At 40.2% G+C, this 204,507-nt stretch overlaps 2 protein-coding genes and 1 non-coding gene across 4 annotated transcripts; 1 reads left to right on the top strand and 2 right to left on the bottom strand.

The window, feature by feature from the left end:
* The first annotated feature begins 48,242 nt into the window (after positions 1-48,242).
* ABCD3 (ATP binding cassette subfamily D member 3) lies at positions 48,243-127,348 on the top strand. 2 transcript variants are annotated; one of them, XM_040232269.1, is made up of 23 exons: positions 48,243-48,456; positions 75,334-75,370; positions 82,440-82,538; positions 87,811-87,899; positions 95,440-95,509; positions 96,865-96,962; positions 97,325-97,448; positions 99,894-99,950; positions 102,223-102,365; positions 105,282-105,351; positions 107,546-107,615; positions 107,707-107,804; positions 107,919-108,010; positions 109,633-109,724; positions 109,811-109,874; positions 110,003-110,066; positions 115,149-115,226; positions 115,331-115,396; positions 115,493-115,582; positions 116,064-116,183; positions 121,329-121,433; positions 123,819-123,875; positions 125,873-127,348. In XM_040232269.1, the coding sequence occupies exons 1-23, from the start codon at positions 48,347-48,349 to the stop codon at positions 125,948-125,950; spliced, it is 1,971 nt and encodes a 656-aa protein (XP_040088203.1). In that variant the 5' UTR covers positions 48,243-48,346; the 3' UTR covers positions 125,951-127,348. The 2 variants fall into 2 exon arrangements, with proteins under 2 accessions (XP_040088203.1, XP_040088205.1); XM_040232271.1 differs by lacking the exon at positions 95,440-95,509 and adding an exon at positions 93,886-93,955 and having other exon boundaries at positions 48,266-48,456.
* Positions 127,349-144,749: 17,401 nt separating this feature from the next.
* Positions 144,750-155,470, bottom strand: F3 (coagulation factor III, tissue factor). The gene is made up of 6 exons (XM_040232268.1): positions 155,153-155,470; positions 154,009-154,120; positions 149,974-150,164; positions 147,650-147,828; positions 146,731-146,890; positions 144,750-145,414 (listed from the first exon to the last, which is right to left on the bottom strand). Exons 1-6 carry the CDS (start codon positions 155,250-155,252, stop codon positions 145,278-145,280), a joined length of 879 nt encoding a protein of 292 aa, XP_040088202.1. The 5' UTR covers positions 155,253-155,470; the 3' UTR covers positions 144,750-145,277.
* Positions 155,471-169,088: 13,618 nt separating this feature from the next.
* LOC120857109 lies at positions 169,089-169,193 on the bottom strand. Its single transcript, XR_005719587.1, has one exon. It is a non-coding gene; the product is annotated as a U6 spliceosomal RNA (small nuclear RNA).
* Positions 169,194-204,507: the final 35,314 nt, after the last annotated feature.

Genomic DNA, 204,507 nt, shown 5'->3' with positions numbered 1-204,507 from the left:
GAGGGAGAGAGAGAGAGAGAGCGGGAGAGAGAGAGAGAGAGAGAGAGCGAGAGAGAGAGAGAGAGCGAGCGAGAGAGAGAGAGAGTGGGAGAGAGAGAGCGAGAGCGAGAGAGCGAGAGCGAGAGCGAGAGCGGGAGAGAGAGAGAGCCCCAGCCCTTTGGCTCCTCTTTTTACATGTTTTCCTCTCCCTGAGCCTGTCCTATGTAAATTGGTCCAGCCAGGAGTGTTGTTTGTTTTACCTGAGGTCCTCACTCCGGTCCTCCGACTTTCCTTTGCTCTATTTTCGTGGGCTTTTCTCTTCCTTGTCTTTTAGCCATCGCCATTCTGGACTCCTTTTCCCAACTACCTAACAGGACTAATAATAAAATTGACACAAGGCAGATTAGCAGGAGAAAAAGAATTAAATTTTAATTTCTGCACATGGAAGTCCCATGGAAATAGAACTTAAGTGGCCAAAATAGCCAGCTTATATCTGTTCAGTTCAGTTCAGTCTGCATTCCCTATTTGGAACCAGTCTGTTGTTCCATATCCAGTTCTAACTGTTGCTTCCTGATCTGCATACAGATTTCTCAAGAGGCAGGTCAGGTGGACTGGTATTCCCATCTCTTAAAGAATTTTCCAGTTTGTTGTGATCCACACAGTCAAAGGCTTTGGTGTAGTCAATAAAGCAGAAGTAGATGTTTTTCTGGAACTCTCTTGCTTTTTCAATTATCCAGTGGATGGTGGCAATTTAATCTCTGGTTTCTCTGCCTTTTCTAAATCTAGTTTGAACACCTGGAATTTCACGGTTCACATTCTGTTGAAGCCTGGTTTGGAGAATTTTGAACATTACTTTACTAGCATGTGAGATGAGTGCAATTGTGCAGTAGTTTGAGCATTCTTTGGCATTACCAAAGAATATATAAGCAGTTCAGGCAGCTTACATACTTTGTAGAAAAATTAGAAATATATCTGTGAGGAATTGACAAGTCAAAGGTTTTGGGTGAAGAATCTAAATTGAGTTTGGCTTGAGGTGATAAATGAGAAGAAGTAACAAGTTTTATTAATACAGGCTTCTCTGCTCTGAACCCCTATCTTTGGTGATGAAGGTGTCCTCCTTCCAGATGCAGAGGGTGCACCCTTCATGTAAGATTTATTTCCTGCTTTTTTTAGACAGAGAAGGGTCAGAGTTTCCTTCTTGAATCGCCTGCTTTTCAAGCAACTTCAGTCAGTTCAGTTGCTCAGTTGTGTCCAACTCTTTGCCACTCCATGGACTGCAGCACACCAGGCTTCCCTGTCTATCACCAACTCCCAGAGCTTGCTCAGACTCATGTCCATCAAGTTGGTGATGCCATCCAACCATCTCATCCTCTGTCTTCCCCTTTCTCCTGCCTTCAATCTTTCCCAGCATCAGGGTCTTTTCAAATGAGTCAATTCTTCACACCAGGTGGACAAAGTATTGAAGTTTCAGCTTCAGCATCAGTCCTTCCAATGAATTATCCGGACTGATTTCCTTTAGGATGGACTGTTTGGATCTCCTTGCTGTCCAAGGGACTCTCAAGAATCTTCAACACCACAGTTCAAAAGCACCAATTCTTCAGCACTCAGCTTTCTTATAGTCCAGCTTTCACATCCATATATGACTACAGGAAAAACCATAGCTTTGACTAGCTGGATCTTTGTTGGCAAAGTAATGCCTCTGCTTTTTAATATGCTGTCTATATTGGTCATAGCCTTTCTGCCAAGGAGAAAACAATTTTAATTTCATGGCTGCAGTCACCGTCTGCAGTGATTTTGGAGCCCAAGAAAATAAAGTCTGTCACTTTTTCCATTGTTTCCCCATCTATTTGCCATGAAGTGATGGGACGAGATGCCATGATCTTAGCTTTCTGACTATTGAGTTTTAAGCCAACTTTTTCACTCTCCCCTTTCACTTTCATCAAGAGGCTCTTTAGTTCTCCTTTGCTTTCTGCCATAAGGGTGGTGTCAACTGCATATCTGAGGTTATTGATATTTCTCCTGGCAATCTTGATTCCAGCTTGTGCTTCATCCAGCCTGGCATTTTGCATGATGTACTCTGCATTACAACATTGACGTACTCCTTTCCCGATTTGGAACCAGTCTGTTTTTCCATGTCCAGTTTTAACTGTTGCTTCTTGACCTGCATATAGATTTCTTAGGAGGCAGGTCAGGTGGTCTGGTATTCCCATCTCTTGAAGAATTTTCCATAGCTTGTTGTGATCCACACAGTCAAAGGTTTTGGCATACTCAATAAAGCAGAAAGAGTTGTTTTTCTGGAACTCTTGCTTTTTCGATGATCCAATGGATGTTGGCAATTTGATCTCTGGTTCCTCTGCCTTTTCTAAATCCAGCTTGAACATCTGGAAGTTCACGGTTCATGCACTTTTGACTCCTGGCTTGGAGAATTTTGAGTATTACTTTGCTAGGATGTGAGATGAGTGCAACTGTGCAGTAGTTTGAGCATTCTTTGGCATTGCCTTTCTTTGGTATTGGAATGAAAACTGACCTTTTCCAGTCCTGTGGCCACTGCTGAGTTTTCCAAATTTGCTGGCATATTGAGTGGAACACTTTCACAACGTCATCTTTTAGGATTTGAAAGAGCTCAATTGGAATTCCATCATCTCCACTAGCTTTGTTCATAGAGATGCTTCCTAAGGCCCACTTGACTTCACATTCCAGTGATCACACCATTGTGGTTATCTGGGTCATGAAGATAACCAGGAGACATAGTTTTTGTGTAGTTTTTCTGTGTATTCTTCCACCTTTTCTTAATATCTTCTGCTTCAGTTAGGTCCATACCATTTCTGTCCTTTATTGTGACCATCTTGCATGAAATGTTCCCTTGGTATCACTAATTTTCTTGAAGTGATCGCTAGTCTTTCCCATTCTATTGTTTTCCTCTGTTTCTTTGTATTGATCACTGAGGAAGGCTTTCTTATCTTTCCTTGTTATTCTTTGGAACACTGCATTCAAATGTGCATATCTTTCCTTTTCTCCTTTTCCTTTAGCTTCTCTTCTTTTCTCGGCTGTTTGTAAGGCCTCCTCAAACAACCATTTTGCCTTTTTGCATTTCTTTTTCTTGGGGATGGTCTTGATCACTGCCTCCTGTACAATGTCATGAACCTCCATTCATAGTTCTTCAGGGACTCTGTCTATCAGATCTAATCTCTTGAATCAATTTGTCACTTCCACTGTATAATTGTAAGGGATTTGATTTAGGCCATACCTGAATGGTCTAGTGGTTTTCCCTACTTTCTTCAATTTAAGTCTGAATTTGGCAATAAGGAGTTCATGATTTGAGCCACAGGCAGCTCCCAGTCTTGTTTTTGCTGACTGTATAGAGCTTCTCCATCTTTGGCTGCAAAGAATATAATCAATCTGATTTCAGTATTGACCATCTGGTAATGTCCATGTGTACAGTCATCTCTTGTGTTGTTGGAAGAGGGTGTTTGCTATGACCAGTGTGTTCTCTTGGCAAAACTCTGTTAGCCTTTGCCCTGTTTCATTTTGTACTCCGAGGCCAAATTTGCCTGTTTTTCCAGGTATCTCTTGACTTCCTACTTTTGTATTCCAGTCTCCTATAATGAAAAGGACATCTTTGGGGGTGTTAATTCTAGAAGGTCTTCTGGTCTTCATAGAACTGTTCAACTTCATCTTCAAGCAACTTCAGTTCAAAACAATCAAGATGCCACTGTAACATATTTTGGGGTAGCCCACCCTGAGTCCTAACACCACCTTTAGAGCTTTTTCATTAACCCAGACTGAAATTCAGTACCTATTAAACAATAACTTTCCATTTTTGCTATCCCATAGCATTTGCCTGCCTTAGCTGAGTTTATCATATTCTGACTTGGGTAGCTTTAGTCTGTCATTAACCTTCATTTTGTCTGTGATTGCCTGAGTGTTCTCACTGTAGGAACTAGAAGCTGTGAGTTTAGGTAAACACCACCAGCTGTGTTGGACAGGGGCACTGATTTCTCAGTGAGTGGGTAGACAATCCAAGCTGAGGAGTCATGAGCTGATAAAGAAAAGATAAAGGAACATCTTTATTCTCAACAACAAGCACAAGGTTATTTTTTCAACTAAGAATACTGATGCTTAGGACATTTAAGTAAGTTGCCTGTGGTCACAATGCTAGAGTGGTTGAGTTCCGACTAGGACCTTGTTTCCTCCTCAATCCAAGCATCCCTGCCTTTTGGTTTCATTTCATCCAGCAGGCCATATTTCCAAAGTTTTAGATGATGACTTGATGCTAGGCTCCAAGGAAGACAAAGCCAGGAATTTTGCTTTCAAAGTATTTGCAGTCCTAAAGCCTCAAAGTGCTACTGTTTAAACATTAGTGGCTCCAGGCAAGTTTTAACTGCTCTGGGTGTCTTCACCTACCAATACCTCAGCTGAAAGCATCACGTGTGCCTGCTAAGTCGCTTCTGTCGTGTCCAACTCTTTGTGACCCTATGGACTGTAGCCTGCCAGGCTCCTCTGCCCATGGGATTCTCCAGGCAAGAATACTGGAATGGGTTGCCCCTGGCCTCCTCCAGGGGATCTTCCCACCTCAGGGATAGAACCCACATCTCTTATGTCTCCTGTATTTGTAGGCAGGTTCTCTACCACTAGCACTACCTGGAAAGCATTGCAAGAGGAGGTAAAACAGTGAAAAGGTGGATTGCCTTTAGATGGTGTTGAATGATTCTGTGAAATACAAGGTAAGGAAATGGCCTGTAGTTCACGCTACATTAAAAAATAATGATGTATTTAAGAGCTAGTCTTTCCAAGGCACTTAAAATGTCAGTTAATTTAAAAAGTGAAGTGTACTACAGGTTTGGGAGGAAATGTATATTCAGTTTTCAAAGCCCTTTAATCTCTGGACTCAGCAGCTGTGTTTAAGGCAGTACAGTTCCGACAAGGCTATGTCCGCCAAGTGGACTGCCAAGTGGCCACGGAGCTGCTTAAGTCATCTACCCTTGTTCACGATGCTTTCCTTGGCACCCAGTATCCCTTGTGGATAATGGCTGATCCTGCAGGTCCTTAAATGACCCTTCCCTCAAAGCAAGCCCTGTCTCCACCCCTTCAGATGTTGGCTTTGTAGCCCTTGGTTTATTTCAGTCTTTCATTTCCTGTAAGGTTCAGAACCAGAACGACAGCTGCCATGAAAAGCTCCTCTTTCAATTCAACCTGTGGTGATTTCCTCATCCTTACATATACTGAATTTTGTTAACTGTATCTTCCACTTAAAAACACAGGGAGAGGAGAGCATAATGACTAAGATTTCAGGCTCTTTATGCAGGCTTCTGCATTCAAATCCACTACTTACTGGCCAAGTTTCTTCATTTATCTCAGTTTCTTCATCTGAAAATGGGGATGATAATAACTACCTCAAAGGTCAAGTTAACTCTATTTCTTCATTTATTTTTGACTGGTCTGGGTCTTTGTTGATGCACAGGGGCTTTCTTTAGTTGCAGTGTGCAAGGGTTACTCTTCGTTTTGGAGCATGGGCTTCTCATTATGGTGACTTCTCTTGTGCAGCACAGGCTCTAGAGCGCTAGCTCAGTAGTCGTGACACACGGGCTTACCTGCCCTGCGGCATGTGAAATCTTCCTGTATCAGGGATCAAACCCATGTCCTCTAAATTATCAGGTGGATTCTCATCCACTGTACCACTAGGGAAGTCCTAAGTTAATTCCTATAAACGTACTTGGAACCACCCAAATGTTCATTAACAGACAAACGGACTGAAAAATGACATAGAAACATATAATGGAGTATTTCTTACTCAGCCTTGAAAAAAGTGCAGTTCTAATGAAAACTTCAACGTGGATCAACCTTGAACAATTACACTCAGTAAAATAAGCCTAACACAAAAAGACAAATATTGTATGAGATTCCTAGAACAGAAAAATACATAGAGACAGAAAGCAGAACAGAAGTTATCAGAGGCTGAAGGAAGGAAAGAGAAGGGAGTCATTGTTTGCTGGATACAGAACTTTGATATGGGGTGATAAAAAAGTTCTAGAGATGGAAAGTGGTAATAGCTGCACAACAATATGAATACATGTAATGCCACTGAACTGTATGCTTAAAATGGTGAAAATGGTGAGTTTTGTTATGTATATTATACCACAATAAAAATGGTTTTAAAGGAACAGGGTCTGACACATACTAAAGTTTCTGCTTTATTTGTGGTATCTCTTGCATTATTGCCTGATGTTGTTCTCTAACTTTTTGCCTTTAAATGCTTCACTCAGTGTGATGTCTTCTCTCTAACTTCAGGGCACGGACCGTGTCATGCTTTGGCTTGTCCTTCAGTGTACCTGCCCATGTACCTTGCATATAGTTGGACTCTGTCAATCATTGACTGACTAGAGCAGATTCCAAATAACTGTGTTAAAATAACATGACCCATGCTCTCATGTGGATGGAGTGGATCTCAGTGTTTTCTCTGTGGAAGGCTATTAGCCTGGTGACTAAGAGCTAGAATCTGGAGTCCATCCGACCTAGATTTGAGTTTCGATTTTGCCATTTGTTAACTCTGTGCCTTTGGAAAGTAAATCAGTCTTCTCAGCTTCAGCTAATTGTGATGGGGCAAATAACATCTACTTTACCATATGTTCTGTGTTGATAAAAATGAAATAACATATGTTGAGAACATGGCCCAACCTGGGAACTCAATAATTAGCAGTTAATACAAACATTTCTTATCCTAAGCACTACTGCTACCTTAACTTATCACTCTGAGAGTCAATTTCTGAAACTGATCTTTCAATTAAAGCAAATGCCAATCCCTGGACTTTTGTGGTCATTTCTGCAATGAAGGACAATGTCTTAAAACTATAACCTCTCAGGAGGATTGTGGGACTTACTCTGCTTCCCAGCGGTCTCAGATGTACGAGGAAGATTCTAAAAGCTCAGCAGAGTGAGAAAAGAGCAGTAGCTCTTCTCAACTCAGTAGTAGCTCCCTCTTAACCCAGACAAACACTTTTAGATGTGAATGGTTGCTCAAAGCCCTTAGAGAAAGCAGTGGTGAGCAAAGTTAGAGTCAAAAGCCTGGGTCTCTCTCCAAAGTACAAAGTAGATTGAGAGACAGGAGCAGTGGAGTTACTGGCTCATTCAGCATTGAAGCACAGTGAACATGTAAAGACCAGGTATATTCAGAGGCTGAACTTGCTTTAAAAAAAATGGTGGCCACTGTGGATGATTTTGAAGGCATCCAAGAAAGGAAGCAGAGTAGGAGCCACAAAGATGTCCTGAAAACTGAGGTTTTACCCGTACCAAGAACCAGATCTGGGCAGACTGGATCTTATCCTCACTGAAATATTTTAGGGAGTTTATTCCAGAGTGAGCACTGAGACATTCTCTTAGCCCAGGGGAAGGGCAAGTGGCTATATGTTAAGGTGAATGTTGGCAAACAAAGCAGATACACTTGGACTCGGTATTCCAGGAAGTCTAGAATGTAATCCTGTACTGGAATGTGAATTCTAGATTTCACAATCTGAAGTGACTTCAGGATACAAAGCAGAGAAAGAGAGCAAGCTGAGAAGGAAGGAAGGGGACAAACACATCAAGAGACTACACTTGAAGTGGAGCAGTTACGAAAAAGAGGGCCCAGGAACTAGAAACACGTTCTTACACAAAGCACTTATCACCTTATGGGCAGCCACCGTCAGCGTTCCTTTTACTGCCATGCAACTGATGGTAGAAAGGTACTCTGTACGCATCAGCCATTGCCTTAAACAGGGGCAAATTCTATTTTCCTGCCCATGAATATATTTGTAACTAATCTTCCAAGTAACGTCACACTTCAGAGGCTTCAGCAGTATGTGAACCATGAACTTCCAGATGTTCAAGCTGGATTTAGAAAAGGCAGAGGAACCAGAGATCAAAATGACAACATCCGATGGATCATCGAAAAAGCAAGAAGAATTCCAGAAAAACATCTATTTCTGCTTTATTGACTATGCCAAAGCCTTTGACTGTGTGGATCACAATAAACTGTGGAAAATTCTGAAAGAGATGGGAATACCAGACCACCTGACCTGCCTCTTGAGAAACCTATATGCAGGTCAGGAAGCAACAGTTCGAACTGGACATGGAACAACAGACTGATTCCAAATAGGAAAAATAGTACGTCAAGGCTGTATATTGTCACCCTGCTTCTTTAACTTCTATGCAGAGTACATCATGAGAAATGCTGGAAGAAGCACAAGCTGGAATCAAGATTGCCGGGAGAAATATCAATAACCTCAGATATGCAGATAACACCACCCTTATGGCAGAAAGTGAAGAGGAACTAAAAAGCCTCTTGATGAAAGTGAAAGTGGAGAGTGAAAAAGTTGGCTTAAAGCTCAACATTCAGAAAACGAAGATCATGGCATCCAGTCCCATCACTTCATGGCAAATAGATGGGGAAACAGTGGAAACAGTGTCAGACTTTATTTTTTGGGCTCCAAAATCACTGCAGATGGTGATTGCAGCCATGAAATTAAAAGACGCTTACTCCTTGGAAGGAAAGTTATGACCAACCTAGATGGTATATTGAAAGGAGAGCTATTACTTTGCCAACAAAGGTCCATCTAGTCAAGGCTATGGTTTTTCCAGTAGTCATGTATGGATGTGAGAGTTGGACTGTGAAGAAAGCTGAGCACCGAACAATTGACGCTTTTGAACTGTGATGTTGGAGAAGACTCTTGAGAGTCCCTTGGACTGCAAGGAGATCCAACCAGTCCACCCTAAAGGAGATCAGTCCTGGGTGTTCTTTGGAAGGACTGATGCTAAGGCTGAAACTCCAGTACTTTGGCCACCTCATGCAAAGAGTAGACTCATTGGAAAAGACTCTGATGCTGGGAGGGATTGAGGGCAGGAGGAGAAGGGGACAACAGAGGATGAGATGGCTGGATGACATCACTGACTCAATGGACATGAGTCTGAGTGAACTCCGGGAGTTGGTGATGAACAGGGAGGCCTGGCACTCTGCGATTCATGGGGTCGCAAAGAGTCGGACATGACTGAGTGACTGAACTGAACTGAACTGATGTCTGAGTTATGAATTTTCTGTCAATCATTACCCATAACTTGAGAAATGTCACCCTAATCCAACTTCAGGAGATGTTTATCTATGTCACCAAGGACTTGTCTGAAATTTTTATCAACAGTGAGGAAATACACAGACACACACACATATACACAGATAGCAATAGACTATATAGTACACAACTGTAAATATGAAAAAAAGTTCAGGAAAAAAGAATGGAAAGATATTCACCAAATTGTTTACAAGATTATATTCATTTTCATCTTCATTTTTGATACACATTTGTATTCCCCTACCTTCACTGCAGGAACCACTTCTCCATTCTAAGCAAAACATCTCTCTCTCTGAGCCAGAGGTTGGTAGATGTCTTTGTGCGATCAGCAATGGCCATCTGTTACTGAAATTGTGGCCTTAAAGTCCATGGTGAGCAATGAGCTCTTTAGAGAAAAAATGTGATAACAATTCAGGTGATTCTGGGACTTCCTGTTGGTCCAGTGGTTAAGATTCTGTGCTTTCACTGCAAGGGGCACAAGTTCAATCCCTGGTAAAAGAACTAAGATCCCACGTGCCAAGAGGCACAGCCAAAAAAGAAAAAATAAATAAAACCAAAAAAATTCAGGTGATTCTAAGTTATATTTTAATTTCATATTAGAAATAATAAAATTGTAAGAGTTTCATAAACACATTCTTACCCTTTTCAAGCAAATGTTAAATTACTAAGGTAACTAATGTTTCATTCTCTTCTAATACATATGATTAACACTGGGAAAACTGTCAATTGAATTCAGCATCTATTCATCACTTACTATGTACAAGGCAGTTTGAAGGACTGCAAAATTGAACTGCAATCTAGTGGAAGAGAAAATGCAAGTACATAACAATATCACAGGTCAGAATACAATAGATTTAGCAAATTTATAATTTAGCAAATCTATAATGCTGTAGAATGCTCACAATAACTTTTTATACTTTCTGAATCTTTCAGGGTCACTAGGAGGATTACAAATGTAAATATTTGGATTTTCTAAGCAGTCAAATATTTATCATTACATTAAAGAAATGCACTGAAAAAATTTATTGGCACAATTAAGGGTTTCTCTGAGCAACATTTCTTTTATTCGATTTAATTTTCAGAGTTCAGTGTCTCAGAGTTTATGGTGATCATTTTGAGCTGCTATAAGAATTTTAACTAGTTCTTTGATTTGCTAACTCTTTCTTTTCAGTAAATATGCCCAGATATACTATTTGCCTTTGGTTCTTTACCTGTGCACTTTTTTCTATGTGAAACTTATCCTACTAAGACATGCTTGAACCTCCATTTCATAATTTAAGGAAAAGCTGATGCCTTCCCCAGGGTTTCTGTCAACTCCTGGGTTAAGACAGCCTGGGCTTGACACTGCCCAGGTCACTCTGTCTTCTTGGGTGGTTACTGCACTGCTCCCAGCCTCTGTTTAACAAGAGGCCTTGAGTGGTGTGATATTGTCCGCATCACTTACTTAATATTGGTTGGGTGGAGACAGGCAGTAGGGTGGTGGCTTCACTGCGGGAACAACAAAAGACACAAAGTCAGCAGTTTCTGACCCTACGAGTTCTTCGAGCTCCCCCCACTTACCCTACACAGCACCAGGCTATGATCATTATTTTTTCTTTTTCTTGACATCGACCTTTTTAAAAATCTTTATTGAACTTGTTACAGTATTGTGCCAGGTGCTGTGTTGGGCTCTTGAGGACACAGTGGTGCAGACCCAGTCACTGGCCTTGCTGAGCTTCATCTGGGAAATGCTTTCTGGCCCCCACTGAATTCTGAACCCCAGACAGGCTCTCTGCTTTTCTCTCTCTAGGTTTGTCCTTACATGGAATGTGCTTTCCTTCCCCATAGTCACCTGCTGAGTTATTCAAAAGGCCAGCCATAAGGCTTACTTCCTTCAAAATGGTTCTCAGATTCCCCCAACTGGGATTAATTCATTTGTACTCCAAAGGCTATTTGTACTTCTACTAGAAGTCAACATGGTAAGAGAAAAGATCATAAACTTTGAAGCTAAAAAACACTAGGTTCAAGACCTATTTCTGTCACTTACTAATGACATAAACTAGAGGAAAATACATAGTTCTTCAAAGCCCATTTTTCCATCTGTAAAATGAAGATAATAATACCTAGCTCATAGATTAAATAATACCTATAGCAATAATATAATGGTATAAAAGTTGGTATATTTTTATGTCATATGTTTCTAGAAGTGGCTGATTGTTTTATCCCTTTAAAAGTGTTAAAGAGAAATAGGTTGTAACAGATAAAATCTTTCACCTGGCAATACTGCTTTACCTGTTTTTTTAAGCTGGATTTCCTCTGATATATTTAATTCCTAATCTGAACCAGCTATTGCACATAATCTCATTTAGCCATCCCCAATCCTGTGAAGTATACAACATCTCCCCTATTTGATACTGTTTATTAGCAATCAGCAGTTGTTCCCACCTTCTTCTCTGCTTTCGCTTGTATTCAAGGGACTGGAAGCTCAGGAACTATAATTCTGAATGTAATTTAAATGCCTCAATAAGATACTCTCAAACTATTTGGGGAAGGGAGGGCAGATAGAATGCATTCTTCCAGACGAGGTATAAGCAGATATGGTGGCTTTAGCGAATATGAACTTTTGCAGGTCTGGGCAGACTCTCTGTTCTGCTCAGACTTGAGGCTATTTTCCCCAAAAGCTCCATATAGAGGAAATTTGGAGAAGCACTCCCCTTGGCCCATTTTGTGTCCCATATCCATCCCTTGACAAATTACTACTGCCAGGAAAAGAAGTCCTCTAAGAATATGGCAGCTTCCATTCAGATAATATAGCCAAGAAGAGAGAGGTATGGTTCCCCAAAATAAGTGGAATAACACAGACAAGGCCACTGAAGAATCATCTTATCCCAAGTCTTCCCCAAAGCAGTCTCGTATGCAAGTAGTTTATTTAAAAAGTAATCCCAAAGAGCAAGATTGAGGGTCTGAAAGAGTAAAACATGGAAGGAAAAAAATTACCTCCAAATTCTGTGATATACTATTGACTTAGCAACCATGCTGGGTAGCTTGTGTGCAGTCCTGCCAGTGTGTATTATTATTTTGGCATGCTAACTTGATTTTACCATGACGGCTCTTCACAGGTTGAGAAACCAGAGTATGGCTTCTCCCAGCTATTAATACTAACTGTATACACCCTAACTGTATACTCAGAAACTAGAGAAAAAACCACAGGGTAGCTCCAACAGATCCAGTGAACCCATCTGAGACAGGCGGAACTCCATTTCTAACCTGGCCCTCCTTATAACCCCTTTCAACGAGAGGATAATGAAGCGGCTGCAGCACCCTTGAGTTAGTATGAGCACAGAACCATAGTCCCAATATTCAGCAGTTCTTTAAAAGTCTGAGGATTCCCTTTTTGTCAGTGTGTGTTAACCCTGATAAACAATCTTAGATCCCCTTTGGCTAGGATCATGAGAATGTTTATCAGGCATACTTACAGTAGCATTGCATTACCTTTCCTCAAGGGGATCCACCTCTCCTTCAGTGAGTGAGCTTTGGGTCTATGAAATGACATATTTGGAAACTGGGTGATGGACTCTTTTCCGCTGAAGTGAAAGCTGGTGAAGGTTTTCTGTTCACCAGTTTTTTATTTTATTCTTTTTTACAAGTTAAATAATGTTCTGAGTGGTTCTCTACCTGACCTGCCCTCAGAGAATACCATGATTAATGAGTTATTGCTACTGATTCCTGCGGGGGTGGGGGGGTGGCTGTTAAGGCAGATTGAATCCTATAACAGATAGCCTGCTGCTGCTGCTAAGTCGCTTCAGTCGTGTCCGACTCTGTGCGACCCCATAGACGGCAGCCCACCAGGCTCCCTGGGATTCTCCAGGCAAGAACACCGGAGTGGGTTGCCATTTCCTTCTCCAATGCATGAAAGTGAAAGATGAAAGTGAAGTCGCTCAGTTGTGTCTGACACTTCACGACCCGATGGACTGCAGCCTACCAGGCTCCTCTGTTCATGGCATTTTCCAGGCAAGGGGACTGGAGTGGGTTGCCATTGCCTTATTATGGCTTATGTCCTCTTTATTCTAAGTGCTGCCATTGGTCTCTGTCATTCCAGAATCCAATCAGCACCTTGATATTAGTGGTCTCAATTCCTTTGCAATACCTTCCTAAATGGGATAGTTATCACTGAGGATGCCCCTTAGCAAGTATTCCTCATTGCTTTAGCAAAAGAACTGTCCTCTCTGTTTTCCCAAGGAAGCTTGTCCAGTGCTAGGCAATGGCACCCCACTCCAGTACTCTTGCCTGGAAAATCCCATGGACGGAGAGGCCTGGTGGGCTGCAGTCCATGGGGTCGCTGAGAGTCGGACACGACCGAGCGATTTCACTTTCACTTTTCACTTTCATGCATTGAAGAAGGAAATGGCAACCCACTCCAGTATACTTGCCGGGGGAATCCCAGGGACGGGGGAGCCTGGTCTGCCCTGGGCTGCCGTCTATGGGGTAGCACAGAGCTGGACACGACTAAATCGACTTAGCAGCAGCAGCTTTTCTTGATCACACACCATAAACTTATTCTAATATTTTTACCTCCTTGAATCATTGGCATTTTCCCTCAATACTATGCAAGGCAGTTCCAGCATCCCCATCTCATTTATGTTAATAGTAGGCTCTTAGTGCACAAGCTTCAAAGAGTCATCTTAGCAGCACCACGTGAGATGGGCTCCTGGTGTCCCTGCCAGAACACTGAGCTCTAAGTCATGGAGGAGTGCTCCCATGTCAATAAACTATACTCCACCGAGCTTTATATCCCCACCAACCACCGCCATCCCTGATCCAGTGTCCTCAAGACCCTCATACATGTGTCCTCCTGATATAGTCATATTTACCAGGTCCTGAAATTTCTTCGGCATGTAGGCTACTTCCTCCCAGAATAGGAACTGTATTTCTGCTCTGGGACTATGCTGAGCACTTACCATAGTTACCAGTCTGAAGGCAATGAGGGAAATAGGTCAGATCTTGAGGAAAAAAAGTATAACCTTGAGAGGAATCTGCCTCAGTTGTGATTTTTTTTTCAAGTGTCTCCAGACAAGGGAATGTTATTTCATCTACCAAGTTCAAGAACTAGTGAAGAGAGGGTTGGCACCAGTTGCCACCAAGGAAAAAAAGCAGTCTATCCCATTTACTATAGATCTGTGAGAAGTTGGTTCTGCTCCACAGTACACTGGAGCGTGGACATCTTATAGTCCTGGTAAGATTTGTGCAATGTGGGAAGTTAAAAAAAAAAGAATATAGGACTTCCTTGGTGGTCCAGTGGTTAAGAATCGTCCTGCCAACGCAGGAGACATGGGTTCAATCCCTGGTCCAGGAAGATTCCACCTGTCACAGGGGCAACTAAGCCCACGTGCCACAACTACTGAGCTCATGTGTCCTAGAGCCAGAGCTCCGCAGCAAGAGAAGCTGGCACACCTCAACTAGAGAGTAGCCCCTGATTGCTACAACTACAGAAAGCCCACACACGGCAACTGAGACCCTGCACAGCCAAAATAAATAATAAAATAAATTTAAGAAAAGACTCCATTAAAAAGAATATAAAATCTGAACATAACAAAGTCAATATATATAATCAAGCTTATTAAATACTGCACAAAAGAGAGGAAACTAAACTGGTAGGATTAAAAATATACCTTGCGGTGCGGTTGATGCTGGGTGCGCTATATTCAGACGTGGCATAGCCGGAAGTCAGGACACAGAGTCAAGGTAAGACCCTGGGTAAGCAGAAGAGTTTGACTGCATTTTCTACATTTTGGTTAAAGACAGATTCTTGGAAGTGTACCTTCAGTGCTTTTCACTGAAATTATATTCAAAGTTTCTTTTTGTCCGACAGAGCACTTTTAGAAGCCATCCCTCTTAACACGCCCTCTAATCTATAGTAACTCCCAATCATGTGGGGAAGGCAATGTGATTAGTGGATGTCTATGTAAACAGGTGAGCAGCCATGAATGAAATGTAGTAATTTAGAAATCTGTATATATGGTAATTTGCTTGAAGTCACTTTAAAAAAATCTAGCTTAAAGAAGAATTTGTATACACCATTTGTATTTTAACTGAAAGCATTCAGGCCCGAGGAATTTGCTGAATTTGCCTGAAAACATTCTTCTCAATATTTAGTTGTATTGCAAGCAGTTTAAGAAAAGCTTTTTGGACTTACTGTTTGAGGAACATTTAATGCCCTCCACAGAAAAAAGTTCAGTATTGTGATACTATTTTAAGCCTTTCGCCACTAGAAGGGAATCATTTTCCTACTGTGTGACACTGAGGTAGGGCTTACCCAGGTAATTCCATTTCTCACTTGGAGTAGGAATGGGGTGAAGTAAGCTTTAAGTTCCTGAATTTGGAACAAAGAGGGGAGCCAAGACAGTGCCTTGGACAAAGATGGGTTATGGTAAAGGTTTAGAACATTTATAGCCTAATAACTAACACGGACCTATCAGATAGCACGTGAAACTCTGCTCAACGTTGTATGCCAGCCTGGATGGGAGGGATGTTTGTGGGAGAGTGGATGCATCTGTGTGTATGACTGAGTCCCTTCGCTGTTCACCTGAAACCACCACAACATTGTTAATCGGCCATACCACAAAAGAAAATAAAAAGTTTAAAATTTGAAAAAAAAAAAAGAATCAAGGGAACATTTTGTGAGGTACCTCACGTCCCATAGCACAGAAATTTAGAACTCTTGTACCTCACATGATCTAAAGAATTTTGGAGCTCAGAGGGAATGAAAAGATCATCTTGATCAATATCTTCACCTGTCACACAAGTAAACAAGATCAGAGAGATTAAATGAACTGAACAAAATCACAAACAGGTTAACTGTAGGGTTAGGATTATAACCTTGGTCTACTTGTTTTTCTGGTCCTTTGTTCTGCTATACTTTGTCAACTTTAATGATATAATGTCCAGTTATTTTATCAGTACAAGGAAGTTTATTTGGGAATTGAAAGAGGAATTGCAATTTGGGATATGAAGACCATGGCAGATCATAGCAAATCCAGAGAACAAGGAAGGGAAACTTGATTTTACAGGGAAAAGGGAGAAGCTGGGAAGGACTGTATAACCAGGGTCCACTAGAGGAAACAGAGTAAAAAGTTAGATGCTTCTGATTCATTGGCCTGCTATAGTCTATGATTGACGGGCTGTTGTTGGGCAGAGAGACGTTTTCTTCTTCCTGCCGGGTAATAAAGTGGGCAACATTTTCCTGTCAGAGATGTAAATGTACATCTGTTCCTGATTGGAGTAATTTATGATGGCTGAGCATGAGAGTTAAACCTGCAGGCCTGTCCCAACTCTAATTTTAACTGAAATTTCTTTAATTAATTCTACGTTCCCTCCTTTTGGTCAAGATCTTTCCTCTAAGGATTGCAGATTTAGTCAGGACCTCCACATGTACTGATTTGTCCCTCGGTGCCAGAAGGGACTTTGCCTGATTGTCATGTCCCATATCAAAGAGAAAGTACACAAATCAGAAACCGCATGGAGCTGGAAAGTAGTAGGGAAAACTCTCATGCATTTTTTGGTTAAAAGTCCATTTAAAGTCAAGGTTGTAAGTGGTAGAAATAATCTCAAAGCGATGAGCTAGCACCTTCTTACATTAGGCAAGTCGTTTTTATAAAGGCCTGACAAGCAATAAATACAGAACTTAACAAGTATACAGAGCAGAATTTAAAACCACATAATAACCCCAGTGTGTAAGATGGGTCTATACCAGGAACCCAGACCCGAAGGTAGCCAGGCAAATAAACTAAAAGACAGTGGGTTGTCTGGTAAAAGTTGATGTGACCAGTGTGTTTGCTGGTCACAAGAGAGACTCAGTTTTATGTAATTTAGTCTCTCCTATTTCAGAGGCTTTTATCCAAGTGAAGCAAGAGGTGTTTGCTATTGCACAGATCCCTCCTTGCTCAGCAGATAGGTAATCAAGGACGATGTGATTATCCAAAACCACTTTGGCCAGGGATTTAAGTGACTATTGCTGAGCTAAAACTCTGTCTACAGAATCAACTAACTTTCTGATGTTGGGAGAGGCTCCTGACCATTTGTTTATTTGCACTCCAAAGCTCTTCCTAGGGAGGCAAAACCAGAATTACATACACCTCCCAGAAGTTCCCGCTTAAGGCAGTTACAGAAGCTTGATTGGACAGATCAATGAGAGGCTTCTGTTCAGTTATGTAGGGAGAATAGGACAGTGAACACAACAAAGACACCCGGACCTTGTATTCTCTAGCTACCAAGGCAATGGATTGCTCAAGCATAGAGGCCATTTCTCAAACTTCCATATATGAAAATAAAACCAGCTGGTATACTTAAGGTGCCCACATAAGGGATAGTATCTATGGATCTATTTGTTGGTGTAGAGACATTAGCATTATACTTAACAAAGCCTTAGACATTATATTGTTACACACTGAGAGGTTACCTATGTGTATAGATATTCAACAAATTTATAAATAATCCAACTTGCATTTCTAACTCTGGAGAAACTTCCATATAAATATTCAAAAGATCTTGTTTACCCATGCTAGGACTGGGTCCAGCTGAAGCAAGGAATAAATTTAGGCAGTCACTGACTATAAAATGGACCCACAGAAGAATCTAGGCAGACAACAGCCTCTGGAACCCCAGTGAAATTACTTCTAGGAAGAACCAAAAGGTCATTGCAGTCTTGGACAGACTCAGCCAAAGGGTCATTGCCATCTTGGATGGACCAAGGTTTTCAATGGCAGATCCAGCAATTAGAGAGCTTTCCTTCTTTTGCAAGGAATTGGGGGATATGGACCAAGGCACTGTCCTTCCATGGAGGGATGAGAAAATAAGGTAAGAGACAGTACTGAAAGAAAAGTATACAGGCCTGGCACAGACATCTTGGGAAAGCTCCCAGCCTCAGATGTCTTCTGCATCAGATCCTAGTGAGCTTTATCTTCAGGTTGCAATACAATATGCAGGTCCAGTTTGGGGTTTGGTGCCTCCTTAGGTACAGCATGTGCAAATGCTAGGAGTCTACTCCCTGGCCTTTGGTGGCACAGGGGTTAGTCAATGGGACCTGATAGTTGCCCTTCAGGCTGGAGGGAGTCCTGTTGGAGGTGCCTTTTCCAGTACACTAAATCTCCAGGTTGTAGCATGTGATGTCTAGAGTCTTTGTCTTCTATGCGCATAATGAAAAAGAGTGCTCTACCAGAACAAGGCTGCTTTTAGTAGAAGCAATTTAGGCCTTTACAGTGTAGATGTCTGTCTCCATTTATCAGCTGTGGATCAAAAGATGCAGTAACTAGGTGCGTTGGGCATTCCATTACAAGGAGAACAGCCTGCTATCGAACCTACACAAATACTTACATTGTCATGAGAAAAAAGAATATTTAATAAGCGCTTCAGAACACTTTGAGAGATCAAGTAGGGAGAAAAAAATAACTGTTTCAACCTTTGTTGTGAAGACATCATTTATCAAATTGCTGTAAGTTATAGGTAGCTTAGAGGAGAGGACAAAAAGGGATCCTTTACATCTGAAACATAAAACACTAAGGTAATTAGTTTTCCACTGGGGTTTTAGAAATTCTTATCCAATTCAGTGCTATAATCTTAAACTTATTCAAAAAACCCTGTGTTACGGAGAACCTATCAGAATCCTTTCCACAAAGTCTTTTGAAGATGAAATGCATTTTTCAAAAACACCAGAGTGAAGTAGTAACTTTCCATAAATGACAAAAAGACTTGAAGATGACCATTATTAAAGATCTGTTGAGATTTCATTATAATGAGATTGACAAGGGGATCTGTTTATTTCTGTGACATACATTTTAAAATATGGCCAGTAAAAGTGTATCAGGACAACTTAGAATTTTAGAAATTTCACACAACTTTGGAACACATATATTAATATGTACCTATACAAACAAAAGTTAACATCCCCTGGAGAAGAAAATGGCAACCCACTCCAGTATTCTTGAATCCCATGGACAGAGGAGCCTGATGGGCTACAGTCCATGGGGTCAAAAAAGAGTCAGATACAACTTAGCAACTAAACAACAACAACGACAACCACCCTACATTATGTGAACTTGAAAAGCATTTGGGGTTAGTTTCTGTAACATTTCTTTACTTCATATAAGTGCTTGCTTGTTTTTAATCAACTAAATAGAGCTCTTTACAAATAAATTTTAGAAATACCATCCAGAGATAAAGAATAGCATATATCAACAATACCTAGGTGTATATGAACGCCTGTTCAGTTGTTTCAGTCGAGTCCAAATCTGCGAGTGTATGAACTGTATCAGAATCACATAACCTTATCAATGGTTATAGCAGAAAAAGCATCTGACAAAATCCAACACCATTCATGACTAAAAACTCAGTAAACGAAGAATAGAAGTGAATTTCCTCAACTTGGTTTTTTAAAAATATCTACCAAAACCTACAACTAATTAATATAAGTGTTAGTTCTCCGTCGTGCCCGACTCTTTGCGACCCCATGGACTGCAGCCTTCCAGGCCCCTCTGTCCGTGAGATTTTCCAGGCAAGGATACTGGAGTGGGTTGTCATTTCCTTCTCCAGGGGATCTTCCCAACCCAGGGATAGAACCTGGGTCTCCTGCACTGCAGGCAGATTCTTTACCAACTGAGCTACAAGGGAAGCCCCTATATCTACAGCTAATATCACACCTAACAGGAAAAGTTTGAAGTTTTCCCATTAAGATCCCAAACAAGGGAAAATGTCTTTCCAGCTCACCTCTGCTTCTCAGCATCATACTGGAAGTCTTAGCTAATACAAAAAGGAAAGAAAAAATATATATGCAGATTGAAAAGGAAGAAGTAAATTTGTGTTAATTTGTAGACAATATGATTACGTATTAATAGAAAGCCCCACTAGAATTTACAAAACCAAGCAAACAACTGGAACTAATGAAAGATACAGCAAAGTTGCAGAATACAAAGTTAATACACAAAAGTCTATTGTCTTCTTATATCAGCAGCAGTGAATAACTGAAATTTGAAATTAAAAGATGCTACCATTTACATTAGCACTAAATGAAATGGACCTAAGATATGTATAAGACTTGAAGGAAAACAACAAAACAGGTGAAAGATATTAAAGAAGGAATAAGTAAATGGAGTTGCACTTCCATGCTCAGGGACAGGGAGACTCGGTATTTAAGATGTCAGTTGATTATTACATTCAACTTGAGTCACAGATTCATAAATTTAATTCATAAATTCAACACAATCCCAGTCAAAATCCCTGAAACTTATTTTATGGATACTGACAACTACTTCTCAAGTTTATATGAAGAAGAAAAATGCTCAGAACAGCCAACACAGTATGGAAGGAGAACAACAAAGTTGGAAGACTGACATTACCCCTGCCAGGCTCCTCTGTCCACTGCATTCTCCAGGCAAGAATACTGGAGTGGGTTGCCATGTCCTTCTGCAGGGGATCTTCCTGATCTGGGGATCGAACCTGCATCTGCCTGTGACTCTTGCATTGCAGTTGGATTCTTTACCCACTGAGCCACCTGGGAAGCCCATACATGTGTATGTATACAGACAAACAAGCATACAGACAGACGCCTCATAGCTTTGTTTTAAATTTTAGTCATGTCTCAGATACAAACTCAAAAGAATAGTTGGATACAAGTTGTGTTTTTGGTAGATGGACTAAGTTTACTTGCCCAGGTGATCAAAGTTTTTGTTTGTTTTTGTATGCTGTAAGGATCCTTTTAGAGCTATTTTGGAATCAATTTGTCTGTCGGAAACTTGTGCATAAAAATTACAAAATGGATTTCATTGTCTCTTCTCTTTTAAGTGTGCCTCTTAAGTGGACTTATTTAAAACAAAGTTTCCCCCTCTGAAACAGAATGGGTAACTTACCAAAAGGCTTCAACAGACTGCCAGAACCAGAAAGCAAGTTTTCTCCCGGAAGTTCCGGAGTATATTTGTCTACTATGAAGAATCAAGGGCCATTGCAATTTTAATCTTTCCTTCTAGTTGTTTACTTGCTCCAGTTAACTTAGAAACAGAATTGGGGGTTTTGGATTTGGATTCTTAGAGGGTCTGATTTGAAGGTGTCAAGTTTTCACAGAGACGGAGAGAGGAAGATGCTATCAGGCGGAGTCTGAGCACAAGATGCTTTCTGGAGAAAACACACAAGATGTCACCTGAAACAAAGAGGCTGGGGAAGAGGACCGTGAGGAACATGAGGCTTTGAACATCATTTTGGTCTTCTTTAGCTTTTTAATTGTTTTTCGCCAGTTTAGAAACTATCTCACCAGCAGGTATGAGAGCCCCAAACCACTTGCAGATAGCACTCTGTCGTGGTGAGAGTTCCCAGTCACTATCCAACCAGCCTCCACTCTGCCAAGTTCATGGCCCTTTCAGGATGGAACCAGATGGAAAGCTGGCCCTGGGAAGGGAGACAAGCTGCTTCAGAAGGTGTATGAGGTTACATGTGGTGATTCCATTTCCTCTCTGAGTCTGAGATTTCTGTGTGTGTGTGTGTGCTTGTGTGTGTGTGTGTGTGTGTAGGAGCTGGGGGACAGCAGAAGTAAGTACTTTAATGTCTCTATGTCCATTGCCATTTCCTTATTTGTGCCAATGATAGGGCCTATACCTGGGAAACCCAGCAGCCATTAGAAGTGAATCTCAGGTATTTGAGGCAAATACTAACCTCTCTCACATTATTCCTGCCTAGCCTTTCTTTGTTCTTGGTTCCTGTGTCTGCTCAGTTACTGTTCTTTTCATATTGTGGTTAAGAGCTCAAACTCTGAGGTCACATAAACTAAGTTCCAATTTGGCTTCCCCAGTTACCATGTGATATTTGGCAAGTGTTCTTAATGTCCCTAGGCTTTAGTTTCCTTAAAAGTAAATAAAATGAGCTATGTGCCTATAAGTGAAAGCTCCAATAATCATTCAGTCTTTCTCTGATAGCTCATTTGGTAAAGAATCCACCTGCAATGCAGGAGTGGTTTGATTCCTGGGTAGGGAAGATCTGCTGGAAAAGGGATAGGCTATCGACCCCAGTATTCTTGGACTTCCCTTGTGGCTCAGTTGCTAAAGAATCCATGTGCAATGCGGGAGACCTGGATTTGATTCCTGACTTGGGAAGATCCCCTGGAGTAGGGAAAGGCTGCCCACTTCAGTATTCTGGCCTAGAGAATTCCATGGACTGTATAGTTCATGGGGTCGCAAAGAGTCAGACACGACTGAGCGACTTTGACTTCACTCCCCTTTTTAACTCTCAGACCTGACAACAGAATCTTGATGGTGGACTTTAACAGTCTTCCTTTACCAGGACATTGACTGCAGTTATTCTCAAGGGTTGCCTCCTCATGCAACCTCACTCTCTAGGGCACCACAAGAATTTCAGCCATGAAGTCAGGCAGCTCCTCCTCCTTGCTCCTCCTCTCTCCTTTCCTTTTCACTCTATATACTTCCTAGTGTGAACAGAAGTTTGTCTTTTTTTCTACCTTCTTCTACGTTTATAGTAGAACTGCTGCTGCTGCTAAGTCGCTTCAGTCGTGTCCGACTCTGTGCGACCCCATAGACGGCAGCCCACTAGGCTCCCCCGTCCCTGGGATTCTCTAGGCAAGAGCACTGGAGTGGGTTGCCATTTCCTTCTTATAGTAGAACAGATTCATGTAAACTCTTCTTAATTTTATAGGCACATGAGTATAACGTTACACATTTCTATCTCTGAAAAAACAACAGCAACTGAAAATGGCATTAAATCACTTTGTACTAATGCTTATGTTTTTCTATGGGTCTATTGGTCTGGATAGGAATGAAATGATTCCCCAGCCTGGGACTTGATGGACTCCTGAGGTTCTTTTAGCGATATGAAAAGCAAGCAATGACAAAATAATGAATTCCATGATGTGTAAGGTATGTGCACAGTTTTTCTTGATGAGTCCGAGATGTAGTTGGCTGGTATTCCAAGGGAAAAAAAAAGCTATAGTGGCCTTTATTTCTTTACATTTAATATTTTTTTAAGGATTTTTAAAAATGCTAGTTTCTTCTTTGAATTCTGGGGTCAACAATAGATACAGTACCTGATTAGATGTGCATATTTTTATATCAACACTGAATGCATTTTGTCATGGCATTTTTTTTAACTTTTAATTTTGAAACAATTTAGATTTAGAGATGTTACAAAGATAGTACAAAGACAAGGTACACAGTGCAGAGATAAGTTACAAAGACAGTACAGAGAATTCTTGCATGTTTTATCTATCTTCCCCTCCTGTTATTACATTTGTGTTGTATTTATCAAAGCCTGAGAAATCAACTTTTGCGCAGCATTATTAACAAAATCACAGATTGTGTTTGAGTCTCACCGCTTTCCTCACTTATGCTTTTTCTGCTCCTGTGTTCAGTGGGATTCCACATTGCATTTAGTCACCATATCTCCTTAGCCTCCTCCAACCTGCGATGAGTCTTTCCTTGTGTTTCATGAACTTGACGCTTTTGAAGAGCACTGACCAGATATTTTGTAGAAGGTTCCTCAATTTGAGTTTGTCTAATGTTTCCTCATGATTAGACTGAGGTTGTGGGTTATTTTAAGAATACCACACAATAAAGCACCCTTCTCATTGTATCATATCAAAGATTCATGATATCAACATGTACTAATCAACTTACTACTGGTGATCACTTGGTTACATGGTGTCTGCTGGGTTTCTGCACTGTCATTTTTCCTGTCTCCATGGTATATTCATCAAAGTCGAAGTCCAGTTAACATTCAAGATCTGGGGAAATAAATGACATCTTCTGGAGAGAGGCATATTAAAGAATTTGTGGACATATTTTAAAACCATTAAAGCATTTAATAAATTCTAGGGGGAAGATACATTGAGGCTTTGCAACTATTCTGTTTCTCCTTAAATCTTCATTTACTAGTTTTTTTAGCATACATCCTTGAATCTTGCCCACGGTAATTATTCCTGTGGTGTTCAAATAGTGATTTTTCTATTGCCCTCATTCCTTCTACATGAATTTTTCTATAAGGAAGAGTTTTCTCTTCTCCATTTTTATCAATTATTTATATCAATATGGAACAGATATTTATTTTATTCTTTAAGTTATAGCCCAACAGTATTCCTATTAATTTTATTGCTCAAATTCCTCCAAGTTTGGTCAATGAAGTTCTTTTTATTTCTGTATCATTTCTACCTATCTATATGTATTTAAGTTTATGCTGATATCTTGACTCACCAAATTCCACAGGGTTCATTCTAGCCTTTCCTTCTTTGCTTATTTGTAACTTGCTTTCTCTGGCAATGATTTCCAGTTATCTGTAATTTACTTGGTTTTGTTTACCCCTAGTATACTTGAATCAGAATTATATCGGAGCCAGTATCAGAATTGCTAAACTGTACTCTTGTGTGCCACACATTTACCAAGTAAAACACATCAGTGTTTTCATCAGTTCTTTTTGTCTTTAGTCTTACAGTTTTCGGTAAAAACACTCCTTTCTCAAATCACTTAGGCCAGCTCTTCTATCCCCACGCAGTTGTATAATGTATTTTTCATACATCCTTTCCCCCTACCGTAACACTTTCTGGTAAAATGATGAACATTTTATACTATAAAGAATTTAGAAATCAAATTCTTTGATTTGATTTTGGACAAATTCTGGTCCCAAACTTCTCTATTTTATATCTTTTTTTTGTATTTTTATAATTTATAAAACACACACATTTTTGTTTAATGGAAGAGAAAGTTGTAATGGGGAAAACAATTCTCCCTAGTTGTTTGCATTTATGAACATGTAAGATCCTGCTTTACATCTGTAGTTCCTGTATCTCCATTGGTAGGTCCTTATTTGGCCCAGTAGGTTATGGTTACAAGCCCCATCCTCAGAATTAACCTTTATTTCACATATGAGAAAGCTGAGAATCAGAGATTAAGGCCACACAAGTTTTGTTATGACATAACTTGACGTGGAACTCAGACTCAAAACTCCCAGATCATTTCTCTTCTTACTTCCTGGTGTTTTGTTCAAAGGCATGTGCTCAGATCAACCTGCAACCCAAATATGGGTGAGTATGAAACGGACAACAAGTAAAACAATGATGAGGTGTTAAGTAGAACGTTTTGACCTCAGCTTCTGTAGCTGTAGATAAAGGGGCGGTCATGTGCTATAAGAGGGTGATTCTTATTTTCTGTTATGTCATGGAGGGTTGTAAAAAATCTTTACATATGATTATAGCTGTGAGTGCTTGAAAAATGGTGTAGATATTTAACATTATGTCCATTTTGCAGTTTAGTTTTTGTGAACTAATCCCTTTGTTATTTGAATAAAATGAACTCCTTCTTGTACAGCTTAAAGACAGATGCCTGGATTGGGTGGAACTCAGCTAACGTGTAGATGCAGCCTTGGTTGGTACCAACCGTGGGCAAACCAACAGAACACGCCCTAACAGGCCCCTATGAAGACATGCCACTCTTTATACGTATGAAAAAAAAAAAACCAAGTGGCAAAATCAGGACATTCTCCCAAGTTTAGCAATATACACATTGTTTGAGGTTAACAAACTGGTTAGTTATGTTTTGAAATTAACCATAGATCCCACAGAGAATTCTTAAATATTCTTAAATATTCTACAGGTTGTTTGAGGGAAGGTTAAGACAAATTATTTCCCTTCCATATTTTCAGATACCCTAGGTCTTCTTAAGATAATTATCTGTCTTTCCTATTTTTAGAAAAACCAGGTCTTTTTCAGTACATAATGCTCTTAATATTGGAACAAATTCCAGGGATATTTAACTTCTCTTTCAACCTGAAATTTACCTTAAGTTATCTTCCTTTAAAAAACAATAATTAATTTGTTTGCTTATTTATTCATATTTATTCACTTAATTGGAATTACAATTTACAGACCACAAAAGGCACAGATCTTAAGTGTTCAATTTGATGAGTTTTGACATTTGTAAACACCCATGAAACCACCACCCCAAACAAAACGAAGAATATGTTATCACCCCAGAAAGCTTCTTCATGCTCCTTATTGTCGATTTTACTCCACTTCCAAATATAACCATTTTCTGACTTCTTTCATACATCTATTTTTGTTATTGCTTTTGTTATTTTGCTTGTTACTGCACTTCACACTCACTGACTCAAGTCGCACCTGTGTATGTGTGTGTGTGGATGTGCATGTATCTTCTTTCATCCAGCATTTTGGATATTCGTATTGCTGTGATTATCAGTAGTTCTTCCTTTTCCCTGCTGAGGTTCATGATTTGGCTATATTGCAGTCTATTTACTCATTCTCTTGTCGATAGGCACCGGGGGATTCCAGTTTTAGGATGTTATGAATAAGGTTTCTATGGATATTCTCAAATTATTCTTTGAATTTTCTCTTTTTAAAAACTTCTTTTAACAATTTCAAACTTATCAATAGTAGCAAAAATTAAACTTGGTACTCAAATACTCAAAAAACAAAACACTCAAATACTCTTTATCCAGATTTGTCCATTGTAACTATATAAACGTTGCTTTTACATTTGTGAGTGTGTGTTTCCTGAACCATTTGAAGGTCCTTTGCTTGAAAATTACTTTTACTCCTAAAAAGTTCAAGAATGTGGATATTCTCTAATATGGTCATAGTATAGTCACCAATTTCAGTGAACTTAACATCAATGTAATATTCTAATCTATCAATTGTATTCGAATTTTGTCAGTTATTGACTCAGTAATATCAACTGAGTTGGACCATGGAGAAAGCTGAGTGCCAAAGAACTGATGCTTTTGAATTATGGTGTTGGAGAAGACTCTTGAGAGTCCCTTGGACTACAAGGAGATCCAACCAGTCCATCCTAAAGGAAATCAATACTGAATATTCATTGAAAGGACTGATGCTGAAGCTGAAACTCCAATAATTTGGCCATCTGATGCGAAGAACTGACTCATTGGATAAGACCTTGATGCTGGGCAAGACTGAAGGAAGGAGGAGAAGGGGGTGGCAGAGGATGAGATGGTTGGATATCATCACCAGTTCAATGGACATGAGTTGGAGCAGGCTCTGGGGGTTGGTGATGGACAGCGAAGCCTGGCGTGCTGCAGTTCATGGGGTTACAAAGAGTCAGACACAACTGAATGACTAAACTGAACTGAACTGAATGCCTTTAACAAAGTCCCCTACTTCCCCAATTTAAAAAAATCCCATTTAGGGTCAGCTATTGCTTTTCATTGTCGCCTCTCATGAGGCTTCTTTAATCTGGAATATTTCTAAAGACTTTTTTTCCTAAAAGATTTTTCTGAAGTCTTTATGACAGTATATATTTGACAAATTGGTACTTCTTCTCTTTTTAAAAACGTCTTCCTCATTTCAGGTTGTCCTAATATTTCCTCACAATTAGATTCATATTATGCAGACCAGAATACTGCATGGGAGATGCTATATCCTTCTCAGAGTAGCACAACTAGAAGCATGAACTGTCCATCTGTCCAGCATTGGTGATGTGAATTTGGATTTCCCAGTCAAGATGTTTCTAATTTATTTACTATAAAATTACTGTTTTTCTCTGTTATAACTAATAGGTGGTCTATGGGGAGATAATTTAGAATCAAGAAAATATCCTGTTCCTTACGAAAGTCTCCTCCTAGATTTAGCATCATTGGTGATTCTTAACTGATACAATCTTTACTGTGATTACGGCAAAATGATCATTTTCCAACTTGCTAACTCCTTCACACTTACCAGTTGGTTCTCAAGATTCAACTATAATCAAGAGCTCTTTCCTCTGCAATTTTATTTATTTATTTATTTATTTATTATAGGTACAAACTCATTAATTTCTATTTCCTCAATGGCTTACCATTCATTACTTACTTTGGCACACAAATTATTCCAGATTTGGCCAAGAGGAGTCTCTTCAAGATGGCTGTTGTTTTCTTGTGACATTCTTTCCTCCATGATTTTTGTCATATCACTTCCTTATTTCTGGCATAACTAGATGTTTCAGGTTCATCTAATACCTACTTTGCTCCATCCCTGGTGTTAATCATTTCTTTGAGGAGCCCTGGTTCAGCTTAGCGAAGAATGATATTAAAGACCAAGATTTGGATATTAGGTATAATCATTGCTCCCAGTATCTTTGCTTCTTGGTCCGTGCAGTGGACAGAATTAAAAACATAAACTTACCTACTTAAACACACACACTTATGTACGCACACACCCCATATGCATATTCTGTGTGTGTGCTCAGTCACTCAGTCATGTCTGATTCTTTGCAACCCCATGGACTGTAGCCCACCAGGCTCCTCTATTCATGGAGGTAACCACAGAGAAGGGATGCTTCTTCACATGCCTTCCACCCTATTTCCTCCCATTCTTGTGTGCTATCACTTTCATTATTATCTGGTTTCTCCTTCAGTATTTCTTTTTGTAAAGATAAGCAAATGTATGTATGTATCCTTACTTTTCCTCTTTAGCACATAAAAGGTAATATCCTACATAAACCGCTCTACTTTTTAAAACTTTCATATCACCTAAATTATGCTATTTCAATTCACAGAGACCTTTTCTATTATTATTTTTTACTGTTGCATAGAATTCATTGTGTGCCCATCCCAAAGATTCTTCAATCAACGTCCGACACTTGAATCTTGAGTTCAGTTCAGTTCAGTCGCTCAGTCGTGTCCGACTCTTTGCGACCCCATGAATCACAGCACGCCAGGCCTCCCTGTCCATCACCAACTCCCAGAGTTCACTCAGACTCACGTCCATCGAGTCGGTGATGCCATCCAGCCATCTCATCCTCTGTCGTCCTCTTCTCCTCCTGCCCCCAATCCCTCCCAGCATCAGAGTCTTTTCCAATGAGTCAACTCTTTGCATGAGGTGGCCAAGTACTGGAGTTTCAGCTTTAGCATCGTTCCTTCCAAAGAACACCCAGGACTGATCTCCTTTAGAATGGACTGGTTGGATCTCCTTGCAGTCCAAGGGACTCTCAAGAAGTCTTCTTAGTTTCCATTATTTTGCAATTTCAAATAATAATACAAGAAAGAATTTTGTGCGTATACAGTTTTGTATTTCTGGAAGTGGATCTATTTCCTCTGACATCTTAATCCCTAGAAGTAGGGCAAGAGGCAAATGCATGTATATATGTGTGTATAATTATGCCAAACTTCTCTTATTTTTTTTCATTCCCATGGTGATGTATCAGGAACAAACACGTGAGAACATTTTCCTCATAGTATTGCCACAGGGAAACCTTGTTAAGCTTTTGAATTCTTGCCTCAGCATAACATTGCTGAGCTTTTGAATTCTTGCCAGTGTTATGGGTAAGAAATGTACCCCAGCTAATTTCTTTTCAGTTCAGTTCAGTCACTCAGTCATGTCTGATTCTTTGTGACCCCATGGACTGCAGCACGCCAGGCCTTCCTGTCCATCACCAACTCCCTGAGTTTACTCAAACTCATGCCCCTTGAGTCGATGATGCCATCCAACCATCTCATCCTCTGTCTTCCCTTCTCCTCCTGCCTTCAATCTTTCCCAGCATCAGAGTCTTTTCAAACTAGTTAGCTCTTCACATCAGGTGGCCAAAGTACTGGAGTTTCAGCTTCAACATCAGTCCTTCCAATGAATATTCAAGACTGATTTCCTTTAGGATGGACTGGTTGGATCTCCTTGCAGTCCAAGGGACTCTCAAGAGTCTTCTCCAGCACCACAGTTCAAGAGCATCCATTCTTTGGCACTCAGCTTTCTTTATAGTCTAGTTTCTCTTATTAAACATTTTTCAACATGTTCAAAGACCATTTTTTATCTCTTTTTGTGAACTGTCTGGTTTTTGTCATTTGTTCATTTTTCCCTCAAGTTTTATACATACATTATTTATAAATTAGGAATATTATTAATTGGAATGTAGGTTGCAAGTATTTTTATTTGTTTCTATCAATAGTTTATGATTGTCTTTTGACTTTGCTTATGCTGTCTTTTGGACATATTGAAGTTTTAAACTTTTTATTACTTATATTTATCAATTGTTTTCCTTTCATTGCATTTGGATTTTTAGTCACAGTTAGAAAAACTTTTCTGATACCTGGGTTAAAGAGAAATTTGTCTATGTTTTCTTGCAGTACTTTTGTAATTTATTTTTTACATTTGGAATTTATTCTGGTGTATGATGTGGGAAATGGACTTAAGATGATGTTTTTTCAAATCATTATCCAGTTGTCTGAATATAATTTATTTTTAAAAAGTATATAATATTTGCCCAGTGATGAGAGATACTACTTGTATCAAATGCTAGATTGTTATACACAGGTAGCTCCATTTCTGGATTTTCTATTCTACTCCATTGGTCTATCTATTCATGTGTCAATGGCATCACTTTTAATTATAGATGCATTATAGTATGTTTTAATATTTGAAAGGGTTAAATCTTTTCTTCTTAGTTACTCTTGAGTGTTTATTTTCCCATATGAACTTTAGAATTAACTTATCCACTTTCATACAAAGCTCACTGGGATTTTTCTTGAAATTGTACCATTTACTAAGGGAGAACTGACATACTGATGATGATGAAACACCCTAACCAAGAAACAGGATATCTTTCTATTTGTTCAAAGCTTTGTTTGTATCTTTTGGTGATGTTTTATAATTTTCTTCATATGGGTTTTGAATATTTTATTAATAAGTTTATTCTGAAATAGTTTTTCTTTTTTATTGCTGTTGTTAATGGAATTTTCTCATCTATTATAGTTTCTAAACTGGTTGTTATTTGTATATATGAATGTTATTGATTTTTGCGTGACAAAGTTATATCTTGCTATTATAACTTTTTTATGGTTTGAGATAATTTTGTCATTGCTTCTTTAGGTCAGAGGGTGGCAAACATTTTATGCAAAGAACTGGAGAGTTAATATCTTCGACAGGAAGATCTAAAGGTCTCTAATGCAATGACCCAACCCTGCTGATGCAGTGCAAAAGCAGCCATAGACAAGTCACAGATGAGTGGACATAGCTGTGTTTCATTCCATTGTTTTTCTCTATTGCTTGGCATTGCTCACTTGAAAAGGCTTTCTTTTCTCTCTCGGCTGTTCTCTGAAACTGCATTCATTTGGGTGTATCTTTCCCTTTTCCCTTTGCCTTTCCAATAGAATGGGAAAGACTAGAGACCTATTCAAGAAAATTGGAGATACCAAGGGGACATTTCATGCAAAAATGGGCACAATGAATGATAGATACGGCAAGGAACTAACAGAAGCAGAAGATATTAAGAAGAGGTGGCAAGAATACAGAAGAATTATTTTTAAAAGATCTCAATGACCCAGATAACCAAGATGGTGTGATCACTCACCTAGAGCCAGACATCCTGGAGTGTGAAGTCAAGTAGGCCTTAGGAAGCCTTACTACGAACAAAGCTAGCAGAGGTGATGGAATTACAGCTGAGCTATTTCAAATCCTAAAAGATGATGCTGTGAAAGTGCTGCACTCAATATGCAGGCAAATTTGGAAAACAGCAATGGCCACAGGACTAGAAAAGGTCAGTTTTCATTCCAATCCCAAAAAAGGGAAATGCCAAAGAAGGTTCAAAAACTACCCTACAATTGCGCTCATTTCACATGGCAGCAAGGTCATGCTCAAAATCCTCCAATCTAGGCTTCAACAGTATGTGAACTGAAAACTCCCAGATGTACAAGTTAGATTTAGATAAGACAGAGGAACCAGAGATCAAATTGCCAACATCTGTTGGATCATAGAAAAAGCAAGAGAATTAAAAAAAAAAATTGACTTCTCCTTCATTCACTACACTAAAGCCTTTGAATGTGTGGATCAAAACAAACTGAAAAATTCTTAGAGATGGGAAAACCAGACCACCTTAACTGCCTCTTGCAAAACCTGTATGCAGGTCAAGAAGCAACAGTTAGAACTGGACATGAAACAACAGACTGATTCCAGATTAGAAAAGGAGTACGTCAAGGCTGTATAGTATCACCTGGTGCAGTCAGATAAATAAATATTTGTTAAAAAGAAAAACTATCCATCCATTATTGTAGCACAAATGAAACTATGAACAAAGCTGCTATCAGGTATATTAGGAAACAATTAAGACCAAGAGAATGAACAGACCAAAAGATGAACCTAACCTTCCAAGCAGAAAATAAATAACAATTTTAAACAAACAATCAAAACCTTCTAATGATCAGTGATTGGTAGTCAAGTCAACTTTTTCCTATGTATAGTATTCTTTAAAATGATTTAATCAGCTATTTGTTGTTGTTTGTTTGTTAAGTAGTTGTGTCCGACTCTGTGAACCCATGGACTGCAGCACACCATGCTCCTCTGTCCTCCACTGTCTCCTGAAGTTTATTCAAATTCATGTCCATTGAGTCAGTGATGCCATCCAACTGTCTCATCCTCGATTGCCTCCTTCTCCTCTTGCGCTCAATCTTTCCCAGCATCAGAATCTTTTCCAGTGAGTTGGCTCTTCATACCACATGGCCAAAGTATTGGAGCTTCAGCATCATTAAATAGTTACAGTTATAGTTAATTAGCTATAACTGTTTAATTAACTATAACTATTTAATTAGCAATTTCTTAATTTGTTTAATGAATCTCATTATTTATTTTCTAATAATCCTGCTTTGATTATTAAAATCTCGAGTTAACAACTTTAAATAGAAATATCTGAATTCAAGTGGGTAGTAACATTAATACGCTACTTTGAAAGGGTCTGTCTTCTTAATATAACTGTATTAAAGAGGAAAGAAGTGAGAAAGGTATAGAAATAAAAAGAAATAGAGCAGGGAAGATTATACTGATTCTGTCACTCATTAATCACAGAATATTGGCCAAGGTACTTCACCTCTCCTTAATTTAGTTTCTTCATCTGTAAACAGGCCATGGGTCTAAATATAAAGGTCCATTCATCTGTTGCTGGACATTTAGGTTGCTTCAGTGTCTTGCTATTGTAAATAGCAATGCAGTGAACATTGGGGTACTTTTGAATTATGGTGTTCTCCGGATATATGCCCAGGAGTGGGATTGCAAGATCATACGTAGCTCTATTTTCCTTTTTTAAAAAACTTAACTTTGGGACTTGCCTGGTAGTTTAATGGTAAAGACTCCATACTCCCCATGCATGGGAACCCAAGTTCACTCCTTGGTCAGGGAACTAGATTCTACATGCTGCAGCTAAAGAGCCCACAGGCTGCAATGAAGATTGAAGATGCTGTATGCCACAACTAAGACCCTCGCAGCTTAGTGAAATATATAAATATTTTTTTAAAAATTAAATGTTTATTGACAGATGAATGGATAAAGATGTATATATATAATATATATATATATATGTATATACACACATATATGTGTGTGCATGTGTTAAGTTGCTTCATTTGTGTCTGACTCTTTGTGACCCCATGGACTGTAACCTGTCTGCCTCCTCTGTCCGTGGGATTCTCCAGGCAAGAATACTGGAGTAGCTTGTCATGCCCTTCTCCAGGGGATCTTCCCCATCCAGGGATCAAACATGAGTTTCCTGCAGCTTCTGCATTGCAGGCAGATTCTTTACTGCTGAGCCACTGGGGAATTATACAGATCCAATAGAATACTACTCTGCCATAAAAAAAGAATAAAATTATACCATTTGCAGCAACATAGCTGGGCCTAGAGATTATCATACTAGATGAAATAAGCCAGACAGAGAAAGCCAAACATCATATGATATCACTTACATGTGGAATATAAAAAAATGATACAAATGAACTTATATATAAAACAAATAGGTCAATAGACATAGAAAACAAACTTAAGGTTACTAAAGGGGAAAGAAAAGGAAGGATAACTTAGGAGTGTGGGCTTAACATATACATACTTCTATGTAGAAAATATGGAGAAGGTAATGGCGCCCCACTCCAGTACTCTTGCCTGGAAAATCCCATGGACGGAGGAGCCTGGAAAGCTGCAGTCCATGGGGTAGCTAAGGGTCGGACATGACTGAGCAACTTCACTCTCACTTTTCAGTTTCATGCACTGGAAAAGGAAATGGCAACCCACTCCATTGTTCTTGCCTGGAGAATCCCAGGGGTGGGGGAGCCTGGCGGGCTGCTGTCTATGGGGTTGCACAGTCGGACACGACTGAAGTCACTTAGCAGCAGCTGCAGCATGTAGAAAATAAATAATCGACAAAGACCTACTGTATAGCACAGGGAACTCTACCCAATATTCTGTAATAGCCTATAAGGGAAAATAATCTAAAAAAGAATAGACATAGATATATATGTCTTGCCATGACTTGAAACTAACATAACATTGTATGTCAACTATACTTCAATTAGAAAAAAGCATCAGCATCAGCTTTAGAATCTGTTCGTGCTTACCTTTTTACAGCTTTCCTCCTCATAGCTATCATTATGATTTAAATAATCATCTTCTTGTAATTGTTTCACAAAGTAGGACCCAAATAAATATAAAATAAATACCAAGCATTAAAGTAAACAAAGTAAGTCAGTCAGTTTGGATAGAATCAGGACTCACATTTTAGTTATATTGATTACACATATTGTGATCCCTTATCAAACACTAATTTCCCCCATACTTGCTAATTTAAAGACCTATAAAATGAAGATATAGGTATTATATTTACTTTAAAAATTTGCATGAAAATGGACCCATTCAGTTCAATCTCATGTTGTTCAAGGGTCAACTGTATTGGTAAAACAGTGTACATTTTAATGAAAATAATAAAGAGTTCATTGGCTTTTTATAGTTTTTTAATTTCAAAACTTTCTGGCTTTATTATTACACACCAAATTTTAGTAACATCTTAAGTTTCCATTCTGGTGGGTAGCACACAGTGCTAGAGAATCCAGGAATCAGACAATGGCTGATCATCAAACAAAGAGGCTGTGGAGCAGGACCCTAGGCTGCGCAAGTAACTGTGCAAAGTTCTGTTTCTACACAGGAGGCCTGAGAAGACTCAGCACAATGTCTAATCCGAGTTGGGGTCAGGGCAGCACGTTAGTCCTGAAAGAGGGATAAAGCGGTTTCTAGATAAGCAATGAGTCAAACAGCATTACGGAGGCCAGAACTGTGTCTCTTTGACTGGATCCCCTATACAAATGGATGACTGAGAATTTAGCCAGTCTGATAGGGGATCAAAACTTTAACTATGGACTTCCCGGGTGGTACAGTAGGGAAGAAACCACCTGCCAATGCAGGGGACATGAGTTCGATCCCTGGTTCAGGAATATTTCACATGCTGCAGGGCAACTAAGTCTGTGCTCCGCAACTACTGAAGCTCCAGTGCCTAGAGCCTGTGCTCCACAACAAGAGAAGCCGCTGCAATCAGAAGCCGATGTACCACAACCAAGAGTAGTCCCTCCTCCTCACAACTAGAGAAAGCCCTCATGCAGCAACAAAGACCCAGTGCAACCAAAAATAAATAAATTTTAAAAAAGGACTGTAACTGCTATTTGAATCAAGCTTTGCTTAAAAATGATCAGAACTGAGCATACGAGTGTGGGGCACAGAGTACCAGACAGAGAACTGAAGTGAGTGTAAATGCAAAATTTAAGTGTAGAAATAAATGTTATCAGAAACTTGGCTCCTTATAATTCCCTAGCCTGTATTTGTCCTTACGTTGTTCATTTCAAGAGGGTAGGGGCTATCTTACTTACTTTTGAATTTCTTGTAAATAGGTTCCCGGTACATGTGTAGCAGGATAATTTCTTGAGGCATCAGTTTATGTTTCTCCCTATGATTTCCCCTTTCCCCTCCCCATTCACAGAAGAAACCCTCTGCTTCATTGCTTCATTTGGGCTTGGTAGGATGGCTTCATGACTTTTGATTGTCCAAGCTTACACTGAGATTGGAGTTTGAAGAAGAATAAAAAGATCATGCCCAAGACTGGAGGAGGAAGGGGGTTCTTAGCTGCATAGTGTATCAGGTCAGTTAAATACTAGGTCAGAAGATCCCAGCCTCATCCAAGAATTCCTAGCATGGAAGGAACTGTGTAGGCTGAGATGATGCTTCAATCACAGCTAGTACAGAGGACTGATACAGGAGGGTGCCTCTAAAACTCCTAAGTCATGTAAGAGACCGCAAAACATTGACACTCCCCAAAGGAGGAAAGCCTGAAAAGACTAAGTTTATCATTTGTTTCATACTTAAATTTCATTTCAAAAATATAATAGGTTCAAAAATAGTTCTAGGACAACTGAATGTTCACATGCAAAATAATAAAGAACAAAATTAGTTTCATACTAATGTGCAAAAATTAACTAAAGATTAATCAAAGGTTTACATGTCAAAGCTAAAACTTACTCTATAAGATAAAACAGATAAATCTTCATGAGCTTGGCAATGGATTCTTAGATATGTCACCAAAATCACAAGCAACAAAAGAAAAAATAGATAAACTGGACTTGATTAAAATTAAAAACAAATGTTTCTTAAGGGACATTATCAAGAAAGTGAAAAGACAACTTTAACAATGAGAGAAACTATTTGCAAGTCAAATATCTGATAAAGATCTAGTATCCATAATATGTAAAGAACTCTTACAACTCAATAAAAAGACAATTTTTGAAAGGACAGAGGACTTGAACAGACATTTCTTCAAAGAAGACACACAAATGGCTAACAAACCCATGAAAAGATACTCACCATAATTAGTTCCTAGGAACATGCAAATTATTACCACCATGAGTATTTGCACTCACTAGGGTGGCTATAATTAAAAAGCCAAAAAATAACAGGTGTTGGTGAAAATGTTGAGCAATTGGAACCTTCATTTACTGCTGGTGGAAACACAAAATGGTTCAGTTGCCGTGAAAACCAGTTTGGTGATTCCTCAAAAAATGTCAACAGAATTACCATACATGCGATTCATGGGGTCGCAAAGAGTCGGACACGACTGAGCGACTGAACTGAACTGAACTGAGCAATTCTACTCTGAGGTATGCATCCAAGGAGCTGAAAACAGGTACTCTAGCCAACACTTGTGCGTGCAGGTTCACAGCAGCACTATTCACAGCAGCCCAAAGGTAGAAACAATCCCAACTCCCATTAGCTGATGAATAAAATGTGGTCCATCTATACAACGTGACATCATTCAGTCATAAAAAGGAATGCTACAATGTGGATTAACCTGGAAACCAGTATGCTCTGCGGAAGAAGCCAGACACAAAATGTCACATATTGCATGATTTTGCTTATAGGAAATATCTAGGATAGATAAATCCATAGAGACAGAAGATTGGTGGTTGCCAGGAGCTGAGGGAGGGGAACAGTGAAGAGGAAACTGCTTAATGAGTACAGGGTTTTCTTTTCAGGTAGTGAACATGATGATGATCTAGACAGAGGTTGTAGTTGTATAACATTGTAAACATACTAAATGCCACTGAATTGTTGATTTAAAGACAGGTAATATTATCTTACATGAATTTCATCTCATTGAATTTTTTTCTGAAATGTATTAGATGATATATTCACATGGTTAAAACATAAAAGGTACAAATTTATTCAGTGCAAATCTTTCTTCCTACTTCTCAATTCCATTCTACCCTTCCTGCAACTGACCAATATGATAAACTTTATGAGTATCCTTTTAAAGGTATTATATTTATCTATAAACACTTTTATGAATGGTAACATATTTTACAAATTATTCTACTCCTAGCTTTTTCCCCCCTGGTTAACATTATATTTTAATATCATTCCATCATAGTACATATAGAATTGCTTCTTTCTTTTAGTGCATGTATAATATGCCATTACATTATTAATAAGAATGACATTACAGGAATATATTACATTATAGAATTAAAGAATATTCCCATTCCTTGCTTTTATAGAAAGATGCAGCATATCTATGTGAGAGTAGATCTATGGAATCAATTCTCTGAAATGAATTGCTCGGTCAGAAAGTATGTATATTTGGGACTATTGTAAAGCTTTTCGAGGTAGGAGCTGGATGGGCTCTTGGACTGGACAGCTGGGATTTGTCAACTGCAGTAAAACTGAAGCTTTGTTCTCAACCAGACACTCCAAGGACAAAGCTAGTGGCAAAAGCTAAGCTCTGCTAAGGTAGAGAGATAAGGTGCCCACTTCTGATGTCAAAGTAAACTTCCCTGTCTGCACCTGCCCAGGAAGGCTTCTTGGAGGTCAAAAAGGGAAGAGGGTGCCACCCCTGTAATAAGTGTGGACATGCACCCATAGGCCTCTGCAGTGGGATCCATCTTAGCAAAGACTTGTGCACACATATTTGGGGGGAGAGGTGGTCCTAGGACCAGGTGTGAAAAAAGAAACAAGATAATTTGCCAAAGGTAAGCAAAATCTCAGATGAACTCTCCTATATAAGTGATTTAAATTTCCTTTTTACTGCGCTACTCATTCAGGACGCCCACACTCCTCTCTGGCTGTGTATTTCTGCCTTGCTTCTGACTTAAACTGTTTTTCTATGGGCTCTCCCACGTGTCATACTGTGTCTCTAATAATAAACTTTGAACCTGTTTTTACAGTTTTTGCCTCCTTGAAACAGCTTTGCTTTCAAGCAGGAGAAAGAGCCAAGGACACTTTCCTTCTGGCCTTTAGCCTCTTGTGGTCTGGTGGTGAGAATTTCTGATTTTCATACAGGGTAGGTACCCAGGTTCAATCCCTGGACAGGCAGCTTAGATCTTTCTTCAGGACCGCTCGTTGCTGTCTCTCTCAGATCTTTTTGACCAATTATCTTACAGTTTGCTCTAATTTGCCTGGTCCTCAGAAATATTCATTAAAAAATGACATGAAGTGAAGTGGCTCAGTCGTGTCCGACTCTTTGCGACTCCATGGACTGTAGCCTACCAGGCTCCTCTGTCCATGGGATTTTCCAGGCAATAGTACTGGAGTGGATTGTCATTTCCTTCTCCAGGGGATCTTCCTGACCCAGGGATCGAACCCAGGTCTCCTGCATTGTAGACAGATGCTTTACCATCTGAGCCACCAGGGAAGTCCTGGAAAAAATGACATAGTATGTTTTAAAAATTGGGGATCTTGGCCTTTTTAGTGGGTGAAAATTGTATTTTACTGTAGCTTTGTTTTGTGTCACATATCATGTGTGATAAAAGTTTTCAAATTTGACTTTTTTATTCTGTGAACTATTCATATTATTTGCCCAGTTTTCCATTTAGCTGTGGCTTTTTTCTTACTGATTTGATGTACTTTTAGGAAAATGAACCTCTAGTGTAAGAAATAAAGTGAAGTTTTTTCCTACAGTTTTCTTTCTGCTTAGTTTATGGTTTGGATTTTTTTTTTTTAATCAAGAAGACATTATTTTTAGTAGCCAGTATCAATTATTTTCATCTATAGTTTCTGGATTTTAATACTTGCGGAGGTCTTCCTCATGTCAAGATTATAATTATTTCATGAGGAATTCTTTGTTTTCTTTCAGTGATTTTAATAGTTTCTTTTAATTTCCTTTTTCTTTTTATTCATTCTTAGAGCAGTTTATAAATTATTCTGTTTCTTTTGTTTGCAGTATGAGGTATGGTTCTAATTTTTTTTATTGAGGTGATGTGGGATTACAGAAAAATAAGGGGCTTCCCTGGTGGCTCAGTGGTAAAGAATCTGCCTGCAGTGTAGGAGACCAGGGTTCAATCCCTATGTTGGGAAGATCTGGAGAAGGGCATGGCAACCCACCCCAGGATTCTTGCCTGGAGAATCCCATGGACAGAGGAGCCTGGTGGGCTACAGTCTGTGGGGTCACAGAGCATTAGACACGACTGAGCGACTAACACTTTCACTTTTTCCTGGTGGTCCAACGGCTTCCATAGTGGCTCAGACAGTAAAGAATCCCCCTGCAATTTGGAAGACCTGGGTTTTAAAACTCACTTTCAAAGCAGGGGTACAGGTTTAATCCTTGCCGGGAGAGCTAAGATCCCATATGCCTTGGGGCCAAAATATGAAAACATAAAACAGAGCAATATTGTGACAAATTCAATAAAGACTTTAAACTTGGTCCACATCAAAAAAGAAAAAAAAGAAATGTAAGACTTGGTTCCTCCCCTTGCTACTTCCATTTACATGAATAAGCCTTATAAAGGAGCTGTCACAAAAGTCAGAACAGTGTGCTTTAGGGACACCAGAGAGAGGACAAGAGAGTCCAGGAAAGGCCAATAATCTGAAACAACAATCCTATACCCTTCTGGAACTCTCTTTTATCTTGACTTTTGTGAATATCATGCCTCTGTGTTCCTATACTACCATATAAATTATTCTCACTGCCCCAGCTCTTTTTCCTTCCTTTATCCCTGAAATGTAGGTGTTTCATAAGATTATACTTCACTTCTCAACTGCCCCTTTTTCTTTTTAATTCTTATTCCGTTCCAAGAATTCATCTGTTTGTAAACAGAAGACTTCTAAATCCATGTCTGTGTGTGTGCTTAGTCGCTCAGTTATGTCCAATTCTTTGCGACCTTGTGGACCATATCCCACCAGGGGTTCTCCAGGCAAGAATATTGGAGTGGGTTGCCATGCCCTCCTCCAGGGGATCTTCCTGACCCAGGAATCGAACCCATGTCTCTTTAGGTCTCCTGCATTGGCAGGCAGGTTCTTTACCACTAGCTCCACCGTGTATCTTTGCTAAACATATACTTGAAACTCTTACTGTATTTGGATTTTATAATTATTTTATTTTTTGCTTAATATCTGTTCAGGGTGAGGACTATTCTGTTTTTGTCACCACTGGCCTCAGTTCCTGGCCCATGGTAAGTCATTAATAAATATTTTCATATGAAAAAATGTTTAGTACTGATCTTTTCTCCTATGAACTAGATCTTAATTTTGTAATCACCTGCTGGGCATTTTCCACAGGGCATTTCTGTTGACACTAGAAAATATTTGCTCAATTTAGCAAACATTTGCTATGTGTCTGCTATGTGTCAACAGTATACAGGGCTTAGGAATATACCTACTCTATAGAAAACAAAAAGCACAACTGTGTATGTAGGGGGGTGCTTCCCAGGTGGCACTAGTGGTAAAGAACCCATCTGCCAATTCGGGAGACATAAGAGACGCAGGTTAGATCCCCGGGGAAGATTCCCTGGAAGAGGACATGGCGACCCACTCCAGTATCCTTGCCTGGAGAATCCCGTGGACCGAGGGGTTTGGCAGGTTATGGTTCATGGGGTCATGGAGTCTGACACAACTGAGTAGGCACACACATGTGTGTATGCTTTTAATCAGTTTGACCTGCTTCATCAGTTTGGGGTAATACTCACATATCACTTCACATCATTTATTTTTTCAGCTAATTGACCAATTGAGGTCCTTATTAGGAAACCTAGTACCTGATCTTTGAGACTGCCTTTCTCAGCCAATTCACCTCAGGTGCTAATTCAGCTCACAGAAGTTAGTTCTCTGTCTCCACACAAGACAGGAAACTGTTGCCAAAAATCTTTGGCTACTAGCTAGTGTCGCCATTGCGAGTTGGCTTTCCTCACCATCCTTGCTCCCCTGTCATGACATCCTGGGGGCACAGCTTGTAGAGCAGTTGAAGCATGGATCCCCATGGTGTTTCTATGTTTGGATACTGTTCCCAAAGAATGTGGGTATTCCTAGATGACTGGATTTATTTAACTTTTATATATATATATATATGGTTTTTTTTTTTTTTAATTCTGATGGCTTTCATGGCTTAGCTGGGCTTCCCAGGTGGCTCAGTGGTAGAGAATCTGTCTCCAATGCAGGAGATGCAGGTTCAATCCCTGAGTCAGGAAAGATCCCCTGGAGTAGGAAATAGAAAAGTCTTGCTTGGAAAAATTCCATGGACAGAGGAGCCTGGCAGGCTACAGTCCATGGGGTTGTAAAGAGTTGGACACGATGGAGCACATGGGCCATGCATGGCTTTGCCAAATACTGTGCTGGAAACAGGTCTTGCAGTCATGGGACTCTGTTGTTGAATTGGTTCACCAGCCCAGGCTTCCTATTTCACCTGGGAGTTTGTCTTTAGGATCCTGAGCTGTGAGACAGGACTATCTCAGTCTATCAAAGTCTGTCTCAGTCTTATTACAAAAGGTTGTAATAATGTTGAACCTGAAAAGCAAAGAGGTTGACATCTCAATCTTTCTTCCCAAGAGGCAATCCCAGGCAAACTTTCCCATTACCAACTTGGGCTAACTAGGATTATTTGGAGGAATGATCTTGTCCAGATATCCTGTTACATACTTTCCCCAGTGCAATGGGTACAAAACGCTCCTATAAATGTGTCAGTAAGAAGGGCCTTTCAAGTGTTTCTTTTCTAAACAAAGATGAACTGTTCCTGGTGACTTGAGGTTTACTTTGTCAGAGAAATGACTAGCAGTTTGTCTTAAAAGAAAGTTTTATGATCTGCTTCCCTGATAACTTACTATCAGTTCAGTTCAGTTCAGTTGCTCAGTTGTGTCCACCTCTTTGGAACCCCATGGACTGCAGCAGCACGCCAGGCCTCCCTGTCCATTGCCAACTCCCAGAGTTTACTCAAACTCATGACCATTGAGTCGGTGATGCCATCCAACCATCTCATCCTCTATCATCCCCTTCTCCTCCTGCCCTCAATCTTTCCCAGTATCAGGATCTTTTCAGATGAGTCAGCTCTTCACATCAGGTGGCCAAAGTATTGGAGTTTCAGCTTCAGCATCAGTCTTTCCAATGAATATTTAGGACCGATTTCCTTTAGGATGGACTGGTTGGATCTCCCTGCAGTCCAAGGGACTCTCAAGAGTCTTCTTGAACACCATAGTTCAAAAGCATCAATTCTTTGGTGCTAAGCTTTCTTTACAGTCCAACTCTCACATCCATACATGACTACTGGAAAAACCACAGCTTTGACTAGATCAGCCTTTGTTGGCAAAGTAATGTCTCTGGTTTTGAATGTGCTGTCTAGGTTGGTCATAACTTTTCTTCCAAGGAGCAAGCGTCTTTTGATTTCATGGCTACTGAGTTGACTCATTGGAAAACACTCTGACGCTTGGAGGGATTGGGGGCAGGAGGAGAAGGGGACGACCGAGGATGAGATGGCTGGATGGCATCACGGACTCGATGGGCATGAGTCTGAGTGAACTCCGGGAGATGGTGATGACCAGGGAGGCCTGGCGTGCTGCGATTCATGGGGTCGCAAAGAGTCAGACACGACTGAGTGACTGAACTGAACTGAACTGATACATTAACCTGTTATACATCAATAGAATTACATATGAAACAGAAGTGGTACAAAGGAGGGAGTGGTTAACTTTGCTGGGAGTTGGGGTGGATCGTGGTGGGGAAGTGGTTTCAGAAAAGACAGTTTGGGGTAGGAGACCATCAAAGCTTCATTTTAAAGGATGTTAGGACAAAACTGGATTGGTATTTCAAGTAGAAGGAATAACATACTCAAGGGAAAACCACAGAGGGGAATAGGAATGTGAATTTTTCTCCTGCGTCAGGGGTAGAATATAGCTGCTGGGGGTGGGGAAGAGTGCAAAGTTAGGAATTCAGAGAGGTGGTGGTTTAGTTGCTAAGTTGTGTCCAACTCTTGCAACCTCGTGGACTGTAGCCTGCCAGGCTCCTCTGTCCATGGGATTTCCCAGGCAAGATTACTGGAGTGGGTTGCCATTTTCTTCTCCAGGGGATCTTCCCAATCCAGGGACTGAACTCTGGTCTCCTACACTGCAGGCAGATTCTTTACCAACTGAGCTACCAGGGAATTCCCTTCAGAGAGGTAGACAGAGCTTATATAATTGCCTTTGAATAGGATGCTAAGAATCTTGGTGTTTATCTTGGTGATGAGGAACTAGTGAGGAATTCATTTATCTGCATCTCATTATCTTTCCTGACAAGCAGGTGCTATTTCTGTGCCTCTGCCTTCTGATAAATATTATGGTGCTCTCAGGCACTCAACCTGGAAATATCAGAGTTAATTAAAAAATAACTAAATAATGATCCTACTAAACAACAGTCTCACCCATCTCCATCCAATCTGAATCCACAAAGTGCTTTCCTTCCTGCTTGCTCTGTGCTGGTCTCACTCAGATGCCCACGACCTTTTATCTAGATTATTTCAAAAGTGTTCAAACTGGTCTCTCTACTTGATGTTTTCTCCTTCAATCCATCGTACACACTACCTTTCTTAAATGATAGCTGAGGCCCTGAAACCTGCAATATCCCTTTTATACACAGAATAAAGTCCCAACTGGTTACCTTGGTGTTTTAGACCTTCCATTAAACACTGCATCCTCGTCTGTCATTTCACACCCCTTCTTGAACTTCCGTCCACACCAGACTTAATCATCTTCCTGCTCTGTGTCTTCTTGTCTTTGTGTCTTTTTCCTCCTATTATATCTTCTCCTAAAGTCCTTTTCCTCCATCCATTTTACAAGGGTTAGCCCTAATAACATCAGCTGCATAATACATTACTTCAAAATTCAGTAGTTTAAAACAGCGATCAGCTTGTATTCTCTCTCATAGTTAGTGTCAGTTAGGAATTCAGGGGTATCTGGGTTTAGTGTTCCAGCTGGTGATGGCTGATGAGGCTGCAGTCATCTGAGACTTGACTGGAGATGAAAGATCGCTTCCTGGCGCTGGCTCTTGGCAGGAGTCCTCAATTCTTCCCCAGGGCTGTTTGTTCCTTGCAGCAGTTGGGATCCCCAGCAGCAGCAATCTGAGAGACCAAGGCAAGAACGACAACACCTTTCATGATCTGATTTCAGAAGTCACATATCATCACCTTTGCCATAATCTTTTTTTTCACACACATCAGCCCTTATATGTGGGAGATTACACAAAGGTATGAATACCAGGAAGCAAGAATCACCTAGGACGGTGCTGGAGGCTGTCTATCACTCTATCTCTTCAAGAAGTTTTCTAGATTCCTTAGCTCCATATACCCCTCTCTCCCCTATTCTCAATAGTTCAAATTCTTTAAAAATCAGAGCTCCTGGAGATTGCCCAATAAAGTCACATTAAAAAAATTACAAAGTATGAATCTGAAAACTTGCTTTGGTTAACTACTGAAGGATACAGTACTAAGGAAATGTCTCTAAAATCCTAGGTTGACAGAAACTTCATTGTTTGGAACTCCTATTAGTGAGGGGCTTCCTAGGTGGCACTAGTGGTAAAGAACTTGCCTGCCAATGCAGGAGACGAAAGAGACTCGGGTTTGATCCCTGGGTCAGGAAGATCCCCTGGAGGAGGAAAAGGCAACCCACTCCAGTGTACTTGCCTGGGAAATCCCATAGACAGAGGAGCCTGGTGGGCTACAATCCATAGAGTGCAAAGAGCTGGACACGACTGAAGTGAACTTAGCACACACATGCCTATTCTACATTAATCTTACCTTTCAAGAAACAGATCCCCTAGTCTGCTTCTCGATGCAGGTCTGATATTAATTCCTTTACATATAGATCTGATTTGCTCTGAGTCTATTAAGTACTGTTTCATTTAGTCTACCTAAATTCTTTCTTTCCCCTAATATGATAACCATCCACTTTTCCTCCGTTTTTTTGGAGACATACCCATAATTCCTCTGTTTCTTCTGCTCTGTGGTTTTCTTTGCTGCTGCAAACTAGTAAACGTAACTTTGTTGGGGTACAGATTTTTCCCTGGTGGTATTTATATGATGGGATAAAATTATTTGAGCTCATATTTAACTAATTTCATTTTTAAGAATCAGTTATGCTTCTTTTAAAAATTATTTATTTATTTTATTTTTGGCTGCGTTGGATCATCTTTGCTTTCTCTAGTTGCAGTGTGGGGGCTACTCTTTTTTGAGTTTTTAAAAAAATTATTATTTTTTTAACACCAAAAACATTTTCTGCTGGGGTATAACTGATTAACAATGTTGCTGTAGTTTCAAGTATATAGGGAAGGGACTCAGCCATACATATACATGTATCCATTCTCCCCTAAACCCCTCTCTCATCCAGGCTGGCACATAACTTTGAACAGAGTTCCATATGCTATCAGTTCAGTTCAGTTCAGTCGCTCAGTCGTGTCTGACTCTTTGCGACCCCATGAACCGCAGCACGCCAGGCCTCCCTGTCCATCACCAACTCCCAGAGTTCACCCAAACTCATGTCCATTGAGTCGGTGATGCCATCCAACCATCTCATCCTCTGTCGTCCCCTTCTCCTCCTGCCCTCAATCTTTCCCAGCATCAGGGTCTTTTCAAATGAGTCACCTCTTCACATCAGGTGGCCAAAGTACTGGAGTTTCAGCCTCAACATCAGTCCTTCCAATGAACACCCAGGACTGATCTCCTTTAGGATGGACTGGCTGGATCTCCTTCCAGTCCAAGGGACTCTCAAGAGTCTTCTCCAACACCACAGTTCAAAAGCATCAATTCTTTGGTGGTCAGTTTTCTTTATAGTCCACCTCTCTCATCCATAGATGACTACTGGAAAAAGCATAGCCTTGACTAGACGGACCTTTGTTGACAAAGTAATGTCTCTACTTTTTAATATGCTGTCTAGGTTGGTCATAACTTTCCTTCCAAGGAGTAAGCGTCTTCTAATTTCATGGCTGTACAGTAGGTCTTTGTTGGTTGTCCATTTTAAATACAGCAATGTGTACATGACCTTCCCAAAGAACCTGACAACCCCTTCCGCCAGCGGGGGCTGCTCTTGATTGCAGTGTGTGGGCTTCTCGTTGCCCTGGCTTCTCTTGTTGAGGAGCCCAGGTTCTAGGCACGTGGGCTTCAGTAGTTGCAGCCTCTGGGCTCAGTAGTTGTGGCTCATGGACTTAGTTGCTCCGAGGTATGTGGAATCTTCCCAGACCAGGGATCTAACCTGTTTCCCCTGCATTGGCAGGCAGACTCTCATCCACTGGGCCACCAGGGAAGTCCACTGGATGCATCTTGAACAAGGGTATTTTTAGAGTATCTTGCCCAATGAGTCATTCATGTCTTTTCTCTGAACTATAGTCTACTTCCTAAATGTATCTTTTTTTTGAAATAAAATCTATTTACTAACTAGACATATTTTGGACTAACCTTGCATGCCCTTTCTTCACTGCTAGAAACTCCAAGATGATAATCACTTTCTCCCAAGTCCCTAACACTTTCACAATGCTATGCAATTTTTAAATGAACTAGTAATTTTCCCTTTTGCCTTCTTGAGTGATTCTTGTAATCTGTATCAAGAAATTGCCAATTTATATTGAGAAAACACCTTAGGAAATCACTGTTTTGTGGGCTACTTCAAATGGGCTACTTTAATATATGAACTTGTTTTCTGATTGACACACTTGGTTTTTTCTCCTTTCCTCAACTAAAGACAGGGACTCACTAGTCACTGTACAACGCTGTCTAAATGCTAAGGATTTCTGTATCACAGGCCCTAGCTGAAGAATGCTGTAATCTCTAATGCCCTTCTGATTCCGGGAGTAAGGCCAACATGGTCACAATGCACTCTTGTTATGGCTGAATGTCCCTCTGCAGAGAATAGTGTTTCTCAAATGTTTGATCAGAGCCACATTAAGAAATACATTTTGTTTCACTTCTCGGGGCACATAGATCCAAAAGACTGGTATAAACATTTCTCAGAACAACTCCATTACACGTAAAGCACCCTGAGATTGTTCTATTCTTCTATATTTCGTTAAAACAAAAAGTGATGGTCTCCATCTACCAAACCGATATATAATCCCCTAGAGGTGATAATTTATGGTTTAGAAAACACTGGCTTGGAAAAAGACTTTTGATTTGTAGTCAGTCTTTCCACATTTCCGTACACCTCTGAGAGTTTCCTACAGTTGTTTTCCTCTAAAGGACTACTGCGCCCTCTGTTTTGTGTAAAGGATCTGTGATGGGGCCGGTCCCCTTCTTCCTGGCTCCTTTAAGGGGATGGTAACTGCCCAACAGTGGAGGAGGAGTGGTAAGTCTCAACAAGCCCCTGATGCAGCCCAGGCCCGCTTTTCCAGTTCTTGTGAAAGCCTTGTGTGTGTGCGCGCGCGGAGGTGGGGGTAAGGGTGAGACCGCGGGATACACAGAGGGCTTGTTAAGAGCGAGCAGCGGCAAACAGAACCTCAGAGGCGTCTCTGCGCTCGCGTGCCCGGCGAACCCAGGAGGGTAGGCGCGTGCGCAGAGCGAGTCTGTTCCGGCCCCTGTGGCGCCCGCGCGCGCTCCCGCCGAGCCAAAGTCCGCGGTGGGCTCCGGAGCGCGGCCGGCGCGGCGGCGCGCGCCAGGGGGCGGTCCTGAGCGGTCGGCACCGCCCTCCCTCCGCGCGCTCCTCTCCTCCCAGTTTCCCTCGCGCTTCCTGCACTACGGTAGTCGCTGCTGCGTCCGCGTCCCCGGTCCCTTCCCTGTCTCGCTCGTGCTGGCTGTGCCATGGCGGCCTTCAGCAAGTACCTGACTGTGCGAAACTCCTCGCTGGCGGGTGCCACGTTCCTGCTGCTTTGCTTGCTTCACAAGCGGCGCCGCGCCCTCGGCCTGCACGGGTAAGAAGGCCGGTGGCCGCGCCGACTTCCCGGGCCCGAGCTGGAGCTCCCCGGGCGCTCTTCTCCTTCGCCCGGCGGACGATCCCCTTTGCCCCGCGGGGTCAAGTGGAGCCGGGGCTGGCCGCGGGCGCTGCCAGGCTTCAATGTCAGGGTGTCCGGGTGTCCCGCGACGCGGGAGTTTTCCGTGCTCCCTGCGCTCCGCCTGCCTGTTCAGCTGCCTACTCTGCCCCCGGGGGTGTGAATCTTTTTCTTGCACCCGCTAGCAAACCTGTGCCTGTGACCCGAGGAGTCGCCCCCCATATCCTCCCCTTTTTACATCCACTCCACCACCTCCTTTTTTGCATCAACTTTCTGGGTGTGTTGCAGTTTTGCCATCTCATCTGACTGTCAGTGGGTTTGCTTTGTGGACGTTTATGTGTGATTTGAGGATGGGGATTGGACGCACAGGCTGGAGGCTGTTGTTTTAAGTCAGTGGGTGAGGTTTGGCATGAATCCTTAGTAGTTGCCATTGAAAGTCGCTAGGATGGTTCTTGTGAACTATCCCGGATCCACTTGCAAAGTTGCTTTCTAAAGTGCTCTCCCCTTGGAGTTGGTCAGTGGACGCCCTGGCATTTCAGCCGAAAAGGCCGAATGGGTTCCGAGGTATTTGGAGGGCAAGGTTCCCTTTCCTGATTTGCAGGTGGAAGGTGCAAGTGTGCTTTAGATAAGGGTTAGGAGCTCTTTTGATTATACGCCGTTGCTTCTCCATCGAGAATTTTAATGTTTAAATTTAACTTTGGGAGATTATAAGATTAGAGAAGGAAGAGAGAATTGAGTTACTTGTTGTGGGGTTATAGATATAATTTATTTGCTTCAGCAAATGAATGAGAAAAGGCTATGGCAAGCATGCTTGCCTAGGAAGTATTGGATATTTCATATTGAATCTTGGCATAGTGTTTTCATACATTTTATCTCATTCATTTCTTTGGGCAGGTATTGTTGACTTCTTTTTTGATTTGCCTATTATATCTGATTAGTAGTAGACGTTGGTTTAAAACATTGACAAGTGGGCTTCCTTCCCATGAAGTTCTTCCTAAACCTTCCCCTGTCCCTGATTTCTTTATCTTATTAAAGTCTGAAGTAGTGGCCTTTCTTTTCCTTTGTAAATCTGCTTAACAAAGTTGAAAATGATTGGCATCTTCGTCAGAACAGAACAGAGCTTTTTCTTCTATCCAGTTAGCTTTTAAAATGACTTATTCTGGAAAATATAAACAGAATTGTATATGAGATTGTATGTTTTCTGAGCTCCCAGTTGCCAATGGAAGTTATGCATTATCTGGGAATATGCCAGTAGAAAATGTTGAATGTTGTAAAATAACTTTGAATTACATTTTTGCGGAGAAGTATTTCAGGGCATGGAACAGGTGTTTTATTATGGGAGAGGGGGATTTGAGGACTGCCCTAACAGCTCTGGCTTGCTTTTATGATTTTTTAAAAAAATAAAAACTTTGTTTTATTGTAGAATTACATATTTGTAGAAAGTTACACGTTAGTGTAGGGCTTGAAGAATTTTCACAAATGAAACTCACTCATGTAATCATCACTCAGATCTGCATCCAGTTAAGAACATTGTCAGCATCCCAGAAACACTCTCCAAGTCTTTCAGGTCCCTTCCAGTCACAGCTAAAGTAGTTCCTGATTAATAAAGCCATAGATAATTGAGTGAGGGAAAGTTTAAGCATAATCAGATGGGAAATAGTAGCAATAATAGCAAAACAGTATAGTATAGTCTGGCTTAGTAAATAATTTTGGGTGTTTATTCATTATTAATGTAAAAGGCTGTATAGATCTCTTTTTGAGAAATTTTGTAAACTTTGGAGGGGATTAAACTATGCAGCAGTTAATTTACTAAACAAAAGATTCTTGTTAATTTTTTGCACTGGTGGTACAGTACTAAGGAAAATCTGTATTTTACACATTAAATAGTTTGTGGGAGGGGAAGACAAATTATGAGCAGATAAGCTTGAATTTTAAATTACAGAGATAAAATGGTTGAATTATTTTAAAGTCATGAAGAATGGTGTCAAATCTATCTTTGTAGATAATATACTTCCAGAATCACTTGGATATCTTTCAGTTGCCGTCTTTGGCATCATAGTGTTGTAGCCACTTGTTCCAGCAAGCAAACTCACTCAGAAGGACGATGCAGATAGTGGAGTGCAGTTATTACACTGGCGGGCCCGAGGCAGAGTCTCCTCTTAGCCAAGGACCCCAACCAGTTTTTATGAAAACCTTATATACTCTTCAGTGTACATGCCCAAACCCACCTCCCCAAATTCCCTGAAACTAGTCTGAACAAAGGAAAAGAAAGATACAGTCAAAGTTAATCCGTGATTCATTTGCTTTAAGCCTAGGTAATTAACAGTTGGACAATTATCAATAGGCCTGTGGCCATACCTCAATAAGCATAATAAAATTTATGAATCTGTTTGGTTACACAGATAATTAGGATATTCTTTTAGGCTCCGGAGAGTCTAGGTACAAGTGCTGGGGCTCTTACATCCCGCGGAGTCTGGTTTTCCAGTTGGTATGTCATTTACATAGATACTGGGCATATAGCTCAGTCCACAGTCCAGCCCAAGATGGGGTCCTGCTTTCAAGATGGAGCTTGTCCTGTCTGTTTCCTCCTTCAATAGTTTGAAGATTAGAAAATTGTAACTTTATATTTTACTGGCTTTTTGGGTATCTTGGGTAACAGGGCTAATTAACTTTACTATCTAGTACCTAATTAAGGAGATTGTGACTGCTTGACCTTTGTAGCTTGCCTGTGCTATTGACAGATTTGTCTTAGAAGATATTCCTTAGAACCAGATAGGTAATAAAGATAGTAAAATCAAGATACAATGTTACATTATTCCAGACATTGGGAGAATGAGTAATTTAATCTTCTGAGTAGTTTTTTAGTTATATATGATTTGACTGGGAGAAATATACTTTTTATTACAGAAAATCTCACATGCATTCAAAGTAAGCAGAATAATTTTGTGGATCCCCATACACTCCACACAAAAAGTACCGTCAACATTCTACCATTCTTGTTTCATCTATAGCTCCTTGCTCCCTACCTTTATTTTTTTTTAAAGATTTTTAGGTAAAATTTGTATATATTGAGCTATACACATCCTATGTATTTTTAAAATAAATAGATGCAACAGTTTAACACTTTCCTTTCATAAAATTAGAATCTTTTCATCTTCCTGGAAAGTTCCCTTGTATTTGTTCTATATGACCACTGTACTAACTTTTTCACCCTAGTTTTGATTAGTCATACATCTTATTTGTTTATTATTTATATGGAGATTAGTGGAATCATTTTATTCATGGATAAAGGAGACTCATGTATTCAGTTCAAAGGAATTATCTGTTTCATAATGTATTACCACACTAGGTGCTGTGGGATGGAGGTGTTTGTATGTATGTGTCATACATACATTCAAGAAATATATGACATCTTCAAGTGTGAATTAGTTAAAAATGTAAGATGATGACAATGCAGTGTACAGACAGTCAGGCCTTAGAAATTTCTGAAAGAAGAGATTAATATGGTTGGGAAGAGTTAAGGAAGGCTTTATGAAGGATATGAGCTAAGCCTAGAATGAGGGTAGGAATGAATGACTGGAGATAAATTGAATGTTAACAGAAGCCTTTATCAGATTTTTGTTGCATTTTATGAGGCATGGTTGTGCTCTTTCCGTCCATTGTCCACTGCCATGAGAGCTCTTTTTAAGAAACACAAATATGGTCATGTTATTTCATCATTCACCTCTTTCAGTTCAGTTCAGTCGCTCAGTCATGTCCGACTCTTTGTGACCCCATGAATCGCAGCACGCCAGGCCTCCCTGTCCATCACCATCTCCCGGAGTTCGCTCAGACTCACGTCCATCGAGTCCGTGATGCCATCCAGCCATCTCATCTTCGGTCGTCCCCTTCTCCTCCCGCCCCCAATCCCTCCCAGCATCAGAGTCTTTTCTAATGAGTCAACTCTTCTCATGAGGTGGCCAAAGTACTGGAGCAACTCTTTCAGCTATTCTAAAATACAAAATTCTTAGCATGAGAGAATGGTGTTCGTGATCTGGTCCTTTACTATTTACTCAGCCAGCCATATGAAATTAACAGTCTCTGAGCGGGATGGGCTCTGCCCAGCCGTTGCAGTCTAATTGTAATCATTCTCATCCCCACCACTTCTTCCCACCCTTTGATGTTTACTTCCCTCATGACTCAGTTCAGTTAGCACTTTCTTTTAAGTATTGTCTGTCTTTTCCTGATCTCCAGACTGATGTTGTGTCCTCTCATGCTGCACTAAGCATTCCTCTACTCTGTATTGTACCAGTTTATTTTCTTGGCTTCTGCCTGCATCAGACTGTGAGTTTCTGGAGGCTATGGACTGAGTTATCTTTACATTCCTAGTTTGCATATGTCACAGGATAGACATTCAGAAGCATTTATAGGGTAGACAAATGATACAGGATAGTTGAAGACTTTTTAAGGATAATTGACAGGCAGTTGGAGATGGGGTACTAGCACAAACATGAGTTAAAGGCATTATCTTCAGAGAGGTGATAGTTGTGTGCCTGAGATTATATAACAGGAACTGGGGGTAGGGGAGGGTAGGAAATCAGTGGGCCAGTTTTAGGAGGCAAGGAAGGGACCAGTCAACATTGCTAAACTATTTTATGATCTTAAACAAAAAAACAACAGAAGCAGAACAAAGCAGTTTTCTTTCTCTTCCTGTGAATGCTTGTCAAAGTTCAGATTTCATCCTGGATTTCAGAATCTGCCTTTATCTGGTCTCACCTTACCTGGCTAATCTTTTATTCCATTACCTGTTCCAAATAGACCAATCTCTGCACTGTTTTCTGAACAGGCCACACTGCTTCTTGGCTTTGGAGCCTTACTCATGATTTAGCCATACCTGGAATATCTCTTCCTATATTCTCTGTTCTTCAACTCTTATCCTTTAAAGGTTAGGTCAGGGTCAACTTTTCCATGAAGTGTTTTTAAACAACTTTTAATCTGAATGATAAGCATCCCCCTTTAGTCTTATGAACCGTGTGTTTAGGTACTTTCTTTGTTTCATCTATTAATTGTTTGAGTGAGTGTGATCTAGTTGTTGGTCATCAAAGTGTAACCGTGTTCCCCAGCTTATGGGGTGGTCCTTTGTCTTTTTCAAAGCCCCAGTCTATAGATGGTAGGAATAGCCAAATGTTTCTGAAGAGTTTCAGGAAGTTGTGTTTTTCTTAGTCATGCCTTGCTTCACTTCTATGTTTCTGCTCTGTTTTAGATTCCACTTATATCTTGTCTCTTGAGCCTGTCATTTTGGTATCTGCCTTGATTCCTCTAAATTCACAAATTGGGTTTTGCTGTAGAGGTTTTTGAAAATCTGGAAGTAGTGGCAGGGATTATATCACAACATGTTGTTGTTTATTCACTCAGTTGTGTCCGACTCTTTTGCAGCCTCATGCACTCTAGTCCACTAGGCTCCTCTGTCCATGGAATTTCCCAGGAAAGAATACTGGGGTACTCTTCTCCAGGGGATCTTCCCAACCCAGGGATCAAACCCAGGTCACCTGCATTGCGGGAGGATTCTTTACTTCTGAGCCATCGGGGAAGCACCGTGTCACGACACAGAGAACAGCTTAAAATGGAGTTCTTTTATTTACAAGTTTCTTAGACATTCCCATATGGGGGCAACCTCTATAACATCCACTCTCATGGTTCACCCTAAGGGTCTCATTCCCCCTGTTGGAAATTTGTTAGCTTTGTTGGATGCTATAGGGGTTGGCCCCATATGGATCCTCAGAATAAAGAGATGCTTAAGTAGCTCTAGGTGAAGAAGCTCTCAAAGGAGTTGCCAGGAAAAGCAGCTATGTGCAGAAACCAGCTGATGCAGTCCATTTTCTCAGAACTGTGTAGCTGCCTGTGGTATGCTTCAGGTAACTGGGTACAGACTGCTTAATAAATTACACGTCTCCGTTTTTGGCACATTAGCATCACTGGCAGGCAGTCTGTTGTAGGGCTTTTGCTGTTGCCATTCCCCTGCCTGGAATTCTCTTTCCCCATTTATCACTACTGTTTTCTCTCCCATTTTTCGGTCTTTTAGCAGATGTCTTCGCAGTGAGACCCTCCACTGGCACGTAGTGTAAGATTGCATCCTTCACGCGCACATTCTCTGCCTGCTTTCTTGGCTTTATTTTTCTCCGTAGCACTAAGCAATATCAATTGCTTATTTAATTTACATATTAACTTATTTATTGTATCTCTGCTGCTGGAATGTAAGTTCCATGAGGGCAGGAAATTTTCGTTTGTTTTGTTCATTGTTATAACTCCAGTGGCAAGAGCTATGGCTGGCATATAGTAGGCACTCAAAAAAAGTTTGTTAAATGACTACCTCTGAAATGCTCATTTCTTAGAGCTTTAGTTACTATTGTTTTAAATAACAGTTTTTTTTCTTGCTACAGATGTAAATATTGTCTCCTTAAGTATATTATGAACTCTTTAGGAGCTGGGTCGCTTTTATATGCATGAGTAAAGCATATCTTAGAAATTTATAAAAATAGTATCATTATTATTACATTTTATAACCTGCTTTTGATAGTTGGCAATAGAGTGGAAACATTAAAAACAGTTATAAAAAATTGAAAGTCATGTATAATGTCATCACCATAATATACATATTGTTTTATTTTTATTACCTTTATTATTTATATGCATAGATTTTTACATAGCTGTATGCATGTTTTGCTATTTTCGTTTTAAAGCATAGACATCATTCTTGTGTTTTTGCATGAGCCTCTACTATATTTTAATGTACACCCGTGGTGGATTCATGTCAATGTATGGCAAAACCAATACAGAATTGTAAAGTAAAATAAAAAATAAATAAATTAAAAAAATAGAAATATATAAATACTTCTTTGTGTGACTATATCATAATTTATTTTACCCTTAAATATTGGATATCTAGATTGCTTCTGTAATTTTTATGGACAATACTATATATATTTGTGAGTGAACATTTCTCTCTCTGCTGAATTATTTCCTTGGAATAATTGCCAGAAATAGGATTAATGAAGGAAAGTTACAAGCTTTCCTTAGTGTAGTTTAATACCTTAGTTTATACCTTTCCTTTTCCAGAAAAGGTGTAAACATTCTGGAGCTACACAAATTCTACATATTACTTTTTAAGAATTGTGCCATAGAATACTATGAATGAGTGCTAATTTCTCTAATCATCATTAAGGGATATTAGAATTTTTTTGGTAGGGAGACTATTTTAGAGGGGTAAAGTAATGTTGCAGACTTATTTTAATTGGCATGAATGCATATTTTTACTTGTGAAACTTACGTTTATTATGGAGACACTTGGTATAGTATAAAACATAGTCATTGGTGTTAGACACAGGTTCAGAGTTTTATTCAACTGTCTGCTAGACCTGTGATCTTGGTCAATTACTCAACTTCTTTGAGCCTCAGTTTTCTTACCTGTAGAACACGAATAATAGTATTTACTTAACTCAGTAGTTGTGAGGATTAAATGAGAAAATGTCCTAACTCAGTAGCTGGAACAAAGCTCAGTAGATAAAGTGAAGTGGCTCAGTCGTGTCCGACTCTTTGCGACCCCGTGGACTGTAGCATCTGTTCATGGCTCCTCCGTCCATGGGATTTTCAAGGCTAGAGGACTGGAGTGGGTTGCCATTTCCTTCTCCAGGGGATCTTCCCAACCCAGGGATGGAAGCCGGGTCTCCCTCATTATAGGCAGGTGCTCTTACCGTCTGAGCCACCAGGGATAAAAGATAACTTTAACTTTCCCTTTGCTTGCTACCAGACAGCAAAAATCTCATTGTTAGGTTCTCAATAATTATTGAGCCTTCCTAAAAATTTTCCTCACACAAAAAATATACCCACAAAAATCTCCCTGAAGAAGCCTTTTGAATCAGAGTTGGAAAGTATTTAAGTTACTTTTATATGACATGGCTTCAGGCCTTTGTGTTTTTCAGTTGCTTCCTGAATATGATACTATTTTTCTCAGCCCCTTAAAGAGGAGGTCTGAAACTGAATTAGTTATTCTAAGTGTGGTCTGATAGAGTGAAATAGGTTGTTACCTGCTTTGTAAATCCAAAGCTTTTGTTAAAATAGATGAAGTTGCATTCATTATTGTGGCAGTAAGTATTCTTTGCTCATATTTTAGCTTTCACAATTGTTTCCCTCCTTTCCCCTTCTCAACTTGCTGGTTTGATTAAAAAAAAAAAACAAAAACCTGAGTATGGGTATTTACAAAAGTTATCTTTGGGTATGTTACTTCCTCCAAAATTTTTTTTATCCTGCACATTTAATTAGTATTCCTTCTGTATATTTTGTCAGTAAATTAAGTTATTGGATAGGACTAAGTATAGAACAATGTATTTGTAGCACTATAACCTTTCTTTTAATGATGCCCTTTGGGTGTTATATTGGTTCTCATCTTTAACCTGGTTCCTTTTCACATGTGTTTGTCTGGTGGTGATTTGGCCCTCTGACAACAGGGCTAGGCGTCGGGGCCAGTCAGAGCCCTCCCTACTCTGTGATGCTTCTGCTGGAGCCAATGGTGAAGGGTCTTTCTTTTTTCGTCATGGATGATGAATATCACCACCTTCCACTCTGCTGCAATAAAATATAAACTGAAATTATAATTTTTGGCCACACTGCATGGCCTGCAGGATCTTAGTCCCCTGACTGGGGATCAAACCTGTGCCCCCTGAAGTGGAAAGGCAGAATCCTAACCACTGGACCACCAGGGAATTCACTAAATTGTGAAGAAGAGATAGGCACTCTTTGTAATTTTCTTTATAGAGTTATATATACCAAATTAAGTTCTATTCAAAATGGGTGGTGTATTTCTCTATTGTTATTTTTTTGGAATGATTCTTTACAGAATGTTAGAGATGTTTAAAAATGACATTTGTAGTCATTTCTAGAAAAAATTAGGCATAAGGCCCTTGGTTAAGAATATGGCTTTTATCATAACATTTGTTTAATGAGGAAATAGCTTTTGTTTTAGGCATCTCTGTCAGGAATATAACCTTCCATAGCATTAGTATAAAATGCTCTGGATAATTGATTGGTTGTTCCCAATAGTTGTGGGGACTACTATGCATATTTAAGATAGTTTGAAGTCCTGCTAGGTGAAACTAGTAAGTGTGCTTAAAGGTGTTTTTGTTTTTTTAAAAAAAATTCATTTGTTGACCTTTGGATAATTAGCAGTCCTAAATGAATGCAGTTAAATTAATAAAGTATAAAATTGAAAATAAAGCTGATCAAAGCATTCAGCCATATTGATATCTGTGAATCACCACTATAATGATACTGTAATAATAGAAATAAACGTGGGTTATATGATTTATTCTCTGCTTAAGAAGTTAACTATTGGCATTAAAAATAAATGAATTATGTGCAATGCATGTATTATGCATATCTTCAACTTGTTTGTAAAAAGTGCTTCATAATAATTTGCATCAAACTCAATCTTCTGACTCCAAATTCAGTATCACTGTCGTTGTCCCTTCATTGTATCCTAGGAGTGGACTTAGGTTATAGCAGAAGAAGGAGCTGAGGCACGGTCAGGTCTTTTCCTCATTTCAGAACAAGGACTGGAGGCATAGGTTGGCATGGGAATCAGTGAACCACTCAAAGAAAGGAACCCAAAGATCATGCACTAACTCATAAAACGTTGCATGCCTGCTACATGTTAGACGCTGGGTTTATCAGTCCAGTCGCTCAGTTGTGTTCGACTCTCTGTGACCGCATGGAGTGCAGCACACCAGGCCTCCCTGTCCATCACCAACTCCTGGAGCTTACTCAAACTCATGCCTATCAGGTTGGTGATGTCATCCAACCATCTCATCCTCCATCATCCTGGGTTAATAGAGATGAATAAAAGCTCCTGTTCTCAAGAGTTGGGGGTATGATACAAGTCTGTATCTTCGTTCAACACCTAGTGGTAGCTACTGAGGACACACAGTAGTAAATGAGGTAGGTCTGTTTCCTAGATGTATCCCATAGTGGGAGAAGACCTGTTTCATTTTAGTTTTGTATTGGGCACTTGGGAAGATTAAAAATTGAATTAGAATTTTTGCTGTTAAGAAAACTCACAAACTATTCAAAGAATCCTGTGTCTTAACATTTCACACTGAATTTCTAGTTTAAAACATCTGGTATATTTTATTTAAAATATTATTTTTCCATTTACTTGTGAATACTGTTTTGTTGTATCAGGAAATGAGATTTAATTCAACATTTTAAACACTTGCTTTCCCCTGCAGTAATGCCCAAGATGTGTTGTTTAGGAAGCAAGTGTCAGAGAATCAATGAAATGATCCCCATTTTTAATAGATCAGATAATTTCCAGTTTAACTGTTGATGGGTGAATACATTTCTCTATGTATTTTATCACTGGCTCAACAAAATAGCTACTTCCCCATCACTGAAGAAAGTTTCCCTATTGGAGGAAATAAAACATTGATCCAGTACATTCTACTGAATGCTTGTTATATGTCACTACACTAGGTAAGTACTGAGATACCAGATTGATGAACATTATTTCTAACCTCAGTCTTATGGAAATGCAAATACATAGAAAAGTTTTATGGTACAAATCAATATCATTAGATGTTTGGTCTAATAATAATTCTGTGGAAGGGGGCTCTGAGCTGAGAATGTTTGATTGTTTTGGTTGTTACCTGGGGAGGTTTCACTCTTGTACATGATCTTAATAGCCAGGACATGGAAGCAACCTAGATGTCCATCAGCAGATGAATGGATAAGAAAGCTGTGGTACATATACACAATGGAGTATTACTCAGCCATTAAAAAGAATACATTTGAATCAGTTCTAATGAGGTGGATGAAACTGGAGCTGATTATTCAGAGTGAAGTAAGCCAGAAAGAAAAACACCAATATAGTATACTAACGCATATATATGGAGTTTAAAAAGATAGTAACGATAACCCTGTATGCGAGACAGCAAAAGAGACACAGATGTATAGAACAGTCTTTTGGACTCTGTGGGAGAGGGAGAAGGTGGGATGATATGGGAGAATGGCATTGAAACATGTATAATATCATATAAGAAACGAATCGCCAGTCTAGGTTCGATGCAGGATGCTTGGGGCTGGTGCACTGGGATGACCCGGAGGGATGGTGTTGGGGGGGAAGGTGGGAGGGAGGTTCGGGATTGGGAACACCCGTGGTGGATTCATGTTGATGTGTGGCAAAACCAATACAATATTGTAAAGTAAAAAAATAATAGTAATAATTAAAAGAAAGTAGTAAAAGGCATTCCAGGTAGGGAAGGTAGCATGAGCAAAGGCATAATTATGATTCGAGAAGAAGGAATTTCAAGACATGAAACTGGTAACATTACTATTAACTGTTTATTGACTACTTGTCCTATTACAGGTTTAAATATTTTGCATTTATTCCTTACAACAGTCTTTTGAGATAGTTGTTTTTATTTTATTGGGGAGTAATCAGAAAGGTAAAAATGACCCCTGATGGTAAGAGTTCTTATGGTTGAATTAGCCACGGAGAGGGTAAAGGACAGAGTAAAACATTTATATCAGTCCTTCAGATTGACTTAGATTTGTAACCAAGCAAGGCCTCATGTGCCCATTGACACAGAAAGCCAGACTCTTGACGGCAGGTGTTTTCAGCCAAGTAAGGGTTTATTGCAAGGGGCCAGGCTGGAGAGTGAGAGACTGTCCTCAGATCCATCTTGTTTTTTGAGTTGGAGATTGTTTTAAAGGGGAAGAACAAAGAGGATGGGCCTAATCATCATCTGTGACGTTTCTTAATCATAGTTTCGGGAGTTAGGATGTTCTAGTTTAGGAGTCTCAGACCAGGTGGTCCATGGCTTGGGGGTCTGTTAGCTCATCTTGCCCTGGAGAAACAACCTGGGTTAGTATGTTAATGATGATACACAGACGAGCAATTTTAGTACATTAACGATGTTATCGACACCAGCAGTTTTAGTCATCTGACTGTGGTTGGTTAGTGTTCAGTTAGCACAGGATTGAGGTCAGAGGGGACAAAAAAAGGAGTAAAGAATTGGATAGAGAGATTAATTATAAACTCAGAAAGGGAATCTTAGATTCAAAAGAACAGCCAAGAATCATTGGGGGTGGGGTGGGGAGGGGAAAGAATTATTCAGGGGCTAAAAAGAAGTCTTATGTTGAATTCAAAGTGAAGTTAATTGTTACATTAACAGTTTTGTCTTACTACTTTAGTATTGAAGTATTATAATCATTGGAGGAGGTGGTGGTAACCCATTCCAGTATTTTGCCAGGAAAATCCCATGGACAGAGAAGCCTAGTGAGCTACAGTCCCTGGGGCTGCAAAAGAGTGGGACACAACTGAGCAACTGGGCACTGAACACATTGCAGTCATGGTGAAATACTGTTTAAGATCTTGAAAGCTTTTTTATTGTACGTTATACAACAAAATGTTGGAGAAGGCAATGGCAACCCACTCCAGTACACTTGCCTGGAAAATCCCATGGACGGAGGAGCCTGGTGGGCTGCAGTCCACGGGGTTGCTAAGAGTCGGACACGACTGAGCGACTTCACTTTCACTTTTCACTTTGATGCACTGGAGAAGGAAATGGCAACCCACTCCAGTGTTCTTGCCTGGAGAATCCCAGGCACAAGGGGAGCCTAGTGGGCTGCCGTCTCTGGGGTCACACAGAGTCGGACACGACGGAAGTGACTTAGCAGCAGCAGCAGCGGCATACAACAAAATGTAGAAAAGTGTGTGAAATACATATATGAATTAATGTCTTTTTTTTTTTGTAATAGCACCCAAGTCAAGAAATATCTTTGCCATCCACCCAGAAGCCTTCCACTTGGCCCTACCTAATCACAGCCCCTTCGCTCTATAGTCCTGACTTCTCTGGTAATAGCATCTTTGTATTTCTTTATAATTTTTATCATCCAAAACTACACTCCTGAGCACTGTAATTTAATTGTGTTTGTGGGGTTTTTTTTTGGTTCAAATGTCTCTTAATCTCTGTGTCCCCATGCCCTTTCTCTTTCCCTTTTCTTTATTATAGTTTATTTGTTGAAGCAACCAGGTGTTTTCACCTGTACAGGCTTGCTAATCTGGATCATGCCAGTTATGTCATTTTTCCTCATTCTCTGTATTTCCTCTAAATTGGTAGTTGAATCGAAGGGCTTGATCAAGTTTAGATTTTGGTTTTTGGACACGAATGCTTCCTAGGTGTTGATGTGGTATACTCTGTTGCAAGGTATATAATGTCTGGTTCTTTCTCTTTTTGTAATTTGAGCAGCCATTGATATTTGATGCCTAGAACAATGAGCTTATTAGGGCTTACAAAATGGTGATATTTGAATTCTGTTATGACTTCATTTGTAAGGTGGAGGAATGCTTCCATAAAAAGAAACTTCTTCATCTGTTTGGTTATCCAGTGACACAGTTCAGTTAGGAAAGGCAGGATAGATATTTTCTTCTTTATTAGTTTTTAAAATAATACAGTTTGTATGGCAGAAACCAACACAACATGGTAAAGCAATTTTCCTCCAATTAAAAAAAATAATGTATTGGTTTCTTATTATTCTCCAAAGGTGATCAGTGAGTTTTTCCTAAGTGTCATTATGAACTTATTGATTTACTCCTTGAAAAGAAGAATTTAATACTCTCTTTTAGATACTTTGGAGGAACCTTTATGAATGCAGTGAATCTTATACATATATGAAGTGTGCCTCAGTTATCAACTCTTGCTTTGGTATCATTTCTATTTAAATTTTAGAATCAGCATGTTGGGATATTGATGAGACTTTTGTCTCATTTATAGATTAATTTGTAATACTGGTTATATTCCCCTTGCCTTTTTTTGCTCAATCTTGCTATGATTATAAAATATGTCAGTTTTTTAAAAAAAATTGACTCTTAGTTTTGCTTTTCCTTTTTTGTCTTTTGTTTCATTATTTGCTTTCATCTAAATCCTTTTATTTATATTTTCTTCAGTTAATTTTGTTTTTTGTTCTGAAATGTTCAGAGAGATCATGAATTTTCAGACTTCTTTTCTCATGTATGCCTTTTAGGTTATTAAGTTCTCTCAGCACTGTTTTGTTACATCCCCCAGGTTTTTTGATATGTAAACTCTTATTTTGTAAACATGTAATTTGATGTATATGTCATTCATTTCAAATATTTAGAAAAATTTCTTAGACCCATGGCTTTTCACAAGAAAAAGTGAATCTCTTTATGTCAATTGTAACACACCATGCCAACAGTTACTTCTGAGTGGCTGCGTAGTTCTTTGCTAGGTTTGTCTAGCTTCCCGTATGAGCTATATTCAGTAGAGGACTGGCTGTGCTTTGTGTCATATCTGGTAGTTGGTGCTGGCTGGTGGCTGGGATGGCCCGGTTTTCATTTTAGTGACTTTGTATCTTTCAGTAGGCTCTACAGTTGCTCAAATGGTCATCTCAGCTCAGCATTCCAAGAAGTCAAGGTGAGAGCAGAAAGGCTTCTACACATTCTGTTGACTGGAGCAAGTCACAAGCCTGGCCCAGATTCAAGGATGGGAGAAGATTCCTCCATTTTAGGAATTTGTCTCAGTATTTAATCTACCACAATTTCCCAACATTTAGGGATTTTTCTTGTATTTTTCTTTTGGCTGTTAATTACCAGCAAAATTGCTTTGTGGTTATAGAGTATTGATTTGTTTTTTCATCATTTTGTTTTTACCTCTTTTAGTTGCTTGGAAGTTATTCTCTATTTAAATTTAAAAAAAGTTTTTACTGATTACCCTAGAAATTTTACATCTGCTTACCTTTTCAAGTCTAAACATTAATCAATAAATACTTCATCATCCTCCCAGGCAGTAAAAGGATTTCAGAGCAGTGACCCCATTAACTTTATCCCTGATTTAGATGCCATTTGTTGTTGTTGTTTTTTTTTAAGTACTATAAGACATTATGCTGTTGTTTTATATAATATTCACTTAGAGGTAATTATATATTTGCCATATTTGCTTTCCATTCCACCTTGCAATCTGTGCCTTCCAGCTGTAATCAACCCTCCTCTTCCCCATAATATGTCCTTTAGAAATTTCTTTAGTACAAGTCTGCTCCTGATGAACCCTCTCCATGTTGTCAGGTAATGTCTTTATTTGCCTTCGTTCTTGTAAGTGTCTTTTTTCCATAAATGTTTAAGTGTAGATTGGCAGTAATTTTCTTTCTGTACATTGAAGATTTGATTCTATCATCTTCTGGTTTCCTTTATTAATGTTGAGAAGTCACCTGTCAGTTTGTAACTGTTGCTCCTTTGAAGGTAATTATTCTTTGTTTCTCCTGTAGCAGTTTTTAAGAATTTATATTTGTCTTTGGTTTTCTGAAGCTCACTATAATTTGGTTAAGTGTGGATTTATTTTTTATCTATCTTGCTTAGGATTCACAGGCCTTTTAACTTTTGTGGATTGATGTCTTTCTTCCATTTTGGAATATGCCCAGCCTTTATCTGAGATCTATTGAACCAATTGATTAGATATTTAATTTTAATTGTTGTATTTTTTATTTTTAAGAATTCCATTTGGTTTTAAGTCTGTGTAGCTTTTTATTATTTCCTTGTCTTGGTCGATATCTTTATTTTATTTTATTTCCTTAAATATAATCTGCGTTGTCTTATAGGATATGTTTGGAAATTCAAGTATCTGAAATCTTTTTAGGTCTGCTTCTGTTTTCTCTGATTTCTGCTAGTTCTTGGTTATGGAGTTTAGTTTCCTGTGTGCTTGGTTATTTTTGATTATGATCTGGACATGTTATTTAAAATTATTTGTAGGAATAATTTTGAGGCTTATAGTAAACCTACTTTCATTTTAAGAGGATTGTTTGCTTCTTAAAGTGCCTAGTAGGAGCAGTTTTAGTTAGGGAACAACTTAAACCAAATTTCTTAAGAGAACATACTAAAATTTTTAATACAGTACAAACTAAAATTTTTAATAAGCAGATGCAAAGCTCACATTTCAGGTTTCATAGTTTTGTTTCGCAGAGGAGTTATATCATTATATATTCACATTATTGTCATGTTGTTGTTTACTGGCTAAGTGGAGTCCATTGTCAGATTAATTCCTTTAAAATTAACATCTCTACTTTTGAACTTCAAATCTCAACTTAAAAATAATTATATTCTGGACAATTCCATATCTTATCAAAACCTGAAAATTAGCACATTCACATTATTATTTCCCTGAATGGTTCTGTGATTATCCTTTATTAGGTAAATAGAATCACTGTTCTCAGGTCACTCAAGGTGTAAACTATTTGTGAGGCAAGAGTTAAAATGATTTTTACCTTTCAGGGCTTTAAGTTTGGAGCTAATACCTCCAGTATCTTTACATGGTTCTTTAAATCTTTGTTCTTCTTTCATTTCCATATTTAGTTAGGCCTTTATGGCACCCCACTCGAGTACTCTTGCCTGGAAAATCCATGGACAGAGGAGCCTGGTGGGCTGCAGTCCGCGGGGTCACTAAGAGTCAGACACCACTGAGCGACTTCACTTTCACTTTTCACTTTTCATGCATTAGAGAAGGAAATGGCAACCCACTCCAGTGTTCTTGCCTGGAGAATCCCAGGGACAGGGGAGCCTGGTGGGCTGCCGTCTATGGGGTCGCACAGAGTCGGACACAACTGAAGCAACTTAGCAGCAGCAGCAGCAGCAGTAGCTATTATCTGTTCCCTCATCCTGTTATTTCTAGCAAATTTATTTTTGCGTCTTTCTTTCCATTTTCTTAGCCACCACCTTTCTTCAGCTCGTCAGTATTTCTGGTCCCTGATTGACCTTGGTTGTGTGTGTGCATGTGTGCTTCCCCCACCCCCCCACCTTCCCCCACCTTAAGTACGCTCAGTGTTTGATATGGCTATGGAAGTGAAGTGGGAGAGAATAGAAATGACAAGGAAAATCCTTCTTAGAAAGCAGGTGGGAAAATTGTTAGTACATGAGAAATTTTGATAGCCTGATTGAAGTCGGGGCAATAGAGGAAGAGGAGAGCATGGAGAGAGATTGGATAAAAAGAGTATGCGAAAGGGAGATTATCTAAGAAAAATTCTCAAGTTTGTGGCTGGGGTTGAGTAGAAAAAGGTACATTCACTGAGTTAGGATCCATTTCAGTATGAGAAAATGGAAGAGTAGATTTGGGGTGGAACAGTAAGTTCAGACATAGAAGTACATGGAAAGTTTAAAGTAGTTTCAGTAGATGCAAGTACAATTGCCTTATTTTAAAAAATGGATATTTCAAGTCAGGAGCTCAGGAAAGATGAAGGAACTAGAGGTTTGGGGAGTCTTTGGAGTACAGGTGATAGCTGATATCATGGTTTTGACTGAGGTGTTCTAGAGCGGTATCTCTAGGCTCTAATGGACCTAATGATTCTGATAATTTTTTAACTTTGTGTTTTCATTTTAGTGATGTTATAAATAAAAGAATATATACACCTTCTGGGTCATCTGAATCACTACTATTGCAGATTTTTGTGTCTCTGTTTGTGTTTGAATGGCTGTTTGTCTCCAAAGAGACCACATGTAAACAGTAAACAGACCTGCTACATTAGAACCTTTATTAGGTTGACATGTCGTAATGTAAAACTAAGAAAATCATTTTCACCTTTTACATTCATGTTGTTCAGTCGCTAAGTTGTGTCTGACACTTTGCCAACCCATACCCTGTAGCACATTAGACTCCCGTGTCCTCCACTCTCCCCTGGACTTTGCTCAAATTCATGTCCGTTGAGTGAGTGATTCTATCTAACCATCTCATCCTCTGTTGGCTCCTTCTCCTCCTGCCCTCAGGAGGTTCAGCATTAGGGTTTTTCCAATGAATTGGCTCTTTGCATCAGGTGGCCCAAGTATTGGAGCTTCAGTGTCAGCCCTTCCATTGAGTATTCAGGGTTGATTTCCTTTAGGATTGACTGGTTTGATCTCCTTGCAGTCCAAGGGACTCTCACAAATCTTCTCTAGCACCACATTTCGAAACTATCAAGTCTTTATATTTGTACTGAATTTTTTTTTGCTGTTAAACGTTTCTTTTGTAGTGATAATTACAGGTGTAACTTGTCTTAATAGAATTTCTAAGTAACTGAACTCTTATAATGAAGCTTTGGATTTAAATAATGGAAAAGACATAGAGCAACTGAGCAGTGTATTACTGTAATTGTCACAAACTGATAAAAGAACACAGGGCTTTCATGTAGCTGATGTGTTGAGGGCAAGTGAAGGCTTCATAAGATGCTATGATGCACACTGAGTAAGATGTTTTATGAAAGCTTGGAGGGAGAGGACTGATGGGAGCCGACTGATCATGTGACCTGTGGTGGGTGTGTGTATGTATATGCTGTGTGGGTGGATGTATGTATATACGTGTGTACGTATGTTTTGTTTATGCAGAATTCTCTTTTTGTGAGCAGTTATATTACAAGAATCCCTGTTTATCTCTATAAATACCAATTTGTAATATTTATTTGCAATAAGGCTTATAATATTGTCTCTTGAGTATTTTGATTTTTAGAATTTTGTTTGGGGATATACTAATAAATTGATTATCTCATCAGCATTAATAAAGCAGTGATTTAAAACCAGTTCATTGTTTACAAAGGAAAAATAATGAATATTATTAAAAACTCTCAGCTATTAACTGGCATATGTAACACATAAATAATTGCTTCTACTTTTTTATCCCAGCACTGGTGATTAGTTGTAGCAGTGCTATCTCACCTATCACTTTAAATAAACATTGATTCCATTTTTATTGTGGCTTTAAAGTTTTTGCTTGTTTTTAAGTGATACATTTTATTTTGTGAATGTAGAGGAGCTGTAAAGGAAAAGAATATATTCAGCTGACTCTTGAACAACATGGTTTTGAACTGCGAGAGTTTGCATATCTGTGGATTTTTTTCACTAAGTACTCACTTCAGTACTACACAATCCTTGGTTGAATCCAAGGATCTGGAACCTCAGATATGAAGGGCCTACTGTAGAGTTATAAATGAATTTTCAACTTCATGGAGGATCAGTGCCCCTAAACCTCATGTCAAGGGTCAGTTGTACTTAATTTTATGCTTATACATATTTAAGGAAGAAGCAATTTAAGGCAATGCTGGAGTCTGTAAGAATTTCTTTTCCTTCAGGAGAGGTTAATCCATTACCCCAAATCTAGAAAACACTGGTCTAGGAAAAAAACTAAGTGAGAAATTCTGTCAGAATTATTGTTCTGGATAACTAAACTCTGATTAAAGTTTTCAGAATTGTGTTCTTTTTTTGCTTAGTCTAGAAATTGTCTGAAAGCTTCTCTTCAATTTTTGTCAGTTTCTTTTTCGTAGTCTCATAGTTTGTTTTGGGGAAGTTTCTGCTTATTAATTTTACATATTTTGTTGACTTTATTAAAGAACAATTAACTCCTTCTCCTCCCTCACCTTTCCAATAAAGAACAAACAAAATTTACTTTTATATTGTATTCTTAGGAAAATGTCTCTCCTAAATTTTGATCTTTTTCCTTTGTTGCTGCTGCTGAGTCGCTTCAGTCATGTCCGACTCTGTGCGACCACATAGACGGCAGCCCACCGGGCTCCCCCGTCCCTGGGATTCTCCAGGCAAGAACACTGGAGTGGGCTGCCATTTCCTTCTCCAGTGCATCAAAGTGAAAAGTGAAAGTGAAGTCGCTCAGTCGTGTCCGATTCAGTGACCCTGTGGACTGCAGCCTACCAGGCTCCTGTCCATGGGATTTTCCAGGCAAGAGTACTCGAGTGGGTCATCTTTTCTTTTAGAGTTTTATTAAAGCTTTATTGATGCATAATAAACTGCTTATATTTAAAGCACAACTTAGTAAGTTTTCACATGTAAGCATCAGTGAAACCATTACTCCAATCAAGATAACAAACATCTCCATCACTCCAAAGGCCCCTTTTCCCCCTCTGTGGTCAGTCTTCTCCCCTCCACCAGCCTAAAGGCACCATTGACCTACTGTATAAAACTGTAGATGAGATTTGGCTGCTCTGGAATTTCATATAAGTGGAGTCTAACTATGTATATATTTGTCCAGCTACTTTCAGTCAGCATCATGATTTCGAGATGTATTCATATTTCATGCATCAATTTTTTTTAATTGTTGAATACATTTTATGGAAATACTTTGATTTTTAAAATCCACTTATTGTTGAACATTTGGATGTTTCAAAGTTTTGGCTATTAAAAATATAGCTACTGTGAACATTTGTGTAAGGTCTGTGTATGGAAATACACTTTTATTTTCCTTGAGCAAATACTTAGTAGTGGAATGGCTGGGTTATATGGTAGGTGTATGTTTAACTTTTTAAGAAACTTTTCCCAGTGAGTGTTCCTTTTCATACTCCCATCAGCAGTATAAAAAAAATTCCAGTTGCTCCACATATTGATAACCCTTGATATGATCGGTCTTTTTAATCTTAGTCATTCTAGTGGATGTATGTAGTGGTTTCTCATTGTGGTTTTAATTTGAATTTCCCTTAGAACCAATGATATGGAGCATGTTTCCTGTTTATTTTTCATCTGTACATTTTCTTTGGCAACATATCTGTTTAAATCTTTAAATGAATTGCCTTCTTACTTGATTGTGAGAGTCTGTCATTTATTCTGAATACAGTTTTTTTCTTGGGTGTGTATTTTGCATGTATTTTCTCCCACTTGGTGGCTTCCATTTTACTTTTCTTAGCAGTATCTTTTGAGAAACAAACATTTAGGATTTTGATGAATTCTAATTTATTGATTTTTTTTTCGTGTGCAGTTTATTCTATTTAACGAATCTTTATCTTTATTTAACTCTCTGGAGAAGGAAACGGCAACACCATCCAGTACTCTTGCCTGGAAAATCCCATGGATGGAGGAGCCTGGCAGGCTACAGTCCTTAAGGTCACGAAGAGTAGGACACAACGGAGCGACTTCACTTTACTTATTTAGCTCAAGATTACTGAGATCTTCTGTTCTCTTCTAGAAACTTAATAGTTTTAGCTCTTACATTTAGGTCTCTGTTTCACTTCAGGTTAATTTTTGTATTTGGTATGCAATAATGTTTGAGATTCCTTTTTCTTTCCCCTGCATATGTCTGTCCAGTTGATCTAGTGCACGCGTGCGTGCTAAGTCACTTGAGTTGTATTCGACTCTTCGAAACCCCATGAACTGCAGCTCGCCAGGCTCCTCTGTCCATGGGATCCTCTAGGCAAGAATGCTGGATTGGGTTGCCATTCTCTTCTCCAGGGCATCTTCCCAACCCAGGGATCAAACCTGAGTCTCGAATGTCTCCTGCATTGGCAGGAGGCTTCTTTACCACTAGGGCCACCTGGGAAGCCCAGTTGATCCGAAACCATTGGTTAAAAGATTATTCTTTCCTTAATGAGTTGCCTTTGCACCATATATGTATAGGTCTACTTTGGACTTTTTTATTTCTTTGACTTCTATTTATATTTGATATCAAACTCTCTTAATTAGTATAGCTTTATGATAATCCTTGAAGTCAGGTGCAGTTCCTCTAACTTTGTTCTTTGTCAGAATTTATTGGTTGTTCTAAGTCCTCTGCGTTTACAAATGGAGTTTAGATTCAATTTGTTACTCTTTACAGAAAAGTCTGGTAGGATTTTGATTGGGATTTCATTGAATTTCTGAATCAATTAGGGAAGAATTGGCATTTTAATAATATTGACTCTTCTTGTCCTTGAGCATGGTAGATCTCTCTAGTCTTCTTTGCAGGGTGTTGTATTTTTCAGCATGCAAGTCTTGTGCATCTTTTTTTGTTTTCTTTTTAATACTAAATATTTAATATTTTGATGCTTTTGAAAATGGTATGTTTAAAATTTCAATTTCCAGTTGTTCTACACTCATATGTAGAATGCAATTGATGTTTATGTATAGATGTTATATCCTAGAAACTAGTTGAACTTCCTTAGCTTTTTTGTAGATTCTTTAGGGTTTTCTATATAGATATTAATAGAGTCTGCAGTAAAGATAGTTTTACTTATCCATTTTCATTCTATGTGCCTTTTGTTTCTTCTCCTTGCCTTATTCTAGTGTGTACTTCAGTAATGATATTGAATAAAAGTGCTGAGAGTTGGCATCTTTGGTGTATTCCAGATCTTACAGAGAGATTAAGTCTTTTGTTATTTGGTACGGTGATAGTTGTAGTTGTTTGTTGATGTCCTTTGTTATATTGAGGAAGTTTCTTTTATTTCTAGTCTGAGAGTTTTTTAGGATGAGCAGGTATTGGGTATTGTCATAAGGCCTTTTCTGTATCTGTGATGCAGAACATATGATCATATGTTTATTCTTTTCTAAGCTGTTAATAAGATGAATTGCATTGATTTTTCAAATGTTAACATGATCTTGGAAAGTTATGATCAACCTAGACAGCATATTGAAAAGCAGAGACATTACTTTGTCAACAAAGGTCCGTCTAGTCAAGGCTATGCTTTTTCCAGTGGTCAAGTATGGATGTGAGAGTTGGACTCTAAAGAAAGCTGAGTGCCAAAGAGTTGATGCTTTTGCACTGTGGTGTTGGAGAAGACTCTTGAGAGTCCCTTGGACTGGAAGGAGATCCAATCAGTCCATCAGGAAATCAGTCCTGAATATTCATTGGAAGGACTGATGTTGAGGCTGAAACTCCAATACTTTGGCCACTTGATGTGAAGAGCTAGCTCATTGGAAAAGACCCTGATGCTGGGAAAGATTGAGGGCAGGGGGAGAAGGGGACGACAGAGGATGAGATGGTTAGATGGCATCACTGAGTCAATGGACATGGGTTTGGGTGAACTCTGGGAGTTGGTGATGGACTGGGAGGCCTGGCATGCTGCAGTTATGGGGTCGCAAAGAGTCGGACACGACTGAGCGACTGAACTGAACTGAACCTGATCTTGCATTTCTTGGATAAAACCCTCATAAACTTTTTTTATAAATAGTTGGTTACTATTGTCTTTCTTTTTTGTAATGTCTTTGGCAGAGAAGAAGGAGAAATATGCAAAAGTACTTCTTGCCGTGTACTAAGTACAGAGATTGTCTTCAGAGAAAGCACTGTTCAGTTATTTGAGTTGTGAACTGAACTAGCTACTTTGTGTGTGTGTGTAACATCATTTTTACTTGGAAGAAAGACTGAATAACTGTGTTTATTCAGCCTTGAATATTGCAGACATTTTCTTGTATTGCCTTCAAGGAAAAACAACTGGCAGTATTTGTTGCTAATGTTATAATTTAAGCTTTCAAGTGAAAAATCAGAATTTGAAAAAGTTGTTTGCTACCATGAGCTTGATAGCTTCTCAGTGTTTGAGGCCTTTCTGGTAAGATTGGCGGCAATATTAACAAGTGTAATTTTGAAAAATATTGTATAATAAAATGTATTGCGTTTGGAAGGCCTGCAGTTGAACTCAGTGAAGCATTATTGTCCAAATGACTAATACATGATCTTAGAAAATCTAGAATGGGTAAAAATAGCCATTGAAAGTGGAATATAATGTAGATTAGTGAATTTTATTGTATCAAAGTAGAAGTTTATTGATACAATTTTCAGACTGCATTGCCACATTATAGTATCACAGAAGAATGTCCACACTTACTAGGATACTCCTGTTTTACAGCTACCTAGTATTCTTGCCTGGGAAATCCCATGGACAGAGGAACCCGGTGGGCTACAGTCCATGGAGTCGCAAGGAGTCAGACACGACTTTATCAACTAAAGAGCAACAACAGATCTGTATTGCCGTAGATAGAATGCATACAGACTCAGATATGAGAATCCACTTGTCCTCTGTTAAGCCAGACGTTAAGGAGATTTGTCAAAATATGAAACAATGGCACTTTTCTTACTAAATTGTTTTTTTTTTTAAGGAAAATACAGCTTTTTTTAAATAAAAATTTTACTTAATGTGTAATGTGTTTATTATCTTTAAATGAGTAAATAAGTATTTTAAAAAAATTTCTGAGGTTGAAATTCTGTGTGATAAGTATTCATGTAACACAAATAAATAAAAGTTCTTGAGGACCCTGAGACTGGAAGGTTTGAGAAGTGCTGATCTAGAACAGTCCTTAGCATGCAGTAAGCAATTAGTAGATGTCTGAATGATTCTTGACCATGTTACTTTATAATTTACCTGTCTTTTCAGTAACACATGCATTTGATAATGTATCTATTCTGTGTGCCTCTGTTTCTTACTCTAGCAATCAAATTGTTTTTATACCTCTTATCCTGGTACTGTGATCCTCTTTTCCTTCCTTCTGCCCAGGCTGAGCTATTGGGAAGGCAATGAAAAGGATTGATGCAGGACTGCCATCCCGTGTGCTGATTTATTGAGCAAGAAGAAAATAGATGAGCAGCTCCTGTCTGAACATAACATCGATTTTGATACAATAGACTGGTTTAAGGTCATCATTCACATAGTCACAAAATTAGATATAAAAATAATTTCAGTTGGTTATATCCTGAGATGTAACAAAACACCTGATATTTAGTGACTGTCCAAATCAGATTACAGATACCTCACCTGGTGGCTCAGCTGGTAAAGAGTCCACCCGCAATGCAGGAGACCTGAGTTTGATCCCTGGGTTCGGAAGATCCCCTGAAGAAGGGAATGGCCACCCACTCCAGTATTCTGCCCTGGAGAATTCCATGGACTGTATTATCCATGGGGTCGCCAAGACTCGGACGTGACTGACTGACTTGCACTTTCACCATTTTGTGTTCATACTGGTAATATATTTTGAACATGTTGAATGCTTTTATTTTAATGAATTTAATGCAGCTGCTAGGTTGATTTTTTTTGGTAGTCAAAAGAAACATAGAAGAGTAGAAGACATGTCTGTTGTAGAGGTTTTCTAGTTTCATAGGATAAAAATCAAAAAAAGGAAAATACTGAATTTTTGTTAAACTTGAATCTGCCTACTAGTAGATCTTGTTTTCAGAAGTACATTAACTTCTCTCCACCCTTTAGACATATGAAGTAAAAAAAAAAAAAAAAAAAAAAACTTTGTGACATATGAAGTTAAAAAAAATGTAATCCAATAAACAGGATTCTAATATACTGCTCTCATATATCCTAAGCAATTTATATGTATTTATATAGCTGGTAAGGACTTCCCTGGTAGCTCAGTCTAAAGAATCTGCCTGCAATGCAGGAGACCCAGGTTCGATTCCTGCGTCAGGAAGATCCTCTGGAGAAGGAAATGGCAACCCACTCCAGTATTCTTGCCTGGAGAATCCCATGGACAGAGGGGCCTGGCAGGCTATAGTCCATGAGGTCGCAAGAGTTGGACATGACTTAGTGACTAAATCACATATAGCTGGTATCTTCGAAACTGAGGAAACTTTAAAGAATTCTTTAAAAAGAGGAATTTAGAAAGCCTTATAAAAGGGGCTCATAATTAACTGCACACTTGAACATGTATATATATATAAAAGGCATCTTCTGAAATGGTTTTGTAGTCTCATGAAAATTTAAAAACAAATGAGCAATCCTGCAGTATAGTTGAAATTAGAAACGGTAATATGCCTAAGCACTTTAAAAATGATAGCATTTACCACGTTGTAGTTGTGTGTCTTTCTTGCCTTACTCAGTGACATGGTGTCCTGTAATGAAAATGTTCAATCTACAAATCGCTGGGGCTCAACTAGGTATTGAACATAGAGGACTGGGTAATACATGACCCTTGTAGTAGAAAAGGAGATGTGCTATCCAGATTCCCCTTCAAAGAAGGGCTTATTGTCCAGCTATGAGCAGTGCGAATCACCAGGTAACCCCTTCTGCACATGTCTTATGGTCTGCCTCAGCTGCAGAGCTACCTTCTCCAAGGTCATGATCTCGCTGGAGCGGGATAGATTTGCTTATTGAGTTAGGAACAGGTTTAAAAAACCCTACCATTTCATCCTGTCTCAGAGCACTAGGATGAACAATTATTGCTTCAGGGCTTCCCACCTGGTTGGCTGAAATTTTGTTGGTGTGTATCACAGTTTTGAGTTCTGCCTAGCTTTCCTTCTTTGCCTTTCTTTCACGGACGCTGATCTCTAATAGACATTTTGTACTCTACTTTGGAGAGACCAACCTGCAGTAGCTTCTGATTTCATGGAACTAATTTACTGGGAGGAAACGTACATTAAACAAGAGATTTTAACTGTGATCAATATTATTTAGAAGCATAGGGTGAGGTGGTAGTTTATATAAACAGAAGCCAAGTTTGGTTATTATACTGTTTAGGGGAGGAAGCCTGGGTTAGTAGTCAGATCTGGGTTCAAGTGGTAGATAAACTACTTTGAGTTGCTTGAACCTTGGTCATGCTACTGACTCTTCTAAGCTGGTTTTTTCATTTGTAACATGGAAATGACGCATAGTCTCCCATCCTTTAGGCTACTGACTGGGATCGCTCACATGGCTGGGAAAGGATTCCCACCAGCAAGAGAGTGAGCCTAGTACATGAATGTTTTCAGCCCCTTGTTTATATCAGTTTGCTAATGTCATGGCCAAGCCTTGATTCAAGGATGGAAAGATAGATTCCATATCTTCATGGGAGAAATCATAGAATAAGTATATTTCTGTATGTGTGAAAAAATTACAATGTAATGCCTGACACATGATAGTGGTAGTTAACATTTATTGAGCATTTTCTGTGAATTATACTTAGTAAGAGGCAGTTGGACTATTGTATTTAATATATTCTGTCTCAGTATGACATGTAAAAGAAGAAACTCATTTGGAGAATTTGGTATATTCTTTTTATTTCTTAAAATAATTCTTTTATGATGGAAACAATTTGCAAATAAAGCTCTTGCTCTTTTTTCTTTTTCTCTGCAGTAAGAAAAATGGAAAACCACCATTACAGAACAATGAGGTAAATTTTATATCATTTACTCTTTGGGATTTCATGCATTTACTTCATTTGTTTCATTATATATTTTTGAACTAGGATAAAGTCAGGGAATTTTAGGATTAGAAGGGAACTTAAGTATCATCCCAAACCCACTACATATTATAGAGATTATTCCTAAGATAGAAAGCCTTGATAGGTGACTTCTAGTATTTACTTGAATCTGTTCATTTGGTGGAAAGTACTACCTAGGAGATAGCTGTAACTTTGGTGCAATTAATCTTCTTTCTCTAAGATTCTATTTTGTCTTCTGTAGAGACACAGAACAAGTTTACTCTGCTTTCTCTAATAGACTCTGATGTTGTTTGAAGATAGTTGTATTTTCTGAATCTTTTCTTCCCCCAATGCTAAGCAGTTATCATTCCTTCAAGTGTTTCTCAGGTAACATGGTTTCTGATTGTTCTTCAATTATGTATACACTCCTCTGGATCTGTATGAGTTAGTTGCTCCAGACACTATGTTTAGGATAAAATGTAGTTGTCCAGAAATGGTCTGACTAGCATGGAATGCACCTGCACTATTGCATCTCTTGATATGAATACCATATTGCTAAAATTCAGCCTAAAGTTGCTTTTACTTTTTTAGCCATTACTTCTGTTTACATTAAGTGGAGTTTGTGGTAAATTGTAAGCTTGAGGTATTTTTCTGATGAACAGCTCTTTTAACAGACATCTGTGTTCATCAGTTATTTCTTTTTTGGGGTGACAGTTTTATTGAGATGTAATTCATGTACCATAAAATCCATCCATTTAAGTATACAATTTAGTGGTTTTAGTATGTTTACAGAGCTTTACAGCCATCACCACTATCTAAAAAACTTTCAATTCCTCATGAAGAAATTCTGTACCCATTAGTAATCATTCCTCATTACCCTCTCCTCCTGTCCCTTGGTAACCACTGAGTCACTGGTCTCTGTTGATTTGCCTATTTTGGACATTTCCTATAAATAGAATCATGTGGTAATATTTGGCATTTTGTGACTGGCTTCTTTTATTTAACATGTTTTTAGGGTTCATATGTGTTGTTGGATCCATCAGTACTTCATTTTTTTTTTTTTATTGTTGAATTGTAATCCTCTGGAGAAGGAAATGGCAACCCATTCCAGTATTCTTCCCTGGAAAATCCCATGGACGGAGGAGCATGGCAGGCTACAGTCCATGGGGTCACAAAGAGTTGGACACAACTGAACAACTTCACTTCATTTCATTGTTTAGATATACCACATTTGCTTAACCATTAGTTGTGGGAAATTTAAGTGGTTTCCTCCTTTTTGATCATTATGAATTATGCTGCTATGAACTTTCATGCATTCATGTACAGGTTTTCATATGGGCATGTGGACATATGTTTTCATTTCTCTTGGGTATATACCTAGGAGTAAAATTTCTAGGTCATATGGGAACTCCAGTTGTTGCTTTTAGATAAACATTAAGTCAACCTGTAGGGTCTATGCTGCTGCTACTGCTGCTAAGTTGCTTCAGTCGTGTCCGACTCTGTGCAACCCCGTCCCTGAGATTCTCCAGGCAAGAACACTGGAGTGGGTTGCCATTTCCTTCTCTAACGCATGAAAGTGAAAAGTGAAAGTGAAGTCGCTCAGTCATGTCCGACTCTTAGCGACCCCATGGACTGCAGCCTACCAGGCTCCTCCATCCGTGGGATTTTCCAGACAAGACTGCTGGAGTGGGTAGGGTTTATACTACTAGTCTATTCTATAATATATGTATTCTATTACTGTAACTTTTTTTTTCTTTTTGGCTACACTACACGGCCTTCAGGATCTCAGTTCCCTGACCAAGATATAAACCAGGGCCATGGCAGTGAAAGCCCAGAATCCTAACCACGAGGCCACCAGGGAACTCCTAGTGTAATTTTGAATATAATTCTAACACCTAATGTGTTAGGTGGAAGGTATTATGTACAAATTTAATTTGTCTCCTCTTTCTCACAATTGCTGATAGTATTGTCTAGGTTAGGATAAGAAAATTCCTCTGTGGCATCTCTTAATCTTTTGTTTTTTTGGTGATGGTTTATTTAGCTGTGACTATATCCAACTGTCACAAAATCTGGACTTTATGTCTCCATTAAGGCCACGATAGTTTTATAAGAAATATCAAGTTCCTTGATTAATTTATTAATTCATTTATTAAGTCAGTCTGTCACCATGTATTGATTGAGCACCTCATGTACGCCTGGCATTGTTCTGGTTTTGTGTGTATAGCAGTTACAAAAGTTCCTACCATTGTGGAGCTTATGTGACCTTATGTCAGCTAATACACTAGTACGATATTCTTGACAACAAAATTAGAAGGGTTTGATATGACTCATTCCTAGTAAACTTCTGCTGGCTTCTTGTGATTAGAGTCTCTTAGGTCTTCCTGAGCCCTCATATTAATGTCTGTTCTCTGAATATCCTGGATATTGACATCAAATTGCTACTCTTTGGTTTCCATAGTCTAAAATATGGGACATTTTATGCTTATCTTGTTATTTCCATCTTCATAATCTCTCATATATAAGTTATACCTGAGTCTTCAAAGCTTAGATATCTTAGTTATACCACTATCTGTATACCACCATACCTGCAAGTTTCAGGACATGACTGAAACTAATTAGTACCTCAGTATTGACACATTTTAAAATTCTTCTATTTTTTGTATATTCTAAAAAACATCTGCTTGTTTGCTACTCATATAGTATAAGCAAGATAAATTTAGTTTTTGAACAAATGGTTGGCAGAAAAAGGTTTAAGACAGTGTACATATTGGTACCACATTTGTAAAATTTATAAGAAGTGCACACACAGACATATTGGTAAGATACGTTCCAAATGTTAATAGTTGACATCTGTAAATGGTAGGTGTAGGCTCTCTTTTTGCTTGTCAGAATTTTCTAGTTTTTCTACAGTGAATGTGTCTTTTATGAGGGGACGCAATTAGATTTTTTTTTCATTGAAATTTTTAGTCTTTGGTAGGATGGGTTGGTAGGCTGCAGTCCATGGGGTCGCTGAGGGTTGGACAGGACTGAGCGACTTCACTTTCACTTTTCACTTTCATGCATTGGAGAAGGAAATGGCAACCCACTCCAGTGTTCTTCCCTGGAGAATCCCAGGAATGGGGGAGCCTGCTGGGCTGCCGTCTATGGGGTCGCATAGAGTCGGACACGACTGAAGTGACTTAGCAGCAGCAGCTGCAGGATGGGTTGAGGTGAGATAATTTTCATAAGACATGAGATTTAAGGAGAAAATTTTAGAGAAGAGTATAAAAAGAGTGTTGACTTGACTTTAAAATATTAATTCTTTTAATTTTGATTTAATACACAGGCTATAAAATTCAAAATATGTAAAGATTGTGCTGGCGTTAGCATTTAGCATTCCCATGCATATTTTTATCCTTTTGAAGTATGTGGATAGCTCCATAAACACTATCTGTAGAATTATTTTGCTTATTGGAAAATTTTATAAATCAAATCATTGTATTTATTGTTCTACTTTATTTCAGCATATTGTTTTTTTAAGATCCAGCTATAGCTATAGGTCGATAGCTATAGACCTAGTTAATTTAACCACTCTGTAGTATTCTCTTGTATAAATATGAGCTGCTTCCTTTTCTGCAATTGTGTAGAATCTTCACTGCATAAATTTGCCATGATTTATATAGTATCTCATAATTGATGCACATTTAGGTTTTTAATTTTATAATATTATAAAATAGTATATGAGTTTTTTCATTTAGGTATTTAAGCACATGTGCAGGAAAACCTCTAGGATGAGTTTCTGAAAGTAAATTTGCTGGTTGTTTTACCTATAATAGTGAGTATGCTTTGTACATTTTGATGTATACAACCTAATAGTTGTGTTGATTTACAGTTTCTCTAACAATATACAGAGGTCCTTACACTTTGTCAGCACCCGATGACCTTTTATTTGCTGTTTCAAGCATCTGTCTTTTTTGGTCAACTCTAGTTCATGTCACCTTTCTAAGTTGGCTGACACATCAATAGAGTCTCATTGCCCTTTGGTTGGCATTGTTGCCTCCTGAATGTTAGGGACATATATATATATTTTCTTTTCTGAATGCTTTATTACTTTAGCTTCTTAAATGGTCTCTATCATGTTTTTTTCCCCCTATGATTTGCATGTCAGATTTATATCATCAAAGTGTTTTTTAATATTTTAAAAAATCACTGGGAAGTTTATAGGTGGGGGAAGTCAACTGTGAATTTAAAATGAATTCTTAAAAGAGACTTGTAGTGTTTATGAGATGTGCTGTCTCTGTAGTTATTTGTGTTTAGATTGGTGTCAGGCATGAATTTTATGATGTGTCAGGAATGGTAGAGCACCTTGATACTTCTTCAGCCTTCCTGAGTCAGCCCTCCAGTCCAGGTGTCTGGTGTTTCCTCATTTTAGGAAGTATATAGTTCCCTTCATGGATTCAAATTTAACAAAAATAATAAAGTCAGCTTTCAGACAGCATAAGAAATAGGAGCAGTGACAATAGGAACAGGAGAAAAAGAGGAGGGGAAGTTATATACCAGGTAAAGTGCTAATTATATACCAGGTGCTTCATTGTTACTTTCTTATAACTTTTTTTTTTAAACCTTCCTCATGGTTTGCCCTGCTGCTGCTGCTGCTAAGTCGCTTCAGTCGTGTCCGACTCTGTGCGACCCCATAGACGGCAGCCCAGCAGGCTCCCCCGTCCCTGGGATTCTCCAGGCAAGAACACTGGAGTGGGTTGCCATTTCCTTCTCCAGGGCATGGAAGTGAAAAGTGAAAGTGAAGTCGCTCAGTCGTGTCCGACTCTTCGCGACCCCATGGACTGCAGCCCACCAGGCTCCTCTGTCCATGGGATTTTCCAGGCAAGAGTACTGGAGGGGGGTGCCATTGCCTTCTCCGCCCTAGATCCTTTCTTTAGAGCAGCTAGAAATAGTAGTTCTTTGTTTATATCAGAGATGGTCATTTTATCTTGAAATTATTCTAAGGCTCAAGCTAGAAATGGAGAAGGTATTGACTACAGGTGGGATGAAGTGAGGTCAGGAGGCAGTTTAACTTTTTCTTTATAAGGTAGTTGATGTTATATTGCTTTCTCTTTATTCTTCCTGTACTTAGTTTGGGTGGGGGCCAGTGAAAGGAGAGATTTAGGTTGAAGTTGTAAAGTTTGGCTTGAGGAGAATAGACTAGCTAGAGTGAACTGACTGTGAATAGGGCGTTTTAAGTTTTGTGTATCCCTATGATTTAGAACAACGCCTGGGACCAAGTAAATATTGAGTGAATGAATTCATATACATGTGAATAGAGTAGACTTTCGCCTGTGACTCAGTAGGATGAGGTTTATAACCTTTATAAGTTTTGAAAGACCTGAACTTTGTTCCAGCAGGAATCAAAGGTACATGATAAGTTGATTCTTATCCAGTTATTTCTGTCTTAGTCTTTCTGACCTAACTCCGCACATTCAGTGCCTTCGTGAATGCAGTGACTGTTTATTAGGATTACATATATAAAGCACTTAGTACAGTGTCTTAACATGTGGATGGTAGCTGATTATTCTAATTCAGTTTACAGACTACTCACAAGGTTTAATAAGATATTAATTTAATTAAAGCACATTTACGACAAAGTTTGTCTAATAGAATTTACTATACCATGGGTATTTGTTTATCATGGGCATAGTATCAAGAGCATAGTAGTTAGTAAATAAGTGAGCAGCGATTATGGGAGTTGGGGAAAGGAGCTAAATTGAGGATGAGGTCCTTCTGGAGAGTCTCGCCTGTTCTGAAAAGTTTCTTCTGCCCGTTCTTGCAGACAGCCCAGAAATAATAAGGTAAATAACATCCACTATATCCAGTGCACATCACTTTTTTCTTATCCTTGCAAGTGGTTTGTATCTAGGTTTTCATGGACTAGCGGCAATGAAGAAATGTCTGAGAGTAGTCTCTGTTGCTCAGATGGTTAAGAATCTGCTTGCAATGCAGGAGCCCTGGGTTCGATCCCTAGTTTGGGAGGATCCTCTGGAGAAGGGAATGGCAGTCCACTCCAGTATTCTTGCCTGGAGAATCCCACAGACAGAGGAGCCTGGCAGACTACAGTCCGTGGGGTCGCACAGAGTCGGACAGGACTGAGTGACTAACACTACTAGCAGGCTGACTTCCTGCTCTTGGGTTTCCCTCTGCACTGACAGTAAACTCTGGGTCCTGTCTGTGGCTTCAGGGCTCTGTTCTTCGGGGCCCTGCCCACCCCTTCTTCTCCCTCCTGTCTCCTCTGCTCGGTCATCTTGCGCTTCAGTGCGCACACCAGTTTTATTCCTGAACTGGGTTTTGTGCCTGGTGTTCCCCGTGCCTTACTACCCTCACCCAAAGAGATCTTTCTTCTCATACTTTTCTGAAGTCATTCTTTTCCTCTTGACCCTGCCTGGTCTATCTCTAATAACTTGGTTATTGGTTTATTTTTAATTTGTGTTTCCCCTGCTAGAATGTGAACTGAATGAATGAGGGAACCTTGTCTGTCTTTGAATTCTTAAGGAAGAGAGTGCACATTAGAAATGCTAAATGATAAATCTAGGAATCCGAACGTTTCCTGTAATTGATAGAAGGAAACTTCCTGTTCAAGATTTTTTTAAAATTCTGTTGTTAATCAGGAAGTGGATAATGAACAGACAGTAAGTACTTGACCATTGCTTAGTTGTCCTCTGACCTCGTCTTCTACTGCTATCTCTTGCTCACAGCTCCAGCCAGATTGGCCATTTTGTTGTTAAATGGGCTTTCACCTTGGCATTTGGCACTTACTGTTTCTTCTGTTTGCAGTGTTCTTTTTCCATATATTTTCTGCAGTTTCAGAACTTATCACGTCCTTTTTCAGTTTTTGGTAAAGTCTTATTTTCTTGAAAGCATGTTTGAATATGAAGAACAGTATAGGACTGTGTTCTTCAAATACTGTATCCATCTTGATAGTTGTTTATATTGACTTAGATGAAACATGGTTTTAAAATCTTATTTGTTATAGCTATTAAAAAGCTTTCTTTCTTTCTTTTTTTTAATGTAGAAAGAAGGGAAAAAAGAGCGAGCTGTGGTGGACAGGGTGTTTTTTTCAAGGCTCATGCGAATTCTGAAAATCATGGTACCTAAAACATTTTGTAAAGAGGTAAGTCTTATGAAATTATTGCTTTATGAAACTGTTCACTGTTCACCTTTAATGGTTACATGAGGTCAAAATGACAGAATTATAAAGCCTTTGTTCTGCTACAAGTCAAATATCATTGTTGTTCAGTGCCAGTTTTTAAATGATTTTCTATTGCTTGTGAAATATTTTATTATATTTTATGTGAAGTACTGGAGTACTGTGATACAGCTATCCTAAATGGTGTTGCTTTATTATATTGAAGACAAGATTAAATTTAGAAAGAGCTTTTTATTACATTAAGATGTTAACAAGTAACATTGATACGAAGTATGTTTGAAGGTTCCTTTTTCATATTTGATTTAATATTTTTAAGATACCTGAATTCTTTATTTTTAGGAAGTGAACTGGTTGTTGGAATAAAGTTTTATTATTCTTTCCTTTGGCCTTCTATCAAGATTATCTTTGTCACTGTTTATTATTTTTAATGATTAAAAAATAAAATAATACTGTGTTCTCCATCTTTAATTACCTTAGTGTTCTCCTTTTGTACAACTGGAAATATTATCACCTTTGACTCTTTCTCTTCCCCATACATACCTGTCATCCTTTGAGTCACTGGTATCTGCTAATTTTTCTTTCTGAATATTCTTACCTAGATACTACAGTGTTTTTCAATTAGCCTCATTTCAAAGAATCTCTCCTTTTAAAATCTTTTCTGCCAAATTTGTCTTCTTCAAACATAATTGTTTCCTACTCTTCACATTTTAAAAATCATTAGCCTTATAATCTAGTGACATCAAGAAAAGGACAAGACACTGAAGCACTGTAATTCTCAGAGAAAAGACACATTCCTCCATGAACTGGGCTTGTCTTCTTCCCCTCACTTTAGCATCGTGTCTTGTTGACTCTGCCCATAAGAAACTCTAAAAAGTAATTTAATAACATTTGTTTTTTTCCTAATTAGATAGAGATAATGTGTGTTTAGATAGTATCACCAACTCAGTGGACATGCATTTGCGCGAATTCCAGAAGATAATGAAGGACAGGGAAGTTGGTGTGCTTCAATCCATGGGTCGCAAAGAGATAGACACGACTTAGCGACTGAACAACAGTATGTGTTTCGTGGAGGAAAGCTGGATATGCGCTTTTTAAATCTGCTTCATCCCTTATATTTTAAATGTTTTTTTTTTCCAAGTATCTTTGAGTTTCTCGTTGATTAGTCCCTTGCTTTCCTTTTATACTGTTCTCCATTACTTGGATTATTATAATCTCTTAATTGGTCTTCTTTTTCTAACTAGTCTGTCTTTCTGAAACACTTACAAGGCCATTTGGCTTCTTTTACCTTGTAAATCACCACCTGACTTTGCTTTTCTTTTCAATATCATCTACTTATAAGATTCTTTGCTGTTTTATAGCCAGGCCCTGTGTTCTCATTTTTTAATGACACCATTTTTATGACAACACTCACAACAAAAAATATGTTTTGAAAACAGCTTAATGCTCATTATCTTCTTTGTGAAGGTGCCCCATGTGTGTTCCAGGGACAGTTAATTGTTTCCTTATTCCACAACCTACCTGACTTTGAAGAATCTTTATTTAAAATATAAGCTTCGCTGGAAGGATTTGTGTTACACGCCCCCCTCCCCCTCCATCACTTTATAGCTTAATGTTCATTTAACCTTTTAGCAGGGGTTTAAAGGCAATGGCACCCGACTCCAGTACTCTTGCCTGGAAAATCCCATGGACGGAGGAGCCTGGTGGGCTGCAGTCCATGGGGTCGCTCAGAGTCAGACACAACTGAAGCGACTTAGCAGTAGCAGCAGCAGCTGAATATAAAATGAATATGATACTTTGGATAGATCTCTGGGAGTTAGTAAGTAGCTTGACAAGCCTAACTTGGCCAACCTTCCAGTTCTGTCAAGGTGTATCCATGCCACAGAGCCATTTTATGAATCATCTTTGAGAGACAGAACAATCCAAGCTTAACCCCAGTTCAATAAAGTGAAATAAACTCCAGTAGAAATCACAGATAATTAGACATAGAGATAGAGATTATGGAATAAATAAAAATACTGCATATGAATATGGAAGTTCATCTATATCATGAGGTGAGGGACTGCCTAAATCAAGGTGATCTTTACTTTCTGACATATTCTGCAAACCCAGGAATGGAATTATGGTGATTCTAAGGGCATCTTTTGCACAAAAATGCATTTCGGATGGTCAGTAGTCAGAAGTTTAGTAGATTTTGCTACAGTGAGCCAAATAAACTTGGTAGTTATTTTAAGAATAAATTAAGCAAAGTACATAAAATAAAGGAAAATATAAACTGTCTTTGTCTAATGTTACCTTTATTCCTCAAATGATTAATTTAGGATTGAGACTGCATGTAAGGTCTGAACTAAAAGTTAGCATTATAGTTAGAGTGTCATCTACAGAGAGCATTTATTAAAAATCAATGGGTTCTTCTGTTGTCAGTGTAATAACTAACTTTGAGATGGTGGGACAAGGTAGGAAGATGGTACCCTTCTAGCCAGCCAACTCTGGGAAACTTTGGGGGAGCAGCTGTCACAACTCAGTCCCAAGACTCTTTTTTGACGTCATTTTCTTTCTTATGGATTCATTTATTACTTCTGTGTTTTTGACTCCCTGCCTTGTCTTTCACATTTTTAGTTATCTTCCCCTTTTTTGAAAACAAGATTTGTTTGCAAAAATTGCAGAAGTCGTAGATGCATTTGCCCCTCAATTCTGTAAATTCAAAATCAAACACTTTATCCAGCAAACATTTCCCCTGCCATACCCCTCTGATGTTAGCTTCTGTGTTGCTGTGTATATTCTTCCGATTTAGAAAGATTAAGGTCAGCTTTGAGTGGGTGTGTGTGGGAGTTAGAGACTGGAGTGTAGATTCTCGTCCCGCACACAAGACAGTTGACTCCTCACCAGCAATTCAGTCTCTCATCTCTCCTCAGTAATCTCTCTCTCCCAGCATTGCTTAAGTAATTCTTTAAACAACAGTTTTTAATATTTTGTTCTAGCCTAAAGTTTGCAGTAGCTTTTTAAGCTCTGATGGATATGATAATTCATATGGTTTAAATTATTTTTTATTCTCCATTAAATCTTTTTTTTTTAAAAAAACTCATAATCCTCATTCTCTTTTTCGTTTACTTGGTTTATCTGATGTATTTCTAATGTCATAACCCTCTTCTGTTACTTCACACCTTCCAATTTGTCACTTATTACATGAAGTGATGCAAATATACTTTCTTATATTGGTCTATTTTCTTATTTGTTATGTGTAAATCTTGCCCTAATAACTAAATTGAAAGCCCTGCTAGGGCAGGGGTTTTTCTAACAAACTGAACCAAATTTATTCTACTTAAGCAAAATTTAGGCTTCAGTATTTGTTGATAACTGTATATTGGTAGTTGTCATTTTTCTTTATTAGAGTTGCATATTCAAAACATAGGACAATCACAATACATTGTAATTTAGGTAGTCTAGGTTATACTGCTGGTTTCTGTCATTCACAAGGCAAACCGTTGACCTGCCTAGGATTCACTTTTTAATGTGGTTCTGGTTAATGGTGGCCTTCAAGAGGGTCTACACCAAAGGGACCGTCCCATCCTAGTGCCCGCATCCCTGAAGGGACCCCTCTGACCCACGCCTCCGCAGGAAGCCCTCCCAACACTAGCAGGGACTTGTGTTTCAGTCTCCTGTGGGATCGCTGCTCCTTTCCTCTGAGTCTTCAGTTCAGTTCAGTTCAGTCGCTCAGTCGTGTCTGACTCTTTGCGACCCCATGGACTGCAGCACACCAGGCCTCCCTGTCCATCACCAACTCCTGGAATTTACTCAAAGTCCTGTCCATTGAGTCGGTGATGCCATCCAACCATCTCATCCTCTGTTGTCCCCTTTTTTCACCTTCAGTCTTTCCCAGCATCAGGGTCTTTTCAAATGAGCTAGCTCTTCGCATCAGCTGGCCAAAGTATTGGAGTTTCAGCTTCAGCATCAGTCCTTCCAATGAACATTCAGGACTCATTTCCTTTAGGATGGACTGGTTGGATCTCCTTTCAGTCCAAGGGACTCTCAAGAGTCTTCTTCAACACCATCAATTCTTCGGTGCTCAGCTTTCTTTATAGTCCAACTCTCACATCCATACGTGACCACTGGAAAAACTATAGCCTTGACTAGACGGACCTTTGTTGACAAAGTAATGTCTCTGCGTTTTAATATGCTATCTAGGTTGGTCATAACTTTTCTTTCAAGGAGTAAGCGTCTTTTAATTTCATGGCTGCAGTCACCATGTGCAGTGATTTTGGAGCCCAAGAAAATAAAGTCTGACACTGTTTCCACTGTTTCCCCATCTACTTCCCATGAAATGATGGGACCAGATGCCATGATCTTTGTTTTCTGAATGTTGAGCTTTAAGCCAACTTTTTCACTCTCCCCTTTCACTTTCATCAAGAGGCTCTGTAGTTCTTCGCTTTCTGCCATAAGGGTGGTGTCATCTGCATATCTGAGGTTATTGATATTTCTCCCGGCAATCTTGGTTCCAGCTTGTGCTGCATCCAGCCCAGCGTTACTCATGATGGTCTCTGCACATAAGTCTTGGTGTGTGCAAAGTTTTGTTTGTGCCCTCCCAAGACTGGAATCTCTGTTTCCCTAGTCCTGTGGAAGTCTTGTAATCAAATCCCACTGGCCATCAAGGTCTGATACCCTGGGGATTCCTAGTCCCTTTATCAGATCCCCAGGCTGGGAAGCCTGACGTGGGGTTCAGAACCTTTGCAACAGTGGGAGAGCTTCTTTTGGTATTATTTTTCTCCAGTTTATGGGTCACCACTTGGCAGGTATGGGCTTTGATTTTATCATGATTGTGGTGCCCCTCCTACCATCTTGTACAGTTTCTTCTTTGTCTTTGGATGTGGGGTGTCTCTTTTTGGTAGGTTCTAGCATCCTCCTGTCAATGGTTGTTCAACAGCTACTTGTGACTTTGGTGTTCTCGCATGAGGAGATGAGGGCACGTCCTTCTACTCCACCATCTTGAGCTGGAAGCAGTTTTTAATTCTGGATGAAAAAGTTAGATTAACTGATCTACAAGCCCTTTTCCATTTGTAATATATATTTAAACGTCTTTGAAAATTATTTTAAAAAATTACCTATCAGTAAAATGTCAGTCAACTACAGTAAAGGTATAGTAAAGCTTTGAATTTAGAAACAAAAAATCTTTATCAAAGTAATGTTTCTTTTAACTTTCTAAAATGCATTTAATTAATTTACTATACCTGGTTTATTTTAGACAGGTTACTTGATACTTATTGCTGTTATGCTGGTGTCTCGAACATACTGTGATGTTTGGATGATTCAAAATGGGACACTCATTGAAAGGTACTTTTCATCTTCCTCCCTTTTTGTATGAAATTAACCATTAAGCAAGAAATAGATTCTAATTAGGTGTAAATAACGTAAGTCAAATTATATCTTTGTTCATTTATTTAGTAGATATTGATTGATTGTCTCCCTTGTGCCATAGGCAGAGATAAGGATGTACCTGTTAGTGAACAGAAGAGACCCTAGCAGAGCTGGCAGTTTATAGAGGGTCAGAGACAAGTAAACGGAAAATTATGGGACACCCTGGTGATCCAGTGGTTAAGACTCTGTGCTTCCACTGCAGGGCCACTGATCTGATTCCTGGTTTGGAACCAAGATCCTATGTGCTGTGTGACGTGGCCAAAAAGAAAAAAAAAAAAGGAATGTGCTGTATATTAAATTCTGTAATGGGAACTTAAGTCACCAAATTGGATGTCTGATATTAATGAGATAATTTGAGGAAAATACCAAAGCGTTTTAGGGAATAATGTTGAGAATGTTTATTGAACAAAAATTATAAGGCATTTCCTTCAATTTCTGAAGTTAGTGCTTTGTGTATATTTTTATAGTCTTTGTACATTTATTATATTATTAATCGCTGTAATAGATGACTTTGAATTTAAAAACAAAAATAACAGTTGTGATATTAACTTTTATCTGTAAGTAAAGGATTTATTCCTTGTGATAATGCCAATTTGAATGTCAGTAAAAATATTTTTCTTGAAATTTTCTTGGTATGTAGTATTTTATCAGAAAATTTCTTAAAAACATTTAAGATAACTTTTTAAATGACAGTACTTAAAATTTTTAAATGCTCCCAAATTTTGAAGGTTTTTTTTTTTCTTTGACATCCTTGATTTCTGACTTAAGAGGATTTGTAGGGAGAGGAAGAATGTTTTATGCAGATATTTTCTGACTCTTGTCTCTAGGAAAACTAAGAAGGTTGTCTGCATGGGAGTAAGGCCCCAACCACAGATGTCTGAATATGTAAATTCCACATAGAATACGTGTATGGGTGTCCCGGGGCTTTCCTAGTGGCTCAGATGGTAAAGAATCCACCAGCAGTGAAGGAGACTTGGGTTCAGTCCCTGGGTTGAGATCTCCTGGAAAAGAGAATGGGCTACCCACTCCAGTAGTTTTGCCTAGAGAATTCCATGAACAGAGGAGCCTGGCAGGCTAGTCAATGGGGTATAGATCCACTATTCAACTCAGGACTCCCTGAATCCTTTGGTTAGCCCCATGGCTTTTTATTTTAATCAAGATAATGTATGGATAGCTTAAGAAGTAAAACATGAATGTAGTTTAATATCAAATAACCTTACAGAACTTAATCACAAAACCATCAATCCTCTGTGATTCCTTGAGCCAACTGCCTTTTGTTTTTACTGTTTCATCTCTTACTTTGTCTGCATTTCATTGTAACATATACGTTGCTGTCTCTAGATTTTTCATTTTTAGACACTATGTGTGTATCTCTTAGAAGATGAGAGTTAGCTCTTTTACAGTCCTGTGCATGTCCATACTCATTCTCTCAATGTTGTATCACAGTTTTTTGTTAAATCAAAATTTATTGTTTACATAATTTTGATTATTATTTACAGCTGAGCCACATGCTCTTCTTTGGTAGTTTCTTTTATTGTCAACACTTTAAAATCTCAATTTTATAAACACAGCAGATAACTTACTGATTTTTATTTCTATTACCATCCCTCCCCATACCTCTTGTTAGTTTTCTGTCTTCCTGCTCTCATCAGGATTGATTGTGCTTTAGCTCCATTAAATAGCAGTCATGTTTGAATTTACTTTTATCATGATCTTAGGAAGTTTTTTCATCTTCCTCTCCTGCACTGAATAACTCGTGTCTTCTGGATCTTTGGTTTTCCTCTTCCTTGCTTTACTTTGTCTTTTTGGCAGATGCAGTCTTCTTCTGAAAAAAGGTTACAAGGGAAGTAAAATTGTGAGACCTTGTAGGTCTGATAGAGTCTTCTGTTCTCACACGTGATTGATAATTTAGCTTTATTTATGCATTCTAAATTGGAAATCACTTTTTGTCAGAATGTGGAAAGCATCACCCTATTGTCTTCTATAGGGCTCTGTGGTTCTCATCCCTGGCTGCAGAATAATTAGACTCATCTGGGGAATTTTGAGAACTGCTAATGCCTGGGCCTACCCCTCGGGATTCTGATTCAATTAGTTATTCCTTTTTTGAAGCATCCCAGGTGATCCTACTGTGTAACCAAGGTTAGAAATTACTGATCCAAGTTCCATATTGGGTGTTAGGCCCATTCCTGTGCTGGTTGCCCACCCTTAAGAGCAGATCTGCTTTTCCCCTCTTTGGAAGCGTTATTATTTCTTTATTATTGATTCTGTATTGCTAGTGTTTAGGCATTTCACTGAATGTTAGTGTGAATTTTTTTTTTTTTTTTTGCATTCCTTGTCATTGTGTTAGGCTCTTTCAGTCTCATTCCAAAGCAATTTCTTGTGTTTTTAAAAAAGTTCTTCCTCTCCAGTTTTTTTCTTTACTTTTTCTGGAGTTCTTACTAGTTGAGTGTTAGACTTCCTGGACTGATCATCTGCCTGTAATTTCTCTTCTGTTTACATCTCTGACATTTTATTGTATATTCTAGGAGCTCTCTTTTATCACGCAGTGAATTTTTGTCTTATTTCCAAGTACTGTCTTTTTGTGCGAATGTTCATTTTTGGTAGTAATCATTCTTTCAAGTCTTTGACTTTCATTGTCCTTTGTTAATCTGATCTTTGTCATTCATGTTAGAGCTTTCCTCAAGCAGTCACTCTTGGCTATGTATTCATATTTAACTTGTCAGAAGCCAAGTTGTGGGATTGTTGATTGTCTGGTTTCCCTGAAGGGAATTTGTAGGGAGAGTCTGGCCGGTTTGTGTGTGTATGTGTGTGTGTCCCAGTGAGAAATCTTCTAAAGAATCCTGAGAAGTAAAGCATTAATATAATTGAAGTGTTTGTTTATTGCTGCTAGCACATCAACTTTAACCAGATCAGTTTCATTGCTAATTTCTCTTTCTGTGAGCTTTGTGCACAAGTAATTTGAGTCCTTTGTATAATTAACATAGAGAAGACTTTTATGTCCTTTTACAAACTATAGAATTTTATATATTTTTCCTTTGGCATACTTATTATTTAACTGCCATATCTGTTAATAAAAATAGGCTTCCTAACTATAGTGTTATTAATTGTCTGTGGCAAAAATAACAGGTTACATCCACTGTGAACATTATATTAGATATGTATGTAGAATATGTCACATGATACATATAAAGAACCCTGCACAATCATGGTATAGGATAGAAGATTATTTTTAAAAGGTTTTCCCCTTTTACTCAGATTTTGGGATTTCATGTTTTTGTAACTTAAAAGAATAATTTTTAATTTTCTAAACTAGGGATTTCCAACTTTAATTAAATAGATGCTTATTTTAATTTTCTCAAAGATTGAATGCTCTGGAGAAAATGCATTACTAAGAGTAGTTCAGTTCAGTCACTGAGTCGTGTCTGACTCTTTGCGACCCCATGAACTGCAGCACACCAGGCCTCCCTGTCTGTCACCAACTCCCAGAGTTTACTCAAACTCATGTCCATTGAATCGGTGATGCCATCCAACCATCTCATCCTCTGTCGTCCCCTTCTCCTGCCCTCAATCTTTCCCAGCATCAGGGTCTTTTCCAATGAGTCAGCTCTTCTCATCAGGTGGCCAAAGTATTGGAGTTTCAGCTTCAACATCAGTTCTTCCAGTGAACACCCAGGACTGAGCTTTAGGATGGACTGGTTGGATCTCCTTTCAGTCCAAGGGACTCTCAAGAGTCTTCTCCAACACCACAGTTCAGAAGCATCAATTCTTTGGCGCTCAGCTTTCTTTATAGTCCAACTCTCACATCCATACATGACTACTGGAAAAATCATAGCCTTGACTAGACTAAGAGTAGATGGTGGATTAATTGGTGATGATAGATAAGAGGAAATTATTTTGTAGCACGAGCCAGCTTATAATTCTGCCAGAGTAATCAACTTGTTGGGTACTCAGTTTTAAAATTTAGTTATAAGATGTAGAAAAAGTAAGAAAACAAAAAATTTTTAAAGTTTTAAGAAGCATATTATTTTGCTGTAATTTAACATGGAGAGATGTTGCAAGAATAGTACGAGGATCTCCTTATCGTGGACTTAAAAAATTACTCACAACCTAAAAGTTGAGAGTTATGTTTTATTCGGTGGGAATTTTTAGGACTTCAAACCTGGGAGACAGCATCTCCAGTGACCCAGAGAGAACTAACTGCTCCAAGGAGGCTAGGAGAGGAGCCAGGTTATATAGAAGTTTTGCAGCAAAGGGCAGGTAGTCTGAACATCAAGAGGTTATTGTTACTTCAAGAAAACCAAATATCCCAAGTTAAGGAATTTAGTGCTTTTCTATGTATGGGAATATGCACGAGTCTGGGCTAACAGAAATTCATCATTCCTTTAATATGCACCTCATCTATCTGGGGCCAGCGTTCTGTTTTCACATCCTGAGCCTCCTTTCCTCAGAGCTCCTTGTAGGGAGCAGCTGCAGTCTGATGGCTGCTAGATGGCAGGTATTCTTTCCTTCCTGAGTACCCTCAGGGCTCAGCAGCCTAACCATCTGTGGTGGCTTCAGTTGCTGATGACTGTGACATCCTTTGTTTACTGATATGACAGGAAATACTCCATTTCTCATTATATTCTTAACATACACTCAGGGGTTCTAAAGCAGTCGTTTTAAAGTTAATTGTTGAGGTCAGGGGGTTTTGAGCACGAGCCACCCGTTCTCCTTGCTTGACCTTGCAATTTGACCTTCAGTAAACCTTTCTCTGCTCTAGAAATTTAAAAAGTTAATTGTTAACTTTCTCCTGAATGTTTTTGAGCTTCTGCTGTGCATGAGATATTTGATATTTGGTCATACTTAAAGTTCTAAGATACTGTGAATTCATAATATAAAACAATTTGGTTTGAAAAAGTAACACTTTGTTTAACCTGCTACTAAAGCTACATTGTAAATTTGTCTTTTCCATTTTGACTCTTCCGAAGTGTGTTTAGATTCATATACACTTCTGCTAAAACAGAGTCTCAAAGAGACTTGTTATGATCCTTGATGTGCTTAATTTTAGTATCCTTTACATTTTTTAGGCTTACTTATTAGCAGTGAATGATGTCTTTGGAATGGGGCAAATTTTAATAGCATAGGTAGAGGTTGACAGTTCTATGATATGGAAGGTAATCCTTCATATCTTGTTGCTGTTGCTAGAGAGGAAGAAATTTTCCTGTACTCTCCTGGGTTCTTTTGGCTCATCTAAGAATTAAATTGACATGAGACAGGTTAACAGGAGAAAATGAAACAAAATTTTAATAACATATATACATGGGAGAGACCCTGGAGAACTTAGTAACTCTCTAAAATGGCCAAAGCCCTCATCTTAAAGACCATCTTCAGCTAAAAACAGAAGAGGGTGTTAGGGGTAGTGGTTTGGAACTTTACAGGGGAGACAGGCAATTTATATGAAGATGGAAAAATAAATGTTTGGTAAACAAATGTTTGCTGGGCCTTGTGGCCCAGACTTAGAGTGGACTCAGAGTGGACTCTGATTATCTGATTCCCTCAGCACATTTGGCCCATGTGCTTTGCAGATAAATGTGGTCATAGCTCTGTCCTAGGAGCAGGCCCTTTTTTTCTAAATTCTTTAGGCAGCTAAAGGGAAGGCAAAAAAGAAAGGCTTCCCGACACTTCTGTTTCTTAAAAATAATCAGCCTAAAACTAGCCTGAGGCCAAAGAGATGCACTTTGGCAAATTGTGTTCCCCTATACTGCCATATGTAATCATAAATGTATATTTTATTTTCACCCGCTTGGCTGTAAGTAGCATTTTAAAATTACCAAACTATCTTAATTCCTATATGTTTTAGAAGTAATTATGATTGGGACTACTATAAAGTTACTCTTTATTGATGATGATTTTTCTTTTGCAGCGGAATAATAAGCAGAAATAAAGCTTTATTCAAGAAACCATTTTTTAAATTTATAGCTGCTACTCCAATGGTAAACCATTGCTGAATGATGGCATGTGCTTTACCAATGTTTGATAATCTTGTGTGTTTCACAGCTTGGGCAGCACTAAAGCACTTTGATTTTATGTGAAGTTTGGTTCAGTTTTGATTTAAACCTCTAAACTTTTGTACTGTCTTAATTGCTTCTCATCTCTAATATTCTTATTGCTGTAGACAACATTTTTGTGTGGTTCTATTTTAACTTTTTTCTAGTTCAGCTTAAATTTTTTTTCTTTTTAAATTTTTAGCAGCTATGTCAAGATTGGATTATTAATTTTTCTATTGGTCTACAGTAACATTTCCCAAAATATGTTCTTTGGAATCTTAGCTATGGTGAAGGAAATGCTGCAGTGCTACAAAACTATCTCAGAGAGTTTTACAATGTATAATATACTTGAGAGCTTTGATAGGCTCTTTGGTAAAGAAATTTGTTAGCTTTAACTCAGGTTTTCCCAAATTTCTTTGACCATGGAATTTTTTTGCCCTAAAAGATCAGTTCATTTTACTTGGCATTATTCACCTACTCCCTCATAAAAAGCAAATTATTTCTCTGTCAGTGTGTATCCCAGTCATTTGTGTGTGTGTGTGTGTGTGTGTGTGTGTGTGTGTAGCTAGGTTTGAATCATTTAGCACAATTGTTTTTAAAAATATATTTAATTTGCTTTGGGGAATATTAGTATTATTTGGAAAAAGAGTACATGATCAAATAAATTATATTTTTTTCACTAGTGCATTTGATAGTCAAAGACCCTTTACTTATAATGATATCATGGCTTTCTAGGTTAAAAGTAGCAGAATCCTTTAAATAAATTCTTAGTGGATATTTTAAAAACAGTAAATATTTTAAATAGATTAAAAACAGATAAAAGATCTTGTTTCATTGAAATCTCACTATCATCCCAGTTAATTGCTTTCTTAGTTGTTTTTGGTCTCCAGTAGCAGAATTGAGTAGTTGCAGCAGAGACCTTATGGCCTGCAAAGCTTAAGACGGTTGCTCTTGGCCCTTTATAATAAGAAGGGTTTACTGATCTCATTAGTCTGTCTCCCTGCCATTAGTTCATACACATGGCAATCAGTATGTTAAAATATTTAAAACAAACAAGTACTAGTTTGTTTTATCCACAGTAATCCACTCCTGGGTCTGTAAAAGTTTATTGTTTCACCATATAAAACCCCTTTTGTGACTGCTTAATTAAGCATGCTGTTTAATTATCATTTTTATGAGGGAAAGAACTAGCTGTCATTCTTATTTAATTTCGACATTTATAGAGTGATTTCCAGGCAAGCTGTTTAAAATGGTAAAATTCCAAAAGTTACAAGCTTTTGTTAGAAAATGATTTTAGCATCTTTTTTTTATTGATTCATTTGATTCAATAAAATTTTCCAGAAATAATTTTAGAGATTTACAGAGGAATTTTTTTGTGTGACAAATATTGCTTCTTTTGCAACTAATGCATTGCATGTGGTGGTTTGCAGTGGTATCATTGGTCGTAGCAGAAAAGATTTCAAGAAATACTTATTCAACTTCATCGCTGCTATGCCTCTCGTAAGTGTTATTTCTTTAAAAATTTTTACATAGAAAAAAATTGCATCTTACTAAAATCTTTTCAGGATTTTTACTTATTAAGTTCTTTAAAGATTTATATGGTAAATTTTTTCAAGTTTAGTTTTGTAACTTATAGGAAATGTATCAATGCAAACCTTTATACTAGATGGAAAAACTTAAAGGAATTATGCTTGGATCAGTTTTTTTGCATCATTTGTGGGTATGTACAACTGGAGATGTTTTCTGACCCTTAGGCCAGGGTTTCTCAGAGTAACATCTCACTAGATGGAAGTAGTATGCCTCCCCAAGCTGTGACGACAAAAAATGTCTTCATTGTCTCCAAACATTGCCTTGTGTCCTGTCAGGGGTAAGGTGAAGTTGTGGAGACAGTGAGCTGAGGGCAGAAATCCTGGTTGAGAGTCATTGATGTGGGCTATAAACTGTTACTTGAACCACTAACGTGATTTAAGTTGAATTGGAATTTGTTGCCTGGATTTACTAAAAATAAAGTGATCCAAATCATAAGTAATTTTCTTAGCTTGAGTGTTTATTTTATTGGCACAATAAGAATTTTAGTATTGTTTGTGTAAGAGTAATAGGGAGGAGCTTGATTGTAAAATTTACTTGATTGTAAAATCTAATTATTAGAAAATATGTCAGATTTAATAAAGCTTGAGGATAGTCATACATGGAAAACCTTCTAAAAGAGAAAATTAAGCAGCATTGGTGTCAAAGACTAAGATTCAGCAGACCAGTGTCTTTTTGACAAAATTTTTATGCAAATGTGACTTTAGAACTATGGAAGAATTAATTTTAATACAGTGGTAGAAAAGAGTAAAGATGACTGCAGAAATAATCTAGAAAATGGCATTAATTGGTGTAAAACTTGTACTTTTTTTTTTTTAACAGATGCAAATGTGGTGTGTATAGAATTCCATTAGCTAGGATTGTAGTGCTGGTAGTAGCAAAGAAAAGATATACTAAGCATAAATGTCAGTACTACTGAAACAAGTTCTTTACATTGAATAAAAAGGTGACAAATTTGGCCTTTTGTTTGTTTATACACAGCTTCCCCACCGCCAAAAGTTGCAAGATTCTTTTCATAATTAATATTAATATATTTTAAAATTAATTTTCAAGTAAAGGGTAATAGCTAATTGCATTTGATGTAGCATATTCTCTTTGTGTGTTTGGGAATGTTAAGTAAAACAGAACTGAAATATATCAATTCAAACTGTCAGTTATTAAAAAATTATAGGATTTGGGGACAAAGCCAGTGATAGGGAAATAAATTATGATTTCATAAGTAGAAATGAAGAAAAACTAAATAATTTGTGTTTGTTTGTTTGTTTTAGATTTCTCTGGTTAATAACTTCTTGAAGTTTGGGTTAAATGAGCTCAAACTGTGCTTCCGAGTAAGATTAACCAAGTACCTCTATGAGGAGTATCTCCAGTAAGTGATAACCTAATTTTGTATTAAAAATACTTTAAAAATAACACTTATGATAATGAGATATAGAAGTGTTTCTTTTTTATTAGATATGTTTTTCAAGTGAATTGCTCCTGAACCAGAAGCATATATGGAAAGATCTCAACTATTTGGAATCTAATCCTTACTCTTCCATTAACTGGCAAACCATCCTTCTCTAGACTGGCATCTTCATCTCTAAAAGAAATTAGGACAATCTTTAAGTCCTCTTCTAGCTCCAAATTTTTTTGTTTCTACAAATCTGCACTACATAGTATAATGTGATTTTGTTGTTGTTGTTGTTTGGAATCATTTGTTTTAAAGTCATCATCTTCTTGTTGTTTTAGAGCTTTCACATACTATAAAATGGGAAATCTGGACAACAGAATAGCTAATCCAGACCAGCTACTTACACAAGATGTAGAAAAGTTTTGTAATAGTGTAGTTGATCTGTATTCAAATCTTAGTAAGGTAAGTTTGTCTGTTTTTGTTGTTAACTTGCTAAATTTTGAATCTAAGCAAATGTATATGATGAACGTGACAGCAGCCTATAAGTATTTAATGCTTTTATAAAAATGTTATAAAGTTCTTAATAATGATTTTAACTACAACTACTTAATTTTTAAAGTTATAATTGTGAGGTGCGTTGGCCAAGAACTGAGAATTTAGTGTCTCATAAAGATTTTATGAGAATTTTGCGGGCTGATTTCAGTAAAATAGCAGAAACTTGGATTTTTTGACTTTTGACCTGTGTACTTCTGGCAGTTGTTAAAGTTTAATGGTCAATTTATTTTTAATGCACAACCATAACCCTAGGCGTGGACGTCTTCCTACTCATTTCTCTGCTTCAGTATTTCTAATTCTAATAGCTCATGTAAGTAATAGTCAAAAAATTTTCATAAGATATTAGTATATTTCAATTTTTCTAATTACTGTTTTTTCCCCTTTCCGGAATATTGCCAGAGCTTTTGACTTTGACCTTAACCAGTTTTCTTCATGCTGGTTGTATCAGCTCTTACTTACTCTTCTTATCTCACCATCCTTATAGTTTTTGCTGTGATTTTCTCATTAAGCCATTTTCTTTGCCTCTACTTTCTGCATTAGCTGGGAGGTGCAGTGGTCATCTCGAAGACTGTCTGCCTAGCATTCCCCGCCCCTTCCTCTCAGATGCCCCGTTTCCCATCTGATCCACATGACTGCGCTTGGTCTGTGGTCGGAGCTTGTCTCAAAGTGGACCACTTATAGTATCTTGCCTTGGGCCACAGTTGGTCCAGGTATCCAGTCTCGAGACAGAAAACTGTATACAAGGGGCTGGGTCACAATGGAAGACTAGGAATACTTCCTCTTCAACCATGTGGATGAAGAAGGATAGGCAGGTCTTAGAAAAGTAATGTGTATTCACAAGAACTTTACCCCTCTTGACAGGCCTACTACTCAGATGCCTTTTCACTTCATGCCAAACTTTGTCCTTGATTTAGCTCTCTTTCAGTCTTTACTGATCCAAACTCTAGAAACTGAGGTAGCAACAAATTGCTCGGTAATCCAGCTGCCTTTTTCCTCTGCCTTTTACCACATTTTAAAGTTTGTTCTCCGTGTGTGTGTGTGTGGTGGTTGGGGTCGGGAAGGAGAGGTGCTGTATATATTATTCTTGTAATTTTGTAGACCTTTTTGTGCATTCTTTATTATACCTTGGCACTGGAGTTAGTCCATAGCTCAGGACTTATCACATCTGCAATAAAGAAAAATGTTAACAAACTAACTAATTGTAGTGGTGCTATATACTATAGCAGATTTACTTTATAAAATATGTAATTGTTTGAACTCTGACTTAAATTGAATCATTGTTTTTGTCAGTAATTTAAGTGCACTTGAACCTTATATGTATAGGTAAGTATGCCTAGCTTCTTGATAGTTCATAAGATAGGAAAGAAAAGGTTCATCTTAGTACAAGCCAGTTATGAACCAACCCACCTACCCTAGTAATGATGTAGATATTAAAAAGGTGGCTGTGGACTTAAATGAACACGACTTGGGTTTCTTGAAAAACACTTCAAAATATGTACAACTTTTACATCAATTAAACCGTCTCTATGTGAAGAGCAGTAAGTTAATGTTATTTTAGTTTTAGGAGCTTGAGTTTTAGATCATAAAATTAGATTTATAAACTTACTCAACATATGTCAACATATAGATGTTGTGGTGAAGTCCAACATCAAGAGCAGAAAGAGTCTCTCATTTTTCAGATGAAGATATACAGAAACCAGAAAAACAGGTAGATTTGGGGTTATAACTCAGATCGTTTTCTTGCATCTTTATACTACATTGAGAAATTGCTAAGTAAGAAATGATTAGTTGTCACAGTAGAGCTATCTTAGTTGATGGAAAGTGGTAAATATTTTCCCTAATTGATGGTCAGTATGGCACCCCACTCCAGCACTCTTGCCTGGCAAATCCCATGGATGGAGGAGCCTGGTAGGCTGCAATCCATGGGATCGCTAAGAGTCGGACACGACTGAGCGACTTCACTTTCACTTTTCACTTTGATGCATTGGAGAAGGAAATGGCAACCCACTCCAGTGTTCTTGCCTGGAGAATCCCAGGGACGGGGGAGCCTGGTGGGCTGCCATCTATGGGGTTGCACAGAGTCAGACATGACTGAAACGACTTAGCAATAGCAGCAGCAGCAGACATTGGTCAGGCTCTCTCCATTTTGAGCTTCTTGAGAATAAGAACTGTGTCTTTTATGTATTCATCAAGCTACGTACTGTATAGTACTTTATACGTAGTGAGAACTCTACATGTTGACAATTATGTGTTAAATGTTGACTAGCATTGTGTATTTAACATGTTTATTAGCTATTAGTATAGGCAGTCTTGTTCTTTTTAATTCTGTGCCTTCTGGTTTTTATTTTACAGCCATTTTTAGACATAGTTTTGTATATCTTCAGGTTAACCAGTGCAATAGGAGCTCAGGTGAGTTTACTTTTTCTATCTTTTAAATTGCTATAATACTGTGCTGTGAATAGCTGGATGGTTTGTTGGAATTTTTATGTATCTCAAAGAGTGTAATTTTACAAGTATAGCTAATAAAGTCTGGTTATAAAATAATACTCTACTAGAGATTTTTAAAGTTTTCTGATTCAGTCAGTTTTTCTTTCTTAAGCCAGACACTGGAAAATTTTTGTGGTTTTAATAACCAGAAATGCTTAAACATTGAACATACCTATATTTATTGTTGCAAGGTAATGCCTAAAAGGGGCTTCACTGGTAGCTCAGCTGGTAAAGAATCCATCTGTAATGCAGTAGATCCCAGTTTGATTCCTGGGTTGGGAAGATACCCTGGAGAAGGGACAGGCTACCCACTCCAGTATTCCTGGGCTTACCTGGTGGCTCAGCTGATAAAGAATCTGCCTGCAATGTGGGAGACCTGGGTTCAACTGCTGGGTTGGGAAGATCTCCTGGAGAAGGGAAAGGCTACCCTCTCCAGTATTCTGGCCTGGAGAATTGCATGGACTGTAGAGTCAATGGGGTTGCGAAGAGTCAGACACAACTGAGCGACGTTCATTTTCTTTTTTATTTCATTGCCTAAAAAGAGATTTGGAGACAGCTATTTTAATATGAAATATGTACGTTTAATTACATTTAGAATGACTATAACAGTTTCAATAATATTTTATAATAATATGAATTGTTGACTGTCCCATGAGGTCATCTTATTAGGTCTCTCTGACATTTGTGTTGGTAAGATCTTTAAATGTTCTGAGTATTCTTATTGAAGTCTAACTTTAGTCATTTAATATGTAAGATTATTGTTATGTATTTATAACACAATCATATAATAATGTGGTTGTTTTATGTATAATGACATATGTATATATATATATTTATATATTTTTGTGGTTATTAATAAATAATTTATATAGTGATCTTTGTTCCATTTCAAAACATTGGGGAAAGTAGCGTTTTATTTTAATTTTCTTATCTATCTTCCTAACCTTTTGATACCTCATAAGCTGGGTTAAATCATTTTTATAACTTGTTTTTACTATAAATAAGTAAATAGTATTAATGCCTCTTATTGGTATTTTTTATGATACTTATTACATGTTTGTAACATTTAAGTATTATATTTATATTTAAAAATGTCTCCATATATTCTTATTTTCTGATTTTGTATTTCTTAGAGTTAGAAAGTATGCTTTAGTTATCTCTTTTGTCCATACTTCTAGTAATTATTGAAATGTATTGAATCAGTCACATTGAATTTAAAAATAATACACACCATATTCCAATATAATACACACTATATTCCATATACACTGTCTGAATAAAAAGATGAGTAAGACACAGTTCCTACCGAAGAGGAGTTATGATTTGGTGAAAGGTTAGATAGTCAAACAGTTGTAATGGACAGTGATAAGCCCAGTAGTAGAAGTGTGAATAATGTCTTTAGTGTCCAGAAGAATTGGAGGTGATATTGGAGCTGCTTTGAGGATGAGTCGGCCTTTTTTAGATTTGTCAGGCTTGCTAGACAGAACAGCTTCATTGAGTAGCATGTTCAGGAAACAATTATTTCAGTATGGCAGAACATAAGGATATGTATGGGAATGCAGAGTTTGAAAAGGCAAGCTTGAAGCTTCTCTCTTGGAAGGGTCGATGCACATGGAGGTACTTTACCACATTAGAAAGTATGGCAGCTAGAAGCAAGACGCTGAAGAAGGGAAAGACAAATTGAGCTCATTTGAGGGAATTGAGCTTGAGGTTCTACAGAGAAGTAAACTGAAGATGTACAGTAAATATTTGGAAACAGTATCTAGGAGTGATGGGATTAGAGATATAAATTTCGGAGGCAAAGGGAGCAAGAAAAGGAAACCTCAGGCAATAGTAACGGTCAGTGAGAAGGTGAAAAAGAGTTCTGCAGGTTATTGTGGGATCAAGAATATCAAGAAGAGCTCCGTCAGAAGAGTTTTTAGGTGCTGTAGGAACAGTGAGGACTGCAATTAGGAGTTTTAAAATGAGCAAATTTGGGAGAGCTGGGGGAGAGATGTATGGTGGGAGGAGAAGTAAATGAGTAGTAAAAACAAAGAGGCCCAGTGGGTTTCTTCTTAGAAAAGAAACAAGGGGAAAAGTCAAAAGAGTGATTTCTTTCAAAGTCACTGGAGGTAATTATAAACTGTGCGTGTTGCATTCAGTGACTTTATTATATCCTTGATCTTTGTATATCTTTCTCTCCTAATAATATCAGGGCCCAGCAAGCATGATGGCCTACTTGCTTGTTTCTGGGCTATTCCTAACTCGAATTAGAAGACCCATTGGTAAGATGACAATAACTGAGCAAAAACTTGAAGGAGAGTATAGATACGTTAATTCTCGGCTCATCACAAACAGGTAAGGACAAATGTATTAAATGTATTTAACTGTACTAAAAATCCCTTTGTGTGGATATTGAAGTCATGTAAGCCAACTCCAAAAAATCTAGTAACACTTACTGAAATTATGTCCCTGCGTATTTACTTCTTTTGAAAATATACATTATGAAGGATGTTGGTTTTATTAAGTAGTTATCTTAATAACTACATTTCTAACCCTTTTTCTTATTAACTATTTAGTATCCCTGATTGACCTCTTTTTGTCTTCTGTTGGCTAATTTTCTGTTAATTTCACATAAAGCAAAGTCAGAAATTTAAATTCAAATTTACTTACTTCTTCAAAGAAAATTTTATCTCAGTTTATCCACAAGTGTTTTTTGTTTGAGTCTGTATTTGGAGCACTCAAAGTTAATGCAATCTCTTTGCATGTGTCTCTATTTTCCAGATAGTTTAAAAATCCAAAGTAGGGAGAAGTATTGGGCTTTAGAGCCAGCCTGCCTAGTTTCCAAATCTACCTTCTCCACCTATCAATTATATAATATATGACTTTTGGAAAGTTATTTATAGTTTCACCTTTCTTATTTATACTAGGTAGCTAATTCAGGGTTGTCATGAGGATTAACATGATATATATAAAACTTCAAGCACTGTTTTTAATATGTAGCAGGTACTCAATAAATTTTCTCATGTATTGATGATCTGTCAACCTTAAGTCATTTTGAGGGTCCTAATATTTATTTACTACCCTGTTGGCATTACAAAATTACTTAGGAAATGGTCTTTTAAAAGTTCCCTCTTCCTTCATTTCCTTGGATTGATAAAACAGTACATACTGGTTTTAAATAGGCTTTTTGTGTTGTAGGGAAGCAGAAGAATAGAAGGTTGTGTACACAGGTGATTTGCCAAGTGAATGAAAGAGGTATTAGCTAGGATGTTTTCCAATGCAAGAAACGGAAAACCCTGACTCGGGTGGCTCCAACAATAAGGACATTTACTACTTCACATAAAAACTCTTAAGATGGACCAGCTCCAGGCACAGCATGATCAGGGTGTCTGACTCTTCTCCTGACTCTGTCCTCCTCTATATGTTCCCCTTTTCCTCTGGCTAATTCTTTTTCTGATGACAGGATGGCAAAAGCAGTTCTAAATCTAGATCCACCAACCCTCGTCCCCTGCAAAAAGTCCAGAAACAAAAGCAGCCACTTTTGCTGTCTCTTTAAGAGAGTGGGAAGCCCCCACAACAACTTTCTTTTCACATCTCATTGGCCAGAATTATCACTAAAGCAGTTACAGCAAAGTCACCGGCTTAGATCAGTTGGAACTCTTTCTCCTTTGGATTGGGGCTTGAGGCTTTTCCTCAACCATTTGGGTGCCTAGAAAAGGATACAAAACTTTAAGAAAATTGGGGTTCTCTTAGGAGGAGGGATATGGAAGAGAAAAGATGCTGAATAGGCAGCTGTTAGTATTTTGGAAGTTCTGAGCTTTCAGGTTTGAAATTTAGGGTAAAATGTTCAGGAAAAGTAGAGTTTTCACCTTGTCTTTCTCAATGGACTTAATGTGCAGAGGAGGCAGAAGGAATTAAGAAATTTTAGGTACAGAATTGTGTTAAACTAGGATTCTGATACCCTGGGGCTCTCTGCTGCTGCTGCTAAGTCGCGTCAGTGGTGTCCGACTCTGTGCGACCCCATAGACAGCAGCCCACCAGGCTCCCCAATCCCTGGGATTCTCCAGGCAAGAACACTGGAGTGGGTTGCCATTTCCTTCTCCAATGCATGAAAGTGGAAAGTGAAAGTGAAGTTGCTCAGTCGCGTCGGACTCTTAGCGACCCCATGGACTGCAGCCTACCAGGCTCCTCCATCCATGGGATTTTCCAAGCAAGAGTACTGGAGTGGGGTGCCATTGCCTTCTCCCTGGGGCTATTATTGTGTAAAGGAAACTGGGAAAGGCTGGTCAAACATGATGGAACTATATGGAAAGTTAATTTACTTAAAGGTGTTGAGGTAAGGGCTACCTTGTTTTTATGATGCAAAAAAAATACAGGTACATTTTAGACTAGAATATAATGTTCACATAAATTTTTGAGGTGGGAGAAGAGACTTTTAAGAAATATTGTGTTTTAACTCTGCCTTCTAGACTCGTATGTAAATCTTTCCTTTCCTCTGCTGTAAGAGGTACTTTGCTGGGACAGTTTGCATCAGTCTGGGTAGAGCAGAAAACTAGATGTTAGGGTCAGATACAAGTTATAATCTCAGCTGTTTAACTTGTCAGCTGCATGACCTCTGCAAATTAACTACACTGAACCTTTCTTCACTCATAAAATGCTCTTTTTTACCTAGTTAAGATCGTTGTGGCCCCTGTGTACCCATTCAGATCAGCTCAAGGAAATGGGAATTGTTGTGAGGATATGGTGGGGTTCCAAGAATAAGGGCAGCTGTGCAGCTAGGCCTCCTGGGAGCTGGCAACTGTCAGGCGGGCAGGAATTAGTTTTTCTGTCCTTTAAAGGCTATATTTCATGCATCACTACCTGTTTTTTTCCTAACTCTTGTTGTCTCCTTTCCCTTCTGGCTCGATCTTTACTCAATTTGTAGCCTAAGATGGCTGTCCCAGTCCTGCCTTCCTGTATGTCATGGCATCTTCCTTCTTGTTTCTTTATTCACTGTTCCGAGAACTAGCTGAGCACATCTTTTCCAGCCAGGCTATGTGTGGGATATGCAACTCGTGTCACTGGTGCCGCCTGTGATGCCGTCAGGTGTATATTCCTGTGCTCTGATCAGTTGAGCTATGTACAGGTCATGGCTTGAGAAACACCAAGTAAACTGTTAGTCACAGAGTGTCCATTTATATACAAATACTTAGTCAATAAATATGGTATTTTAAATTATTTTCTAGGCTTAAGTAGCATTAAAACTAATTGCTAAATTATTTTCCTTAATAGTGAAGAAGTTGCCTTTTACAATGGAAATAAAAGAGAAAAGCAGACAATCCACTCAGTCTTCCAAAAACTGGTAAGATAACCTGTTGGAGGCTCATGTATGTATGAAAAAAAAAATGTTGACCTGTGGCAGGATATGTATATACCTTTAATCTTTAAAACATTTGTTTTTAAATACCTATAAAGAATTTTTATGCTGTTTTCCTAAAAACTCAAACCAATGTTAAGCTGCTCAGTTATAAAAATGGGTAGATTTATTAAAAGAATTATCAGTGTATTTTTGAAGTGGTTACTTAGGAGTCTTATTTAATGATAAATTTAGTGATAATTACAAAAGAATTTGTTCCTGGGAATACTGTGAGCACAGTTCAGCAAACATTTTCTGTAGTGGGCAAGATAAATACCACGTATGGGCTTTTCAGGCCCTGTGGTCTCTCTTGCAACTATTCAACTCTCTCCTTCAAAGTAGCCATATGTAAATGAATGGATGTGGTATGTTCTAATGAAACTTTATTTACTAAAGTGGCAGGCTGCCTATGTACTGTGGATCATAGTTTGCTGACCCTTTACTTAGAATATAAACATTGCTTCTTATGTAAACTGTATGCAAACTATGCTTCAGTTTTTATCTACTTGCCACATGGAAGATTTGAATTTAGTTAATTTTGTTGATTATTCATTCAGAAGATACGGAGCACCATCTAAAGGTGTCTTGCTTGTCCAGGTGACAGTGGTGTGTAATGGACCAAATCCTGCCTTTAAGGAGCTTACATTTTAGTGGAAAGTTTTGAAATCAAATACATATTTGAGGTGATTTTTAAAGGTTAAAGAAGTTGTTATTTTAAATTATTTAAATTAAGATTAAAGAAATTGAATTTTTGTCTTTTTTATGTTTAACATGACTGAAATTTGATAGCATTCACTGATAAAATGCATGTACGGTAATTGTCTAAGGGACTACTGTTAACTAGTTCACTCTTCACATAGTTTGCCCATGATTTTGCATTAGAGTTCAGCCCCAAAGTTAACACCTTTGGGGGCCATGTCTTCTTTGATTAATCCATCTAAAATGACCTTCACCAGTTACTTCCTATTTTAATGATCTGTTTTTCTTAAAAGCATTCATTACAATTTCTAATTATCTTGTTTTTTTTTTTTACTGGTTGTCTTCTTCATTAGAATGTAAATTCCATGAGCTCAGGAACCTTGTCTTTTTATTCACTGTTGCATCTTCATCATTGAGCTCAATATATAACATCTGGCATTCACTGAATAAATGTTCCAGCCATTGTTCTTTTGCAGAAGATATTAAGAGCAAGCTACCTTGTACTCAGGAAACCCACATTTTAGTGGGGGAGATATAAACAAGTAAACAAATATTTTATATGCTTTCAGGTCATAGTGAATTCTGTGACCAAAAATAAAATGGGATAAAGTGGTAGAGTGTGATGGGGGCTATTTCCAAGCAATTTAGGATGACAAGAAAGTCTCTCTTGAAGGTGGCATTTATATCTAGGAAATCAGTAATCCTGACAGAGGAAACAAGGCAAGCAAAGACCTGAGGCAGAAGCATGTTTGAGGAACCAGTATTTCTGGAGCTCAGTGAGAAAGAGCAAAGTAGAAGCAGATGAGGTTGAAGATAGAGCCCAGTGGCAGATCATACAGGGCCTGAGTAATCGGATAGATGAAAAAGTCAAGAACATTAAAAATGCAGAATAAAATACATTTTTAGATTTGCAAATTTGGGGTAATGCATGCTGAGATTAAAACTACAGACTCAAGCTATGCGGTGTTACATTAGCATTTGGCTCAAATTGAATGTAATACAAGTCTTAGAGAAAGACCAGGTGTTTCCAACTAAAGCAAAGCATTGAATGCTGTTTCCAGACAGCTAGTTTCACCTAAATTATCTTTCTGTTTCTGTTTTTTTGTTTGTTTTGATTATCAATTTTTGCATATATGTATCCAACAGTATTATGAATACAGTATCATTGTACTATTTCATACAAGGGACCCCACACACATATTCTTTATGTTTTCCACTCTATTTGCATAAAAATGGATTCATGAAGGCTTTGTTTGGCACCTGTTCTGTGATCAGCATTGTGCTCAATGAAATGTGATGTATACTGTAATCAGAAATTATAGGTACTCAGTAAATATTTGTTGAATACATAAATTATACAGTTTCTTTCGTCCTCATGGTAGATTAATTTCCCTTAATACGTGAGAAGTGTATATATATTTTGTGTTTGCTCTCTTGTCAGGTGGAGCACCTGCATAATTTCATTTTGTTTCGGTTCTCTATGGGCTTCATTGACAGCATAATTGCCAAATGTAAGTATGCTTTAAACAAGATGGTAGAATGGGATTTGTGGGGAAAGTGAGGTGTTGCTGATGTTTTTCACCCTTAACTGTTTGGTTTCAGATCTTGCCACTGTGGTTGGTTACCTAGTCGTCAGTCGTCCTTTCTTAGACTTGTCTCACCCTCGACATCTTAAGAGCTCCCATTCGGAACTTCTGGAGGTAAAGTGGTAATGGTACTCAGCCTCAATTGAAATCTTAAAAATAAAAAATGTAAAAAAAGCTAGTTTTAATCTTTGAAATACAGCTGAAAACTAATATTTCTTTCTATTTCAGGATTACTACCAGAGTGGAAGAATGCTTTTGCGAATGTCTCAGGCTCTGGGTCGAATAGTTTTGGCTGGCCGTGAAATGACTCGATTGGCTGGGTAAGTTAAGCTTTGTAATACTGAGCAACTGCAGAGAATCTTTTTTTTTTTTTTTTAGATGTTATCCTTAATGATTGTGACCAGTTGAGGTTGAGATAAGGAACCTGAATCCCCATATTTCCTACTCTTGGAAGCTGGTTTTGATAGAAAATTAGGAAGATTTTTTTCTGATAGTGTACTTTTCATGTTTCCTTAAGATAGCTGTTTTGAGCCTTAAACTAGGTTAGTTGTTCTCAAGCTGCCTGCTCTGTGAATACTGGTATTCAGGAAGATGGGAAATGTTGAATCATGGCAGTCTTTCCTTAATTTACAGAAAATTAAGTTCGTGAATAAAATTTTTTCATTTGGACTTTTTTGTCCTCTACCAGACTTTTCTTCCCCTTAGCTCTTTGGTACTGGTAATGCATAAGCAAGGATGAAGTTTATTTTAATGGAAAAAAAAGAAAGAAAAAGTTACCTTGTGGTAGCTCTAAGTCCAGTTGTAAACCTGTCAGCGTGTCTGGTAAAATTATTCTTAGACCATCAAATGGAATTAAATATTTCAAAATTTCAAAGTCTAGTATAAAGGGCTTGGTATGGTATTTAAGACAACACGTAATGTAAAAAAGCCTTAAGTTTCAGGTTATCTGAAGAAGTTGAATGACTTTGGATCTTTTCCAGGCCTGTGATTAATTTGCATATTTCCTCTACTCCTTCCTCTCTACTCCTTCAGCAGTTAAGGTCTTCATGACAAGATAGAAGAAGCTCTAACTACTGTGAGGAGTCTTTCTTGAGAATGCTGACTTTCTTCCAACTTGTTAATAGCTTCCTCATGCCTTTACATTTCCTGGCATAGAGGATGCTTCCATTCCTTTAGGAAGTTTCTGCTTGTTATTCACAGAACAATTCTGTTTGCTTCTCTGGTTAGAATGCTTTCTCCTCGACCATCATGCCATTCATACTTTTCAACTTCTTGTCGGTAGTTTTGATTTCTGTCTTAGCACCACAGTGATTTCTCTCTAATATTAAGAACACTTCATCTTTCCCCCTCTTCAGAGGAAGAAGGAGAAGGATCTCCCCAATTCTTCCCTGTTTGCAGGAAAGTAGTGTGCATGTGGCATACTTAGAATAAATGATGTCCTCAGAGAGAAAGGCCAGCTTTATCCAAGGCTGTGTAGCTCACCCCAGCAGGGACTCAGGGTTTGTGCTTCATCGGCCTAAGAAATGCCACTAGCGTGTGTCCTTTTTTAGTATTTACTGGAAAATTCCTTAAAGTTCTAGTGGCAGACAACCCTCTTGACTTGCCTATTAATAAAGTCAGTATCTGTTGTGGTGGGACCCTATGAGACCTCTTTTCTTAGCCCCATCTTCCTGCTCTTCTACTAAACCATAATAGTAAAATGTGTATAGTATCACTAATACTTGTATAATATCACTAATGTTGGTGAGAGTTCTTTTAAGTGATTTCATTGAAACTACATAATAAGTTTAGAAACTTAAGTCGGGTTTGTATAAAATAAAATAAAAGAACTTGATGTTACACGTCAATTATATTCAAATAAATAATAAAAAATAAAAGACATGATAGCCTTTGGAGTTTTGCTTATGGCTTTCTTCGTTTCTTTTTCTTTTTTTAATTCCAGCTTTACTGCTCGGATTACAGAATTAATGCAAGTACTAAAGGATTTAAATCAGGGCAAATATGAACGCACTATGGTCTCACAACAGGAAAAGGGTAAATATGAAGGCACTCAGTCACATATGTTTTTGCTAACATGACTTGATGCTTTAATACTTATTTTTCCATTTAATGTGTTGAAGGAGCACAAGACATTCCCTTGATACCTGGAATTGGAGAAATCATCAATACAGATAACATTATAAAGTATGTACAGAAAAGGGTTCTTTAGCACCATAAACATTTGTTAAACTACACAGTCGCCTTTCTCTTTCAGCTACATCTACTTAGTGTTTAATGTCAAACTATTCTCTTTTTATTAATTTCCTCTATAGATTTGATCATGTTCCTTTAGCAACGCCAAATGGAGATATCTTGATTCGAGACCTTAATTTTGAAGTAAGTTTTTACATGGTTATATAAAAGCTTAAATCATCTTCAAAACGTGAACTGAGAAGCTATTGTCTGAATGTTTAAAAGAATTTTAAGGCTTCACTTAGTCTCTGAATCCACAAAATTGCTTTGAAAAGTAAGCCTTTGTAAAGGAGGACTGCCTTGGAGTAAGGTATTTTAAATTTCCAGTTAAAGGATAAATCAGTACTAGGGATGTAATATACAACATCATAAATATAAAAACAATACTGGATGTTGTATGTGAAAGTTGTTAAGAGCGGAAAACCTAAGAGTTCTCATCACACACACACTTTTTTTTTCTGTTTCTTTAATCTGGCATCCGTATGAGATGTTCACTGAACTTACTATGATAATCATTTCATGATGAATGGGTGTCAAATCACTGTGCTGTATACCTTAAACAGTACTGCACATCAGTGAGATCTCAGTATAACTGGAATAAAAAGTAAAAAGTCTTTGAAATAGAAATCTATTTTTATTTGACAGGACTTTAAAGTTTCAAATACTGTTATCAAAAAACTTTTTGCAAATAAAGTCCCTTTCAAAAAAGCCACAGAATATATAGATAATTGGAATCTTCAATGTAAGATGAATGTTTAACCTTGCATATATAACATTAGTCTCTTTAAATTAAAATAATTTATGAGTTGGTATTGTTTTGATGGTACAGGAAGATCTATACCTATAAAAACAAAATATAGTTTTTTATATTACTGATGAAAACCATGCGAGACCAGCACAGTAGCACTGCAGATTGCCCCTCAACCAAGACACAAGGCAGCTCGAGCCAAGTGAACTGTGATGCTGATTCACAAGTCTATTAACCAAAAGAGCAGGCCAAATTAAAAAGCAAAAACAAAACATGAGAATTATTGTATGATTTTATACCATTCTCACAGACCTAGGGGTTATTATTTTGTCTGTCTCTATTGTGACTTTATGAATAGCTCACATATGAAAATCTTGAAGAGAGTAGTCAGTGTCTATTACATATGCTGTCTCTCTAGCTCCAGATAGCATTACTCTGGAATAACACTATCCAGTAGAACTTTCTGAGATACAGAAATGGTCTGTATCTGCATTGTCCAGTATAGTAGCCACATGTGGCTGTTGCACTCTTGAAATGTGGCTAGTATAGTTGAGGAACTAAATTTTAAATTTTTCTTAATTTTAATAAATTTGCCCTTAAATAGCCTCATGTGACTAGTGGCTATTGTATTGGAAAGCACAACTCCAGAATTCTTCTCCACATGCTCTATGTTCATGGCCCTCTGTAATTTGTGTTGTATATAGAGATTATTTCCAATTGCTTGCATTGAAGAATGTTGTCTGATAGTTTGTAAAATAGAAGTAGAGTTATTAGATTTGTTTTCAAAGTGTTATTAGGTAAGTCTTCAGTTTTTCTGCTTTTAGCGTGTATATTTATTACGTACATCTCTACTTTCTTTTTAAAAAACTATAAAACTGTAAAGTGTTAGTTTTGTAAAGTACTTGGGACTTATTCAGTATTGAATATTATATATTGTCATGTTTGTTTTAAAGCCAGGAAACACAAAGAGAAGTACCAAAAATGTGAATATGGTTGATAAATGTTTAATGGCACAATGAAGTGTGTTTTTCATTTAGCCCTGGGTGCTACAGTCAAATAGGCTCCGTTGACAGAGTACGTGGCCACCTACAGGGCTTGGTAGCAGGAATAAACAGAGCTCAAAACCCCGTCTCTTGATAGCTTTCCAGTAGCCCCTTTATTGTTATCACCCAGGCATAGAAAGACCCATGAGATTTTCTCCACTGAAGAATCCCCTGGGCCCTTTCTCCTGCTTTGCCTTACTTCTGTCTTTATGCAGCAGAGAATACACCAGCAGCACAGATGCAGACATGTCTTGTGCCTAGTGAGGAGAGATTTGGGATCTGTGTGTACAGATCCAGGAGAAAGTAGATCATGGTTTTGGGCTGCTCACTTTGTCATAAGGCGACCACACTACTGCTGTCCTTTTCATTCTAGTCCAAAGCCCTTCCCTTTAAAACCTTTATATTTGAATTTTAGTATACTTCTGGCCAGTCCTGGTAACTTCACTTTTTTAGCCTCAGAGAGGCCCTTACTTTTTTGCTTTTATTTTGGTTTCATTTTGGAAAGTCTTATTTTACAGTCCTGCTTGTGTAAGTTTTTTAGCTCTGTGATCATATTCTATACCACTCTGACTTGTTCTATGATTCTTGTATTGTGTTCTTCTCCACTGGGAGCTTTCTTTGACATCTGTCCTTTGGGTCCACTGTTAAAAGCTTTTCTTCTGTCTGTTTCTGACTTAAGATATTTTAAGTTAGATTTGCCTTTTTCTCATTTATTTTGTCTTTTCCAACATTTGTTTAACGTAATTTTTTAAAAATTCAACAAACATCTTTTTTTTTTTTTTAGCATCTGATTGTTTTCTCCCCATCTGGCTTGCTTGAAAATAAAGAAAAATATGTAGTTCAAAGCATTCGTTGCCCTAGTAAAGCAATCCAGGATCCTCAGTAATAGAGTGTTCTTAAGAACTTGGTTTTCAGTGAAAGTTTATCCTTGGCTTTTAGTCGTAATTCAATCCGGGGTGGGAGCGGGGAAATACGGTCCTATAACTCTTTAATTTGGAAAAATTATCACTGGCTTACCATGGCTGATGGCATAATTGGAAGTTTTGTCCAACATTATTATTACCGTGGAGTAAAGAAAAGTTAATGCTGAGTCTTAAGACATATGTGCATAAGAGTATCTAAGGATTTCAGTAACTCTAGTTATTATTTATACACATCATTACACACTTGGTTTCTAGGTTTCCTGGCACGTTGCACCAAATAATGTGGAGAGCTATAGGATGGCAGTGAAAACCACAATAAGTAGTTAGGTGCAGGAAAAAAACACTTATGGCTAATATTATCTAGATAAATCAGGGTGATAGGGATCCATTTAATTAATAGTTCTCTGAACTTCAGGCACTCCTCAAGGCACCACTATTATAATAAGTGCAGTTATTATATATAATGTATTATTAGGAATATTCACTATTTTCAATTGTATAGAAGCAAGAAGTATGTATTTAGAAGTCCATCAAAATGACTCTCTAGTTTCTCAGAAAAAGAGACCGCTCCTCATTTGGAAAAGTAATTCACAATAGCTCCTTCTCTAATATTGATATGCATAAGTTGTGGCATTTTGTTAGAGATCAGCTGTGGTAAAATGCACACAACATAAAATTTACAATTTAACTATTTTTAAGTATACAGTTAAGTGGCATTAAGTACATTTAGTGTATGGTCCAGCCGTCACCACTGTCTTTGCAGCAAACAGAAACCACCCATTAAACAATAGCTCCTTTTTCTCCCCACCCCTCAGTCCCGTGTAACCTCTGTTCTACTTTGTGTCTCAATGAATTTGCCTATTCTGAGGACCTCATGTGAGTGGAGTCATCATATTTGTCCTTTTGTGTCTGGCATTTTTTGCATAACATCATGTTGTGGCACATACAGAATCTCATTCCTTTTAAGGCTGAATGGTAATATTCCATTGTATGTATATGCCGCGCTTTGTTGCTTCCATCTTTTGACTGGTGTGACTAATGCCCGAGGCTGGGTGTATTGCATCAGGAGAAACTCCTTCAGTGGCTTACAGCGCCCTGTAGGATTTGCCTGCTACCGCCCTGCCACCCCGTCTCCCCTCTGAGTTCAGTTCTCCCGTTCTTCCCTCTGGCTCTTACTTCTTTAGTAGAATCCTCTCTGATTTTTGAACAGGACAGGTGCATTCCTGCTCAGCTTTTGTAGCTCCTCTTTGTGGGTGGAAACTATAATGATCTTCCTCCAGATAAACTTCTAGTTTACTTCTTTCAAAAGTTTTGCCCAGTTGTCATTTTCAGTGAGGCCTGGCCTGACCAGCTTAAAAATGCAGCACCCCCCAACCCCTAGTTTTTTTTTTTAACCTTGATCTATTTTTTCCCCATTGTACTGATTTTCTAACGTATTGTTTAATTTACTTATTTATTATGCATGTTCCTCATTGCACGTGTCTCCCACTAGAATGTATACTGGTAAGGGTAAGGATTTTGGTGTGTTGTTGTTTGGGGGTTTTTTTTGGTCTCTTTTACTCACTAATGTATCTGTATTGCCTTAGAACAGAGCCTGACACATAGTATTCAATACATATTCATTGAGTTAAGTAATAGGAACCTAAGACTCAACAGTTTTTAAAAAGACAGGTTCCGCAGCTAGGGTAACTCATCTCTCTCTGATGTGTTTCCTGCTGTGCTACATTGCTATGAAGGCTAGAATTATGATCCAGGGTTTTTGATTCATCATAGGTTTGATTAACTCACATTATATTACCTTAGAACTCAATCCCTCTTGACATTTTTGCATTTAACTTCCATCTTTACATTCTTACAGAACAGTTTGGTGAACTTATAAATATTTATAATATACATATACTTTGATGCAACTTATAATTTCTAAGAATCTGATCTATAGAAATAGTTCTCACTAGTGTATCAATTTGCTTGCTGACTTGGAGTTTCATTGCAGTATTATTGAAAAGCAAACAAAATGCAGATGACCTAAATAATTAACAAAAGGAGAGTATTTAGATAAATTTTGGTACATCCTTACTATGGAATACAGTGCAGGCATTAAGAAAAGAATGGGGAGAATCTGAATATACTGACCTAAAGAACATCTGTGATATATTGTTAAATAATAACAAGTTATAGAGTGGTATATATAGAACAACTGCATTAAAAAAAATAGATTGTGTATATACATAATTGCTGTTTTCAAGAATTCCAGGTTTAGCTCTTTGTATTCTGATTGAGATTTAAGTTGATATCAGTCAATAGTGGTTTTTAATGAGGAAAAGAAGTGACTGAGTAAAAATGGAAAGTAAACAAAAATAAAAGTCCTCTTCATCCATACCATCCACTGCCTCTATCTAATATCACATCTGTAGACAAAATGGAAAGCTTATCATTAGCTTTTTTGACTCTAAGGAAATGTTCATTGTGTGTATATTCTATGTAATTAATTCATAGACTGACTTTTTTTCAGGTTCGATCTGGGGCCAACGTTCTAATCTGTGGTCCAAACGGCTGTGGAAAGAGTTCACTTTTCCGTGTTCTTGGTGAAGTAAGTAAAAGCTGGCCTTAGGGTTTTGCAGCCTTACTTTGCCGTGTCATCTATACCACATTGTGAAATTTACAACTGTTCCTCTTCCTCCTGTGCTTTTATAGTTATGGCCTCTTTTTGGAGGACGTCTAACTAAACCTGAGAGAGGAAAGTTATTTTATGTTCCTCAGGTAAGACCTTGCTTGAGCTATTTTATAATCTTTGGTTTAAAGCTCTTTTGTTTTTAATAAATTTACTTCTAATGATTTTTGCTCTTTTACTATCAGAGACCTTATATGACCCTTGGAACACTTCGAGACCAAGTGATATATCCAGATGGAAAGGAAGATCAGAAAAAGAAGGGGATTTCTGACCTCGTAAGGAAGTATTTATATACTAGACTTACTGAAAACACTCCATTTCAGAGTCTTTATCTTAATCAATTAAGTATTTTAGATGCCAAGAGGTTAATCCTAACCTTTTGTAAAGAACTTCTAAAACCTTATCATTACTTATAACTTTTCAGGTTGTGGTAAGATGCTAACCATTTTGCTTAAATATGACTGTTGAATGTTTAATGTCATCTTTACACTATTATTTGTTTCCTCATTGTCCTCATCCCTCAATTGTGCACAATAATGTTATTCTTTTTAAGCTGCTAGATTTATTTTGTCAAAATTACTATAAATAGGCAGTAAAAGAGTTTTTGGTTTACCTTTCACATTTTTTGGTGAAATGTACCTTTTTTAAGTGACATTAGCAATAGAATTATAGCAATTGTAGTTTCAAAAATAAAGCAAGACAGATAATGTTGGTTTACATTAAATACAATTTCATCTTTAATCATTTTGCTGAAAGGTGCTGAAGGAGTACTTAGATAATGTCCAGTTGAGTCATATCCTTGAACGTGAAGGTGGCTGGGACAGTGTTCAGGACTGGATGGATGTGCTAAGTGGTGGAGAGAAGCAAAGAATGGCGGTAAGTGTGCTCTGAAGACACTGCACAGCAATGCAGCTGGTTGCATGAAGTCCACTCTTAGAATCCAGCATTTTGGTAATCAAGGCATACAGTTTTATTCATCTTTTTATTTATCAATGATTATAGTATAGTTGTTTATATGATAATAAAAGAATAATTTGCATGTAAATTTAGAATTCTGAAAAATTCATAAATATCCCCTTGAAAGGAAAAGATGCAATCCAATTATATCCCATTAATCTGTTTTTCTGAAAGTTAGGGGAACTCTGTAGCACATTGGTCCTGGTTGGGTTGTGAGATCCCTTTCAGTACTTTTTCCCCTGTAGACATCTGTCTGTCTTACTCAGGCTGTTCTCGCTAAAGTAGCTGAAGGTGTTAGAGATGTTAATTTTATTTTTATTCTTTGTTCTGTTCTTGCCCTTTCCCTCTGTCATTATATGTATTCTTGTTTCAGAGCTCAATATTTACTGCTTAAAGTTACTTAGAATTTCAAAAATTTCCTAATATAAAGAAACATTTGAAAGGAATTGTTTTAGTTTTTCTATAATTGACTAAACTTATCCCAATCCAACATGGCTATAAAACACAGAATATTAAGAGTGATTCGTGGAGTACTCTGTCAAGAGGGATAACTTTTAAAGAGTCATTTTCTAACTAGTACCATAGTTTGAGTAGATCCAGAGGAATTTTGGAGGGAGAGAGTGTAAACTTTGTGTAAATTAGAGAAAACCGTAGCCAAGGAAACATAGCAAAAGAGTTGGCGTATTGCTGAATTGTTTCCTCTCTGTCTTCAGGTTAGGCCCAGCCTCAGGGTTGCCTCCCACTCTGTGAGGAACACGTTTTACATGCTGTTTTCCCCCAATTCATACCCATTCTTTATGAACTTAATATCAACCTAATATTGTGATTCATTTGGCTAGTGCTATAAGGTGAAATTAATCTAGAGTGATGAGTAAATCATAAACAGAAGAGAGATATCAGCCATTCTCAAAGTGGATACTGGGCTAGAGGAATGAGAATTTGAAGTGATTGGGCATTATATTGAGTGATTGGGTGACATGTTTTTTTCGTTCATTACACTCATTTGGGTCCAGCACCATCAGCCAGGGTTGCTCCAGATAATATTATAGATTGGTCTGCTTTATTTCTTTGACTCAGAGTCATCTTTTCTGCTCCACTGTTCTTTCTTTAATATTTATTTGGCTACATGAGGTCTTGAGTTGCAGCAAACAGAACCTTTAGTCACAGCATGGAAGATCTTTTTTTTAAGTTGCCGCATGCTAACTCTAAGTTGTGTTGTCTGGGGGTCTAGTTCCCTGCTCAGGGATAGAACCCGAGCCCCCTCCATTTGGGAACGTGAAGTCTTAGCCACTGGAACACCAGGGAAGTCCCTCTTCTCCACTATTCCTTCCTCTTCCTCTTTAGTGATATATATATATATATATATTTTTTTTTTTTAACGAAAAAGTATATATGATGGAAAAGTTGAAATATTTACAAAAGTATGAAGAAAGGCCCAAAGCCTCTTACCAGAGATTCCACTGTCATAAGATTTTTAGTGTTTTTTTTTTAAGTCCGTTTTGTAATTATTTCTTTTACCTTATTGGCAGTTGTTCCCATTCCTCAGAGTCACTGAGATCTCTCTAATATTGACCCATTCCTTTTCTACAATTGATCAGTTCCCTTTTGACTCTGCCTTCCTTCCTATCCAGCACAGACTTACTAATCTAGGCCCTGGCATATAGGAGGTACAGAGGAGATATTTCTTAAGTGACCAAGTGATCTCTTCCCCTTAACTTCCTTTCTCACTTTTTGTTTTCTCATATTATTTGAATACTGACCCAAGAGCAGCTGTTTGCCTTGGCGTTTCTGTACATGGGCTTCTGAGCACTGCTGGGAAAAAAGTCAGAGAAAGATGGATTGCTGCCACCGCACTCCTATGGTTTCCAGTCTTTCAGGCACTCACAGCATGTCTTGGCAGTCGTTTTACTGATTTTTGTCCCTCTGTCTCATTTTTCATGATAATCATATGAAAACTACCAGTTTCAGGCCTTCTACCCCATTATTTCCCCACCACTCTCAACAGAATAACTCAGCTACTATTCCTTAAAGAAAAAAGAGAAGCTGTTATTTCAGTTAAATGACAGCTAATTTTTATTGAGTGCTTCATAGGTGATAGGCAGTACGCCAAGCACTTTACACGGGTTATCTCACTTCATTCTCTCAGCAGTCCTGTGAGATGAGAGCTACAAGACTCCCAGTCCACAGAGGGAATAGAACTGTAGAACAGTTGAGTGGCTTGCCAGGCAAAGATATCTAGTAAATGTTAAAGCTGGTAGAAGGCTGTGGGTGGCTTGTCGAGCTCAGGCAGCAGTATGACTGCAGTGTTCATATTCTTCAAAATCTCCTTGTATTGCAATACCAAGTGGCTAAACACATAGTAGGAGAGAGAAAGACACATGATGAGAAAATGTCCATATAGTGTGGTAAGTGTGGAGACAAAGGAATGCAAAGCATTCCTTGGGAACACAGAGCAGGGGCATTTGAATGCTTTCAAATAACCACTCCTTTTAATAACCTTGCACTGGGCTGTCCTGAACTCTTGTTTCCTCTGTTTGTGGAGGATATATCATCCTTCCTCTTGAGAAAGCCTAATTAGGCTAACTGTTTCCATCTGTGTTTTTGGAACCTCCCTCCTCCAACTTGATCACATCCCTTTCCTTCAGTTCTGGAACACCCTGACACACACACACAGACACCTATATTTAATTTCTTCTAGTCCTCTTTCCAGAGAAGGCAATGGCACCCCACTCCAGTACTCTTGCCTGGAAAATCCCATGGATGGAGAAGCCTGGTAGGCTGCAGTCCCTGGGGTCGCTGCGAGTCAGCCACCACTGAGCGACTTCACTTTCACTTTTTACTTTCATGCACTGGAGAAGGAAATGGCAACCCACTCCAGTGTTCTTGCCTGGAGAATCCCAGGGACGGGGGAGCGTGGTGGGCTGCCATCTATGGGGTCGCGCAGAGTCGGACACTACTGAAGTGACTTAGCAGTAGCAGCAGCAGTCCTCTTTCAGAAAGATATTTTCCGGTCTCTGTGATCTAAAAACCAAACTCTCCCTTAACCAAAGGTCCCAGGTTGTCTATACCTTTCATTCTCTGCACAGCTGAACTTCTTGATAGTCTGTCCTTGCTGTTTCCCCTTCCTCACCCTTTATAAATAAAGTGTAAACTCCAAGAAAGCTGTTGTGGTTATTCATTGATCAAATATTTGAATGTCTGCTATGCTATACAGGCGTTAGGTATGCAGGAGTGATTAAAACGGTGTCTTGGCTTTTGTGAGTATGACAGCCTAAGGGATAGACAAAGAAGCAGACAATGTAGTTTATGCTGTGTGAAGAGCTACAGAGATGTTACAAAAGGGACTCCCTTGGGTTGGGAGGGATCAGGTAGGTTTGTCTGAGAAGGTGATGTTAAGCAGAAATTTGAATGATGCAGGGAGCAGAGTGAGGCGTTTGAGACATGAGGAAAGTGACACGTACTAGCCTCTAAGGCCTATGACACCTTGTCTCCTGGTCGTTGAGAGGAGGTGATGGTACTGGAATGTTGAGGTTGGAGAGTGAGTAGGAGTAAGGTTGTGCAGCATCTTGTAGGTCATGGTAAGGAGTTTGGATTTTATTCTAAGCGAAATGGGAAGTCATTGAAGGGTTTTAAGTCGAAGAATGAAATTCTCACATTTCTGGAAGATCCTCTCTGATTACATGGAGAATTAAAGAGGCACAAAGGAGGAAGCAGGAAGCTATTTGTGGTTATCCAGGCAGGAGAAGATTGTGCTGTGGGCTGAGGGCATGATTGTAAGCTGGGGGAAAGTGAGTAGACGTCACAGGGCTGACTTGGACTAAAGATCGGGGTAGGGGAGGAGAAGACCAGGGAGGACTCACAGCTTTCTAGCTTGAGCAGCTGCTCTGAAGTGTTCAGTATAGGGTGGAGGAAATCGATGAATGGATTCAAGGGGGAAATCTAGGAAATCTGTTGAGTTTTAGATGTTTAAAGTCTGTGAGTCCTGTAAGATTCCACATAGAAAGATTAAATAGGAATTTTTATGTATCAACCTGGAAATTAGAACAGAAGTATGGGTGGGAGAGATATTTGGGGGAGTTTACAAATGTAAATAATATTTGAAATCATGAGACGTGAAAAGATCACTCAGAGAAACAAAATAGGAAAAACAGAAGAGGGCCTAGAAATTAACCCTCAGGGACCCCAACATTTAATGGTCCAGCAAAAGAAAAAATCCTGGAAAAGAAACTTGAGAAAACAGCTTAAGATACCTGAAACGCCATGGTCTCACTCTCACTTTCTCAAGGAGGGAATGGGCACCTGAGTTCAGTGTTGCAGAGAAGACAAATTGGGCAGGGATAGAAAGTGCCCACTATCATCGAGATTGGTGTTAGGAGGCAGATGACAATTTGGAATGTCTGTTAGACAAAGGGTCAGTATAAATAATTCCTGGAAAATAAAATACATATGGAAAATAAACAGCAACATGTTCAGCATTCCTGCTAATCAAAGAAATGTTAAGCTGTAACAGTCTTGATGTTAATTTTCAATTATAAAATTTACATAGACTTTTAAAAATGAACATGCCCAATATTGACCACAGGGATATATATACAACATGTGCACTCAGACATTATTGGTAGGAATATACATTCACAACTTAATATTTGTTGGCATTACTTAAAAAATAGACTGTTTAAAAAAAGTTTTTGCATTGAGTTATCTGTAGTCTGAATTCTAAGAGTTCATTAAAATGTGTATCCTCTAATCTTGTTTAGAGAATTTTTTAATATTAATTTAAAACTCGACTTCATCTCATATCAGTCAAAAGCTTTTGCTTTACTCTTAACAGTATTTCCCATGTATTACATTTTTCCCTTTGCTTGGGAAGACAATGAAAGCAATCAAGTTTCTTTATGTTGTTTTTGTTTCTGAGAAGTAAATTTTTTGAGTTAGAATATGTTTCCTTCTTTGTTTACAAGAATATAAATGTATATTTAATTTAAAGTAAATCTGTTTTAGCTTACTAATTTAATTCAGTAGTATGATATTTGATTATACAGAGTATTCCCTTTCATGCTTCAGATGGCAAGATTATTTTATCATAAGCCCCAGTTTGCTATTTTGGATGAATGTACAAGTGCAGTTAGTGTGGATGTGGAAGACTACATTTACAGTCATTGTCGAAAGGTAAGTGTGATAAATTCTCAGCCCCTGCTCCCAGTTTACTCTGTGTCCAGCCAGATATGTATCCAAAGAGAAGATTCTATGTTATGAAGTGACAAAATTGCTATCAAAGGAAGGTATCTTGTTTTCATAAAGATTTTAAACTGATAAATAGATAGGACTAAAAGAGAAAATTGTCAGTGAGTTCTGTATATAATTCTTTCTAGCCATGTGTTAGATATAAAATAAATATTAAAAATTTTCCCCTTTAATCTCATTCCCTATCCTCAGTGTTAATAATATTTTCTTAATTTGTTCCATTAGCTTTACCTAAATATCGTTTGTTTTTTTTAATAAAGAAAAATTTTAAAAATTTTTAATTAAAAAAATTGGCTGATTATTTGGCAACTTTTAATGTATCTATTTTTTTTGTCTGGCCTGGTCAATATTTTACTAAGGCTTCTTTTAGTATAGTAGTCTTTTATTATTATTTTTTTTAATCCATTTGTCTATACGATTTTCAGATTGGAAGGTATTAAGAGGTGTTTGTGGAATTCTCTTATACATAAAACAATGTAGTCTCTATTTGATTAGTGACTTAGAAGCGCCATGCTGTTTCCTCTTATATCTAGCTGTAGGCTGCAAGTCTGCATAAAATATACAATTCTCCTGTGTATAGATTGCATTTAAAAGAAAAAAATTCCTGTGGGGCCCCCGGTTGATAAATTGTATTACTTAAATGGCACTTGAAAATGGATAAACATGAAATGAGGTATGAACTTAAAACTCCTTTACAGCTACAAAACCAGTACAAACTTACAAATTAAGTACCTAAGAAATTTTAAAACAGTTTCAAAATGTAGCATTAGAAAGACATTTGATACTATTTTGCTGAAACTAAACTACTGGTTTGGATTTAATGTGAGGTCCAAATATAATATGGAGAGGTCCAGATCTTGTTTTGAATTTTGCTTATGTATTTTGACTTAAAGAATTCTGTAGTAAAGAATGCCTTCATTCAGTTGAGATCTGATCTAATTATTTTAGAATTATAAGAGAAATAATATCTGAAGGAAGCTTTCAAAAATCACATCTGTGTTGCACCATTGAAATATATGTTTTATTAATAACTGACAGTATACTTGTCATGCAGTTTCTGACCTGTCTGATAACCTTTCCTTTGGCACCCGAACTTATTACACATTAAAAGTTTTAAATGATACCAGTTTAAGTCATCACATGGTACCAGCAGAAGTGTATACACGAACCTAGGTACTTAAATTTCATGATAGAAGTGATAAGAAGAATATACTTACCCAAATTCTTTTTAATTCTCAAAATGAAAATAAGATTTGGAACTCATGGTGGAGATTTCCTGGTTACCCTAGCCTGTTTCTCAGCCTTGAGAGACCCATGTTGAGAAACCGTGATCCTAGAGCAGCGTTGCTCGGTCTCAGCACTATTGACATTTTGGGTGGATTATTCTTAGTTATGGGAGGCTGTCCTCCGCTTTGTGGGATGTTTGGCAACATTTTTATCTCAACTCATTAGATGTCTCTAGCACTGTTAGTTTTGACAATCAGAAGACCTTGAAATGTGTCCCCTGTGGGGCGAAATATCCTGCCTCTTCTCCCCGGCTGAGAGTCACTGATCCAGAGCAACTAGCTACATCTCTTGATGTTGTTTTGAAAATCTGAAGAATGGTCCATCAACCCTAATTCACAGTCTAAAATCCAGTAAGCTTTTAAAACTGAAAAAGATTTTTCATTGTTTTGTGGCAAGCTTACTGGGTAGCCAGAGCTGGCCTGAACTAATAGAAGATTTTTAAGCCCTTTTATTGATATTTATCTTACCGAATGTCCATGTCCATATGTGTTGCTGCAGAAACATTGATATGTTAATTTCAGAATTCTACCGCAGAACCCTCTGGGAGTGGTAAATGTTGCTTTTCCAAAGTCTGAATTCTATGACATGTTCCAAAATAAGGGGTTCTAGTAAAGATTATACTATATTTGAAAAACAGATTTATTGTAGGCAATACTATATTGATTTAATTTTCCTGATTTTGACCTTTTGCTATTTTTACCATCCTTATGCTCTTTTCATATATTTTTCACAATAAAATAGAAAATATGCTAGGATATATATTTTGTGCCCAAAACAAAATAATACACTTAATTAAGCTAGTAACTGTTTAGTTTTTTTTCTTTCTTAGACTTTATTGATACTTGTTAGTTTTTATTATGTAGTTGAAGGCCTATACTTTGTGTTACTTTAAACATTTGGTATCAGTTGATTTTTAACTATAGCTACCGAAGCCAGTCATCTTAACAGCTTAAATTATATAAACTAATTTAATTTGTAACTCTGTGTTATTGATGTAAACCTAAATCATTTTCCTTGTATTAGGTTGGCATTACCCTCTTCACTGTGTCACATAGAAAGTCTCTTTGGAAACACCATGAGGTTTGTATTTCTTATATTGAATGGTATGGTGAGAGTTTGTTTTATTTTCAAATATGAATTTAGGTGATTATGACTTTAGATTTCTTGGTGTGTGTTCCATTATAGATATATAATTTAAGGGGAAAAGGTGATTCTAATTCATTGTTATAAAATAGCATTTTTATAAATATTATTGTAGTTGTCAATTTTGAGGGCTATAATATATATTAACATGGATAGTCTCTAGTTGTATAGGAAAGGTATTAGAGAACCAGTTAATGATTCTCCAGTTTTATAGATCACTGTTACGTAGTGAACTGACTAAAATGTACATAATCTGATCACAGCCTTTTCTTACCATTCTCTATTGACCAAAAAGAAAGAGTCTTAAGAAGGATCAGATGGCAAAAAGTTTAGGGACAGCTTTAGTAGAAATCAGGACTACAAGGAGGAAACTATAATATTAGCTGTTTATCATCACATACTATAATAAAATAGAATTCATTAAGTGGTCACTCTAATTTACAAAGATACTACAGTGAGTTTTATAGCAGTTCAGGTTCTCCAGCAGTGTCATAGTGCCATTCTCTCTCCTAATGTAAAATGATCAACCCTGAAGAATAAACCCAGCTTAGTTCATTTTTTCTTTCTTTCCTTTTTTTCTTTCTTTCTCCCTGCTTTCTTTCTCTCGCTCTTTTTCTTTCTTCCTCCCTCCTTCTCTTTTTTTCTCTCTTTCCTTCCTCCTTTCCTTCCTAAATGATACAGAATTTCAGGTGAAAGAAAGGGTGTGAGGTAAGGCTACCTTGTCCCATAAAATACACCTGATTGAGCTCCTTTTCTAAAAAAAGCCAAATACTGGGCTAAGTGTTACGAGGGATGCAGAGTACTGTCTTTGGTCTCAGGAATATTATGGTCCAAATGATAGTGTACAGATGGTTAAATGAAGACCATGGAATTTGAAGTCAGAATACCTGGGTTTAGGCAACACTGTTTCTGACACTGTTTCTTCTGTATAATAGAGTTACTGATCCTTGCCCAGCTGTCTCATAGGTTACCATGAGGATCAGATGTAGTCTGTATGAAAGCTCTTAATAAACTTTAATGAAATTGTGTATAGCTGTTGACTTTTAAAGATAGTTTTATAATGGCACATTATAATTTTCCCATTTTTGTTAATTGAATGGAAGACTAACTGGATATCAAGGCAGTTTAAAATATATCCAAGCCTTTGTGTTTTCACAGAAGTTCATAAACATTACAACCATAGGATGGTGAAAGGACTTGGCTTTCCCCTTTCCTCTTCTCCTGGAGGTGTAGACAAGTAGCAAAGTAACCGTCGGATCAGTGGCCATGTGATGGAGTGGGTGACACAAAGAACTGCAGTGTTGAGTCCAAAATAGCTTAAACTAACAATATGGAAAACTGGAAAAAAGAAGATCTTTTCAGTAAACAAAAAAACCACTAACTCAAACAGAAGGCTTTGTAGCTGCTATCCTAAGCATCTTTGTAGGATGGAATTATATGGGCTCTTTTCCTCCTTTGCCAAGTCAACAAATGAACAAAAAGCCTTAAGTTAGAGGATCTGAACTGATCTGGGAAACCAGCTAAAGTAAATGTTTTAGAGGCTGTCCTATCTGATGGGCTTGCACGTAGCGCAGTTGCACCTCTGTTGACCAGGTCCTTGGTTATGGAGTGACAGAAGCATTCTAATTTGTGGGATGCTTACAGATTTGGTTCCTTTAAAATGAATAAGGAAGTCTGGTATTGTAGTTCTCATAATGGAAAGTGCTATATCCACTACAAGCAGAGGTATTTTGTGACTATTTTTAAAAAGAGCAGACTTTGTCATTTAGTCTTTCCTTGGAAAATGGTATGCATTTCTGAGTATAAACTTCTGAAAATTTTAGTGGCTTAAAATGCTTGTTACCGGTCATTTTCTTGTATGATAACCTCTACATAAATTCCTGACTGAAAGAAGATTCTCATTTATTGATTTCTTTCTCCCTTCTTTCCTGTAGTACTACCTGCATATGGATGGCAGAGGCAATTATGAATTCAAACAGATAACAGAAGATACAGTTGAATTTGGCTCCTAGAACCCAGAGAACTGTATTGTACCAGCTTCAATGAAATAATTACACAATACAGTTAGAAATACAAAGTACATTGTAAAATAAAGTTGAGCTTGTTTTTTAAAACAAAGCAACAAATTAGGTACCAAATAATCAAGAACAAGTTATTGAAACATTTAATATTATATAGGATATTGCTAATTGTGTATATGTTGGTTTAATTATTAATATGTACTAAGAATGTCCTTATTCTTGTGGTTAAAAACCTGCCTAAATTAAATTGGGCTTAAATCAGTGTAACCTGATTCATCCTGGGATGTAAACCATTTGAAGTCAGCTACTTTGACTTTGACGGCTCTATGTTTTCCTTCAATGAAGAACCCTATTTAAAACTGGGGTCATCGCTTGTCCTGTTCTAACCAGAGTCTTGAGTTTCATTTTCTTGTGTCCCATGATAGCGGGAAACAAATCACAGTGTTTTATCAAAATGTGCATCTTGGCGTAATGGCATTTATGACACCGTGGCAGAGTTCTTGGGCTGCCACAGTTATCCTCATTCCTTGCATATGTCTTGGGGTGCACTGGACTCCAGGAAAGCCATTTGAATTTTCTTTGCCTAAGTAATAAATATGCCCCTCACAGTCTTCAGTATTGAGTTGTCTTGGGGGTTCTTTGTGATGATGCAACGAAAGTACATGTGCATTCTTGCTTACAGGGGAGGGTTACTGTGTTTCCACCTAGTCTTCTCAGTGATTGGGATATTAAAACACAAAGTCCTTACATGTCAAGTTCAAAGGCTTCTGAGATTTTTAGAATTTTTAATGAATTGAGTGGATTTGTGTATGTTAGAAACCCATTCATTAGATGCATGGTGGTTACATGGTGTTAAACTCCAGATGAGCCTTAAGAATGCAACTACATGAAGTGAAGCACTGAGTATGCAACATTATCACTGTCTTTGACCGTGATTGTATGTTTAAGAAGTCTGTTATAAAATTATGCACGTGGGTGAATTATGTTTCCTGAGGCACTGGTTTATCTCTGTGAATCTTTAATAACTTTTTTATATTGGGTTATTATATTGAACTATATCCTAAGAGAAATCAATTTTATCTCACCAAACCACCATTAATGACTATGTGTATTATTTGCACAGGGAGAACTGCAATTGAGTATTATCAATAAGCTAGATATGAAATCAGTTTTATCAAACTGGGATTCAGAAAGGGGCTTTTTATATTCTTGTTTTTGCATAACTGGTTTTGGTTTTTTTGCAGAATTAACTCTAAGAATCACCAACTACTGAAGTAAAACTTGTACTGATTCCATAATACATGACATTCAGTTTTTACAACTTCTGTTTAGCAAACTTGTATACTTATTTTCTGTTCAGATTAAAAAAGAATCAGATATCCTATACAATCTTTGCTCGTTCTTTTTATTCTGGTATATAAATCCTAGATAGTTCATATAAAGTTCATACAGTCTTGACTTGAAAAATACAAAAATAAAAATTCAGGGGGGCCTTTTTGGCACCCAGTGTCTCATTTTTAAAAAGTTTATCAAATGTGGTTTCATTGAAATGAATTCCTTTTTAGAAAAGTCATGAAAAAACCTTAGGTGTACTTCAGAAATGCTACCAAATAGTCAGGGGATCTTGAAAGATCATATCAGTCCTAGGGAAGATTTTATGACATGGGGGAAGTTTCAGATTATCAGATTTCTAAGTTACCCTAAACCTACTAATAGAAATATTTTCCTAACTGCCCTGTTATTCCTCTCGCGATCAAAAAAAAGTTTCTCCTTGATTTTTTCTTCCCTATAAATTAAAAATTGCCTCACCATTTGAGGTGTGAAAGAAGTTCCCTGGAGAATCACCATGTACATTAACTTGATAGTTCTAGCTGCTACTGCTAAGTCACCTCGGTCGTGTCCAACTCTGTGCGACCCCATAGATGGCAGCCCACCAGGCTCCCCAGTCCCTGGGACTCTCCAGGCAAGAACACTGGAGTGGGTTGCCATTTCCTTCTCTAATGCATGAAAGTGAAAAGTGAAAGAGAAGTCACTCAGTCATGTCCGACTCTTAGCGACCCCATGGACTGCAGCCTACCAGGCTCCTCCATCCATGGGATTTTCCAGGCAAGAGTACTGGAGTGGGGTGCCATCACCTTCTCCATGATAGTTCTAGGAAGACTTAAAGGAATCCAGTGTTTCCAGGATGTGATTGACCATGGGACATCTTTTTCCACATAATCCTGTTAGCATCATCCATAGACTGCAGTGGGAAATAAATGGCAGTTTAATCTGCAAATAGATGGGGAAACAGTGGAAACAGTGAAATACTTTATTTTTTGAGGCTCCAAAATCACTGAAGATGGTTACTGCAGCCATGAAATTAAAAGATGCTTAGTCCTTGGAAGAAAAGTTATGACCAACCTAGACAGCATATTAAAAAGCAGAGACATTACTTTGCCAACAAAGGTCCATCTAGTCAAAGCTATGGTTTTTCCAGTGGTCATGTGTGGATGTGAGAGTTGGACTATAAAGAAAGCTGAGCACCAAAGAATTGATGCTTTTGAACTGTGGTGTTGGAGAAGACTCTCGAGAGTCCCTTGGACTGCAAGGAGATCCAACCAGTCCATCCTAAAGGAAATCAGTCCTGAATATTCATTGGAGAAGCTGAAACTCCAGTACTTTGGCTGCCTGATGCAAAGAGCTGACTGATTTAAAAGACCCTGATGCTGGGAAAGACTGAAGGCAGGAGAAGGGGACAACAGAGCATGAGATGTTGGTTGGCATCACCGACTCAATGGACATGAGTTTGGTAAACTCCGGGAGTTGGTGATGGACAGGGAGGCTGGAGTGCTGCAGTCCATGGGCTCTCAAAGAGTCGGACACAGCTGAGCGACTGAACTGAACTAACTGAAGCTAAAGATAAGGGCATTCATCCATGAGCAACACTGCATGTCAAGTTTATCACTTGGTTCTCAAAGCAAGCTTCTACTTTTATATGAGAAAACGGGGATGTAAACAACCAGCATTGTATGCTGTGCACTAGACAGAATAGCAAGTACCCGGGGTTTGCCTCTATAGGGGAGGTAACATTTTATCTCTACCCTCTTAGAGGTAAAATTCTTAGGCTGGGCCGAAGAATTAAGTTGGCATAAGACAGATTAACAGATAAAAAACAGACGCAATTATTTAAGTTTTATGGGGGCCCTTAAAGCCCCAAAGAAGTGGCTAAATTAAAGCTGATGATGCTGCAAAGAGAGGTGACTGTGGAAAAGTAACTGGAGAGCCTAGAGGAAGGTAAGCATTATTTTAATAAGGTTTGTCTAGAATTCTGTCAGCCTCAACATCCTGTCCTTGGAAAGAGTGTTATTTTCCTTCTGGTGTAGGAAGGACATCTTGTCTATGGGGTTTTTTACTTCCTGTTTTTAGGAAGAAAGGGGGAAGAGTCAGAGTGATCTTCCTGCACCAGCTGTTTTAAGTGCCTTTAACTCAAACTAGTCCTTGTTGCAAAGTGGGTATTTTGGGATGACAAATCCTGCCACCCTTCACCTCCACCCTACTTAACGATTAGCATTTGACTTAAAACTGTGGCGGTGGTATAACATCTGTCATTTCCTTATATAATTTTTAACTTTTAAATTTGATGTTTAAAACCATAATTTGCTAAAAACAGAATGAATTTTCTTCTAGTGGATGGACTTCAGCATTGTTAACTGTAGGATACGGTTTACATTTTTCCCTATGTCAGTTATTTTTCCTTTGTGAAGAATTGAAATGCTCTAACCTGTAAACAAGCATGTCACTGAATAAATTCTAGTACCAGAAATCAGTGAATAACAGCCCCTCCCCATGCCCTGAGGGCAACCATTTTTAACTTCTAATTGTTTTGTGGTGGTTTTTATTTTTTAGATAGTGTGTTACATAACTGTTTTTTAAATTTATCAGTTTTAGGCATTCCCTACTGCCTGTATTCCTGTCACACCCACCACATATAGTTAAATCATTTTAAAAAATTTGTAAACACTCTATTGTAATATAATATGTAAACAGAAAAGCCCATAAATCTTAGGCTCATTGAATTTTTAGAAAATGTTCATACTCATTACCATCCCCACCCAGATCAAGAAATAGGACATTGTCACACTTCAAGACCACTTTCATGTCTTCATTCAATCATGACTGTAAAAACCATTTTATTAAGACTTATAAACTTGGTACCTATTTTTGAGCTTCATATTGTAATTAAATACCCTTTGTGTGTGTTTTCTTCCCGTCAACCTTGTAAAAATGACTGATGCATCTTAGATGTGGCAATAGTGCCTTCACTTTTATTTGCTGTGTAATATTTAATTATATGAATAGATGACACTTCATGAATCTTACCATCAATGGGCATTGTGCTTTCTCTTTGGAGCTATTACAAATAGTTCCTATAGTCCTTATGCATGTCTTTTGGTGCACATACATATTCATTTTTGGAATGTAATGTATTCAACTTTGGTACGTACACCACCACCAAACTGTTCACTGAAGTGCCATTTTGACACTCCCACTGTAAGTGTATGAGAATCTGGTTTCCCAGTCCTTGGTATTATGAATGCTTTTTCTCTTTTATTTATGTACTTTTAGCCATCAACAGTGAATCATCATGGTTTCATTTTGCATTTCCCTGACCAGTAACAAGATTGAATTCATTTCATGTTTCCATTTGGATATCCTCCTTTTTGAAGGGGCCATTTAAATCTTTGGGCCTCCTTTTATGAATTGTCCTATTGATGTTAGAGATTTATATGTATTCTGAACATGAGTCCTTTATTAGATGAATGTTTAAATATCAAAGTACATGTTTATTGTTTATTTGACAACTATACTATAAGATGGTTATAATGATCCCCAGAAAGGTAAGTTAAGATTAATAGCACTAAGTAAATTATTCAGCTTATATAAAAAGTAAATGACAGACCAACAATTTGAGTTCTAAATTGTCTGATTACAAAACAAGCTGGTCCTTCTTAATTATCTATTTTATACATAGTAGTGTGTATATGTTAATCCCAAATTCCTGATTTATTCCTCTCCCTGCAACCTGCCCTTTTGGGTAACCATAAGTGTGTTTTATATGTTTGTGAGTCTGTCTAGGTTTTGTAAATAATTTCATTTGTATCATTTTTTTAGATTTCACATATTAATGATATATATTTGTCTTTCTCTGACTGGCTTCACTTAGTTTGATTATCTCTGTGTTGTAACAAATGGTGTTATTTCATTCTTTATGTCTGAGTAATATTCTGTGGTATATATATACCACATTATATTTATCCTTTCATCTGTCCATGGGTGTTTAGGTTGCTTCCCTGTCTTGGGTATTGTAAATAATGCTGCAGTGAACATTGAGGTGCATGTATATTTTCAAATTATGGTATATGTTCTTTGGAAAAATGCCTGTTTGGATCTTCTGCCCACTTTTGGGATTAAATTGTTTGTTTTGATACTGAGCTGCATGAACTGTTTGTGTATTTTGGAGATTAATCCCTTGTTGGTCACATTCCTTGCACCTATTTTCTCCCATTCTATAGTTTATCTTTTCATTTTGTGTGTAGTTTCCTTTGCTTTGTAAAAACTTTTAAGTTGAATTAGGACCCATTAGTTTATGTTTGTTTTTATTTTCGTTACTCTCAGAAGTGAATCCAAAAAGATATTTCTGCAATTTATGTCAGAGTGTCCTGCCTATGTTTCCTCTAAGTATTTTATAGTATCCAGTCTTACATTTTGGTCTTTAATCCATTCTGAGTTTATTTTTGTATATGGTGTTAGAGAATGTTCTAATTTCATTCTTTTACATATAGTTGTCCAGTTTTTCCAGTACCACTTATTGAAGAGAATATCTTTTCTCCACTGTACATTCCTGCCTCCTTTGTTTTAGATTAATTGACCATAGGTGCTTAGGTTTATGATTGTTTTGCTAGTGTCTTAATTTCAAAGGCATTTCCGTTTGTACTCTCCTCACAGCACCAAAGAATTGATGCTTTTGAACTGTGGTTTTGGAGAAGCCTCGAGAGTCCCTTGGACTGCAAGGAGATCCAACCAGTCCATTCTAAAGGAGATCAGTCCTGGGTATTCATTGGAAGGACTGATGCTAAAGCTGAAACTCCAATACTTTAGCCACCTCATGTGAAGAGTTGACTCATTGGAAAAGACCCTGATGCTGGGAGGGATTGGGGGCAGGAGGAGAAGGGGACGACAGAGGATGAGATGGCTGGATGGCATCACTGACTCGATGGACATGAGTTTGAGTGAACTCTGGGAGTTGGTGATGGACAAGGAGGCCTGGCGTGCTGCAATTCATGGGGTCACAAGGAGTCGGACACGACTGAGCGACTGAACTCAACTGAACACAGTTATTAGTTTTGATATCATACTTGTGTGCGGATGATTCCTGCTTTTACTGTATTTTTGCCTTTACTAGTGAGCTTTCCCATTAATAATTTTCTTGTTTGTAGCTGTGGTCTTGTCTTTTCTACTTAGAAAAGTTCTTTTAGCATTTGTTGGGAAGCTGGTTTGGTGGTGCTGAATTCTCTTAGATTTTTCCTGTTTGTAAAGCTTTCAATTTCTCTGTTGAATCTGAATGAGAACCTTGCTGGGTAGAGTATTCTTGGTTGTAGGTTTTCTCCTTTTGTCACTATAAAAAAATACTGTGCTACTTCCTGTTAGGCTGCAGTTTCTGCTGCAAAATCAGCTGATAACCTTATGGGGATTCCCTTATAATTTGTTGCTTTTGCCTGTTGCTTTTAATGTTTTTTCTTTAACTTTTATTGTTTAATTTCTTTAATGTTGTCTTTGGTTTTTATCAAGTTGATTATCATGTGTCTCGGCATGTTCTTTTTTTGGATTTATTGTGTATGGGGCTCTCTGTGCTTCTTGGACTTGGGTGGCTATTTCCTTTCCCACACTAGGGAAGTTTTCAGCTACTATGTCTTTGGGTATTTTTTTCAGGCTCTTTCTCTCTTCTCCTTTGGGACCTCTGTTATGTAAATGTTGGTGCATTTAAGTGTGTCCCAGAGGTCTCTTAAACTGTTCTCATTGGTTTTCATTCTGTTTTCTTTATTCTGTTCCACAGCAGTAATTTCCATCATTCTGTCTTCCAGCTCACTTATCCATGGTTCTGCCTCATTTATTCTACTATTGATTCCTTTTTGTGTATTTTTCATGTCAATTATTGTGTTGTTCAACTGTTCTTTATATCTTCTAGCTCTTTGTTAAGTATTTCTTCTATCTTCTCAGTCTGTGCCCCCATTCTTTCTCCAAAATCACGGATCATCTTTACACTCATTACTCTTGAGTTCCTTTTCAGGTAATTACTTATCTCTGCTTCACTTAGCTATTCTTCTGGGGTTTTGTCTTGTTCCTTCATCTGGAACATATTCCTCTGCTGTCTCATTTTGTCTAACTTATTGTGTGTGTGACCTCCCGTCCTGGGAATGCAGGGTTGTAGGTCCTTTTGCTTCTGGTGTCTGCCTCTTGGTGGGTGAGGCTGATCTAGAAACTTGTGTAGGCTTCTTAGTGGGAAGGACTAGTGCCTGCCCACTGGTGGGTGGAACTGAGTCTTGTCTGTCTCTCCAGCGGGCAGTGCTGTGTCAACAGGTGTGTTTGCAGGTGGCTGTGGACTCAGGAAGACTTTAGGCAGCCTGTCCCCTGTCTCACCCTATTTGTTGTCTGCCTGAGGCATCCCAGCACTGGCGCCTGCGGGCTGTTGGAGTGCCTCCGCCACTGGTGTCCTTGTCCCCACAATGAGCCATAGCCGCACCCTGCCCCTACATCTCCCAGAGTCCCTCCAAGACCACGAGGTGCTTCTGGCCCAGGCTCCTAGGAAGTCGCTGCTTTCCCCCTGGGTCCTGTGCACATGAGATTTGTGTGTACCCTCCAAGAGTGGATTTTCTGTTTCCCCTTGTCCTGTAAAGTTCCTTTCATCAAGCCCCTCTGGCCTTCCAAACCAGATGCTCTGAGGGCTCCTCTACCTGATGCCAGACCCCCAGCCTGGGAAGCCTGATGGGGGCTCAGGACTCTAACTCCTGTGAGAGAAGCTCTGTGATGAAAGTATTCTCCAGCTTGTGGGTCGCTCACCTGGGAGGTATGGGATTTGATTAGGTCCCAGATCTCTCCTGCTGTCTCACTGTGGCTGCTGCTTTGTCTTTGAATGTAAAATATCTTTTTTGGTAGGTTCCAGTCTTTTTTGTCAATATGTGCATTTGTCTGTTTCTTCAGCAGATGGTTGTGATTTTGGTGTTTTTGTGAGAGGAGGTGAGCTCGAATCCTTCTACTCCATCATCTTGTCTCAGAACCCAAAGTATACTTTTAAGACAATGAGCATTTCTAAACATTAAAAAGAACATTTCATAATGATAAAGGCTTCATCAACCAATAACAAAACAAGACCCCACATATATATTGAACACAGCTAACCACCTTGACCTAATTAACATGTGCACCCAGCAGCTGCAAAATTCCTGAACATGATAGATTCCTCTGTTTATTTAAGACTTTCTCAATTCCTGTGAACTCCTTATTGCCAAATTCAGACTTAAATTGAAGAAAGTAGGGAAAACCACTAGACCATTCAGATATGACCTAAATCAAGTCCTTATGATTATACAGTGGAAGTGACAAATAGATTAAAGGGATTGAAGAACTATGGACGGAGGTTTATAACATTGTACAGAAGGCTGTGATCAAAACCATCCTGAAGAGAAAGATGCAAAAAGGCAAAAATTTGGTTGTCTGAGAAGGCCTTACAAATAGCTGAGAAAAGAAGAGAAGCAAAACGCAAAGGAGAAGAGGAAAGATATATCCATCTGAATGCAGAGTTCCAAAGAACAGCAAGGAGAGATAAGAAAGCCCTCCTCAGTGATCAATACAAATAAATAGAGGAAAACAATAGAATGGGAAAGTCTAGCAATCTCTTCAAGAAAATTAGAGCTACCAAGGGAACATTTCATGCAAAGATTGGTACAATTGGATACAATAAAAGACAGAAACAGGTGGAACTAACAGAAGTAGAAGATATTAAGAAGAGGTGGCAAGAATACATAGAAGAATTGTACAAAAAACATCTTAGTGACCCAGATAACCATGACGGTGTGATCACTCACCTAAAGCCAGATACCTGGAGTGTGAGGTCAAGTGGGCCTTAGGAAGCATCACTACAAACAAAGCTAGTGGAGGTGATGGAATTCCAGTTGAGCTATTTCAAGTTGTAAAAGATGATGCTGTGAAAGTGCTGCACTCAATATGCCAGCAAATTTGGAAAACTCAGCAGCAGCTGCAGGATTGGAAAATGTCTGTTTTCATTCCCATCCCAAAGAAAAGCAATGCCAAAGAATGTACACACTACTGCACAATTACCCTCATCTCACATGCTATCAAAGGAAGGTTCAAAATTCTCCAAGCTAGGCTTCACCAGTATGTGAACTGAGGACTTCCAGATGTTCAAGCTGGATTTAGAAAAGGCAGAGGAACCAGAGATCAAATTGCCAACATCCGTTGGACCATAGAAAATGCAAGAGAATTCCAGAAAAATATCTACTTCTGCTTTATTGAGTACTCCAAAACCTTTGACTGTGTGGATCACAACAAACTGTGGAAAATTCTTAAACAGATGGGAATACCAGCCCACCTGACCTGCCTCCTGAGAAATTTGTATGCAGGCCAAGAAGCAACAGTTAGAACTGGGCATATAACAACAAACTGACTCCAAATTGAGAAAGGAGTACATCAAGGCTGTATATTGTCACCCTGCTTCTTTTACTTTATGCAGAGTACCTCATGCAAAATGCCGAGCTGGATGAAGCACAAGCTGGAATCAAGATTGCTGGGAGAAATATCAATAACCTCAGATATGCAGATGACACCACGCTTATGAAAGAAAGTGAAGAGAAAATAAAGAGCCTCTTGATGAAAGTGAAAGAAGAGAGCGAAAAAGCTGGCTTAAAACTCAGCATTCAAAAAATGAAGATCATGGCATCCGGTCCCATCACTTCATGGCAAATAGATGGGGGAACAATGGAAACAATGACAGACTTATTTCCTTGGGCTCCAAAATCACTGCAGATGGTGACTGAAGCCATGAAATTAAAAAGATGCTCCTTGGAAGGAAAGCTATGATCAACCTAGACAGCATATTAAAAAGCAGAGATATTACTTTCCAACAAAGTTTCATTTAGTCAAAGATAGTTTTTTCTATGTTGTGTATGGATGTGAGAGTTGGACTATAAAGAAAGCTGAGCACTGAAGAATTGGTGCTTTTGAACTGTAGTGTTGGAGAAGACTCTTGAGAGTCCCTTGAACTGCAAGGAGATCAGTCAATCCTAAAGGAAATCAGTCCTGAATATTCATTGGAAGGACTGATGCTGGAGCTGGAGCTCCAATACTTTGGCCACCTGATGTGAAGAACTGACTCATTTGAAAAGACCCTGATGCTGGGAAAGATTGAGGGCAGGAGAAGGGGATGACAGGATGAGATGGTTGGATGGCATCACTGACTCGATGGACATGAGTTTGGGCAAGCTCCGGGAGTCGGTAACGGACAGAGAACCCTGGCAGGCTGTAGTCCATGGGGTCTCAAAGAGTCGGACATGACTGAGCAACTGAACTGAATGTTTTGTTGTTTTCAGTGTAGAGGTATTACATATTTTCATTAGCTTTATTGCTAGGCATTTGATGTTTGTTGATTGTATTTTATTTTCTGATCCTTGTATCTGTCTTATTTCCTAGTTGTTAGTTTTTATAAATGTGCCTTTGTGACAGATAGTGTCTTCCAAGGATGGGCCCACCCTACATGTTCTTTGTAGTGTGGGATCAACATACTGCATCGGGAAGCGAGGTCTCTATTCCCTCCCCTTGTGCCTGTAAACCTTTGTAACTTCTGGTGGTAAGCTCAGGGGCTTGGGAGTTGATCAAGGAGACAAGATCATGGGAGGCAGCACTTTATAAACTTTATTTGGGCAGCACTTGGACAGGATTGCATGAGAGAGGAAGTCCTTGAACATGTGAAAACTGACAGAACTAAGAAAAAATTAGTTCCAGAGATGGTGGCGTATAAGGCAGTAGGACAAGGGGACTCCCAGGGGGATCGTGGAAATCAGAGAAGGGTTCACATGTCTAGGTGATGTCCCTCAGCAGCAATTGCTCTGTGACAACAGTGGTTTGGGGTCTTACAGGATTATCTTACCTATGGTCAGCAGATGTTCAATACAATATCATGGGATATATAAAGTAGGTAGGCTCTGATCGGCTAAAACTATGGTTTGGGACTATATTTAAAGCAGTCAGTGTATGTGAGGGTTTGACTTAGTCACAGGTGACCTTTTAGCTAATCATCCTAACTTCCTGTGAAGAAATAAGCAACTCGGGAGCCATTATAGATGATTACTGAAGAGCTGTCTGGCTCATTTATTCTTCAAGAATACTTCTGCAATTGATAGAATACAGCAGAAGTTCCAGTTACATTATTTAAAATTAATGATCAGTGTTTCTTTTTTCCCAGTGTTTTTCTCTAATGAATCTGTAATTCTGTTTACTGCAGAACCAAACAGAAAACTATGTCCCTTTCTTACTGTCTTTCCACTCTAGTTTCTGATTGCCTTCCTTCAAAAAAAATTTTTTTTCCCCATTGTCAGATAACAATCTTCAACTATTCCCAGCTGTGCCACCATGTTAATGTTCTATTACTTGCCAGAGATAGTCTCCCCGGGGTCCTCTGTCCCTCTTCACTGTGGTTCTGTAGGCCCACCGAGCTATCAGCCTGACACTGAGCTCTCTTGCATTGCATCCCACATCTTCCTCTGGGATTTACTCACTTGTTTAGTGGAACATGTCCTATAGCAGCATCCTGGGAAAGAAAGCATGGAAGGAAAATTCTGTGAAGTCCCTTATGTGTGAAAATATCCTTGTTCTGTTACACTTAGTGGGAAGTTCGGCTATAATAACTGAACTTAAGCTTAAGATCATTTTCCCCTAAATGTTTTTTATAGCCACTGTCCTTCCAATAAGTCACTGAATATAGTCTCAAGAATATCCTCTGCCATATCTGGCAAGTCGGAGTGTCTGAGCCTCTTGAGAGCTCTATGAAGGCAAATTAATTTTCCTCTCCTTTCCTCCTCTGCACACAATAGGGTATGACTCCCCTTTCTGTGTATAAGCTTTTTCTATGCCTCAGTGCATTATTAACTGAGTCCATTAATTTCCTCTCTTTTTTCTTTGTCTCTATAGATTATAACCTTTTAAGATTACTTAGTATCATGGTAGTGAGGTCTTAGGAAGGAAAAGAGAAGCATGTTTCATCTTTGGAAATCCATAAAGACTTAAAAGTCATTATATTCATTTTTTCACAAAAGTTTACTTCTTTTAGCAATAAAGAGGATAATACATTTAAGAAAACTCAAAACAAAAAATCGGGCCATGATTCTGAGGTGTTCTTTAGAATATCATATTTCCAGTGATTTTGTAGAGCAGACCCATGATGTATAATTTTTTTAGAATGTTCCGCTGACTCAGGTAAAGCTCTTTTTGCTAGTTCTTAGAATGAAAGAGCAAGCTCTGTGACCTGGTCATTCTGGTTCTCTGAACATGCTTCTTAAAGTATTAATGATCACCCTAAGTTAAAAAAAAAAAAATAGAGCTAGTACTTTCTAAAATTTTTTAAAGAAAGATACATTTGTATTTTTTAATTGATAAAGGTCTGTTTGTTGTTTTCAACCTAGATAATAGTCTTCTAATTGGAGATTGTGTGGGGAAATGGGGAAGCTCTGTTGCAGCCAAGTAACTGAGAATTGACCACACCCTGTAGAGACGCTCTTCTAAAGGGGAGGAAACTCCTAATCATTGCTACTTCTGCACCTGCTCGGGTGAAGAACTCGCCTCTGTGTACTGCATGACAATTATTTACCATCGTATCTGTCTCCCATGTCAGACTATGAAGTCCTAGAGGACAGAGGCTGTGTATTCTTTTTTAATTTTTATTGGAGTATAGTTGCTTTACAATATTGTGTTAGTTTTTGCTATACAGCAAAGTTATACATATACATATATCCCCTAGAAAGGTAAATTTTAAACACAAATTAATTGGCCCAACTCTCAAGTTAGCCAAAGATATTTAGCCAAATGGCTTTGACTTGGGGATGCTGAAGGCAATATAAAACTCCAGATTTTGTCAAACACGCATTTATTTTTGGCATTTTCCTATGTTCAAGTTACTGTTTGTGATCAAGCCTTCCCTCTTCTGGAACCCTTCTCATGCTTCCTCCTCTCTCTTTCCTCCATCCAATTGGTTAACTCTGTCCTTCAGCTGATATTTTTAGATAGCCCTTCCAAGTCCAGGTTAGAGGGCCCCACCTAAGTTCCCCAAAGCACCCTAGACTTCTCTTATCATAATGTTTATGTTCTGTTGTCATTACCTGTTTGTCATTTTACCCCACAAACACATGAGCTCCACAAGAGCTGAGATTGTACCGTTTATATTTTATGAAATAGTAGGTGCTTAATATTAGAACACAGGAGATGTAAGAGATGTGGGTGGGATCCTGGGTCAGGAAGATACCCTGGAAAAGTAAATGACAACGCACTCCAGTATTCTTGCCTGGAAAATCCCATGGACAGAGGAGCCTGGTGGGGTACAGTCCATGGGGTTGCAAAAGAGTCAGATACGACTGCGTACACACAATATTAGAATAAATGAATGAATTCAAATGCATAAGCATGGTTCTTGCCAGAAAAAATTACCATCTAGAAAGGGACCGTGGCAAGTAAATATCTATTCTGTACAACATCACGGGTGGGAAGAAAGACCTGTGAGAGTGCGGGAAGGAGGTAGGAAGAGTACACTGGGCATCTGGGAGAGGAAGGCACCTGAGTGCGATCAGGAATTACTATCCACAGTCTTGGAGGCCGGGTAGGTAGAAGCAGGGCACATGAATCCGTGAAATCGAGGCAGGAAAGCTTTTGGTGTTAAGAAACTTGTGAATTAAAGCAGAGGTCCTCAAAATACTATCCTAGTGAAATGTATAGTATTTGATTATGATCATGTCTCTGCTTTTAGTTTTGGCATGGATTAATAACTTGCTGATATTTAAGGTTACTAAATGGCATCTTCTTGTCAGGGCTGTGCACTTCTATCCATTGCTGAAGTGTCTCTCTCCTTTCTCCACCTTACTTCCCCTACCCTGCCTTTGTAAAATCAGAAGAGTGGGCTAAATGGGGAAAGCGCAGAGCTTCCCAGACTTCAGTGTGCATACAAAGTACCTGGAAAATGCAGATTCTGGTAGGACGGGGGTAGGATCTGAAAATTTCTAACTACCTCTCAAATGATGTCCCAAGGCCACACTTTGTATTGCAAGCAGATTCTGGAGTGGAGCTCTCCAGCTTTGGACTAAAGAGACCATCACAGGTAGACTTGTAGCACCTTGGAGAAGGTTCTCTGGTCCAGTGATTCTGACCACTCCAACCCCCATGTTCCTTCATTCTTAATCATTTATGGTGTTCTGGGTTTTATTTACTATGTATGTGTGAAAGTCACTCAGTCGTATCTGATTCTTTGCGACCCCATGGACTATACAGTCCATGGAATTCTCCAGGCCAGAATACTGGAGTGGGTAGCTGTTCCCTTCTCCAGGGGATCTTCCCATCCTAGGGATTGAACCCACGTCTCCCACATTGCAGGCAGACACTTTACCAGCTTAGTCACCAGGGAAGCCCAGTTCATGAATTCTAGTCAAGTTGCAATCTTTCTCAGCAACCGAAGATGGCGCCACAATCTTGGTCTTAAAGGGTACTTCCCACCCAGACGCTGTTATGCAAAGGAAAAGCATCTTCCTGCCCCTCTGAAAGTTTCTTGTTCTCTGACCTTATAAACTTAGAGAAGACATGTTGCTTCGCAGATGGAGCATAGATTTCCAGTGATTTTTGAAATTCAAGCTGCATTATGTCAAAAACCTTTCTTAAAGCTTTTTTAGAACCCCATTCTAAATGTTTGTTGGATTTTGTGTGTTCAAGGTGGATTGCAATTTCTGTTACAAAACTCCTGGATTGTTATAAAGTCTTTCCATTTCTGCCAGAGGTACTGTTATCTTTCAGTTGGTAATTATTTGTGTTGTATCTAATAACACACAATCATGGAATTTAAGCTAAAAAGTATTGAAGAACTTTCTAGCAATTAGCTCACTTGACAAAAAGAGCAAATAGGCTTCCCAATTTTGCTTAAGTTCTCCTGAGTTTTGGCACCTTGCAACAGGAAAAGTCCCAACAGACCACGTGTGCTAGACCTTCCAGTGCAGCAGCTGTAGACTGAGGATCTTATCTAGGCTCTGTGTATTCTTCCTTTGATTTAGGCTTCATAGCAGTCTGAGTTCGGACCTCTCTTGGCTCAGAAATGTCCCGTTTGAGAATAGAACTATTCCTAGTCTCTCATGGCAGTAAATTAGAGATTAAGCCAATGGTTCTGAAACTTTACTGAGCATTAGATCACTTGAAAGACTTCTTGTTAAAATATAGATTTCTAAGTCAGTAAATCTGAGGTCCGGGTTATGAATTTACTTCTCTAATAAGTTCTCAAATGATGCTCACTCTTATTCCATCACATGCGATACGGGACCACACTTTGAGGACCATTGGATTAAGCTAACATTGTGGCTAACACATTTCTTCATTATGTTCAGCAAGAGAGACAGCATCCTGACATTCCCAGAAAGAGCCCCGAGAGTCAACCTTCCTAGAACAGGTTAGCATATGTGCCAATTTCTGCAGACACAAGGAAGGAATGTGTTGAATGGCAAAGCCAGAATCACCTCTGTCTGCAGCTGAAAAGCAGGGGTGTGAGAAAGAACTAGCGTCCATTGAATGCGTGTGGTATGAATGAAAGTCACCATGCTTCTCAGGTAACTACTGGAGAAAAATCACACATGCTAAATACACACGTCTTAGAACAGGTGAAAACTACATTTGGAAATGAGTTTATTTACCATGTGGTTGAATTGTTTCCTTTGTTTATTTGAGACTAGTCCTTAGGTTACTGGCTGTCAGCTGTAACTAAGGTAAAATATCTTTGGATTTCACAAATATTAGTCTCTTATATTTAAGTCAAACTTGGTTAATGATTTAAGATCGTAAAAACCTGTTTTCAAAGCACGAACGTTTAGTTTACTAGCAGCTAGCTTTTCAGGACGCTTTAAGGGGCCAGAATAAATAACGAAGTATGATTTGGCCCACTAGAGGGCAGCAAATCCTGGAGAACAGTCAAAAGTTTATTCTTCGGCCCCAGCACTAACTACGATGTTGATGATGTTCGGAGTAGCTCTTTAGTCTCAGCAATAAGGACGGGTGTGGAAACCCGAGTCGTGGCTAGAATCTGCAGTGTTGAAGCGTCCCAATCATTGCACTGTAGCCTTGTCTGGATCTATAATGAATTCCTTCCCTGTGAACAGCCAGACACCTCATTCCTACCCAGACCAGCTTTCAGTCTACCAGTGCTTTCTTTAGTGGGACCATTCACATTCCTTAGATTAAGAGGCCACGGGATTGCATAACGCGGTGCTAATTCCTGGCAGGGAGAAAGCAGCCAGATGCCGTCTCTGGGAGCTTGTTCTACCCTCGTGTGCTAAGCTCTTTGCCCCAGTTAGCCCCATGGGAGCAGGAATTCAAGATAACAGCCAGCACACACTTCTTTCGGGACATGCCTCCATGCCAACCTCTCTCTGCTGCAAATGCACACCCTCCTTCTCTGATGTGAATGCCACTCTGGCACTGACGCAGATTGACTATGGCAAACAACCCAACCAAACCAGCCCGAGGAACCAACCACTGGTCTGCTTCCCTTAATTCCTCCAAAATATCTACCTTTTTTCCCCCTTTCTTTCAGGCTGCCATCTTTATGAAGACATGAAAGGTTTGTTTGGCCTGTGCTTCCTTAGAATATGGTGTTATATCTAGCATTTCATGTTTAGAATTCTACTGACAATGCTTAGAGTTCTTTAGAGCAAAGGAACAAAATGCACTTAAAACTCGAGAACAGGTGGGCAGTGAGCTGGGTGTTTGCCAAGGGTCTCCTCTGTGGGACCATGTGCAGGTGGGGGTGCCCTCTGAGACCTTACCTAGGCAGCACTCCCCCCACCCGTCCCCCGCACCCCGCTCCCCCCACTCCCCCCACTCCCTCTCCCTCTTCCCCCCAACCCCGCACGCCGTGCAGGAATCAAACAAGACTGTGGCTCAACGGTGTGCCAGGAGTCTCATTTTCATCTCTACTTAGAATCCTCTTTCAATCTGTTAGATTTTATTTGCATTCGAATGGAGGACACACTTTCTACCTTCCAGACAGAGGTAGTGAAGTCAGTGGCCCATTGGCAAGGCCACTGTCAAGGAGCAGCCCTTGACGTCACAAAGGGCTCTCAACTGTGTGTGTGTGCACGCGCTCAGTCATGTCTGACTCTTTGTGACCCCATGGACTGTAGCCTACCAGGCTCCTGTGTCCATGGAATCTTCCAGGCGAGAATAATGGAGTGGGTTGCCATTTTCTACTTCAGGGGATCTTCCCAGCTCAGGATCGAAACCATGTCTCCTGTGTCTGCTGCACTGGCAGGGGAGTTCTTTAGACTGCGCCACCTGGGATGCCCCTCAATCTAGTTTGCTTTTAATTAATTCTAGAAACTCCACTCCACTTCCCTCTCTTCCTATCTTACATTGTCCTTTTATCCAATTTTCTTTGAACAATCCAAAAAATTTTTCTTCTGTTCTCCTCTCCAACCTTCATGTGCAACTCAAACTAATGCCCATGGGAAGAACTCTCTCCCGCTAAGTCGGTGGTAGATGGCAGGCAATTTCCTCCCTTCCCTGGAAACAATACATCCCTGCCCATTACCGTGTGACCTGTGGTGCCTCCCACAGGGTAATGTCAGGCTTTGTCATATTTCCTGCCTGGGCCAATGGTACGTAAGCAGAAGTGATGTATTGCCACTCTGGAGCAGAAGTTTTAGGAGGCAGCTTAGGTCTCCTGCATTGGTAGGTGGGTTCTTTACCACTAGCACCACCTGGGAAGCCCTAGGAGGCAGCTTAAAGCCTGAAGACATGGCTGCCTGTTCTCCCTGTTTCTCCTTTGCCCTCTGTGAGAAGGAAACGGCCACCCACGCCAGTATTCTGGCCTGGAGAATTCCATGGACTGCATAGCCCATGGGGTCGCAAAGAGTCAGACACGACTAAGCCACATTCATTTCACTGTCCTGATCCTAAAAGGGGTTTCACCTTTGATTTGGGTCCTAGAATGAACGAGAAGACATTAAGAAGAGCTGCAGTCAGTCCACAGCCACCAAACCATAAGTGTAACATAAAGATACCATTGTCATAAGCCACTAAAAATTTCAGGGTCACTTACTACTGCAGTAGAATCAACCAATACAAAGGCCAAACCATAAATAATAACTGGAACATGTAATAGGCATATTTCCCAGTCACCTTTATTTATATAAAAGTATATTAAATAAATTATCTCAAAATATACACACAGAAAAATATTACCTCTATAAATAGAAAATCCCCATATATAAAACCTTTTTTCAAATTATATAAATACATACAATGTGGACCGTAAAGTTTGAAGTACCTTAAATCTTAAACTCTGTATGATTTGTTGGTAGAGCAGTCTTATAAAAACAGTCAGCTGTCCAGTGCTTCATCAACAGCGTTTGTCAGTTAAAGTGCTAGACTGTAATGCATATTAAGAATGTGCCCCAAATACAAGTCTTCTGCTTTTAACACATTCATATAAACGTTTGCTAATTGTTCAAACCTCCGAAAGCTCTCAAAAAAAAAAAAAAAAAAAGACCTTAAACACCATATTACAAACAGACAGACATACGTTATAAAGTCCACCCAATTTCCACGTTACTTGCCCACATGGTTTGATGTCAGCCTCTCGAAAGTTCTCCAAAAGTCCATGCAGGAATTTTTAAGGCATTTGTTCATTTGTTTTTCCTTAAATAATCTGGCTTCAACTTGAATGTAGAAAATATACAGTATGAAAGCATGATATGTGCAAAAGGTGCCTTAGTGTTAAAACAGCAATTTAAAAAACTTGGGAGTTGGTTGTACCGCTCATTACATTCCAAAGTGTCTTAATGCTGATGTTGAAACCAAGATGCTAATCACAAGAAGAGGTCAGATAAGAACTTTCTTTGAGCCCCAGGGTCTGTACGCTCCAAAACACTCACTTGTGTTTCCATGTGTTCTAGCGCCTTAAGAGCTCTTGGTCACAGTGCAGCACGAGCTCTGCAGAGTTGGCAGAAAGATCCAAGAGCAGGATCTTTTACGCAGCGTTGAGGGGCATGTTCTCCTTCCCACTTTGCCCTGCTCTCACCTTCCTGCACTTGTGCAGAGACACAGACAGGACGACGATGAAGATGATGATCACAAGCATCACTGCTCCAATGATGAAGAACAGTTCTGAAAAATAAAAGGTACCAAGTCAACTCAGAGAGAGAGCCTGAATCTCATTTTTCAGTGGGCAGAACCCAGGGCAGAACCCCAAATTATACCATCCAGCTTTTGTGTAACTTGAAATCTCTTTTCTCCACCACACATTTCTGTTAGGAAAGAATCTCTCAAACCCTAGATGTTTGCAGGCAATTGACAACAATGAAAAAGCATTTAACAAACTGGATAATGCTCACAGTCTAGAAAGATACATGTAGATGGAAGCAAGAATAGCTGTTAGAAACAAGTGGCTAAAGATGATGCCGAGTTGGGTAGCAATGATTATAGTGGATGAACTATCGGTGCAGAGAGAGATACAGAGTGCTCCCCAGATTCACATAAAGAAGACATAACTGGTTGGGGCAGTAAGAAGGCTTCCTGGTAGAGGCGGCACATGAAACGATTCTCAGAGGACACATTTCAGCAGAGAGAGGAGAGGCAGGGGAAGCAGTGATCTAGGTGTGCGCGAAGACAGCAAGGCAGGGAACTCAAGCTGGCTTTAGGAAGATGGATGTGAGGGCTGGGGGTGTGATGGCCCAAACGGGGCAGGACCTGGGAGGAAGAGAGCCCCTTTTTTAAAGTGACTTTAAAATATTTAAACTACCTCTCAGCAAGGCACTAGGTCATTATTACTATCCTCTCACTCTTCTGTTCCCTTACTCAGAGCACAATCCCAATCAAGCCTGGAGGCAGATTCCTGGGCTCTCAGCCTCATGTACATGTCTGAGCCTCCATGGCACCTCCAGATAAGATCCACTCCTCACCTGGTGTCTGTGCTGTGGTGTGGCACATGTGTGCACACATGTGTGCCAGTGAGGCACACACATGTACACATGTATCTGCTAGCCCCAATCCCTTTACTTCATGGGTTATGACCCTGGGCTAACAGCAGCCCATGATAGGTGCTCACAAACATCTATGGGGTGTTGCTATACCCAGTTCCCCAGGTGAGCTGGTGAAGCTCCCCACAAACCAGAAGTATGAAAAAATTGCCCAGAGAAATCTGTGATTTGATACTGAATCCTAAACATCTACCATGGGCCCAGGGCTCGCTCAGCAGAGAGCTTAGTGCATGCTAGGTGCTAGAAAAAAAAAACCTAAAAAACACCTGTTAATACAAGGGAATGACACAGAAACTAAATGTCTAAAATCATGAGTACCCTCCCCCTGCCCCAACCACAAGAAACCCAGGCAGTTTTCCCCTGAAGATAGTATGTCTAGTCCTGAGGGTATAGCTAGTCCCGTGGAAGGCAGCCCTGCCTCCCAGTTCATGGGCAGAGCCTCACCTGTGGACAGACCTTTTTCGTGGCTAGTGCACACGATGGGACTTTCTGGACTCTTCTGGTTAGCTCTTCGTGATAGAATCACTGCTTGAACATGGAAACAATAGTTTTTGCCTTTATCCACATCAATCAAAAACCCATTAGTGTTTGTCGTGGCCTTTTTCTGTTAAAAGATAAGAGTTATTTATTCATCCAGGCTCAGAGTGAATTCTGTTGCCTTTACTAAGTCCGTGTGGTAGTAAAATGAAAGTGTTAGTCGCTCAGCTGTGTCTGACTCTGCGACCCCATGGACTGTAGCCCGCCAGGCTCCTCAGTCCATGGAATTCTCCAGTCAAAAATACTGGAGTGGGTAGCCATTCCCTTTCCCAGGGGATCTTTCCAGCTCAGGGATAGAACCTGGGTCTCCTGCACTGCAGGCAGATTCTTTATGGCCTGAGCCACCAGGGAAGCCCAGCCTATGTGGACACATCTGACATAAAGATTGGAAGTCAGTTGGCTCATCAAGCTCCCCCTGATAACTGCTAAGGATTTTTTCCCCCAAGGATGAAGACATCCACTTTGGATATAGTCAACCCAATATTTAGCCCCATTAGAAGATATCTGCAAGAAAGGAAAAAAGGAAAGAAGTACTAATTGTTGAATGAAAAACAAATTCTGTCTCTGGCATCCTCAATAGAAGAAGAAATGTGGGAGCTGGTGGGAACCTTAGAGATTACTGGTCTTGCCCCTTGGCTGGGAATCTGGGTACCCGAGGCGGGCCAGTCCAAAGCAGCTGAAGTCACAGGCAGAACCAAGACAGCAGTCTGCTTCCCACTCCACAACACTGCCCTGTCAACCACTTGCTTTGATGTTTGACTTGGAGAAGAAGTGAAATCAAGGATTTGCAATTTTTAAAAAGTCATAAAAACAAAAGAATGCTCACCTTTCCTGTACTGGAAGCTTTCCAGTAATAAAGTGTATAATTCAAGTCCTTGCCAAAAACATCCCGGAGGCTTAGAAATGTGCTGTTCGCTCTGACTAATGTACGTGCGTCTTGTATGGTCACATTCAGTTTTGTCCCAACTTGTTCAAAACTCCGAATTGTTGGCAGTCCAAGGTTTGCTAAAACACAGAAAATGAGCTTCGTTGGGACTAAAGAGTTCTATACAAAGTAGAACCCCATTGAGTATCATGGTTAATAACCACCTAGTCATCCCTCACGAAATACCTCAAAGAACCAGCTCCCTGGCACCGGAGCTGAACCAAGAGACATTCTACAGCAGTGCTGTCTAGCGGAAATGTACTGGGAGCCACAGATGTCACTTTAAATCTATCTCCTTGTGGTCACATTAGAAAAAGTAAAAAGGAACGAGTGAAGTTAACCTATTTCATTTAACCCAATATGGCTAAAATATTATAACTTTAACATTCAATCAATAGAAAAACTTTGAGATCTTTCTCAAAATCCAGTGTATATTTTACACATGTGGCATTAGCTGACATTTCAAGTGCTCAACAGCTACATGTGGTTAACCAAACAGCTGCAAAAGATTCCATATTTTAGCTACAATAGAGGCTGTGGGAAAGCCCATGAAATGTCCTTGCTATCTCAAAAAATCACTTTTAACCACCAGGTCTCTTTGATGGCTCAATTATCTCATGTGCTTTGGTTGAATAATAGTGAAACAAATCCTCATAATTCAATAGGAATTATAGGCAAGGATGTATGTGTATGAGCACACAGAAATATAAACTATTTTCTCTCTTGCACCAAAAAAGGATCTGAAGTAGCTTACTAAAAGCTCAAGAACGGGGCTTCCCTGTTGGCTCAGTGTTAAAGAATCTACCGGCCAATGCAGGGGACAGGGACTCGATCCCTGATCTGGTTAGATCCCACATGCCTCAGAGCAACTAAGCCCTCGTGCCACAACTACTGAGCCTGTGCTCTAGAGCCCAGAAACCAGTTACTGAGGGCATGCACCCTAGAGCCGGTGCTCCACAAGAGAAGCCATTGAAATGAGAAGCCTGATCACCGCAGCTAGAGAGGAGCCCATGCAGCAAGGAGGACCCAGCACAGCCAAAAATAAAAATAAATAAAGATTATTTTAAAAAATCCTCAAGAACTATAAAAAGAAATCGTGAGGATGCTGCCCATGGAGGGAGACTAAATATCAATGAACCTGTAGTTATTGTAGGTGGTCATGGGTGGGGTCTAAGCTTAGAACCGGGAGAGGCACACAGCTAAAAGCACTAAGGAGTTTGAAGACAGGCTCTGGCAGACAGAGGCTCAGGGCAGGTCGTCCGATTCACCTGGGGTGAGGCTGCCCCCTGTTTCCACCCTCAGAGTAGATACTAAGGGGAAAGGGGCGGCCTGTTCCTCTGCCCCATTCCCTCCACCCCTGCCTGGAGAAACTCCCCATGGGGTATCAGCGGGGTAAACATAAAAACACCAATAACACAACACTTTCATTCTAAATCTTCTACCAGAGCCACCAATTTCACTCTTTCAGTGCGCTACATGTGTGTTTATTTAAAACACTTAGTTCAGAACCATAGCCATGATCAAAAATCTGCATCTCCTACTTGGCAGCACTCCTTTGTACTCCCTTAGCAAAGGCTGGGGAGAAAAGCATTCTGTGTTTTCAAGAGCAGCATGAAGGAAGCAGGATGGGAGCTGGCCTGGCAAGCGCCAGCACATCACAGGACTCAAATCCTGGTCAAGCGAGGAAAAAGGTCAGCAAGCCCAACGATGGGATGGGAGGGAAACCGACCTTTCCCAGTGGATTTGTAGCCTTCTGTGAAAAACCCTAATTGGGACTTCTGGTCTGATGATGGGGTACAAAATGCAGAAGATACATAAAAGCTCCTAAATATTGGGTCAGTCAAAAATTTCATTCGGGCTTTTCCGTAAGATCTTGTGGAACTTTTTGGTCACCAATCTATATGGGGAAATATTGGAACTGCCAGCCTTTTGTGAATTTCCTACTCTCTGCCCCCTATCCAGCCAGTTACTGGTAGGGTCTGGAGACAGACTGGTGGAGAAAGCTATTTGATGACATTTTTATCAACTCCAAAGTTCACATCCCATGAGCCTCCTACCACATCCAGAATGAGCAAAGAGGGCTGTGGCGCTTACTACTTTCTGAGAAGATGTGTTTATGGATAAACATTTTTTAATGTAATCATTCCTAAGGGTCACAAGCTCACAGAATATTTAGAAATTTATGAAAATAAGAATGAAAGGTTACTACAAATTGAGCTACTTACTCTCTAGGTAGGGTGTGAACTCTGGGGAGTTGGCAAACGGCGGCTCCACAGCGGAAAGGCTGGGGTCCTCCGGGTAGGAAAGGACCCTCGCCAAATATGTCTCGTTCACATTTTTCACAATCTCATCAGTGACGTCGCACTCTGTGTTTCTTGTTTGAAAGCATTTGTTTTTCCAGTTTCCTAATCTAGTGCTGAGGAAAGGAAGGAAGAGAAATGGAACATTATGATTTGCATCCAACAAGGTAACTGTTTTCTGGCTGGGCTGCTGTGTTCCTACACGGACTTCCACAGCAATCCTGAGGAGGTCTTTGCTACACTGAGCATTTCAGGTCCTCTTAGCAACCTTTGGTGCAGGGGAGGGGGCGCTCTGTAATTATCTTTGTTCTTACAGCTAAGGCCACTGAGGCAAAGGGAGGTTGGGTGACCAGCGCAAAGTCACACAGCTGGGTTTTTGAGCCAGACAGGAGTTTGGCTGCTGGGTCTGTGCTCTGAATCATTTCGTTAAAGACCTTTCTTAAAATGTGGATGATCTGTCATGACTATGTGGGAGAAGGGACAATTTTCCATCAAGACTCAGTTATTTATTAGTCTCCTTATTATATGATTATATTCTGTTTATCACATTCTGTATTCTATGTAGAATATAGTCAATGCAGTCACAGAGTCTATATAATAATACATTCTATTCTGTTACATTCTATTTTGACCATTATTGGTGTGGTTACCTAACAGTTATTAAAACTACCATAAGCCAGGTGCTCTACTGGACCCTTAAACATGTTACTTCGTTTGGTATTAATCCTTTCAAGAAAGTACTGGCTCTTTCTCACATATGAGGATACTGAAGCTCAGAGCTGCTAGGTAACTTGTATAAGGTCTTACAGCTTATGAGATGAGAGCTGGGTCTGTTCTTCTCATTATACGATCAATACTTGCCTCCCTCACTTTCACAGGATGAGCCATCAAAAATTATAGAGTAACAATACAGGTAGTGTCTGTCAAAGTCTGAGACTAAGAGACAGATCTGAGCCTGTCTCTTAAGACAGAATTTTCTTTTGTAAGATATCATCGAAGAGAAAATGGTTTAAAGAAGCACTAAAAATGAAGTTACCCTGAAATGATATAAAGAACTTCTATGAAAAACGTGAAACTATTCTACAGAACTGAAACCATTCCTAGAAAAATATGAGTGCCACTCGATGCACTGACAAGTGTCCCACGCGAGTTGACAGCTGCTCTGTTGTTCCCCATCATCAACCCCCCGAGTGTCCTGCCCATCATTCCAGGCCACACTCCAGGCCCACCTTCTACAGGAAACTCCAGATCTCCTTGCTCAGAACTGATCTCTCCCTTCCCTGGCCCCAGCACGGACACCTCATTAAAGCACTTAAGTGAGCCTGGTACTTCCAGCCCTTGTGCTCCTCCATCAAACAGTGGGGCTTGAGGGCTTGCACATGGCCAGGATTTGTGGAGCATTAGATGGTTTACATTTAGAGGCTGAACTGGGGAGGAAACAAGCTGCCATATGGATTTAACTGTCTAAATCCAGGCATAGGAATCATCAATAAGAATCTTTTAAAAGTCTGAACTAAATAACCAGGCTAAGAGGGTGTGGATAAACATACTCTTGGTCCGTAAATTCACAAACTAAGATTAAGACAGAAATATGTTTACATACTTTTGAATTTCTCTAATTTTCTGTGATAAAAGTAGAGATGCAGCCTTAATTCCAGAATGACCAGAATGCATTTTTAAAAACGGCATCATTTCTATTTTTAAAAGGGAACAAGAACCTGATGATTCTTCTCCACGGCTATGGCAAACAAGTTGTTCAGATAACAGGAGAAACACTTCTGGGTGCTGTGGCTACATTCCATCTGAGAGATAGCATTTGTGATTCCTTCAGGTCATAGGAGGAACCACAGACCTCTGGAAAATTTAGCACAGGTAATAATCACCAAAAGTTATAGAGCTTTTAAGTACTGCGAACTGGTTGGGAAGGGGCAATTTTGCAGTCAGTTCCTCTTGCCTGCTATTATCAGCATTAACACTATAAACGCCTCCGACTTTCCTCTGGGTATTGCAAAATCTCCTGATTTGGAAATAATAAAAGTCCCGCCTGAACTTCTAAAAAATCCCAACAGAATTCAGACCCACCAACTAAGGGGCAGGTTATTTTCTACAAGCTCTGGAAGTTCCAATTTAGAATTTATGGAACCAGTATTTCAGGGGATGGTTGGGTGGCAAGGCTTAAGCCAGTAACACTTTGCGACTGAAAACTGCTTCAAAAAGGGAAAAATGCAGTTGGAGCTCCAGGCACAGCTGTGGCGCCCTGTGTGTGGGGACAGGCTGGTGGTGGGGCGCTTGGCTCTGGAGGAGCGGGTCAAGATGCTTTCTCTAGGGAAGACGACCGGGAGGGAGAAAGGTGCACTGAGGGGACCAGGGGGAACGGCTCTCTTTCCTCCTCCCGGCTCTGGAGTCTCACATAAGACTCACGCAGACCCACCGAGAAGGTGGGGGTGCGCGCTGCTCCATAGGCCTTGCTTCCTGACCCTGTTGTGAGCACACCAAGGTAAATCCCTTACCTTTCCAGGGCGGGTTTCCTTGTCTATAAAATGACTACTATGGTCCCTGTACCTAGGAATCCCATTTACCCGTGGGCTGGTAACGGAAGAGTGCGGGTCTCCGGCAGGGGCTTGGGACCTCTCACAGTTCCTTTAGCACACGAGGATAGATGGCCCGCTGGGCTGGACCCAACCCAGGGCCCGCGGGCGCCCCCAAGCTGCAGCTCTGCGCTAGGTTGTTTGCACACGTGGGCCATGTCTGCTTAAATAACAGCAGCCTTGCAGTTGAGAACTTAAGACTTGACACGCTAACATAACAGTAGCCTTGCAGTCTGACAATTCAGAATTGACAAAGTCTAAATGTTTAAAAATCTGGCAAATCAGAAATATGTTTTCTCATGTTCACCAAACTTAAGATTCAATGTATTTAGGAGGTAAGCGCCCCTAAAATCTTCTTTTCACTATTCAGAAACAAAGTGTCTACTAAGGTAAACTTCAGCCCTGCCTGCATTTGTAGAATTAGTAACTTTCATCAAGTGGAATCTGATTTGACAAGTTTGGCCATAATTGTAATTATTACCTCGACTTTTAAATTCCTCTAAATCTTTCTTTGTATATATACAAGCATGTATGCATGCACACACAAATTTTCTTCCCTGTTGACTTGGCAATAGTTGTCATGAAGTTGATGTTGGAAAAAAAAAAAAAAGAACATCCGCCTAAAAGACCCACTCCATACTTAAGAGCTGCATTTCAAATGCTATAAAAGACTTGGTACAAGTTAAACAAAACAGCAAAAAAACCTTTAATTTTAGTCAGCGACATGTCTGTACCTTCTATAAGGAGTCTTAGTTTCCATAGCTGCTGTTCTCTACTTAATAAGATCTCTACCAAGCATCCTAGAACATTTCAGAAACCAAAAACTTGCTAAAACCAAAAACTTGATGGTGTATTCCTTCCCTGCTCAGTGAATCACGGATCTGACCTCCTCCAAGATCATGTATGCAACGGAATTTTGAATCATGAATCCAAAGATTAATGAATCAAACACTGCTTAAGGGCAACACATACGTCCAAACTCCTCCCTACCTCTAACATGTTAGATCCAGCTGGCAGTCTAGACAGCACGGAAAAGGCTCTGTGTACTTAGAGAAATGAGTTATCAGTGATCCACGACCACATCCATCAGTGCCTCCACGGCTTGCTCAAGAAAGTTCACGTCTCCACAGCTTATACTCACAAATTTCCCCAATCATCTCCGAAAACAAAACATTCTATCGTTTTAAGGTCTGTCAGTGTTACAGACTTGATGAGTATGACTCCCGCCAGCAAATTACCATGGATGCCCTCTTATTCTTTGTTATCTGTTAAATAATTTCATCCATCAATCAGCTTTAAAGACATCTGTATTCAGCACAGGAAAGTGGAAACAACAAAAATCTTAGTTTTCTTTTTTTAGTACCTAGCTTACCTTATCTGAACAGTGTAGACATAATTGATGGGTTTGGGTTCCCACTCCAAAATGGTCTTGAAATTAGTTGACTTCCAAGTTATATTATATGCTATCACTACATCTGTAGTGCCTTTAAACAACAGAGAAACAGTTTATTTACATGAACTTCTCAGCACACAATTTTATGTTGATCGTATAAAACATTCCCACTCTGTACCATCATAAACCTCACATTAATATTTTCCTAACCACAAAAGCTTTAACTGAATTATCATAAGAAAAAAATCGGCAATATTTTCCTAAACCCAGTTTCCTCATGGCAAGACAACCTGGTGATCTAAGGAAACACACAATGATCTTGAAGTCCTTGTTTGAAATTATTCACGGGGAAAGCCCTGTGGTAACGACCTGGAAGCACAGCTCAGGAGCCTTCAGTGGCCCAGGGTATCCACGGACCAACTGGAGAAGGGGGAAGGGCAGGATTCCAGGTTTAACTTAGCAAGGAAAGCCGGCTAGGATGTTAAAGGGCAAAGCCCACATATGTCGGAAGAGTTAGGACTGCATCCAATAAAAAACAAATTTACTTTTTTCACTTTTATCTAACCCCATGAATAATTTCAGTCACTATTTCAGAAACTTCCACAGACACCCCGGCAGACAATAAGCCTGTACACTGTCGGCTGTATTCGGTTAGGATGCCTTATTGTTAAGGTCTTCTTTGCCAGTTCTCAGAAGGTCAGTCTCTGCCTGTGTCTCACACAGAACAGGCTTACAGGGCCTGCTCCAGTCCAAGCGACATTTTGGAAGGACTGACTAACCCAGTCTAAAACACTGACGATCAAGAGAAGACCGAGAGCCGTTCCTCATTAAGGAAAGTCCACATACAATGAAGGATAACATTCAAACATTGCCTGTCGACCCCTGCAGGTGCGGAGCCTTGCCCCATCATTTTCAAGGTGTCGGCTCCTGGGAAACTAAAGCGAGAGCCCCAAAGGCACTTAGGCAACAGTGGATGCCCAGGGCAAGCATCTCGAGCACAAGGGGCGGCGGGTCCCGGGCGAGCCGCACCTCGGCGCTGCAGGGAGAGCCCGCGGTCAGCCAGACCCGTCCTCCCTCCTCCCGGTGGCTCACCCCAGGGCTCTTCGAGGCGGGTGCCACTCACCGGCGACTCCGGCCACCTGGATGAGGACTAAGCCGAACAGAAGAGCCCGAGCGACGGCGGCCTGGGGGCAGGGCACCCGGAGCCCGTTAAGGGTCGCCATGTCCCCGCGCTGACGGCGAGGTCTCAAAGATTCTGCTGAGCCCCGGAGGCTGGAGAAGTGAGGATGCTGCGGAGGCTGGGCTGGAGGCACCTGGGGCTGCAGGATGAACCGGGAGGGACGCGGAGAGCCCGGAGTTTGCGGGAGCCCGTCCCCGCCGCGCTTTAAAGAGCTGGGCGCACGTTTGCGCCTCCGCCCGTGCGGAGTCCGCCCCCGCCTCTCCTCCCGACTCCCCGCCCCCGGCCCGCCTTCGTCGCCTCGGTGGGCGGCCCCCGGCGAGTCCACACCCCGCCCCGCCTCCTCCCAGTAGGAAACTCCGGGACCCTGCAAGGACTGATTCACCCGTGATTCAACCCGCCGCCGAGCGCGAGTGTCCTTCGGCTGCTGGCCGGTCCAGGTGCTGAGGGCAACCAGGGTCCCCAGCCGCTCAGATCCCGTGACGCCCCAGCTTCCTGGCCCCGGGATCACCTATCCAGATGTCCCGTCTGAGTGGGCGGCAGGTCTGTGGGGAAGGAATAGAGGGCGGATGGACGGAGTTTGGGGAGGAAGAGAGGGATTCCCTCCCTTCCATTTGGCGATGCAGTGTCCAGGCCGGCGGGAGCGCAGCACCTACCAAGGTTAATAGAAAGTACTGGCCGCGGGCTCCTCTCTGGCCCCAGAGAGCATTTCTGGGGCGCTATGCCCACGTCGGGCGAGCTTAGAATCTGCAGCCAAGTAACAGCATGACAAGGAGCAGAGCCTTCTGCCAGCATCTGCAATTTCGTCGTTCGCACCCAAGGCAATGATACCTGGCCTGCTTACCTCCCGGGCCCCTTAGCCTAGGTGTTTTCTATGAGGTGGTGCCAATGCAAGTGTTGCGACCGGTCCGAAGGTCAGTCAGTCCAGGCACAACGCAGACCAATTTGTGTTAGTGACCGAGGAAGGACTGTCCTAAATCTGGCAGTTTGCCTCTGGGAGAATTCCGGCGTGACATGTGCCGCCTTGTGGTTCCCGAAAGGATTGTTCTCACGTTGAAGAAGACATTTGTGGGATTGAGTTAGTTCCGCTCAAATTAAAGAAACCATTAAATGAAAAAATTTACTGTAATCAGTCAAGCTTTCTGATTCTTCTGGCTTCCTCTTCTGAGGAAGTTATAAGGAAAGTTATAAGGCAGGAGAAGGTTAACTCTCATTCCGCTGGGTGGCTCTGTACGGGGTCTTGTCAAAGTATTGCCATCTATCATTACTGTTACTCTGTAGTTGCCTCCGACACAGACTGGAGAGTTTTTAGGAGAATAGAGTCTGTTTTCTCTCCTCTCCCATTTTCCTCCCCGCCAGGGAAATTAGCCCTTCATTTTAGTGCACACTGTATACACATTTTCATATAGCCTGTTGAGGCATAGCATTAAACTCACTTTAAAAGACATACAACTTTGCAAAATTTAATTTTCTCCTATCCTTTAACTGAAATAGCACGTCCAGGTTTAGCAGAGTCCTTCCTTCCTAGAAACTGAAAGCTGCACTTGCTGGTTTCCTCTTTGAGCTCTCTTCCAACTCTAAAACCCACAAAGCTTATATTTGCAAAACCAAGCCGTGCAAGTCTCCTTTTTGCAGTCTTTGGCCTCAGGCATTTTCCCTAACAGATCTTTAGCCACCTGAGTTGAAAACAGCTGGGAGAAAATGTTGCACTTCAACCTAATGCCTTAACAACAGCGGTCCCCAACCTCTGGGTCAAATGCCTGGCGATCTGAGGTGGAGCTGATGTAATAATAATAGAAATAAAATGCACAGTAAATGTAGTGTGCTTGAGTCCCCTACCCCAATCAGTGGAAAATTGTCCTCCACAAAATCATCCCCTGGTCCCTAAAAAGTTGGGGACCACTGCCATACAAGATGCAAGGAATTGTTGCTCTGTCTGCACTGTATTTGGAGTTGAATTTGGATTGTATTTGGAGCTATCGACGCTCCTGAAATCTTGAAGGGCTTTAAACAATGTCAAGATCAGCAATTCAATAAGAAAAATTATGTTCAATGTTATATTGTGATACAAAAGTTGCCATAAATGTTGGTAAATTAGATGAATATATATTTTGCATATTCACTAAAGTTATTAGGCAGGGAAGAGGAATTTGTTGGGTGTTGGCATGGGTTTTTGAGTGAATATAGAATGACATTTTCTAAGATTCAGAAAATGCTAAAAAAATTTTTTTACCATTTTCAAGAAGAAGAGGAAGAAAACTGGCTATGGTAAATTAACATTGCATAGTAAAGTTTTTTTCCTGGTTGATCAGACTGTGGCCAAATGATTTCCAATGCTGCTCTACACAAAGTACATTCCGAAATTTTCAGTGTTGATAATTTTTGCACAGAGACAAATTATTAAAACAATATTTTTATCCCCTTCAATAAAGTCGAGCTCAGCAGTTACCAAAGTTTCCTCCTATATGAAACACCTAGGAAATTCAGAAGTTAGAAAAGTTCCTAAGCTATAATGATAATCAGGCTAGCCTGACCAATCCACTTATTTGAGATTTGAGAATGTCAGACCTGGGCGGGGGACCTCACAGACATGCATTCACAGACGAACATCCCGTGCTCAGCTGTCCTCCGTGAACCTGCTTGTGTCATCTCACAATGCAGATCTGCCCTCTGACCCCAGGAGCTCTCTTTCCACAACCACACTTTCTTCTCTCAAAGCGTGGAAGTGAGATTAGGTTGTAAACTAAGACTCACTTTATTTTATTCATCCATAGGCATCCAATAATGCTCTGTAGTTGGTGTATAATATATTTGCAGTTTAGAGACCTCATTGTTCTCCAACAGGAATATTCTGATGGTTTCTCCTTCAAACCCACTTGTGTGAGGTCATGTAGAAGAGGTTGCATTGCCTTTGCATAACCAGTGATGAAATGTGGGCAATGAGGAGTGTGAGAGTGGCTGGGGTAATGTTCCAGTGTTTCCTCTGTACTTTTATGGCACTTCCCACTGATTTCACAAACCTAATTTCATCAAATATTTTACTTGATTTCGACTTGTGTTTGTTGTCTGTCTTTCCCATTACAGTTCCTTGGGGGAATAAGGACTAGGTTTCTTCTTTACATTTCTCATACAATTTTAATCACATGGTAGGCTTTTAATATGTTTTGAATCAATAAACACTTTTTGAAACCATGCATGCAGCCAGATATTTTCCCTGGCATTCTAGAGATGAAATTTGTCATTGGAATTTTTCTGTCTGCTGGCCTGAAGTGAATATTCCATATGAACTCAACTTGGTAAGAAAATACAAATCAACCATGTGTTGTAAAGCATCACTTTACAGTGAGCTCCAACGATCTAACTAATGAGTAATAATCCTTGCTACAGCCAGAAAAGCTAATCAGGAGAAGCAGCTGAAGACCAGAAAGCGAATGCAAAATTTGTGAACTGGTTTTCATTTTCAGTTTCCTAAAAGATTTGATATTGGAGTGATTCAGAAGATTTTCAGTCATCGGATAGCTTTTCTTGCATAGAAAGGCTTAATAACTCCTTTGAATAAACTGCACAAGATGTATCTCTCCCCTGGAAAAGGATGGGTTAAACTTTATGACAAAAGGTGAAATTGAGAGTAATTTGTGGGAAACTGTTCTATTCATATGAAATAGTAAAAAGAGCAATAAAACCATTTTGCCCAAAATTCAGGTAAAAGGCAAAATAGGAAAAAGACCAAAGGGAATAGGAGTGGGAACACAGAGTTCTGGGAGAAAAAAATGTGACTCAGCAGAACCGAAAAACATCTGGCAGGGAGTAGTGAGTCATGGAAAACCGGACAGTCATGATTCTGCATTTCGTGAAAATATATACTAGTCCAACAGTTAACATTTAGACAGAAATTAAATAGTTGACAGCCCATACAATGGAATATATTATCCTGGTCATTCAAAAATATATCCATTAGCTGTCTAGGATACCTTACAAGCAACTTTACTAAATACATTATCCCATAGCACTAATATTCTGAAAAGTATAATTTTAGAGAAAAAGCTTCCAGTTCAAACCCTGGAGTAGATCATTTTTTCAGCACACAACTCTCTTGATAAGCTTAAGGCTTATCAAACTACCTGCCATATTTCATTTTGAGAAACAGTAAATATTCATCATACATTCTCTGCATACCCTGTTGACAACATAAATCATCAATGTAAATAGTAGATATTGTTTTAGTAAGAAAAAATCATTTAAAATTTTAAACCTTTAACATGTTCTTCTTAATATAATACAGATGATTTAGAAGTTTTTATATAGTATCATTTTATGGAAACATCCCTTAATTCCTCTCTTCTATAACTCCTTGTACCTGACAGTGTGGCTGCACCCTGTAAGCCTTGCAGTTGCCCAGCCTGGCGATGCAGACTGATGAAAAAGCCGGGAGACAGTGACACAGACATTAATGGTTTAATGGATGGGGGAATCTTACACTAAGGGTCCTGGAGAGACACCCCACCATGTTGGGCAAACAGCGAGCAGGAAATGGCAGCATTTCCTGTGGGAGGAGGAGGAGACTATTTACAGGGGAAATTGACATCAGGTTGCCTCATCGGTTCCCAGGGACTAATTAAGCCCTATAATTCGGAGGACTGGATAGTCCTGTGGTCAAGCAGGTGCTGGGGGCTTCTCAGGTGGTGCTAGTGGTAAAGAACCCACCTGCCAATGTAGACGATGGTAAGAGAGGCGGGATCGATGCCTGGGTCAGGAAGATCCCCTGGAGGAGGGCATGGCAACCCACTCCAGTATTCTTGCCTGGAGAATTCCATGGACAGAGGAGCCTGGCGGGCTATAGTCCATGGGGTTGCAGGTTGGGCACGACTGAAGTGACTTAGCATGCACACAAGCAGGTGCTGATCAAGCAGAGGATGTACCAAGAGCAAGAGACCTCCCGTCTTGAGTGCCTGGGCTCACAGTAACAGATGCACTAACCTGAGGAGTAGAAAGTCTACTCAGTCAATAAATGCCTGATGCTGCGTTCTCTGCTAGACTTTGGGTATAAAACAAAAATAACCTTTCTCCTGTTATATATATATATATAAAATCACTCCTGTATAATGGTTTTGTATGGTTTTCTGTCAGCATTTTGGATTGGATATAAAAAACCTTAATAATGTTATTTATTAACAAATTTCATTTCATGCAAATTAAAAAAAAATCTCTAGGTATATCATAGTCAGTCCATCAAACAGGTGTCTTTAACTCAGAAAATTAGCTGTGGGCTTGAATGAAGTACATATACTTTATCAGGTTGGGTGTATTGATGAACTCTCAAAGTGTTTATGTGGAAGAAAATGAATTGCAGTCCAGAATGGCAATTCTATTGAAAAGGTAAGTCTAATAGTAAAAAATAATTAGGTGTGGATTTCCTCAGATGAAAAATGCAAAAAAGAAATTTGAAACAACCACCTCAGATGAAATATTTTTTTTAATAATGAAATAACCATTTTAAAAGCATTTGCATAGGAAGATTCATTTTTAAAAAATAATTCATTTGCTGACATTTTAGAAAATAGTATAGGTGACAGATGCTTCAAAATTTTAGCCCATCCCTCATCCAATCTCTTGGAGAAGGAAATGGGAACCCACTCCAGTATTCTTGCCTAGGGAATCCTGTGGACAGAGGAGCCTGGTGGGTTGCTGTTCATGGGGTCGCACAGAGTCGGATACGACTGAAGCGACTTAGCATGCATGCGTGCATTGGAGAAGGAAATGGCAACCCACTCCAGTATTCTTGGCTGGAGAATCCCGTGACTGAAGGGACGTAGCAGCAGCAGCAGCATCCAATCTCTTGCTGACTTTAATGAATAATGCTCCATCCTCTTCCATCAATTCCTCTGGCAAAACAGAGCTTTCAAGTTGGGAAGTAATTCCTGAATTAGCCAAGTTATTTCTACACTGGGAGCATGTTTATAATGTTTGGCTAGTTCTGATTGCCTTCCTAAACCATCACCCTTTAAGTTACAATGTTTTAGCGACTCGCAGTTCTAAATCCTGTAGGTGAAAAGTGTGGCTGGAAGCTAGGACAATGGCTCATGGGCGCTTTGTGGGTTCTGCTAAGAAGCCTGGACCTGATTCAGCAGACAGAACCTCAGGACGCTTACTCCCCTGGTCACTCTGTGCCAGCAGAATTAGGCCAGGGGGCCACGTCAGGAAGCTAAGCCCCTAACCCAAGTGGTGGCTGAAGACTAGGAAGGAGGGGCAGCTGTAGGCAGTGTGAAGGAAGAAACTGCAGTGCCTGATTGTGCGTGGGGGCATGAAGGAGAGAGAGGAGGAAGGTCTTAGGGGGGAGAAATGTGGCACCACAGGTTAGGATAGAGTCTGGAAGTTGTTGGCTCAGCAATGAAGAGCTTTACACAAGTTGAAGTTGGGAGGTGGGAAAACTGCCATGCATGGAGAGTTGGAGATGGGGTACAGGCTTGTGAAGAGACTGAGGTTAGGGATAGAAATTGGGAACCATTTTGCTTAGGAGTTTTGTCAAAGCTGTAAAAGTGGACAAGGTCTTGAAGGAGGGTCTATGGTGACCGCAAACCGCTTGGCCAGCAGCAGCACCCTGCTCCGCCTAGCTCATGTTACAGGGGAATGCACAGGCTTATGAGTCTCGGAAGCAGAAACGAGAGTCTCTAAGCCTGTGTCTCTCTCTAGCTCTTGTCTGTTCTGTCTCCCATCTCCCACTCGTCAGTGGGTCTCCATTTGTTTCTGCAGGGGGACTCCATGTGTAGGACCTGGCTGCTGCCAGGGTGACATCCTTTCAGCTTCATCACACCAGGGTCCAGCCATTATGACCGGGAAGGACTTTGTCCCTGCTTGAGGCACATGTTTCCTCCTTGGACCAAGCACTGTTGCCAGAGGAGTACAAGTCTGGCCGCGTGTCCACTCCTGGGGTCAAGGGGTGGGTGTGCTTCTAGAGGGAGCAGGCTGACAATGTTAGTGATCTGACAGCGACATGGCTACCACTAGGCTTAGGACTGAGACTGGGAGGTGATCATGCTATTTTGCTGGGGAGGCTGATGACCTGGGAGCAAGGGGAGACAGAAGTTTCCGGAGGAATGCAAGAGGACAGGTGGGACCCTAACCCTAAAGGAGGAGAGTTTCCATAAGAAAGAAGAGGCCATGGCAGCTGAGAGTGAACAGGAAACCAGTCAGGTGTGTAATTTTAATGGTATGAAAAGATCCAGCTCCTGAGAATGACTTGGCTACCAATCTTGTCAAGTTTCTCACTTCTGGATTAAAGCAAGAAAGGCCTCCACAGTTGAACAGCGGGAGAGACGCATTAGGCATATTCGTCATTCACATCAGTTCAACAAACATTTATCCCCCCCATACCCTATGTGTTAGGAGGCTTCCCTAGTGGCGCACTCAGTTGGTAAAGAATCCACCTGTAATGCCGGAGACCTGGTTTGATCCCTGGGTTGGGTAGATCCCCTGGAGAAAGAAATGGCTACCCACTCCAGTATTCTTTCCCAGAAAATCCCATGGACAAGGGGCCATGGGATCGCAAGAGTCAGACATGACCTGGTGATTAAACCACCACCACCACCCTGTATGCTAGACATGATGTTAGGTGCTGGGGTCACAAAAATGAAGGAGATTTGCTCTGAAGATTAGGAAATAAAGGACAACATGAGACATTCAATACAGCACAGGAAGTGCCGTATCCATTAGTTCCTTGAATGTTTATTGAGCACCTACTGTGTGTCTGGCCTATGCTGGGCACCCGGGGAGCTGGGTCTGTTCAAGACACAGCCTTCCATCTGGACAGCGGTCAGAATCCCATACTTAACTTGCACTGTCACTGCCCTGTATTGAGGTTATGAGGATGCTGTTCTCTTCTGCCCAGGTCTAAGCATCATGCAGGTGGGAACGTGTCTGCCTTGCTCCCCTACTGGAGGCCAGGACCTCCAACTCTTAGACGCTCCTATCAAATATTTGCCAGATGAATGGACAACACCCTAGACATAGCTCTGACATGATGTCATTTTCTGAGAATCCAGGAAATCTGCAAACTAACTTTGTTCCCTCTATAATTAGCCTTTTATTTCTTCTTAGGTGATGTCATGATGCCAGTGGAGAAGCAAATGAGTATTTGGGAATATTCAGTGGCCCTTATCAGCAATCTATTTCTGTTTTTGCAACTAGTAAAAATGTCTGTAAAATATCATTCTAGCACCCTCTAGGTATTAGCTTATTTAATCCTCACAACAACCCTGTAAGAGGTCGGTAGAATTTTATAACTTAAGTTAACTCAAAGCCCAGAGAGGTTTCGGAATGTGTCCATGGTTGTGCAGCTGACAAGAGGCAGAGCTGGGGCTGGAACACCGGCCGTTGAGCTGCGGGGTATGTGCTGCCCTCCCCAGGGACACCACTAAAGTGTGCACACGTCCTGTGAAAGCTCTGTGGAAAACACTTCTTGGATTCAAGTCCTTTTTTCTTTTTCCTCAATATTTTCTACCTTGTGAAAGCTGACCCTCTCTGAGGTGCCAGGCTTAAAAAAAATTGGGGGAGGGAGGCGGATTTCCCAAAGAAAGTCAAGCCAAAATCTAGCCTTCTTTGAGAATGAAGGGCTTCTTTTGCTTTCTTTCCAACTCACTTTGTCCTTAATGTTTTTCCACATTCAGATTTTTTTTCCTCTCTAGACCAGTAAAAAAAAGAGACTGTACCTTAAAATGGCTTATTTTGCCCTGACAGCATAAATTTAAATGTTCCTCAGCATTTCTGGTGCCAATTGAGAAACATAGATCATGATTACGATGAATAAATTAAGAGTTTGGGTCAGGAGGGTCCTTCTGACCTACTTTTTGCTTATGGCATAATGGAGCTGATGTGTTTGTTTAATCCACAATCACCTCCACTTATCTGCCTTCGATATGCCTTTTCTCACTTACAAATTTATGTCATCATGATGCAAATACCCAGGCTCGAGATGGAGCTTGTTGGAGTCACCTGTATTTCCACATGTCTCTATCTGATGATCCCTCTTGAGAGCCCTGGAGAGCTTCTGCGGCTCCATTCCCACCATGGGGTACAGGGGCCGCCTCCACCATGGAACTGACTCCTCCATGGGGTGTCACTTCCCAAACTGCAGTCCAGGTTGCTTCATACCAATCTCCAAGCCTGCCTCTGGGAGCAGATCATGAGACACCAGTGTCTGGATGTCCAGGCCTTCCTTGCTTATTGAAGTCACTAGCTTTGTGCCCTGCCTATGTCACTTCTGCATCACCTTTAAAGCTGCCTAGAAAAATGTTGATGGTGCCTGAGAACCCCTAACTGAGGCTGATCCTAGGGAAAAAAAATCACCTTGGGTTCCCTTCCTCTCATCAGAAACGTGATTACCCCTTAGGAATAAGGTTCCAATCATCATTAAGGGCAGCCAGGAGAGAAAAACCCCACAGGGGCAACTGGAGTTGAATGAGATAGTGTGTGTGATGTCAGGGAGCTGTGGGGTCAGATGGAGAGGATTTTCTTTTGATAATGGAGGAGTTTGGAGCTGACTGTATGAACACAAATCACAAATTCTTACCAGCTGCACTCAAATACCCACACGGAGAGGAGTGCCTTATCCCTGTACCTGAGAAAGTCACTTTGCCTCCATACCCAACTACATAGGGTAGAAATGTCATGCTATAACTGGAGACATACTCCAGTTTTACCAGGCAGTACTCATAGATTCTGATTCCCAGCTGCTTGTTAACCGGGTGGGGCATGGATGGTTCCACAGCCTCATCAGTGATTGTTGCTGTTGTTCAGCCTCTAAGTCATGTCCGGCTCTGCAACCCCATGGACTACAGCACTCTAGGCTCCCTCGTCCTTCATCAGTGATGGATAACCATAACAGCAGGCATGTGAAAGTCGCCCTCTCTGTGGTTCTCCTCCATAGAGAATTCCACCCACTCTGAGTTACTCAAGTGAACTGCTGCCATCACTAAAGTCTTGGCTCTGGCCACAATGTTCTTTTCTGATCGTATCATATCTGGTGACTCCCCAGATAACCTCCACTATCCTTGTCTTTGCTTTGATCTCTAACCCTGGTATGCTGGCTCTAACACAGGCACCCTGACAATCTGGTCCCCAGATTTCCCATCCAAGCACTCTCTGTTGCTAGGAAAGTGTGTGTGCTGGCTCTTTGCTTCATCTGTGCCTGGGACCTGTTGTGCAGGGCACTAATTTTCTAAGTCAGCATTTCCAAAAGAAGATTAAGAACAAGTTAAGCCTTTAGTTCAAATAGTACAGTTAATCCAAGAGCAAAGCCGACTGGATTTTGAGGCCTTGTGAATTAGCTGAGTCTTAAAATCAAAAGTGGTCATGGAAAAGTGGCACGTGCTCCTTCCAGTAAGAGGGAGCCATGTATGTGTTCTGTGTACATGGATGCAGCTATGTAAGCCATTTGGTTTCTCTGGATTTTACTTTTTCCCACCTGTAAGACAGGCACAAAAGGCACAGTGGTCCAAACCTCACAGTCTATTTTTTGTTATCTTAGAGACTTGGGAATATGGTCCAGAGCTTATATTCATGGCTGATATATATTGGTTGTATAAAATTTACTATTTCTAAACGACTTTTAAAATTAAAATTTATTTTCTAAGGATTATAGTTCAGTTTCTGTGACCATACCTTCTAAACTGACTGCGTTCAAAACACCCAGTGTTTCCAGATATAAACTGGTTATGAGAATTTGAGATCAAATTCAGACTCACCATTTCTTTGTCACTAGAATTAACTGAGATGTTAGGAGCCATTTGCTGTGAGTCTGCTTATTTTATTTCCACACTGGCACACACAATGATTCTGGTTACCACAGGCTTAGCAGTGTCTAGTGTTACTAAGACCCAGCTGTGCTGTTGGCAGACAATGAATATACAGGTCCCAGGCAGAATGACGTAGGCAGGTACACTTGTGGAGCACATTACACATAGGAGATGGGGTGGGCGATGTCCCAGGGCAAGGCTGGGCGGCCAATGACTGCACAGCAGGCTCTGAACCTCCTCGGTGTCCATCCCTCTCCAAGTCCAGCAGTGATGTGCTGCCTCGGGAGAGCTTTCGGGAAGACAGAACCTGAGAGGGACAGCTCACAGAGCCAGGCACAGAGTGATTTTCAGGGATTCTCTCACTTGCCTGTAAGACTCTCCTGAGCAAGCTCTCTTCAATTAAGGCCTTGTGAATTAGCTCTTGAGACCTCAATTCTTTAAAGCCTTCTTGATATTACTGGACAAGGGGTGTGTTTTTTCCTGATATCCACCTCCTATCACTCCCATCTGTAGTAAGCACTGGTTGAAATGAGTAGGTTTCCCTTTTCCCAAACACTTCAGAGATAAGTAGTAAAAAAAAAAAAAAAAAAGAGAGAGAGAGAGATAAGTACTAATTGTTTTGTGAGCATTGATGAATTTTTCTGTTTAGGTCATCATGATTTAGTCAAAGGATGTATTGAGTGCTTGCTGTGACCTGGGATTATCTAATTTACTTCTCATGAAATTCCTGAGAAGCAGGTACTGTAATTGTCCCCGCTTAGTCTTCCGCAAGGCTAAGGAAACTTGTTCAAGGTCACACACTGGGATGTGTCAGAGCTGGCGTTCAAAGCAGGTACTTTGATTCCAGAGCATGTATACTTCACCATGACCCAGCCTGCTAGCACCCCACCCTCAGCACCCACTATGAGCCAGCTCAGGGCAAGTTATTGGGGGCGTACCAGGAAGATCAAGATGTCCCCGCTGCATCTCAAGGGGGCCTAGAGAGGTGAAGACAGATGTATGTTCTGTAACCCAAAAGATGCTGTCCTAGACCTGGTTAGAACAAGTGCTGAAGGCGCTCAAGAGAGGAATGGTCAGTTCTGTGTGTGTGTGTACGCGCTCAGCTGTGTCCAACTCTTTGTGACCCCATGACTGCAGCTTGCTAGGCTCCTCTGTCCGTCAGTTCTTGGTGGGGAGCTATCTTATTTTTTCAATCTCACTTGGCTTTCTTAAATTAATATATTTTAAAATGACAACTCAGACTTTGAAAACTAGGGAAAAGTGCCCTTTCAAACAAACAAACAGAGTGTAGGGTTTTAAATAAAATTCCAGAGGCTGTTTCCTGATTTGCGTCCCCTGGTGCGTGGTAGGCAGGGAATGTTTGGATGCCCTTCTGTTCTTTTTTGTTGTTGTTTTTCCTTGTATTGTCTATTCTCTCCAAGGGTGGATTCAGCTTCTATTAAAAGCTAAGTTCATCGCTAGCTGCTTGCTGAGGCATTAACCTTGATATATAACTTTTTAATTAATTCCAGGGAGGAAGAGCAGGCCCTGAAATTGACCCTGCCCTCCCATATCTGTTAAACTCCAGTTGCTTTAACCAACAAGCCAAAAAAATCAAACAAAGCAAAAATTCACCCAACCCTCAAGTTCATCCCCAAATAGTTTTTGGATCAATGTGCAATGTTTTGACTTAGTCATTCCAGCCAATGACAATAGCGATACTGTTTAGACAAAGTTTGATGTCTTCAGATGTTGAAAGGAACACAAACCTTTAGATTAGTGTCATGATTGAAATGCTATTTACGAACAGATCCGGCAGGCTAACTTTTTTTCTAGACAAATTAACTCAGAATGAGGCAGCAGGAAGCCAGGGGTGAGGTGGGTGAGAAGGTCTGCCCTGGGCTAGAGTAGGTGAGAGGTGCTTCCTGGATGAACCCACTCAGCTCCAGGCTTCGGATCTAGTAGGGGTGGAGGGTGGGGAAGACCCCAGCAGGACTCCAGGGCCGCTTCTCCTTTCTGGAACACACAGATTGCAAGCTCTGCTCAAGTTGCCATTTACATGATACTCAATATCCCATGACTGAGTAAGCAGACACACTTGGCTGGCTATCTACGGCCTTGATTATGCTTACAAATTTAATTTTCCGAGGCAAATAGATGTTCCAGTAGATGAGATTCTATACCAAGGATGTCCAGGTTTGGACATGACTTGTTTTATGAAGAAAAAGATTTACAATATAAGAAATTTGTTCAGATATATTTTCCTCCCTACTTATTAGTAAATCAAAAAGTAAATGATAATACTGGAGTAAGCTAAATTACTTAGGTTTTTTTGCAAAGCGTTAGTATAAGAGGAGGAAATTAGACTACGATATGCCAGTCTCCACCCCCTTCCCTCTGCCCGATGGGGAGGCAGAGCTGGCCTGTGTGGTCCTCACGCTGTAGAACTGTTTGAACTTCCTCAGGCCCCTGCAGAGTGGCTCAGGGGCCTGCCTCACTCTGTCTGGCTGTTCCAGGGAGTTTATTCAGCTGCCTTAACTTCTTTTATTTATTTTTAGTCATAAAAAAAAAAAAGATTGTTTTTTAAAAGAGCCATTTTAGGTTCACAGCAAAGTTGAGTCAAAGGTACAGAGATTTCCCCACAAGCCCCCAACCCCCTTGCTGGTCCCTACATGCACAGCCTCCACTGTGATCAACATCCCCGACCAGAGTGGACATTTGTTACCATATGTGAACCTGCAGTGACATTGTTGTCACCCATAGTCCCTGGTTCACATTATGGTGCTCTCCTGATGGCACACGTTCTATGGGATTGGACAAATGTGATGACATGCATCCAGTATCACGGCATCATGCAGAGTATTTCACTGCCCTAAAAATCCTCTGTGTGTTAGTCGCTTCAGATGTGTCCAACTCTTTTCAACCCCAAGGACTATATAGCCCACCGAGCTCCTCTGTCCATGGGATTCTCCAGGCAAAAATACTAGAGTGGGTGGCCATTCCCTTCTCCAAAGGATCTTCCTAACCCAGGAACTGTACCTGGGTCTCCTGCATTGCAGGCAGTTTCTCTACCTTCTAAGCCACCAGGAAAGCCCTGTGCTCCACCTATTTAGAAAAATATGAAATGCTTCATTTGAATTTGTATGTTACTCTTCCTCAGGGGCCGTGCTCATCTTCTCCATGTCTCTAATTTTTCTATAGTGCTGCTGAAAAGAGCACTGAACTTCTTTTTAGGAGGCTAAGTCAAAAAACCTTTCCCTTCTTGAGAACCAGCCCTCAGATTGAGTGACTGGAGGGCTGTAGAACCGGCTCAGGTCAGCTTCACACTGCCCTGACTACACCACCACAAAGTCACTTCCTATCCTCTGCAAGAAACTGCAGAGGACTCAAGTCTCTGGCAGCAATTTCTGGATTGAAACTGGATGGATTTTGCTCCTGAGGGCAGGATCCATGCTTTTAAAGAAAATGTTTGTCTCTGTATCTCTAGTTCTGGGCACAGAATTGATACACCATAAATGTTACTCGATGGACATGAGTTTGAGTAAACTCCAGGAGTTGGTGATTGACAGGGAGGCCTGGCGTGCTGCAATTCATGGGGTCGCAAAGAGTCGGACACAACTGAGCAACTGAACTGAACTGAAATGTTTGTTGGGCTTCCCAGATGGCGCTAGTGGTAAGGAAGCCACGTGCTAATGCAGGTGATGTAAGCAATGTGGGTTTGATCTGTGGGTGGGGCAGATTCCCTGGAGGAGGGCATGGAAACCCACTCCAGTATTCTTGCCTGAAGGATCCCGTGGACAGAGGAGGCTGGCAGGCTACAGTCCATGGGGTCGCAAAGAGTTGGACACAACTTAAGCGACTTAGCTTGCATGCAAACAAACATTTGCTGAATTAAACTGAATAAACTAGGACCCAGGGGGAAATACTGGACTTTGGAGTATTATCTTTATTAATGACAAAGATGTGTCCCTAGTGCATGTTTAACTACCATAAATGTGTCTACCAGAACTAGGAGTAACCCAGGAAGTAGGGATTGAATGTTCTTTCTAATCACTCCTTGCCAGGAGCATCCCTCCCTCTCCTCCTCCCGGTGGGATAGACTATATTGTTCTGGCTCCCATGAAGGGTTGAGGTGTTCCTATTATTTGTTTGCTTTCTTCTTGGCATTGCTTAGAATAGTTCTCAGTACACTACAGGGAGTCCATGTGGAATGAGTGACTAAATGATGGTCACTCACCCCAGGGATGAGACAGCTTTGCAAACATCAGCTGGGATTGCCCTCTGCAGTCCTAGAGTGAGACACATGGGGGTCCAGACTTATAGCCTTCCACTCTCTTCCAAAGCTGGGGCTGACTCTGTCCTGGTTTGGGGTTCCTCCTCAGTCAGGATGAAACTCACTCTGTTTTTAATCTCCATCCTTCCAGACCACCTTTATCATAATGAGTTGTATCCATAAGAAGTTAGTTCAGTGCTACTTCTAAATCTTTTATTTTGCAAACCAAGCATGCATTATTCTTTAATACTTCCTACTAGTTTATGCTTCCTGGATTTTAGCTCATTCTAATGACACTCTCCCTCTCTTTCCCAAAAATCCTTTAAAATATTTGATAATCACGTTTGCTCAAGATAAACAGAAGAAAGTCCTTGTGGGCCACCAACTCCTCTCTTTAATCACTGGCTACAATAAACTTTCAGTCTCTCTTTTCCCCATCCCCATCCACCCATTGCTATAGTTGTGGCTTACTTACCACTACATTGCTGATTTTTGCATAGTGTCTATTTGCTGTTAGATTCAAGATTGGCCCTTCTCTGTCTAGCCCTTTAAAGTAGGGAAATGTATTTTCCAGGCTCCCTTGCCTCCTCACTGCTAAATTCAGTCATTGGGAGTAGGCAAGAGGAAGGGAGAAGCTGAGGTGTTTCCACCCATCCCCAGCCCCTGCTTTGGTTTGTGTGCCCACTGCTGGCTGCATCTCCTTCATGGACCAGTGAGACAGTCCTAACCCTGGGATATCACCTGTTGTCTCTCCATCCCCAGGGAAAGTAGAAATGTCCACTTTTGTTCCTCTCAAGATTTCTTTCCTGTGTCCTCTTTGGTTTCTCAGCTCTGACATTACCTTCATAACCAATATGAATACACATGTGTTCTCAGTCATGTCTGACTCTTTGCAACCCCGTGGACTGTAGTCTGCCTCTGTTCATGGAATTTTCCAGTCAAGAATACTGAAGTGGGCAGCCATTTCCTCCTCTAGGGGACCTTCCCAAGCCAGGGATCAAACCTGGGTCTTCTGCCTTTCAGGTGGATTCTTTATCATCTGTGCCACCAGGGAAAAATAAAATGAGATAAATATTAAAATAATAAAACATTTTAAAAAGAGAAAAAGTTATATGAAACACTGATTCAAAAATAATCAGTATATTTGAATCAATATTGATTCAAAATCAATACTGGGGCCAGTATGTAGGAAGGTCAGTCATGTGAGTATGGTGTAGGTGTAGCAGGCACTGTTTGAGCAGAGGATGTACAGAGAGCAAGAGAGCACCCATCTTGAGTGGCCTGACTATACAGCAGGCATGAATAAACTACAACACTGATTTTATATTTTCATACATCAAAATGCTGATAACAGAGACTGACCTTTGAAAAACCTCCAAGAGCTGTTTTCAGGGAAGTAAACATTCAGCTCAGTTTCTTTCTCTTCTCAACATCTTGAGAGTAAGGAGATCCAACCAGTTAATCCTAAAGGAAATCAATCCTGAATATTCATTGGAAGGACTGATGGTGAAGCTGAAGCTCCAGTACTTAGCCACTCCATGCTAAGAGCCGACTCATTAGAAAAGACCCTGATGCTGGGAAAGAATGAAGGCAGGAGAAGAAGGGGACGACAGAGGACGAGATGGATGGATGGCATCACTGATTCAATGCACATGAGTTTGAGCAAACTCTGGGAGATGGTGAAGGACAGGGAAGCCTGGTGTGCTGCAGGCTGTGGGGCTGCAAAGAGTAGGGTACAATTGAGAGACTGACTGAACAACAACCTCTATAGTCCACACAGCTATCCAGAGTGTGGGGCTGTGGTCAGCTGATTGGACTTACAGATTCCAGGTTGGCCATCTCAGTCAGACTGGAATGTGATTCTTTGTACTCACTGTTGAAGACTGCATTGGAAGGCAGTGGAATTCAGTAGCACACAGGGCTCTCAATAGGAAGGAGGCACTAGCTGGACTTACTAAATCCACCATTTGAGTAAGTCTCGTGGACTTGAAGGCACAATTCATTTAAATGCTTCACTGTGTGAATAAATTCTATGCTCAAAAATGTTGCTATCTTTAACTATAAATTCAATTAACTAACCAGGATAGAAAAATATAACTCTTAGACAGGCTAGATAATCAAATAAATCTCATTAGCACAGTCTGTCACAGTGGAAAGCTGCAGGAAGTCGAATTGTCAGCTGAGTGATCCTGGATTAAGAACCTAGTAACATATTAATAGTTCTAGGACTCAGATATTGGATGATCTGGGCTCTGACAGCCATATATGTCCTTCTCCTCAGTTGGGCCCTCTATGTCCTCATTGACCTCTAATCCACCTCCAATAAATTCACCCTAGTCTCCTGGGATGATACCAATAGGCACAGCCAAACCTTGTTTCTGAAACTCCCTCCTTTCTGTGCTTCTGTGGGTGATTAACTCATTCTTCCATAAAATATGTTAATACTTCAGTCATGTTTTGCTCTGCCCCAGGAATCATTCTGCCTCACTGACTCTTAGATTGGACATGCATGCAGACCATAAATATCTCTTGAATATTTATTCCAAGCTAGCAATAGAAATGGCTCTTCAACCTCCTGGGTGATTTGGTGTTATGATTTAACCCCTCTCCCTTTTCCAAATGTTTAGGACACCCTTTTATCTCTACTACTCATAGTCTTTGCTTACCAAGCAGACTTCAAATACTGATGGATTTGCCTCCTGAACAATCTCTCACACAGAGAGCAGAGCGAAGGGATCGTCTAACCCAAATGTTCTGATTCCTGATGATTCCTTTCTTATTAAGTTGCTTTCTGAGTGGGTATGGCCACCTTTAGAGGATCTGAACAGTTTAACTTGTTCCTCGAAAGCTCGATTATTCCTGGGAAGTGAGATGTTGGAAAGCTGAGGGGGGACTGGGAGACATACAGCTGAGGTGAGCTAATGTTAGTGGCCATCTCTGTGAGGTCCGCCCACCCCGTTGCCACACCGCAGCCTTGCATGTGTGAAGCTGTTCATCTTTAGCACAGCTTGGCCCCTGCACAATGGATCCACCCTATAGCTTGCATTGCCCCACCTGGATTTGGGGCCCAACCCGTGATACCTTTGGCAGGTGAAAAAATTAATTAGCAAGAAGCCAGATAGAATGACCCAGAAAAGCCTGTCCTTTTGGGAAGTCACTGTTCTCATATGAACTCTTGAGAAATTTGTCCTTAGGAGCTCAGCCAGGAAACCTCTGAAGTTTGTGTTCTGAACGTGTGAAGCTCAGGTCTCCAGGCCAGGGGCCCCTCCAAGGGCAAAGCCAGTGCGGAAGAGCCATTTTACCATCTTTACGAGAACCAGAACACTAAGAGATGTTTAGAACAAAGTTTTGATGATGCAAAATCACTGACACGCTCAGCTGCTTAATGAAAGTAAGTCTAATTACATTAGCTATATTTTGCATAAGTTTGCCTACTAAAACCAGAAAATGGACAACACATTTTAGAAAAATGTTCAAGTCTTGAAATCACAAAGGATTTCTTTGTATAAGTCAGTTTATAATACCAGTGATGTTCAACAGAAATATAATGTGAGCCACAAATTTTAATTTTAAATTTCCTAGTAGCTCCATTTTAAAAAGTAAAAAGAAATAGGTGAAGTTAATTTCTACAGCAGGTTTTTCCAAGTCTAAGAAGGATTTGCTTCCTCCTGGTTGAGGGGATAAACTTTAGCCCTAATGTCTTGATTCCAGGAGCCCTAAAGTAAGTCATATTTACATATGTTAATGACTGAACTCCACCATAAGGAATGTGATTTGCAGGGGTCAGAGGTAGCAGGAAAAAGAGAAAGAGCCTGTAATAGAAGCATTTGATTTCATTTGAAAAATGTGGTCCTAATTTAAATGAGATTACTTTCCTTTGTCATTACTTTGCTAAATTAAGTCCTTTGAGAAGAGAGGCCACATTATTCTTTTTATCAAAACTTGTCTACAGCTTGCTCTATGAATGCCCATGTTAAGATAAACTTGAAAATTCTCAGAGCAGCTTGCCAATAGCTTGGCACTCATGATGTTCCTTTCAATCCAAGATCAAGGATTTAAACTGTGTGGCTAACAGGGTTGTGGTTGTAATCTAGTCACTCAGTCATGTCTGACTCTTTGGCAACCCCATGGACTGTAGCCCACCAGGCTCCTCTGTCCATGGGATTTCCCAGGCAAGAATACTGGGGTAGGTTGCCATTTCCTTCTCCGGGGGATCTTCCCAATTCAAGGGCCAAACCCACTTCTCCTGCCTTGGCAGGCGGATTCTCTACCACTGAGCCACCTGGGAATACAATATATAGTAAAAGGTTAACGTGTGACATATGTGCTATTATGTGATAAAAATTCTAAGGAGAGAAAAGAGTATGTTTTATTTAACTCAGTATATTAGAAACATTATCATTTCAACTTTTAATTAGTGTAGTATAAAAATTTTAATGAAATGCCTCACATTCTAGTTTCTGTTTTTTTTCCTTGTTCTTTTCTTTCTTTTTTTTGGGCACCAAGTCTTTGAAACTCAGTGTAATTTACACTCACAGAACGTCTCAATTCAGACTAGTTGCACTTCAGGTTGTCAATATATACATGTGGTTAGTGGCTACTATATAAGACTATGGCATTCACAGACTTTCTGATTAACTGAAATTCTATAATTTTGAAATGTGACTCATTCTTAACTCACCTTCACCAAGGCTTTCTGGTATGGCTGGGAAATCTCATGTTAACAACCTGTGAATGATCTAACTCCCTTGTGTCCTCCCTGGGCTATTCCTGCTTCCTCTCTGTTTTGTACACTCAGCCAGAGTGACTACTTTAAAGTCTGAAGTAGATACCATCAGTTCTCTGCTCAAAACATTTCCACAGCTCCTATCTTTTCATGGCTTAACATGGTCCAACCCCTGCCTAAATCTCTGATCTCATTCCCTACCATCCTCTCCCTCATTTGCTCAGCCACACAGCTTCTTGCTTTTCCTCGACCATGCCAAGAACACTCCTTGCCCCAGGGTTTGCACTTGCTTCTCCTGTTCTGTGGGAATCCTCTCCCTACATCTTCCCAGACAGTTTACTCTGTACTGTCTACACAGATGTCACTTATCAGAAGGGCCTCCTTGATCCCTCTATGCAATATCCCTTAAAGAGGGTTTTTCTGAGGCCCCCTTGGCATCACCCTGCACCCTCATCCCCTTCTTACCTGCTTTAGTGCTTTTTATAGCACTTGTTTATTTATTAGTCTATTTTCTGTCTCCCCCACCGACTCCACTAGGATGTGAACTCTGTGAGGGCGGAGACTGTCTCTTTGACCTTTGGAGGCACTGATGACAGAGCAGCAGTAGTACCTGGCACATAGTAGGAGCTCAACAAATATTGGTGAATGAATAAAAGGAAGAAACCATCCTTGGTCAGAAATGCTTATGGGAATTACTGGCTCTCATAACAGTGATTAATTTATACCTAAGGTTCTTATTTGAGTGTAGTCTTAGGATTAAGTAAGTGTTCCCCACACTGGAAACTCATCTGAAGAGAAATGAAAAGGCCACACATCCGGGTTACTCGGCCTCACACAGGGGTCTCCCCCTTGACTCCCTGATTGCTATCCTTATCATTCTCCACCTGTTGCAGGCCTGGACTAGAAACACTTTTGTTTTATCTGATGAACTACTAACTGATAGTCGTCCAACGATCCTAGACATGTTTCTTTGCTGGGGGCTCCTGCTCAGAACACCTCAGATTGCTTAAAACCAGCTCAGGGATCTCACCAAACAAATTCTGTCCTGTGACTTTCTAACTGTCCTTCTCATTGTTAGTGTTTCCACACCCCCTTCAGGAATGCAGGGAGGGATGCTCCACGTGTGTTTGTTGGTTGTTGGTATTCACAATAATTTCTGTCTGTGCTGGGCACGCACAGACACAGCTCTCCAAGCCTGCTTCATGCTTCTCATGCTCCTGAGAAGACTGGGGCAGCTGCTTCAGAACAAACCATTTGACTGGACTCATAAGTGCCTTCCTGTACTAACTCTGTGAGGTCCTGAAGTATCGGCCCTAATTCGTCTATGCTCTCCCGTGGACCTCACAGGGCCCACAGCCTAGGGCTGTGAAGTCTCTGGTCGAGGGTGGAATGAGGCCTGTGGCCATGGGACTGACATAGTCACTGGTCTTCAACCCCAGCGTCCCCCAGATGTTTCGTGGACACCACGTTCTAGCCAGGCGAAGTGTGTGCCCTGCGGGGCTTCTGCTATGTAGCTGTGGGACCTGACCACCAGGAGACCACAGCCATCTGCATGCTTAGAACTCCTCAGAGGGATAGATCTCATTGGGAAACACACTGTCACTCTATCCAGCTCAAATGACTGGTAGAGAATATGCTCCAGGGATACAAAGAACAGAGTGTCACCCCCTTGGTGAGTATTCTTACTTTACAATGATAATATACTATAAACACATGGTGAGTAGTGAATGGTTGTAGGACACAGCTAATCCATCCTTTCTGTAAGAATGTACAAAGGTATACTGAAACATCGAAAACTACCTGTCAGTGTTAAGCAAATTATTTAGAATCTAATAAAATTTGTGAAATTCATCCCTTTTGTTTGCACAGCTGAGTCAATGTTTAAAGGTAAGGTGTTCCCTGACCACAAATTTCTATGCAAAATTTTCCCTGTTATTCTCTGTCCTGTATGCTGTTTGTTTCTTTTATAGAATGTATCATAAGCCAAAATTATGTATTTGTCTCTTTTATTATTTCCTAACCTGTATCTCTGACAAGATTGTAAACTATAAGGGCAACAGAATGTGTATATTTTACTCACCCTTGTACACCCAGGAATATGTGCCACACCTAACACACAGAAGTGCTTCAGGGTAATATTACATGTGTACTGAGTCATTTCACTCATGTCCGACTCTTTGTAACCCTAGCTTGCTCCCCTGTCCATGGGATTCTCCAGGCAAGAATACTGGAGTGGGTTGCCATGCCCCCCTCTAGGGGATCTTCCTGACCCAGGGATGGAACCTGTATCTCATTATATTTCCAGCAATGCAGGCTCTTTACCGCTGAGCCACCAGGGGAGGCGCAAAGGTAATATTAATTATTAATATTAATTCAATGAGTAAAGCAATGACAGCCTTTCAACAAACATCTTTAAACAAAACTGCTACATCAAGATAAAGCTTTTTCCACAAGTCACTATTGTCAATATCAATTTCAAAAGTTTAAATGCTTTTTCAAAGCGTTGACTAAATCAGTCCAGCAGGTAAAACCTTTTCATTCTTGAGAGGAGATTTATCTAATGAGGCAAAGAATAACTTGTGTTCTGAAATTTTATATTCATATAATACTGATTTCTTAAAGTTTGTTAGCTTTGCCAAGTTTTACCCAGAGAGGGGAGGACAGAGAGGATGCTAGCTTAAAAAGGTTCAGGAATGTGAGTTAAGGTTGGATTGGAGCTCAACACTCTGTGACCCCACCTGCCGGATTAGGACACTGAGCTTGATTCAGTTGAGTTCCCCAGGAGGTCACCAGTGACCCACAGTATGCCAGGTGGTCTGGTAAGAATTAGAAAGGGTTCTTGTGCTCTGGTCTTGTAGTCTTCGGGAGGGTGACACACTTGACCATTCTGACAAGCACTCAGCTAGAAGGATGGACACTTCCCCAAGGAGGTCAGCCCCCGAAGGGCCCCACGTTAGGGCTTTGGTACCTGTTGTTCCCGCTCCTGGAACAGATTCCACCCCCAGATTCTCCAGACCACCTCAGAACACTTCGGGTCATCCCCTCCGTCACAATTTCTCTGTTTTCTTGTTGGCACTTACTGTTGCCTTGAGCTTCCCTGATGGCTCAGATGTTAAAAATCTGCCTGCAATGTGGAAGACGTGGGTTCGGTTCCTGGGCCAGGCAGATCCCTTGGAGAAGGGAATGGCTACCCACTCCAGCATTCTTGCCCGGAGAATTCCACAGACAGACTACGGTCCATGGCGTAACAAAGAGTTGGACATGGCTGAGTGACTAACAACAACACTATTACCTGAAGTTATCTTGATATGTGTCTGGTGTCTGTCTTGTCCTTGAGGAACGAAAGCCCTGTGAGAGTAGAAAGCTGGTCTTGGTGCTGCACTGGTGGAGGTGCAGGGCCCAGAAGAGTGTCCGGTACAAGGTCGGAAACCAGTACATGCTGTGGGGGAACAGAGGGGCTTGGCCGCAGTAGGGGCCATTGGAACTCTTAACTGTGAGGTGACAAGATGAAAGTGTTCTGGAAAATGTTTCTGGCAGTGGAGTGTAGAATAAATTATGTGGGACACAGACTTGGGGCAAAAAGAATAAGAAGATTCTTGAAGTAACAGATGTGAGTGCCACAGCTAAGGACTGGATTGTAGTCGGAGGCGCAGAAGGCAGGCTGAATGTTGACAGAAGAGACCCCACTCACGGTGGCCACCTTCCTAATCCTCACAGGTATCGCTCTTTCTGCCTCAGTTTTTTAAAAACTAATTTTATGTATTTGTTTACTTATTTGGCTGTGCTGGGTCTTCATTGCTCCACAGGCTTTTCTCTGGTTGTGGCTATGCTAAGTCACTTCAGTTGTGTCCAACTCTGTGCGACCCCATAGACGGTAGCCCACCAGGCTCCCCCGGCCCTGGGATTCTCCAGGCAAGAACACTGGAGTGGGTTGCCATTTCCTTCTCCAATGCAGGAAAGTGAAAAGTCAAAGTGAAGTCGCTCAGTCGTGCCCGACCCTCAGCGACCCCATGGACTGCAGCCCACCAAGCTCCTCCGTCCATGGGATTTTCCAGGCAAGAGTACAGGAGTGGGGTGCCATTGCCTTCTCCGTCTGGTTGTGGCGAGCATGGTCTATCCTTTAGTTGTGGGGCCCGGGCTTCTCATTGCGGTGGCTTCTCTTGTTGCAGAGCACAGGCTCTAGAGCATTCAGGCTTCAGTAGCCCCCCTCTTTTTACAGTTATTCCCCTTCCTGAAACACTCCTTCCCCAGATCTTTGCATTTTATTGAGGTTTCTGTTCTTTCCTTATCACCTTACCTAAAAGCATCCCCTCCCTATACCTGGGTTTGGATTTTCTTCCTAGCACATTCACCCCTTGCCATATATCACACAGCATGACGCATGACATGGAAGCTCCCTGACGCCAGAAGGACAAGGATGCCTCCTGCCTTGTTCCCCACTGTATCGCTAACAGACGACACATAGCAGGAATTCAGCACATACGTGCTGAGTGAGTAAATGGATTAGATTAGATGTGAAGATGGTTAATGAGGGAGACTATCAAGGGAGACCAGCGTTATTAGGAAATTAAAATAACAGAAATAGACACCTTGCTAGAAGTTATGGGTCCATGAGGGAAGCTCTTCATTAAGACAGATTCAGCTAAGCTTCTATTCTACAGCATCAAATAGTGCCTGACACATAACAGACCCTCAGTCTAAGGCGAATGAAAGAACATCTTGTAGGCTCTTCCAGTTACTGTGTATTGATAAACTAATTGGTTAATTAGTTAATAAAAATGATGTCCTCAATGAAGAATTTCCTTTCTTTAGAGATTTCACCAATTCATACTGGTTTTACCACTGTTTTGCTTGTACTAGTGAGGCTCTGCTGGATTTAATCATCTGTACCACAGATTTTCCCAAAGTTTTCTTAATGGTTGACTCGGGAGTTACAATTATCATCTTAATTTATAACAGTCTAGTTTGAATTTTCAGTCACTGTCCTATCCAGCTCTTTGTGACCCCATGGACTGTAGCCTGCCAGGCTCCTCTGTCCATGAGATTTCCCAGGCAAGAATACTGGAGTGAGTGACTATCTCCTCCTCCAGAGGATCTTCCAGACCCAGCAACTGAAGCCAAGTCTCTTGTGTCTCTTGCATTGGCAGGTGGATTCCTTACTACTAGTGCCACCTGGGAAGTCTATTTTGAATTAATAACAGCTTAACAATAAGTATACAAAAACTTTGCTCCACTGTAGCTCCATTCTCTCCCATCTCCTTTGCTGTTGTTGTAAAACAAATCACATCTTCTTACATTGTTTGACTGTCAACACAGATTTATAGTTATCTTATGTGGTTGTCTTTCAAATCAAATAGAAGGAAAAAAGAATTAAAAACAAAACACACATTTACGCTGCCTTTTATATTTATTATGTAGTTATCTTTTGCCGGTGCTCTTTATTTCTCCATATGGATTCATGTTACCGTCTAGAGCTTTCACTTAAGCTTGAAAGTCCTTTCAATATTTTTTTGTAGGGCAGGTTTGCTAGTAACAGATTTTCTTTTTCAGTTTTTGTTTATCCGGGAATATCTTGCTTTCTTTCCCATTTTTGAAAGGTAGTTTTGCTGGACCTAGAATTCTTGATGGACAGTCTTTCTCTCAGTATTTTGAATACATCATCCCACTGCCTTCTGGTTTCCATGGCTTCTGATGAGAAATCAGTTTTTAATCTTATTGAAAGTCTTCTGTACATGATGAACCACTTTCTTGCTGCTTTCAAGATTCTTTCTTTCTCTTAAGCTTTCGTTATGGTTTAAGTGTTCTCTTAGATTATGATCTGATTATTATCTGTGTTCATTTTTTAAATTCATGCTACTTGGAGTTGTTTTTGTTGTTGTTTTCAGCTTCTTGGGTGATTAGTATTTTTCATCGAATTTGGGATGTTTCCAGCCATTATTTCTTCATTTTTCTTTTTGATCCTTTCTCTCTTCTTCTGGTACTCCCACTGTGCATATTTTGCTATTCTTGTATTGTCCCTCAGCTCTCTGATACTCTGTTCATTTTTCTTCATTTGTTTTTTTCTTTTCCTCAAACTGGATAATGTCAACTGACCTGTCTCAGAGTTCATTGATTTTTTTCCTGTTGCCAGCTCTAATATGCTGTGGAACTCCTCTAGTGACTTTTTCCATTTCAGTACTCTACTTCTTAACTCCAGAGTTTCTACTTGGTTCTTTTTAATAATTTTCATCTCTTTATTTGGTAAGCCATTTTCCTCTAGTTCTTTAGGCATAGTTTTCCTAAATTCTTTGAACATATTTCAAATACCTAATTTAAAACCTTTGTTCAGTAAGCCCAGCATCTGGGCGCCCACACAGACAGTTTCTATTGACTGCTTTTTCCTCTGAGTATGGCCAAACTTTTTTGTTTCTTTAAATGTTTCATATTTTTGTTGTTGTTGAAAATGGTACATTAAAAAACATAACATGGTAACTCTGGAGATCAATGCCTCTCCACTCAGCATCTAGTGTTGTTGGTCCTTTGTTTAGTGATGACCTGTTTTCTGAGCTAATTCTGTAGTTTAGTTCTGTATATTTTGTCTTGTGTGGCTATTAAAGTCTCCGCTTATTTAGCTTTGTGGTTAATGATTGGACAGAAGACTGTTTTTAAAAAATAATTTGATTTAGCTATTTCACGTTTATTTCTGGCCGCGCTGGGTCTTCGTTGCTGTGTTGCTTTTCTCTTGCTGTGGTGAGTGGGGCCGCTCCTGTTGCAGTGCACAGGCTTCTCGGTGCAGAGGCTTCTCTTGTGGAGCACAGGCTCCAGGGCGTGAGGGCTTCAGCAGCTGCAGCGTTGGTCTCGGTAGTTGTGGCTCCCAAGCTCTCCTGCATAAGCTCAGTAGTTGTATAAGGGCTTAGTTTCTCTGCAGCATGTGGGATCTTCTCAGGTCAGGAATCGAACCCGTGTCTCCCTCATTGGAATGTAGATTCTGTACCCCGAGCCACCAGGGAAGCCCCAGAAACCTGAGTAAATGCTTGGGACTGGTAAGCCTCACAGTCTTTGCTGAGGAACTCTGCGAGTCTCTGGGAAACACCTTTGCCATTCAGACAGGCAGATTCCAGCTCGGTCTCAGCCTTAGCTTCCTGCTTGTGTAGAGCCTCAGGGTCAGCCTGCTCCTTCTTGGGTCTTTCCTGAGCATGTGCATACCCCTGGACATGCATGTGGCACTCTAGATTCCCAGGAACATGTCCAAGGTTTTCAAGGCTCTCTGCAGAGATCTCGGAGAAGGCGATGGCAGCCCACTCCAGTGCTCTTGCCTGGGGAATCCCAGGGACGGGGGAGCCTGGTGGGCTGCCGTCCATGGGGTCCCAAAGAGTCGGACACGACTGAGCGACTTCACTTTCACTTTTCACTTTCATGCATCGGGGAAGGAAATGGCAGCCCACTCCAGTGCTCTTGCCTGGGGAATCCCAGGGACGGGGGAGCCTGGTGGGCTGCTGTCTATGGGGTCGCACAGAGTCGGACACGATTGAAGTGACTTAGCAGCAGCAGCAGCAGCAGCATAGACATCTCATTCCCCAGCTGTTTCTTCTAAGATTTTTGGCTGGCCTACTGTTTGACCCAAATATTATTTGCCACCTTAGGCAGCTGTACTGTTTTCAACTAATGCCTCTGGGCAAAGGATTTTTCACAGTGAGTAAAACTTCAAGTCAATTTAAATAAAGACAACTTTGTGAGTGGGTCTCCCAAGAACCACCAGATAGATCAAATAATAACAATCACCTGGGAACAGGGCTTTGAAGGGGTTCCAGCCCCATTCTGCCTCCTCCTATGGTTGCCAGGCTGCTGATTTTCACTGTACTTGTGGGCTGTTGATTATCAAAGCTACTGTTGAGTTGGGGAGGAGAAACACAGCAAGTTGAATGTCACACAACTTGCTGCTCTTTCTGAAATTCAGCCTTGTTTCTTGAATAAACTCTTCTCAGTTTGCCACAAGTCTTTGATTAATTTCCAGAGTTCTGAAAAAAGTTGATTCTGACAATTTTTTTGCCACTGTTCTAATTGCTTTATAGAAAAGATTATTCCAGAGGTCTTTTCTCTGCTGTTTTTGCTGACATCCATCTACAGATTCTTCCAATGAAATTCATCCTTGACAGATAATCTGAAGCCCCAAATAGTTTAGATTTGTTCCGAGTTTTCAAGAAATGAGTTTTCTGAGACAAATATTTGTTCTTGTAAAACCACCAAGGAGACAAAGTACGTACAAACAGATAAGCCACAGAAAACGATAAATTGTTCATGGCTTTCTACAACTTTCATCATTACTTATGTCTTTTTACCTGTTTGTTTCAGCATGGCACTGAGTAACTTGAAAATACCCAGTGAGGTTTCAGCTGCCTGTGTCAGCTCCCCACCTCCTCTCTGGGCCCAGGCAAGCTTGGAGCAGAAGGAGACTGAGAGAGAATTTGTCCCCAGAAGCTCCTCACTGTTGTTCATTTTTGCTGTATTAGTTTGCTCAGGCTGATGTAACAAACTGCCGCAGACTAGGTGGCTTAGCCAACTGAAACTGGTTTACTCACAGCTCCAGAGGTTTGAAGTCCAAGATCAAGGTGCCAGCAGGTTTGGTTTCTCCTGAGGCCTTGACTGACAGATGGCCACCTTCCAGCTGTGTCTTCACATGGCCTTTTCCCTGTGTACACCTTCTCCAGTGGTGTCTCCCACTTCTTATAAGGGCGTCTATCCTGCTGGATCAGGGCTCCATACTGATGATCTGACTTAATCTTAATTACCTGCCTAAAGGCTTTGTCTCCAAATATAGTCACGCTGAGGGTTAAGGCTTCAACATATGGATGTGGGAGGGACACAGTTTAGTCCATAATAAGTGCCTGACACACAGGAATTAGGTTCTCTATAAACATTTTCACTGATTATATGCTTCTTCTTTTGTCCCTTGCCCTTTATGCTTCTGTACCATTCTTTATCCCTATTTAAGTGTTTCCCAAACTAGGCACTATGGCTTCTGGTCTATGGGAAGAGTAGCAGCATGTGAAGCTGCCAGACGAATCTTAACGCCAGAGTTCAAATCCCTACTCTGGTACCAAGCGGCTATGTGACCTTGATCAAGACAGTTAAGTCACCAATTTTCTCCTGCTTTTGCGTTGCATTCTTGTATGCTTTAGCGACCTTCACTTTCACTTTAGTGACATTCCCTCTCACTTTTTTCTATTCTCTATGCCCTAGATTTGTCACCAACTCCTACTACTAAAACATTCTTGCATCAGTATCTGTGTGGCATGTCTAGGGGGGGTCAATACATCCTTGTAAATGAACTGGTTAAATAGCTCTGAGTGCTCTCCACCTCTGCCCAAGTAATATATATATATCTTTGCAGGTGCTGTGCTTGCTATTGCTGCTCAGGCAAGAGAGGTATTAGCATTGTTGAATAATTTGGTCCAAGAAGGCAGGGGAGAGGCAGCACAGAGATGGCTAATGGGGAGGTAACTGGGATTACACCAGAAGCTGGGAGTCCCCTCACCTGTATGTGCTCAACCAACTTTCCCACTAAGAATCTGCCTGTTCCAGTTCAGTTCAGTTCAGTCCCTCAGTTGTGTCTGACTCTTTGCGACCCCATGGACTGTAGCACGCCAGGCTTCCTTGTCCGTCACCAACTCCCGGAGTTTGCTCAAACTCATGTCCAATTGAGTAGGTGATGCCATCCAAGCATTGTGAAAAAGTGATGGGCCAGAGCACACACTAGGGTCTTTTATGACCTTAGGATGAAATTTGACATGAACCATAGGACTGTAGGGGAAAAAAAAAAAAAAGATGGCCTGGGTTTAAATCTTGGATTAGTTATTTCTTTCTGAGCATAGGCAAGCCACTTCATTTCTCAAAGTTGCAGTAATTCCATTTTTTCAAAGAAGAAATAGGATCAGGTGTCCTACATGGCTAGTTCTACTCCTTTGGCTCTCTCTTTCTAGATTTCTGTCTCACTGGGATCCTGCCTAACATAAATCTGTTTTTGAGCTTGATTTTAGAACAAGGCTACTCTACCTGGCAAGATGGAAGGAGAGACTTACATAAATGTGGGAAAAGTTTGTAGGAGAAAATTAAACCTATAGTTCACTCAGAAATTTTTCAAATGAACCTTTAAAGGAAAAAAAATCTGCACTCTTATTCGGTCCCTTGATGGTATTATTCATGAGTAACTTACATACGGTAGAGAAGAATACACTTTAGCAGTTTAGACAAAGAGATATCCATTATGGATTATTAATCCTTAAGAGATTGACTAGGTCTTCATAATAAATGCAGATTTAAGAGGAAAAACAATGTGCCCAGTGTCACAGATGAAGTGGCCACGTGTTTATACGCTGTGATGTAGGAACCAGTTTTGTTCACTTCTCTGTTCCTAACACCTAACAGCACAAAGTAAATATTCAGTGGGCATAACAGTCCTTGCTCTCCAGTAGAATTCCCTTCATGTCACCAGATCAAAAAGAGAGACAAAACCACAACCACATTTTAATGGTGATATTGTCCCCTAAATTGTTGGAGAACTAGTTTTCATTATTTTCAGTACATTCAATGGAAGTTGTCTTTCCTTTGGAGTTAGCAACCTAAGTCTCTGGCTCTCCCAGGCCTGGCAGTGCCTCTGAGTTCGGACTTATTTGACCTCACTGGCATTCTTCATGCATGGGCGGCTTCCACGTACAACAGCAGGGAACATAGCAGAGGCAGACGCTCAAGCTGCAGGTCGGGATGGGATTCAAGTTCCAGCTCTGTCGCTCATAATCCTGTAATTTCTGCAAGGCACTAACCTCTCTAAGCCCAGTTTCCTCATCTGTAAAAAGGAGAAGGCTCTATTACCTACCTCATAGAGTAATTGTGAAGATTAATTTTGAAAGCAAATTAAAGTACACAGTGACTGGCACAAAAAGTTAAAAGCACAGAAAGTGTTGGCTTAAAGAACTGACAGTCATGGGTAGGAAGAAGAACTCTCTATATCTTTAATGCTTTCAAGGGTCTACACAGAACATTATTGTTATTATTATATTTTTAGATTTCTTTTTAATATTACAGCTACCCTAAGTATTATCATCATGCAAACTAACTGTCCATCGATGAATGAATAAATAAAGAAGTAATGGCATACACAAACACACACATGCACAGCCTGAAAAATTAAGAAATCCTTCCATTTGCAACAACATGGGTGGAACTTGACGGCATTATGCCAAGAGAGGTAAGTCTGACAAAGACAAATACAATATGATCTCAAACTCACAGAATCATGGAAAGAGAGATCAGACTGTTGTGGTTACCAGACGTGGAGAGTGGAGGGGGAATTGGAGGAAGGTGGTCATAAGGTGCAAACTTCCAGTTGTAAGACAGCTAAGTACTAAGGATGTACTCTACAACATGATGACTACAGCGAACACTGCTGTGAGATACATAGGAGAGAGTTCTCATCACAAGGAGAAACTTTTTTCTCCTTCCTTTCTTTTTATTGAATCTATATGGGGAGATAATGGTCATTGCAGCCATGAAATTAAAAGACGCTTACTCCTTGGAAGGAAAGTTATCACCAACCTAGACAGCATATTAAAAAGCAGAGACATTACTTTGCCAACAAAGGTCTATCTTGTCAAGGCTATGGTTTTTCCTGTGGTCATGTATGGATGTGAGAGTTGGACTGTGAAGAAGGCTGAGCGCCGAAGAATTGCTTTTGAACTGTGTTGGAGAAGACTCTTGGGAGTCTCTTGGACTGCAAGGAGATCCAACCAGTCCATTCTAAAGGAGATCAGCCCTGGGTGTTCTTTGGAAGGAATGATGCTAAAGCTGAAACTCCAATACTCTGGCCACCCCACCTCATGTGAAGAGTTGACTCATTGGAAAAGACCTTGATGCTGGGAGGGATTGGGGGCAGGAGGAGAAGGGGACGACAGAGGATGAGATGGCTGGATGGCATCACTGACTTGATGGACATGAGTTTGAGTAAACTCCGGGAGTTGGTGATGGACAGGGAGGCCTGGCGTGCTGTGATTCATGGGGTCGCAGAAAGTTGGACACGACTGAGCAACTGAACTGAACTGAATGTTAGCTGAATCCATGGTGGTAATCATTTCACAATATATGTAAATCTAAACATCATGCTGAATACCTTAAACTTATATAGTGATGTATGTCAGTAATTTCTCAACAAAACTGGAAAAATGTTATCATCATCATATTTTTGTACATCAAGCCTTTCCATGAACTTTATCAGGAGACTGATGCTCTTGAACCAGAGAATAGGTACCCACTCAATCTGAGAAATCAGTAATTTGTTTTTCAGATGTCCTTTTAGAAACCACCATCACATTACTGGAATACTTACAAAGTTTGGGAAAAAAAAAACCAAACAAGTAGAAAAGCATATGCAGTAAAGAAAGGCAGAAAAAAGAAAAAATATAATAAAAAGCCTAATTCTTTAAAAGTCATCTCATACATTTACATTTATAAACAGTAGCATATTCTTTATGAAATAATGCTTTAAAACTTTGAGGATATACATATAATTTCTTCAAAGCCTTGGCAAGAAATGAAACATAAATAAGTTCTTGATACTAATATAAATATTTTAAAACTCTTTCTAATGAATCTAAACACTACACTTCCTTGTATTTTCGCAGTCTCCTCCCTCAAATGATTACTGTTGTTTTCTTTAGATCCCAAAGTCACTTGGAATTTATGTACTGGTGATCAGAGAGTAAATTCCAAGTTTCCTGACTAAAGTATTTAGGAATATATTAAATCACTGCACCCAGACAGACAGAAATGTTGTAGAAATAAGCTAGCTTTACCTCAAGTTATAGTAAATGAGGTGCTCAGAGAACAGTGAGTTCCCTAAAGAAATCTTCAGCAGGCTAGCTGTCATATTTGCGAACAAGAGAGGAAAGTGTGAGCTGAATGCTAGGGGAGGTTTTGGTCAAACTTATATTGAAACTAGAAAGGTAAGTCTATCTCATTAAGCCCCGTTGCTTGTTGAATCAAATACACATCTCACTATCTCACTTTCTCTTGAGAGTTTTGGGGTGTGGGAAGTGGCCAGATAGCCTCACGTGTTGAGAAACTGGAGCCTGAAGTCATAATAACCTGGGGTGGAGTAGGGCATCCCAGCTGCTCCAAGATGTCTGCAGAGGGTTTTCCAGTGACCAGATGGCTTCTCTGAAGTTTCCACACACATGCAACTTCCTGTGTCCATTGGAGCAGACCCAAGGGTCCCTTTCATTCTCTGGAATTCCAAATCTCCTCCTCCTTGTAACAGTTATGTTCCCAGAAGTACGACTCACTTTTTTCTCCTGAGTCTAGGGGCTGAACAGGGGAAGCAAAACAAAACAAAGCTAGAGATCTAAGCAAGTAAAGTGGTCCCTCTATTATTTTTGTCTATGTTGGCATCATCTTGACTTGTCTCTCTCAAATGTGTGATTATTTTTTTAAAAACTTTCCCAAACCAGACAACAACCATTGGTTCAGAGTAAATGGCCCAAATACCCATCAGTAATACACTGAGTTCTCCAGGCCATGTTCCCCACAGTGGAGTGCATTACTGGGGTTGGAAGGAACAGTTCCCACTAGAGCATCGCTGTGGTTACTCTCAAACATGAGAGTGAGGGAAGGCAGACAGACGCTAAAGGGGAACTCTATATGCTACCCTTTACAGAAAACACAGAAAACCAATCAGTTTGGGATTGCCCTTCAGATAGGAAGTCTACCTGGGTCTTCTGGGTAGTTAGTGATAACCTGGTTTTCTTTGTTCAAAATGCTGGTTACACAACTATGTTCTTTGTAAAAATTCAGCAACCTGTACATTGATAATATGCACCCTTTTTATAATATATGCTTTATTTAATTAAAAAGCAAGCTCTTAAAAAAATGATATATGGAAAGTGAATCTGAATTCATTGGCCAAATTCTTTTCTGCATCCAGTCCAATATCCCCCGCTTAAGCTTTCACCCTTTCTGCATTTACAGCTTAAATGGGGAGAAAGCCCTTTAGGGCTTCTTAGGTCGCTCAGTGGTAAAGAATCAGCCTTCCAGTGCAGGAGATGCAAGAGACGTGAGCTTGATCCCTGGGTGAGGAAGATCCTTTGGAGAAGGAAGTGGCAACCCACTCCAGTATTCTTTCCTGGAAAACCCCATAGACAGAGGAGCCTGGTGGGCTACAGTCCCAAGGGGCTGCAAAGACTCAGACACAGCTGAGTGACTGAGCACACCCAAGCCCTTCAAGACTTTTCAAAATTTTCCATGATGACATCTATGGCAAACACAATCAGGTGTTCATGATTCTTAGAGGCCTAATGATTTATAGCTTTTTATATCAGGAATTTTGGACACCATTGACAGACAAATTATTATGAACCTTGTTATGAGGTTATGAACCTTTACAGGCACTCTTGCTGGGGTCATGTGGGCTATCAGCTAAACTACTTTTGTTCACAAAGATTTCAGGAAAGCATGGGTTCTTTTAGGCAAGATGGCAGTGGTGATTACCAGCTGGCATGGGTTTTATATCCTTTACTTAGTGATCTGAAATTTCTTATAGTCACCTAATCTTATAGGGTGGCTGAAAAAACTCAGACACAAGGGACGCAGGCCACAAAAATGCTTCCTGAGCACTGAAGTGTTAGCAGTTCTTTAAGCGTTCTAGTTGTTGTTTATTTTTATACTGATTGGTTGATGATGAAAGTTTTCCCATGGGTTTTTAATAAGAATGCAAATAAATTAATTGAATCACCTAGATATTTTCAATGAAAGAACAAAACTGGTTTAATTGGTTTGTCTTATGATAGCAATGATGTGGGAATATGGATATATTTTGAGCTTATCAGAAGGAATATCGTGAGGTGGTGGAGTCATAAAAAATGTTAAAATGAAGTTACTTGTGTATTTTTTCTTCATTAAAAATTACATTTAAAAGGAAAATTGAACCCATGTTTTCATTTATTAATATTAAAAGTTATTTAAATATAATTTGAGACACTATTTGGCATCCAAGAAACTTAAAGCTGGAAAGAATTGCTGTGGTTGGTTAGTTGCTAAGTCGTGCCCAACTCTTTTGTGACCCCATGGACCATAGTCTGGCAGGCTCCTCTGTCCAGGGGATTTCCTAGGCAAGAATACTGGAGTAGGTTGCCATTTTCTTCTCCAGGGGGGATTTTCTTGACCCAGGGATTGAACCCACATCTCCTGCATTGGCAGGTGGGTTCTCTACCCCTGAGCCACCAGGGAAACCCAAAGTTGGAAAGAATGCCTTCTCAAAATTCCTTCAAATAAGAAACTATGTTTTGCTCTTCATGTGGGGTGATCACTGTGATGTCAGGAACTCTCAGTACCCCCAACACTGATGATCCATTACCACTTACTGATTCCCCCCTTTGCTAAGAAGCATGTGCTGCTGTGATTGATTAGAGTGATATAGAAATATTCTGTTATAACATTTGATTTTTGTCTTCAGTTCCTGAAATAGCTTCAAAATTACAAGCATGAAATTGATATGTTGTTCATAACAAACTCCTTTCAACCACATCTGAGTTTATGTTAATGGGATGAATTTTGGAAAGCCCCTAGACAATCACAGGATAAGAGCTGGTTTCTAAGAGAACCGACCACACAACTAGAGGGTTGGAATATTCAGTTCCTCCCCTCCCTCTGGTGGGGAAAAGGGAGGGGCTGGAGGTTGACTTAATTACCAATGACTAATAATTTAATCAATTGGACCTTGGAATGAAGCCTCCATAAAAACCCGAGAGGGCATAGTTTGGAGAGTTTCCTGTCCATAGAGACGCTGGGAGGGTAGGGCACCTGGAGAGGGCTTGGAAGCTTCCTGCCTCCTTCCCACACCTTGCCCTATGCATCTCTTCCATCTGGCTATTCTGGAGTTACATCCCTTTATTGTTTAGTAGCTAAGTCAGGTCCAAGTCTTGTGACTCCATGGACTGTAGCCTGCCAGGCTACTCTCCATAGGATTCTTCAGGCAAAAATACTGGAGTGGGCTGCCATTTCCTTCTCCAGGGATCTTCCTGACCAAGGGATCAAACCCGGGTCTCCTACATTTCAGGCAGATTCTCTACCGACTGAGCTACAGGAGAAGACTATATCCTTTCATAGTACACTGTTAATACAGCAGGTAAATTGTTGTCCTGGGTTCTGTGAGCAGCTCTAGGATATGACTGAATCCAAAGAGGGGGGCCATGGGAACCTCCAGTCTTTAGCCAGTGGTCAGAAGCACAGTGTGAGAAAATTTAAAAAAAAGATATATATTGGTTTCTGTCCTGGGTTCCTGGCACAGAGTTCCTGAAATCCTTTTGATTTCTTAAGTGAGAAAAACATTAGGAACAGCTTTTGATCCCATATTTGGTCTTTGATCCCAGTTCCTAATACAGAGTTCTTAAATCCCTTGGAATTTCCTGGGTGAGAGGAACATCTTTTTTCAAATGAGATGATTCTTGGTGGGCTTCTGGATGGGGGCTTGTCACCAGAAAGACCAACTGATGATTAGAAGCTTGGAATTTTCAGCTCTACCCCCCATTCTCCAGAGAGGGGAGAGAGACCAAAAATAAAGTTAGTAATCAAGCATGCCTATGGGATGAGGCTTCCATAAAAATCCCAAATGTACAAGGGTTGGAGAGCTTCTGTGGTGAACACACGGAGGTGCCAGGAGAGTGGGGTGCCCAGAGAAGATATGGAAGTGCCACAGCCTTTCCTACATAACTTGTTCTATGAACATTCCATCTGGATGTTCATCTGTACCCTTTATGGATGTATCCTTTCCCAATAAACTGGTAAACAGTAAGTAAACTGTTTTCCTGAGTTCTGAGCCACTCTAGCAAATTACTTGAGCCCAAAGAGGGGTCATGGGAGCCTCTGATTTATAGCCTATTGGTCACAAGCACAGGTAACAATCTGGACTTGCAATTGGCATTTGAAGTGGGGGACTGAACCCTTCACGTGTGTAATCTAATGTTATCTCTAGGTAGAGAGTGTCAGAATTGAATAAATTGTAGAGGACACCCAACTGATGCCTGAAAATCTCTCAGTATGGAAGAAAAACTCACACACATTTGGTGACCAGAGACAAAGTGCTCTGAGTGTCAGAAGTGAAGTACTGAAAGCAGAGTGTTGAGAGGAGAAACATAGGGGGTTTTCTCCTTTATGAAGCACAAAGAGCCCCTTTATGGGGTCCGAATGAGGAGCACAAGAGCATAACTTTTACAGGGAGGCTAGGACTTACAGCCCCTAATGGTGATTTTTCTAAAAGAACAAACTGGGAGGTGGATCATAGAGGATCCTGCTGTGGTTTATGTCGGAGAGTGTTTTGCCTATGTTCTCCTCTAGGAGTTTTATAGTTTCTGGTCTTACATTTAGATCTTTAATCCATTTTGAGTTTATCTTTGTGTACGGTGTTAGAAAGTGATCTAGTTTCATTCTTTTACAAGTGGTTGACCAGTTTTCCCAGCACCACTTGTTAAAGAGATTGTGGACCTAATTAAAATTAAAAGCTTCTGCACAACAAAGGAAAATATAAGCAAAGTGAAAAGACAGCCTTCCGAATGGGAGAAAATAATAGCAAATGAAGCAACTGACAAACAACTAATCTCAAAAATATACAAGCAACTCCTGCAGCTCAATTCCAGAAAAATAAATGACCCAATCAAAAAATGGGCCAAAGAACTAAACAGACATTTCTCCAAAGAAGACATACGGATGGCTAACAAACACATGAAAAGATGCTCAACATCACTCATTATTAGAGAAATGCAAATCAAAACCACAATGAGGTACCACTTCACACCAGTCAGAATGTCTGCGATCCAAAAATATGCAAGCAATAAATGCTGGAGAGGGTGTGGAGAGAAGGGAACCCTCCTACACTGTTGGTGGGAATGCAAACTAGTACAGCCACTATGGAGAACAGTGTGGAGATTCCTTAAAAAATTGCAAATAGAACTACCTTATGACCCAGCAATCCCACTACTGGGCATACACACTGAGGAAACCAGAATTGAAAGAGACATATGTACCCCGATGTTCATCGCAGCATTGTTTATAATAGCCAGGACATGGAAACAACCTAGATGTCCATCAGCAGATGAATGGATAAGAAAGCTGTGGTACATATACACAATGGAGTATTACTCAGCCATTAAAAAGAATACATTTGAATCAGTTCTGATGAGATGGATGAAATTGGAGCCAATTATACAGAGTGAAGTAAGCCAGAAAGAAAAACACCAATACAGTATACTAACACATATATATGGAATTTAGAAAGATGGCAATGATGACCCTGTATGCAGGACAGCAAAAAAGACACAGATGTGTATAATGGACTTTTGGACTCAGTGGGAGAGGGAGAGGGTGAGATGACTTGGGAGAATGGTATTGAAACACGTATAATATCATGTAAGAATCGAATTGCCAGTCTATGTCCGATGCAGGATATGGCACGCTTGGGGCTGGTACGCGGGGATGACCCAGAGAGATGTTGTGGGGAGAGGGGGTGGAAGGGGGGTTCAGGTTTGGGAATGCATGTACACCCGTGGTGGATTCATGTCAATGTATGCCAAAACCAATACAGAATTGTAAAGTAAAATAATAAATAAATAAAAAAAAATAAAAGAACAAACTGTCAGAGTCAGACCTTCCTTTAAGCACAGACGAGGCCATCTGGTGAGGGTGTGGGGCGTGTGGGAGCCAGAGAAGGGGCAAGATGGTAAGAGGCCCAGCTGTCGGGGCGTGGGCAGAGTTCTCCTTCATCTGGACCCTGTCGGGGCGTGGGCGGAGTTCTTCATCTGGACCCTTACCTTTGACAATTTCTCTCCCTCGACCCTAGCCCAGAGCTCTTATTTCTCCAAAGTTCCTTGGATCCAAAGTAGAGCTGAGGCCCAAAGTAGAGCTGTAGGACCAAGGCTTTTGCACCAAAGGCTGAGACACTCTAGACACTAACCTTTTAGTTCTGTGTGACTGTGCCTCACTTAGGTTTGGTCTTCTCCAAAGACCGGCAATTCATTGAACACTGAAAGCACTTCACAGTTTGTTCATGTTTGTACCCTTGAATGTGAACGTTTTCATGCAAAATGAAATAATCACCAGGGTGCTTGTCTACTATCCAATACGGACTGCTGAAAACAGGTGCTATGTTATTCATCCAGAACCGAAGGATTGTCTATATTAAACACCAGAAAACTGGGGTCATCTGCTGAAGGGTCTGCCTTAGCCATATCTGATACACAAGATCATTTTTCTATCCACCTCCCCAAGGCTCTCCTCCAGCCACAGGAAATGGCCTTGGATAAGTTGCTGACCCAAGGTCATGTATATAGTCTGTTCACCAACCTCGGACATGAGCTAGCTCAAGATGATGGGTTCACCCAGGAGTTTCAACTAAAAATATCTAGAGGACGAGTTAACATCAGGAGCAAAACCCAGAAGGGCACATTCAGAAGCAGATGAAGCTGGGACCACGCAGGGTCCATGGTCTTGGCATCCAAAGTTAAGGGGAGTAGAGGGGCGAGGGAGGTGTGGTAACACCCAAAGCATGAGCCAGGAGACAAAAATAAGACTGAACAGAGGACGAGAACATGGTGGAAGGTAGAAGAGCAGAAGAAGAGTAGCTGAGATTATTCCATAAATATTCTGTTTCTTTTTCAGGGCTACCATGCACTTCTCATAATAAAATTCTCTTCTTTTGATTTGACCTGGATAAATATCTATGTCTTGCACCCCAAACTGGAAAAGTCAGAGTAGATGTCCAACTCTCCCTCCCACCCTTCCTTTTTTCCAGTGACTGGCATGGGCGGGGGCAGGTAAGGCCAGGGATGAGGATATAAGATTTTTCTTTAATGGATACTCATGCAAATAGGGTTTGCTAACTCATCAGTGACCCTACAAATCTTCCAAGCCTCGCACTGATTCCATCCCTGAATTATAGGGCTCAATAATTACATTTCACTCTCCTTATCTCTGGTTCTCTTAGCAGTTTGTACACAGGGTTCCCTTCCTACTGAGAAAGGACTAATGGGCACTTCTAAGTGGTTGCTTCCCATGTTTTTTTCTCCCTGGGATTTTTAAGAAAGGAGAGGAAGGAATTCCTCAAGAAGGCGTTTTGGATTTTCAGGCTATAGGAGATGGAAACTAGAAAAGGCTCATCACCCCGTGACACAGACTAGTCTCTGATTTGTATATCAGGCTGTTGGACATTATTAAAAAAAAATAAAATAAAAGGTTCAGGTAGCAGCTGTGAACCGTAGGGCAGTTTCAGCTCACCTGGTGCTTACTGATCAGAGTGTTATCCATGAGGGAGAGTCCCAGCTGAATGGGTATAAATTCTGCCCGTGCAGGGGGAGTGGAGCGCCACGCCTGCTGAGGGCAGGACCCTGTTGCTACTGACACGTCCCCGTGGGATTGGCATACTTCTGTCTTCAAGATGGGGTTTTGCTGGACAACTGAGTGATTTACGGAAATTTTTTTTCGTTTAGAAGTTCACTGAAAGTTGATTTCTTCAGTTAGTTGCCCTTAGGATGAGTCCTCTAATTGTAAACTTGCATTATGAAATGAATTTAAAACAAGCCAGGCTACTCTAACTCTGCTTTTTTTAATGTTTTCCTCCTTGCATTTGAAGCAACTGACCCAGGAAATCGTGTTTTCTTAAAATGTTGTCGATCATTCCTTTTAATCTTACGGAAAATCAGACTTACAGGCTCACCCCTTAGTGTTCTCAACCTTCAAAAGCATTTGGAATCCAGGCTGTGGGCTGATAGAGTAACCCGTGTTTTCCCTCCCCAGCGTGGAGGGGACCTGACAGTTCTGGGACGCCAGATCAGAGGGAACAATCCAGAAACTCCTAGCTCACAGCCCAGGGCAGGTGCCTTCAGGCGCCCTGACTCATCTCCTTAGCCTCACTTCGGATTTGCTTAGGAGCCTTCAAGTCCGAGGGCAGCGCAGCATGGGGCTAGGACTCAGACTTGAAAAAAGGGTTCCAGCACTCTCCCTGCCAAGCATGAAACAAAGGCCCATTTGTAGAGCTTCTCTTTAGTCACAGTGCTGTTCCGGAATAATTTACTTCATGAAAAGGGTGGGCAGGAACCCTAAGTTGCAGCTCCCATCCACCCACCCCCATCTCCTGGCTCTTCTTTTATCTCGTGGTAATCCCCATCAGAGGAATGTCCCCAGTTTACCTCAGAATAAAACCCCCTTCAGCAAAAAGTGTCCAAATAATCCTCACAAACGAAAGCTCAGACTGGCACCGAGGCATTCGGCATTCCTTCTCTGGTGGGAACCGGGGGCCTTGGTGCGATAGCCCCAGGGATGAATTAGCGGCGTTGCTAAGCAACCATCTCTATCCCCAGCCCAGGACCAGCATGAGGAGAAAAACCACGGCTGCTCCTTTCCCATTTCTGCTCCTTACCAGTCCTGGGTTTGTCTGAGCAGATGGCTTACATAACGATGTCCTCGGGCTTGCTCTGGCCCTAATGGTTTCTTGGTGATAGAGCAGCCAAGATCCGCGGTGGCCTTAAAGCAGGCGGGTGCGCTTCCTGCAGCCCAGTGAGCTGTTGAGGGCTGCAGGGCAGTACCATGGCCCACCATGTAATATAGTATCACCTTTAAGCCACAGCACCCAGTAAGAAGATATTAGCTCTGCTTTACAGATAATAGATCCCAAGAGGTGAAGCGACTGGGCTAAGATCACACAGAACCAGCTGTTCAGTGTGGGGTGCGGGGCCCATTCCTCCCTCCCTGTCCATTCCAGGGGATGGACTTCAGCCCCGCTGTTGGGGAGGAACAGACTGTGTTTATTAACAGACTAAATATTTGCTGATTGAAAAATCCTGTTGAGTTTCTTACCAGCCAGTCATGATTTGATTATCTTTCTGGCCACAGGGGTTTAATATTTACCCATAGTTATGCTCACCGAGTGTATACGGAACAAGTTGAGGCTCCCCTGCTTCACATGGAAGAGATGAAGTCAGGTCTCCACGGTGGATGAGGAGAGAATTACCCTCTCACCTCCTCTCAACACACCCTCCCCGGTCCAACAGGCAACAATAATCCGTGGGCACTGTATCTCGTGTTTCTGCCCCTCTTTGTCTGCCTGAAAAGTGGTCCTCATCATCCGGGACTCTCCTCAGTGAAGCCTTCACAATTCTGGGTAGAAGACTAAAACTCGCTCTGATCCTCGCCTCGCTGTTCTCCAAACACTCTGGGTGCTGTGGTGGGCTCTACAGTACATCACCCCAATCCCTTGAATCCCAGGGCTTGTTGCCCCATCTGCTGGATGAGCTGTCAGTAGACCCTGTCCAGCTCCCCAGGGTTTGCCCCAGCTGCCCAATCATGCCCCTTTCTGGTGGCCAGATGGTTGATCAGTGCAGATTGTGAAGTGATCTCCACCTAGCTCTGAAGGGCCTTTTAGTGCCAGAGCTCCCGTGGGTCACTGACACCATCTCCAGGCACACATTGCCACTGGACCTCTCCTCTGCCCACTCTGCTTCTTCTCCTGCCCTTCCACAGATTAGACTCCAAGGGCACCCTTCACGCTCAGCTCTGTCTCTGAGTCTGTTGAGGGGTGGGGGTGGGGATGAACAGCTGCCAAATTCTCCCTTAGGCGTTCTCTGTACAGGAGTGTCTTGCCCTTTCTTTTTCTTTTGTTTTTCTTTGTATGTCTTCATTCATATCACATTGTACTGCTACTGCTAAGTCACTTCAATCATGTCCAACTCTCTGCGACCCCATAGATGGCAGCCCACCAGGCTCCCCCGTCCCTGGGATTCTCCAGGCAAGGACACTGGAGTGGGTTGCCATTTCCTTCTCCAATGCCTTCTATCCCTAAGGGAAAGGCAAATGCCAGGGACTTAGGGTGAGGAACTACATCGATTCTGGAGCAGGGGCTCCTGGCTGCCTTGAAGGCCTACCTGGGGTGACAGACCAGAGTGGGCTACTGAAGTTTATTTCTATAAAGACCAAAAGTTAAGGGCTGAATCAGAGTTAGAGAGGGAAAGGCTTAGTTCCACTCCCTGACCAAATTCCTTTCTCCCATTTTTTTTAGAAGAGATTTCCTTGCTCAACCCCCACATCTAGCTCTCCTCCACCCCACCGGTCTTGCTGGAAGCTGTCGCGGGTTTCTGGCCCTCTTCCCCTCTTCCTTCATGCCTCCATCAGACTGGGTCTGGAAGGCTTAATAAGGAGGCACATCAAAGGCGTTACTTCTGTGGCGACAACCCTCCCAGCCAGATAGAATCTCCTCCCTTAGGGGCACCCCGAGCCTCTGATACCCCATCTCAGCTCTTCTTCTGGAAACCCTGGGGTAAAAGCAATCTAAGGGGGATGAAAGGGACCTGGGGCACAGGGCGGCTCTGGAGGCCCTTTTATGTCCCGGTTCCCAGGTGCTAAGGACGTGTCCAGACAGCTACCCCCAGCGCCCGGGGCGGCCCCACTCCCCTCTGCTCCTGGGACACGCCGTCTCCTCCAACCTATGTACTAGAAGACAATAAAATGAACAGAATGTGTAGTATATTAGACCATGATGAATGATATAAGGAGCAAAGTTAGGATGTGATGTAGAAATTAAAATTGCAGCCTGAGCTAATTAATATAGGGTTCAGTTCAGTTCAGTTCAGTCACTCAGTCGTGTCCAACTCTTTGCGACCCCATGAATCGCAGCATGTCAGGCCTCCCTGTCCATCACCAACTCCCAGAGTTCACTGAGACTCACGTTCATCGAGTCCGTGATGCCATCCAGCCATCTCATCCTCTGTCGTCCCCTTCTCCTCCTGCCCCCAACCCCTCCCAGCATCAAAGTCTTTTCCAATGAGTCAACTCTTCACATGAGGTGGCCAAAGTACTGGAGTTTCAGCTTTAGCACCATTCCTTCCAAAGTAATCCCAGGGTTGATCTCCTTCAGAATGGACTGGTTGGATCTCCTTGCAGTCCAAGGGACTCTCAAGAGTCTTCTCCAATATAGGGTAGGAGAGTACATTCCAGGAGAAGGCAATGGCACCCTACTCCAGTATTCTTGCCTGGAAAATCCCATGGACGGAGGAGCCTGGTAGGCTGCAGTCCATGGGGTTGCGAAGAGTCGGATGCATTGGAGAAGGAAATGGCAACCCACTCCAGTGTTCTTGCCTGGGGAATCCCAGGGACGGGGGAGCCTGGTGGGTTGCCATCTATGGGGTCACACAGAGTCGGACACGACTGAAGCGACTTCAGCAGCAGCAGCAGCAGCAGCAGCAGCAGCAGCAGGAGAGTATATTAATTAGCTCAGGCTGCAATTATAAAATACCAGAAACTGGGTGGCTTAAACAACAGAAATGCATTTTCTCACAGTTCTGGAGTCAGCAGTCTGGATTACCAGCATGGTCAGGGTTTGATGAGGGCTCTCTTTCTGGCTTGCAGATGGCTGTTTTTTTCTGTGTTCTCACGTGGTAGGGAGAGGGCTTTGATGTCTCTACCTCTACTTATAAGGGGCCCAGCTCCGTCAGATCAGAGCTCTGCTCTCATCATCTCACTTATCCTTAATCACCTCCTTAAAGACCCTCCCTCCTGTGTAGTCACATCGCCATATGAATTTTGAGGGGTCACAGTTCAGTCCAACACAGTTCAGCCCATTGCAGGGATTTACAGAAGTTCTCCCTGAAAAGATAGCTTTCAAGGGCACATCTGAAGTATGCAGCAGAATGACCCAGGATTATGTGGGAGAGAATAATTCAAGGAAGAACAAAGTGTAAGAGCAAAGATCCTGAGGCAGGAACATGCTGGGCAGCTGTAATGGATGAGAGGAAGAGAAGCAAGAAGTGAGATGAGAGGCAACAGGGGGGTCAGAGTATATTCAGCTGTTAGGTCATTATAAAGATGCTGGGTTTTATTATGAGCGAGACGGGAAGCTGTGGGAGCAAATATGTAACAAGATGTGATTAAGTTTTAATGAAATCGCCGTGATTACTAAACTGAGGATGGGTTGAAGGGGGAACACTGGGAAGCAGGGAGACAGCTAGAAAGCTAGTGAAATATCGCCGTGATTACTAAACTGAGGATGGGTTGAAGGGGGAACACTGGGAAGCAGGGAGACAGCTAGAAAGCTAGTGAAATATTCTAGAGATTACAATGACTTGCCCTTTAGATCTGAGCTTCTCAAAGGCAGGAGCCGATCCTTATTTATTAATATTTCCATCAACACCTAACCCAGCACCTAACCCAGGCCCAGGCATTCCGTAGGTGCTCAGGAGATGTTTGTGGCATGAATGAATTTACGTGAAAGCCATTATGAGACAAGAGGGACTGAGAGACTGGTTGCCTGTGGATGTGACATCACGTCCGTGTCTTCTGTTTATCACTGTCCACCTTGAAGAGTGTGTGTTTCTGTTATCCCCTCCAGCAGCTCCACTGTCCAAACTGAGACTTGAGTGCACTCCTTCCTCTTCCCCCAAACTCTATGTATATAATCTTTCTGGACTGAAAGCAGGCTTTGGGATGTAGTCTCTCAGGGGCTATTGAAGTAAGGGGAGAAGAAGCCAGGACCAGAAGCTGTGTCAGCAGCCCAGACAAGGTGTGGCTAGAACTAGTTATCCCAGAACAACCCTGTGCGTGGTAGCTCTCACCATTTTTTTTTTCTCTCTTACTTGATTTCTATTTATTTTAATCTTTGTAATTTTTAAAAAAAAATACCCTGTTTCAGGTGTGATGAACATGTTGTTCACACCTGGTCAGGTAAGTCCTGGGAAGCCCTGGTAGTGATGGCCACAGTGCCAGCCCATTTGAAAGACTGTCTGATAGAGGTGGGGCAGAGTTGGCAATGAAGGTGAGGAACCTGGGAGAAGCAGCAATTCCTTTCCAGGATCTTTCCTTGAAGGCAGCTCAGAGGCAAAGGTTCCCACCTCCATTACACCCAACAGAGTAAGGAAGAATGAGCAGTCCTCCAAGGTGAAACACTCTCATAAGCTTGACATGAGGAACCCCAGTGGGTGCTTTGACGCTCCACAGGTCTCAAGTCATAACCCCTCATGATCTCAGGAATACTATATCTGGGCCAGCTTCAACCAGCTGTAGAGGCCCCTTGCTGGACCTCCTTGTGGATTAGAAGAAACTGGCCCAAAGAAAAAATCGCCAGAGTCTTGTCCCCTCGTAGAGGATCTGCCTCCTCCCCTAATTGGCCAGGCACATCACCTGTGTCATCTGAAGCTCAAAGTGGCTCCCTCTGATGTGACCCTTGAGGCCTTCCTGAGGAAGGGCACGTCTCTCCAACCTCCTGCGGGGCATCTGTGTTTGTGTGAATATCAATATCAATAGGAGTAGCCTGTGTCTTACACAGCAGACTCATAAAGTAATCAAAATGCATTTTATTTGTAGTCTGTCTGCATTCTGTATGATCTGTTTACTATTGCTAATCCTTCCTGCCCCCGGAGAATTCCAGTAGGCCCCAAGAACATGTTACTTATTCTTAATAAGGGACAATCCTAGAGTTATTTTAGGCAGTATCGACTTGAGTCAGCAACAAGCATGTCCGGTCCAGGAGAGCAATCAAAACTCTGCACCTGATAAGATGCCAAACCCTGAGTCCTTCCCCAGCAGGCCTCTGCGGGCTGGCAGGCAGCCGTGGAGAACTGAGCATTGGTCTGTTGATTTCTCTCTTATAGCTCTAAGAATTACAATATATTTGAAACATATTTACTGCCAAAAACATTTATTTCTCTGACACTCACTGAAAATATGGTGCACAAAAATGAAAAAGAATAAAATGTTGCACTGAATACCATGAAAGCAATATGTCACATCAATATTTTAATTCCCTGCCAACAATTTGAGAATTTTGGAGGCTTACTGGGTAAAAGACGACTTCATTTTCATTTTAATACAATAAAAGACTTTAAGCTTATGGGGGAAATTAAAAATTTTTTTTCATTGTTTAGTGGTGACTTTCAGTTCAATTCAGTTCAGTCGCTGAGTCGTGTCCGACTCCTTGCGACCCTATGAATCACAGCACACCAGGCCTCCCTGTCCATCACCATCTCCCAGAGTTCACTCAGACTCACGTCCATCGAGTCCGTGATGCCATTCAGCCATCTCATCCTCTGTCATCCCCTTTTCCTCCTGCCCCCAATCCCTCCCAGCATCAAAGTCTTTTCCAATGAGTCAGCTCTTCACATGAGGTGGCCAAAGTACTGGAGTTTCAGCTTTAGTATCATTCCTTCCAAAGAACACCCAGGGCTGATCTCCTTTAGAATGGACTGGTTGGATCTCCTTGCAGTCCAAGGGACTCTCAAGAGTCTTCTCCAACACCACAGTTCAAAAGCATCAATTTTTTGGCACTCAGCTTTCTTTACAGTCCAACTCTCACATCCTACATGACCACTGGAAAAACCATAGCCTTGACTAGATGGACCTTTGTTGGCAAAGTAATGTCTCTGGTTTTGAATATGCTATCTAGGTTGGTTATAACTTTTCTTCCAAGGAGTAAACGTCTTTTAAGTTCATGGCTGCAGTCACCATCTGCAGTGATTTTGGAGCCCCCCAAAATAAAGTCTGACAGTGTTTCCACTGTTTCCCCATCTATTTCCCATGAAGTGATGGGACCAGATGCCATGATTTTCGTTTTCTGAATGTTGAGCTTTAAGCCAACTTTTTCACTCTCCTCTTTCACTTTCATCAAGAGTTTGGACAGATTTTTTTTAAATGTGCTAGAACTTAGGTTTGGAAGAGTAGTGGGCATGTGTGGTAACCCCTCATTAATCTGGGGTCATTAGGGGACAAGACATTTCAGAGAAATCACATACTCAATTACTTAAGTCCTATCCTTTGAGAAATTCAGTGCCTGTGTTGAACATTTTTGATGAAAGATTCTCCTAACTTCTTTGTATACTCACTGCTTTCTGAAACACGAGTGCAATGGAAATTGGGTCCCATTTGCCCATAAGATCATCATTATGAAAATCAGTTATGGGGTCATTCTGAGTTTGCCCTTGAGGCTCCTGGAGTGTGTTGGTGTCTGTCCCTGCACTCAATGGGCTCGTAGCTGTGGTCCAGTAAGCCCCAGTGTCATTTCCTGGACAAGAGCCTGGGGATGCTCTGTAAACTCTAAAGTTTAGGCACCCTGTCTGGCAGAGGCAGTGGGGTCTCTGCCCAGAGAGAGCCAGGCTTACTTAGGCTTGCTCTCATTACTCCTACAGTGAAGTCATTCAGTTGTGTCTGACTCTTAGTGACCCCATGGACTACAGCCTACCATGCTCCTCCATCCATGGGATTTTCCAGGCAAGAGTACTGGAGTGGCGTGCCATTTGCTTCTCCAGGGGATCTTCCCGACCCACAGGTTGAACCTGGGTCTCCCGCACTGTAGGCAAACACTTTACCACCTGCGCCACCAGGGAAGTCTCGTTACTCCTATTTGCTTGTAATATGATATCAAAAGAAAGAAAGTGAAGCTGCTCAGTCGTGTCCAACTCTTTGTGACCCCATGGACTGTAGCCCTCCAGGCACCTCTGTCCATGGGATTTTCCAAGCAAGAATACTGGAGTTGGTTGCTGTTTCCTTCTCCAGGGGATCTTCCCGACCCAGGAACTGAACGCAGGTCTATAGGCAGACTCTTTACCGTCTGAGCCACCAGGGAACCTATGACGTCAAAAGTGATTGAAAGTCAAACTGCAGTCTTCATCTCTCTTTATGGTCTCAGCTTTGGGTTTCCCACTGTCAAAAGGTGGTTAGAATATCCAGGGGTGAGGGCTGAGCCCTGTTATGAGCCGTAAGGAGCGGCGTCATATCTGCTGGTGTAACTGAAAAAACGCCTTCTGAGGCTCACATCCCGACTTTAGCAGATATTTAATCAGAAGTAAGTTTTGAAGAGGAGTTGTTTACAGGAAGGGATAATTCTGGTAGATACAGGAGGAGTGTTCGAATGAGAAGGAGTCTCCCCAAATTTCCTCCTGTGAAGCTTAGTGTCGTGGATGAGAATTGGGGCTCAATAGCATATACAAAGTTCTCTTCATCAGGACACCAAGAAGGGGATGAGCACCCAAAGAATCTCTCTGAAGTTACACTGGTTTACCGTTTCCATCTCCCTGACATTGTTCAGGGGTTAAGTGTCTCTGGTCAGTGATGTGCTGTTATTTCAGCGTAACTGTTGATCATGGAAAAAGCATGAGAGTTCCAGAAAAACATCGAGCATACAGGACTCCAGTGTCCTTGTTTATAGAGACGTAGGTGTTTCTGCTTTATTGACTATGCCAAAGCCTTTGACTGTGTGGATCACAAGAAACTGTGGAAAATTCTGAAAGAGATGGGAATACCAGACCACCTGACCTGCCTCTTGAGAAATCTGTATGCAGGTCAGGAAGCAACAGTTAGAACTGGACATGGAACAACAGACTGGTTCCAAATAGGAAAAGGAGTACATCAAGGCTGTATATTGTCACCCTGCTTATTTAACTTCTATGCAGAGTACATCATGAGAAACGCTGGACTGGAAGAAACACAAGCTGGACTCAAGATTGCCAGGAGAAATATCAATAACCTCAGATATGCAGATGAC

This window comes from Oryx dammah, unplaced genomic scaffold (assembly GCF_014754425.2).
Source record: "Oryx dammah isolate SB20612 unplaced genomic scaffold, SCBI_Odam_1.1 HiC_scaffold_28, whole genome shotgun sequence".
In the NCBI taxonomy this organism is placed as follows: domain Eukaryota; kingdom Metazoa; phylum Chordata; class Mammalia; order Artiodactyla; family Bovidae; genus Oryx; species Oryx dammah.
The sequence above is the reverse complement of the archived record's forward strand: the minus strand, read 5'-3'. Positions and strand labels throughout refer to the sequence as shown.

What these genes read in the sequence shown, in the direction of transcription:
- F3 (XM_040232268.1), bottom strand. Translation starts at nt 155,252, where the DNA reads ATGGCGACCCTTAACGGGCTCCGGGTGCCCTGCCCCCAGGCCGCCGTC. An exon ending in CCAGGTGGCCGGAGTCGCCG is followed by an intron (nt 154,121 to 155,152) that starts GTGAGTGGCACC and finishes TGTTGTTTAAAG; the next exon opens with GCACTACAGATGTAGTGATA. An exon ending in CGAAAAAGGTCTGTCCACAG is followed by an intron (nt 145,415 to 146,730) that starts GTGAGGCTCTGC and finishes TTTATTTTTCAG; the next exon opens with AACTGTTCTTCATCATTGGA.
- ABCD3 (XM_040232269.1), top strand. Translation starts at nt 48,347, where the DNA reads ATGGCGGCCTTCAGCAAGTACCTGACTGTGCGAAACTCCTCGCTGGCG. An exon ending in CACCATTACAGAACAATGAG is followed by an intron (nt 75,371 to 82,439) that starts GTAAATTTTATA and finishes TTTTTAATGTAG; the next exon opens with AAAGAAGGGAAAAAAGAGCG. An exon ending in CCAGTGCAATAGGAGCTCAG is followed by an intron (nt 99,951 to 102,222) that starts GTGAGTTTACTT and finishes TAATAATATCAG; the next exon opens with GGCCCAGCAAGCATGATGGC.